Source organism: Nyctibius grandis, chromosome 27 (assembly GCF_013368605.1).
Source record: "Nyctibius grandis isolate bNycGra1 chromosome 27, bNycGra1.pri, whole genome shotgun sequence".
Taxonomy (NCBI): Eukaryota; Metazoa; Chordata; class Aves; order Nyctibiiformes; family Nyctibiidae; genus Nyctibius; species Nyctibius grandis.
In genome coordinates, this window is record NC_090684.1 from 3059632 (window position 1) to 3331590 (window position 271959).

Genomic DNA, 271959 nt, shown 5'->3' on the forward strand with positions numbered 1-271959 from the left:
GGGCCAAATCCTGAACAACACTTGGGCAAAGTCTCCCTGAATACAAGTACCACTGAGACTCCAAGAGGAGTTTTGCTTGAATAGACAGAGCACAGGACCAGGAATTAATTGTGCAAAACAGTTATGTACCAAGAGATCAGAACTAAATGATGCCCCTTACCAAGGTATCAGTGAAGACAGCTCCCAGGGACAGCCACATGCTGATCACCCAGAGAAGGACGAGAGGGAAGAAGTGCTGTGACTTTAAAAGCAATGTTAGGACACCAAAGCATCCCAGCTTCCCACACACAGGGGGAAGAGACCCCCAATACTTCTGATTTTAAGAGAGAGGGCAAAGGGGGTTCTCATACACCAACCTCTATAGCACAAGGCAAGTTGCTTCAGCTCATCTGGAGAAGTGACGTGGCAAGTCATCAGCATTGGATCAGGCAACTTTTACAAGCAAGAGAGGCCAGACTCCACTCTTCACAGTAGCTGCAATATTCATCTTGGGGACCTTCTCTGCACAGCCTGACCCCCAGCGCATCTCTGCCTTGCTCCATTTCACAGGGCACCAATACCTACATGGCCCCTTCAGTCCAGCAGCAGACAGGAGACGGAGGGGTTGGAGAAAGGCCACGCTCCCCCTCACTTTGTGCTGGGAGTGGGGCAGAGCAGAGCTGCAACACTCACAGAGTAAGTGGGTCCAGAAGAGACGTGCAAGAACACAGGAGAGGGATTCCAGGGTCCCCAGAATCACCCAGCCCTGAGGCAAGGTTCCCCCAAATGCTATATCCAAGCCCCAGAGAGATCAGACCAGCTGGGGAGTGAAGGAAAGTGGAGGAAAGACAGCAACTCCTTCATCCCTTCTCCAACAGTACTGCAATACTTGGCGATATAGCAATACTGTTGGGTACTGGGATGGTGAGAAGGTGACACAGACATCTCCCACCAAGCCACACTTCCCAGCCTGGCTCTTCCCCCTCTTCCTCCATTCCAAGCTGCCCAAGTGAGCAAGCCAGACCAAAATTGCCATCCAACACTAATTAGGTAGATATCGGCTTCATAATAAAAGCTCATAAGCTTGCAACAGCTTTAAAAAAGGCACCTAGAACACTGCTTCTGTTCAAAGCAGCACCCAATATTTTAATTTTGGATTTTCTTGGATTTTTTTAAAAAATATAAATAGATCTTAAAAATAGATCCTCAGGTGAGGTATACAGTAGCCTGTGTCTTGGCAGCGTACAGACAAGAGGAGTATTTAGCTGGAGACAGTCATGATGCAGTTCTTGGAAGGACTGGTGCGACCTAACATCATCTGGTTCTTACAAGTAAGCATCCCATAGGAGCTCACAGGTTTCGTTGCAGTCGCTTCATATAAGACACAGATGGAGCCATCCTCACCGATGCGGTAGGAGACCTCGTAGGGGTCCACCCAGAGCGTGAGCTCGCTGGGCAGGAGCTGGTAGAGCTGCGGTATGCTGAGTCCGATCTGGCTAGCTGCCTTGCTGATTAGGGGGTCCATTTTGTGATTGATCCGGATGCAGCGATACCCAGAGCCTTTGAACGGTTTCTCAGGAAACCAGTGATGTTTGTAGTGCTCTGCAAGGGAAGCGAGAAGGGAAGAGCGGTGAGCAGGCATGCAGCAGCTGGGAGGAGGTCTGCGTCCTGCTGTGGTCCTGAGGGGGTCCCACGGCTCGCTGCAGGCAGAGGAAACAGAGTCCTCAGGCTGCCTCCATCAGACAGAGGCTCCAGTGCCGGGCACTCAACTATTCTGCTGCTGCTTGCTCTAAGACACAGGAGCACAGCTCTTCAGGTCCTAAAAAGCCCAGGCAGGATGGTGCCACGGGGGCAGCAGTAACAGGACCCCAACACCTTCTCACCCCAACCGCTGGGGTAGCCAGGGTAGATACCGTATCGCCAACAACAGAACACCACAGTCAGGGAGTAACATCCAAGTCATTCTCTTAAGTTCGGGGCACATCGCTACCCCTTATCGCAGCACAGCGGCGAACAAACCATCCCTTCTCAGGGCTGATAACACACGGCGGTGTTAGGCTGGGAGGAGGCCCTTGAACTACCCAGTTAGTGCTGAGCCCCAGACATACTTGTGGGGAGGGGAGTGCCAAACCCCACTGACGCTGAGCACTTCTTGCTTGGGGACAGGGCACCCAGACTGGCTTTGGATCATCTACATCAAGCCCCAGCAAGGAGGGCTTCAAGCAGATGGGTTGCACAAACCTCCAGAGACTGGGCAGGGGATCTGCTCGCTTTCAGGGCTGAGGCAGCTGTTTGCCCAGGACCCCACAGGGACACAGGTGGGCACCCAGGCAAAGGCACAAGTAGGCATCCAGCACCAAGGATGACACAGCTGGGTGCCCGGGAAGGACACAGATGGGTGCCCAACTCAAGAGGACACAAGTGGGCACTCAGGCACAGGCACCGGGTCCTGGGAGCAACACGGGGCCAGCAGGGAAGGACACCAGTGGGCGCCGGGCCCCGAGGGGGAGACGAAGAGGCCGGACACGAGCGGGCTTCTCTCGCCGCGGCCCTTCCTCCCCGCAAAGCCGCTCTCTCCCCCGGCCCGCGCCTCACCTGCGAGCGCCTCCCGCAGCGCCCCGCTGAAGACCTGCAGCTGCTGCTCGCTGACGCAGCCCCGCGTCCGCAACAGGCTGGAGACGAAGCCCACGGCGGCGGCGATCTCGGGCGCCATGTCGGCCCGGGGGATGCCGCGGCGCTGGCTCTGGCGCTGGCTCATGCTGGGCTGCCGGGCGGCAGCGGCGGGGAGGAGGAGGAGGTGGCGGTGGGTGCTCGCGGCCGTTCCTGCGACTCCGCGACGGCCTCGGCGCTGTGTGCGCCGCCGGCTCCGCGCCATCGTTAAATAGAGCAGCGAGGGGAGGCGTCACAGGCGCGGCGGCTCCCATTGGCTGAGCGGCGCCGTATGCTAATGGCGCCTGACCTCAGCGCGGTGGAAGGAGTGACGTCGCCCGCGGTGACAATAGCGGCGGGGGGGGCAGTTACGGGAGGGCTATTTTTGGGGCTGACCCGGGAGGAGGAGGAGGAGGAGGAAGAAGGGGGCTGGGGCTCGGCCCCCCCCAGCTCTCCGCACCCCCCTGCTCCAGGGCAGAGGCCCCCTGCAGCGCCCGGGGATCGGGGGTCCCGGGGATCGGGGTGACCCACGGGAGGCGGCAGTCGTGGGGGCAGGAGGGCACGGCAAGGGCTCCCCGGGCCGTCCTGGGTGGTAGAAACCCCCTCCAGATCCCGGATCGGCCCAGGTGCCCTTTGCCGCCCCGGGGACGCTGGTGTCGGGGACCCCCGGCTGCTCCCGGGTCCCTGGAGCGGGTGTGCGGGGTGCTGGCGGTGTGCGGGAAGCCGGCCCGGTCCCGCTGCAGTGAACCCCGCAGCACCGGTACCGCCAGGGCCAGGTTTTCAGCCCTCCCCACCAGTGGGTGAGTTCACAGGCCACTTCCATAAACGAACACGGTGCCTGGAGAGGGTGAAGCCTTGGCCCAGCATGGGCACTCAGTGCTGGATCGGTGTCGGGGCATTCTCAGCATCGGTGGAGCAGTGTTTCTGCGGACCTGGAATGACACGCATCAGTCACCCAGGGCAGTCAGCGACAGTGACCCTTCCCTAATGTCTGGCCCTTCCTACCCTCCTGTCTTCAGTACAGGGTGGGGTCTGGCCCCCTACACAGGGGTCTCCTCTCCTCAGCAGTGTACAGGCAGGTTTCTGTCACCAAATTTCCTTCCTGAGACACACTCACAGATCCTTGCTCCCTGAACAAGGCCAAATCCTTTCCAGAGATCCCAGGAGTGTGCAGGGAGAACTCGCCATCACCAGCACTGTCCCAGATAGGTGAGGGAGATGAGGGGGACACAACAATAACCACTTTCATCTCACCGCCTGAGGAGTGTTTGAGGTGAGGAGCAAGGGCAGACACCCCAGGACCCGCTGCCTCCCTCCAGCCAAAAGCCAGGCTGGAGGAAGAGCGGGATCCAGGAGGAGATGGCTGCAGCGCAGAGGACGTGTCCGATCACGGAGCAGGGAGAGCAAGCCAAGGCAAGCATGGAGCAGAACCAAGCGTCCTCAATTGCCTCCGTCCAGCCCAGCAGGAGGGGAGAAGAGAACCGGTGCAAGCAGTGCGCAGCCCTGATGCTTTGTAAGATGCAAGCAGCACCTTAAAGCCACTACAAACCGGGGAGCTGCACCAGCTGGCCCAGCTGCCAGCCACGCTGCCCAGGATAAAGGCACTCGCCCAGCTTCTGCTGAAACTGGCCCGAAGCTAAAGCAACAGTAGGAGGCCAAGCTCTTCTCTTGCCTTAGCTTTGATCAACCATGAGAGAGTGAGTATCAAAACAGGACGGGATTTCTGAATGCATATTCCTCGGCAGAGAACTGGGATTGTTTTGAGCCATTGTCTCGCAGCCCCAGATGCCTCCCTTGGCGTGCACCGGGGGAGGATCTGAAGCCACAGCTCTGATGTGATCCCCAGCGAAAACACGTTCTCCTCCTATGGCTGGGGCCTCATTTGGCATCTCCACAACCAGTGGGTGCAGCTGGAGAAAACCGAGGCAGGGAATTAGATCATCTGGGTTTGCCTCTGCCCGAGGAGCAGCCCCGCGGAGGCTGAGCCACCGCCGGTTCCCACAGAGCCGCTCCCGTCGCTGGCACAGCGCTTTTGCCGCGGCGCTCCCTGATAAGGAGGAGCGTGCGCCCGCCGGCACGCAGCCTGCCAGCGTGGCTCCACCTTATCGCGGCTCTTATCAAACCGCTCGGGGTCCTGTCCCACTTGGGCACTGCTCTTGGCAAGGGGTAGCGAGAGCGCTACCCTGCCTGTCCCCCTCAAATAGGGGGTTTCATGTGGCGGGTCGGGGGGAGGCTTCCCAGCACCTCTGTATACAGCAGGTCTCAAAACTCCAATTATTTCCCGTGACTCAAGGGTGTAATAGGATTTTTTGAGGCCTTTTGCTTCCAGAGTCTGCAGCTCATTTTATTCGCACCTCTGTCATTCCTACGTGCACACGCTATACATGGGACTTCACACCTTCTGAAACACAAGACGATGGCTGTGTAGCAGTGCGTAAGCAACAAGCCGGAGCAAAGAGTAATAAAATAGCTTTTGAAATCATAGAAGAGGTGGATATAACATACTGCCCAAGCAGAGGTCTGTACTGACCCCGTTTTGTGTTCTGCGCAGCTTAAAAGAAAGCGCTTTGGGCAGCAGGCACAGAAGCAGGGTCAAGCTAGCAAGAAGATAGAGCCAAGGGGTCCCTGAGTCCTCCCCGCTCCATCTGCCACTCCATTCATCCCCAGAGCACAAGGAATCAAGCAAATCTCTTGCTATAAACCAGATTTGCCTTTGTAAGCTTTGAAATAAACCCCAGGATTAAAGCCTAAGGACTTTTTTTTTTTTTTAAGTCAGCAGCACACATGAAAGAGCACATGGGTGCGTGTGAAATGCAGAGCACAGCACAACGCACGGCGGGGTTATTTGTACTGCAGGAGCAGGCAGAGGCCCCTGGAAGAGGCTGCACAAACACACGGCGTGAGCCTGTCCACGCACAGCTCCGAATCTTTAAACACTCCTGTACTGTCAGCCAGCAGACACGCTCGAGGCGCGTGGGTACAGTCATAATCAGTAGAAAATTAGGGCACGAGCAAAGGTACCTTCTGGTAGAAGTTACCTTTTATATATATATATATAAGTAAAAGCCAAAGCAAGAATAAACCCTCAACTTTTCTACTGTAGCTAAGCACAGGAGGCCTGAGCAGAGCTTGCAATCTAACCAGACAAACTGAGAGCAGGGAAAAGGGCTTGTTTCTCCCATCCAACAGCAGGATCACATTAAAAAGCCCTTGGCTGGTATCGTTCAGCCCTGAGTCACTGGACAATCATTGTAGCAAGAGGTCTGCTGTCCTCCAGCCTGCCAAGAATAGCACTAATAGCAAGTGCAGGTTTATTTACCATTAGGGCTAACAGTGTTCGTTAAGTGCTGCTCATGAGCCAGCCTTGGCAAGCAGGTTCCCCTGGTCCCCCCTGCTCCGCGAGTGGATGCAGTAAGTGGTGGCACCATTCTCCAAATTCTGATCCTCCATTTATTCTTAATCATCGTGATTCTAAAGGCTCCCTTCGCCCAGCTTAGGGCCTTTGTCTTGTGTGTGTTCATACGGTCTGACACAGGCCCTGGTCTCCAAAATCAGATTGTCTTCGTTAAGCCTTTCCAATAAGAGATTTCCTGTGGAGCTCAAGGACCTCTAAGCGGGTTATGTACCCATAATTTTTGGCCCTGTTACAAGAAGACTGCAGTCTTAAAGACAGGGCATAAGACAATACACGCTTTCAAATGGCTTTGAGGAGTTATAGAGTAAACAATCAATTAGAAAATAAAATTCATTTTAAAAAGAGAAGTTAGAGCTGGTTTTAATGCCGTTCTGGCTAGATTAGTTTCTGCCTTGTGTTTAGCTGGAAATGGCTGAGAGCATTTAGATTTCAATTAAAGAAAAACTAAAACAAAAAACAATAAACCTCTCCATAGCAATCGGCCAGACTAGATTTGTAACTGGTTTGACAGGAATTAGAAGTTCAGATAGGCTTTCAAACACTCTGGCCATGTTTATCCAAACGAGGTTCAAAACCAGTTGAGCTGGAAATTTTGACAATAAAAGGGGAACATTTGGCTTTCAATCAAGGGTTAAAACTCAGCATGGACAGACCAAGCTGCTCACATGGAGTTACGCTTTTCAAGAGTCAGCAACTCACAGTGGTTTATGTACACCTAAAAGGCAGCTGTTCCCACGCTACACTTGGATGTGTTATGTTTTTTTGGGGGTGACGACACCTTTTTTAGTCTGCTGGGATGAAGTTAATAAGGCATAAGACACAAAAAACAATTTCAAGCTGTCCTTGAATACCATTAGAGTCAGCTGCCAGTCAAACAGCCACAGTGTGAATCCGCACCCCCTGTTATCGGCAGTAAAATAGTTACACAGAATTAACATTCAAATCCTCCCCATTAGATGTGTCCCACAGGCTGCTAAATTAGCTGTCACTTCTCCCAGGTGGGTCCCTCCCAATTACCCTAGCATTTGAGGAGGATTTTAAGGTTATCGATGTAGATTGGGAAGCCAAGGGCTGGCTTTCTTTACATTAAGAGAAAAAAAAACAGAAAAAAAGTCTCTGGGAACAGTTCTGAACTGTAAAAATAATAGATGTATTGGCCCGGTTCAAATCTCATTATCTGGCTCTGCCGGACAAGGCACAGACAACTCAGACAACTGTGACGGCAGTGCCAGCAGCCACCTGGTTGCTAACACCAGCTAAGTACAATCACTGGGAATTTAAGGGGAAAAAAGCCCAGGGTAAGCTGGGCTAGTGTGTTTAATCACAGCTGTAATTGGTAACCCAGGTCTGACCCCAGAAACAGGCCTAGCAGGCAGAGTAAACAATAAAGCAAGAGTCTTAAGCCCGGCCTACACTTAGAGCTAATAAGTCCTTTCAAAACACACAGTTGTGAAATAAGACTGTGACTGAACCGTGTGAAATGCAACTGGGGGGAAGAGGGAGGACGTGGACAGAAAACAAAGCCTTTTTAACCTGTTAGCTGCTAGATCAGACCATGTTTTACAGCACGAATCAATTCCCAGAAGTCTGGACCACAGTCAGGACAAGCACGTAACATCTTCTAGGCGGGCCAAGCTCCTAGAAGCTTATCATCCTGCGTGACTCCATGGCGCTGGGCTTTGCTAAGCACCTCACCACCTATTTTGGTGCCTGAATGTCTTTTGTCAGCGTGGTCCTTTGTTCGGTCTGTGTCGCCTGTAAGCTGACCCCACGCCAGCTCCCAGTGCCTTGGGATTTGTGGACAGGACATGTCAGGACGCATTTTGGGCATGTCTGGGCAGTTTCATTTGTAGACTATCAGGAACCTTTAAATATCGCCCTCTGCTTCTGAATGGATTTGTGTGTGGACTGAGCGGTGGATGCTTTTCCCAACAGCATTTGAACACAGTAGCTTTTGTACCCCAAGCCCAGGGCTTCAGCGAGGGACCACGTATTCCCAGGAGCTGTCTTTCGCAGAACAGCCTCCCCCTGATCCACTTTCCTTACTGCCTGCCATGTTTCCTCATGGAAAACAACCTACTGACCCACTGCGAATGTCACATCTGTTCAGAAGTATTTTAGGAAGCAAACATTGCTGTACTCAGGGGAGTCACAAGCAGAAAGAATTGCTTTTTCTTCAGACTCCTTAGGACTTTGGACCTAGTTTTCCAATGGTGCTGAGCACTCGCTGGCTCCAGCTGCCTTCAGTGCACTCTGGGGTTTTCTCCTTGGCCTTACTAGCTTCTTGCTGAACCCATGTTGATCAGTGTCTTGTGTAAGAAGACATTTGTTCAAAGCTCAGTGTTATAGGCTGGAGACAAAGCCTCAGACTACAGTTCCTCATGAAGCTGCCTCGTTGGGGAAGGTGTGTAGATGACCTCACGCTGATTTCAGAGATGGTTTCCTGTTCTTTGCGTTTGGTTATTGTTTTTTTCCACATCCTCTCTGCAGGATGCAACTGCCTTCGCCTACCTCTGTTCCTGTTGAACAAAGCTTGAGAGGGTAGAAAGGGGACAATAGAAAAGGTCCAGTGGAGCGCTCACCAAGGCAGCAGACCCAGAGCAGTGTGGGGATGGAGGTGTTTGCACAGTCAGGTCCAAAGAAAGTTGTCAGCTGTAAAGCCTGGAACAGGCTTGTTAGTTTATGAGATAACACGAGTCCAGAGCCCTGTCTCTATCCCAGAAATGGAGCAAGGAGCAGCAGGACTCCAGGAGTAGGGCATTGCAGTAAGACGTGGCCCTGGACAGCCCCTTGTCCTGCTCCACCCCTTCTCCTGCCCTCGGCAATAACATCCTCCCCAGTCCTCGCCTCCAGCACAAGGTAAACAGCCCGTGTGAGAGAGAGATGTGCACAGAGGCAAATTGCCCCTTGGTAATTCTTCCTTATCGCAGCACCCTGGGGTGTGTCTGCCTACTCAGGCTCTGCTCCTTTCCCCTCTAGAAAGTCCCAGAATAAATACTGGCTCCAGTCAAAACATAATTTCCCTCCCCACAACTGGGAACAAGTAAACCCACCACTAACTCTGGTGGCGAACCCACCAGTAACACAGGACACTGGAGCCAAATCCTTCTCAGCACCGCAAAGACACACATGAACAACCACGTGAGCCGAGGAGTTATGGTCTAACGCGGGAGGGACAGACAACCAGCACATCAGGAAACTGAGCCTAAGAGGTGCTGTGTCTTGTTCCAAGCCACAAAGCAGAGGCAAGATCCAGGGCCCTTCCCAGGAGCTGCGCTGGTGCTGCAGCCCGGCAGGGTAGGGGGCCAGCATTCCCCCTCCCACCCCGAGCTTTTCAAACCTCCCTCCTTGGGTCTATCTCACACCTTTCCTTCTAAGGGAGGCTGGAGGGTTATATATAGGGATTTCACACTTCACTGACATGCAGCCATGCTACAAAAAAGGGATTTTTCTTTTCTTAGAAATGAGAAGTTAAAAAAAAAAAACCCAATCCTCTAGCTGAAACCACAAGACAGGATTTTTTAGGTGGTGAGAATGTGACTGGTCTGCCAAACTCCAGCTCAGCCAGGGAGCAATGCTGTGAGGAGCTGCCAAAGCAGCACATTGCCGAAATCTGCGTTTATTGCTTATAAAGCATTAATGCAGGGTAACGTGTGCTGCAGCGCCATAGCAACCCCAATCGTGGGCAAAAAAATAAGGGCAAGAGCACCAAAGGCACTGTTGCTGGAGCAGCTGGTAAGTGAATTTACTGACCCTGCTCAGAGCTGCCTGACGTCTTGCACAGAGTGGGGATCACTGCTGGGCTTGAATGTGTTTTGTGAAAGCCTGGGAAGAGCAGCTGATTTACCCACACTTTGGAGAAGAGCAAGAGACGGTTACAGATTAAAGCGATGTCTATTGTGGCATCAGAGACCTGAGCTACCACCACAACGTCCTTTGCTTGAGGGTTTTGTAGGACATACAGTGTCGAACAGAAAATGGGATCTTTCTGGGAAGTTCTGTGTTTTCCCACAAGGCTGAAGAGATCAAGCCAGTCCCAAACAGACTTCAAAGACTCAGTGTAGCAGGTGTTGCTTAACAAAAGAGAGGACAAGTAGCTCTAGGACTTCCCGGTTTTGTCCTACTCCAGCACTGTTACACCACAGCCAGTCCAGTTTACGGCAAGCTGACCTGGTTAAGGCTAACTCCAGAATCTCTCTGCCATCATAGGTGATGGATCTGGCGATATGATCCGGCCTCCCCACCAGCCCTCTTCTTGGTCCCCAGCTCAACTCCACAGCACGGATTATGTCAGGCATAACCTCTAGCTGCTATACTGACTCGATCCATCCCTCTCCCTGTGGCCTCTATATGCCCAGACTGCAAATCTACGGGGGGACTTTTGTCTTACAGCCAGCAAGAGCTGCAGCACGTGGATGGTCCAGGCTCCGGCGTGGGAGAGAAGGGACACTGGGAGAAGGTCCTTGGGGTTCTTCTCAGGCTACACCCACAAATATGAAAGAAGCCATTGCTTCCCAGAGCCCAGCAAACCTCCCAACCCCTGCAAACATCAATTAGTGCACAAAGGCGGCCCAGATAAAGCAGGGCAACACCCTACAAGAGCTTAGATCTGGGTGGTGCCCTTTCCCAAGAGGCAGGCTGATCCCTGCTTGAAGAGATCCCTCCTGGGCGGCAGGTGGACTCTGCAGGACTGCTCTAGGCTGTTCCCAAGGATTCCTTGCCCTCCCTGGCAAAGCCAGCTCATTGGTTTTTGGTGGGGTGCCGCACCTGGGCAGGGGGAGGCAGGCACAGGGTGTACCACACGCATCCACCCTCCAGTGCTTTGCAAACCTCCGCACTAGCCACGATTTGACATGCGAGCAGCACGCGCTCCCTACCCAGAACACAGCTCCTTTGTAGCTAACACCAAAGGCCAGTTGAGCATCAGAGCAAAGACAGAGTCAGTATCAGCATTCACACATTTACTTGCTGTCTTGCAGGCTCCAGGGGAGGAAGCAGATGGGGTTTATTCACTCTGCCCGTTGCAGAAGTCCCACAGAAAGTTCTGTTATTCAAGAAAGTCAGGGAGGCTGGAGCCAAACAGATACCTGGCTTCAGAGCTGGAGCTCGCCCTGCACTGCCAGGGTGTGTGCAACCAGGGAGGGAGTTGGTTAGTTACTAAAGTAGGGGTCATTTACTCAAAAATTTGGGTTTAGGCATGGCTTTGGATTGCACACAGAGTTCATCTGGGTTTGGATCCCAAATGTCAGGTTAGAGTCACATCTATTACTCACAGAAGCAGCACATAAGCTCTCTCTTCATATTTCTTCATTTCAGCAACAACCAAGGCTTTAGCAGAGGCTCTGGGGGCATTTTTCCACTCATATTTAGAGGAATTAAGAGAATCATGATTTTATCTGCGAACACATGAGGAGAGGAGGTGGGGGCTGGATTCCTGAGCCATTTTCAGGTCAGACCTTGGTGCCTGTCCAAGGCCTTGATCTGTTGCTCAATTTCTGCTCAGGACTTTGGTCTCACTTTACAAAACCCCAGGAGCTTCATGTAGAAGGTAGGTTTGTAATGAAACAGGCACATTTAAACCTGCTTAAGGTAAACAGAACTTCAATATCTTGGAAATAGTCTCCAGGAGGCTGCCCTGAGGTATGCCAGGGATGTGATGGTCAAAGACCTGGCCCCAAGGACTCTGCTAGAGCATAGATGATCCTGAGAGACCAGCCACCTTGGCCCAGGCTGCTTCAGTCCACCCCTGCTGACCAGCGTTCCCCAGAGCTCCTTGGAGTGATTGTCCTCCACATGCTCATCACCAGCTCACACTATAATTAACGCTTTTGGGAGCCCAGTTATACCCCAGCCCTGCCCCACCCCACCCACCAGTAATGGCAGGGACAGTCCCACTCCCACCCCAGACAGCTATGTCCCTGTCTCCCACAGGAAGGTCAGCGAAACCGTCCGGGATCTTTCAGCACCTCTGGAATTTGAGCAGACACCAAAAAACAAACACGGTGGCTAAGACATGCCAAGAACAACGACTGAAAATCCAGCGCACGGACACTGTTGCCCACGAGGTGACAGAGGAAAAGGCTGTGCAAAGGAAACGCTGAAGATCTGCGACAGCCACAGTGTGTGGGAGGATGGAGAGTGGGGTGAGCTGTGTCACAAGGGGAACAGCTATTCGGTTGTAAAAGAGACAACATGCAGCTCACCTGCTGGCATAACTCCCCTGTTGAGCACAGCAGCCCCAAGGAAGACCTACCCTCAGAGCGGGACTCTCAAGAGAGGCTTTGGGAACGGGGCTTTGCAGCCACATCCCTTAGAAAACAAAAGGAGGTTTGGAAAAACAGTAACAATAATAACACACTTTCCCCTCGGGGCCCTGTCAGGAAACCTTCCTCACAGCTGGGAAAGCGCAGCCCACTCTGCCAGCAGCCGAGACATAGCCCAGGGAAGGGGACAGAGGTGCCAGGCAGGGATCAGAGCCCCTCTGCTAGAGCAGGATGCATCCTACTGCTTCCCTTCAGCCAGCACCATCCTGCCTGGGCACCATGGGTTAATATTCATGGTTGAAGAGCTGCCCAAAACAGTGTCTTAGATCACCAGCTTTTGGGAAATCTGGACCTCAGCATTGGAGATATTACGGCAGTGTAAAACAAGGGTTACAGCTCACGTGCTTCTGTGACCTCCAGTATGGGACTCTGTGGACATCTGTCAAGGTTTTCCACTCTGATGCAGCCTGTTGGAGGCTCAAAAGCTAACTACATCCCTGCTACCCATCTCAAGGTGTGAAGCCAGGTTGAAATCCCTCCTGTCCAGTTCTGCTGTGTGTGCTCAGGGTCGCGTTCCTCCCAGCTGGCCCGAAAAGCAGCTGAACAAGCACAATAGGGTTGATCCTGCTGCTGGCACCTGCCTGCTCTGTATTTGCAAAAGCAACTCACTTTTTCTCAGTATGCGCCTCAGTTTCCTGATGCGCATGGAGGCTCACGTCCCATTGTAAAAGCACCTGGAGCCTTATGAACCTGAAAAGGTGCATCTCTAATGAGTGGAAGGAGCTGGGAACGTAGCTGTGAGGCAACCCCTTGCCAGGAAGAGGATGAATGCTGTGAAGGTCTCCCGACAGAAAACACTGCGGAAGAGGGGAAGGGAGGGGAAAATTGCCCTCTGGCCATACGAAAACACAAGGCCCTGGACTGTTTTCTTACGGTCCCTGCAGAGGGGCTGTTCTCAACGTGGATCACGGACACTCGGTACGGAAATGGCCCAGTGGAGCCGGAAAACATTCCCCTGTGACCCATTAGTCCTGGCTGACAGGGCTCCAGGGATCTCCACTCCCTCCTGTGCCTGCAGCTCTCACCGTGATAACCATTTCAGATTTGCCTCATATACATGCCCTTGAAATCTGCGGAGGCTGGAAGAGTAAACAGACCTTAAAAGGGTCTCAAATTCCTGCCTTCCACTCCCTCATTCTCAAGGGTACTCCTGAGTGAAGCAGCTTTTGCACAGACCAGGCAACTGAAGGCCTTCTTTACCATACAAAACAGCTAATAATAACTCATGCACCCTTCACCCTGCCTGCTCCAGGGCCCAGGAGGGCCCTCGCTTGGCAATTGTACACATTTGTCTGCCATAAATGGCTCTTTTCCCTCTGTCTAGCAAGGCCACATTGTGCTCAAACAGTTCAACCATTAGAAATCGCAGCTCAAAGTTGCCAACGCTTGAGATCTCATCACAAGTCTTCTCATGTTTGAAGCTTTTCTTTCCCTCCTGCAAGGGGTGAGCTTTTAATTAAAAAAAGGTTATTGTGAAGAAAACTGAAAACATGAACCGGCTCTGCAGATCCATGTTAAGGTCTGTAACACAGGAGTCAGCTAAAAGAAGCAGAGAAAAAGATTAAAGAATAAAATCAAATGGGCAATGATGCAATTTTTTCCAACCTACCACTTCCTGCAGCCTCTGGATCTTAACACTGTCCTATCTAGTGCTCAGGTGACTCTCTGCCTCCTCTATCAGGACTGGTGCTGACGTTCAGTTATCATAGCCAGATACTGGCTCATATTTCTCTGGATGAGGACGGAGTGACTCCAGATTTAGCCCTGAGATGCAGATTAGGATATGGCTTGCCTCAGGCATTTTGCTGCATGAGCAGAGGTCAATCTTCAAGCAGGGAAGGGACAAGATGGCTTTCAGGAACTCGGTGAAAGGGTAGAAGAAAGCAGAGAGGTGCCTTTTGTCTCAAACACGATCTAAAGGAGGAACCTCATGGTATTTGCAGGAGAACTGACATATCCTTCCACTGCAAACAAAACACTTCAAGGAAGTTTTTTCACGTCAGCACCATTTTGTTGGGAATTTTCTCAGAACCAGGCTGGAATTTCTCATCAAAAAGCAAGAGAGGAAGACAGCAAGCAAGTGTGCCTCTGCCTAGAGCAACCCACGCTCTCCCTACAGAGTGACAGCTCTTGAAGTCAAGCCCTTCTTCCGGCAGGTCACATCTGAATCTGGGTCACTCACATCCAGAGTCCCAGTTTCAGTCTGCTGCAGAATAGAAACAAGATAAGGAACTCCTTTTTTTTGCAAGAAGGAAGAAAAAAAGAAAAAAAAAAAAAGAGTATTACTTCTCCAGCCAGCTGTTTGTCAGCAGGAACAGAACAATAATGTCCACTTCAAAGACGTCACCTAAGACACACCTAAGATGAGTGCTTTAGAGACATGTGAGCAGGTAAATCATTTGAAGGGCCACTTTGGCCCCTATAAGTGCCCCTGGGTATGCTAAAAATTGGCCACAATTACTCTGTGGGGTGCTTACCTGACATAATTGTCTTAATTATATGCGGCTGCCTAATTACACTTTATGCAGCTTTAACTATGCAAAGAAAGGCATCACACATGGGATAGAAAAGATTCTGACCACGTCTTGACCAACGTGAGAAAAACAGAAGTATTCCTGATGGACCCACTTTGAGCCTTGCTCTCTGACCCTGCTGAACGGGTTTCCACTGCTGCTCCACAAGATTAAGGACCTGGGTGTGAGCCTCACCTATGGCAACACTCCTGGCACCAGGCCGGAGTGCTGGAAGGCCCCGGGGTCAGGCTGGGATGGGGGGGCAACAGGGGCTTTCCAGCTGAGCAGCATGTAACCCATAATGGCAGCACTGTAATTGTCCTTCGTTTGGGGCTGTTTATGCAAGGGTAGAAAGCTGTTCTCAGATTAACTGTCTCCTCCTCACAGCTCTGTAACCTTGGTAGCCTGATTTTTTTTATTTTTTTAGTTTTAAACTACGCCACGTAGGCGCAGAACAGAGCCGTCTTATCTCACAACCACCCACATGAAAGGAGGAACTCTGCAGCACACAGCCATGTCAGAGCTGCAGGGAAGGCAGAGAAAGCAAAGCCTTGCCAGGCAGGTAGGACATGTGTGCTGGGGAAAGGTGCCTTGCTCTGGATTTTGTGTCTAGCTTGGGGTTTTCCCAGAAGCTAAGGAGCAGTCAGGTGGGGATTTGACTTAAGCCTATCTCAAAGGCTTGTTGTAAACTGTCCAAATTCCCAAATACGTGCGCATATATATAACCTACTCTGACAAACACACCACTTTAAGCGTGCTCTGATCCAGGGCTGTTTTGTCCCCCCTTTTCCAGGAACTTGAAAGCCCCCAGACTGAAGCTGGAGGCATGGAGTAGTTCTGCTTTGCTACTCTAGTTCTCTTTCTTTTCTTTCTGAACCCACAAAAGTGCCCCAGTTCAGGTGCTGCCCGGGGACATGAAACTGCTAAGTTTTGTGGAAGGCAAATGATCGTTTCCATTTCAAAAAGCACAGCGCTACAGCTGCATTAGAGAAGTTGGAATGGGGGAGTGCCATCAGAGAAGAAAATCTAAATATAACTCTGGAAAAGCATTCCACTCAAATTAATTATCAGCAGTGAAATAACATTTTTAAAAGAGAAAGGAAAATATTGTGCTGAGCTGAGAAAAAGAGGGAGGTCTGCCAGTCCTGGAGTGTGTTTATCCTGGGTATTGTTTAAGCTCTTAGTGCTAAATATTACTGACAGAGCCCAGCTGTTCCTGAACCTCAGCCCTCCTCTCTGCTGGGGCCAATAGACTTTGCCCTAGTCTGCACCCAAAAAAGGACTGCGTTTCCCTTCCCGGCCGTGCCTGACGTGGCCTGCTCTGCAGACGTCAGCAGGATCAGCTCCTCAGCAGGAAGCTGGCAAGAGCTTCTTAAAAACATGTGACGTAGGAGACAGCCACACAGCACTGCTGAACCCTCCGTGCGGAGGGCAGAGCTGAGGGGATGTGGAGCAGAGCCACGCTTCCAAAGAAGGAAAGCCGGCGTGCTGCTTCCCTTGGTCACAAAAGCACGGTACCAGCCTCCGGAGCCTGCTGTGTCACTGCCAGGAGTGCCAGGGGTTGTGGTATTTGTGGTGGGCACCAGCAGATATTAAAGCTTTTATAGAGATTGGCACGACAACAAAGGGCTCCCAGTGAGAAGCACATTCAGGGTGCCTGGATGCTTGAAAGAGGGACTGCATCCAGCCTGTAAGAGAGGAAGGAAAGGAAGAGAGGCATCGAGAGCATCTCGGCTCTGCGCAGAGAGGCGGCTATGGCCCAGCTACGGATGCGACAGGGGTGTGTTCATTTCCCTGCGGGTAACATAAACAGTCAGTAAATTGAAGGGATGCCCCTTCACACACCCCCTCACCACGTCTGATCAATGAGGAGAAATGACTGCTGTTTCAAGAGACTATTACACAGACGCTTCTACTTCCACTTCCTCCTCCACCCCCCAAACCAACCTGGCAGCTTTTCAAGGCGCTCTCAGCCCTAGGTCAGCCCCGGGAGAGTCCCCATACTATAAGACACGAATACAAGATTAAACTCAGGACAATGCCCTTACTCCAACTTCCCCACTCCCACGCCCCACGGAACAGGCCAGCCAGCATGCAAGCACTGAGCAGAAATATATTCACACGCTAGAAACCTAGTGCTTCCTTCCCTGCAGCATGTCCCTGAGTGAAATAAGTAATTGGTAGTTTCTTTGATGAATTTCACTTTTACTGCTTTCAAGTTAGCCACAGTCCTCAGCCTACCTGGGTTTTCTCTCATGTCTGCAATATTCAGAATTATTTGCTGAATCTGCTCTGAGTGACACCAGCCAGCGCAGACTGGGGCTTGTGAAACTCAGGCTGTCTTTAGGTACGACCAGGCAGACAGCAGGCTGCACTAGGTGTTTCAGTGCCTGGACTGAAGTACAACTCCTACGTTGTAAGCAAAAGTTGAGAGCATACCAAGCTGGAAGCAACATACCCTGATGAGGGTACCCAGTGTCCTGTCCCCAGGACACACAGATTCTCCCATAACCTGCTGACAGCAACAGCACAAACCACACCAGATCTCTGCTTCTCAGCACCACACTCCAACCAGTGTGCAAATTGGAGAGATCTTGACTGGTCTGCACTGGGGACAGGAGCCTCCTGTAGCCATTAGCTAACAGAAGTGGATGCTCTTCCAAGGGTGCTGGTGTAGGCCTGTGTGTTTAGCACACCAGCATCTTGGAACCCATGTGGAGGAGGAGGTGGGGAGCCCATCATCTCTCCCTCCCAAGCTAGCTCCAGACTAACTTTATACAAGCAGCAACTTGTCAGCCAGCACAGAGGTACCCGTGCTGCCGGTTCAGAGCCAGGCTTAAGACCACAATGTGCATGCCCTCGATGTGCACACCTTTGATGTGTGTACACCCTCGATGTGTGTATATCCTCATTGTGTACACCCTCAATGTGTACATCCTTGATGTGCATAACCTTGATGTGTACACCCTCGATGTGTGCACATCCTCAATGTGCACACCCTCGATGTTCATGCCCTGGATGCACCTGCCCTCGATTTTGCACCAGGCCAGCTGGCAGCAAGGATCAGTCTGCAGAGCGTGGATTCGCTCACAGCCCCCCTTCAACTCTTTACACCCTTAAAAGCGATTATCTGCCAGCCCTCACCCCGGATCCTGAGATACGCTTAAAATGTTGTCAATGCCCTGGCTTCATTCCTGAGACTCCTTAGTTTTCATAAACGTTTTTAGGCAAGACTTCACCCTGCTGTTGGCACTAATCGCTGTTGAGGGAATGGGATATATCGGCAAAGGATCTTGTTCTCTGTGCTGCCCCAGAGATGGAAACCTTGAACAGAGGTGCTCTGGGAGATAAAACCCCATCCTAGCAAGATTTTGAAACAAAACTGTTCTTTCAAAACAAGGACAGTAACTGATGAAGTGTGGGGACAAAGATAATGTCTCTGCTCAGAATCAAGGACACGTTTCACCCTGTTCAGGAAAGCTGAATGGGGGCTCAGACTGACTTCTGGGCTATTTTAAGCTCAGTTTGAGGTTAAAGGACATCTAGAGCCACTGCTTAAGTAGTGAATGTTTTATTTAAAGGCTATTTGGTTGCTAGAACTTCTAGGGCCCAAAATGCTATTGAATTATTTTAAGAGCCTTTATCATGCTAATGTAGCAAGAATGTTCATGGACATAAGCGAGAGGAGCATGTACCATTTTGGGGGTACATTTTTAGACCCATATATTTTTCTCATTCAATTGTAGCGTAGCAGTTAGAGGCGCTGGGTCAGCTACTCCCCTGCATGCAGACACCTGCCTGGGTTGTCTCAGCAACAGTTGCTTCAATACTCTCTTGTTATGTCCTGTAAATGTTTAATGGGAAGCTTATCTCACTTACCTATACAGATGGCTCAGGTTATAGAGCTTGTGAACAAGGATTAATTGGAAATGGGCAGATGTTGACTAACCAGAAAAAGAGCTTAGTAAGTAATTAGATGAGCTGGCATGCTGTTGTGGGGGCAGAGCTGCCTCTGAAGGGTTCAGAGGAAAAAGGACAAGCCCAAAAGGCAGTTCCTGTAGCCCTGCTGTAAGTTACTGGTAACAACTAGACCTCACAAACACTGGGTGCAAATGTAAGACTGTGGCCGTACGTCAGTGCCCGGCTTGGTGACGGCTGCAGTGTGCAGTGATGGATTAGCACCCAATACTCTCAGCTAGTCTCAGCTCGCAATCCAGGGCATCTTGTTCTTTCCTCACAGATAATGGGGATTGTCGGGGTGAGATGGATGGGGAAAACAGGTCATGTTACACGGAGCAGCCTGGTTGAACCTGCCACTTTGAATCCTGACTGTAAGAAGTTCAAGATCTGCATGCTCGGTGCTGATATTTTTCTAAATAATAGATTATAATAGTTTAGGCTCTAATATGCATTATCAATCTTAAGTGGATTTTTGAAGATTATATGCTTTAATAAATCCAATTTTTAAAAGCTCAGACTATAAAAAATTTGCATGTGACATAAGGTGCATAAAAATAGAGAAAGGAAAGAAAAATCCAGAGCAGCTGAAACAAAGCATTCTTCATGTGATATTTCCTTAGCTAAAATAACACCCACGGGCGTGTTCATTCACGCATACATAACCTTTTTGCAGTACGTTTTGCCCACCTGCACACACCTGCATTTGGGCACAGATATTTATGTGCAAGCGAGCTATTTGTGAGTCTGTATCCTATGCACACATGCCCCCTCTCGAAGGCCTGTTCTCACTTGCTGACAGACCAGGAAATAATTCTTGGGACTAACACTTGGATACAAGGATAGGTGGAAGGATCTGCAGCCCATTCCTAGGCACAGAGAGCACCCTGTTCACTGGGGTTCACCACCACCACAGAGAGCTGGTGAATGCATTGCCTCAATCCTGATCGCTAGGGAATGTTAGGAGGATGCCTGCAGTGTAGAGTCAAGGTTTATTGGAGGAACAGGATGGCCAGAAATCAAGTTTGAGTATTTCACAACATCAGAGAAGCTTGAGATTTGTTTACAGCGCCTAATTATAGCAGTTTAGTGCCAACAGAGAACAAGGAAAGATGAAAGATGTGCTGTAAGGAAAGAATATGCAATGGGTGATTGCAGTACTGCATCAAATTCCTCATGAAAAGAACTCTTTTAAGTCCTTATAAAATATACCTGGGGACAAAAGGTGAATAAACGATGACACTGTAGAAGTAGCTGGGGAAATGGCTGCAGCATTTCGTAATCAGAGTGAGTCAGAGATGATATTTCTGGGAACATACATGCAGAAGGCAAGAATTTCCCCCGGGAGGCAGGGAATGGTTGGTATCTGGAAATCAGCAGTTCTTTAGTTCCACTCAATAAGCTGCAAAGAGAAGGGAAATCAGATGCCAGAGGAAGATGGCGTGAAGCAGAACAGATCCAGCCTTTGTAATGAGGAGTTAGTACTGGGGAAAGCAGGCTTCAAAATAGAGACCTTTAAACACATGAACTGGTGTCGTAAGAATCAGAGATACGAGTCTCTCCTGGCTGTCCTACATAGGCAAAGTGCCCTGAACGCCTGCCTGCGCAAGGTCCCTGCTCAAGACCTACGTGGTGTAATTATCTTTTGGAGGAGGGAATCTGAGGAGCTTTAAAGCTCCTAATTTCTTGCCATGAATCTGAACAAGAACAGATGCCAGACATTTCTTGTGCATCATATGCTCCTGGAGCATGTTACACTGCAGGTAGCAGTGCCTGGGCTTCCCACAGGATGGTTCTCATGGCAGCAGCAACACGAGTCTTTCAGCTATAGCAAATGATCTGTTTAGAAGAATAGAAAGGGACTCGGAGCAGGACAGCTCCCAAATCACTCTCAAAGCTCTCAGTCAGGCAGCTGAGCAGATGCCAGACCCACAGGCGTTCCAGCTATCTCCTCTTTGCGGAGATACTGTTACACCAGCCACCATCACCTCTGTGTGCTGCACAGTGAAGGACACGTCCAAGGCTTACGTGACTTGGAGTAGGAGAGACCCTTTTTCGGGACTCTATTTACAGGCATCGGATTATAGTGACAGTAACTTAAGCAATTGTATATGCACCCAACTGGATGTGGAGCCAGATTTTCACGTTTGGCCACTGACACTACAGCCGTATTTTCTTAATTCTCTGTCAGACTCCTGAAGAGAGTGGGACCGTTTTCCGAAAGGTCAGCAGCCCCTAAATAGAGTTCGGCTATTAAAAGCTGTTAAGCCAGTGAGAGCTGTATGTATATTCCCAGAAATATCATCCTGACATGTTGCAAGGTTAGGCTAGTTTTTGGACAGATGTCTTTAATAGCTCTTCTTTCACTCTAAGATAGTCATGTCTTACGTAGGTTATCCAGCTTTGGAGAAATGAACTGAACAAACTTTAGCCTTTATCTTGGTTATTTTTCTATAGCAAGAATGAAGCATTCAATTTCTATTTGAAAGCACAAAAAATGTCCTGTTAATCTCAGATCTCTATTTGTAATTATACAAAGAGGAGCAGCAACTAAGCTTTCTAGCCTGCAACCACATTTCTTCTTGAAACATGATCAGAAGACTGGTAGAAAAGCAATCTGTCTACATGGTTGGGAAGAGCAAGCGACATCGACACCTACTGTTGGCTATTTTAATTGCTGATATTTGATGATTGAAGTACCCAGCCACTGACCACAAGATTCTTGTAAAGGAGGAGGAAGATGCTCTCCTTAGTTAAAACTACATGCTAATATTTTTATTTTGCTTTTATTTTGCCTCCTGCAGTGCTTTCAAGGTGCATTTAATTGCAAATCAAGAAGCTGCACGTGCAAGGAAACTTCCTTGACCTCAATTTCTTCCTTCGTTTAATTCATGGAATTAGATGATTCTTTATGAGTGAGAGTTTTTTATGAGGCTAGCTGATAAAAATGAAAGAGCTGAAAACTAATGCTGCAAGTATCAGACAAGGCTGTGCTGTATGCTAAGTGAGAGAGAGCATGCTGATTTCTCAGGAGATTCAACCTGTCTGGCTCATAAGGAAATGAGGTTCCCATACAGACCTCTAGGAGCGTATCAGAAAGCACTATCGAGCTAAGTACAGAGCATAGGTTTGAAAGAAAGAGTTTATCACATTTTACCATAGTGCCAGATCATATTTAACACCCTTAAAGTGCTTCACACTAAAAAGTTAATCATTGTGATTTCCTTCATGCACAGCTGTTTTTTTCCAGCCCATTAAAGAGAATTTAAGCATAGGATGAAATGACTCTCCCAAGAGGCAACGGAAAAATTTATCTAGCTGGCAGAAAGAGCTTACCTCTATGTCTTCCCTCCAAACACTGCCCTTTTCCTCCTCAGAAACTTTCAGCAAGCTAGCTTCAACAGACTTTCCACAATTCTGAACAGCTTCCTGTTGTTCATATCAGGAATTTGTGAAAAGAGATTAGAGAAAAAGGCTCCAGAGCTAGAAACAACCACCATTAAAGAGGAAAAAGTCTAACAACATAGAAGATATCAATGCTCGTACTTGCTCCTATGGTAGCCTATATTACTCCAGCAAATATTGCTTCTCCCTGCTACTCCCAATGTAGCTATACATATATGCAGATATATCTGGAGTAAATTCCCTTAGGAAAATTCCCAAGGGATTTCCAAGAACACCACTCCACACTAAGAAAAAAAACACACTGGCAACAGATTGTCTCCATGGTGGTAGTCAGTTGTCCGCCTGCAGTGAGGAACATCAGATCAGCAGCCCAAAACAGGCAGAGCTCTCCCCAGGATTTTACTGCCAAAATCACACAGCTGCTCACATCCAAATCCAGATGCATTTAAGCCAGCTCAACAGCACCTTTGCATTGCCAATGTGATAGGAAGCAGCCTCGCTTCTCATGGAAATCCAAACCTGGATCTTGCATACCCAGACACCTAATACACGTCTCCGCATCGCTAACACGAACCTTGGCTGTTGTAACGCTCCCATCAGCACGCCTGTACCGGCTGCCAGCTCCAATCTCCCTGTACCAGGAGCCCCATACCCGTACCTCTGCGGCCAGATAAGGGTTAGGATAGGGCTCTCCAAAACACACAGCGCCATTGCATTGACCTTTACTTTTCTCCCCACTTTAGCCTTCCACAGTGACCCACCTAATCACCATGGCCAGGGCAGGGAGAACAAATCAGCCTCTCTAAAGCAATGCCTCGTCCCTCTCATAGAGCTTGACCTCCAAGAAATAGTGCTTCTCCCTGAAGAAAATTATTTTAATAAGTGGGAGAATGACTTGGCAGAAGCTGTCTTGGTTTCCTTTACTGACGGGACACCAGGAAGCCCTCTCCGCTTCCCTGAAGTGACACCACCTCAGATGGTGTGGGCAAGACAGCTCAGACCACAAAGCCCCCTGGGTCCCGACACACAGTTTGCCTACAGCAAGTGAGCCCAGTTCCTGGGTCCCCCAAAAAGCCCATTGCTCTGAGCCTAAGCCCTCCTCAGTCCTGCCTCGCTGACGGCCCCCGCCAAGGAGACAAAACCCTTGTCAACCACCTTTGCTTTGGCAGAGCCTACCACCTCCGGGCAGACACAATGACAGCGCAAGGTGGACACTTCAGCCACCTACCACTGCATAATCGCCAGTGTTGACACAAAGCCTGTTGCTGTAAGCAAAATTTCTAAGGAGAAAAGCCATCTAATCTTGTTCTTCAGCTACTCTCACGTCACCACCACATGGCACAGCCTGATACACTGGTGTCTACAGATGGAGTGTTAAGGCCCATTGTACTGGTATCATTTTCTTATGAAGATGATATTTGCCAAGTTTCGTAATGTTTGTCCATCTTTGTTGACACAAGACTGACATGAAATTAGGGAAGTGTATAAAAGTGGGAAACGGCCTGCGCCAGATCAGTCCTAGTGAAAGATGGCCAAGCTCACCTTGCTTGCCGGTAAGTCCTGCTTCAAAACTTATTTCTCTACCTTTATGATAAGTATTTGTGGGTCTTTCACTGTTATACGGGTCGGTTATACAGGAGATTTTGAGATTAAAAATGCTGCACTCTATTTTCTGTCAAAGTAAAAGATACATCAGTTACTTGCAGGAGCGAGAGGTATATTTTTTAGTACTGCTGGGGAGGATATGCTGTGCTTTAAAAACGAATAGAATTCATGGCTGTTTGAAATTCAAATGTGCCTTTTGAACAAAAATCTAAAAATCAAAATACTGCATTGTCACTTGTTTGGTTTTTTCCCTATGTTTTTACCTTAAATCATTTGACAAATTTTACCCATTTCCATACTAACACTCAGCTGACCCATGCCTGAGAATACACAGATTCTTGTATGGTTTTTATAGAAACAGTGATCACGAGATAAGGTTATATTGGGTTCAGTCTAGTCCTGCACAAGAATTTTGTTTTTCTAAGTATAAACACTAAAACCTTTGTTCTTTAACTTTTCTCTTTGAAGGTCTGGTCCTCCTGCTGAACGCCCAGATAGGTATGTGCTTTCCTCCAAAAAACAACTCTACCAAACCCGATTCAGCATCAGCATATACAGACAGGTCAAACAGGGGCACAGCAAACATGCAAAGAGCCTTCCACCTTCCAGGCACTTCACCAGAGATCCCTTCTGCCTCTCTCCTTCCTTAAGTGGCAGCAAAGGAGAAATATTCAGTCTGAGGAAGAGACCCAGCACTCAAGATGACCATGATTCATGAGTTCAAGGGTGCACGGGGCTTCTAGACTGACTCATCTACTGAAACAAAGTGGGAAGGAAAAAAATCCATTGTTATCCTTGGAGAGCCAGTTCCCAGAGCGATAACCAACCCTACTTCACTTTCTCTGAACTCCTCACCCTGCAGGGAAACACTGCCCACTCATTTCTGATCAGATCTAGTTATGATACTCTGCCTGAAGTTACTCGTATCTCTTCAGTGCAATCCAACTCTACCCCACCTCCTCTGTTTCTCTGCAGGCACTGCCTATGTGCTGTCATGTTACTTCACCAACTGGGCCCAGTACAGGCCTGGCCTGGGCAAATTCATGCCTGACAACATCGACCCATGCCTGTGCAACCATCTGATCTACGCCTTTGCTGGGATGTCCAACAATGAGATCACAACTTATGAATGGAATGACGAGACCCTTTACAAATCCTTCAACGGCCTGAAGAACCAGTACGTACCGAGAGCAAAGGGCATCACTTGTTCTCCCTCTCAGGGCCTGCCCCGTTACTCAGCATCTCTTCTCTGCACAATGGCAGCCCACTCCATGGTCAAGGCATGCCAAAGAGAAGAGACAGAGAGTGACGGGAAGGGAAAGGGAGGGCAGGGCAGGCTGTCAGCACTGATCCTCTGCGGATGGTGACAGTGGCTCAGACTTGCTTCCTTGTACTGAAACATGTTCCTGTTCCTCCCTTTGAAGGAATAGAAATCTGAAAACTCTCCTGGCGATTGGAGGATGGAATTTTGGGACCGCCAAGTAAGTTCATACCATCTCCTTCCCATAACAGCACTCGGGAAAGGGAGGGAGAGAAGGGAAGAGGCACCAACCAAACCCCATCTCTGTCCTGCTCTGCTTCCCTAGGTTCTCCACAATGGTTTCCACACCTCAGAACCGTCAGACCTTCATCAACTCCGTCATCAAATTCCTGCGCCAGCATCAATTTGATGGGCTGGACATTGACTGGGAATACCCTGGGTCCAGGGGCAGCCCGTCCCAGGACAAGGCTCTCTTTACCGTCCTGGTTAAGGTAGGCTGAAACAAAAGGCTGTGGTCAAGCCCCCTGCTCTGCACAGCTCTGGCTGCAAAGCCTGAGCCCAGAGAGTCCACACTGAGAGCTGTTTCTTGGCATCCCTCAGGAAATGCTGGCAGCCTTTGAGCAGGAAGCCAAACAGGTCAACAAGCCCCGTCTCATGATCACCGCTGCTGTTGCTGCAGGACTTTCCAACATTCAGGCTGGGTACCAGATTGCTGAGCTTGGAAAGTGAGTAACAAACCCTCAGGTGTAATTTCTGTGACAAGTGGTTTTCCTTCAAGCAGTTAAGGGAAACTGCACCATTATCTAGCAGAAACCAACCTCTGCATGTGGGGTCCCTACTCTTTTGCATAAGGCAAGAACTCTGTGAGTGGTGGTTGTTTGGTGGGAAAAGGGACATCTCAGAAAGGGAAGTATAACAACAGGCTGCTCAATGTCGTCAGGGAACATCTCTCTGTTCCCAGAATATCAGTGCAATTTCCACTCTGCCTTGGCCTCTGCCTCCCTCCTCTGGGGGAGAGAATTGGTTCCAGCACTTACAAGGCCAGCTCAAAACCAGTCTTGAAGAACCCAGACGTGCAGACAGTGGGGACATGGCCAGGGATGTGGTGGGATAAATTGCCACCACTAAAGGAACAATCAGGTCTGGGTGACTGAGCAGGCCAGGAGATAGATGTGCGCAATTTTCTCCACAGGTACTTGGACTACTTCCATGTGATGACTTACGACTTCTATAGCTCCGGGGATGGACACACAGGGGAGAACAGCCCTCTGTATGGTGGCAGTAACAGCTACCTCAGTGTTGTAAGTATATTTTGGGACCTTCTACCACAGAAATCATCCTCCTGCCTACAAATCCTGGCACAGACTTTAACTGTCGTGGTTTTTTTTTAAAGGATTATGCTATGAACTACTGGAAGAACAATGGTGCTCCAGCTGAGAAGCTCCTTGTTGGATTCCCAACCTATGGACATAACTTCAACCTCCAAAACCCATCTGACACTGCTATTGGGGCACCAACATCAGGACCTGGGCCAGCTGGACCTTACACAAAGCAGGCGGGGCTTTTGGCTTACTACGAGGTATATGTGTTCCCTCACACCTAGGCCACCAAGAACACCACAAACACTCCTCAAACTTCCCAGCAAGGAATTTTTAACCCATGGACCAATAGAAGATGCCAACTGCCCTTTTTCATAGGACACTTGCTAACTTGTCCCTCTCCCCCTTTTTCCTAGATCTGTACATTCCTCAACTCTGGAGCCACTCAGGCTTGGGATGCCCCCCAGGACGTGCCCTATGCCTACAAGAGCAGTGAATGGGTTGGCTATGACAACATCAAGAGCTTCAACATCAAGGTATGGTGGGATGTGGCTATGCTAATACTAAGGCAGGAGGCCTTCTGCAGGAGCAGGTCCCGGGACTAACTGGGATTTCTCCCCTGGCACTGAACAGGTTGACTGGCTGAAGAAGAACAACTTTGGAGGTGCTATGGTTTGGACCATTGATCTGGATGACTTCACTGGCACTTTCTGCAAGCAGGGCAAATACCCCCTGATCACCACCCTGAAGAACGGTCTTGGTCTGCAAAGCAGCGGTAAGCAACTTGAGTAACATGGTGTTTGCACTTATTACATCAGCTATAAAAAGCTTGTGTGCTCGTAACGCCATGGGACCATGAAAGGATGGTAGAGAGGAGAGTCTGTTATAAACATAATCCCTTCTCAAAGGAAAACTACTTCCTGCTTTCATTTCAGGCTGCACGTCCTATTAACAGTCCAGTCCTCAAGTCCCTGTAGCTCCTAAACATGGAAGTGGGAGTGTGATCATAAGCTGGAGTAACTACTGAAGTGACTGTGGTGGGAGTGGTTTCTGTGCTGGCAAAGCCATCCACACTCAATCAACCAGAGTAGATTTTTACCAATGCTTGAACACCCAAACTTTTTTCAGAATTGCCACGACAATCTTGTCTATAATACCAGCTGCTCCTGCTACAAATGGCCATGAAGATACCAATCCTATTACAACAAACAGATCCCTCTGATCTTATTGCCTGGAATAATAATGATTAAATAAAGTGTTCTGCAAAAGCAACAATCCTTGTTTCAACTCATCTCTGTCTTAATATTTTGATGCTCCAAGATTCTCCTCTGATACTTACACCTCTGTTCGGGCAAGAGCCTGAATCCACAAGCTGTATTTTAAACAGCCATAAATGGGCATTTTCCTGGGCTTTCTTGCTGTGCCAGTGGGGCAGTCAGCGAGAGGGAAAGAAAGCAGAAGGAAGGGACAGGGCAGATCAGGCTGTTCCACGAGAGAGCACACAGAGAAGGGTCAGGGTGGCACAACCAGGACACTGGCTCCCACAGAGCAAGGCCTGTGCATTTGACCAGGAAAAAGCATTCTGCTCCTGGAAAAGCTGCCTTCCACAGGGACCAGTCTTCAAAGCTCCCACAGCCCTGGTGCTCTGGCCATCGGTTACTCCCTGCTGCAGGAATGGTTCAGCTGAGCACGTACCGATTCACAGGCAGACTCCTGATGTGTCCTAGAGCCCCAAAAGTCCCCTCCACAGCCTGAGCTGCAAGGGACCCTCATGCCCCATTGCAGCAGCCTAAGGGCTGAATCACAAAACTGTTCTTCCTCCTCTCCCAACACAGGTTCATTTCAAAAGCATCTGCTTAGAGAAATGAGTGGGAGTGATCTCCCCTGCTGCTCAGGCGCTTCTGCCCTTCCCCTGATGCAAATGTTGTCATAAAAAAGTCAGCAAGAGCATTCTCCTTTTAAAGGACAGGGAATCAGCCTCAGATACTCCCTGGAAATCAGAGAGCCAGAAAGGCTTTGTGATAGCAGCAAGAGCAGCCCAGACTTTCTGACCAGACCCACAAGTAAGAAAAGTGAGTTTCAAAGTAGCCGAGCTTTGAGATTGCTTTGCAATAATTTGTAGGCTGTTCTGACCATAGACTATCAGTTTCGATCACTTGCTGGGGGTGCAGTTCACTCATGCACAGCACTCCAGCTCCATGGATCACTTCAGACCTCACTGAGAAGCAGAACTGAAATGATGCAGCAGCCCTGTGGGGACCTACCCAAGGGCGAGCGGCAGATTCCACCGCACTTCAGCACGCTTGACTTTCAGCACAGCTGCTGCCAACATGCAGAAGTGCAGAAAAGCTGCTCAAGAGTCTTCCATCACCTGCACACATCAGCTGCTCCAGCTTTTTGTCCTCACCTTCATTGGTCATGAATCATTTTTTCAGAAACAGACTCTGTTTGAGAAGCAGAGAGCTGGAAAAGGCTTTTAGGTGCTTGTGGCTGCAGTACACAGGCAAACACAGTCCAATCTCATATGAGCTCTGGCAACACAAGCTATACATGTGTACATATGTGCAGATATATCTGGGGTAAATTCCCTTAGGAAAATTCCCAAGGAATTTCCAAGAACACCACTCCACACTAAGAAAAAACATACTGGCAACAGATTGTCTCCATGGTGGTAGTCAGTTGTCTGCCTGCAGTGAGGAACATCAGATCAGCAGCCCAAAACAGGCAGAGCTCTCCCCAGGATTTTACTGGCAAAATCACACAGCTGCTCACATCCAAATCCAGACGCATTTAAGCCAGCTCAACAGCACCTTTGCATTGTCAATGTGATAGGAAAGAGCCTCGCTTCTCATGGAAATCCAAACCCGGATCTTGCATACCCATACACCTAACACACGTCTCCGCATCCCTAACACGAACCTTGGCTCTTGTAACGCTCCCATCAGCACGCCTGTACCGGCTGCCAGCTCCAATCTCCCTGTACCAGGAGCCCCATACCCGTACCTCTGCAGCCAGATAAGGGTTAGGATAGGGCTCTCCAAAACACACAGCGCCATTGCATTGACCTTTACTTTTCTCCCCACTTTAGCCTTCCACAGTGACCCACCTAATCGCCAGGGCAGGGAGAACAAATCAGCCTCTCTAAAGCAATGGCTCATGTACACCAAGGTTAGCAAGGCCGGGATGGCTAAGGTCTTTGGGGAAACCAGCAGGATTTAGAGAGTTTGCTGAGAGTCAGTTGTCAGCCACATCTCACAGGAGATGGGTGCAAGGCTGTGCAAGCACCATGCCTCACTCTGACAAACCTCTGGGCCTGAAAAGTTGAGAAAGCTTAAGGAACCATCCTGGAGGTGCACACCAGCAGGAACACCTGGGCACTGCTCAGATGGAGACAACAGGAAAATCAGGGTCTCCTTTCTATGAGCCATCAGAAAAGAGCCCAGGCAGGTGAAGGGCAGACAGACTTAGTCCTAGCATAGTCACAGAAGCAGCATAATGACAATTTAGTCAGTGCATGGAATGACACTAAAGCAGAAACAATCCAGATTGTGGATCTCTCTGAAACCAAACACTTCAGCTACAGGAATAATGTGCAAGGTCTCTGTCTGCATACTCAACTTTTTTTTTTCACTTGAATCCTTTTAGCTAGGACCAATTCTTCTGCCCTTAAAGCCTACCACCTTTCCCAGAGGAACCAATGGCAAACCACCTTTCTTACAACAGAAAGAAGGCAGAAAAACTCCAGGATTTGACCAACTGACATTTTTTACCACTACATGCAGACAAATTAGTGTCCTTGATCCTTCCCCAAATACTTTCCTTTTCACACTGGAACATACTTCTACAGATAACAGACCTGCAAGGCTCCAGAGGTCACTGAGGGCGGGATTTTCCGCATCTATTCTAATTGAGTTTGTACTGTGTTACTTTATTGACCAAGGAACACTCTGGAAAAATAGTCCTTGGAGATGGTTGTCTCTTTCATTATCTGCCATATCTCATGAAATCTGAAGGATTGGTCTAATGCATTTTAATCAGCAGGTCAGTGACTTCAGTGCCAGCATGTGATATGGGCAACTTTGAGGGCATTTTCCAGGCTCCCATTCAACCAAGTCTGGGTGACCTACTGGAAATTCACCTTCACATCATCTTAACAGGAATTAAGCGACATCGCAGCGCAGAGCAACTGGCCATGTGCACGCTGTGTCTTACTCTAACATTTGCACCAGCCCTGACAGTGCCTAGTGTGCAAAAGGAAAGAAACCACGTATCTCTTTGAACGCAGTAATAGCATTGAGTCTCCACCTGGACTGAGATGAAACAAAGATGAAGAAATAATATTTTGAGATAAAACCACCATTTTCAGCACCTGTAACTGCCTTTTAAAAATTTCCATTCAGATATGCTTAGAAGAAAAACATTGCATCCTTAAAGGACAAACATGAGACATCTAAGCTAAAACAGATTCATTGCTTTTTTAAAAAAAGCCTTTCGCAACAACCCCTGACAAGCTTGTATAGAATAAAAGACATTCAGGTAATTTCACTCGATGGAGCTTCACAGAAAACTAAGGCGAGAAATGAATGCTTGGCAACACAGATGTCTTTCAGTTGGGAAAAAGCTAGGCAAAAAAAGAGGGTATAAGTGTTAGAGGAAATGCAACCGGCATGATGCTCTGTCCCTGGGCTCTCTCTCATAGAGCTTGACCTCCAAGAAATAATGCTTCTGCCTGAAGAAAATTATCTTGGCAAGACACTGTCACATTTGTTCATTAGGCTGCTAAGCATCAACTCTCTGGGCCAGCAGTACGTTAATTGCTTAAGGCACATGTTAAAGCACACTTCTCACCTTCTTCTTCTCGTTTCCTGAAAACAATAGTCAACAAGTGGGCGAACAACTCAGCAGAAGCTGATTCTGATTCACTGTGGTTATGGGACACCAGGAAGCCCTCTCTGCTTCCCTGAAGTGACACCACCTCAGATGGTGTGGGCAAGACAGCTCAGATCACAAAGCCCCCTGGGTCCCGACACACAGTTTGCGTACAGCAAGTGAGCCCAGTTCCTGGGTCCCCCAAAAAGCCCATTGCTCTGAGCCTAAGCCCTCCTCAGTCCTGCCTCACTGACGGCCCCCGCCAAGGAGACAAAACCCTTGTCAACCACCTTTGCTTTGGCAGAGCCTACCACCTCCGGGCGGACACAATGACAGCACAAGGTGGACACTTCAGCCACCTACCACTGCGTAATCGCCAGTGTTGACACAAAGCCTGTCGCTGTAAGCAAAATTTCTAAGGAGAAAAGTCATCTAATCTTGTTCTTCAGCTACTCTCACATCACCACCACATGGCACAGCCTGATACACTGGTGTCTACAGATGGAGTGTTAAGGCCCATTGTACTGGTATCAATTTTGTGATACTGAACTTTACCAAGTTTCGTAATGTTTGTCCATCTTTGTTGTCACAAGACTGGTGTGAAATTGGGGAAGTGTATAAAAGTGGGAAACGGTCTGCACCAGATCAGTTCTGGTCAAAGATGGCCAAGCTCATTTTGCTTACCGGTAAGTCCTGCTTCAAAACTTATTTCTCTACCTTTATGACAAGTATTTGTGGGTCTTTCACTGTTATACTGGGTGGCTATACAGGAGATTTTTGAGGATTAAAACTGCAGCAGACTGTCTTCTGTCAAAGGGAAATATATAGCAGTTACTTTCGGGATAATGATATGTTGCATTACTTTTGGAGTTGATTTCTTTTTCTTTAGATATGCAAATTCCTGATTTAATTGCTTTATTAAATTGAAAAATAATCTTGGACCAAGTAAGAGACACTCTGATGAGGAAAAATGGTCATTCTGATAGAAAGGCTATTACTGTCTCCATAGCAGAGCATATACCAAATGGCTTCTGCTATTTCAGCCATGCTTATAGGCATCAAGTCACCTGTTGCCTAACACTGGCTGAAAGAAGCAGCAGAACATTGAGCCATTAATAACCAGAACCTCCTCTGTGTGCCCCCTTCGATCAGAATTAATTGTGACCTGGGAGACAGGTTATGCTGGGTTCAGACAGATCCTCATGAAGAGGAGCAAAAACAGGCCCATTGACAGAAGCAATTTTATTGTCTGCATTACAGGATATAGAGCAGAGAGTTTCTGCTAGTTAAGGCATTAGCTTATTTCTCAGCTCTAAGACTAATCCCACACTTTTCTCTTTGAAGGTCTGGTCCTCCTGCTGAACGCCCAGATAGGTATGTGCTTTCTACCCAAAAAACAACTCTACCAAACCCGATTCAGCATCAGCATATACAGACAGGTCAAACAGGGGCACAGCAAACACGCAAGGAGCCTTCCACCTTCCAGGCACTTCACCAGAGATCCCTTCTGCCTCTCTCCTTCCTTACGTGGTAGCAAAGGAGAAAGATTCAGTTTGGGGAAGAGACCCAGCACTCGGAACCACTCTGATTCATTAAGGGTGCAAGAGGCTCCTAGACTGACTCATCTACTGTAAGAAAGTAGGAAGGAAAGCAATCCATTGTTATCCTCGGAGAGCCAGTTCCCAGAGCGATAACCAACCCTACTTCACTTTCTCTGAACTCCTCACCTTGCAGGGAAACACTGCCCACTCATTTCTGATTAGCTCTGATTTATGTAGTTGCTAACTCCTAAGTGCAGCCCAGGGCACCGTGCCCATTCCTGGGTGACTTGAAGGATGGTTATAGAAAGTAAGATGGCCTCATGCAGCTGGGTAGCAGGACAGCGTGCTAAGAGTCCATCTGCATTTCAGAGACATGTCCTCTCTGCTCTTTTATCTTCCTACCACATCTCCTCTGTTTCTCTGCAGGCACTGCCTATGTGCTGTCATGTTACTTCACCAACTGGGCCCAGTATAGGCCTGGCCTGGGCAAATACAAGCCCGACAACATCGACCCATGCCTGTGCGACCATCTGATCTACGCCTTTGCTGGGATGGCCAACAACGAGATCACAACTATCGAATGGAACGACGAGACCCTTTACAAATCCTTCAACGGCCTGAAGAACCAGTACGTACCGAGAGCAAAGGGCATCACTTGTTCTCCCTCTCAGGGCCTGCCCCGTTACTCAGCATCTCTTCTCTGCACAATGGCAGCCCACTCCAAGGTCGAGGGATGTCAAGGAGAAGAGGCAGATAGTGACGGGGAGGGAAAGGGAGGACCGGGCAGCGTAGGCTGCCAGCACTGGTCCTGTGAGGATGACACTGGTGACAGTTACTCAGCAGGCTGATGACTTGTTCTCTGGGTTTTACACCAAAAGTTCACAGCCTACAAAGGCAGCTGCACCAGACACTTGCAGTAAAACATGTTCCTGTTCCTGCCTTTGCAGGAATGGAAATCTGAAGACCCTCCTGGCGATTGGAGGATGGAATTTCGGGACTGCCAAGTAAGTTCATACCATCTCCTTCCCACAACAGCACTCGGGAAAGGGAAGAAGAGAAGGGAAGAGGCACCAACCAAACCCCATCTCTGTCCTGCTCTGCTTCCCTAGGTTCTCCGCAATGGTTTCCACACCTCAGAACCGCCAGACCTTCATCAACTCCGTCATCAAATTCCTGCGCCAGTATGAATTTGATGGGCTGGACATTGACTGGGAATACCCTGGGTCCAGGGGCAGCCCGTCCCAGGACAAGGCTCTCTTTACCGTCCTGGTTAAGGTAGGCTGAAACAAAAGGCTTTGGTCAAGCCCCCTGCTCTGCACAGCTCTGGCTGCAAAGCCTGAGCCCAGAGAGTCCACACTGAGAGCTGTTTCTTGGCATCCCTCAGGAAATGCTGGCAGCCTTTGAGCAGGAAGCCAAACAGGTCAACAAGCCCCGTCTCATGGTCACCGCTGCTGTTGCTGCAGGACTTTCCAACATTCAGGCTGGGTACCAGATTGCTGAGCTTGGAAAGTGAGTAGCAGACCCTCAGGTGTAATTTCTGTGACAAGTGGTTTTCTTTCAAGAGGTTAAGGGAAACTGCACCATTATCTGGCAACCAACCATTAAGAGAAACCAACCTCATTGCATGTGGCCTTTGCGAAAGACAAGAAAACTACGAGGGCGGTGGTTGGTGGGGAAGAGGACATGTCAGAAAGGGAAGTATAACAACAGGCTGCTCAATGTCATCAGGGAACATCTCTCGGTTCCCAGAATATCAGTGCAATTCCCACTCTGCCTTGACCTCTTCCTCCCTCCTCTGGAGGAGAGAATTACCTTCAGCACTTACAAGGCCAGCTCAGAAAGGTCTTCAAGAACCCAGACGTTCAGACAGTGGGGACATGGCCAGGGATGTGGTGGGATAAATGGCCACCACTAAAGGAACAATCAGGTCTGGGTGACTGAGCAGGACAGGAGATAGATGTGTGCAATGTTCTCCACAGGTACCTGGACTACTTCCATGTGATGACTTATGACTTCCACGGCTCCTGGGATGGACACACTGGGGAGAACAGCCCTCTGTACAAAGGCCCAGCTGACACTGGTGCCAACATCTACTTCAATGTCGTAAGTATATTTTCCAACACTGTGTCACAGATTATTATCATGACACCAGTGATCAGAAGTTTAAGGAGTCATCCTCCTGCCTATGAATCCTGGCACAGACTTTAACTGTGGTGGTTTTTTTACAGGATTATGCTATGAACTACTGGAAGGACAATGGTGCTCCAGCTGAGAAGCTCCTTGTTGGATTCCCAACCTATGGACATAGCTTCATTCTCCAAAATCCATCTGACACCGCTGTTGGGGCACCAACATCAGGACCTGGGCCAGCTGGACCTTACACAAGGCAGTCTGGATTCTTGGCTTACTACGAGGTATATATGCTGCTAAAAACCTAGGCCACCTGGAACACAAACACCCTTCAAACTACCCAGCAAGGAATTTTTAACCCATGGACCAATAGAAAATGCCAACTGCCCTTTTCTGTAGGACACTTGCTAACTTCTCCCTTTCTCCCCCTTTTTCCTAGATCTGTACATTCCTCGACTCTGGAGCCACTCAGGCTTGGGATGCCCCCCAGGACGTGCCCTATGCCTACAAGAGCAGTGAATGGGTTGGCTATGACAACATCAAGAGCTTCAACATCAAGGTATGGTGGGATGTGGCTATGCTAATAATAAGGCAGGAGGCCTTCTGCAGGAGCAGGTCCCAGGACTAAATGGGATTTCTCCCCTGGCACTGAACAGGTTGACTGGCTGAAGAAGAACAGCTTTGGAGGTGCTATGGTTTGGGCCCTTGATATGGATGACTTCACCGGCACTTTCTGCAAGGAGGGCAAATACCCCCTGATCACCACCCTGAAGAACGGCCTTGGTCTGCAAAATGGCAGTGAGTAGCTCGTGCTTCTTGAAGGTGACTCCCTAGCTCACTGCTGACGCAGGGCTTCAGAGACCCACGAACCTTTATCTCTGGAGCCTTGGTGGATAAAGGCTTTCTGAGGTAGCCACAACTAGAGATTGCCCTGGAAAGATGCCTTCACTCTACATCCCCTGGGATGAAAGAGGAACATTATAACTCGGACCTGGGTCCAGATGTTTCAAAGGCCTGGCATGAGCCAGGCCAGACTTTGGGGGAACACACTTTAATAGCTGACCCCACCACTAAAGGGCCTATGGAGGGAGGGGAGGGCTGAGAGACTGTCAACACAAAAATAATCCCTTTTCTGCTTTTATTTCAGACTGTGTGCCACCAGCTCACCCTAATCCTCCAATCACTCAAGCTCCTAGCCAAGGAAGTGGAAGTGGAAGCGGAAGTGGGAGCGGGAGCTCAGGTGGCAATACTGGTGGCTCTAGTGGAAGTGGTTTCTGTGCTGGCAAGGCCAGCGGCCTCTATGCAGATCCAACCAACAAGAGCTCCTTCTACAACTGCGTTAATGGTGAAACCTTCCAGGAGAGCTGCCAGAGCGGCCTTGTCTTTGATACCAGCTGCTCCTGCTGCAACTGGCCATGAAGATACCAATGCTATTACAGCAAAAAATCCCTCTGATATAATTGCATTGAATGATTAAATAAAGTGTTCTGCAAAAGCAACGATCCTCACTGTTTCAACTCATCTTGCTATTAATACTTTGATGCTCCCTGATTCTCTCATGATACTCACACTTGTGCTCAGGGAAGGGCCTGAATGCACAAGCTGGGCTTCATTTCAGCATGGCATTTTCCAGGGGTTTCTTGCTGCCCTACCTTGACAGCCAGGCCCAGGCAAAATGACAGAGAGCAGAAAATGGGGCAGATCGGGCTGTGCCACAAGGGAGATCTCACAAGGGTCCTGACAGCACACCCTACAGACTGCTTCCCCAGAGACCTCTCCCCTGCTGACTTACAGTGTGAAAACAGCAGCTCCCTGAAATAGGAGCCAGCACAGCACCATCCACAAGGATGTTATCAAACCTCTTTATTTTAAACAGCCATAAATGGGCATTTTCCTGGGCTTTCTTGCTGTGCCAGTGGGGCACTCAGCAAGAGGGAAAAAAAAAGCAAAAGGAAGGGACAGGGCAGATCAGGCTGTGCCACGAGAGAGCACACAGAGAAGGGTCAGGGTGGCACAACCAGGACACTGGCTCCCACAGAGCAAGGCCTGTGCATTTGGCCAGGAAAAAGCATTCTGCTCCTCAAAAAGCTGCCTTCCACAGGGAGCAGTCTTCAAAGCTCCCACAGCCCTGGTGCTCTGGCCATCGGTTACTCCCTGCTGCAGGAATGGTTCAGCTGAGCACGTACCGATTCACAGGCAGACTCCTGATGAGTCCTAGAGCTCCAAAAGTCCTCTCCATGGTCTGAGCAGCAAGGGACCCTCATGCCCCATTGCAGCAGCCTAAGGGCTGAATTGCAAAACTGTTCTTCCTCCTCTCCCAACAAAGGTTCATTTCAAAAGCCTCTGCTTAGAGAAGAGAAATGAGTGGGAGTGATCTCCTCTGCTGCTCAGGCGCTTCTGCCCTTCCCCTGATGCAAATGTTGTCATAAAAAAGTCAGCAAGAGCATTCTGCTTTTAAAGGACAGGGAATCAGCCTCAGATACTCCCTGGAAAAGAAATCACAGAGCAAGAAAGGCTTTGTGATAGCAGCAAGAGCAGCCCAGTGTTTCTGACCAGACCACAAGTAAGAAAAGCAAGTTTCAAAGAACCAGAGCCACTGCTGTGCAAGAATTCGTAGACTGTTGGCAGATTTTGTCCTCACCTTCATTGGTCATAAATCTTTTTTACAGAAACAGACGCTGCGAAGCGGAGAGAGAGCTGGAAAGGGTTTTTACGTGCTTGTGGCTGTACTAGACCGGCACACACAGACCAATCGCAGAGTGTAGGGGAGCCACAGAGCTCCACACACACAGCCTAGCAGCAGGTAAATCCCTGTCCTAAGCCTGGGGCCTGAGGACTCATATGAGCTCTGGCAACACAGGCTATACATGTGTACGTATATGCAGACGTATCTGAGATAAATTCCCTTAGGAAAATTCCCAAGGAATTTCCAAGAACACCACTCCACACTAAGAAAAAACATACTGGCAACAGATTGTCTCCATGGCGGTAGTCAGTTGTCCGCCTGCAGTGAGGAACATCAGATCAGCAGCCCAAAACAGGCAGAGCTCTCCCCAGGATTTTACTGGCAAAATCACACAGCTTCTCACATTAAAAAAAAAAAAAACCAAACAGAACGCATTTAAGCCAGCTCAACAGCATCTTTGCAGCCTGGCTTCACATGGAAATCCAAATTTCATATACATACACCCAGCCAAGGACTCATCTACCTAATACACGTCTCCGCATCGTTAACACGCACCTTGGCTCTTGTAACGCTCCCATCAGCACGCCTGTACCGGCTGCCAGCTCCAATCTCCCTGTACCAGGAGCCCCATACCCGTACCTCTGCAGCCAGATAAGGGTTAGGATAGGGCTCTCCAAAACACACAGCGCCATTGCATTGACCTTTACTTTTCTCCCCACTTTAGCCTTCCACAGTGACCCACCTAATCGCCAGGGCAGGGAGAACAAATCGGCCTCTCTAAAGCAGTGGCTTGTGTACACCAAGGTTAGCAAGGCCGGGATGGCCAAGGTCTTTGGGGAAACCAGCAGGTTTTAGAGAGAGAGTCAGTTGTCAGACAGATCTCGCAGGAGATGGGTGCAAGGCTGTGCAAGCGCCATGCCTGACTCTGACAAACCTCCTTCATCATCCACCACGTTTCATCCACTCCATACACATAATCTAGAAGGCTGATGAACTTTAACAGCAGGTCAACGGCTTCAGTGCCAAGATGTGATATGGGCAACTTTGAGGGCATTTTCCAGGCACTTATTCAACCAAGTCTCAGTGACCTACTGGAAATTCACCTTCACATCATCTTAACAGGAATTGAGCAACATATCAGTGCAGAGCAACTGGTCATGTGCACACTGTGTCCTTTTCTACCACTTGCAAAAGCCCTGGCAGGGCCTAGTGTGCAGACAGAATCTTATGAGTTAAAAATGCCATTTTCAGCATCTCTAACTGCCTTTTATAATATCCCATTGAGATATGCTTAGAAGAAAGACATTGCATCCTGCAAGCACTAAAATGAGGCATTTGAGCTAAAACAGATACATTGTTTTTTAAAAAAAGCCTTTCACAACAATGACTGCTGACAAGGTCATACAGAATAAAAAACCTTCAGGTAATTTCTCCCTATGGAGCTTCACAGAAAGCTAAGGCAAGACGTGAACGCTGGGCAACACAGAGGTCTCTCAGTTCAGGAAACAGCTGACAAAGAAGAGGAGGGAATAAGTGTGGGAAGAAATGCCACCTGCATGATGCTCTGTCCCTGGTGTCCCTCTCGTAGAGCTTGACCTCCAAGAAATAGTGCTTCTCCCTGAAGAAAATTATTTTAATAAGTGGGAGAATGACCTGGCAGAAGCTGTCTTGGTTTCCTTTACTGACGGGACACCAGGAAGCCCTCTCTGCTTCCCTGAAGTGACACCACCTCAGATGGTGTGGGCAAGACAGCTCAGATCACAAAGCCTCCTGGGTCCCGACACACAGTTTGCCTACAGCAAGTGAGCCCAGTTCCTGGGTCCCCCAAAAAGCCCATTGCTCTGAGCCTAAGCCCTCCTCAGTCCTGCCTCGCTGACAGCCCCTGCCAAGGAGACAAAACCCTTGTCAACCACCTTTGCTTTGGCAGAGCCTACCACCTCCGGGCAGACACAATGACAGCGCAAGGTGAACACTTCAGCCACCTACCACTGTGTAATCACCAGTGTTGACACAAAGCCTGTTGCTGTAAGCAAAATTTCTAAGGAGAAAGGCCATCTAATCTGTTCTTCAATTATTCTTGCAGCACTACGAGATGGCACAGCCTGATAATAGCGGTGGCTGCAGCTGAAGTGTTAAGGCCCATTGTACTGGTATCAGTTTTTGTGATACTGAACTTTACCAAGTTTTGTAATGTTTGTGCATCTTTGTTGATATAAGACTGGTATGAAATAAGAGAAGCTTATATAAGCAAGAAGCAGGCTGCATGCAATGCCTCCAATGCAAAGATGGCCAAGCTCATTTTGCTTACCGGTAAGTCCAGCTTTGTAACTTCATCCTCTTCCTTTATGATGAATATTTGTGGATGTGTCGCTATACTGGGTGGTTATACAAGAGGGTTTTTTTGAGTTAAAGACGTTTCACTCTCCTGTCAAAAGAAAAGATATAGTAATTATGTTCAGGGGGCATAGTTATATTTTTCAGTACTACTCGCGGATATTTTATGCTTTAAAAATGAATAAATTCATTGCTAATTGAAATTAAAAAGTGCTTTTTGATCACAAAGTGCACCAAAAAAAATCAAAATACTGCACTGTGAATTCAGTTTCTTTTCTATATTTCTACATGAACTCATTCGACAAATTGTACCCTCTTCCATATGAACACTCGACTGACCTATGCTTGAGAAACCAGATTCTTGTGTGTTTTTTCAAGAAAAAACAATTTCAAGCAAATTCAGATTAGGCTTTTGACGAAACATGATTTATTTGTATCAGTCTCCACTTCCCTCAGAATGAACAGTGACCTGGGGTACAGGTTATATTGGGTTCAGTCTAGTCCTGCATGACAGCTCTGTATTGCTCAGCTCAAAGACTAATCCCACACTTTTCTCTTTGAAGGTCTGGTCCTCCTGCTGAACGCCCAGATAGGTATGTGCTTTCTACCCAAAAAACAACTCTACCAAACCCTTCCCAGTTTTGGCACATGCAGGCAACTGGAACAGACTCACTAGCTAATACTTTTACTAGCCACCGAGGAGGAAGGAGAGGCAGGCACACAGTGATGGTGACTCTGAAGACAAAAGCTTCATGAAGCATGGCATGCTCAACCTAAAATGCAAACATGTTGCTTTCGTTCGTGCAAGCTTCCTCATAGCAGCCCCTTCTTGCTCAGCTTGAACAAAGCATGAGCACAGCCACTAGCTTGGTCTTTGCAGAAGCTTTCAAAGGCAGGTCAAACAGATTGTCTCACTTCTGATCAGATCTAGTTATGATACTCTGCCTGAAGTTACTCGTATCTCTTCAGTGCAATCCAACTCTACCCCACCTCCTCTGTTTCTCTGCAGGCACTGCCTATGTGCTGACATGTTACTTCACCAACTGGGCCCAGTATAGGCCTGGCGTGGGAAAATACATGCCTGACAACATCGACCCATGCCTGTGCACTCACCTGCTATACGCCTTTGCTGGGATGGCCAACAACGAGATCACAACTATCGAATGGAACGACGAGACCCTTTACAAATCCTTCAACGGCCTGAAGAACCAGTACGTACCGAGAGCAAAGGGCATCACTTGTTCTCCCTCTCAGGGCCTGCCCCGTTCCTCAGCATCTCTTCTCTGCACAATGGCAGCCACTCCACAGTCAAGGGATGCCAAGAAGAAGAGGCAGATAGTGACAGGGAGGGAAAGGGAGGGCTGGCTGCCAGCACTGATCCTCCGGGGTCACAGTGACTCAGTGCACTGCTGACTTGCTCTTTGAGTTTTACACCAAAAGTTCACGGCCTACCAAGGCAGCTACACCAGACATTTTCAAGAGAAGCAAGAGCACTGTGCTTTATTTTGGGCTGTTGTATAATGTTAGAAATTGGGAGACTAAACCATGCCTTGAAGTGAAACATGCTCCTGTCCCTCCCTTTGCAGGAATAAAAATCTGAAGACTCTGCTCTCTGTCGGAGGATGGAATTTCGGGACCGACAAGTAAGTTTATACCATCTCCTTCCCATAACAGCACTCTGGAAAGGGAGGGAGAGGGAGAAAGAGGCACCAACCAAACCCCATCTCTGTCCTGCTCTGCTTCCCTAGGTTCTCCACAATGGTTTCCACACCTCAGAACCGCCAGACCTTCATCAACTCAGTCATCAAATTCCTGCGCCGGTATCAATTTGATGGGCTAGACATTGACTGGGAATACCCTGGGTCCAGGGGCAGCCCGTCCCAGGACAAGGCTCTCTTTACCGTCCTGATTAAGGTAGGCTGAAACAAAAGGCTGTGGTCGAGCCCCCTGCTCTGCACAGCTCTGGCTGCGAAGCCTGAGCCCAGAGAGTCCACACTGAGAGCTGTTTCTTGGCATCCCTCAGGAAATGCTGGCAGCCTTTGAGCAGGAAGCCAAACAGGTCAACAAGCCCCGTCTCTTGATCACCGCTGCTGTTTCTGCAGGAGTTTCCACCATTCAGACTGGCTACCAGATTGCTGAGCTTGGAAAGTGAGTAGCAAACACGCGTTCCTGTGTGATATGGTCTAGGTAATCCTGCCCTGGCAGGGGGATTGGACTAGATGATCTTTCGAGGTCCCTTCCAATCCCTAACATTCTGTGATTCTGTGTAATTTCTGTGACAAGTGGTTTTCTTTCAAGCAGTTAAGGGAAACTGCACCATTATCTGGCAGAAACCAGCTTCTGCATGTGGGGTCCCTACTCTTTTGCATAAGGCAAGAACTCTGTGAGTGGTGGTTGTTTGGTGGGGAAGGGGACATCTCAGGAAGGTGAGCATAACAACAGGCTGGCTCCAGCCACTCAATGCCATCAGGGAGCATCTCTCAGTTCCCAGAATACCAGCACAACTCCCACTCTGCCTTGACCTCTGCCTCCCTCTGGAGGAGAGAATTACCTTTAGCACTTACAAGGCCAGCTCCGAAAAGATCTTGAGGAACCCAGACATGCAGACAGTGGGGACATGGCAGGGATGTGGTGGGATAAATGGCCAGCTAAAAGAAACAATCAAGTCTGGGTGACTGAACAGACCAGGAGATAGATGTGTGCAATGTTCTCCACAGGTACATGGACTACTTCCACGTGATGACCTATGACTTCCACGGCTCCTGGGATGGACGCACAGGGGAGAACAGCCCTCTGTACAAAGGCCCATCTGACACTGGTGACAACATCTACTTCAATGTCGTAAGTACATTTTGTGAGACTGTGTCACAAATCTCAGGTCTGTGATCACAGCAGTGAGGAGAAGTTTAGAAGTTCATATCCCGCCTACAAATCCTGTCAAAGACTTGAACAGTGATGTTTTCTTATAGGATTACGCTATGAATTATTGGAAGAGCAATGGTGCCCCAGCTGAGAAACTAGTTGTTGGATTCGCAACCTATGGAAATACTTTCACACTGCAAAACCCATCTACCAATGGTCTTGATGCACCAGCATCAGGGCCTGGTCCGGCTGGACCTTATACACAGGAGGCTGGGTCACTGGCTTACTTTGAGGTATGTGTGTATTCTAATCACATTTATTTTTCAAATCATTCTAGGGAAGGCACCCATGGAGCTTTCTGAATGGCTACCTCAGACACAAAAATGTCCAGAGGATTGCAGAAGAAAAACAAATTAAAATAGTAGAGAAAATCTACGCCTGAAAACAAATGTCTTATTCAAAACCTGAATATCGCTTCACAGTTTAGCAGCAAGAGTTGGTAGAGATGAATAGGCCTTTCTGAAATATAAAGATGATTGCTCCAGGGCAATAAGAGAAATTACTAGTATTATTTCTAGTGTCCATAAGGCAAGGAGTAGGAAGGGGATGTTATACTCGATATTTTCCCAGTAGTATCTAATGTGTCCAAGTAAGCCATAGAACTTTTTAAGCTCATTTCACAAAAGCTAAGAAAGTTACTTATTCTCAGATATGATAAATGACAGAAAACTAGAGAATAAAGGCAAGGTAATGGCAGGGCTTGGACTTCTCCATTTTTGTATGATATACAATGAAATTCCAACACTTGGCCCTTCTCCCTAGATCTGCACTCTCTTGAATTCTGGAGCCACCCAGGTTTGGGATGCCCCCCAGGACGTGCCCTATGCCTACAAGGGCAGTGAATGGGTTGGCTATGACAACATCAAGAGCTTCAACATCAAGGTATGGTGGGATGTGGCCGTCCTAATAACAAGGCAGGAGGCCTTCTGCAGGAGCAGGTCCCAGGACTAACTGGGATTTCTCCCCTGGCACTGAACAGGTTGACTGGCTGAAGAAGAACAACTTTGGAGGTGCTATGGTTTGGACCATTGATATGGATGACTACACTGGCACTTTCTGCAAGGAGGGCAAATACCCCCTGATCACCACCCTGAAGAACGGTCTTGGTCTGAAAAATGACAGTGAGTAGCTCAAGTAGCGTGTGCTTCTTGAAGGTGACTCCCTAGCTCACTGCTGACGCAGGGCTTCAGAGACCCACGAACCTTTATCTCTGGAGCCTTGGTGGATAAAGGCTTTCTGAGGAAGCCACAACTAGAGATTGCCCTGGAAAGATGCCTTCACTCTACATCCCCTGGGATGAAAGAGGAACATTATAACTTGGACCTGGGTCCAGATGTTTCAAAGGCCTGGCATGAGCCAGGCCAGACTTTGGGGGAACACACTTTAATAGCTGACCCCACCACTAAAGGGCCTGTGGAGGGAGGGGAGGGCTGAGAGACTGTCAACACAAAAATAATCCCTTTCCTGCTTTTATTTCAGACTGTGTGCCGTCAGCTCACCCCAGTCTTCCCAGTACTACAGTCACTGAGGCTCCCTGTACTACACATGGAACTGAGAGCTCAAACAGTGGCTCTGGTGTTAGCAACTTCTGTGCTGGCAAAGCCAGCGGCCTCTATGCAGATCCAACCAACAAGAGCTCCTTCTACAACTGCGTTAATGGTGAAACCTTTCAGGAGAGCTGCCAGAGCGGCCTTGTCTTTGATACCAGCTGCTCCTGCTGCAACTGGCCATGAAGATACCAATGCTATTACAGCAAAAAGATCCCTCTGATATAATTGCATCAAATGATTAAATAAAGTGTTCTGCAAAAGCAACGATCCTCACTGTTTCAACTCATCTCACTCAATACTTTGATGCTCCCTGATTCTCTCATGATACTCACACTTGTGCTCAGGGAAGGGCCTGAATGCACAAGCTGGGCTTCATTTCGGTGTGGCATTTTCCAGGGGTTTCTTGCTGCCCTACCTTGACAGCCAGGCCCAGGCAAAATGACAGAGAGCAGAAAACGGGGCAGATCAGGCTGTGCCACAAGGGAGATCTCACAAGGGTCCTGACAGCACACCCTACAGACTGCTTCCCCAGAGACCTCTCCCCTGCTGACTTACAGTGTGAAAACAGCAGCTCCCCGAAAGAGGAGCCAGCCCAGCACAATCCAGAGGGACATTATTAAACCTCCTCTTTTCCCTGCACCCTTCAGGTGCTGACATCACCAGCATTCCCTCCAGCACCCCTTGTGCCCGTGTCTATAGCAACGGGAGTACACACACATCCGGAGGGCTGGCAGGGCAGCATGGCCGCAGAGTGTGAGCAGAGAGGTGAGCAGTGCAAGGTGCATGCACCCAGGGGGGCTGTGGGCATGAGGGCTTTCCTTCTCACGCAGCTCCCTGGTGGCATCAGGCTTCCCCAGCAACCGTCCCCACAACAGGGCTGCTAGGTTACTCTTTGCTCAGGCTGGGGAAAAAGAAGCCTTTGTAGCAGGAGGGAACAGGCATCTGAAGGGCAGACCCCTCAGAAATATCCAGGGCCAGGGGAAATTCCCATCTGGGAGATAATGGGATAGTTGGTCTCAGGCAGAGAGCAGCAGACACTTAAGAAGGAAGAAAAGCAGCAAGCGGTCATCTCCACTGTTGATATTTCTCTCTCCTGATGTCACAGATGTGCAGAAGCAGATCTCATTTGGGTCACGTCAAGAGCGGAATATATTCCCTTTCCACCACGCCCCAGACAGGTTGGGAATCCAGCTAATAGCTATCAGGGGAGACCCTTCGCTTGGGCCAGGCTGTTACCTGAGTCAAGAGGTAAGTTGTTCACTTTTCATGCTTTTCCTTCACAGTACAGGAGCAGTAGGACCATGGCCAGCCAGACACGGAGTCCCCCACACCTGCTCTGCAAACCCATTGTACAAGGTCTCCACATAGAGCTAGAAAAAGAAATTTCCCTCCCCTTCCATACATACCAGTCCTCAAAGCTCCAGCTGCCCTAGCACTCCTCATTAGAGAGAAACTAGAGGAATTAATAGAAATAACGTAATGTCTGCTGCTCACGTACTTCTGCCCTTCCCCCATGCAAATGCTGTCTTAAAAAAATGTCAGTAAGATACTTCTGCTTTTGAATCACAGAGAAGCAGCCTTATCTACTCTCAGGAAAACAAACCACTGAGCACGAAAGGCTATGTGATAGGAGCAAGAACAGCCCGGCGTTTCAGACCAGAGCCACAGGTAAGAAAAGCACACTTCAAAGTGGCAGAGCTGCAGCTTTGCAAGAATTTGTAGCCTATTCCCAACATAGACTATCAATCAGTTTCCATCACATCTGCTGGCGCTGCCTCCAACATAATATATACAGTAGCTACAGATCTTCTTAAACATAGCCTAGTGGGAGGTGTTGAGCCTAGAGACTGATGACTGATCATATGAGCTCTGACAACATCGACACATGCATTTGTATATACCCATTCCTTTGTGTCACACACTCATGTAAATGTACACATTGAGGCAAAATCAGGGAGGGAGCTCAGCTATACTACCTGAACAAACACACTATGTTTTCTGGCCCAGCTTCTCTAGAATAACAATATATTAGGAGAGACATCACAGGACACATTGGGTAAGGAGTAGAGTGCATAGCTGACTCATTCTGATTTTTTTTACACTATCAGAGTAGCCAAAGCATGCACTGAAGAGCAGGTCTGTAATGCCCAGCTGACTGCTGATCAGAGCATGTAGGAATGGTTTGCAGAACAAAATCTTCTGTATAGAAACTTTCTCTTGCAGACTGAGACTCCTGGCCCAGGAACGCACCAGTCATTATGGAAGAATGAGAGAAAATGCCAGCCTGCCTATGCTCCATTTTCCATTAAGACACCACGATTTCCAGATAAGCCTTCAGATAAAGAATTTTTCCCTGGGTAATGTAACTCATTTTCTTACACTTTTAATAACAAGCAGGAGTACTACCAGAGAGAAATACTAAGACACAAACGGGAGATAGCTAAGTTCTCAGTAATGCTTTTTTGTTTTCAAAAAGCTCCCCTGCTTTAGTCTTTAACTTAGCATGACAACTAGAATACCACAACATGCATTTCTCCCATGGATCGAGGCAGAGCTGGTAAATTCTGGTATTAGAAACATCATACACCAGCTCCAGAAATGAGGTATTTTGTGCCTGTTTTCTTTAGACCTGGGACTTACAAAGTAGACAAGCAATTACACAAAAAAGTCACTTGGCCAATGAAGTTTGGGTCTCCAGACTGGTCTGCAGTGCCGATGCCAGCACAGAGATTCCTAAAAATGGAGGTACAGAAGGTAAGGACAGGGATGAGGGGATGTTATTCCTGGCTTAACGCTCCTGACAAAGGAAATCTGATTATTACTTCAACACATTTGCACTACCTTTTGTCATCTTTTCCTCACTGACCTGCTGGGTACATGGCTGTACTAGCCTGGGGCACAAGATACAAAGTGATTATCTATCATTAAATGCTGGTTTGCAAAAACGGTTACAGTCCTTCAACAAAAACTTCTATTAAGCAATTTGCTCTGGAAGTTTCCATCCACAAAGTGAGAGAACCAGAGCAGAGACTTCCCCATGTATCTGCTGAAAATTAAACCTTCCTGACTTAAAACATGGGTTAAGGTTCTCAACACCATGTCACATCTTCCTGTGCTTTTCTGAAGCAGTTGCCACTGCTAATATCTAACAGATGGTAGTTGTCTTTTAGCTGACTATAGATAAAGAATTCAGAAAACACCGGAACCGACTGGCCTACCTGAGTTTATACTACAGCTGAGGAGCCAGGGCTGCCGCCACACATCCTCCCCTTTCAGCAGACCAGCTCAGGCCTCGCCTCTGCTTCCCACCCACTCGTGGAGACATTCATCTACACTACCCAGCTTCCCCAAATAAAACCATTTTTAAGAAAAAGGGATTTCTTGTCACAAGTTGTGCTTACCTCGTATCGCGACTGGCATCTGCTGCCTCTGCGGGTGTTTGGGTGCCGCCGGGGCCCACGCACAGCACCCGTGGGCCTGGCTTCCCTCAGCCCAGGTGGGGCTGGTGGCCATTTTCTCGAACACCTCACCACTCTCCCCAGCATGGCTTCCCTCACCACAGGGGGCTTTTCTCCCCAAAATTCAGCCCTCCCTGGCACCGGAGAGTAGCCAAATTAACACAGCTAGAGGGTGGCTCGGCTGCTCAGCACTGGGAGCTAACTCCACCATCTTCTCCTTAGCGACCACCTGCCTTCCCCAGCCTCCTCACCACCATCCCCTCATCTCCAAGATGCTCCAGGCCGAGCCCAGGGGTTCACCCACAGCCTGAGGAGAGCTGAGAAACGTGGGGGCATACGTGGCACAGCCCTGCACTGCCTTCAGGTATATTCAGAGAGAGTATAATCGCTTTGTGCACAGCCAGCAACTATATTAAAGTAGCACACAGCAAACATCCTAGGGAAAGAGGCTGTGCTGGGACAGGTTAGAGCAGACGGCCTGCAAGATACAGATTTGCATTACTAGCTTTTTCTCTACTAACATGAAGAAGATATTCTCAAGCAAGGAGCAAGCAACATGCTGCTAATTAAGAACCTGGCCACAAGAATAAATTTAGTCTGAAACAGAAAGGTGCTGGTATTCACCATCAGTTGTTTCTGTAATGTACAGCTCAGACCCTAGGGATTTCTATAAATGTTTACAAACCTTCACACACAGACTTAATCTGCCTGATCACAAGCTTGATTCAATCTCAGGGGAGAACTAAGAGCAGGCAACATTTATTCTCAGTATAACTACCAGTCACAATGCAGGCTTTCAAATTTTCTGGGTCTGTTTAGCTGTTTCTGTAGCAAATTTCACATGTAGCCCAATTTCAGCTATAAAACCAAAAGGCATTCTTCCAATTTCCCACTTTCAGTCTTCGAGTAGTCTCACATACATGCAACTACAGCTGCTCATGACCTGTCTTTTCTAGGCACATTGGCCCCTTCCCTCCCAACCACAAGAGACTGCTTTGTAGCTACAGCTGTCAAAAAAGGATGGACTTACTGATTCACAGTTGCCCCTTTTGGTGCAAGCTTTTGAAGGAGGGGGTATGGCTCACTGGAAATTGTACTGTCCTAAGACCTGGGGTTTATGGGTGTTTAAGGCTTCACTTTTGTATTCATTGCTGGTATCACATACTCCATCTTTCTTGGTTTTCTAATCAAGAGAAAAATACACATAGAAGATGTAAAAGAAAGTAAGCAGTATCTATGATTCTGCACTCCTTCTCAACCTCATGTTCCACCTGTGATTGGAGAAGCCTTCTACTAAAGGCTTTTGTAGAACTGATGGTATTTCAAAAGGCACTTTATCCTCACTGAACATACTTCTAACAAACTGTCTTTATTCAGCCTGCACCCAGGGCTGAACAATAAGCAGTTGTTATATCACCCAATGTCCCTTTCCCCAACCAAGAAAGGGAATTGGGAAAAGGAGGAAGACTCATGGGTTAAAATTTAAACAGATTTAATAAAATAAAGAAAACAATGTCAATGCTAATACAAAAGACACAAAATTAATACTTAGCCCCCAGCATGGTGGCAAGTTCTTCCAGGGACCACAGCCAAGGAGAAGAGAAGAGAGCAGAGCAAAGTGCCCCCAGCATCCCCAAGCTTTCCCATTTATAATGAACCTGATGTTAATGCTATAGAATACACCTGTGGGCCAGCCTGGGTCAGCTGCCCTGGCTTTAACTGCTAATGGCTTTGATCAACATCCCACAGCTGGTCACAAACTGAAACAAAATGTAACAGAAAAGTGATTCTATAAATTTTATCGCAAAACCAGGACATGAACCAAAGTTTTTGTTGGAAAATTACCAACCTTCTCAGCTATCAAGTGTTGCTGTGGAGACAGGAAGAAATGCAGAGGGAAGAACTAGACTTCCTACCGCTCTGTAAGAACTTTGTACAGAGAACACATACTCAGGCACATTCTGGTGCTTTTCAACTCCTAAAACTTTAAGGACTCAGCCAGTTTTGCTTGTAGGAGATAAAATTTCTTTTATTATTAACATAAAAATTACTATTTTCATTCTACATTTTTCCCCTACCCAGCGAGGGATTTTCTCATTACGAAAAATGCTTAATCCAAGTAAAAAAAGATATAAATTTATATATATACATACATACACAATGTCTCTGTACATTTTTATTCTGTACAACCAAGGCACCAGCAGAAGAGACAATGGCACATGCAGGACTTTTTTGCTAGAGATCTGATTTCAGATTGTTTGGCAGGAACACCTCCATTCTCACTGAAACAATTACTCCTTTTTATCTTCCTCTTCCCTGGGTGACAGTGTAAGAGAAAGGCCTGGGAGGATGCCTTAACTAAATAGAGGTGAACGTGTACACACATAACTCTGATCTCCCTGGTGACTGCAACAGACTTCTTGCATTCAGCTACTGCTCTAGGAAACCAGGAGCTGCCTGGCAGTCTGTAGCAGGCAGTTTTGCTGCCTCTCCCAGCACCCCATTTTCATCCAGAAGAGATGCTTGAGAGACTGGACCAAACTTTTGTCCAGGAGTCTTTTGTCAAAGAAATTTGACCCATATTTTGCCTAAGTAAAGGTTGAATGAAAATTAAAGCAAAGCCCTCCAGAAGCAGCTAACAATTACAATACTCCCATCACCAGTCATTTTCACTGCTGAAATGAAGTCTTCTGCTCTGGGGAAATAAAGGGGGAAAAAAAAGGAGCAACTGCTGTTAATAAATGTCTGTATTTGAGAATGGACAAAATAAAAAAGTGCTATCAATAGCATGGCCTTGCAGACTACAATCAATACATCTTTATTCCATATTCCAAGTTTTTCAGCACAGCATCTTTCAATACAGCTGGTGAAGGCGTGAACTCTCAAAGGAGTTGTGCTGTGGTGAAACTAACAACAGAACTGAAAAATAGCCCAAAGCAGCTGTTAAATCTTGCCATTCATACTGCTAAAAAATAACCTCAAAGCAGAACAAACACCACACTTGGAGCTTTTAAGTTAGAAGTGCAGCTGCAGTCAGAAAAGTGAGAATAAAATGCCATCTTAGCTCTGTATTTACACTGCACTCTCTTACCAACACATCAGACACCTTTAGTTTATAAAAGAAAAGTCTGTTTGCTTTTACCTGCCAAGAATCCAAAGAAACCTCTCTGGGATTTTTCTGCCTCTGTTAATACATGTTCCTCAGATTATAAGGCCAGGCAAGGTTGATTGCAGAAGTTTCTTTCCTAGCCTGCCAGCCAGCCACAAACGAATTAATGCCTTTGCATTCTGCAGAGCCTGCTGGGAAGCACTGAGCAGCAAGAACCTTTGTGTCCCCCATCTCTTCTGAGAGTAAATCCTGCCAACAGCGAGAACAAACCAAAGCAAACGAGACAATTCCCATCTGTAACCCAGTGGCCTTCAACGCTTTTAAGGTAATTGACCATTGACTGTTTCAAGTCAGCAGGAGAGCAGCGGGGAAAGAGGGAGCATTGCAAACTGGGCTGAGAGTGTACTTCACTAGGCAGAGAGAGATCATTCTTCTGCTTCTGCCACTCAGCCGGATTGCCTCTTCTGTCTTGCTCCATGCCTTTCACCCACAGCAGCGGAGGTGAACCCTCCAGGTTTCTCTTCGTCTGAGCAGCCAGCTGGCTACACCTCACTTCTTTCTGCGGATCTTGGGCTTTTTCACTGGCCGGAGGTAGGGATTGTCTATCATATTTTCCTCCCCGTTCCGACTGCCTGACAGGGAGGTGTTCTGCTGTAACACTGAAGTGTTCTCCTTTTCAGGTCCTGAATCATCCTGTCACATTAAAAAAAACGAAAGCATAAAAACCCAAAGTTAGGCTAAATAAGGCTTAGAAGTTCAAACCACATAACCTATGGGCAAAACAGAATCAGCAGCCAAGATAAACAGCAGCACACAAAAAGCTGCATTAAAGGTGAGGGCTCCTGATTTCTAACACAAGAAGATCCCCTTCAGGAACAGCGTGGGATCCTAGGACAATCCTCTCTTCCCTGAAAGAAATGAAGGTTTTACTGAAAGCTCATGATCCAGCCTCATTTGGCATTGCACCCTGCAGAAAGTTAAAGAACCATGACAACATTTAGTCATTTACACCTGGTAAAACGCAACCCACGCTGTCATTTTCCACCCACTCTGCCCAGCTGCAAGGAAGACAGGCAAAAGAACCAGGTTTCATGTGTTTAAGGAAGTCAGGCCCAAGAGACCTTGATGTCTCAGGCTGGGCGTACCGTGCTCATGTGCAGGGGGAGGTTCTCGGTGTCTGTCTGGTCATCTTGCTCAGATGAATCAGTTTCTTCCATTTGCTGCATTTCCAGCTCAGAGGGGAGAAGAGCTGTCAGGTAGGGGACAGTGAAAGGCCTGGCAGCAATCACTAGGGTTAGGGAAAAGGACACAGTCAGCAAGCTGGGAGAAGACTCCTCCACTCAGAGATTATGAAGCACAAAGCCAACCAGTTACTTGGAGACCAAACACTTTGACTGGTTCTGGATTTAAACACACACACTCTTTTCCTGCTCCTCAGTTAGACAGCTGTCATTTACTGCACAAAGTGTCCTAGATAACTCACATGGGAATGTGCTAACATCATCTTTGAAGAGACTCTGCGTTTCTCCTGTCTTAGCCATGAAACGTGTGAGAGCTCTTTCTACATCGCGCCGTTGAGATGCTGCCTTTTCCCGTAGGACTTGATAATCAGATACTGGCTCCCGGTATGTCTGTGGAGCAAGGAGGAACACCGTTAGTGGAGGCAATGCAGACAGCTGAAGTTCAGAACACTACTAGGATGCAGATGCTACAGGCAAGCATTGATCTTAAACATACACAGATCAAGGGCAACCCGCAAACAACAAGCAATATATCAATGACCTTTTGGATAAACAGTACCAGCACTACAGTAAAATATTTATACACCACTTCTGGTGTCATTGACTTCAGACAGACCCCAAATGGCACAGATGTCTTTTTTCACTCACTGGTGTCTTGATGTAAGTGTGAGGATCTGGAAACTCAGGGAAATGGCCAGGAATGTGGGATGGATGTGGCTTGTTCTGTCCAGCTGTCAGGGCTTTGGGAGTCACAGGCTGGTTTGTCACAGGAGCTACAGTTAAAAAAAAAAATGCACACACACAAATCAGCCAGCTTCATTCTGCCAAGAGATAGGCATAAAGTGCCAGCGTATACTAGAGCTGTGGCCCATGTCTCCATGTCCTATAAAAGGGACAGAGCACATCCCATGAACAGTAGTTTCAGGTTGTGTTTGGCATCCCAAAAGGGAATAAGGATTTATTGACCCCTCTCTCTTCCACAGGAAGAACAAAACCATCTTGAGGATTCTCATGTGCAATGATGCTGCTGAAGCAAAGGCAAGTGGTTCGGCAGAGGGTACCTTCCTTCACCTATTACACAGACATTACAGGAATCCTTAACACAAACTGCACGTCCAGGAGCACTGGACTGCATCATCCGTCAGAAAAGCAGGAGCTCTCTGGATGCCAGCAGAGAGGAATGCCAAATTACTTCCAGTTTCCTGCCTAAGAAGGAAAGGATTTCCCACATACGGGCAGTGATGACCATCCTCTGGGAGCGCTTGGCATACGCAGGAAGCGTTTCAACATTGAACCCTGAAATACAAAAAAAGGAAACAGAAATCACACCAGGAGTTTATCCTGCCAAAAATCCCTTCTCTTAGACTTCTCCAGAATTTTGCCAAGAGCTCCAAATTACATGAGGAAGAAAATCACACACTCTATCTATTCATACCACCTCCACGGCAGCAATATCCAAGCACCAGCATGAGGCCCAGAACAGCGGGCATCACACAAACACCAGAAACATGGGGACAGATTTCCCTACCAACGCAGCACACCCAAATCTTCTGCAATGCAGACAGCTGGAATTAGTGGGACCAGTCATCTACTCACCCATTTCCACTAGAGTAACCACTATATCAGAGAGCGTAGGCTGCGTTCGCGCTGTATGCTCACAGTAGGACTTCGCACTCCTTCCAATTTCAGAAATATCTGGGGGGAAAAAAAAACCACCAGCACATATTCAATTCAGACAGCGACCACGTCATTAACAAGATAATAAAAATGGAAGGAAAAAAAAACAAAAAAAAATGAAAGAGCAAAGGCCATCTTGAAAACTGAGAAACAAGAAACTTCAGGGGACTAGTGTGACTTTGCTGGATGCTCACTAAGCTGGATACTCACAGCTCTGTAACATCTCCGTCAGCGTCTCCACCGCCGCCTTTTCAGCGCTCTCGAAGCCGGCTTCGGTGAGCAAGGAGCTGACCACCACCTGCAGGGTCCTCCTCCGAGCCAGGTAGTAGTTATCCGCCGGCGTGGTGGCATGCTTGCTGCCCGACCTCTGCGGACACAGACCCCCACCCCGAATCGAGACCTCAGAGAAATGAAGCCACCTCCCTGCTGTGTTACAGACCCCAGGGCAGCAGTGAGGCCTGAGCAATGCTTGCCCAGCAGCGGGTACTGGGAAGGGTGAGGATCCTGCCCCCGGCACCCCCGGGCTGCGGGGCACTGCCCTGGGATGGGCTCTGGAACACACTGTAGGGCTGAAGGAAGGGCTGCCTACGTGCTGCTTGTGCTCAAAGGACAGGGGCCGACCCTGCCTGTCCCCCACTGCACGCATGCACACACACATACATGTATACACACACATGCATATGTATACCCATATATATACATAAATATACATATGTATACACACACAGATCTATACATATACAGATAGATATACACACATACAGATAGACACACATACAGACAGATATACACATACATAGAGATATACAGACACACAGATATGTATATACACACACGCATACTACATACATGTAGACACGGCGCCGCAGGCACCACCCAAAGCAGAACGCCCTTTGGGGCGCGGCCCCTTTAAAAAAGCCGCCCCACGGGCAGCCCCGCCTCGCGCCCCCCTTCGCCGGCCAATCCGAGCGGAAGAACTCGAGCCAATCAAGCCCCGCTGCCGAGCCCCGCCTCCCTCCGGCAATTCAACCAATCAGCGCCTCCCTCCCTTCAGCCTCCGCCTTAAAGCTCCCCGGACAGGCCCCAGGCGCTTCAGCGCCGTAGAACAAACAGGTCGCTGCCGTTCCGCCTGTCCCCCCGCGGGAGACACCCTCCCCAACGGCCCCGCGTCCCGACGAGGAGCCGCCGTTACCGTGCCAGAGCTACCGGACGCTGCGTCGGCCATCTTGGAGCCATAGGGAAATGTGCGCATGCGCCAGGTGCGGCGGGGAAGGAAGTAGGGAGGGGGTGCGCGTGAGATGCGCGCGCGGGGCATTGTGGGAGTTGTAGTGTGGGTGGGCGCATGCGCGGGGGCTGCTTGGCCGCACCGCTGCTCCCCCCGCCGCGGTGCGCCCACGGCAGGGTGCGGGTCCCCTGGGCGCTCCCCCGCACACCTGGGTGCCCGCAGCCGCTACCGGGTGGCCCCGCGGGAAGCGGGGGCTGGTCTCGTCCGTGGGCTCCCCGGTGCCGTGAGCTAGCGGGGCGAGGGTCTGAAGTTAGTCCGCCTTGTTCCGAGGTTCATAACAGCGTGACTTTCATCTCCTGAGACGTGTCGAAGTTTGTGGTTTTCCACTTGTCCGGGCGCCCTGGGGGAGAGCCCTCACCCTGCCTCTGCAGGCTCACCGGGAAAGCAAAACCTCCTGTAATGGCCCTGCACTTGCTTTAGAACAGCCCGCGTTCCTGTTAGGAAAATATTTACTAAAAAGGCTTGAAAAGCACCAGCGGTGTGCCGGTAACCATGGCAGCACTGAGGTTTTTCCTGTTGTAAGCAATATGTACTCTTAGCTGAACCTCGGTGTACCAACTTGTGTGCTTAGATCTTTTGATCAAAGCTTTGGTGTCAGTTGAGTGTTTTCAGAAACACAGAACAGGAAACCCCCCCACTACAGCTCCCACCCCTCGCTTCCTGTTTGAGTACATGTGTGGGAGAGCAAGAACATTGTGAGAACCAATTACTGCATGTGAGAGGGGGGGGGAAAAAGTGATGTAAACAACAGCTGCCTCGCTGGAAATTAAAGGTCCTGATCTCATTTGGTTTGGATGGCAACACAGCTTCCACCCGCTGCTGCCTTTTCAACAATGCTAGCAGCAAAATCTGTTAACAGATAGGGAAAGAGAGGAGGCAGAGGAAGCTGGAGGCTGGATTGTTAAAGCAAACATGCCTGCAGAAGCAAATTCCTTGATCATCAAAGGTAGGAGGCAACATTGTTTGAGACTGAAAATGTGACATAGAGGGCAATCATACGCCTTATATGCTCAGGGACAAGCAAAACTATTGGCAGAGGGCTGGTGGAGTGTAACTGTGCCGAAGATACTAAAAGTACCTTGCAATGGCCGTATGTGAGGGCGGTCTGTGCTGACTGGGATCTTCCTGCAGTTTGTGTGAATTCCCAGAGTGTCAGTGTTGTGCCAAACCATGAGGCAGCCACTTTGCCATCCCTCAGCACGGATGGCTGTCTCTGCCAAGGCTTTGTAGTGGAGATGGGGCAGGCTCTCAGCCCCTTAGCATCTTAAGAAAAGAGATTCTGAGCCCTTATGGCTTCCAGATGAACTTCTGGAGGTCTGCACGCTAGTGAGTAAGCTGACTTCGCTGGTGAAGCTACAAGAGGGGAAATGTGAGCACTTAATGTTGGTAGGCTGCAATTTACTGAGTAACTCTTGAGAAGTGTCTGACCCCAATTGTTTGGATGGGAGGGGGAGTGAATGCTGGTGGGTCTGGACCAAAAACATCGGTGTAGTGCTGCTGCTGCTGCAAAGATAGGCTTGAGTTGAGCCAGAAATGTCTGTAGGAGCACTGGGGGAGTTTCAGACTGGTTGGTACTACACATGGTACCAGGGGGAGTGTTGTGCCCCTTGGTCTCAGCTTGCCAGCAAGTTAATTCAACCAATTTACAAGTTGCTCTTGTAGCAAACCCAGGGGATGAGTAAATGGGGAAGCAAGTGTGGACAGGTGCTTCTGCTGATGAATGTTGTCTGCATCAGTACTGAGTAAGGCAGTATTTTCTCCTCATAATATAATATGACAGCCATCACACTCAGCAGGGGAGGCTGGGTGCTGTGGTCAAGTAGGGCAATGTATTATTCTGAGCTCTAGTCCTGGCTCTGCAGCCAGCCTGCTGAGTAACCATAGGCAAGTCTCTGCTCCTTTGAATTTCACTTTCCCATCTCTAAGTACTGGCATTCCTTGTGAGATGCTTTGGGAGCTGATAAAAAGCAGCATCTGACACTAAAATACTCTTGGTGGTGGTGCAGTACCCTTGGAAAGCTCTTCCCAGAGCAGCTGGAGAGCTCTTCCCTGCTCATGTTGGACTCATCATGAGCAGAGTATCCAGAGCCTGGCAGAAATCCAGCAGTCTACAGATTTGCAGACAGTCCTAAAATTATTGGTACAACATCCCTTTTCATGGTATGGGTACATAATTCTCCCCTTACACATAGCTCTGCTCTGACTGGTGGGGTAAAAATAGAAAACTTCCATAAAGGTCCAGTTACTCAGTGATTTAAGAGTTTCTTGCATGTCTCTGAAGTACTGGCTGCTCTGAAGTAGCTGCTAGCAGCCACTAGAGGAGAGCAGCCAACCAGGGGACTAGCAAAAAAGGAGCCATACTAAAAGATGTTGCCAGGGATCCAGTTTGAAAGGGACAGAATTTGGAAGCAGAACCCCGCTGGCATTTTGTGTCCATAGGTGGAGGACGGCATCTTTATTTCAGAGCCCATGTGAAGTGGGAAATGACACTGCCACTGGAAGAATTTGCCAATTAATGTGCCAGTTTCCTCTGGAGCGCTGTGAAATCGGTCATCTGGCAGCGAAACAAAAAAATGCAGGATGGCGATAGTCTGGGTGCCTTCCTGGGCATGTTGTGTTTTCCCAAAGATTGGAACCTTTCCTCTTGTTTCCCATTTTTAGCAACAACAAAAAAACAATTTCACATCAGTGTCAAACTGAAAAAGGAAAAAAGTTCATGTGTTTTTACTCAATCACATGCAGATTGTTTAAAAGAAGAGGTAGGAGTTAGGATTCCCAGGTGCATTGGCACTAAACAGTTGTGTGACAAAGAATATTAACCTTGTTGAGATACAGCTGGATCGTTATTCCAATACATACAATCCCAGAGGGGAAGCTGTAAAGCTTGTTGAAATTCATATTTGAAAAGAATAATGGGAACTGATGACTCTGGACTCTTTGGGTAGGGAAAGCCCAAGGCTTTGTAATTTTTTGAGCCTGAGAGGTGCTCAGCGTAGCAGAAGAGCCTGCAGAAGGCTGGCTGTATGACCTTGATGTTTTCAAATCACAACTTTGAGAGAAGTGGTCAGTCAGATGGAAAATTACTGAGCTCAATGTAGGGGTGAAATTTTGCAGCATGTGTTAGACAAGAAGCCAGGTGAAGTGATCTAATGTCCCTTTGTGCTTTTAAATTTCATTGTGCCTCTGGCTTGCCAGAGAGATGTGCCTTGGACAGCCCCAGAGCAAAGGCTGGAGCTGCTGCAGGTTGGTTTCCTTGCAGCACCCGGCCCTGAAGGAGGGAGCTGCCACCTGCATGGGCTGGCTCTGCCCCAGGCCACCCCAGCACCATTGCCACCAGAGGGCATGCTGTGACCAATGTGCTCTTATTTCTGAGCAACTTAATTCAGAAACCAAAATAGCCAACAGTGAATGAATTTAGATTCTTATACCCCTTAGCTGTGAGGATGCCACCAACATCTTCCCTGCACCCATTTGTTGCTGAAAAGCTCCTATGAGCCCTCCCAAATTCCTTGACTGACCAGATGTGAGGGGTTTTGTTGTGCAGTTTGACAGTGACAAACACTTGATATGCGGAGGAAGCTGCTGCTGGGCAAGGAGGGAATAAACTGCACATCTGAGAATGTTTGGAGTTGTTTTTTTTCCTCTAATGACATTGGCTTATACCTTGCAGGAATGAAAATTCAAATGCAGAGAGCTTATAGCCATGTTGCTGCCACTGTTTATTATTATTTTATTTACTATTTCGAGAAATATTATTTGTTAGTGTTATTATCCTCCTCTCTAAAACACCAGTGGTGTTATTGTTGGCAATACATGTGTGTTAATTAAAGCCTCTTAAGTAAAACCCTTGCAGATTTCTTGCTTGTTTCGTTATTTGGTAGAAGAGGCTGATCCTTGGCAGAAAGGACTGCCCTGCCTGGGCTCGTAGCGAGGTGTGGGGATGCAGATGAGCTCTCTGGATAGTGCTGAGGGGTCACATCTGGAATTTACATTCACCTTTCAAAAAGATCTACCATCCACAGGGAGTGGAGAAGAGTTTCAAGAATGCAAAATGCACCTCAAGGTGCGAGTTGGGCATTCCAGCCGTGGAGTTTCTCAGGGTAAAGCTTGAAGCTGTTTAGTCAAACCTATAAATAACCACAAGGGGAGAAGGTGTCTGGTGGTAGAGGGCTCTTTGATCTAACAGAGTTGTAACAAGATCCAGGTGCTGGAAGTGCAGGTCAGCACAGTTAAAACAGGAAATCAGATGCATCTCTTCACAGGGGAATGTAACTGGGCTCCTCAAGGGTGCAGTGCGCTCCCAGACATGTCAGGGCTCCAAAGCAAGACTCTCTTTCCAGAAGATAATGCTGTAGTTCAACTGCAGGCTGCTGAGCTAGACCCAGGAATGAGGTGTTTATAGCCAGCTCCTAAGCAGGCAGGCAGAGGTAGGTGCTACTACCCCTCCTGAGGTTATGCTATATGGCAGTGTCCATGCTGGAATTGGACCCTGAAGGGTCCCTGGCTCTCCTCCCCTGCCCCTCAGGCAGGATCCCCCCACCCAGTGTCTCCTTTTGTAAGTTGTGCTCTGTAAGAATGAGCCTAGAACAGCAAGGGGGGTCCCAGGAGCTCTGTTTGGCCAAACTGGAATGTCAGAGCATCTTTACTGCTTAAAGCAGGTCTGGGGTGATTGATATTTCCTGGGCCTTTTGTTCCAACACTATTTAGCTGATGTAAAAACTGTTCCTTCCCATTCTACCAGCTCATAGCTGTGTTTCTGAGTCAGTGCCATGTCTAATCCACCAAGCATGTAAACCCACACCTCCAGGCTGTCCAGAGTCTCTGCTGCCGAGAACTATTGCAGATCTCTGGTCAGCTCATCCTGCCTCATCAGTGACTCAGTGGATGTTCTTCTCCATCTGTCCCTCTGGTTGCCTGAAGCTTTAGGGTCCAAAGGTGATGAGGAGATGGGTTAAGTCTGCTTGTGTGTGTCTGGTTAGATGTGAAACTTATTTTCTATGGAACAGCTGATGTTAGAGTTTTCTGAGAGAACAGGCATGGGAGCACTGCCAGGTTTAGGGGATGCTCCCTTGTGCAGATTCTTACAGACAACACAAATGGTCCTCACCTTCCCTCCTGCACTGGAGAGGATAAGTTCTCTATCCGATCTTTTCTGTGTGCTGTCATTCTCACTTCCCATCCTTGCTTCAGGCAAACTGTTTGCAGCTGCTTTGGACATGCCAAATGCTGGAGGTAACAGCCACTGATGCAGTCCCTTGGTATCAGGGATGCTATAAATCAAAATATCCCCAGTGGTGTCAGCGAGAGCCAATGGCATGTTCAGCAGAGAGCCAGTACTTGTCTGGCCCAGCTTCTCTTCTGCCTTGTCAAGGGATGATGATGATCTGGCTGCTGAGGATGATTAAAACCAACTAGAGGGACCGTGGGAGAAGATACATTCCCTCTGCCTTGTCCCTAGCATGGATTGATCACAGTCAGAGCTGTATGTCTGACCCTAAACTTTCTCAAATCTTGAATCCTCCTCTTTTCAACCATCCTTGACCAACAGCAAAAGCAGAATTATCCCTGTTTGCTGACCCCTGTATCCACATTTGGCATATTTCGCCTTGGGCTTTGAGCCCATTCCCCACCTCAAGTATCTGCGTGACTTCTAAATGTCATCTTCAGAGGATCAGACCTTCAGGCTGTCAGAGGAAGTACTGCACAGCAAGGTGGGCACTGTCTCTCTTGTAAAGCAGATGTCAGCATTAAAGCTAGGCCAGGACAATATCTGTCTCCTGCATGTTGTTTGCACACTTCCCTCTGTGGCTAACAGCTTGCCAGATGAAGCCATCTCTGCTCCGAGCCAGAGCTGCACTGCCTGTGCCTTTGATATTTTGCAAAGAGTGAGGTGTTGCTGCTGGCCCCACAGGGTGACAGCCTTACCCTGGAGCACGAGCACTGGCAGCTCTCAGCTCAGAAGAGGCCACTTACCACATTTGGGTTTCTTACTGCCGTCTCTGACAAATATCGCTATCGTTTCAGGAAACCACACGGTGGGTGTTGTCTTTTCAGGGTAGAGCAGGGGGAAGGAATCCTGCTCCTCCATGCACAGGCCCATGCTCCTCCATGCTCAGGCTGGGGTGGTGGGATACCTCCACTCTCCAGCACTGGCTGTGGGTAGCTCCTCTACCAGAGCAGGATGAAGCTGCCCACACTTCTCCTGGCAGGGAGCATCCAGGGCCAGCATGAGTGATTCCTGCATGGGCTCCACTGTGAGTGGGCTGAGCTGACTGCTTCAGAGTAGAACACCACAAAAGTTTGGAAAATTCTTCTGAGCTGTAGTTGTGTGATGTTGCCTTTACTAGCTGGGCTTGAGGTCCTTTTTTGAGCTTTTCCTATTTCCAAAGAGCGGGGAAGCTGCTTGGATGGATCCTGAAGAGCCCACGTGTCTTAGCTGGGTCTCATGCCCAGACATTGCTTGCTAAAATTCTCCCATGTTGGACTGAAGGGTTTTACTAGCTTTTGGAGATGCTTCCCACAGTGATGGGTGACACAGTGGAGACTTTGTCTGCTACTGAGGTGCAATGACTAGAACTTCAGGCTTAGAGGGCCTGGTTCTGGCTCTGCTGTTGGTCTTTATATAGAGCAATAAGCTTCCCTTTGTGTTTGTTTTTTCCCCATCTTTAAAATGGGATGGGGGGAAATAGCTTGAGAACCATCAGTGATTTGACTGGAAGAGTCACAAAGTTAGGCAGCTGCTTGCTGTTACAAGAGTGGGTGACAATAATGGGGTTGAGAGGGACTGCTGTCACCTTTACTTGCCCTTTAAATCTGTCATTTTAAGAACACTGGTGTTTTTTAGCAAAGCACTTTGAGCAAATGCCTGTATCTGAAAATTTGAGCTCAGATTCTGATGAAAGCCACTTTTTTCTTCCCAGTGGGATCCTGGAAATACAGAAGCAGTAGCAATGGATGAAATGTAGGAACTTGTGTGAACTTATTGGACCTTCTCAACGGGTTCAAGCTGAGTTTAGAGCTTGGGTTTGGACTGATTCTTGTTTGATCAAATCCAGCTCCCCGTCCCCATTTTCAGATGAAATGAAAATTGTCACTATCAGGGCAAGAAGCTGATAAAAGATTCTTCCTAAGAACAAAGCCTGAAGTTTATTCATCTGTGCTCAAAAAAGGATCTTCAGGGAAAAGGAAGGCTTCTTGGTAAGAAAACCTGAAATAGGCAGTGGAGAGAGCAAGGAGAGGGAGGTCTGTTAAATCACTTGAATAGCATTACTTTTCTTTCAAGGACTTCCCACCCCTCAAAGAAGCTTATTTTTTTTATAGCCTTTCTTGATTTTGGAAGGAGCTCCATTGCTTAGTGTCTCTAAAAACCATAGACCCTTCAAAAAGTGCTTCCTTTGCTAGCACAGAGACTTATTCAAACTGGAATTAGATGCTTAAGTATCTTTGTGCAAATGGATGGTGAGTCCCAGCCAGCTGTTTCTGTACACACCTTCTACCTGTGGCCATGGAAGAATCCAAGTGCCCAGGTGAGAGGTATGGCCAGGCCATCTTCACACTAGTTGCTCCATGAAAAGCCTTGGGTTTTGAAAAAAACCTCTCTGCCCTCTCCTGCCTGTTCTCACCTCCTTGCCAGGAAAGAGAGGCTCCAGATCATGTCATGGAATAAGCATGAGCTGGGAAAACTTCATTTTTTTTCTCCAAGTGGCTCTTTCCACAGGAGCCTGACCCAAAGGCTGTTGGTCTCTGGAAGTCTTTAATCAGTCAGACCTCATGGGAACCCAAACCTGAATCCCACCAGACATCTGCAGTCCTCCAGATGTGTGGTGTAATGTCACTCCTCAGGCCCTTTGTATTAGCCAGGCAGAGCAGTTTATTTCTCTGGGGGCTTCAGAAGCAGCAGTGAGAGACACAAGGGGTGAGGCAGAGATAGAGGGTGGCAGCAGCTGTTCAGGATGTGTTGCTGATTCTGTGACATCTCCCGCCCTTTTTGGAAATCAAGAGTTTGGAGCAAGACAGAAAGAAGAAACAGCCACTGATAAAGCTTCACACAGATGACAGCCCTGTCCTCAAGGGGCTGTGACCCACAGCCTGTCTCTGGGGATCCGCACCAGCTGGGAGGCAACGATAGGCTTTGCTGCTTATTCTGTCTGTTCACCTCCCTGCTCTGGGCATGGGGACGGATATCATCTCCCTTCCTCATCCCTCCCTTCCTCCCTCATGTCTCTGTCTCTTCCTCTCTAAGTCTGAAGCTCTCTCCATGACCCCTGTTTAACTTGTCCTGGCAGAGTTTCTGGCTTGGCTCTGCTCACTGACCCTCTGTTGTGCAGCTCCCTAGAGACCTGTGGCCTTGGTCCCCTTGAGGGTCCCACCTAGTGATGGCAGGCTGGGAAAACCCAGAGTATTCTCTGTCCTAGGAAATGTAATTTTGAAGAGGCAAAAAAAAGAGTTAAGAGTTTGTGGCTAGAAACTCTTGACCCTGGATGAAGTTTTTCTCAGTGCATGACTGTGTGTCACTTGGGTTTGTCTGTGAGGACCTCCATCAAGCCAAGAGGATGCTGGTGTCACCCCAAGAACTGATCTCCCCAGGGATGGTAGCAATAGGACACCTACTGAAGTGTAATGAAGAGGGTGTTTGCTGGAGCTCAGGGTGACATGCTTGCGTGGCAGAGAAGTCGCTTGGGCTGGGAGCAAGGGAGGCTGCTCCAGGGGCAGATGTGGAACAAGTTTTCTGTGGCTGTGAAACTATCTACTTTGGCTGAAGGGAAAGGGATCTCTGAGACTGAGGGCAGCAAGATTTATATTGGTCCATGGAGATAAGGAAGAGCAGGTCTGTGCTGGAGAAGGCTCCTTGGGCAAGGTGGACTGAGATCTGCACGGACTTCAGAGGGAGGGTTGTATGGGAGGGCACATGGAGTCTGGTAGAGCATGCATTTCCTCAGCTTCACCGACAGCAGGGTCTATTTTGGGGTAAATTTTTAAGCCTTGGTCTCTGATGGTCTGATAAATTGAGTTCCCATGGCCCAAGCAAAGATCCTGTGGCTTTGGGGTATATGGAGGGGTACAGGCCATGTTTCACGTGCAGACAACTGTCACCACATGTAATCTTGTTTCTTTTCTTTCTTTTTCTCTTTTTCTATAACAAATGAAGGGGGTCCCCACATCTGGCTGTGGCGGTTAAACAGGCTTGATTTAATCACAGACTGATATAGGACGCATAGAGAAAGAAGAGGAAAGGGATGAGAAACACAGAGCACCTGCTTACCCCCAGCCAGCGTGCCCCGGTCTGGGTCTGCGCATGCGGGAGGGCCAGGAAATCCACAGCCGGTAGTGAGGGCATGGGGGGAAGTGAGTTGCCCAGATCCTGCCTGGGTGGAAAGTCAGATGATTGGGACCTTCTGCAAAGGTTTTCTGCAACCTACATCTGGGTGGAGTGGAAGCACGAGAGGGACATTGCAAAGGGGCCAGGGCTGGCAGGGAGGGTTTGTGCTGATTCATTGCGTGGCAGGAGGCTTCCAAAGGGGCATTTGCAGGAGTGTGATGTGTGGGTTGAGAGGTGAGACAAATCCGATGCCTCAGCTGCCTCCCAGAAACCAGGAAATCTCTTCCTCTGAGGGCAGGTTGCTCCCTAACTGTGTGTTAAAGATTGCCTGCTTTAAGGAGCAAGAGCGGCTTGTGTGTGGAGAATAGCTGGCTGAGCTGATGGTCCTCATGTTCTGGCTGCTGCAGTCCTCTTTGCTCTACCCCCAGTGAATGTCCTAGCTGGGTGGAAGATACACAAGGCCCAAAAGAGGTGAAACTTGGCTCTTCTGTGAGGAGTCCCTTGGAATCAGGATTTTGGGGCTGGAACCCAGAATTGGGAAAGCCCATGCAATCACTGAGGAGCTGGATCTTCCCACCACGAGCCGTGTTTTGCTGAGAGGGTGATGGGCTTTGCCATCCAGCCTAGCACTGGGTTTCTTTTTCCCCCTTCTGCTCATCTTTTGCAGTAGGTGAGCATGTTAACTGAGACAGCAGGTTTTCCTAACACCCCCCCCCTTTCCTCCCTCCCCTCCACCTCCCAACCTGGTTATCGATGAAAGCAGATTTGACATGTGATAGGTCCCAAGATAAAAGCAACATTACAAGAGAATGTAAGCAACAGCTCGGGGCAGGGGGGAATAAAAGCCCCCAAAGAGTTGAGCAAGGTATGACCAGGGTATCTGGTGTCAGGACCAGCCGTTCCTCGGCCTCAGGTGCAGCTGGGAAGAGGCCTGCCTTCTGGAAAGGGTTAATGCCAGGGCTGCTGCTAGACTTTGGAGCCCTTTTGAGAGTGGTTTTGAAATCTGATTTTCTTTTTGCAACTAAGTGAAGTTTTTATCAACTTCCTATTTGAGAGCAGAAGTCAGAGCTGGTGCAGGAAGGCTGGTGCAGGAGTGCTGCCTTACATCCTCCTGCCCTGTGCCCTTGCATTTAGTTGAGGTAACCAGTATGCTGGTAATGCAAGAACCACAGCCTGGGCAAATGGGAGGTTGTGGGTAGGGAACAGCCCTGGAGCTCAGTGAGATAAAGGGTCCTGGTTTATTCTTTGCATCAGACCACAGGCCAGCCACACTGCATGTGCAACCTGCTCCTCGTTGCTCGCTGCAGCATCGCTGGTCTCATCTTGCCTGGGTGCAGGGTTCAGCTGTCCATGGCTAGTGGCCTGTGTCAAAGTCCTTGTGCAAATAACTTTGTGCCTCTGCCTGTAATGCCCAGGCGCTGAGACCTGCACTGGTGCCTGAACTCCAAAATCAGACGCGGCCCAACTCAGCTCTGTTGGGGGCTTGTAGCCTAACACCACATATATCACCGTCACGAGAGCTGAGGAGCAACATCTCCCCATGCAGATGGCTCCATCCTGCACTTCTATTTGCAGCCACGACAGTGTTGTCTCTGGGAGGCATCTTGCTGGCACAAGGCAGGCAGAGGGGAGCAGGGCCCCCCCTTCATGCAGACGCACGTGAATCTGCTTTCTCTAACCCAGGAGTCGTTTGCACAGTTTGTGTTATTCCTTTCCTCACGTGGCTGGGGCTTTCTCTTGCAAGGGCTTTTCACTTGAAAACAGTCTGTCCTAAATTCAAGTATTCAGGGACTTGCACTCTTCAGGACAGCTCGGGTTTCTACATGCACATGTTTTATGGGGGAGCTGGACCCAGGCAAGCACAGATGGAGTCCAGGCTTATGGAAAGTACCTTTCAAACCAGCCCTGGTTAGATTTCTAGCATGAGCCAGAAAATAAAGATGGGAGGTCTGCCCTTTTTTTTTGGTCTGATGTATTTAATTCCATTGACAGCCAGAGCCTGGGTCAGCCTCTCCATTGGAAATACCCCAGAAAGTCTCAGATTTTGCAAAGATTTCCCCAAATTCTTCATCTGGGGAGATGACACTTCTCATCTTTACCCAGAAACTATCTCAGCATTTTTCTGTTACCTTGCACAGGAGAGAGCCTGGGGTCGCTGTTCAGGCCACCTCTAAGCCCAGCCTGGTAGGGTACAGATACAGAGGTCACTCGCCCTCTGTTGCATGGCTCGATCCGTGCAGGGAAGGATGCAATCCCAGTATCACTTGCAATGCCCCAATCATGAATGCCCTCAGAGCGAGCACACAGAGGAGAGCCTCAGCTCTGCCTGGCATCGCAGGGCTGCCAACACCCAAACAGCTAATGGAGGATGAGAGCAGCAGTGACAGCACCAGAACTGGAAAAATCTTATGTGCTTATAGCTGCGACAGTGTGCGCAGGGAAAGTACTGCTCAGATACGTTGGGTAATGTTCGTGCTACTGACTCTCCTCAAAGGTCTTGTGCCATGTTTGTGTTCTGTGTCAGTTGCAGTTGTTTTTCAACTCTGATGCAACTGTTAAAGCTCTTTGTCAGCTTGCAAAGCTGAAGGGTTAAACACAGGACACAGAGTGGGCCTAAATACAGCAGACCTCTTTCGTGGCTGAGGACCGCCAGCATAATCTCTGCTCTCAAAACGTGCTCTGCTCCGAAGCAGTGGTTTGCAGGTTTAGCTCAAAGCATCATCCACGTGTGCAACCAGACCCATCTTCCTTAGGCACTTAACTGTGCCTGCAAGGGCTTGGCTGAGCCAGATCTGCAGGTGCAAGAAGTGACAAGAGATGGGGAGTGGAAACTGGTTTGTCTTTTGGGCACCATTGTAGTTTTCAGCTGTGCATCCAACCATCAATCTCTGCAGGTGAGCAGAGATCGTTGCTGAGCATCTATTTTCTCCTTCTTAACTTTCACCATGCAGGAAGTAAATAAACACTTATGCATACTTTTAACATATTTGTCAGGTAATGGTGGTAAAAAGAGGTTTGCATATTGTGGGGCTGAATGGGCTGAGATCTGCTTCATGTTGCACACGGGAGCCCATTGAAATCAATGGGGTCTCAAGGGTATAACTGATGGCCAACATCAGCCCTGTCTTTAAGCTGTTTGTATCTTGCTGTCTCAGCTGCTGGCCCAGGGGGATGGTAGCCTGCAGCCCTGCCATCATTAGTCACAGGCTAACCTTCCTGCTCTTGGGTGGGAGGGGGCTGAGTGCTCTCTTGCTAGCATCAGGGAAGGAACCGTCCAGGATTTTGATGGTTATAACTGCAAAAGATAGGAGTTGGTCTTTGTCTTACAGCATCTCCTAAACCCATCTAGGAGGAGAGCCCTATCAGGTTCAGAAGTACAAAGGCACGCTTCCTAGTTTACAGTTTATTAGCTAATCAGGATCAACAGTAATCTCAAGCAGTGTATGCCTGAAAATGAAAGATCTACAGCTTCCATGGACATCAAATTGGTATACAGAGCTGAGTAGATCTACTGACCCAAGTAGGAGTTTCCAGGGCACCTACTTAGTGTTTCTGGTGTCTCTGGTTGATGTGTTCACAGTAATAGCTGACACTTAGATGAATGTGTCTCCCCTCTTTCACATAGATCATAATCTCTGCCCTGAAACAATTCAGGTGCTTGGCATCACTTCATAACAACCCAGTAGCAGGGGACGGTGATACAGAGGGGAGTGTGGCTGTAGAAGGGAGCTGCCCTGGCAGGAGACTGAGGAGACTACAAAAAAAAGGCTTTTCCCTGTACAGACAAAAAAAGCACAAATATTAGTAGTGGGGGTTATTGAAAATCACTTGCTGTAATAGCCCCAGAGCAGCACGGCTCTCCAAAGCACTGTGCATAGGGACAATAAGGCAGAATGGATTTACTGGGGCAGTGTAGGGGACCAAAGCAACAGGTATTGTGTCCATTTTAAAGCCAAAAGATTGGGGCAGAGACTTGGCATGCATGCTTTTGGGCTTGAAAGAGCTCTCAAGTCCTATCCCAACCTTTGGGTTGGCACCAGCCTTTCTCCGGGGAGCAGAAGGGGACTGGATATTTCAGTGTGTCTGTAGGTTGTGGTATAGGAGTGGTATATACAGTGGTGGGGTACTCTGTGCAGGTAGGATGTCTTCCATCAGTGTTTACACATGCTAATATCCTCCTCTGCATTGTGTGTTAGCTTGGATAACCAAGATTTTTAATTTGGTCACCACCCTACTAAGCAAAACCATAGTGCCTGCATTTCCCATTAACCTGGTACCCTTGTTTCTTCAACAAATTCAGCACAGCAGCAGGGACCAGCAGCATGTCCAGCTCACTTCTCTGAGAAAATCGTAGCAAAGGCAGAAAGAGGTGTTGTCTAACAGCTCCCAGCCATACTATACAAGAGATTTTGGATAGGAAGTGAAGAGCAACTTTTCCCATGGGAACTACAGGGGGAGGCAAACTGAACTGAATGGAGGCCTCATAAATCAAAGACATACGCCTTTGACTTTCTGTGCCATAGCCTTGGGCAGCTGGTATTTATATGCCCAGTCAAGAATTTAAAAAAAAAGAAAGCCACAAAATGCATGAATTATAAAAAATGCTGAGTTCTGTGAATGTCTCCTTCCATCAGCCTCAAAGTACTACGGAAGGGGAGACTGAGGCATGGTGCATGGAGTTCTTTTGCTGAGGGTCACACAGCACCTCAGCCCTACAGGGGTAAACACAAACTGATACAGCTGTTCTTAGACATGCATGCTCCTCACCTCCCCTCTTGGTGAGAGGGGAAGGGGTCAGGCAGTACAATGAACAGGGATGTCTGTGCTTTGTTCCAGTTAGGCTAAACATGTATCCCATGTGTTTTCTTCATCCAGTTTGCACTGCCTGCTTGAGAAATCTGTGCTATCAGAGCACTTCACAGGTATTAACTAATTCATTGTTCAACTGCAGTGATGGGATTTTCCAAAGCTGTCATTGTTGGCCTAACCTGGGAGTAAAACTTGCAGCAGCTGTGATGGAAATAGTTAAGCACACTTTAAAATACACGGGCCCAGGGAGATGTGATTCAGTACGTATGATCTTACTTCTCCATCCACCATCATCAAAGTACCTTCTAACTTACAACTTGCCAATACCTTAGGGCAACCTCTCCCTCTTGCCTGGGCATTAGAAGACAGTGCCAGGGGCTTACTGAAGCGCTATCAGTCACTGTACCGTGCAGTTGTTTGTCTTTCTCTTTTTTTGAGGGCAACTAGATTCTAAGAAGCCCAGTCAGGGAGACAGGAGCACAAAAGGACCTTTTGCTTATCTCTGACCTTTCTGCCATGGATGCGTGTTGCAGGGTGGCCTCCAGGGCCCAGATAATGCAAAAGCTGGGATGCATGATTAGGCATTGAGAAGCCATCTGCAAAGATCCAGTAAAGACCTGCGAGGTGGCAGCAAAGAGAGAAAAAATAAGGGAAGTCTCCTCTGCAAAGCATGGTGAAAGGCCAGGGTGGAAGGATGTGTGTGATGTAGTGGGGCAGTGCCCTGGTCTGGGGAGCCTGAGGGGCTTTGCCAAACGGTCAAGGGAGTGTTTGTGGCCTTGGCAAGTCTCTTGCCAATGAAGGGTATAACAAGCTGGATGCTGGAGAAGAGCTGCCCCCATCTGCCCGCTGTACTGCTGAAACTCCCCAGTGCAAACTTTTGGAAGAAAATGCTGATTTTTCCTTACGTGCTTAGAAGTATATTAGGATGAGAGAAAGGGTGACCCCACTGTACTGGCTGTAGCCACCCCTTTGAGCACAGACTGAGAGTTGTGGCTGGGAGGAAGCAAGTCTTGGACTTGAGCTTTGTCCTCCCATGTCCCAGGTCATGCCACTGAGCTTTCCAGACACTATTGCTGTGAGCAGCAAGACCAGGCACAGCTGGTTTCTGACAAAACTAAAGCTCCTGTGGGCGTTATCTGGTGTCTGTGAAGGACTGAATCCGTTTCTTATTGGAAACGTGATGTGGGTCTCTTTCCTCCTGAGCTGCCTGCTTGTATGAGACTTGTGGCAATGTAACACCATCGGTACCTTTACCTGATCAAGTCAGTCAGACTTGGTTGAAACTGGCCAAAGAACTAAGAATTTATGGGAAAAGGAGGACAGGCACACACAGCAGGATTGCATATGGCTTGTTTCTTTCGAAAACAAGACTAGAAGCGCTGAAAGGTCTTGGGTTCATCCTGATGCAGAACAGGAAGATTTTTGTGGGATGGGAAAAATGTTTCCTGCCCAGCTCCAGTCCGTGCCACAGCGTAGGGAGACCCATTGCGGTAAGCCTGGGCTGCAGCGATGGGGCCTGGACAGACAGCGAGGACCACAGGGTGTGTTTATGTCCAGCAGCCTCAGTAAAAATTCCCCTTTATGGTATCACAGCCAAATCCTGCTGCTTCCACTCCATAAAGGACAGACAGTACAGCATGACCTCAGAGGTAAACAAGAAGAGAGAGATTAACTGGGCAGAATATAACGTATGTATATATTTTCAGGTAGAAAAATCAAACACTTTCCCAGCCTCTTTGGAGAAAAACATCCTCTAAAGTTTCTTGTTTTGCTGAGGCTTCTCTCTCTCTCAAGCCGTTTCCAGCCGTGTGGCGGGCGGAGGGATGGCTCCCTGGTACAGATGCTGGCAGCCCCACCCTGCCAGCTGAGGAGTTGCACTTTCAGTAGCCATGTACCAGGGTGACGTGGGGTCAGCTGGGGTGTAGCCTGAGATAGTTATCTTTGTGGGGCCTTGAGAATATTATTATTATTATTTTTTCCCCAGTCTGTTTTCCCCAACTCTTCTATGTTTAGGCTCTAGTGACCCAGTGCTGATTTCCATTTTTAGTTAATTGCAGCAGTCTCGGTTTCTGTGTTTCATGTAGTAATGAGCATTTCCTTTATTATGGCTATCACTTATGCAGCATATCTGCTCCCCAGAATGGCTGCCTGCCCTGGTAACCACTGGGGCTCAGAAGATGTAGGTCTAGTCCGTGCTTCACCAATGTAAATTGTTCCTGGGCTATGGGGAGTTTATTTGCCAGCATAGTCTGAGCAGTAGATGCTCTTATACAAATATGGTCATACTTTACATTAGCAAGGTTGATTTTACATATATACTAATTTAAATATAGTTAAATGGTTTTGCCACCACAATATCCTTTGCGTGGTGAAAAGAGTAAAGCTTTTATCTGGATGGAGCAAATGGAGGAGCCCACCTGATCTTGAGACAAAGCTGACCTAAATCTCTCATGGGCACGGCTTTCCTGTCTGCGCTTGGCCATTCAGTAACGCAGCTCTGTATGGTCTTGTCCCTGCCAGGTCTTGTCCCTGATCTGGCAGAAGTTAGCCGGGTCAGAACAGGGCAGCCAGCACAAAGACCAGCCTCCATGCAAGGAAGGGAGGAGGACTGGCGTCGGGCAGGGGGGAAGCGGGACAGCCCCTTTGGCAGCAGCCTGGACTTCCACGGTTTCACCCAGGAAACCAGACCCCAGGTTGTCCTTGCTCTCCCTGTGCAGTTGGCTTCTCATGTAGCTCCTTTGTCTGCCTTATCGAGCAAGGTTGGCACTTCCTCGGGCTCTCCTTGTGTGCATCAGGGCCCAAAAGGTCCAGGTCTCAGGGTGGGGGGTGCTTTTATACCCCCTGTAAGGCAAATAATAGCTGTTGGTTCCTGATTCCTGGAGCTTGTAGCACTTCAAGCAGACAGGCCACTTCAGAGTACATTCTGGGAGTTGTCACTATAAAAGCTAGCACTCAGCTGTTAAAGCCTCTAAATCCTGACTGAAGCTGATTAATTTACACCAAGTTAATTACCAGGTCCCTTTCCAAGGGTCTGATCCAAGTCATCCCATTGCACCATCTCATTTCAGGGAGAATTAAATCCTTTGCTTACACATTTATAGAGTTGTTTTGAAGACGTAATCTTGTAGTATCTTCCACCTGGGAATTTTCTACCATCTTGAAGGCCTTTAACACCATTAATAAATGAATGTCATTAATGATTAATCACCTAAATAGGAATGGAGTAGGCTTAGTGCCAGGTAAGTGCAGAGTAAATGCATTAGCTGGAGTTCCACTTGCATGCGTGTACTCTGGAGTATCTGGCAGCAGTTACTGAATTCAGTGGAGACTTGTGTACCTCCTTTATCTCATTTAGCTGGGGGGAAACTGAGGCATGTAGCAGTAAAGTGGTCTGCCCAGGCTACTGAGTGAGGCAGAAAAGAGCTAGGAAATTAATCCCCAAGCTCTGACACTTCCTGGCTTTTTCCAATATGTACTTTTTCTTTTCAACATTTATTACATTTTTATTGTACATCATGTTCTCTGGGTGAGAGGAATAATGCTCCTCATTCTCTCTGGGAAACTTAAGATACTAGAAAATAGAAATTGCTGTGCTGATGAAACCTAGGGCTCATTTAGCAGCCTCCTCTCTCTGAGGCCACTATTAGCTGACTCAGAGGAAGGCAGAAGCAGCCTGCACAAGCAGACTAGGGATAATTTGCAAGAACCGTTATTGGTGTTGACTCTGAAGCATGTGGTTTAGCATCTCCTCTCATGCATTTTAGAACACAAGATAGTCTTGATATCCAGAGAAATATCCAAGCTCTTTCTGGCTTGTAATCTTGCTTAGGAATCACAAGAAGTTGGCATTGTAGGCTCAAAAGGAAGTGGCAGGAGCCAGGACTGGTTGTTAGCTGTCAAACCCCCAAAGGTCATGCTTAGGTTGGTGCCCTGAGAACGAGGTGGGAGTGCTGCTGCAAATGGAAAACATTTCCATGCACTGTGCTGTTGTCTCTAGGAAACCTTTCAAGCACTCCCAGGCCCAGCAGTTTGCTAAGAAGACCCAGATCTCATTCCTTTCACTACAGTTGCCAGCAGAAAGGGTTGTTTTTTTCTTTTTTTCAAGTAGAATCTGCTCCTGGCTCCACTGAAGCTGGTCACAGCTTTTGTTCAAAAATTAAGCCCTTCCGTATTCAGCTGTGCTTTATGCAGTAATAGGTTGCCTGATCCTTGCCTGGGTACAAGGGGGTTCCTGCTTAACCCTGCATGCGTGGCAGGGGACTGACTGATTCCCCCGAGTGACCAAACAGCTGCATCTTGAGCCAGGCAGCCAAGTGGTAACTGCAAATGTGCATGCAACTCTTCTGCCCTGGAGCGTGACCACAGGAAAGGGGCTCTGTCCGAAATAGCAAGCGATGCATTGATGCCCTTCAGCAGCTCCAGGCGATTCAACGGATTTCACGGGGCGGGGGACCTCAGGCATCAGTGGGGTGTTGGTGGCAGGGCCTAGGGGAGAGTCCCAGGGTCTCCTTATTGCTTGTGTATGTGCTGGGCACAGCCAGTGTGGAGGAAACATTCTTCCCGAGTGGGTGCTGAAGGAGGGTCTTGTCTTCTCTCACGCCTCAGGGTGCAACCCCAGCATCTCCCAAGAGACTGTTCCCAACATCAGGCAGGGAGGAGAGTCCTCTTTCAACAGCTGTTTCCTCAGAGGGACTCACGGGACCAGGGTAACTTCAGTTTCCTTGGCTAAGGCCCTTGAATTACAGGGCATACAAGAGATTTAAGTAGCAGTGAGGTCTAACTGTCATCTCCCATCACCTCCAGCTTGTTTACATCCCTCTAGGGCCTCCTGTTCTTTCTGTCTCTGTAGCTATTAAGAGTTTGTTCTTTTCTGGCAAGGAAAAGGCAAGATCCCAGCTGACCTGGAGTCTTTTTGGTGACTCTCGGAGGCAGCTGCAAACTGACTGTACTCCCCAGCCTCGATGAGGTCAAGACAGGAGCTGAACTCATCAGTCACTGTTTCCCAGGAATTAGCTGCTGTGCTGTGTGTTTGGCTCTCTCCCGAGTTCTCAGGCCATTATCAAAAGGCTGGCTCAGCCACTCCTCGTGTCTTTACACTCGCATTTTGTACTACAAGGTCTGTCAGCTGCCAAACAGGGCAAGACAGTGGTGCTCATACAGTGCAGCCCATAACTGAGAGGTCAGGTCTTCCAGAAGACCATGGCCAAGTCACTTCAGAGCACACTGGGCCTGGCATGTGTTCCCAGATGGCTGCTTTAAAGGAGGACAGTGAGTCTCTCGCAGCTTCTGTTCAGACACCCAGAACTGTACATTACGTCCATGACCACAGGGTTATACCTTTAAATCAAACAGATCTTGTCTCTGTGAAGTCTTCATCATAGACATGGAAGGGGAGGGGGCAGGTTTCTAAAAAAGCTCAGCTTTTGCTGAGAATAATCCAGACCCTGCTCCTTCCACCACTGCCTTGAGAACAAAAAGATTTGCTGGCTGCTGAGTGCCTTTGAAAATCCAGCCCTTGATCTAGCTTTTATGTGTCCTCCCTTGTCCTCCCTTTTCTTTCTCTTTCTGGCTCTCTAAGCATGCATGCATCTTCCCAGTTTCTGTCTCAGCCTGGACTGAGAAGTCAAAATCTCGTGCCAATTTGACATTTGCCTTTTCTGAATGCAAGAGAAGCCCTTGGAGCTCAGGTGGGAGGAGAAACAAGTGACTGTACTTTCCATCATGTGCACTGCTCAGAGCTCAGCCTGGGAAATGAAAGTTCCTTGGCTGAATCTGACCAGCCGTCTCCTCCTGTCACCTCGCCAGCTGAGCCTCACCCATTTGTCACAGGATGAGCAGAGCAATGCAGTTCATCTTCCTCGCTTTGCCCAGTTCTCTGCATGCTTCCTCCACTTGCTGTTTGCAGCTCTCCACCCGTTCAGTTCTCCCCTGCTTGCCCTGGTGCTCTGGGTGGTAGCGGTGTATCTCTCCTTTTCCTCTCCCTAGGGTCAGATTAGCAAGTTCAGCTTGGCCAGGGGACCAGGCTGGTCCAAAGCACAGGAGGAAAAGCCAAAGGAGAGACTCCAGAGATCTCTGTTCCAAAGTCACGCTTGCAGAACAAAGGCAGGGGCATTCCGGGTCAAGGAACAGCAAAGCTAACACCGCTGCACCCGCCGGGCCATGATGACCTGTGTGTCCTTGTCCCCACGTTCCTTGGGTGTTCGTCTGCCGCAGGCTCCCAATTCCCTCATAGGCTTTCAGCAGGCAAGGACCATGGTTTCCCAGACAGGTCACATCCCCTGGCACTGCTCGATAATCCCTGCAGTGCCCCTGTGACAGCCATTTATCTTGCTGTGTAACACCTTAGGGGTCCAAAACAGCATCTCCAGTTCCAGTATCTCCAGCTGCTTCTAAAGCTGCTGGGCCAGCATCCTTCAGCTGCTTGCGGTGGGCTTTGGCTCGAATACATGAGGAAGGAGGGGATGTTTTTATGGTAATGACAGTTCCTAGTAGGCCTGGCAAGCCCCACACTCCTTACTGCCTGACCCAAGCTGTGCAGATAATCAGTGGCTCTGATGACAGGGCTGTTCAGCAGTTCTGCACTTATCATTGCCCCGAGCCTGGATGGGGACTGGCAAGGTGGCCACGCAGCAGGGAGTCTCCCCCACCAAAGAGGTGAAGAAGAGCCAACAACAGTTGCAAGGTCCCCTTGTTTGCTGGGCTATGGAAAATCACCCAGGGAGGAGTGACTGCTTGACATCTTTACAGCCCTACGTCGCAGAGCAGTGGAAAGTATGTGCAAGTGAATGCCACATGGAGCAGTGCCTGGGGGAGAGCTGTGGCACCACCACCCAGCACCCCAGAGCATGCCTGAGCAGGACGTAGTGCTGATGTCGGGCACGCGACCTCTTCGACTGCGGTGGGGCTTAGGCAGACAGAGCACCATGCTGGGACTTGGGATTTGCAGGCTCCCTGTCTAGGCCTGGCACTCGTCTGCCAGGGAGTGATGAGCAAGTCGTTTCAGTGCCCCGTGCCCCAGTTTCCTCATCGGTAAGCGGGGTTGCTCCTGCATTCCTTTGCAGGTCTGTTAAGCACTGCCATCCCCTCCTCTCTTCTCCTTCCCTAGCTGCTGATGTTGTGCAGTTTCAAAATACTGGTAGCAACAGAGAGTTCTTTAGTGTGGACCAGATAGCATGGATTCATCCCTGTGTCAGCAGCCACCCAGAGGAGAGCACATCCAGCTGGATCTCAGGTCCTACACCCCGAGATCTGCCTGGCTCAGCCCCTAACGCCCGCAGCAGGCTGTTCACTGTCCTGATGTTAACACTTGTTTTGGGGACATGGTCTGCCAGCTCACCTTATAAATAATGCTGAAGAGCTACAAAAATAAACTCCGAAGCACTCATGCCTGATTGCAGGAGCCTCTTTGTTTGTCAGTTCGCAGTGGGAAGGAAGTTCATAATTTGATTGCTACAGACAATATCCTGGTAGGAGGCTGACTCTGGTGTTGCACTGCAGTAGACCCGATTCCCTTCTGCTCAGGCTCTTGTAGGCAAGTGAGAATGACAGTGTTTCTGCTCACATGTACAGGGCCCGAGTGTAAGCTGCTCACTTGCTTTTGGCAGCAGGTCTAGTTGGGGTGGCTGAAGCCTGGCTCTCTAGTAGGAATAGCTGAATAAGATACAATCCCATTATAGGATGCAGCCATTTAAACCACTACAGATTTCAGCTTATGATGTCTCAGGAGACATCTTCACTGCTGTGATGCTAGGAGTGGGCAGGGTGGACAGGCAGGAGCAGCAGCTCTTGTGCTGTAAGGCTCAGAACAAATGCAAAGCAGTAGGTTAGTGCTGGAAGAAATGGTTAACTTCTCAAGCGGCTGCTGGAATCACTCCACCAAAGATCTGCCTAAATACAGTGGGAACACTGCTTGCCCAGTGATGTGTATGCATTCACAGAGTGCATCTCATTAGCATGTTGTGGATGTCAGTAATTATTGACCACATGACTGCAGACGTGTATGTAGATAATATACAACTACCAGAACTGCTGGGAGAAAGGCATCTATGTTTTATTATGGATACTGGCATCTTGGTGAATTTGATCTCTATACATCTGTTGGGATGAACAGAGGTACCTGGCTATGACAATCACGAGAAATACGGTGACATTTGTGCCTTCAGGGAAAGATGTTCTGGGACCGTAGTTGAATACTTAGAGAAGGAGGCTTGTCTTTGAAGCTTCAGGTTATCTGAGTGATGGCTGTGCTGCTATGTGGATTGTATTTTATTTCCATTTATTAAGACAGGGGTGTGACATTCCCCTTTGTCAGTACTTAATCACTGTGATTTGTAGGTCCTTAAAATTTTCCTTCTTTGGCTTTGCAGTTTGAACTGGAGGGATGAGCGTGCTTCTTCGCTGCCTAGGTGGGGGAGGACACACGCTAGGTATGTGTTGGCTTAACATGTTAAAGCCAGGTTGGCAGCAAAGATGGTGGCCTTTGGGCTGGTCCCTGGGGTGTCAGTGGAGGGTCTGCCACGCACAGACACAGCTGCTGTGCTGGACATGAGAGCGGCTCAGCTCGGCACCCGCCGGCTGCGTAAGCCTATGCTGGCTGATGTGGGGTTGGTACAAGATGTTTCCTTTCAGTTACACCAAGGGTGAAACAAGTGCAGCCAGCAAGCTCATGGTAAAGGCTTCTCGCCTGCAAGATCTGCCTCTAGTTCAAAGCCCTTGTAGCGTATACTCAGCCTGTGCTGGAAGGTAACAGCAAGCCAGGTGCACCACAAGTGGGGGAAGTCAGTGGGGTATCAATCGTTTTCTTTCTACCCCCTCAAAACACGTACATGCACACAGCATAGTCCTCCCTCCCTCGAAGGAACCAGATCTATCACTGACTCGACTGACCTGATGAGATTCCTGCCTGCCCATTGCTGGCACCCAGAGCTCGGTCCCACAGTATTTCCACTGCAATGCTGGCAGCGGGGTAGCACACCCGCTCTGAGCCCACCCTCCATCCCGTCCTGACGTGATCCCCTCTGCCCCGTAAAGGCAACAATCCTCCTAGTCCAGACTTGGGCAGAGACCTGCCCACTCTCCATCCCCATTTACCGCCTGGCCAAGCCAAGATTAAAATCCAGCCATCCCGCCTGCCCATCCAGCGCTCGGTCTATCACACCACATTTCCCCAGGAGTGCTGGCTGGCTCCAGCCCTACTGCCATGACCCTGCTGCCTGCTTTGCTTTGTGGGCTCCTGGAAAATACGCCTGGGTGCTACCATGCAGTGAACGGCTGGGACGCAGCCTTGAGGTGCTGCAAACAGCCTCATCCCATAGCAGACCCCACTTCTTGCAGCAGGAGCACCAAGCCCAGCTGCCAAGGATTTTCCCTTTTCTACTCGCTCTTGTTCCAGCTGGGCCAGTCCCCCCTCTCATCGCTTCACTGGGCAGGACTCATCCTTTCCCCAGCAGGGAAAATTCCCTTTCTGCCTGCACTGCTGAGAAGCCTTGAGCTGGCTCTGACTCGCTGGCTGGCAGTTTGTGTTGGCAAACCGGCGCTAGGCACCGGGCTTGCCACATCAAATGAAAAATGTCGTGCAACCAAAAATTCTTAGAAAAACCCAAACGCATCTAATCTACCGACTAGGGTGTGCAAGATGTAGGCAACAAGATCAATTCAGGGCAGGGCAGGAAAAGGCAGGAAGGATGGACAAGGGAAGGGTGTTGTAAAAAAAGATGTATTTTATATGTAAAATTTCAGGGCAGTATTTTTTAACAATTTGCATAATTGGCGACCACAGATAATCCCCTGAAATGAACTAAATATATCACAACTGGGGGCTTTCCAAGCCCAGTTTGCTGTCTGAAATTGATTGGTTTCAGCTTTGCCTTCTTTTTTTTTTTTCTATGGTCTGTCTTTCTATCTTTACCAGCTGAATTTGGCTGGTTTCTAAAACTCCTGATTTGGGAGCAAAACTGAACATTCACCTGGGGATGGCTTACTAGGGTACGAGTTTGAGTCAATGAAAATGTGACTTCGCTTTAGATTTCATTAGGAAAAGGGAACTAAAGCAGAAAACAGCTGCTAAAATGACAGATGAAGACAAACTTGCTCTAATGCTTTTCATAAAAAGTCAGGTGAAACTACATTTAAATCTCTGCTGGCCTCAATTGTTAGCTGAGGCAAACTGAGCTGGCTCCCCTGGAGTCAAATCTGGCCCAGCTGCTCTGAAATGGAGACACTCCAAAGCCATAGCCACTTCTGGAAATTTCCTCCTAAATGATTTGCCAAAAGATGTAGTGAATTGCTTGCTCAGTGCTTGTTTACAAACGTATCCCTTTTCATCCATCCCTAACTCTTTCCAATCACTTCTTTGTTCTGTCCTGGAAGCCACCTAAGCGAAGGGCTTCCCTACGTCCAACTGTTTATCTCCTTTAATAATCTTGGCTAAGGAACTCATATTATTAAATATCCCAGGAACAGGCACATTCAGATACACTATACCCATCGCTTCTGTAAACCCAAACATTATCAACAGTCACACTTTTATTTTTGTTTCAATAGACAATTGGTCCAAACTGTACCAAAAGCTGCTCCAATAAGGGGATTTAAGTCAATGAAAAAACTATATTTTAACCTTTGAAGCAGCAAGCTTTCTTTAGAATTCTTATGTATTTCATTCCTGGATATATCTAAGCATTGCAGAGATTCAGTATTCGGATGATATCACTCCAGACTAATTAGTTGTACTCAAAAGTCTGACCAAGTCAGAGGAAAGGGAATGCAGTGGTTGCCAGTAATGGGAAAGGTATTAGGAAACACGTCCCCTGGGTCAAATGTTAAACTTGTACTCAACCAAACTTCCCCTCAGTTCAGTGAAAGCATTTTTTCTAAGTTAAGAATGAATAAGATATGAGAAAGGAGAGAGAGCCAGCTATGGAGCGAGACAGCAGTGTTGTGTTTAAGCATGGGACCGAGACCAGGAAATCCTCAGCTCTCCTGCCCGCTGGACCAGGGGATGGCTGGATGAGCGGGGAAGATGCCTCAGCTCCCTGTGCCTGCGGGCTCTGGTTCATGTGCACTAGAGCAAACATCTGCAGTGATCTGCCCCGCTGCTGCCGTGTCAGCAGGTGAAGCTGTGCGCTCCTGCACCCCACGGCCTGACCTGCTAGTACCAGTCCATCTTTACCAGCAATTTAAATGCGATGATGGACCGTAAACTTGGCCGTCTCCTAAAGCAGCAGGGACTTGTGGCAAGCACAGACTGTGACACCAAACTGCCACGGCACGCTTTGCTAGCCCTTGTGTGCCAGAGCCCTTGTTCTTTCCTTCTGGGAATAGCTGCAATATCTCTCCACTTTAGAGAAAACTGGATGTGAACTATGACGGATTAGGATGTTTGAAGTGCTTTGAAATCCTCAAACCAGAAAGTGTGAAATACTGTCTTCGCTCTCTCACACCTGCACAAAATGGTACCTGTTTTTCACTTAATTTTGGGGATTTCCTACAGCAAATTGTGTAGTTATTTGCTCATTGGATTTGGTTTTCAAGTCCTTCGTGTATGTCAAGCAGTTTCATTTTGGTGTCACTGATGACACTAGTTGCAGTATGACCGAGGAAGAAGATGGTTTAGCTCTTGGGAGCTCAAAATTGGACAGAAGGTAGATATAAAGTATAAGACATAGAAACAGGTGTAGAAAAGCTGCTGATCATGTTTGTTGACAGCCTTTGGGGTCAGGCCCACTGCTGATGCAAAGTGACAGAGATAACTTTCTGCAGCAAAGAGCTTACAGATGTGCCCCTGTTGAATGGCCATCCTGATAAATGGCATTAGCCTCGATCCAAGCCCATGCGTGACACCAGCTGCCCACCAGAATCAGACCTGCATCTGCATTGCCCCTTTAAAAGCTCCAGCTGCTGGTCATTCTTTTTAATTCATCATCAACATACCAAAAAAATGAGCCCCCTTTATGATTCAGCAAAGAATAACATTGCTGGTTCGAGATCCTGGAAGTCTGGAGGCCATCAGGTTTTTTAATTTTTACTCTGAAGGAATTTCCTTTTTTAATATTGCTGTGCTCTCTCTTGCCCAAGCCAGGAAGCTGACTATCTATGGACAGCAGTGACCAAAAGTTGGTTTTCCTGGAATTTTCTCTTTTCCCTCCGTACACCCACACAATAGGCTTTTTAGGATGCCTGCAGTCTGTAATTTGCCTTTCTAGCCTGATAATGTGGCTTGCAGAGGCATCAGTTTTGCCAAGTCATCATCTGGAAGGAACACTTTCTTATGCAACAGGCTTCATTTTCCCCCTCCGTGTCCTATGGCCCACAGTTGCCACCGAGCCCAGCTCGAGCCGAATGGGCTGCGTCAGAACCACTGTGCAGACACTGGGAAACGGGAGAAAGACCATGAAGTCTGGGAAAGGGCCTGAAACTTTCAATTTCAAAAGGCACAGCCCAGAAACCAGAAGGACCAAGAACCCAGTGCTGTGGTTTCCCTTTGCCTAACTAAAGAAAATAGCTGCTATTTTTACTAAAAATGTGGGACATGGGGCCCTTCTCTTCCCCTGCACAAATGGGGGATGCTGCTCACAATGAAAGAGGGGGGGAGTGGAGCAAGGGGGGGGGTCATCCCGGATTAAAACCAGCTGACTGGTCCACAGAAATCTCTCCCATAGATTCTTCAAATACTTCTTGCCCACACCACTGGAAGATTTATTTGTAAGGTGAGAGGAAGTTAGTTGGGAAAGGGATTTGGGGATCTCATCTCACCTACAAAAATTCCTCTTTTTCATATTAAGGCAGGTATGGGATTGACCTAATTCTCTCCCCCTTTCTTTTCTCCAGTTCTGTGTCACCGTGCTGTATGGTGTTCTCAGGGCATTCAGCACAACAAATCAACACTGATGGCATCATTAAAAATTTGCAATGTATCCTATACCTTGCAGATAATGAAAGCCATCTGTACTCATGTAGAAATGGGATTCCGGCGTGTGAGGTGTGTGTTATGTATGTGACCTTTGTGTTCACTGTCATGGATAGTATTTGGAACCTCTAAACCTCTGATCAAAAAGATGTTTTTCATTTTTAACACAAAAAAAAATCCTGAGCAGGGAGAACAAAGACTTCAGTCTTGTTTTACTTATGTTTATTGACTTCATATGTTTGGTCTTCATTAAAAGACTCTTTTAGATGAATGAAAATACGAAAAAAGTACTAAATGTGTCAAAATGGCACACACAGAAGTGACTTGTGTGGGGGGAGTTGCTGTGGTGGCCAATCACTCCACTGCTAACTCTCTCTTTAGCTGAAAAATGCATCCAAGGGTATATACTGAGGGAAACTCCAGCAGGACTGGTCAGAGGTGTTCTATCTGCGTCCCTGTTGTATGACACCGCATCCCAAAAGTCCTTGATTTCTATAAAGTCCATTGCTCTGTTCCCTTCTGAACAGGAGCAGCTTTCTCCCCAGGACCACAGATATGGATTATTGTTATGAGTTGAATTTGGGCTTGTCTCCATCTGATTCCCTATATCACACTCTTAGTCCAGCAATACTGCGCTGTAAAATGGAATATACTGCCCTGTGCCATGAAGTGTTACAGGAGCGTGTACTGCTGGGGTGCTTCATTGCAGAGGGCAGGGCAGTCAGAATTGGCAGGGAACGATGTAATAGAGCAGAGCAAGAGATGGTGGTGGTCTGGAACGTATTTCCCACCTCTCACATTGGTGGTTATAATAACTTGGTTCCAACTGCTGCTGCAAATGCCACATTGCGGCACCATCCTGCTGGCAAAGAGCCTTATACAGGCAGTTGCCTTCGCAACTGGTATTGGGAACCGTCATAACAAATGGCCCTCCTGAGCTAATTCTCTCAACTCGGTGAGGAACTTTTAATTGGCAAGCTTGAATGCAATCCATTCCCCCTTCCAGCTAGAGGATCTGTTGTACATTTTATACTGTTTTCTGACCCTTCCCATTGGCACTAGTGAAGTCACTGCAGTTTTTGTAGCCAGTGACAAACATCAGAGAGCAACATGGCCAGAATTACAGCCTGTTGTCTTCCAGCTTCCCATACCAGAAAGCAGTTACTGCTGGCTCAACTAGAAGCAGACTCAGGTACCAGCACAGAGCAAATCCTATGCTGTGGAAGTCACAGTGCAAACTCATTCAAAAGACTTTAAAGTTCCTAGAATAGGAAGAGGATTTGTAGCCATTCAGTGTACAATTTGCAAAGGTATTTCCAAACAATTGTTAATTATTCTGAAAAACCAGCCAAGCCTGACAAACCTTTATCTCAGCACACACTAAGGTTGCTATCTCCCATGGAGCTGCACCAGTAGTAACATGAGGTAACTTTTGGAAGACAGCAGGCTCAGTATGGACCGGCTCCAAGTATCTGCACAGCTGATTATTTTCATAGTCTTGAAGGACTTTGGTCACACACACACGCACACAAGGTGTAGGACTAGATACTGGAAATATTACTCTTAGAAATTTGTAAAGATTGGCTTGACAGAAGCTTCCCTGCGCACCCGGGGCTGTCCCTCTGCAGCCTGGCTGTCCTGCAGAGAGCTCGGCACCGGGGAGCGGCCCCTGGAAACGAAGGCGGTACCGTGCGGGCGCCGGTACCGCAGCGGAGGGACGGGGCGAGACCCGCGGGGCGGCCGGTGCCGGCTCCCCCCACCCAACATGGCAGCAGCGCCCCGCGGCCGCCCCACGTGCCGCCAGCCCGCCGGCGCGCCTCTCGCCCCGCCCCCGGGGGCGTGGCCACCGCCCGGTTTCGGCGCGTCGCTGCCGGTCTCTCCGCTGATTGGCGGGAGGTGGCGGTGGCCCCGCCCCCCGGCGCGCCAGCACCGCCCCGCGCTCGGCGGGTCTCCCCGCGGCGGGCGGCGGCCCCGCCCCCTGGGAGCGCGGCCAGTTCCCGGCGTCCCGCGGCGGCTGCAGCGGAGCCGGCGGGGTGGCTGCCCGGTCCCGTCCCGCACCCATGGAGCTGTTGTGCGTGGAAGCCGTGTCCCGAGTGCCCCGCGCCGGGCGCGACCCGCAGCTCCTGGGGGACCGGCGGGTGCTGCAGAACCTGCTGAGCCAGGAGGAGCGCTACACCCCCCACGTCTCCTACTTGCACTGCGCGCAGCGGGAGATCAAGCCCTACATGCGGAAGATGCTGGCCTTCTGGATGCTGGAGGTACGGGACCCCCTGCTGCCTCCTCTCCCGCCGCAGCTCCGGCTCCCGGCCCGGCCACCGGCGCTTTTCCCTGCCCGCCATCCGCGCTTGTAAGCGTGCGCGCTCCGGCCGCGGCGGGAGAGAGCTGGTGGGGGGGGGGAAGCACAGGACAGGAGCACCCGACCCGTGTTCGCTGGGGGGTTCAGTGGGGGTCGCCTCGTGCAGGGGTGCAAGGGACAATCCAGGGGACAAGAAAGCCCCGAAGTCCCGGGGCTTGGTATGCGCTGGAGGTCAGGTCTCTGTTAGAGGGGGGTTACGCCGGTGGGGAGGAAGGGGGCTGCACAGGGAGGGTCCGGAGGCCACTATCAGACCCCCTGTTTGCCCCCTGCTCCCCAAAGCTGCTGGGCAGAGCGCTCAGCTGTGCACCCGGCAGGCTGGAGACTGGCGTTTCCTGAATGGGGTGAAAATGCTCGGTTAAAGGGGGAAAAGAATATCGCTACCATTTACTTCCCTAAATTAGAAATGAACGTGGCTCTCTGCGGGATACAGTTCAGTGGGGGAAACCTCATGGGCCTCGTCATGAGGTGGTCAGAGTGAAAAGTCTCAATAGAGAAAGAAAGAACAGATTCTGCAAAGGACAAATGACGTTGGGATCGAACCCCAGCTGCTGTTGCAGGAAGCTGCCTGCTTCTGTCAAAAGAAATAATGAACATCTTGCTTTTAAAAGGTTTTTTTTCATTGTTCTGTTTCTGCAATTCCCCTTCTGAGAAGGGTAGTTGGATAAATGCTGCTTTGGAGCCTGTTCCTGTGCAGCCCTCGAGGCAGGCAAGAAGGGGATGACACTTGGCGGTTGTCATGACCGTGCGTGTCGGTGTCCCCGGCGCTCTGGCAGCTAGTGCGGGGGGAGAGGCGGGTGCTGCTGGAAGGAGAATGGTGGTGTTTGCTGCTGTATGAGGAGAAACCTCAATATTTTTATGGTTGTGTTGAAAGAAGGAAGTTAAATATGACGAGTGTTTTGATACTGGTTGAGAGAGAAGAGCAGAGGACTGGAATTCAGAGCTCCTGGGTTCTGTTTGTGGCTGAGGGAGGAGGAAGGCTTTTAGACTCAGCCATTGAGCTGGGCTCTGCCATTGATTCTTCTTGTGTCTCTGGACCACTTAAGGTCGCATTGCCAGCAGTGGCTGTGGATCCTGCCCTGTTAGGTCTCCAGCTGGAGATACGCTGGAATTGCTCATTGTCCCCAGAGGTCCCCAGTCCCCACAGAGCAGAAAGCGGCAGCTTTGCTGTACAGCTGGCTGGAGACATGCCCAACAGGGGACACTTAAAAAGGGGCCAAATAAAGCAGTTTTGGTCTTATTTGTGCACTCTTTCTAGCTATATGTAAGCTCAGCTGCTTTCCACAGGAAGGTGAAGTCTTAAGGCATTGGCCAAACCTGTTGCTGGTGTAATCCCACCATAGTCATAGGCTTCACGCCTGTAGCTAACTCACTCCTTAGCACCGAGGTGCCTTCGCAGCCCTGCAGCTAAGTGTGAAACACCATCGTGACCAGAAGCTTTGAAGCTGTGGTGCAGGCAGGATCTGGGGAGTCCTGTGCTGATTAAAACTTCCTTTTATTTTTTTTTATTTTTGTAATTGGGTTTTGTCAGGTGTGTGAGGAGCAGAAGTGTGAAGAAGAGGTCTTCCCCTTGGCCATGAATTACGTGGATCGCTACCTGTCGTCAGTCCCCATGCGGAAAAATCACTTGCAGCTTCTGGGAGCGGTCTGCATGCTCCTGGCTTCCAAGTTGCGAGAAACCATGCCCCTGACCGTGGAGAAACTCTGCATTTACACAGACAACTCCATCACGCCTCAGCAGCTCCTGGTAACCACCCGTATCTCAAAGAGCCCTCCACCCCCTCCCCAGCTCTCTTATCTCCTGCATCCTGCTACTTGGCAGCATACCTGCCTCTGTGTCTCCTCCTGTGCTCTTTCTCCCATTTCTTCACCTTCCTCTACGTTCCCCAACCAACCTTCTCACTTCCTTGCCCCGCTGGGTGTGATATCTGTCAGTGGAGGCCTTTCCATCCTGGGCAGACGCTCGCTCCCTGCTGTGGGAAGCAGAATTGTCACCTCCAGGTTGTAGAGAAAGTTCCTTGTGCCTTAAGTGCTCGTTGCCAGCGTGGAGCTGCCACACTGAGCTCGCTCTCAGGCGCTGCTACACTCTCGAGTGACAGCTCTGGAGAACAAAGGCTCCTGTCTGCGCAGCTGGCGGGGCACGAGGAGAGGGCTGCCGCTGGGGCGTGCGGCTCTGACTTGCCCCAGCTGCAAAGGGAGATGCATTTCCACATCAGCAGGAGAAATGAAGCTCTAAGGGGAGAGTTAGCCAGCAAAACAGCGGGGAGCTTTTCTGACCTGGGACCCAGCTCCTGGGTTGTACCATTGAGGCTGACAGTGCTGCCAAGGTGATGGAAGTGAGTGGGACCTTGCTGCTGCCCAGGTCCTGCTCCGCACCCTTGGGTTAAAGCAGGGCTACTTTGCCTCTCCCGTCGTATGCTGAGGCAGAAGCTGTGTGGGCTTTGAAAGGCAAAGCGTTTGCATGTCTGGTAAAAGTTCAAAGTGAAGATCCAAACCTCTGAGTTCAACTTTGGCAATGGGGGAGGAAATTGGAGAACCCCTTTTCATGGGGGCCTTCCGTGCTGGTAGATCAGAGCCCTCGAGAGGAAACGGCCACCTTGCTTCGAGTAACAAACATCCCTGGAGACGGTTTGCCTATGAGAATTTCTCAGGGTTAGTCACCGCCTTACTAAATCTCTATTTTTTTGGGCTGGGGTGGGTGAGATGATCTGAGTGTGATTTGTCCCCAGGGTGGGGAGTGAACCCACAAAACTTTCAGGTGTGAATCGGAAGGCAGTTCTGGTAACTGGGGAACTCTAGCGTGAACATGGTTTTTCCAAGTGCCAGTGAAGGCTGGGGAAAATCTCCTCACCTCCAAACCTCCTTCCCTGTAGTCATTTGTGGGTGGGTGTTGCCTTAAGTAGCACTCACGGAAAAGGTCTGTGGATCATGACCATGAATGGTGGTGAGGGATGGGAACACACAGAGGAAACACAAGTGCTGGTTGCTTCTCTGGGTGCTGAGCTGTGGTCGTGCTGCAGCATCCTGCTGCGAGGGGGCTGCCACGAAATCTCTGTGTGCGAAGGCTTTCTCCTGCTTTGTCAGTAAAGCTTCATTCTTGAGAGCACCTTCTCATCCAGCGTGGGTATCTTCCCAGGACTGGATCCATCACATGAAGCCTGTAACGGGAGGGTTCCTGTTGGCCCTGTGATAATGTGTTACAGAGGCAACAAGCTGAGCAGAAGGTGCCTAACAGTCATCTTGTAGGCGAGCAGGCTGCATTTCAGAGCGTGGACAATGCTCTGCTCGCAGGAGCAGGAAGCTGATCAGAATGCATGTTGTGGCCAGTGTCGGATTTCTGTCCCTTCAGAGTGGTGGATAAGCTCTGTCCAGCAGGAATGTGCGTTGCAGGAAGGTGAACTTACTGCCGTGCTTCACCTCTGTCCTTACTGCCATGCTTCACCTCTGATCCAGACTTTGCAGGGAGTCCTGTCATCATCCCTGCAGACCGGAGGAGATCGTCACAGCAAATCCTAGTGATTTCTGCAGCGTGGACCTTGGGCTACAAGGAATTGGTCTTGGTGGGCACCTTGTGCATATCTCCCATGGATCCCAGTTGTGTTTCATTCTGATTGATTTGGTGATTTATTCTTGGTGAGGATTTGCTTTCTTCAGCTGAATCTTGAGCTGTTTGTAGCAGGCTCCCTCCAAAGCAGAACAGTTAGGAGATGTGCAGGTGGGTAGTGGGCAGAGCATGTGCAACATCCCTGGAGGCTTTCCTTCACTCTGGCACTCAAATGCTAATGCCTCCTCACTCAGAGTCTTTTTTATTTCTTCCCCCCAGAGGTTTGTCAGCAGGAAGCTGTGGCTAAGCACTGCCACAATGTTCATCGTCCCTTCTCCTTCCTCCTGGCAGCGGTGGGGTGGAGGTGAAGGGAGAAAGCGCTGTCTGCCGCCTGTTGCTCGCTTCGGATTGTGCAGGTCTCGCTACCGGAGTTCTCCTTCCCTGCTCTTTTTTCCCACCAGGATCCTGGGTTGCTCTCAGTGCAGCAGGAGGCACAGCCGGAGGGTTGGCACGGATCTCTCTCATCGTTGTGCTCCAGAATCAATATGCAGTTGAGGTGGACAAGAATGGCTTCATTCTGGGGGTCAAAAGTCCTCTCTTGGCATAGCCAAAGGTGGCTTTTTCAGGCAAATAGGATCACTTTTCTCTTTGCCAAGAGGATGGCTGTGAGCACTCGCAGTGCAGGGGTTTATTCCTGGTAATCGGTGCAAGCCGAAGGGCTGAGCAGAAGGTGTCACAAACCAGCCACAGCCCTTAAGGAGAGGTGCTGAGGCATCTGCAGATGGCTGGGCAGGAGATGCTGTGTAGCCAGTGATCTGGTGGTTGTCTTTCCCTGCCCGTCACAAGGCTTGCTTTCGGTAGACGTTTAACCCTGTTTGGAGCAGATCCTGCTCCAGTCTCCTGTTGCTCTCCACTGTAAAGAGGGAGTGGAGGTAACGTCTGAAGATACGTGAAGGATTTGTCTTCACTTTGGGACCTGACAAGAGTTAATACCCTGATTACAAAACCAGGGCGAGCTGCTGTTTCCCTCCTCTGTGCTAATCATGGTAATGTTACCTCTCTTTCACAATCTTGCAGTGGAAGAGGGTGGGGAGGGGAAGGGGAGCTTCTTCATCAGGGTTTGGACAATGGTGCATCCTGGCCTCTTATGGATTGGTGCCATCTCAGCTTCCAGCGTGTCCTCCCCAGCCTTTCGGAGGAAGCTGGCTCACTTTCCCAGTAGGTTTGCTTCCTTCTCTTGCCGGGATGCTTGGCACCAGCTCAGCGGTTTAGAACACATTTGAAACAAAATCTTGATGAAGTTATTCTTGGGAGAAGGAAATGATGCAACGAGGGACTTGTCCATTTGGAGGAAGTTGGATTTCTGTCAAGGGCGTTATCTAACCTACCTTTCTTTTCTTTTTATTTTTTTTTTAATAAAGGCTTTTCTGGCCTGTGCAAGAGGGTGTTCAGCTGCTTGAAGGTTGGGGAGAGCAGTTGTAGGTCACCTTCATCTGCCTGGTTTGCTCCTAATACATTGGCTTGCCTCTGAAATCTTTGACCTCAGGTCAGTTTTGCGAACTGCCAGGGATTTCCTAGCAAAGACCATAGGCAGGATCATGCTGCCAGGCAGAGAACGAAGGGAGCAGCAGTGACAGCAGGCTGTGAGGAGTGAAAATAAGAGAAAGAGGTAACAGCTGAGTAGAAAGGGATGTTCACTCGTGATAGAGCTTTGACTTTCCAGAAGATGTGCTTGTGTGTTACAGTTTTACCTTCTGCTTGTTGCATGGGTCGGATGGATGTGACTGTTTCTGCCTCTGAAGTTGCCACCTTTACCCTTGACATCCAGCCTTGAACTCTGGTCAGGGGATGGAAACAAACGTTTGCCCCAGATTTCCTATTTGCAAATGGACTTTCGTGGCTGCTCATTTCTGTAGCTGTGTCTCAGCTGCTGGGTAGGGTGGGTGGCCAACAGCAGCAGCTCTTTCCACCCTCCTTTTGAGTCAGCTTGCGAGCACAACGCAGTGCAGCCTGCTCCCGCTTCGTTGGTGTCTCATCGAGTCTGTGATAATGTAAAATGGTCCCTTATCAACTCGAGTGACAAAATCGAGCGCAACTTCCTTTTCTCCTGCAGACAGGGCTGCTGCAGAGAGGAGCTGGGCGCTCTGCTCCCTGCGCAGCCTCACCAGACGGGTTTACACAGACTCCTTGTAGGCGCAGCGGGTGTGTGGGTGTTGCTGAGGGTAGAGCTGGGCGTAGAGTGACTGTCACTGCATGGAAAGGAGAGAAGCTGGTGTGACTGTCGCATCCCAGACTGAGTTTGCAGAGCTGTAAATTGAGTAAAAAAGTCTCTGCTTGTGACTTGGGTCTGTCTTCATGAGAGGGTCCAGAGGCAGCAACCGGGGGCTTGAGGCGGTTTCGCTGCAACAGGACTGTGCTCTGGGATCACCTTGTCAGTGCGGGAGGGGCAGTGGGAAATGGTCGCTGCTTTCCTTCCTTCTTTTTTTTTTTGTGGGGTGCAGGAGGGATCAAGGGAGCAGGCCTGCAGAGGGGCAGCTCAGCTGCTGTGTGATTTCCATCCCTATAAATGCTGGCCAAGCGTGGGGAGCTCTGCCCTGGGGGACCTTGCAGAAGGGGGACGTGGTGCATTCCCAGCGATGGGATGCTCGGTGGGCAGCGCTGGCAGCGTGCAGCCCTTCCAAGAGGAGGGTGGGCTGCGCAAGCCAGAGAAACAAAGGAACATTTTCCACTTTCTTCCTCTCTTTCATTAGCCAGGCAGAGACTGATTCAATTAGGTGCAAAACAAAATGCCAGGAAAAGGATGTTTGCTATACTGAGCGGTGCTGCCCTCGCAAACCTGCTTGCCTATCTCTTGCAGCCTTTTGTTCTGCTTCTTCCACAGATAAAGTGATTCAGAGCTTCTGACATGCTGTTCTGAGAGCGGGAAGTCCCCAGGGTTAGCAGGAGAGAAGCGAGGAGCAGGGTGGTTTGGCAGGAGAGAGGCTTCCCTGAGCTAAATCCTGTGAGCTGGTGACAGTCCTTGGCGCCTGTCGCCTTCAGCTGGCATCTCGAGTGCCGGCTGGGTCTCGGGATCAGGCCTTTTGTAACAACGAGGGTTTTAAGAAGACGATGAACCTGCGTACTGGCTGGAAAAGAGCTGCTTTTGTGCATTGCAAACGGACAGGCTGTCGTCCCGGATCAGTCCTGGAGTAGCAGGAGCCAGCTTGTCCCAGGTGAGGTCTCACAGCTGAGCTGCACCCTGGTCATCTTAGGACAAAATGTGTCCCAGCAGGGACAGGCTCTCTGCTACACCAGGGTGGACATCGTGTGCCTCTGGTGACTCCCCGTAGCTGGCTTGCAGCTCCGGGAAGAAAGGCAAGGAGCAAGAGCCCAGATGACGCTGGGCTGGTGTCCGCTCTGTGCCCAGGAGCTCCCCTCCCAGGTGTAGTGATCCCTTTGGGCTTTGCTCACAAGCAATGATCTCCAGGTCCTCCTTTTGACCTTCTCCCTGGGTCTGCAAAAGGGCCGTGCTCCCAGCTCTGGGTCAGGCTGGAGCTGCCTTGGCCTCTCGCCCTCGGGGAACTGCTGAAGGTGTTGGCAGTGTCCTGTGCCCCTTCCCAAGCAAGTGGGCTCGTGCATGAGCAAGCAGATGGCTTTCACAGCCTGCTGCCCTCGGTGGGTTCCAGATGAGCGACAGGTAGGGACAACACGCAGAGCTCGCCATCCCCAGCGGCTCTTCCCTCATGTCACCTTGCCCTGTTGCTGCAGTTTAACCCATGGCCAGCACTACCTGTGTTGTCTTCTCTTACCCAAGCCTCATCTCTCCCCTCTGTTCCCATCTCCCTGTTGAACCAGGCACCCGTGGTGACCTGTGCTGCGATCCTCAGGCTCTGGAACTTGTTGCTAGTGTTGTTCTTGCTTTTATCCTGTGAATTTGGCTTAAAAAAGATAGAAAGGCTGGCAGGGTGGCCATCCATATGGGAGATGGCGAGCGCTAGCGAAGCACTGCTTTCTGGTTGGAAAAGTGGAGGCTGTGAAATGGCAAATGGCGTGTTTGGCCTCGCGGGGGGTTTGGAGCAGGTTGAGCAACGCTGCTCATTTAAGCAACTCAAAACTGGTATTGTTGTGTAAGGGGAAAGAGTGGGTTTTAAAAAAAAAAAGAGAGAAAATGAAGATCTGCCCTTATGAAAAATCTCACTTCTTCAAATCCGTCTGTTCTGGCAGCCCTTTGGCACATTGTGGGCAGCGTTGACCTTGTAATCCCAGATTGCTTGGAAAAAGAATAGATATTCTGCTGGGTAGGGCTAGGCCCTGAAATGCAGATACCCGACACAAATCCCAGTTCAGCTCTGTCCTTCCAAACCTGGTGCTTCAGCTCCTGCAGGGTGTTCTCCTTTCCAAGCACATCTGCAGGGCCACTGTCACCCTCTGCTATGGGAAGGAGGGACATGGGGGCATCTGCTGTGGCCTTTCTGGCATACCTGGACCCTGGCAGAGTGGGGAACTGAATGCAGGGGTCCCAAATTCTGTGCTAAGGCTCTAATCGTGGGGCTCCCCTTGCTTATCCCTTGCTGGATGGGTGCTTTGGTACCACCGTGGTGGTACCACCTGGTAACACTAGGACTTGCTGGGTGATGACTCTGCCAAGTGCTTGCCCGTGGCTGCTCTGCACTTTGCTTTCCTTGTTGGTGTCAGGACTAATGCCCAGAGTTGGAAGAGCCTGCGAGAGGCTGAGCAGACGAGAGGAGCATCTGCGGGGGGCACACAGCCTTCCCACCATCTGTTCCCCAGCTTGCAGATTGCACAGAAACTGTCTCGTGGAAGATGTTACAGAAATCTCTGATAGATGCTTAGAGAGAGCTCCACAACATGGGATGGAGACATTGGCAGCCACCTGGCATGTAACTGGGAAGCACCAGTGAGCCGTTGCTTGTATGTCAGTGGGAGAGGTGGGCGTTAGCATGGCCGTTCAGTGCCTCTTCCCCCTGAGAAGCTGCTGGGATGCTCTGCTGACACGGCTGGAGGCTCTCTGGGCAGAGAAGAGGCGTGATGAGTAGGGAAGGTTCTGCCAAAATGCTAGTGCCTAGCCTGCGACCTCCTCCGTGGGGCTGCGTGCCCAGTGTTTGTTGGGCTGAAGACCTCAGCCCCTGAGCTCTGTAGGGCCTGAAGATCTCGTAGAGGAGCTTGGTCTGTCTGGATGCAGCCCTGAAAGCCCAGCTGTGTCTCCCCCACCTTCCCTTGCTTCCACGGGCTGTGCAGAGGGGCTGGCTGCAGAGCAGCTCTTGCCTCCTGCAGTTGGCCGGCCAAGGAGCTGCTGTAGGAGGGAGTCAACGCACTGGCCGGCTCCGAGGGGCACAGAGAGGTGAGCTTCACTGTTCCCTGTGCTGTGATGGTGTTAGCCCCAAGCTGAGTTCCTCCCTCTCCTTTTGGGAGTGGAGAAGGAATACGGGAATGGTGTGCCTGCTGCTCCTGGCTCTGGCTTTTCCTCTGTGGGCTGTTGCAGCAGCCTTGCAAAGCAGAGGAGTGTCCAAGGCTAATCCCGCTGCACCTTGGAAAGAAGAAACCAGATTTATTGTTTCCTCTTCTGATCTTTACTCCCAGCTTTGCAACAGCTCAAGGCTGGATTTATGCCATAGTCTCAAAGCAGGGACATTCCCTCTTTTCTTCCCTGTCTCATGGATTGTACCGTTCTACTGTCCCTTCCCTGAGCACTGGCCTTATCTGCCCTTGGGTCTGGTGTTTCTGCCCGGCCTGGCCCTGCTGAATAACGTGCTGTCTGTCTGACTGCAGGAATGGGAGGTTCTAGTCCTGGAGAAGCTAAAGTGGGACCTGGTCTCAGTGATAGCAAATGATTTCTTGGCTCACATCCTCTATCACCTCCCGCTGCCTAAGGACAAGATGGAGCTGGTGAAGAAACACGCACAGACCTTTATCGCCCTGTGTGCCACAGGTGGGTGCCTGCTCCCGCTGGAGCCGCCCGCCGGGATGCTGGGGGGGTGGGCTGCCCACCTCAGACAGGGTGGCCTGGGCTGGAGTCGGGCTCGCTGGGGAACCTGGGGCTGGTCTCCAACGCCCTGCCTTTCTGGGGAGCTGAATACCTGTTTTCCTCCAACTCAGAGCGTTTTGCTGCTCAATGATGTGTTTTCTGTCCCTGACAAAGGGGGATAATGGTCCTGCGGGCTCTTAGTGGGTGCCTGGAAAGAGCAAAGCTGCTGTGCCACCCATTGTGCTGCACAGGCTGCGACTGCGGGAGGGCGTCCAGGGTAAAGGCGGGGGTGAATCGGAGCTTGTATCACCCAGGTCACTAAGAGCAACCTCATCTTCAGGGCTGCTTTTGGTGAGACAGGCACAGAGAAAGAGCTCAATGAAACTTGCTGCTCCGGTGCTCAGCCTGTGTCCTGCTACTGCATCCCCATTTCTCTCTGCTAAGCTGGAGAGACCCCTCTGTCTGGCCCTCTCTAGTTTTCCAGGGAAATTGCAGTCCCAAGGGCTCACCACGCACATCCTTGCTAACAGCTTCTTCTTTTTTGCCCCTCGTGTCCCTGTCCTGGCTCTAGACGACACTTTCGCCATGTACCCCCCCTCCATGATTGCGACAGGCAGTATCGGAGCGGCGATCCATGGCCTGATGATCTCCCTGAACGATTTCACCGGCGAGGCAATCACCGAGCTGCTGGCCAGCATCACTGGCACGGAGGTGGTGAGTGCTCACGGGGGAAGAGCAAAGCGGTTTTGCTGCTGGATCTGGTGGAAACCCTTCCTCTTTCTGCTGCTCGTTCTTAGAGGGAGAGAAAATTAGGCCGTTCGTAACGATGCTGACCTTGGTTTGAGGAATGCCTAGAGATGAGTGAGCATCTCCAAACACAGCACCCTTGGGCAGTCCTGTGGCTGCAGTTGGCTCCTGGCCTCCGAGCGCTGCCTGTGCAGAGCGGGGCGAGCTCGGGAGCCTTTGAAAAGCAGCACAAAGGGGAGCGTCTGTTCCCTGCGCGGGCAGGTGTTGGGGGGATCGGGTTGACGGGGTGGGATGGGGCAGAGGGAGAAGCCGGGCTCGGCATCTGCTAACCTCCGCTGGTGTCTGGTTGCAGGTGCCCAGACTCGGAGGGAATGGGGTCGGGGGCACGGAGCGTTTCGGGATGCCGCTGTGGCTTTGGGGACGGTGGGATGGTGGGGGGCGTCTGCCTGCCCCTCCCCTGCCCTTTGGATGGGGAAGGACCCTCTTGGTCTCCCCGTTTCCAGGTTGCTCCCACTGCAGCGAGGTAACTGGGAGCCTTTCTCCTGCCAGGGGCCCCTTTTGATCTTTTCTTCTGCCCGAGCGCTGATGCCGGCAGCCGGGCACGGGGTTAGTTACAGTCCCCTGACAGCAGCGCCGGGAATTGGAAGAGGTGCCGGTGGCGCGGCGGGTGGGAGGCTGCGCTGAGGCTTTGTCCAGGCAGCGAGGGGACAGGGCGGGAGGCCGTCCTGATCTGTTTGTGCAGCTTGCTTTTTTTTTTTTGTTAGCCGGAGCCTTTTCAAAGCGTGAATCAGTGCAGCCAGCTGCTCTCAAGCTGCTGCAGTGAATGGGGCAGGGGCTGAAACCTGCTCTGGGTTGGGGCTGGTGGAGGGAACAGGTGGGAAGCAGGGAGGGCACCGCCGAGGGAGGGGAGCCGAAACGGAGCCCTGCACACCTCTGCCACCCTCCTCACCCTGAGAGGGCGTCTGTTCCGCCCCACAGCCTGCCCGGGTGCAAGGTGCTGCACAAACAGCCCCTGCCCAGGCAGGACCACGGCAGCTCCTTTCTCAGACAAGCCCTGGGGATGTGTCTGCAGCGTTGCAGGGCTCCAGGGGAAGCGCCCGGCCTTGGCCTCCCGTGTTCGTGGTGTTGATGCTTCTCCCTGAACCTCTCCTCGCAGTGTCCCCAGGCTGTGACTCAGTTTCACCTTTGGCTCTGCACTGGAGGAGCGATCCCCTTCCCGTGGCTGCTGAGGCTCAGCTGGGCAGTGCTGGGGGTGCGGGGAGCCCGTGGGGACAGAGGGGGATAATGGTGCAGGGCTGTGCCATCAGGCTGAGGCTGGCTTGTCGCTGGCTGTGGCAGCACTTTGAGTGAGGCTTGGAGCCACTCTGGACCAGCCCTCCCAGAGCAGGACAGACCCACTGGGCGTCTGAGCCAGAGCCCCACAGCATGGCTCCCCTGCGGGCCACGCTGGGGCAAGCCAAGCTGCATCCTGGGTAGCCCCTGACTCTTCACCAGCCGGTGGAGGAGCCTGGCTGCGTGTGGCCAAGCTGGCTTTGAGCATTTCTGCTAAAATTGCCAACGGAGAGCCCAGGGCCGGGCTGGCCGTGGCACAAGGCCCTGCAGCGAGGTGGCCCCGAGCTGCGGGCGGGCAGGCTGGAGGCTGCGCTGCCGGGAAGCTCGGCGGCGTGGCGCAGGGGAGGTGGGCGTTACTATTTTCGCTCGCCACATCCTCTGTCAGTTTCTAAGAACCGGTGTGGATTCCTGGTAAGAGATTTCGGGGCGTGACAATATCCAGCGAGGGCACGTGGCCCCGCGGCGTCCAGCTCGGCGCTGGCCACAAGGTGTGAAATGCCACCTCTGGCTCCACCGTCCCCGTGTGCCCCTGTGCTGCTGCACACCAGCCATTGCTCGTGGATCTGGGATGTTTGGGTGGTGAAGGTTGGTACCAGCCAGTGCAGAGCTGTTCTGCTCTGCCCCCTGGGTTGTCAGCGGCAGCTGACTGTCGTGATGCTGAAACCACACACAGCATCGAGGCACAAGCCCGGATGCTTTGGGAAGCTCTGATGGCCACAACGTCTGTTCCTCAAGAACGTGGTCAAACAGGGCGGTGGGGAGAAGACAACCAGAGCCTGGGGCTTCTCCTGGGGAGGGGCCTAAAGCACAGATAAGCTGGAGATGCCCCTTGTTGGAGAAAGGCTTCTTTGTCTTGTGTGTTTAGATGCTCCAGGGGCCAGAGACGTAGCCCAGCAGCTGCTCCAAGCTATTTATAGGGCTCCCACCTCTGAGCAGCAGAGAACTGAGGCCTCTTGTCTCGCTCCCTCTCCCGCAGGACTGCCTGAAAGCCTGTCAGGAGCAGATCGAGGCAGCCTTAGCCGAGAGCCTGAAGCAGGCGTCCCAAAGCCAACAGGAATACAGCGCCAAGACTGCTGCTTACCCGGCCAGCCAGCCCACCAGCACGCCCACAGACGTCACGGACGTCAACCTGTGACCGGCCTCCCCTTCCCCAGAGCCGCCCGGCCCCGCCGCAGCAGGACCCCCCGGACACCAAGAGGTCGCTGCACCCCACCGCCCCGGCCGCCAGCCCCCTCCACCGGACGCCTGCGGAGGGTGGTAGCGCGGAGCAGGACCCGTGCTTGGCCGGCGGAGCTCGCTGCTGCAGGTGGCCGGGGTGAAGCGACCGCACGGTGCCAGGGCACAAGAATTGCTGGGGAGGGGAAGCAGGACCCAAAATGAAGTTGTAAAATGTTTCTCATTCCGTGTTCCTCGTAGCCCGGCTGGCCGCTGGGCGCCGTCTCCTCGGGGGTGTTTGCCGCGATGACTTCCAGCCCCGTGTGGGCCACCAATCATGGATAGCGAGCCTCTTACCCCAGCCTGCGTGACCAAAATCCTTATAACCCCCCAAGCTCCCTCCCCGGGCCGGGGTGCTACGGGCCCACGTGGCTCACGGGACAGAACCGAGCGTCCGGGAGCGGGGAGCAGGTGCTTGTTGGCCCCTTGGTCCCAATCGCTTCGTGCCAGGTTGCCGCGGCTCCGGGGGTGGTGGCGTGGCTGCTTCTGCTGGGAGGTGAAACGTGTGGCTTGTTTCTTGTTGCCGTTACGAGTTGGGATTTGTGGGTTTTCAGCTTGGCTGGGGGACGTGGCTCCCCGGCTGCGTGGGTGCTGAAGGGACGTCCTCGCCTTGGGGAGCACCCTCCTGGGCGAGGTTTGGGCTCAGCGTGCGGCTGGGGGGGGGCAATGTCCCTCTAACGCAAACCCCACAAATCCCCTTGGCTTCCCGCTGCCCCACTGAGGCTGCTTAATTTATTGTTAATTGCTGGGAAACGGGGAGGGAGGAGGACTGCAGCTCCTTGGTGTGGGGCCTGGATGCTGCTCTCCTCTCCTCCCCAGTGAGTGCCTTCACCCTTCATCCCCTTCCCTTGCTCCCTGGGCAATGTTTGGTGGTTTTTTTTAGGTAGCTTAGACATCAGATTAGGTTAAAAAAAAAAAAATACATTTGAATGTGCTGCTATAGTCTGAAATGCATCTTGGCCCCTCCCAGGTGGGGGTCTTGGGTGGGAGGGGGCTGCGCCGCGTGTGTCTCCACGCGGGTCCGAGCTGTATCCTCATAGGGTGGAAAATTTGCTGCGCACTTGAGTTGAAAAGCGATTGCATTGTTGTATCGTCGTTGATCCTGTCTGTTAGTTTTTATAAAAAAAGTGTTTAAAAAAAAAAATAATGCTGCTTTTCTAAGAGAAAAACCATTAAATAGTAGAATTATATTAACCAGAAGCCAGAGAGACTCTGCAGGGCTGGGAGGCAGACTCGCTGCTTGGTGACCTCTGCACATGTGGAGCTGTGGCTGTTTGTTGTCCTCCCGTGGGGGATGTGGAAAAAGAGGGAGAAATGTTCCTTTTTTTTTTGGATGCCACTAGGAACAAAACTCTTTATCAGGTGGAAAAAGATGGGGCTGCTGTTCTGCCACCAGCCTGGCTTGTCAGGAAGGGCCGCCTGCCGCCACCTCCTGCTAGCAGGAGGGCTGAGGGGCGCGCAGAGCCTGTCTATACGGAAAGAAAAATGTTTTTTTTATATATAAAAATGAGTTTTAATTTAAGAGTAAACTGGTTTGGTGTTCACACGCGAGAGTCCCGCTGCTGGGAGAATCAGAGGACCAATCAGATGTTGCAATAAAGTATTTTAAAGTATGAATGCCTGAAGGGTTTCCCTTTGTGATCTGCTCCGTGCTGGGCCTTGGGCTGCCCAGGGAAGCCCTTGGCTGCCCAGGGAAGCCCTTGCCCTCCCCTGCCCTCTGTCCCCAGTCGCTCTGGGGTGGGACCCCATCGACTGGGGGACCCTCCCTGCGCCGAGGCTCCAGCCCTACGTTTCCCTGGGCCGCAGGAGCAGGATGATGTGCTGTGCGAGCCCAGGCTCTCATCTCTCACTCTCATCAGCTTCTGGCTGCTTTAAAAGAAAAGAGATAAAATCAGGAAACCAAGGAGCAGGCGCTGCGGTGTGCAACCAGCCCGGGCAGCCGGGCGTCGTGTGCTGCTCTGCTTCACGTGGCTTCTGCTGCTCCCACCGCTGTTGTCACGGGAGAAGGTGCCACCTCCGAAGAGAAGCACAGGCAGGAGGCAGCTGCCCTCAGCACAGCCACAGGGCACTGGGGGGGCTTTTCGCCATGAGCTGCCCCCGCAAGACTTTGTGCTGGTGTCAGGGGCCAGGCCAGGTACTTGCAACGCACAAACCTCGCAGCGTCACCGTCACCGACCCCCAGGGTAAGTGCGGCGCCTCGTGGGACACAGGAGGAAAAGCCCCTGCTGGGTTTCCCAGCACAGGTGGCACGTGGGCAGGGTGCTACAAGCAGGCCAAGCACGTGGCCCTGGTGGCCTCATGGCTTCCCCAGCCTGGCTGAGCAGAGGGACCCCCAGACGGGCTGGGAGGGTTTCAGGAGGATCCCTGGGGAAGGGGGATGGCAGGCCCCGGAGGCAGGGTGGTGGTGGGGACGGTGCCAGGCAGGCAGGCAGGCTCCAGCACCACTGGGCTGCCCTCGGCCACGCACATGCTGTCCCAGCTCAGGCCCAGCTGCAGGCCAGCAGCAGCTGTGACACGGCAGTCCCACAGCCCGCTCCTGCCTGGTGACAGGTGACAGCCTGTCCTGGTGACAACCAAGCCCTCGGGGAAACCCTCGGGCACCAACAGGAGTGGGTTTTTTTTTTTTTCCCCCCCTGACAGTGACTTTGGGCTCTGGGAAGTCTGGGGGCCCAGCCCTGTGCCCCCACCCACTCATGCAAGGAGGGAGAAGGGGGTGGGAGCACCCTCCCCTTTGGGTCCTTTTGCAATTTGGGTACAGCACCTGCAGCACAGACTCGATCCACAGCTCTGCGCGAAGCCCAGGGCTGGTGGCTTTGCTCTGCCACCTGCTGGGGACAGGACAAGGCAGGGAGGGGACAGGGCAGGGACGCGGCGGCAGAGGTGCAGCTGAGGGGCAGAACCAGCCCTGGCTGACGGACACGGCTCGGGTTTTATTCTCCAATACAGGAAACAAGCCAAACCCTCCAGGGCACGGGTGGCACCAGGCTCCTGGGTGGGACAGGGGCTGCCCCGCCCCGTGACAAGCAGCACAAGGAGCACGGTCCAGCTCCATGGGCACAGCGTGTCCCCAGCGCCTGCCCGGAGCAGCAGCATCCCAGGATGGGATGGACGCTCCCGCACAGCTCTGCTCCCGCACTGGGCTCCCAGCTGGATCTGACAGCGTCCCAGGAGCAGGTCAGGTGCAGCTCTCCCTGCTCACTCCATGGCCACGGGCTGCTGCCCCTCCACATCCCGCGTCTTGGAGTTCACCAGCTCCCTCCGGATCTCCGGCGAGATCTGCGGGTGGCTGTGGAACTTGAGCAGCTCGAGCAAAGCCTCCTTCTGCTCCGAGGAGAGGTCCTCCTTGTAGCGCTGGGCGAAGGCCAGGAAGCTCTGGTGCCACAGCACGGGCAGGACCCGCTGGTCCGTGCGGAAGGCCAGGAAGTGGAAGACGAGGGCATCCACCACGCGGAAGGGCAGGGCGTACTTCTTGTCGATGAGGAGCCGGAGGAAGATGCTGTTGGCGCCGCTGTACTGCATCTCAGCGATCTTCAGTATGGCTGCGCTGCGGGGACGGAGGGAGCAGCGAGGTGAGGGCAGGAGCCACGGGGTAGCAGGCACCCAGGGACAAAGATAAACCCAGCGCTGAGCCTTCAGTCTCAGCCCCAGAGGGAGCTGAGCAAACCCCCCCACCTCCAAGATGCCAGCGAGGCCAAGGGCCAGCTCCGAGGCGCTGTGCTGGTGTCCCTAACGGAGACCCTCTGCCCCCCACAGCCGCCCAGCACGTTACCTGGAGTGGAGGACGGGGATGGAGCACTTGGTGAGGATGCTGCCGATGATGATGGCCTCCCGCAGCGTGCAGGTCCCCGACTCGCACAGGGGGATGAGGATCCCTGCGGAGGGGGAAGAGTGAGGCACCGCCTGTCTTAGGCACAGCAAGCAGAGCTGGGGGACGCAGGGCTCAGCCCCTTCTTCTGTCCCAGGACACATCTGACCCACAGCTCCTCCACCCGCTGCTGTTACAGGGGTCGCAGCACCTCCCTGCCACACAACCAGCCCTGCACACCCTCGGGCTGCCAGACAAGACCGAGATCAAACCCGAGACGGTTCATAACCTGCCATCAGCCTCCAAAAGGACTCAAATACCTGCCAGGGCTCACTGGCAGCACCTGCATAAGCCTACAGCATCATCACTCTTCCACCCTGAGCACCGCAAACGGGCCCCAGGCTTTTGGAAGCCGCCTCATCCACCGAGGGGGACTCCCTGCATCTCCTTCACGTCTTCTCCTCCCCACTGAGCCCCCAGGGCCATGCCACGCAGGGGACAGTGTCTTGTCATGCTGGGCAGTGGTGTGCAACACGTGCCCCTGCTGAGCTGAGCTCCCAGGTCGGAAGGGCGCCCTGCAGGGAGTCCCTACCTTTGAACCAGGCTGCCGGCTTGAACAGAGCCTTCTTCAAAGCCATGTAGAGGTGAAAGTTGAGGCGCTTGTACTCAGCAATGTCGTCCCTGACCCGCGGCAGCAGCACCAGGTTGTAGAACCGCTGGGCCATCCTCTCTTTCAGGTTGGATGAAAATATCCTGGGAAAAGCAAAGCACAAAGTGAGGTGTGAAGGAAGGAGGCCGAGCGGGGGACAGGTTGGTATTTTGTAAATCTGCTTCCAGTTATGGAAAGAAAAAAAAAATCCCACATCAGCATCTCCCAGAGATGGTCTTACCTGGTGGCTTGGTACATGGCAGCTGCTGTCCACGTCTCCGGCTCTGTGATGTAGAGAATCTGCTCCCAGTTTGACAAAGCAGGAATGATTTTAAATGCCTTGGGGAGTTTCCCGCTCCTGTATGTGGACAGCACCTTAAAAGACAGGGATACAGGCCAGGCAGTGACACACAGGCACTGAGAGCAGGGCTGGGGGACTTGTCTCATAACCATGAGTGACTGATACTACACAAACTAGAGGTAATACACAGAATGGCCTGCGCAGAGTGACGATGGGGACAGCCTGAGGGAGAGCAGGGGCAGAGGTGGTGACAGTGGGGCTCAGTGTGGGGTTTGCTGGACCCCGGGGCAGAGCAGCTTCGGCCTCACCTCTCTGACGCCCCTGTAGACCTCCAGGACGCGGGGATCGAGCTGGGGCATGGGGCAGCCCGATATCTCCGACAGCGCCGTCTCCACCTCCGTCTGCTTCTCCGTGATCTTCTCCATGATGATGTCGGCCAGCGTGCGCCTGGGGCCGGTGCAGGAGGGTCAGGCCCCGCGCCGGGGAGCACCGGCCGCTGCCCTGCCCCGGCCCCTCCTCACCTCAGCGGCGGGTTCTTGTTCATGAACATCTCGATGGCCGCCTCATCCTCGGGGTCCACCGTCACCTCCCCGCTGTACTCCCCGCTCCGGCCTGCCGCCGCCGCCGCCGCCTCCAGCGAGGGCCACTCCTCATCGTCCTCCGAGTCCGAGCCGGGGCCGCGCACCGCTGGGCCTGCGGGGGAGCGGCGCCGGCTGAGCCCGCGGCCTCGCACCGCCGATCCCCGGGGCTGGGGCGGGCCGGGGGCGAAGCGGGGGCTCACCCAGCGCCGTGCTGCGCTGCCGGGGGGCGGCGGGCGCGCCGGGGCCGTGCTCGGCCTCCAGCTCCTCCTGCTGCCGCCGCGCCTGCTCCAGGATGCGCCGGGACAGCCGCGCGTCCACGTAGCCCTCCCCGCCGCCGCCATCCTCCTCCTCGGCCCGGCCGCGCCGCTTGTCCCGCGTCGTGGGCCGTGGGGCCGCGTCCTGCAGCATCTGCTCGGCCAGCGGCACCATGGGGCCGGGGCCGGGGCCCCGCGGCCGCCGGGCCTTGGGCATAGCGGCGGGGCCTGCAGGGAGCTGCTGCCGCCGCCACGGGCCCCGCGTGCGCTTCGGCTCCGCCCCTTCCGGCGTCGCCCTCGCCCCGCCCCTTCCGCCGGTACGTCGCGTCGGGCCCGCCCGTTCCGGCGGCGGTTTGGTCCCCGCGGGGCGTTGGGCCGTGGCGGCGGGTGCAGGATGGGGGTGACCTGGTGAGGAGCGGGGGGACCGCGGCGGGGAGGGGCCGGGAGGAGGCTCCGGGCGGGCCCGGTGAGCCGCCGGCGGGTCGCTGACTCTCCCCGGCCCGGTTGCAGCGTGGCGCAGGTGCCGGTGGCGGAGGGGAAGAGCGTGCAGCAGACGGTGGAGATCCTGACGCGGAAGCTGGAGGTGCTGGGGGCCGAGAAGCAGGGGACCTTCTGCGTGGACTGCGAGACCTACCACACCGCCGCCTCCACCCTCGGCAGCCAAGGTGAGCGGCGGGGGGGGTGCGCCCGGCTGGCCCGGGGCCGGGCCCGCCCCGCGCCCGGTGCCGCTTCCAGCTCCTTATCCCGGTGCCCGGGGGGCTGTTGGTGAAGCCCGTGGAGCGAGTGTCTGCTGTGGGTGAGGCCACGGCTTGGTCCGGACCCGGGAGGGTCGAGGCTTTCCCTGCGGGTCATCGCTGGTTTATTTATCCCGGGTTTATTTATCCCGGGTTTATTTATCGTTGCGGGGAGCGAACTGTGCCCGTCTCCAAGGGGCAGCCCCCCGAGGGCAGGCGGTAGCAGAGGGGAGCGCCAGCTCCCAGGGCCAGAGGAGCAGCTCTCGGAGGGCTTGAGATGACCCGGCTGTTTCCAGGGGATGTGCTCGGAGGACCCCAAATTCATGGCCTAAAATGGTGGCTCAAAGGTATGCCGTGGCCTGCTCACCTTGAGAGGCTCTTCTGGCCTCTTTGTTCCTCCTCAGCACTTGGATTTTCACATTGTTTAAAAACGCTGATGTGAACGAGAGTGTGGTGGCTCTGCAGCTGCTGAGGTCAGCACTGAGCCCGTGCAGCCTCGCTTTCCCCCAACAGATCCATTTGAAGCTACGAGGGCAGATTTTTGCTGCTTTTTCTGCAGCTGGAACTTGCACAGCCACATCCGTGGAAAGGCTTTTTTCACCTATGTGGATAAATGAGAACTTTTTCCAGCCTTTAAGGCATGGTACAAGCCAGGGGCATCCTCTCTGGACACCCTGTTTTCCAGAGCGTGTCCCAGCACATCCTCCCCATGGCAGGACTGGTGGGTGAGTGGGAAGAGAGGCAAAGCCCAGCCTTCCTTCAGTGACCGTGGGCAGAGGACAGTCAGCAGGTGCCCAGCCCCACATTCGGGGACGGGAGGTGGGTGCTTTTTGCTGACTCCCACCTACGAGTCTGCGGGGGAGCTCACATCCAGCTCACCCTCTGGTGTCTGAGTCGTGCTGGCATATTATCCTTGGGCTGCAGAAGATTTTTTTTCCCCCTTTAACTTCAAATGTTAAGAAGGAATTACAATCTATTCCCCGAACGGCTGGATAACATAAAGCATGTGTGAGCGGTACAAGGACCCTGGCATTAAAGTAACAAGGAGGACAAAGGAAAAAACAGATGCTTCTTTAAAGCACGTACAAGCGCAGCACTGTTGGTTTTACAGCCCAAATACCATTGCTCTTATTTCAGGGCAGACAGGCAAGCTGATGTACGTGATGCACAACTCCGAATATCCCCTCAGCTGCTTCGCTCTCTTTGAAAACGGTCCCTGCCTCATAGCAGACGCCAACTTTGATATCCTCATGGTGAAGCTGAAAGGCTTCTTCCAGAATGCCAAGGCGAACAAGATAGAGAGCCGGGGCACCCGCTACCAGTACTGTGACTTCTTGGTTAAGGTGGGCACGGTTACAATGGGGCCCAGCGCCCGTGGGATATCTGTGGAGGTAAGAGTCTGGGTATGAACTACAGCTACAGACAGGGAGATCCCGTGTTGGAGGCTAGACGAGAAATCCCCTGACCCTTCTCTGTCTCGATTGTATTGCTCGTTGCTGATGGTTTGTACTAGATGTGTTCATGTCTGCAGCAGGCAGGGTATTTACCTCCTTTTCCCAGTAAGGTTTAATTCAGGCAGGTACTTTGGGGCTTGCTTGCGTGTTACCAGCATGTCACAGAATCACAGAATCAACCAGGTTGGAAGAGCCCTCTGGGATCATCGAGTCCAACCGTGGCCCTGACACCACCATGTCAACTAGACCAGGGCACTAAGTGCCATGTCCAGTCTTTTCTTAAACCCCTCCAGAGATGGTGACTCCACCACCTCCCTGGGCAGCCCCTTCCAATGTCTAATAACCCTTTCTGAAAAGAAATTCTTCCTGATGTCCAACCTGAACCTCCCCTGGCGAAGCTTGAGGCTGTGTCCTCTTGTCCTCTTCATTTATATTTGTCTGTCCTTGTTATATGTTAAATATTCTCAGATGTTTTTATGAAAAGCATCCTCTCTCGTGAGGCAGAGAGAGGAAAGCGCGTTGCCTCCGGCGTGGTTGTCGCCCCTGCCGCCAGCTTCAGGGCTGTGGTTTCTCTTGGCAGGTGGAGTACTGCCCCTGCGTGATAGCCAACGACTGCTGGAACCTGCTCATGGAGTTCATGCAGAGCTTCATGGGGAGCCACACTCCCGGTATCCCCTCCGTGTTTGGCACCAAGCACGACAGCACCTACGGCCCAGCCGACACGATGGTTCAGTACATGGAGCTGTTCAACAAGATCCGCAAGCAGCAGCAGGTGCCTGTGGCGGGGATCAGGTGAAAGGACTCCCTGGAGCCTGGTTTAGAGCGACTGCGTCCTCTTTGCCTGCCCATCTGCATCAGGAGTCCCTCCAAAAAGCGGCACTGGAGGCAGCCCAAGGTGTTTTTTTTTTATCTTCTCCATCTCTTTCCCCCATTTCAGAGCAAAGGTTTTGAATGCTGTGCCTATTTCTTGTTGTCCTCCTTCATGGTTTTAAGTATGTCTGGGATCAGGCCCATGGTTCTGATGGTTCTTTGTACAGTGCTTCGTGCAGTGGATTGCTTTTTGTTGGCAGAAGGAGGGACAAGGAGAAATTCCAGCCACGTGCATGCAAGGGCAGAGTTCCCTTGACTGCAAACAGCTGCCTGAGAGAGTTTGGTCATGTTTTTGTTTGGTTTTTTTTTAGATATCCATGTGAAAGTGTCGTGTTACTTTTCATCAAAATAAAAAGCTGTATTTTGTGAGGAGGTGGAGTCTTTCTGCACAGCAAGTGTTGTGCTGCTTTGTATTGTTTATTTACAGCTCTTGAAATTTTCTGTTGCATGGAGACAATTCTTCAGCAGAGTTTTATCTTTGATTTGGTTCAAGAGCTTTATACCCCTGAAGCAAACTAATTTCCCTGTGGTAAAATCGACAGGAATTCTTGCCTTCCTATTATGGGTATGTTCTTAGCTTGCCTTCATCTTTTATATCTGATAGGAGTATTAAAATCTCCTGCCTCTCAGATGATACTGATGAAGCCTCTCGATAAATAAATAAGCCTGGCAGGAGCCCTCTCATGCAGTGAAAGAGAATAGCAACCACTTTATCTCATTGTTTGAAAGGTAGGTAGTAAACGTCCTGTCCCTGCACACCATTTCTCATTTGAGAAATCCTGGTGACTTCAGCAGATTTAATGGAGTAAGGAAGGATTTGGGGAATAAGAGCCAAAAATTTATTATAAGATTTAGTGATACAGTATCACTTGAATATTTTTTTTTGGTGGTGATTTATTTTTACAGCAGGAAAACCAGGGAAATTAGATCCCTTATGAGCTATATCCCCTTGGTTTTACTTGTTCCATATCTATCTAGCTTGCAGCTGTCATTTTTTCTTCTCCTCCCTGCTCCACCCCCTGCTCCATCTCAGAATACACAGAAACACCCTCATTCAGCTGCCAACCTTTGCTCTGAGCTTCCCTCGTGGTTCCCGGGAAGGCTGCGTGTAGTAGCAGGGTTCCAGCTCTGCAGCCCGTGTCCCGGACAGAAAGGGCAGGTGTAGAGAAGGAGTAAGGATGGAATTAGGAAGAGAGATTTGCAAGAACAGTGGATTCCTCGTGAAGGAGCAGAGTGCATCTTGCTCTTAGATTGTTGGTTCCTTGCCAAGACATGGATCTTGAAGAGTCTGAAGAGCAAGTAAAGCAGAAGTAGATTTCTCCTAAATAGCTTTTTCTTTCTGAAGCAGTCGGGGGGGAAGGCAGCTGGTTTGTTACTTGATTTGCTTGCTGGTGGTGAACTAGTTATTTAGATACGACTTCTTTGTGCTTATCATTTATACCTGTAGGCCTAATTAATTGTTAGAGTGCCTAGAGCTTTTAGTGTGGGCATTTAATAAATTTAATCAGCACTGGGTCCAGAAAGATCTGGTTAATGAGCCATAAAAAATGGCATAATGTATCATAAGTGTGTTAGAAATTCCAACATGCTGAATTTTTGCAACTCTTAGCTCAAGTTCATGACATATGCGCTGACTTCAGTGGGACTATTAATTTGCAGTGATGAAAATTCAGTGAGAATCTGACCTGCTGTCGTTGCACATAGTTAAGTGTGGCTGGGAAGACTTATGAAAACAAACTCTAGTCTTTGTAGGAATACCTATTTCTGTCCTGTTTCCCTTTTTAAGTCTTAAGGTTAAAACAAAAATACCTTTTAATGACCAGATTAATCATGCTGAATGTTGCTAATGCTTTATTAATTCCCGAAAGATGCGTCTTTGTAACCAGAGATGTCAAAACTCTGGTCACGTGTCTTAAAAACATAGAATGTGCGGCGGAATCTCTGGGGACTTGTGCTCTTATTAACACATTGTACTGTTTCTAGAGTAATAAAACGGGACCCCTTGAGCTGCATTCTGCCTTCAATTACACCATTACAGCCATTGACGTCAGTAGGTTCCCGCGTGTGTAAGGATGGGTAGGATTTAGCCCTTTATGTCTTAGCAAAAACATCTGTTGCTGTAACTGCGTTCTGTGAACACGGGGATCGGCTGCCCCACGTCAGGGGCTGCTTTTGCTCTGGGGCTTTTTACTTTCTTGATAGACAAAACGACTGTTTTTCAATCTTATTAGCTGCAGTAATCCTCCTCGTTCTGCCCCCTCCAGCATCAGTATGGCAGGTTAACGTGGCGTCGAACATGCTAGTCTGCATCTTAACAAGTCTTCAGGGGGCATTCAATTGTGTTACATTAATGGATTGAGCCAGTGTAATTGAAAACCACCCTAATTTTGCCTGTCAAGGCATGGTCTGGAAGGTTGTTTTCTTGTTGCCCCCCAGTGTTTTCTCAGAGAATGCAAGATCTAGGGGGAGAGGCCGCCAAGCTGTAGTCCTGTACCACTGTGGATCCTTTTTTTCTGCTGCTGCACCTCTCAGATATTACTGGCGGTGTTGTTGCTTTCTGTGAGTTGAAGCCTGACCTAGAGGGGACTGAGGATCTTGGGGACGTGGGTCTCACCCTTGCATCGTTATAGCTTTCCCCCTCCTAGCTCTAAGTAGAGGCTGAGTGATGTTACCAGGGTCACCAATGCTTCAGTGTCAGAGACGGAGTCCAAGTCTCACTGTCACCCTGGGGCTGCTGTGGGCTTTTGTTCTGTTCTGTGGTGTTTTCTATGAGGAAGTACGTACATAGCAGCTGCACCCTGCTAAGCTTTACAAAGAAAGTGAGGATCTAAGGGCCTCGTTAATCTTCAGTTTAAATTCTTAGCAGAGATTACAGGCTGAGGGCTCATTCCAGTGGGGAGCTGTGGAAGAGTTGAGAGGTGTGTGACACTGGATTTTTGTGCAGGTGTGGGTTCAAAAGAGAGCAGGCACTGGTCAGAAAGGGAGGGTGTAGAGAAAGGACGACAAAGCTCCCAGGAAGTGGAATTTGTGGGAAGGCTGGCTGGTGAAGGAACTCACAAAGGAGACCACGAGGCTGTGGAGCATCCTTGTGTCTTGGCAGAAGAAAGCAGGCTCCCACCTGTCGCAGTAAATTGCAGTGCTTTGCCTCAAAACTTACTGGGACAGGATGGGGGGAACACTTTGTCCCTGTGCAAAGGAACAGTGTCTGTGACACCACTGACTTGTGCTTCGTGTCATCAGTGCTGCGTGGTCCATGACTGCTTGCTTGCAGCTTTGCCCCAGCTCAGTGCTGCCCAGAGAGCAGGACTCGCAGGTCCCCAATGGTACCTCCTGCAGAGTGTGTGACCTGGGGGTTTGTGAGGGACCTCTGCCAAGGGCCACTTTGGCTTGGGGGCTTTTTTCTGTGTGCCATCAGTGCTGTCTGGCCCAGTGGGGTGCCCACCTCTGTCACCTCGGGGTCCCCCTCGTCACCTCAGGGGCCCTGTCACCTTAGGGGCCTTGTGGGGTGCCCCCTGCCTTGTCACCTCAGGGTCCCCATTGCCTCCGAGGCCCTGTGCCCCCCCCATCACCTCGGGGGCCCTGTGGGGTATCTCCCACCCCACACAGCCACCTCAGGGGCCCCGCGGGAAGGCGCCACCTCCCGCGCTGCCCCTTTAAGAGTCTCTTTGTCTCCGAAACATCCTTATTTACCCTCCTGTGACTCAACCAAACTTCAGCCTGGGATTCACAAAGCCCGGTACGTCACCGTGCGGGGCCGGGCCCGCGCGGTCCCCGCCCCTCGGCGCTGCCCTCCCGCTACTCCACCGTAAGCCATTGAAGAGCTCTCCCTAGCGGCTACGCAGAGCTCGTAAGCTCCGCCAGAGCTCTCGTTGCCGCGGCGTAGACTGCGCAAACGACGTCCGTCGGTACGCCAGCCGCACCGTTAGCGCCAGGCTCCGCTCTACGGAATTGGCGTAAGCAGCGGCGCTGAAGCCGTAGCGGGGCGAGGGGGCGGGCAAGAGCGCTGTGTGGCGTGCGGTCCAGCCAATGGCGGCGCGGGGCGGGGCGCGGCGGGTGGCCAATGGGCGGGGAGAGGGCGTGGCCGGCGGCCGTTCGGGTGTCTCGCGCTGGGTGACAGCTCGCGCGTGCTGATGATGGCGGTAAATAAAGGGGCCGTTGCGGGGGGGGGGGGGGGGCGGGAGGCCGCGACCCCCCCTGGGGGCGGAGGGGGGCAGAGGGGCGGGAGGCTGAGGGGGGGGCACCCCACTGTGAGGAGGGTGCTGAGGGGTCCTTGGTGCCCCCCCCACGCCCACCAATTGCGGGGGGGGGCCTTTCAGGGGGCGCGGGGGGGGCTGAGGCGGACCCCGACCCCCCGGCGGCCGCCGCCGCCTTTGTCTGCGGGCGGGAGCCCCGCGCCGGCCTCGGCGGCTCCGCAACTTTCCCTTTGTTGAGGCGCGGGGGCCGCGGGAGCGCACCCCCCCCAACCTCCACACACCCCCCCCTCACCCCCCAGCCCCCGGGACCGGCCCCTCTCGGCGGGGCCCTCACCGGCCGCTCTACCGCCCCCTACCGGCTGGGGGCGGGGGGAACGGCACCGGGGTCCCGCGGTGGGTGAGTGGGTGCCGCGGGTCGTGGCCTTGCTGCCGGTGGGGAGGGGGAGAGCGCCTCAAAAAACTCCCCTGTAAACCCCTATGCTGTGTTTGGACGAGGGGGGAGAGGGCACAAAAATGGGGAAAATCGGTGCCGATTCGTATTTAAAAAAAAATAACAAAAAAAAGCTGTGGGTTTGTGTCTTCCCCACCCGCTGCAAAGGGAAAAAGCAGGAGTTAATAACGGGGGGGCTGGGGGCATCTTGGGTTGAGGTCTCTCGATTGCGGGTTCCTGCCTGAGGGAGCAAAGCGTGCTTTAAAATCACGTTTTAAACACGATCCGAAGCAGAGGGGGTCACAGCGATTTGTATCCCCTCCTGCAAGTGCTCAGATAACCAAAGATAACTGCTCACGCCTGCGAGCCCCTACAAACGGGAGCCAATTTTAGAAAAGCTGCTAATTTTAGGAAACGTGCCTGCTAATTGTGTTAACGTGCGCTCGTATGTAGGAAGCAGCGGCATGATCTGTGTGTCAAAACAGCTCCTGATCTCCAGGTACAGTCAGCGGGGGAATATTGGCAGCCGTGGTGAAAGCACCGAGTTATTTTGAAATATATAAAGGGGGGGAAAAAGCGTCGTTACTTTTCGGAGCTACACTTGTAATCAGGGAAAGATACTGCGAGCTCTTGAAGTTGCTGCGCTCGTCTTGTGTGAAATGTTGCAAAATTTGGTGCTTTTATATACTGCTGCTTCAGAGAAGATGCTCGCTGGAACCTGAGGAGCGTGCGGTGAAAGATGTGATAGGCGCTGCTGGTTCCTCAGCCCAGGCAAAACTCTCCTTGACTTCGGTGGGAGCTTCTCCTGAAGTGGTACCAACTGTTCTCGTGCAAAGGCAAAGCAAAAAATAGGGACCAGATTGAAAGGGATGGTAGGGAGGTGGGAGTGGAAGCAAGAATAAGGTGATGAGGAAGGGGGCTGTTGGTGGAGAGATCTGAGCTGCTCCTCGAGAAAAGGAAACACGCGGCTGGGACGTGAGAATGAGGACAGGAGGAAGAGCTGCAGGAGCTGGGAGGGTGAGAGCAGGGAAATCGGTGGAATTGTGAATGTAAAAACTCTCTGTGCGTGTGAACGCTGTGGATTAAACTTGCCCTTGGATTAAACAAGTGTCCGTCTAACAGAAGTGGCTGGAGTTGCACCCTGTCTCCAGCCGGCAGGAACTGCACTGCTGGGCTTCGTGCTGAATTTCTGCTGCTCTGCCTTTAGCTGCTACACAGCTTGCTGTTGTTTTACAATCCTCAAATGAGTTGGTATGGCTTAAAAAAAAAAAAAGAGGAGGGCAGCAAAAGCATTTGGTGTTGTTTTTAATTGCTTTGAAAATATTCTAGGTGCAAATATTTGAAAATTATGTGCCACACATGAGCAGCATTTGATGTCTCTGAGCTAGGCGTGCTTTCAAACACGAGGCTGCAAACGGTAAACGCTTGTTTATTTTTCCCCTAATCATTCTTCCTATTAATATGAGCTGACTTCAAGTGAAAATGGTGTTTTGAAGTTGGCAGCTTTTCAGGTCTGGAATAGTTCTCGGTCTTGTGCAAGTTCGGTTTGTTACAAAGAATTTTGCTTATTCAGGAGCAGGGCTTAACAATAGTCACATATGCAACGGTTTATAGAGTGTTACAGCTAGTTAAGTCAAAATTGGGGATTTATTTAGCTGTTGTGTGTCCAAAGATCGTTAGTAAAGAATCTGTCGCCGCAGTTTCTGTGGAGACTCAGGCTGCATGTGGTACAAAGCCCTGTGCTTGACAAGACACGCTGGAGGCCTGTAAGGATGGAGAAATTGTGAATAAGCCTCATGTGCTGCAGCTTGGAAACTGAACCAGCGCTTGGTCTGATTAGTATTTGGATTGGTAAACTCGAAGGGAACAGCAAAGCGTCTCTCTCTCGTGTGTTGTGCTGTTAATCACAGGAATACTGGTGACGGGGAAAAAAAAAAGGGCACGTTTAGCTTGGTGTGTCGCCTCTCTGCGTCTGGTGTGAAAGCCCTGAGTGCAGTTTCTTGCTGCAGTGGATTTCTTGTCACTAAATGTAATCCTTCGCATGGGGTTTGCTTGTTTGCAGCTCTCTGTCCACATCAGGCGTTGCAGGTTGTGTTCTTCAGCGCTAAAACACGCTTGCTTGTTAATTGGGTTTTTTTAAAAGTAGTTATTGTTCTGTCTCAGCACCTAAGAACGAGCGACAAGAAGCACTTTCTCTAGTGGCAAAGGGGGTATAAATTATGGAATATGTCTTTTAAGATCCTATTTTTATTGGCGCTTTTTTTTTCTTTTGTTAGCTATTTTTATACTGAAATTTCTTAGGACTTCTGCTGGGACTCATGAAGTGAAATTTAGTGTTTTTTCAGCCCTTAGAAGCTGTTAGTGGATAGATTTAGAATAGCTAACAAATGGAAATACTATGAAATTCAGCTTCTCTCTTACAAGGTGTGCGTGAATTCTTTCTCATGCATTTTGCTTTTGGGAAGTGTGAAGGGTTTTCTGAAGTTGACCTCAGCTCTGAGTCAAAACAAAAGTAAGTTTTTTGTTTTAAAATCGTTCGTTAGAAATTAATAGAGAGAACTAAGATGTTTGACAACTTGGCCTGTAACTGCGTGCAGCAATTCCAATCGAATGGGGGAAGACGAAGCTGGGGGGGGCCCAGCCACAGCTCGCTCTGACCTGCGTGGTGGGACCTGCTCCGAAAGATCCCCCCGATTCCTTGTTTTCTGCGCAGGAATCCTCTCCAGCGGGTGGGAGACACTGGCAGTTTTTCACTTTGTTTAACAACCTTTGTGGTTTTCATCTTGAATATTTCATCAAGGGTTGGTTTTGTTGTTGTTTTTTTTTTTTTTTCCTCTGGGGAGTGAAACCTTCGGAGATGTTCTTGTCTCAGCAGCCTATTGTTAATTGCTCAGTGTATAAACACTTCACCTTTCCTAAACACTTAACCACAGTGAACAGGCTGTTGAGTTGATGCGGGTAGGTTGTATAGAAAAATGCACCCCCCTCCCTTCAACACCAGTGAATGGAAGACCATCCTCGTTAGCATGAAACCCTTAACGAATCATTGCTTTGGAGTGTACTAAGCCAATTCAACACATTGTTTAGCAGAAAGCACTACCATTTTAAAATCTGATTTATAGATCAGAATGTCTCGGTTGTTCGTTCATATCTCCGTGTGTACCGACGCTAACGCTCTTCACTTTTGTTTTTATTAGACTTTAGATCAAAGATGGCTCATGCGAGGCTGTTAAGTCGTATGTGGCTTGCGAGCTGTTGAATTACAGCCCCAGCATGCGGGCTTCATCACGTAACTGGCAGCAGAGCTACAGAGCAGCTATAACACAGCACTGAAACAAAAAAAATTAATGGGGGAGTGAAGGGAGAGAAGGTAAAAATGGACATGGAGATTCTGTCCTTTGCCAGTGTCGTAGGGAAATAATTTCTAAGTGGTCTCAAGCTAGTTATCTGTATATTTGCAGTAATTCATCTCAGAGTGTATTGAGGAAAATGCAAATTAAACTGTGCGCTCTTACACTGCATTCTGCTGGTTTCGAAGGGAAAAAAAAAACCTTTGCTGTTTGCTACCATGGTAGGAAGTGAGAGTCTTTAGCGGACATAGGATAGGTAGAAAAAATAAACTTGTCTGCTTTGTGCTGAGTGTTGTTAATTAGCTTTTTGCTTTATCAGATGGTAACGAGTGCACGTTAACTATTACACCTCCAATACGTTACAAAGATCAGTATGAAATCTCTCAGAAAACGGCAAACGTTGGGGCATACCTTGGGATTTTTTTAAAGAAGGCTCACCAGAGAAGTTCCTTTAATTAGGTAATTATAATGTAATTCACTGAGAAGTCTGTCCTCTTAAGAACTTTACTGAGAAAGTAGAAGAAAAATACAGGCAGCTATGTGAAACCCAGCAGCTCTTTCCCTCGTTCCTCCCCGCGGTGCGCACGCTCGCTTTCTTGTCTCGCCGCGGTGTAATTCAGCCGCATTTTCAAATGAAGACAGAAAACTGGAGTACGTGGATCTGACAGCTCAAAGTTGGTATGAGTGCATTTGAAATGGATCTCGTGTAACGTGTCAGTCGTGACGAATGTACTCTTTTAAAAAAACCTTCTGACTAAGGAGATGCTTCTCTGTGTTTTGTAACTTTGCTAACTGAAACGCAAAAGGGTGCTTTAGCCCAAGCGAAAACCTGTAGGAATCCCTACAGAAAGCTGGAATTACTAAATAACATGCTCCATTTGGGTCTTTAAAAGCAAATAATAGCTTGATCTATTATAGTATACCTCAGTGTGTTGTATATATCGTGAAAACTTTTACACTCAACCTCTAACCAAGCGCACTGAAAAAGAAACTTTTTTTCCCCCTCTGGGTGAAGCCAGTGGCAGTTTTAAAAGAACCAATTTAATGGAGAAAAGCTTTAGTGCATTTATGTTCTTTTCAGGCTTTTCAGTCAAACCATGGAAGATCAAGTCAAGAGTTATGGGCCACAGCTGTGTTCCTCCATTGAGACCTTCTATAGGACATCAGCTGAGCTGATTAAGAAATGGTGACCACAGCTCCATTCCCTTATTCACTCTGAAAGGCAAATCCGTCCACTTGATTGAGAAGCATTGCCTTGCAACCATATTTTCCCATTCGCTTTCAGTGGGCGGCTTAGATTTGATTAAGAAATACTGTCCTATAATTACATTCCGTCCCTCTCTCTCATGCTATGAAAAGCCTCTGAGGACAATTCGAGGTTTTGAACTTTAAATGAAAACGGTACGGAAGGAGGGTCTTTGCAGCCTGGCTAGGTGGGTATGCAGATGAAGTGATAAGTAGCTTTTAGCTGGAAATACTAAAAGAGTATCCTAAGAAGGGCAGTCAGTGCTGGCTTGTGTTTCTGTACTGCTACAGCTTTGTTCCCCGCTTTCCCGGGAGGGATCAGCGTCCCCAAACCTGACTCCATTCCAATAAGTTGGTGACAAATGTGCTTTCCTTTTCTTCAAACAGCAGAAGTGTATTTTATATTAAACTCTTCCTTCCTTTTGGTGTGATGGGACCTGGGTTGTCTCCTGCCTGGTGCTGCAGCTAACTTTACCCACTAATTTTAGATAGTTTAGAATTCCACATTATGTTGTATATTAAATGTGTTCCAGCTGAATAACAAGTGCCTTGTGTATGAAGAAAATGAGAGAGATTTGTGGCTGCCTTCTAGCTTGAGCATTATCTGCATAAATATTGAACTGTAGTCTATCAGAACAAATAATTTTTTCATACACTAAACTTTAGCAAACACAGTTCGGCATGAATGCCTCCCCTCCCGCCCCTGCAGATTTGTGTGACTCCGTCACATGAGGAGCTAACGTCTTTATTGACTAATTAGGGTTTGCATTTGTGTTGACTGTGGGGTTTTTATACTTGACAATAGTTCATGGGTTTTCTGGGTGGAGGGAGAGATCTGAGGATTGATTTAAACAGACCGTGTGTCCGTACATTTGTGTGTGTGCGTGTATCTACAGATGTATCCCTAGGACTGGACAACGCGATCTGCTTTTGGATGCTTTAGGGGTTTTCCAATGATTAACAACCAGTGAAAAGTGATATGTTCTAATCTGGAGATTGCAGCTCGCTTAGTATGAGCCAGAGGGGTACTTAACGATGAATTAACTGAAACTTGTGTTTTCTGTTACTTAAAAAGAAAACCCTGTTTTCTGATGGGGATGTAGCTCAGTGGCTGGCTGCTTAGGCTGGGAGCCCCAAGATCTGCTGTCCAGGTGCAACCAAACCATATCATTTTGGCATCACACTCTCGGAGAAGTGATGCCTCCAGCTCTTCCATCCAGTGACCATCGTTAGTAGTTACAGAGGGGGTTTATTTTCACTTCTTAGGGGAAGCTGCTTCTCTCCTCGTTGTCCCATCCATGCCTCCTCTCATGGAAACGTAGAAGGCAAAAGCAATGAATTAAAGCAGCTCGTTGGACCAAGCTGTCTGACCTCTAATTAAATGGAGAGAGTGATGGCTAAATATCTCCATCCTCTGCCGAGATACAAAAGTATGGGGATAGGCTGCTCCTCGCTTTCCGTACGAATGCTGCCGAAGGGAATGTCAGGAGGAGGAGGACGTTGAACGGGTGACTCTTTAGATACCAGCTTAGTGGCTTCTTCCACGTTACTTTGTTGGTGTGTAGTGAAACCGTTTGCAGATGGCATGGAAATTTGTGGTGTCGTATTTGGAATATTTCATATTTCCTGTAAAAACAAGCCATGCTAAAATGTATGCTTGATGTCCTCAGTAGAGAGGAGTTGTTAGCTGGTTGCGGCACAGGAGAGCTTCACTGCCCATCTCTGGAGACTCGGTCGTATCTTCTGCAGCTGGAGAAATGTAACGGGAACAGAAGCGCCCGTGCGAAGGAGCAGGTTGAGCTGGATAGTTATTTCTCTCCAAGGAGAACAATGTTTTTTTTATGTGCTTAAAAACCACACAAACATCAAAAACATGTTTTAATTTTAAGGACAAGTATTCTAGACTTAGAACAGTATTAATTATTCTCAAAAATCCATGTAAAACTCTGCTGTTCTATTTTTTTTTTTAAAGTTAAATCAGCGAACTGTTTATTCACCAAAGTTGTGAGAAAGAGCCCTTAGCTTGGATTTAATGATGTTTAATCATTCTTTCAAAAATACAAAGGAGGTACTAAAAGCTGTTCAGCTAAGCTTTAAAGAACTAACAGCTATAACTCAGATTCAAAAGTGATTTAGTTCCAGAGGTAAGTCTATAATCCTACCAGTCATGAGTTAATCTGTCATCGGACTAAGACTGGAAGCAAATCTATTTAACTAAGAATAGTTAATTCACCTGAATGAGAGCAAGGATGAAGATCCTTCTCAAAAAATTTTAAGAAAATGTAATATTCACGATAGAGAGTGAAAAGAGCGAGTGTTTTTCAAAGGCAGACTGAAAAATTCTGCTTTGAAATTTGCACTGCTCTTTTTTTTTTAACTTTTCAGGATGGTTCGTTAGCATGGCTGCCCAACCTGCTGTTTTGGACACTGTGGAAATGAGTGAGTTAGTGAATAAGGAAGATAAAATCCTGTTTATTATAAAACTGGAAGGTTTTAAGAACAACTTTTTGAGGCACAGAATTGTGACATCAAAACCAAATTCATCTCTCCCTCTTTCCTTGTCCTGTTGTCGTTTCATCTCAAGACAAATTGATGTGATGAACTCTAACCTCTTGGTAGGATAATTTATTAAAATAACAGATGCTATAGAATCGGGCCTCAGCTGATCTTCAGTTCTTAAACAAGATTAACAATCTGATACTTTGCAAATAGGGTTCCCGTTTCCTACCTCGTTGTGTTACACCAACGCGTTGTGGTGAGGACAAAGGCACTACTCTGATATTGCCTGTAATTTATAGAAAAGGATTTCAGCCAGAACAGGATTCGTAATATGCAAATTAGGAATAATTCCATCAGGAATCAGGGGGGGAAAAAGTGCATTTGAGCAAGTGAAATTGTTCCTTATGTACCAGAAAATAGAGGCTCAAACCTTGTGTGTCAGCTGGCAGGCTGAATGGAGGGAAGGCTGAGACTGAAAATACACTTAGTTTTATTAATGCCACTTTAGGTCTCCTTTTGCACGCCGAGGAAGAGGAGGCTTTGCTGTATAGGGTTTTTTTTTTCCAAGCATGAAACAGGGACATCAGTTGAGCAGAGCAAGAGGACGTGTAAATCTCTCTGTCTAATTCTTTGTTGACAAGAAAACGGAGAAGACCTTGGTGGAACCCAGCGGTCCAAGTGAAGGCTGGGTCAGATAATTTGTGGTTTATAGAGCTGAGGATGCGGCAGCACCCTCCCGTACAGGGATGTGGGAATGCTTGTGGGTGCTATACAAATAAATGCTGCATCTTGGGCTGTTTGTGTTCTGTTGGTTAAACAAATAAAAAAACAGAAGTCCTTGCTGCGTTTGGATAAATCGGTCACTCTGATTGACTCTACCGGTTAATAGTATTTATTAAAACCTATAGAAAATTTCCTAGCTGCTGATATTTCGCCCGCTCGGGGTTTTAAAAGACCTAAGAGTAGTTGATTGGCAAGTGAAGGAAAAGAAAATGATGGAGAGGTGTGTCGAAACCCTTCGTTATTTTCATCTTGTTGCAATCTCTGCTCCTCAAACATACCGAAGGCACCTTTCCTGCTTCAAACACAGCAAAATGTGACTGTGGAATATCGTACTTATATTTAATACTATTTGCCTATTCATTATGGCCGTGAAGATAATAAGGCACAGCCCGCTGCGGTTGTCTTGTTCTTTATTGCTTCAGTAGACGGCACTGACATGTTCGTTTGACTGATTGCTTTGTGTGTTGTATCAGCTGTGATGTTGGTTTAGATTAGTTAATAGTCTGTCTTAAGATTTTGCCAAGATGAATATGAATTAAAATGGGGGAGGAAGAACAGCAGAGGACTACCCCTAACTTACCAAGTATTCACTCTCTGCTATAATCCGTCTTTGTGTCTATCACAAAGAGATTCTCGAAGAGGCTCTTAGGCTGCCGCTGAATGCCAGGGCTGGTAGATTGATCTCTGCTGCAGCCGTCAGTTTTGTGTGCGTGAGCAGCAGCGAGAGGATTCTCTGGCGTGCCGGAGCTAGAAAACTTCACCTCGTACCTCTGTGGTGAAGGGCTTTGGGTTCGTTTTGTTAAAATTGCATGTTTTTGCAAATGATGGGGGAACGGAGCAAGGTGCTGTGTGTCAAAACGCAACCGGTTCTGACCTTGCTGATGAAGCTCTTTGCCAGTAGCGGAAAGTTATGTTTAATTTTGTTGATGTTATGATGAAGGTGGGTGGAAATTGCGTAGAATTTTCCCCGTCAAAGGTTGAGTGTGTGTTTTTTAATATTTTTAATGTACAATGTCTGAACTGTTGCTGTGAACCTCAACTCTGAATGTATTGTTTACGTGCCAATTGGTGATAAATGTGATATACACTGAATGTGAAAAATGGTGTTTAAAGAGCGTGGGCCAAGGAAATGATGCTTTCTGCACTCAGAAAAATGTAGCTTTTTTGGCTGCATTGTAGTAGGCCACGATTAAACAGAATAATAAGGTAGGGAAAGTGGAGACACAAGAGAATGGCTGTTTATCTCCTCTATTCCTGCTTTGTTAGGCCACGTTGCAACATAACGTGGCTTGTTTTGTTTAACTTGGACCTTGTTAATTATTCTTAAACTGCCTTGTTCGCTTGTGCAGGTCCTGACCCACAAGCACAGGAGCACGTACTCTGTCCCTTTGAGCAGGCTCACTAAACTCGAATACTTGCCGAACTGGGCAGTTGTAAGTGTGAAAGGAAGCGAAAAGAATCAGTTTTGGTGTGAATCCAGTCTGGGGATGGCGGGGCATTAAAAAAGTGAATTGCCAAATAGTGAAAATCGATGTAGCTCTTGACGTGGAGTCAGCGCCGCTCATTTTGTATCTGTTAAAGCTCTGTCTGCTCTGGCAGAGAGGTTTTTCAGGAGCAATGTTCGGGGCAAACGTGTAGAAAACTTGAAGACGCTACGGCGTGTCACTGTGGTGGTGTCACAATTATGGAAACAGAATTGGTTGGGAATTCATGGATTCTATAAAGCTGGTCGCTTGAGTCATAAAGTGAAATTATTACTTTATATTGGACTGTTAGCATCTACTTCAGGCTGTTCTAATGCAAAACGCTTTTCCATGTTTGATTCTGATAATTCAAATTGTGTGTATTTGCTATAATTGCTTCAGGCTTCTACAGATGTAAGTACCAGTGGAATTACTGCGTTGGCCCTTTCCCTTTCGGACTGGTTCACTAGGACTAGAGGAAATACTGTGGATTGTTTTAATGCAGAGTGCCTCTTTTATACGGTGTATCCGTCTCGTGTTTCCCAGCTTATTAATGCTTCAAAAAGCCAAACCAAAAATAAAACCTCAGAAGCCCATGAAAAGAAAGGGGAGGGGGGGATTTTATGTGTTGCAATAAATGAAGAAACATTAACTTCTAGAAAGCCATGAACTAAGAGGTATATAGCATTTTAATAACGCTTTTTAACATCCAGGGCCATTATACAGTAAATTCCTGCATTTTCAGTGAACTGTAGGACGTGTATCTTTTTTGTTTGTTTGTTTTACAGTGACCCTAAAGAATAAATAGTGTTGTTTCTATTACACATTGAAAAGCTGTTCTTAAAGCTAGGGTCAAAAGGTGAAAATTGAAAATACAGGTAGCTGGGGGCTTTACCTGAGGTTTTCGTCACTTATTTTTATTCATCTCTTGCTCTTAGGTGAGAAACAGTGTGAGTTTGGCTTAATAAGAACATTCATACTTCATCTTTAAAATATTTTAAATTTTAAAAGCTTCCAAGTTTAAACTTGCATGGCTGGAGAATTTGAATGGCAGTGTAAATAATAGAATAGCTAGTTTCTAAGGAGGGCTGTATTAAAACGCTTTGTGAACTGAAGAAATTCACCTTCTCTTTGCCTCTCCATGATTATTTTCAAACCATGAACTGCCAGATCCATTCCTAGCGAGTGCTGAACTGTCTCTAGTTTAAGAGGATCTTCCTTGGGAAGGAATGTGGATAGAAGACACATGCACATTTGCAACTATTTGTTGGCCTGTATAAACCATGAATTACTGCTCTTTGAGGACGCAGGCAGTGTGAAGTCGTTGGTTTTAGTCATAAATTTATTCTAACCAAACAAAAGGAGTTTGGTGGGTTTTTTCTGACTTCTTAGAGTTTGCCAGCAAGCCTCTGTGGTAAGGAGAGTGTCTATCTGCAGAAAGGCTGTTTTGGGTAGCACAGCTAAACCAGTTCACCAAGCACAATAAGTAGTAACAGCAAAAAAAGGCAGGATAAGGTTATTTTATCTGCTCCAGGCATTGACTAGCTCTAGCAATAGGGACTGGGGAACATTTCATGTTCTTTTCAGTCTTGATTAGTATAGATGGGTTAACAGCACAGTTCAGTTTACGTGAGGTCTTAGATTTAAGTACACTGGTCATATTTAAAACAATCTCGGAGACATTAAAACTTTTTTCTAAAGTACTCAAAATTCCAGCGTTTTAGGAAAAAGAGAATGTTTTTTCATCCTTGCTCCCTCCTTGGGATGAGCACTGAATTCAGCTTTAGCAATTTGTCTGATCAACTTGGTGGTGGATTGTTAACAAATAATACCTGTAAATATTTTTTATATCTATCTATCTATCTATCTTGTCTCCCTCTCTCTCTCTCTCTCTCTCTCTCCCTCCTACTTGTAGCTGCCTGGTGTTTGACTGGTTTTGTGTCGGGTGCATTGTGGTAGTGGGATCTTAGCATCTCTGATTTGGTAGGGTTGGGCCATTTACATCTGTCAGCTGATGCAAAACACGAAGCAAATGCTTCTCTTCTCACAGTTATCCCCCTAAATCTGTGTGAACTGAACTGCGTAGGGAGGATGACCGGTTTGTGTGGGTGGGTTGGTGTTCGGGACAAGTTGGGGCTGCCTGGAGCCTTGTTCTTTTTGCTGTGGAGTATGAAATGTTTGAAGCTAATTATACTCAGTACATCATAGTGTCTGTGCTGTTCTTTGTACTCGGACCGATATCTACCAACTTTAGCTTCCCAAGAAGATTCAGAGAACAAAGTCCTGCAGAAGTCGCGTTTACTCCCGCTGAGGATGCCAGTGCAGGGAACAGGATTTTCTTAATCCTCGTGCTTTGGGGTTTTGGGTTTGGTTTTTGGGTTTGTTTTCTTTTTTGCAATGACTGAATATTTCTTTGAAAACTCATCCCCGAGATTCCATGTTTGAGCCTAGAGCAAATTTTTACAGCACAGTGTGAGCCCGCAGAAACAGTTAAACATTGACATAGTTATAATTAACTTCAAGGAGTTAATAAAACAGAACTCGCTGTGGAAATTGGCAGGAAAGTCACATTTTCATCAAGCTCCCTTGTGATTATAGCTTCAGAGTTGAACGGCGCGGTGGGGCATGGGGGTCCTCCAGCACTTGTACTGAAGGACTGCACCAGCTGAAGTCCTTGGAGCTTGTCGTGACTCCGGTAGGACACCAGCCACCTTCCAGGCACGTGTGGGTGGGATGTTTCAGAATTTGGCAAGCTTTGGGTTCAGGTGGAGGATTTCTGTGTTTCAGGGCTCCGGCTGGGTGAGGAGGTTGATGCTGGAGGAGTGGGCTGGCCGGGAGGGAGGTGGGATCGGTGACCACTTCTGTCACAGCTCAAGTCTCCTGTCTGTCTTTTAAGTTGTGGCTTATTCATGTACTCACAGGAGCTCTTGAATTCATTGCTTTGCTTGCCTTTTCAAAGAAACACTGAATCCTGGATCAGCTCTAACTCTCCCTCCTGTGTTTTCCCCCTTTTTTTTCCCCTTTGTCAGCTGTGTTAATTTGCCTGTAACTAACTTGATAGTATGTCACCCTGGATAGAGGGAATCCAGCAGTTGTAGGATATAAAGCAGACAGTTTTCAAGAAAATATGCTTTCAGAATAATTGAAAAAATCTCCAGGGCTATTGTCACTCTTTGGAGACGCAATTTGAAAGTCTGAAACCAGCAGGGTTTGAACTAGAGGAGTCAAGGGAGAAACCCATTCCTGCCCGGGGAAGCTGATGGCTCTTTGGAGAAAGAGAAGCAAAAAGGAGCTTCTTGCCTGTTTTCCTGGGTGTTTGCCTTGCTCTGGTTACTCAGTGAGTAGTTCTGGACCGTGGAGTGACTTTGTAAGGACAGAGGATGCGTGCTCAGGTGATGTGGTGGTGACACTCGTTTGTTCGTGCAGCGATTCCTTTTCTCTGATGGAATATCAATTACACGAGTTTTTCTGTTGGAAAAAGTGTCATTGCTAGTGGCTTTGAGAAGCAAATACAGGGTTTTGCTGTGAGTACGTACGTGGACAGCTCTTGCTAGCAGAGGGACACGAATGTCTTGAGCAGGAAATTTTTTTCACCATCTTCCGTGCAGCTCAGATTACATGTTTTCATTAGACATCTGGTTGGATAATTGGTTCCTCACAAATGGGTAAGTTAAAATAATTGGCGGAATAAAGTTTTTGAGTAGTTGTATGCATTTTTTAGATATATATTCTCCCTGATATCTCCTTATTTGCATTTTTGAGTATTTGCAGCAGGCTAGAAATTCTACTCTAGAGTCGCACGTAAAAAAAATGTTTATTGGGGGGAGAGTGGAAGGTGCTTGGTTATTTCCATCTAAGATTTTTAAACCTGTTTGATCAAATGCAGTATATTTGTGTAGGATATGTAGTTTTGATGGAAAGAATATCTAAGGATATTTTTTGCCTACACTGTTTTAAAACAAAATGAGGGAAAAAAAAAAAAGGCAAACACGCTTTATTAAATGCGGTACCAATTCCCGACGGAGCGGTGAAATGCTGCTGTGTTTCACTTTTGCCATTCCCAGGAGAGGGATGAATGAATGAAAGAATCATTCAGTCTGAGCTTCCCACCTGTCCTTAAAGATGATTTCCAGACTGCAGCTAAAGAAGTTTGTGTCAGTACTGGAGACTTATTGTTCTGGAATCAACTCTTGGACAAATGAAAGATGCATCTAGTTTCCAAGGCTAAACATCTCGCACCTTTCCTGATCCCTAAACTTTTCTTTTATTTAGAAAAAGAAAGTAGCTAGTGTCAACAGATCTGTACAGATGTCTTTAATCAGTTTCCAAATGTGTAACAATGGTACAAAGAAACATAATAAAGTCATGTGTTTTATTTTAACACTCTTTTAGGGTCAAGAGCCAAATTGTTTCTGCTGCGTTTGGTTCTTGAAGCTGTTATAGGATCTTGCCGTAAGTTTTTCCAGGATTATGAGCCGTGCAAGAAAAGAAAGTAGGGTTTGACCCAGTGTTTAAATACTATGAGTGATTTGCAAGGTGAGAATTTTTCAAATTGTCTCTAAAACATGACTGGCTAAACTAGTGTCCTTATTTTCCTTTTATTTCCTATTATTTTATTTCAGTTTTAACTCCTCTTCAGTTGTATTGCAGTGCAGCTCCACACTTGTTTTGGTACCTCTTCTCCACACAGAGCAATTAAGTTGTTCCTCCTTCCCTCTTTTCCTTCCCCCATCTCTTATCTGGAAAAGAAAGGATCTAAGTAGGTGAGAAAGGACGAGTTCATAGATATTTCTTAAAAAGAGATGTGCCTTGGTGGAAAAAAATTGTAAAACCAGGAAATAAACCTGATATACTGTGATTGCAAAGAGAAGAGTTCTGTTTGTTCATTTCCAAGACCTTAAAACATAAGGTGTTAATTCTCCATCATTAAACTCTCTTGTTGTTCATGGCTTGTCCTAGGCTGTCACGTCAGCCACATCAAGTCGTGTTCAGTCCTTGCAATATCTTAAATAGCTCCAGCCCTGTAATCTTTGCAAGGTTTGTTCTTCCCCTTGTGCAACTGTTTACAGGTTCTGACTCATCTTTGTGTTTTCCTTTAATCATTGCTTTGTAATTTTTCCTGTCAGTGTGTTCTTTTTGTTCTTGCAAGTAGGTTGTTGCGAGCTGTTTGTTTACCTAGGTAAAAGAGAGGAACAAATTTTGTTCTTAGTCTTGTGCATGTCTTTCAGTGACTCATTTAGTAGTCTGTGTGTGGGATGGCAGGGCTGAACCTGCAGACACTCCAGCTGCCTTTAGTACGTGTTGCTTGATGCAAGAGAGCCAATTTTAAATATTTTTTTTTTTTTATGGAAGGGGTCAAAAATATGAGTCAGTAACAGACATCTTGAAGAAGAAATCCTTAAGCGTGGTGCATGGCATCACCAGGTGCACAGCAAGCGAGCCGACTCTGCCTTCTCAGCTCTGACACGACAACCACGCCAATGAACAGCAGGTCTTACGTGCAGAAGTTGAAAAGACGTAGCATTTAAGTGGTTTGGGTTAAATAAACACTGTTTCTTTCTAACTTGCAGAGCAGCTGAATCACAGAATCACAGAATCAACCAGGTTGGAAGAGCCCTCTGGGCTCATTGAGTCCAACCATTGCCCTGACTCCACCATGGCAACTAGACCATGGCACTAAGTGCCATGTCCAGTCTTTTCTTAAACCCCTCCAGAGATGGTGACTCCACCCCCTCCCTGGGCAGCCCCTTCCAATGGCTAATGACCCTTGCTGAGAAGAAATGCTTCCTAATGTCCAACCTGAACCTCCCCATGCGAAGCTTGAGGCTGTGTCCTCTTGTCCTATCGCTGGTTGCCTGGGAGAAGAAGCCAACTCCCACTGCGCTACAACCTCCCTTCAGGTAGTTGTAGACTGCACTAAGGTCACCTCTGAGCTTCCTCTTCTCCAGGCTAAACACCCCCAGCTCCTTCAGCTGTTCCTCATAGGTCAGAGAATGTATATTCAATTTGCAAGGGAAGGATCCATAGATACCTGAAGAGAAACAGGTGGGGAATATCCCATGCAGCATCAAAGATGTTTTTGTGCTGAGAATCACTGAATTAAGGTGTAACAAAGCTGCTTTGTTAACTGACCAACACTGTTAAAATCTCTTTTTCAAACAGGAAATCTTGCTGGCCCACACAGGAAAGGCAAAAGCAGTTGACAAAAGGCCTGTAATTTATATACTGACAGCCTACTTCATTGTTAAACATGATTCTTTAATGCACTGTATCTGGTGTGTGATTGATTTCCTTGTAGCCTGTTACCCAGCTGAAACTAGCCACATATCAGCATTGTTTCTTTTTCCTTGGAAATTGAGGATAAATTCAGTGCTGCTTGAAAATACTCTGTCCTGAGCCCTTGCAGAGCTGGTGAGCGACTGCGCTTGGCGGCTCTTTAATCGCTCCCTAGAATATTATATTTATAAGGCCCGTTTTTTGTTACACGGTACAAATCTAGGATATGCTGGGGAAACTCAAGGGTTAAATTCCCAACACTGTCGCATATGGCAGTGAGCAGAATCACAGATGTTGATGATACAACATAATTAGTATTCTTTTATGTAAATGAAGGCTGTCAATGTTACCATAGTGTCTATACTCTTTCAAGCTGGAATCTATGCCACTTGGTCTCACCAAGGCTAGACGGGATTATTCCACAATTTTCCATCAAGACCAGAGCAGAAAAATAAAGAAGAAAGAGGGAGGGGGAAAAAAAGGTCAGGGAGGAAGGTGAGAGGCAGGTGGGAAGGGATGGTTCCAACTTGGAAGGAGGAGACCAAATCAAGCCTTTGTTTAGTGTACGATTTCCTAAAGTGCCTTCCCAGGTGCTGGGATTTGTGAGGGAATGAAGGCAGCCCAAGGAGAGGTGCAGCAGGATTTTGAATTGTTTTAAATAAATGACTCGAATGGTTGTTTAGGCACCGCAGAATCATTCTGTGGAGATGAATTCTGAAGTGGCCACTTGTGCTTTAATCTGAAGTCGAGAAGAGTTAAAGAATAGAAGAGCTTTGATTTTTCTTTAACAAATTCCACCTTTAGCAGCAGTGTCACTGGAAAAAGATAGTAATTAAAGTAAATTTGCATAATTTGGGGACAGCCAAAAGTATGTTTTCTTAGCCTGGTTAAATAGGTTTCTGCATACCAATCGAGGCAGCTGCTCAATACCTATCCTAAAGCTTTGGGAAAGCATGCCGTGGCCTTCGTTATGGTAAACTTTGCCCCTCATAAAATGATTTTTTTAACTAAATATTCTGTATTCCAGACCTGACACTCTCTGTGACATCTGTAACCACTTTGTGCCTATTATTGCTGTCCCTCCTATCACTACTTTGTAGTGTATTCAAGGACTGTAGTCGTGGGTGTGTAAGCAAGTTAATTTAATCTTTCTTGGATTATTACAACAGATATGTCTTTACAGTCTTTTCTGCCTCTGGTGAAATGCAGGTTTTTCCTATTTTTCTTTCCTATTTTTCTTTCCTATTTTGTTGCAGTTCACACTTGACAACTATTCATTACTTCATTTTTATTGTTTGAAAAATCATCTAGAAATTAAATTTAATTCAGGACAGATTTTTTTTTCTTTTTCCCTGTCTCCTCTCCCCTTCTTTCACCAAGTTACCAAAGCAGCCAAAATTAAAGTGATCACAGGAGGTGCACGTTTTTGCTCAGTTTTTTTAACTCAGATTTTTTTCTCTGCCATATGTTGGGTCATCCACTACAAAAGACTTGTGATGAAGAGGCTACATGTGATCAGCAGATTTATAGATTATCAGAAAATAAAAGCAGAAGAATGAAATTCCAGAGCGCCTCTTCCATGTGACATTTCTTAACATCTAAGTATTTGGGTTCCTAGGTGCGTTCATGCTTTGACTTCCAGACAATTCTGTTTCCTGTAATAAATGTGTTCTCTGGAGTAGCGCTTGCACTGAGGGGATTAATCGCCTTCAAAAGCAACCCTGCCAGCGTTGTTAGTTTGTGTGCATCACGAGAATATTCTATCTCTAGGGCTGTGAAGCTGTGCTGCCTTACAATGAAGACTTAAGTAGTAATTAAATTCTCGAAGAACCACCAAGACTCCTTCGGCTGAAATGGGGATGTTCCGCGCCCTGGATGCTGCGTCGCGGAGGAAAGGATGTTTAGACATGACTCCGTGAGTAGGGCGTGCGAGCGGGTCCGGGCGCTGTTTGGGTGCTCTGAGCTCTTTCCGTTGGATCAGAGTGTTGGAGGGACTGGACAAGAGAAACGGCAGCGCTGGCACGCGGTGTTTTGGTTGCTTTTGTGAAAGCTTTTTGTGCCTTCTAGTATCCCTGCTTTGATTTCTCTTCAGTGACAATATAGTTATTTAGTAAATCAGTTGCTTTTTCTGTTTACGTGTGCTCGTGCAAGCGTGTACACGTGCAGATGGTCCTTTAGGTTTACTCTAACATGGTGTTACACTTCTCATTTTTTCCCCCTGCTAATTTTTTTTAAACATTAAAACGTTTGGGAGGCTGTGGGAAATCAGAGAATTCGAGGGCGGAATGTAAATCTTACGGACTTGCAAATGCTCTGGTTATGACAATTATCTGGTATTTTTGTGGCTTCTGCGAGAAGCTGGTAACCTCAGTCTAGTTCCTGATGACATGCATTCCAATTCCAAATTCATTTTGTATGTATCAATTTCAAGAGGGCAGCTAAAGATCAAATGTGTGTGTGGACTGAATTAATCTTTTTCTCCATGGAAGCGAGCCACTCAGCTTGGGTAAGGCGTGCTGGCAGCTGTCTGGGCCACCCGTAGTAGATAGACAGTTTTATTCTGTAGACCTTGTCAATCCAATATCTTTTGCTGCTACTAAAAACTGATTGTGAAAAAAAACATGTAAAAATAATGTAGTTGGTCAAGGGAAAACTGCGGTTGGGATTGACCAGACGCGACATCTGTATTTTTACAGGTTTTTACAGCTGGTACAAAAGAGATCATTTTAAATATGTATCGTGGCTCTAAGATCCTTTTCTTTCTGTTTTTTCCCTTCCAAGGTCAAAGCAGCGAAGACTCCTGTAAGACATGGATAGATGCAAACATGTTGGGCGGCTACGACTCGCCCAGGACCACTCCATCCTGAACCCCCAGAAGTGGCACTGCGTGGACTGCCAGACAACTGAATCTATCTGGGCTTGTCTGAAGTGCTCCCACGTCGCCTGTGGGAGGTACATGGAGGAGCATGCACTTAAACACTTTGAAGAAACCAGGCATCCATTGGCAATGGAAGTTAACGATCTGTATGTTTTCTGTTACCTTTGTGAAGATTATGTCTTGAATGATAACCCGGAGGGTGACTTGAAATTGCTGAGAAGTTCTCTGTCGGCAATTAAAAGTCAAAAACATGATCCGTCAACAAGAAGTGGCAGGACGTTGCGATCGATGGCTTTGGGAGAGGCCATGTGCAGCCATCAAAGGAGCCCTCAGGGACAATCTCAGATGCTTACAGCTCTCTGGCACAGGCGCCAGTCCTTGCTTGCAAAGGCGCTGCGGACCTGGTTTGATAAGAGCTCTAGAGGCCAGCTAAAATTAAAAGAAAAGAAGCAAATGGAGGAGTTGGAGAAAAAGAAGGAGGCAGCCAGGCAGCGGCGACAGGAGATGAAGAGACAACTCCTGGAGGAGCTGGCAAACACTCCTCCGAGGAAGAGTGCAAGGCTGCTGTCTCATGTGCACAGAGAGAACTTGATTCCAAGGAAATTCAGGGAGGTGGCGACCGCTTCCCCTACCTCAAGGCAGATGCAGAGCAGCAGATTCAAACAGTTTTATTCCATCCGGCGTAAGCCTCTGATGACTCCCGGGGTAACGGGTCTAAGGAACCTGGGAAACACATGTTATATGAATTCTATTCTGCAAGTGCTAAGTCACCTCCAGAAATTTAGAGAATGTTTTCTGACACTTGATCTCTGTGAAACAGAAGAACTCTTAGCCAAAACTGTGAATGGGAAGTCTAGGATGCCTGGCAAATTGGCAAATGGGTCTGCTGCTAATGAGTCAGGGAAGACTGACAAAGTGGGATCGTACGGCACGCAGAGCTTGCCAGCTGGCTTAAACGGTGGCTCCTCGATAAGCAGGAGTTTAGAACTTATACAACCCAAGGAACCGAGTTCAAAGCACATCTCCCTCTGTCACGAATTGCACACCCTCTTCAGAGTGATGTGGTCTGGCAAGTGGGCGCTCGTGTCCCCCTTTGCCATGCTGCATTCTGTGTGGAGCCTCATCCCGGCGTTTCGAGGTTACGATCAGCAGGACGCTCAGGAATTTCTCTGCGAGTTGTTGGATAAAGTACAGCAGGAGCTGGAGTCGGAAGGCACGAAGCGCAGGATCCTCATCCCTTTCTCACAGAGGAAGCTCACCAAGCAGGTCCTCAAGGTGGTGAACACCATTTTTCATGGGCAGTTGCTTAGTCAGGTACGCAGCTGCTTTTGCACAGAAATCAATTGCAGCCATTCACACCAAGGAGCAAAGGCTCTGTCACCTGAGGAACCACTGGATAACTAAGAGAAATTGGTTAGGAGTGCCTCCCAAGAAAGAAATCTGTTGAGTTGCTGTGCAGGTTGTCAGCGTTTTCAATACTTGTCACATGTATTGTAAATTCAGTTGACCTTTGCCACTTCAGAACGAAATCTGCACAAAGGTGGAAGTTCTGAGCCCTCGGTTTTAAGTTTTTAGCATGTTTTTAAAGTGTCTTTGGAATTTGTTTTCTCTCTTCCTGGTTTTGTTTACGTGGCTGGAAAGAGTATGATGAAGGACAGAGTGGGCAGGCATCTTGTGCCATAAAGAATAAGCTGTCTGTGACAGGTTTTTTTTTTGCAGGCATTTGAAAGTCATCTTCAGATACTGAGCATGCTTAACACATGTTTCTGTAGGAGCTGAAAGTGCCTGTCTTGGTGCTTAGTCTCTTATTCTTGTGCTGTTCCCTTGTCTGAAATGTATTATTCCCCACAAGGCAGACCCTGAGAGCCCAGTGCATTTTGAAAACCCTCATTTCAGGAGAAATTAAATGTGTGCATAACTTGACACTCGAGGGTTTGCAAGATCAGACCATGAGGAGTATTATATGTGTGTGTTCTCATTGCTATTTATATCGTCCTTCTCAGTGCCACTCTTCCTAAGATGACCACTCATAAGAACTTATGTACACGTTAAAGATTAAAAGGTGTATTTTTCAAGTTAAAGCTTTTGGCTTCTCAGGGAAAGGATGCTTGAAGTCATGGTTCATTTGATTCATCTTTGTAGTGCATGAACTTCTTGTGGACTTCTTAACTAAACGTTCTTCCTTCAGTTGCATCTCTTGGCTCTGGATGATGGTGTGTTGTGGCTCGGTCAGGGTTCTAGATTCGGTGGTAGGTCTCTGTTAACAGCCTGAAGGTGTTCACAGATCAGTGTAATTTATCTGCTACTATGACTCACTATAAATAACTTGCAGAGCTATTTATTCTACTTCTGTAACCCTTGTGTACATGTACTGTATTTAATTTCAAACCCCTCTACACACAGAAGTCTTCCTTCCCTATCTGCTAGCTACGAATCCAGCTTGAAGTTTCTGGTGCCTTCAGTGGATGAAGCTGCCAGGCTGCAAGGTTGGAAGCTGGTTTCTGGTGGGTGGTTCTCACAATAACACAGATTCTGACCAGATCTGCTTTCTGCTTTTGTTACCTCCTCGTGCTCTCGCTTTCTGCCTCTGAGTTTAATTGAAAACTTTTCTGCTGTTCTTATTTATAATACTGTGGGATGACATAAGAAAATAAGTGCATCTGAAATTCGTCCTTTCGTGCTCCATTCATGAATAATTTTTATTTAGCTAGCAGGTGAAACGTTAAAGGAATTATACACTTTGAAATATGCAAGGAAAGTAGAGAAAATATGGAAGGAAGACTGCATGATAAATGCTAACGTGTACTTTTTGTAGTAGAAAACAGATCCAAGGTGCTTGTTACCCAACTGTGAATTGGTATTATACCTGTAATGGTGTTTATCTGAGGAAGTGAATCCCATAAAGGTGAATATTGTCTCCATTTTTTTGAGACTGGAGAAAGTAGTTTAAATGATCTGTTCAGGACAGCTTTCAGACTGGAAATGAGCAGTGTTTCTCTTGACTCACAGATCGTCTTTATGTCCGTGAAACTGCACTGCTTTTTGGGCATAAACTGGCTATTTAGATGCAAATGTAAACGCCAGTCTGCAGGTGTACGTGTTCATGGCTTCATTTACATATACACGTTTCGTTCCCAGGTCACCTGCATAACATGCAACTACAAATCCAACACTGTGGAGCCCTTCTGGGATCTTTCCCTGGAATTCCCCGAGCGCTATCACTCTATGGAGAAAGGGATCGTCCCTGTCACGCAGACAGAGTGCATGCTGACAGAGATGTTGGCCAAGTTCACCGAGACCGAAGCTCTGGAAGGGAGGATATATGCGTGCGACCAGTGCAACAGTAAGTCGGATGCTGCTGCTGTCTTTGCCATCAGAAGCGCCGTCTGGTTTCCGAGTGTAAGCTTTCTGATGCATATTTTGTGTGTCTGAAAACATGTGTTGTGGCCTACATGTATAGGGAGACTGTTCTTCCTTGCTGCTTGTGCTGTTTTGTTCCCTCCCGCGGGTAGCTTCTCCTCTGGGTACCAGTTTGGGACTGATATATCATTCTTTTCTCATCTCTGCCATTCAGCAGCGCAATTTACTAAGGGTTTAATATGACCCTGCTCAGAACTGCTCTGGCTGCTTGTGTTGGAGGGGAAGGGGAAGGCAACTACAGGATTTTTTTTGGGGGCAGGGGAGGAAAAGGGTTGGATTTGGAGACAAAAGAAGGAACCTTATCCCCTGTGGTTTGCTCATCTCTGCATGGCAGGGAAGCTTTTATAACAAGTCATCTATATGCTGCCTGTTCTCGATTGAATCCTTTGACCAGAAATCACAAATGCAGAGTTCTCAAGGTCTGCTGCCAGGTTAGAGTTTCCATCTCTCTGTAGGCATTTTGTCAAGAAGCAATGAACTGACATTATTCTGGGAGTCTCAGGTTAATGTATTAGCCGTTATGTGAATGCACGTGTTTTGCTGCGCTCAGCTAGAAGATGACTTCAGCTTTCCTGTAGTAGGTCTGAGTGTAAGGTCATTATATGCCTGAAAATAATTTTAGCCTTGTGTATAATCATGCAGCTCAGCTACTCTGATAAGCTGGATTTGAAATTTTTTTCATGCAGGTATTTATGGCAGATGTTCATCCCTTTGGGAGGAAAATGCCAATAATTTGACTTGCATTGCAACTAAGCAGCTGAAGTAGCAAATATTTGTAGAGATCTGTTCTCTATTAACTTGCAAATCTGTTATTAAACATCTTCACAAGGCGTTAGGAAATAATTGTTGCCTAGATGTTCTTGAGACAAAGCCCAATATAATGGGAACAGATTCTGATTCACAAATAGTGTTCACAAAGCGTCGATATGGATGAGTACAGCTTCATCTTAACCCTGTTTTCTTTGATTCTTTGGGAAAACACGAATTTTAACAGTTACTTCAGAGTTAAATGGCTAAGGAAACATTAACCAGCTGAAAAAAAAGTCAGGGAAAGGCAACCAGACTTCGTCGAGGTGCCAAAAACTATTGGGGGCACTGCTTGTCAGCCGTGATGGAGGAGGAGCAACCCATCTGTTCTGAACTGGTGCAGTGAGGTGCAGAAATCTAATTAACAGGTACATTTCTTATTGGAAGCTCTGAAAGCCACCTGTCTTCCTCCTGGTGTAGTCGTATGTTCAGTATCCTGGGAAGAGTAATCACTGGGAAGAGGAACCTTTTTTCCCCTCTTCTCCAGTTTCGGTTCAGAGGTTGTTTCACGTTCTTGAGCAGGCAGAAACCCTGCGAGAGGTGGAACCTTGCGGGAAGCATTTTCTGCTGACTTCTTGAGCTAGTGAAGCTTGCTACTACAAGCTTTCTTGTAGTGCTATAATAAGTAGTATTTTAACAGAATACAATGTCAAATAGTAGTATTTGTATGCTAGTAGTTCACCTGTTGAAACTGCTACAGCCCTACATGTCTTTGGCCCTAGCTCTGTCTTAATATTTCTGGTGTATTTCTCAGAACAAAATGTCAGCATGAGCAGCGTGAAGGTGATAACTGATTGTGTGATTATGGACATCAGAAAAGTGAAGAAGTTTAAGTATTTTTAAACATGTGAGTTTTGATCCTAGTGTTCAAGGGGATCAACCAGACGTGGGTACCTCTAGGTTTGCTTTATTGACAACTCAGAGTTGTGCCACCACCTCAGTGAATGGCAACTAACAGCAAAAACTCCATACCTTCTATACTTTTCATCATGCATTACCTAAGATACAAAGTCTTCAGTACTTTTCCACGAATTCTTGGTTCCTGAATCTTCTCGTTTGCCAAAAGTCCATCAAAATCCCCTGTCCCAGCTGATTCTTGCCATTCTGTTCTAATCCCTCTTTCTGGCCTTGAAGTCTTCAGGGTCATCTTGGTCCCTTATCTCCTCGTCCATCTTCTTCTGTACACACAGGTTTTTTTACCTTACAATTCTAAGAAAACTTAATTGATTATCTTTTGTTATTTCTAGGTCTAAGGCTTCTAAGAAACTACTGATTAACTCGAGTGGGTTTTAAGCCAGCCCTGGATGGGGCTGTACAAGGGACCAGCGAGCAGCATTATGGTTGCGACGTGGTTCTCAGAATCTCTGAGCACCTGTGGCTATAGTTTCCATAACTCTATTCACTATTCTTATAATCCATCTATTTTATTTTTATTAGTTTTCCTATCTAGGTCTAAACTCTTTGATCTGAACACAAAGCAAAGCAATTTATCTATCTCCTTCTACACCTAGAAAAGTTCCTGCTCTGTGAAGGAATTCATAAGAAATGTTTCCCTGCGCGTCCATCCTAAGTGCATGTGAGCTGAACTACTGCTACTGGAAAAAAAAGAGTTTGGAACGTGCTCTTTTCCCCTTCTGAAAATTAATTACACCCTAACAATCTTTGCCTTGATTTTTTTTTTTTCTCTTTTTTTGGTAGGCAAACGGCGAAAGTCTTCTCCTAAACCTCTTGTTCTGAGTGAAGCTAAAAAGCAGTTAATGATCTACAGACTACCTCAGGTCCTCCGACTGCACCTTAAACGATTCAGGTGAGTGGGGCACGCTGCAGCGCCTTGCCTCTGGCTTTTTGGAAAGAAGTGGTTAGTGTGGGCCCACAACTTCTCTCGCTTTCTGGGGAATGCATGTGTATAAACATTTTTACCCAAACCAGATGTGTGATACCTTCTCAGAGTACTGCTTACAATCAGTAGCTTGTTTGTAGCATGTTTTCTACTATGCACACAATGTAATGTTTTGTAAATATTCACACTGATTTCCTTGAATTGTACTCAACGGTATGTGTCTGAGTTTGCAGACAACTTGAAACAGTGGCTGTGAGATGGATGAACAGAGAAGTTGAGTGAAGGATTTGTTGAAGCTGGAAGCCTGTGATAGTCAAATGCCAATATTATGTATTTACCTGTTGAATAAAACGTAGCAGACAAAGTTCAAAATGTTATGAAAAGTCTCTAAAATGGTTAGCACAGGCAGCTGAGGTGTGTGGGGTTTATATTTATGTAACTGAGTATTTTAAATGCTGTTTGTCTGTCAGAGTAGATGTTTGGCTTGCTTTGTGTTGGACTGTTGCAAATCTCAACAATATCCTAACAAATAACAAATGGGTGTCAATGACCATATCAGCTGTATGCAGAAGATGACTGTAGTAGATGTTAGAGTGAAAACAGAAGGAAAAAATTATATGATGCCTACTTGACCCTAGCACAGAAAGCTCTGAGAGTTGTTTAGCAGAGGCGACTTCTGTGTGCATCCTCCCGCAGCCCTGCACCGCTGTCGCCAAGCAGGATCCTGAGTCTTTGATTCGTGCCCTTGTGCTTGCAGGTGGTCTGAACGTAATCACCGTGAGAAGATTGGGGTCCATGTCCTCTTTGACCAGGTATTAAACATGGAACCTTACTGCTGCAGGGACTCTCTCTCCTCTCTTGACAAAGAGACCTTTGTCTATGACCTCTCCGCTGTGGTGATGCATCACGGGAAGGGGTTTGGCTCAGGACACTACACAGCATATTGCTACAACACAGAGGGAGGTGCGTGTGCCTTATTATGGGGCAAACAAATTCCACAAACTTGTGTTTTATTCCATAGACGTAGTGTGTTATAAAGCTTTATGATCAAAGTTGGTTGGAATCAAGTCTCCTGACATTCGGTAGTTTGTTTCCCAGAATGTTTTGCTAATAGCATGTTTTCTTTTTTTTTTTTGCATAAAGCCACAGATTGCTGCTCTTTGCTTTGCGGCCCTTTGGGATGCCTTTTATTGCTTGCTGTTAACAGCATGAATGCTTCATTTTCTCATGCGATGTAACTCCGTGGAGCTGCTCCAGCTGGGTGTCTTTTCTCAGTATCCTTGGGATGATGAGATAAACAGAAAGTGTTTTGAAACTGGACAGGGACTATTCATGAATAACATCCGCAGGGTTCGTGTGAATTTCCAGCAGTCTCTTTCTGCAGCTGAATTAGCATTGGCTATGCCTTCTGACTTGGGGAGAAAGAGGTACAAATTGGCTGTCTCCAGGGAATTTTTTATTTAAAAATAAAAATATTTTTAGTTATTTTATTTTGAGTCTTTGGGCTATAATATACAATTGGTTAAATTATAATTTGGTATTTCTAAACTCTGTTAACAGCACAGAAACGATCAAAATGTTTTCCAGATTAGAAACTCTTTTTCAAAGCATCTGTAGGGGAACAGATAGAGATGCCTTTTCTCCTTCGCAGCCCTTTTTCTCTGTGGATGTTTCCTATGAACAGTTCCGAAATGCAGTTACAAGGGATGATGCCTCCCTTACTAATGTCCTCTTTCTCACTTTGCTTCCTAGGTTTTTGGGTCCACTGCAATGACTCCAAACTGAATGTATGTAGCGTGGAGGAGGTGTGCAAAACCCAGGCCTACATTCTTTTTTACACTCAAAGAACAGTGCAGGACAAAGCAAGAATCTCAGAAAAACAACTCCAAGCTCAGGTGCCATCCAAAAATAGCGATAAGGACAGAAGACTGACGTTCCCATGATGGGGAGTTCTGTAACTCAATCACCAGTCTCAGTTGTTTTTTTTTTCTAAACCATTGGCGTTCACATCGTTCCTCTTTGGAGGGAAAAAGGCTCGCTGCAGGAAGGGGGTCAGATCGTGACGTTTGCCGCCCAGGGTCTGGAGAAGCGTATCGAGCTGTGCAATTCTGACACGTAAGGTCGTAGTCAGAATCTTGTTTTTAAAGCATCTTGTTGTTAAATTACGCTCACAGAACGAAATGAGAAAGTTTGATGCTGTAGATCATTCATCTCGTATCAAAAAGGAATTGTGTAAGGTGTGTAACAAATGAGCACAACCAGGAGATAGAAGCATTCATCTGGCTTCAAAAACCGTCAGTCCCTGGTAATGCTGATAAAACTCCAGCAGGAACAGGTATAGTACCGTCCCCTTTCATTGCCATTCAGATTCCCAGGGTTTGAATCACAGAGTCACCCAGGTATTTATTTGAACGGTTGTTGGATAGAGTTGACTGCCCTGAGAGCCATTCTTGCTGGAGAAATGTTTAACATTCTTCTACCAAGGAAGATATTCCCCGAGGCCTCAGCTATCTCTGTGATACCAATTTCTTTGCCATCAGTGGAGGGCAAACCCATGGCTGGCAGGCTTTGTCAACAGCTCTTTTTCTCAGTGTTACTGAGGCTGTGCGCACACTTGAAGGTTTATTCTCTGGGCTGAACTGAAGTGGCAGCTAAATTCACTAGGACTGTGATTTTAAAAGAGTTTTGCTCTGGAGAAAGTGTGTTTAAAAACAAAAAAGCAAAACCTTGTAGTAAAACAGGAATGTACCTGTGTGTCATATCTGTTTACAGTGGCAGCAAAAACAAAGCCTATGCTACAGGCTTCTGCTGGCTTTACTTTGTTGATCAGGCTTATAAAGCAGTCTGAGCCCTGGCTTGTACAGCTGTGACAGCAGGAGCAGGTAGCGTGGAGGTATTGTACACTGGCAAACTAGCACTTTTTTTACAAGTGTGGCTTGTTTTCCTCAGGGGAATAATACCACAACGGTGGGAGGCAGAGCTAGCTTCTGTAATGGAAATATTCATTAATTGCGGTTGTCACACAAGGCCCAGACTAACCGAGGGCAGAGAGGTTGCACACGTGTAGTGTGCACAATTCAAGCCTGTGAAGTCTTTGTTTCTGCTGGGACGTAAAGGGAAGGAATGTAGTTAAATCTCAAATTCCATGTTGAGTTTGAAAGGCTACAAAAATGTCTGTATCTGTAATCGTCTTGATTTTAGAATTCTATGAGAAACATAGGGCCTTAGTCGACTGTTTATAGTCACTTCTCAGCCTACGGTTGCACCTCAGGTGTTTTTATAATTCGGGGTTTGGCTGTTCACATTTCATGTTTTCATCAAATCTGAATATGTAACTGCAGAGAGACATGATGTCTTTCAATCTCGATGGTTTGTTGGGTTTTTAAAGTGGTTAAAGGTGAAGTAATCTAAAATATGAAGTTCTTAAAAAAAAAATTGGTTCTATTTTCAGGCAGAAAAAGTTCTCAAAGTGTGTTTCTCTCCCTCCCTCTTCTGCTTTTACTCTTGTCAGCATTTGCCCATCAGACACTGTTTTGCCAATGCATAAAGGACACAGACACCAGGTTAAAGAAGTGAGCTTACCTTTACTTACGTTTAAAGCAATAAAATAATAAGGGAAATAATACAGCAAGAACAAAACAAAACAAGGTAACGCACCTAATCATTACTATGTAAGGTTAATATAGTGATTAAGAAAGATTCATCACCAGTTGCCCTAATACTTTACCATCATCCAGACCCGCAGTCGCTGGGGAGCCCCGGTTGCAGCGAGGATTTGGAGAGCCTTTCCCGGCAGCTGGGAGGTCCTACTCAGTGCGGCCACTCGTAGGGGAGGTCTGCAAAGTCGCTGCAAGAGGGTCCAGCTTTTATATTGTTGAATAAACAAGCTTAAATGTGGAAACATCTGGTTTCACTCTCCTTTTAGATTCCACCCAAAGCCTGCCCAGGGCTCAAGGAGGAACTAAGGGAGCTTCTTTATCTATTTGGCTTTGACCACGTATTTTCAAACAAGGCCAGACATCTGGTTTCATGGCCGTGACACCTGCCTCTAAACAAGGAAAGATAAATACATCCTCATGATATTTTATCTTCACTAATGATTATATTTTATCTAAGCCACATCTTTCGCTAATGATCGTACGTATTTTGCTAATGATCAGATACTAATATATAACGTTTGGTTGGAAGGTTCATCTAGAGGTCAGCTTTGGTTCAGGGCCTCTTGCTCAGGCCTCAGTACTTCAGATACACACTGACAACCCTACATTGTTGTTGATTCACAAAAATAGATGAGGCAGGGAATAGGCTCCAATTGAGATTTGTTCTCTTCAAAATCCTCTTGGTGCTCCGACAAAGATTAATAAACTACAGGTCCAGAATGCCAGGCGGAATTAACACCACAACACACAGCCGAATTAGGAATTGCTCAGCTTTAGAATGATGACCCAAAATGCGCAATCACTCACCTAGCAAGGCGAGGGCTCTCGACCTCGAGGGGTTACTTTGGGCAGCGTCCCAACCCAAGGGGAGCATCCCTGACCCGCTGCTCCAAGGAGGACCGACTCAGCCGGCCCTGCAGCAGGACTCTGTTTACACCCTAGTCACATAAATACGATCCTATTTGTTCTCACTGGCTGCCGGCCTGAACTTCCTCGGTTTTCACCCAAAGCGTGTACGTCACTAGTCAGCTGCGTGAGTCTGTGGTTCAACGGCCGAGAAGTTTCCCCCTCAAAAGGGTGTAACTGTGGTGGGGAGTGAAGAGGTAAGTTTCCCAAATGCCATTCCTCTCTTTCCACTGCTGCTACTGCGACTTTTAACCTCCTGTCCTCTGGGCAAATTGGTCTCTCTTACTTTGGCTGCTGTTAATGGCTTCAGCCACGCGGAGATGAGCACAGCGAACAAACTTTCGTTTTGTCGGAGCACAGTGTGGCACTAGGTCTCCTCTGTCCTTAAAGTTTCCCATTTCTTGTACGTCTGAGCAACATGCTGCTTTTCAAGCCTACAAAAACTCTCTTTTTAACAATTAAGTATAATTTTGAGATCATATTCTCTTATTTTTTTGGAGATGAGACAGTTTGAAACAGTCCAATGGGAAAGTGATTAAAAAGTTTTAGTTTTGGTTCTCTAAATGTGGCAGGGTCTGGAAGGATTTCTTATGAATGTCTGTGTGTTTACTAGGTAGGGGATTTTCTGTGCTACCAGTAAATAAAATTAATAAAAAATGCAATAGGCCAAATTGAGAGGCAATAAAAGTAAATGTGACTGCTGATTGTGGGGGCAGCTGGGGTTCAGCACAGGTAGAAGCTGACATTCCTGAAAGAATCAAAATGAAGTGCTTGTGATTATCAGATATATGATGGGTTCTTTTCTAGGGCAAAACATATCCTCTGTGAAGAGTATGTGTCTCAAAAAGAAAATTAAAGGAAAAAATAGTCCTTAACGTTGCCTTTTCAATCGAAGAGGTGGAAGGGAAAACTGGTATTTTTCCCAATCATCTGTCCTTCCAGGCCCAGCCACCCTTTAAGAGGATTATATTCTTCTAAACGACAGGCGTGGTTTACTGTGACTACCAAATGGTGTGTTCCCTTAGCCACGCTGGTCCTGTTTATATAAAAAACTGATAGAAAGGCAAACTTTAATGCAGCATTAGTTGTTACTGCGGTGAGCAGAGACTCTTCCCTATGAATGCTCATCTTTTGACTGAGTGTTTTGCATTAATATTTGAATTCAGGTAGGAATACAGTCGTCACGTGAATGGAGTGGGGAGCTGGGAGCATACCTGTAGCCGTTGCTGCATCTGATTGCCCGAGCAGATTTTGTAGCGTTTTCTGGTGACATCTTTTGGCATTAGTGGCCTCTCCACGGGACGTTAGCCTAGTTGTGCTGAGATGGGGACATACTGCAGTCAGAAAAAATGATTGCCCTGATAGGGAAGGAATGAATTATACTTCAAAGTAAATAAACTTGCTTTTTCCAACACTGTGAGGTTTCTGTAAGATTTAGCTTTTATTTGGAAGCGATAGCGTATAGCATTTTTTATGCTGTTTGGTTTATATTTGTCTACTGCTGGCTTCTTTATACAAGCATAGCCCAATGCTCCCTCCATGGTGGGCACTGTTTTATAGTGTCCTATTTGCCAGAAATTCTGATTGGAAGTTACCTCTCTCCATCAGTAAGATGAAAATGCTACTTGCAGTTGCAGTGAAACCCACTTAAGTGACAAAGGGTTGCCTGTAAAGCAAACTTTGTCCCTCCTTTAATGGTATGGCTTCAAATCCTGCTAATACACTGATGCATATTTAGAATAATTCCAGGTTTAGGCTCTGCTTTTGCAAATACACAGGCAGATGATGTGACTTAACTCATGCACGGAGTTCAGTGGTCGCAGTTGCGGGTTGCAAGCTAAGTGTCTGCAACATAAAAACCTTGATTTTGGTACTACTGGGAGCAGAATTGGTTTCTCTGTGTGCTGGGGCTCCTGTACTGGGGTTCCAGTCTTGTAGCAAGGAGTCAGTTGCCTTGAGAGATGCTCAGAGCAAGCGTGAGGTTCTTGGCACCTTGCAGGTTTATGCTGACAGACTTTTGGGACAGAACTTTTCCCAGCATCTCCTTATTCCATTCAACGTGGAAGCAAATTGGCATTCCTTAATTTTATGTTTATAAGAATGAAGAATCTTAATGTATTCATGGCCAGGTGTGATACAGCATCTGCTGTAGTTGTTGGAGACCACTTCGTTTCAGCTAACTTCATTCCACTAGCGAGTTACTTACATAAATTTGCCTTTTTGTTGTCCCTTTACTGCCTGTGTCCTCAAGTTAAACTATGCATAATGCAAAAACAGTTTCTCTGCAAAGCACTGAAAAAATAGATTTTTTTTTTTTCCCCCCTTAGTTCTGACCAGAACAATTCTCTGGTCTGGCTTTGAAGTTATTAATGTGAGGCAGCAAACCGAATACTGCATATTAAATGCTTGACGTCAGACTTTTCTGGGGGGCAGCACCACCCCCACTTAGGGACTTCTAGACAGTTTTTTGAGTGTAGGAATAAAATTGAAAACAGTAAAAGCATTAAGTGTGTCCTATGGACTCGCTATCAGGAGGGGTTTTTGCTTTTAGAAGGCAAGGCTTCTAGAGTAAATATTGTCTTGGTGGTAATTTAGAAACTTTTATTGATTGTAACGTCCCCAGGCCTGAATATGCTTAATTGCATCCCAATGAGAGAGACTAATGAAACTTATGGCTGTTTACCCTGGGATGAGCTCCAGTGAAAGTCAGTGGTGTTGAAGAATGAGACCTATGCAGGCAAGAGAGAAGACTGGGAGATAGTTTTACTCGCCAGTACAGTTTTGTGAACTAATTTTGTATGATTCCTTAGATCTGGTGCCTTGTATCCAATAATATTTTGCATGGGACAGAAATGTTGGGAGCTAAGTCATGAATTTCCCCCCACCTGACTGAAGCAGCAGAGAGATTTGTGTGTTTTTACAAGTCCTCAGTATCACTGACATTTTTACATCTGTTTGTGAATGACGTTTACTAGCAAGCTCAGAAGCTAGTATTGTAGTGTTACGTGCTTGAAATCCTCTGTATTTCTAATAATTCAAATAACAGCTTGTTCAAAGGCGGATTAGATTTGGATTTTTAGATTTTCTTATGTCATCCAGGCCCCTCCAGTCAGGCCAGTAAGTTGATGTCTGTCAGAGCACGTAGCATAGGGCAAGGAATAAAAACTCCAGTGAGGTTTTTGCTAGAGTAGCTGTAGCTTTGGGAAGCACCTTCTGTTACAAACCTGATGCTAATTGCTGGTTTAGAAAAGAAAAAAAATAACAGTCTGCATTGTCATGGCAGTGTTTGCACAGGTTTCCTCTTAGCAACCTAGCAAATGCTTCCACACGTGAGCAAAAGCCTGCTGCGTAATGCCTGCGTAAATTTAATATGCAATAGTTAGACTTGCATAAGGTGGCCAAGTGTCCCTTCCTCAAAGTAAACAGTAAAACCCAAGCACCAGCTCTGAACACTGCCTTTTTGTGTGCGTCTAATCCCTTCAGCGGGTTTGGGATCAGATAGGGCAGGCTTAGGTTGAGAATTTATTGCCTGTGGGAATATAAAACCTCAATGCAGTGGGTTTTTGGTGTCCGTTACGTTAATATCGATACCTGTTCGTTGCAGATGGGAATGTGAAGCGTTCTAGCAAGCTTCTAACTTTGTAAAACCACGTTTAAATGATCAAAAGCTACACACATTAGTTCTGTACCAAGGAGTGATTATTTGGCTTGCTTGATTTTAGGGGTATGCCTTTTTATTTTGTGCGTATGGGTTCCACTAGTTTAAAGGAGGGTGGGCCAAAATTCCTTCAAAAGAGTTCTTGAGTCTTAAAAATGAGCTTTGCAATGTACATTTCCACGAGGGGGTGGAAACAAAAGACCAGCCCCAAGGGCCCACAATTGACTTTAACCACTGTTAAGTATTTATTGTTCTGAAGCTCCTGCAGGAGTCAGAATGCAGAGCCATTAACAAAATGCAAACGCAGTCTCGTTAGCAGCAACCACCTTTTTTTATGGCAAAAACTTTCTCTGATCAGTAGTCTCATACTAGCAAAATGAATGCTGCTTTTCCATTAGATACTACAGTTCCTAAGGAACAGGACCCCAAATTCTCAAGTTTTATAAAGGAGCTGCCTACTTAAAGCCCACAACATCACTGTAAATGCTTTGCAAAACTGGAAGTGAGAAAGGAGATGATACAGTTGATGGCTTTACCCAATTTAATTTCCAATTTTTAGTCTTGATAAAATACTTTCAATAGTGGTGGTAAATTTGATTTTTTTCCATGCTAAAGTGCTGCGCCCTGACTTGTCAAACTAGGACTTGGTGAAACCTGGAGCGGAAGAGGCCCCCTCTTGTTTCTGTTCCTGCTTTACAGCCACTTTCTGGGTGAGCATGGGAGTGTTGCTCCTGCTAAAGAGGAACAACCACATCCCTTCCATGTGGGCAGGGTTAAGTGTGAAGTATGCCTTTCCATAAAAGAAAGAAACTTGAACACAGCTTAGAAACTTAAAGCAGCTTCTCCGAGTGCTGCCTGGGTGAGCTCCCTTAGGGTGTGATGGGCTTGGGCAGGATGCTGCCGGGGAGACCCCGCTTCGGCTAATGCCCTGGAAGCTTCGCTCTTGAGTAAGGGCAGAATTAAAGCTAATCGTTATCACTTTAAAGAAGTTAATCCCGCTCTAAGTTAAGGTTGCTGGAAGGGTGCTGTTGGCAGAGGCTGGATGGCAGATGAGCAGTTTTCCCTCAGTATGAAATCCCCTGCCAGCCCTTGTGAGAACAGGAGTGAAATGCTGTGCTGCTCTCTGGGGTGAGGAGCCTCGCTGGAGCTGGGGTGGGTTCCCTTTTTTTCAGTGGCTTCTGTGGGGGCTTTAAGTCAGAGCAGCCTCTAGTTTCTGCTTCAAATTTCTGTTACTTAGGTCAGTAATGACTTAAGCTGATGTATGCCATGCTGTGCTCATGAGTAAGACTGCCTTTGCTTCAAGGACACTCCCAGGCTGCAGCAAGTGACACGAGAATCCAATTAATTACTGAATGTTTCTGGCAAGCTGTCCAGCTGTCTCGCAGCTCGGTGCAAGCGCACTGCTCCTAATCGCAGGTTCAGCAGCTTTTGTTTTAGTCAAGGTTTGTTAAGACAACATCCAGTAAGTCGCCTATGGCAGCCTTATGTACTTAACTGCATGAACTGCCCCCTGCGTGAACCCGGGCCTCCGGAGGAGATTAGTGTGTTCTAGATCAAAACTAAGATTAACTATAAAATGACTTAATGCTCTAATTAATCCCCTTTTCCTGCAGAAACTGTTTCTGCATAACTTGGATTATCTATACTTCAAAAGAACTTCATTTCTTTACAGGATGTTAAAATATCTGCTTTGAAAACAGCATTTTTAAGAATGTCTCAGTAGTGGAATGAGTTTCTCTCTGGGGCAGGCAGGGGGGGCAGTTCTCTGTCACAAAACGTGGAGGCAGAGCTACTTCAGAAGAATGTCTTAAACTAAAAACCTGTCCAAAGAATCTGAAGCCATGTTGCAGTCCTGCTGCCATAACGCTCAGGGCTGGGAAGTTATTCTGTTCTACAGAAAGCATCTTGGAGGAGCTGGTGTGTAACGTACGAGTAAATCGCAGCCACAGCTCCCACATCAGCTTCCTGTGGTGCTTTCATTGTCCCCTGAACAGCTTCACCACCCACAGTTGGACTTTAAAGTTGGTAACAGCAAGCTGTAGTCTCAGTCCAGGGCACGAAAATGCTATGCAACACCAAATGGCTTCTTCTTCCCACACACAGTCATCGTTCCTTTACAGTGTCCCAGCTTTATCCCATCCAGATGTTGGGATGGGAAACCTCCCGGTGGTTAGAGCTTACCTAGGGCTTGTCACAGTTTTGTTTTTCCTTTGAATAAGTAGCTCATGGGTCCTGCTTACAACCCAGGACTGGACTTGTTCCTTTGTCTTTCGGGTGTGAAATATAAATCATGTTTTTATGATTTTTTTGTAAATCTCTACTCTTTTTACACCTTGTTTTTGTAAGCTGAAGTTTCTTATTAAAAAAATGAAATTCCAGTGGGTTATGTCATTATTCTACATACTTTAATAAACATCTAGACAGGGGTACAGAAGAAACTTCCACGCACAATGGATTCACATTCTTGAGAAAACTATTCTCATATTATTATTGAAAATAAATTCTCCCTCTCACACCTGAAAGCTTTTCCCCCCCTTGTCACTGCTTCAAGCGTGACAGCTTTGAAGTGTGAGTAGCAGCTCAGCAGAGAAGGGATCGGATCGTGTAACGGCTAAACACATCTTCTGGTCCTCGTGGGCAGGGGGGTGAGCTCTTCTCCCTTGCAGCTCTATTCCTTTCCTAGGTCAGCAATTAGGCAGAGTTAGACAAGGTTGTTTCTAATTTAGTCTACCGGCATACAGGAATTTAACGCAGCTTTGCAACTCTCTGTACAAATGAGCTCGCGTTAGGCTTTGGTCCTCCTGGGGCTAGAGCGTGCTCGGGGTTTTGTGTCTCTTGTACCTCGTTATCTTTTATTTGGTCACTTTACAACGCACGGTGACATCCCCGTCCCGGGGAGGGCCCTGATCTGCTTTGGGGGGTTCTGCCAGCCAGGGTATACACCAGAGTTGGGTCACCGAGAGCTGGACACACGTTACACGGACCAGCGCGGCAGCTCCCGGGTGGCCGGAGGCCCCTTGTCCCTGCGACCTCCGGGGCCGCTGCCCCCAGGACTCACCGTCGCTACGCGACGGGCTGCGGGGCCATCAGGTCGATATCCGTCAGGTTCCGGGCGACCCAGACTCCAGCGGCGAAAAGCCCCAGGTTCACCAGCAAGTTCCTGAAACACAGACCGGCAGCGCTGGCTCCCGCCCGGGCCCGAACCCATCCCGCTCCCCGCCCGCGGTACCGACCTGCGGAAGTCGTTCCGGTCGGTGGCGAAGCGGTAGGCGCTCCGCAGCCACCCGCCCAGCCCCTGCGGCCCGCCCGCCGCCGCCGCCATGCTGCCTCCTTGCCTCCCCCCGCTCCGCCGCCGCCGCCTGATGCCGTCACTTCCGGCGCGCGCTCAGCGCTCTCGTCCCAGCGGCGGGCCCGGGCCCCGCGCAACGCGCAGGCGCAGCCCGGCCTTGCACGAGGCGCGCGGCTGCCCGTGCAACGGGAGGGTGCGGGTGGCGCTGTCCGGTGCGGCCCCGCCCGCGCCTTGCCGGGTCCCCCCGTGCACACCCCGGCCTCACGCCGGCCATTGGCAGCGGGTGCTGCCGGCACGGTAGGATCCGGGGCAGCGGCGGCCGCCGCCGTGCAGCCAGGTGAAACCCCCCCACCCCCGGCTGAGCCCCGCATGGGGGCATGGGGGGCCCGGGGCGCCGGGTGTGCGCAGCGGCGGGGGGGCAGCCGGTGCCGGGGCAGCCGCTCTCGGGGGTTGCTGCTCCGTGGCGGGGCGGTAGACAGGGGAAAAACCCGTGGGAAGTGACGGCATGGCTGAAGCGCTGCGTGGGCCCTGGCCCGGGCCCTGGTCGGGTGGCGGGGCGGGGGTGATACCTCTGCTCCCGTGTGACTGTGGGTTTTCCCGGTGCAGATGCTGGAGCCCGGAGCCCGGACGGTTGTAACCCCCGCCGCTGCGCCCCAAAGGACAGCGCTCAGCAGTAAGCACCGGCAGTACCCGTGGGCAGGGCGGCGTTGTGGCATTGCGAAAACATCCCTCCTGTCTCCTCTGTCCCTCCCTGCGTGTGCCTGAACCTTCATGCTGTATCTTCTTCCCCAGTTCTCCCTTTTCCCTTCCACTCCTTCCTGCTCTTTCGCTCCCATTTGCAGATCTCTGTCCGCTCTCCCCGCCGTGAGCCCGCTGCCCTCAGTCCCCCGCAGGGCCTGGCCTTTCCCTGACCCGCTGCCCCGCTCCCAGCAACCCCACTCTCAGCCTTTGCAGCTTTTGGGGGGAAAAAAAAAAGCTCTCTGCCACCCCAGGCATCAACACCTTCCCCGGGAGGTGCCTGTTTCTATCAGGAGGGGACATCCCGACAGCAGAACTGGCTTCATTAGCGTCATTAAGCCTTGCACGTGTACCTGCTGCCGGGGCACCCTGCCCTGGCGCTTACCTGGGCATCCATCACCTTTTCTCAGTGCCCTGGTACTAATTTCACTGTAATTGCAGCTGTCCCTGCCTTGATTTCCACACTCTTTGACAGCAGATTATATATTACCGTGCCCGCGTTGTTCCACATCAAACAATCCAGGATGGAGCAGCCGGGGTCACCGTGATGGCTGGTTACCAGCGGGACAGGGCGTTCCCTGGGCGAGCTGGGAGGAGATCGGTGCACCGAGACCGGGGCCTGGACCCCGCACGTTCTGTGCCTGAGCTCTTGTGCCTGGAAAAAGCAGCTTGTGGGACTGAGACCTGCTAAAGTAACCCGGGCCGAGCCGAGGCGTGCCCTGCAGAGCCCCAAACCTGACGCGGTTTGCACCTTTTGGGGTGTGCTGTGTGTCACCCGATGCTACGGGGACGGGCGGGTTCTTTTAAGGATCCTTTGTGGAATGAGAACTGGCCACAGGGTTCTGGTTATAATTAGAGCTTTATATAAAGATTTTAGCAACCAGAGTAGCTTGTCCTTACACAGAATTTCTAGCAATTAGCATAGCTTTCCTATTACTCCTCTTTCCCCTCTCCCTGAGAGCTAGTTATCCTCCTCTGAGGGGACACCAGGTCACCACACCAGGCTCACCAGCCAAGGGGCCGTGGGGTTACGGAGCCACTCGGCTCTCAAGGGGGTTGTATTGTGACAGTGGCCATCGGGGTGCAGCTGCATTTGTGCCTGCTGCTGTATTCCTTTCCCAAATCCCAAAGAGCTCATTGATCCACCCAGTTAGTTAATTGATTTATCACTATTAGAGACTGTAATTAACCGACCAGCTGGAAGGCTGTGCGTTATCTGCCCGGTGGGAGAAGCGTTGAGAAGCAGCCAGCTCCGATGGGCCACGGGCTGCCCCATCCCTGGGAACAGCACCGCTTGTTTGCTGCTTTTGAAGGATTTTACTCCCCTTCAGACTTCGGGCTTTCCCTTTTATCTCCTCCTTCGCTAACATTTGGCATCAACAAGCTCACCCTGTGCCTCCCTGTTCCCCCTTATCTCCTCCCGCGTTCCTGCAAGGTCGTAAACTCCTCTTCGCACTCCACGTTGATGCGGGTTTTTGCATTGCTGGGCAGACCAGTTCAGACCAGCTTGTTATCAAAGCATTCCCAGCCGCCAGCCAAACCTCCCGCTGCTGTCAGCCCCTGATACGATGCAGATGTTCGTGAAGTATCAGGAAGGCGAGGAGTCTCATCGCGGGGCCGGGCGAGATGTCTGTACCTTGTACTAGCACATCTCACTGGTGCTAACGAACTGGGAGTGTCATTCCCTGTGGGAACGCAGGGAAATAGGGAGGAGGAGAGGCTGGAGGTGCCTGGTGGAGGTGATGCCTTGGACTTGGGAGACCCTCTGTGCCCTGGGGGTGCAGGGTCCCCCCTTGCATGGGTGCTCTGTGCCCTGGGGGTGCAGGGTCCCCCCCTGCACGGTGGCTCTGTGCCCTGGGGGTGCAGGGTCCCCTCTTGCACGGGTGCTCTGTGCCCCAGCGGTGCAGGGTCCCCCCTTGCACGGTTGAGCAGCAGGGGTGGGACGGAGCAGGATCAGGGGCTGCACCCAGAGGCTGATGGGGAGCAAAAAGTTTGCAGGTCTTGCATCAAACTCTGCTTTAAACCAGGTTTACTGAGGGATCTTGGATAACGGGAGGAATTTGGCTGTCCCTGGTTATCAGAGGCCGGTTTGAGATGCTGCCTGGGGTCTGTGCCCCCCTCGGGAGATGAGGGGGGTCTGTTGGCCTCTCTGTGCTTCCCCTGTTAGCCAGTGTTTATTCTCAGCAGCTGAAACCAGTGTAAGGAGACTCTCTGCAAACTGGAGTAAAAGCTCCTGGAGGGCACTGCTGCTTGGCTTTCAGGGAAGGGAAATCAGGGCTCCAAGGGAACTCCCTGGGGGCTAATTAGCACCTGGCAGCCATCAGCGATCACTTGCTATTGGTTTGTGTTCAGCAAATGGGTGAGATCCGGCAGCCCCAGGGGTGAGGGGCTGCTGGGAGCTGGGCTGGGCTGCGGGGTCTCCATGCAATGCTTCTCGGGCAGGCAAGCTGCTACCAGGGCTGCTTGGGACTGATCGGCCAGGTAAAGCCTCAATTTGGGGACAAAAGTGTTCTTTTCTTGCTTTTACTTTCCCTACTGCCCTAGCATGGTCCTTGCTGACCCGTGAGACAAAGAGTGGTGCCTGGGCTGCTGTTAACTCCTGCCAGCCTGGGTCGAGCCTGCTAGCATTAACTGGGGGAGCCCAGTGCCCCGGCCGGGCTGGGGTCGGCTGGTTTGGGGTCAGAGCGTCCCCTGCTCTCTGCGGTGGTGGCCCTGGCGATAAGCCCTGATCTCTGACCCCCACAGCCTCTGCGGCCGGGCGGTGGGGAAGCCGCAAAGGCTTGTCCTGGGGAGCCTGGGAGATTTGCATCTGTGGGGTTTGAGCCCCCTCGCCCCTACAGAGAGCCCAGACCGTGCCCGTGCCAGGCTGTCCTGTGGGAGCAGCGCAGGGGCAGGGGGACAGCCTGGAGCAGGGCTCGCACCCCACTGTGGTGCTGGGCTGGCCGGGGGCACCCAGTGGGCAGCTTGTCCAAGTCCCATGTCCCAGTCTTGGCTGGGATCCCGTGGGACAATAGCGGGGTGGTGCCGCTGGGTGCTGTGACCCGTGGGGTTTGCCCAGGGCGATTGAAACGTGGCTGCGGGCAAGGGGAGTGCGGGAGTGCCCAGGGAGCAGCCTCGGCATTGCCAGGACATGTGTCCCCTCCTGGGACGGGGAGCAGGTCCGTGTGGCCCCCAGCTCGCCCATCTCCTGTGGGTACTCGCTGGTGGTGATGCCGTGTGGCTCTGGAGGTGACCCAACGCTTGGGGCTCAGCAGAGCCAGGAGGAGGTGGCATCTGGCCAGCAGCCATCCCCAAGCCAGCAGTGACGTCCTGGGGGATGTGCTCACCCTCACCTTTCCCTTCGCAGGTGGATGCTGACCCCACGGGGGCCTTCTCCTTGCTGGGACCCGGGCCAGGACGAGGTTTTGGCAAGATGTGGTCGCCGAGGCACTGCAGGAGGGGGTTCCCCAGGGAGGTAGGTGGTTTTGCCGCCCTCCTGCTGCCACACAGCTGGGCATGAGGGTGTGCTTGGGAGCGGGGGAGCTTTGTGGGGCAAGGATGGGCGCCTGCTGCTCCATCGCTTGGGATGTCAGGGAGCCAGGAGAGCGTCGTTGCGGTGTGGGGAGGAACTGGGAGTTGTCTGGGACCTCGGCCGGGAGAGGAGGGTGGACGGGCTCCTGGCTCCCCGTCCCTGCTCAGCATCCAGCTGATGCAAGGGCGAAGGTGAGGGTCTCATCCTGCTTTCGTCTCCCTGTGCCCTCTCCACAGCACGGTCCGTGGCAGGCTGGACCACTGCCGCCCCACGCTCACAGCCCCCAGGACATCTGGGAAGAGCCACCCTGGGAGCACCAGCACGGGAGAGGCAGGGGCAGATGGTGCCCGGTAAGGTGCCAGGGGCTGGGGCAAGCAGCCGTGCAGCGAGAGGAGACGGCGCTGTCAGGGTTCACCAACACATCTGGGGTGATCAAAGCCAGAGGCTCCCCCGGGAGCAGGAGGAGCAGAAAGAGCTGAGGGCCATGGCGGGGAGGGGGAATCACGGCAAAACTGAAACACCGCAGCGAGCTGCCGTCCTCACCGGCAGCGATTTGCTGTTGCAGCCCCATCCCTGGGACCCCAGACCCTTCCCTGGCCCTGATGACTTCCATGGGAACGAGGAGGACAGGGGATGGGCAGCCCACGACTGTCCCCCACCACCCCGCTGGGACAATGAAGAAGACAGCCGAGGTCGTGAGGGCTGGCACCCGGTGAGGGGGTCGTGGGTTGGCGGAGGGGTGGCAGCTGTGTGGCTACCCCCAGTGTGCCACCATCCTCACCAACAGTGATTTGCCATCGCAGCCTGATCCCTGGGGCCCCAGTCCCTTCCCTTGCCCTGATGACTTCCCTTGGGACGAGGAGGACAGGAGACGGGCACCCCATGACTGTCCCCCGCCGCCCCCGTGGGATGACAGAGAAGACAATCTAGGACCCGAGGGCTGCTTCAGAGAGGACTGGCACCCGGTGAGGGGCTGGGGGGGTGGCAGCGGCCACGGGACCAAGGACAGGGAGCAGGTGAAATGGGGCAGGGGCTATTCATGGCCCCGGTGACAAGGACAGTGCACGGGGACAGGTTTCCCTGTAGGGTGGTGGGAGCAGCAGCAGCTCCTCAGCTTCTCCGCTCTGCAGCCACAGCATCCTCTCCGTGTCTAAACCCACCCCCTTCCCCGCAGGAGCCGCCACTGCCCAGCCCTGACTGCTTTGCCTGGCCCGAATTCCCCGACAAGGAGCAGCACCCACCCTGGCCCCCCGCCAGCCTGCCAAGGTGGGTGCCTGTGCCAGGTGTGGGGTGGCGAGCAGGGGCGCGGGGGCCAGGCTCTGCTCCAGTGCACAGCCAAGGGGTGATGGAGGTTTGAATCTGGCCCTACTCAGGGTGGAGGGGTTTGCACCAGAGACCACTTCCAGCCTAAATCCCACCCCCTCCCCGGGGCTGCCTTTGCTGCTACAGGGAGCAAGGTGGCTTCCAGGGTGACCACCGGTCCTGGGGCTATTATGCCCCGGGTGGGAAACGCTACCGACGCCTTCGCCATGGCCCCCGACAGCTGACCGTGGTCCAACGCCTCCCGTGCCTCTTGCCCTCCAGAGGTTTGTGCCAACCCTGTAACGGCTGCGAGGGGCCCCGCGCCGTGCTGGGCAGCATCTCCTCGGGCAGAGCAAGGAGTCGCTCCCATCGTGTTTCTCGCTCCGCAGGGCATCAGCCATCCTCCAGGTCCTGTCCTCCCGCCTTGAGGGTGAGCCGGCCGGGGGTCAAAGAAGCGCCGCAGCACCCTGATCCTCCCCAGCCACGGATTTCCTGCAAAGGCGGCGCACAGAGGAGGGGACAGACGGCTCAGGTTGTGGGTTTTTACCCCCCCGTCCCATCCCAGCACCCAGCAGTGACACAGTTTGCAGGGTCTGACCCCCGCGTGGTGCTGCCGTGCCCCTAACCGGCGTGGTTCCCCCCAGGGCCCGCCGGCGGCGAGCAGGAAGGTGCCAAATCCCCCCAGACCCACCAGCACCCCTCCGAAGAGCCCGGCTGCTGATCCCCTGGCTGCAACGAAGGCTGCGGAGCCGGCGCAGGCAGCAGGAGCGGTGCCGGTAGGGCAGCACCCCTCTCCCGGGCGCAGGCAGGGATGCTCACACCCCTGGAGGTGCCTGGCTCAGGGGTCCCTTCGGCCAGTGCAACGTCTTCCTTCTCCCTCTCATCCAGCCCTTTCGCTCTCCACCTCGCTGTCTCTTTGCCAGGCATGGATGTTTTCCTGACTCTTCTCTGGGGCTGCAAAGCCCCGTGGTTTCCTTTGGGTTTTAGCACCCCGTCCCCCAGCTCTTCTCCCCGGGCCAGACGTGTCCCAGCCTCATGCCATTGCGTGTCCCCAGGTTGAGCCGGGAGCCGAGCAGAAACCTGCGGGCAGCCACGGCCAGGGCCCCTCTGCATCGGAAACGGAGCCAGCGCCGCCGGAGGAGAGCTCTGCGGGGACGGGGGAGCACCCTGAGGTATGAGCTGACCCGTCTCTTCCCACCTGAAAGCATTCCCCGGGGGAGGTGGGAGCTCGCAGTCCCCTTTGCAAACCTCTTTTTCTCCCCTTGCCGCGGGTGCTGCCATGTGTCTGTGCTGCTTTGCGCAGGTAGAGCCGTGCAGCCAAAGCGTCCCTGAGGCTGGCACAGGGGACGAGCCCCCTCCCCACGGTCCGACAGCCCCTCCGGAGCCTGCCGAGGGGGACCCTGCGGCGGCCGGCTCCGCTGACGGGGTGGCTGCTGAGCGCTGCCCGCGCTGCCGGGGACAGCAGGATCTGCCGAGCGGCGCTGGAGAAGCCGAGGCAGAAGCCGCCGGCGATGGGGTGAGTCTCAGCGCGTGGTGGGCAGCTCCGTGGCGTGTCCCCCTCCCAGGACAGCCCACCAAGGTGGCTGCTGTGGGCAGGGGTGTGCTGGCAGCACTGGCTCCCCCGGCTCCTGCGCGGCTGCTGCCTTCCTCCCCCAGCCCCTTTCTCTCCCACAGCTTCTCGGGGACCTTCAGCCATCTGAAAACCCGCCGGGAGCTACCGCAGAGCCCGACACACAGCCCAGCCAGGCTGGCTCCGACGTCTGCACCACGCCAGAAACCTCACCGGGGACCCCGCACCCTCCTGGGGCCAGTGAGACGAAGCCGGTACGGGGTCAGGGTGCCTCGGCTCCCCCACGCAGGGCAGGTGCCCTCAGCTCAGGGATGCTGCCATAGCCCAGGAGCAGTGGGGGGGGGGTTCCCTCCGGCCCCCCTGTTTGCGGGATCACGAGCTGGGGTTAAAGCGCTGCCTTATCTGGAGGCAGAGCCTGTGTCAGCCCCAGTGCTGGCTGTGCCGGAGGTGCCGATAAACTGGAGACAGCTGGGAGAAAGGCCAAAAAAACAGGCTTGAGAGCATGCTGGAGCGTGAACGACCTCGGGATTTGAGCTTTAACGAAGCAAATGGGAGCACTGCAGGGTGGCTTAATTACTGCCTAATGGGGAAGGGAAATCCTAGCAGGGCTGGGGAGGGAGCCGGGGGCAGCTCCTGCACCCGAGGGAAGGGTGCCAAACCAGCACCCCAGGTCCCAGCGGGTGCCCCTGCAGGGTGACCAGTCCCTGGCTGGCAGTCAGTACTAGCAGCTCCAGTTTGGCTCCAACCTTGCCCAGTCCCTCTCCCCTTTGAAGCATCTGACCCTTCCTCACCTTTCCCACTGCCCAGGCTGCAGGCGACCAGCGCTGGTTCTGCTCGGCGCTCCCAACACCCATCCCAGCCGGTGTGGACCTCCGCTCTGCTGCCGTCCTCGCCAGGAAGGAGGAGATCGAGCTGGTGAGTCCTGGGAGGCCCTGGCTGAGGTGTGCAGGGGTCTGGGACCAGCTGTGGGGTTGGAGGGCTCTCCCAAGGACCCTTTGAACCATGATAAAAGGGTGATGGGGGACGTGAATGGCGATTCTGCGTGATGGGCGACACGAAAGTGATGGGGTCATTGGGGAGAAAACCCCTCCTGGTGCTGATGCTTGCAGGGGAACATGCTTGTGGGTGAGAAGGGTTTTGCAGGGGCTCGGGCGCTGTCAGGGGGTTCATGGACTTGCCCTGGGGGAAAAAAATACCCCACGGGGACTGCACACTGCTGGCAAGGAGGTTTTGGGGCACCCCGTGCTGACCCCGTGCCGCTCCCCTGCAGTCGTACCAGCAGTTCAGCCTGACCATTGCGGTGGTGGCCACGATGCTGCTGCAGAAGGAGCCCTCCATGGAGGCGGCGCTGGGGCTGGCGCTGAGGGCCAACCTCCGTCAGGGCCGCATCCATCACCTCCAGGAGCTGGAGGACTTCATCGACAGCTACGACTCAGCCATGCTCAGCTGAGGGGGGGCCGGCGTGAGCGGCTGGAGACCCCCTTTTGCCAGCCGGGGTTGGGGGGGTGATGGGGGGCTGTGCCGGTGCATCAGGGTGCTGGTGAAGGTGCTGAGCCCTCAGATCAAGGTGGTATGGACATGTTGGCACAATCCCACCCTCCCTCTTGGAGATGGAGGCTATGGGGTGCTTAGTTTTAGCCCTGCCCAGACCTGTATGTGCAGCAAAAGGGGAGCTGGTTTTACTGGAGGGTGGCGGGAGAGCGGCTGCAGGGAGCTCCCCACTGCCCTGGCTCCTCACCCCCGTTCCTGGCTCACTGGGATGGGCACCGAAACCTCAGGGGTTGTTCTTGGCTTTAAATCTGAAAATAAACCATTTGTAATGTTTGCAGCCCCGGCTCTGCCATCGCTCTGGTCCCGCTCTCCTGGGGCTGGTGTGCACAGGGAGGGGTCCCACAGTAGACCCCCATCCCGGACCCACTATGGGGGACCCCCGGCTCTGGTGGAGCACAGCGGCTGCCCCCAGGGGTCTCACCCCTTCGGTGCCATGGTCCATGCCGCAGCGACCCCGAGGTGGGGAGCAATGGGGCAGACGTGGCTCTCCTGTGTTCGGGTTTCAGCTGAGCTTTATTGGAGCATCGTCTGCGGCAGCAGCACAGCTGCCCCCCTGGTCCCCTCCCACCCTTTCCCCACAGTGGCAGGGGGACTCGGTGCTGCCGGGGCTGGAGAGCATCTGGCAACGATGCTCATCCTTCAAGGAGGTGTCCTAGGGATGGATCTGACCCTGGAGGCCAGCACCCATCCTGTCCCCATGGGTCCCCAGCAGCAGCCCCGCAGCGGGGCGATGCAGGCAGCTGCCCTTGTCCCAAGCACCCTCGGGGCCCGCCGCCTCGGCGGGGAGCGTGCAGCGGTGCGGGCTGCCGGCTCTCGGCTCCCTACCTGCTTTACCTGTTCCTAATTGCGGGAGAGGCCGGCAGGAATTGCAGGCTGCGCTTTGCCAGCAGCTGCCGGGGGGAAGGAGCCCCGCGCCTTCTCCCCACCAGCCTTGGGCCGCGTCCAAAACACGCTTGGAACATGTTGAGACCGTGGCAGGGGCTGGCAGGGTGGCAGTGCCGGTCGAGGACCCTGCCGTCCCTGCTGCTAGGACACACTGCAGTGCTTGCTGCTGCCCCACAGCTTCGCCGTCCTACCCCCGGCCCTCCCCAGGGGCTCCCTGCCCGGGGGCCTCATCCCCGGCTTGGGGATGGGCTTCCCAAAGAAGAAACCCTCTTCCTCCGAGTCCGAAGATGAAGAGCAGGTGGGACACCAGGAGTCATCCTCCTCCGTGATGTCCTGCAGGTCGATGTCCTCCGGCCGTGGGCTGTGTCGGGCAGGGGCCGTGCCTGCTCGGAAGCGTGGGTTTGCGTTGCCTGCGGGTGTTCGGGGGTCAGGGCCCCCCGAAACCGTGTGGCCCAAGGCTCCGGGCTGGTTGGGACCCTCTGCGCTGGGCTGGGGGGCACAGGGGTGGCCGGCTGGTGGTCCCAGCACCCCTGTGTGCACAGCATCCCTGCTCTGCTCCTTTGCAGCTGCTCCGCGGTCCTCCGGGCTCCTGAATGCAGGATGCACAGGGGCCTCATCCAGAAACGCCTCTGGAAAAAGGAAAGCAAGGATGGGTGAGGAAGAGGAAGGCTGAGCCTGCCCTGCCACAGCCCCTCGTGCAGCGAGGGCTGCCTCGGGATGCGACAGAGGGTTGTACCACCCAAGTCCCAGCTGCCAGCGCTTGCCTGCCCGCGGGAGCTGGGCTGGGGGCTCCTCGTCGCTGCTCCAGCCCTGGGTTGGGCTGCACCCATGCAATGTACCCCAGAAAGTACCCAGGGGCTGAGCAGGGCCTGGATTTGCTCCCGCTCCCCTCTCGCCATGCAGCAAGCGGAGCAGGACGATCCCTACCTGCCCCTTCCACCCGCTGCAGACAGCCCCCGGGCGCCGAGGTGCTGCCCATCCCCGGCGTGGTCCTGCTGCCGGGGCCGGCTCGGGAGAGCGGCGTCGAGTTGGGGGACGGGGCGGAGGCGAAAGCGGAGTCGGAGGAGTCGGAAGCGGTGGAGGACACGTCCCAGCCCAGGCTGCAGGTCTCGGAGCAGAAGAGCCGGCCGTGGCGGGAGGTGAGGGGCTGCCCACGCAGCGGCTTTCGGCAGAGGCTGCAGCAGAAGCAGGCGGCTCGGGCGTGCCAGTGGAGCCCTTGGTGGGTGGCCTCCTCGCTGTCAGCACCTGAGGGGCAACCAGGGGTGAGGGGGAGGCTCTTCCCGCAGCCGCGTGCCAAAACCCGTCCTCCGCACCCAGCCGCGGGGCTCTGGCTCCGCAGCCCTCCCAGCCCACATCCCGCCTGCCCGGGCAGGGGAGCCCCGCTGTGCCCTACCCAGGGTTGTGGGGCGGGACGGGGGCCATACCGATGGGGTCCCCGCAGGCCTGGCACGGCTCGGCGAAGAGGCTCTCGAAGCAGCCGCGGCAGCAGGGCCGCCCGCTGCACATCACGTAGCGCTGCCCGCGCAGGGGCTCGTCGCACTCCAGGCAGCAGAAGTGCTCCGGGTGCCAGCGCCGGCCCTCCGCCTCGATGCACTCCTCCATGAAGATCAGCTGGAGGGGGGGGAAAAACAACCCATCCTCCAAGCACCCGGCTAGAAAACCCGTAGCCAGGAGGATGCTTTGCTGTGCCGAGGAGAGAGGAGAAGCCCCCGTGCCTCGGCATGGGCATGGAGCTCCCTGCAAGGCTCAGAAGGAACCTTTCCTCCTGCCCATCAGCGGCTCTTGCTGCCCTGCAGCCCCCAGCCAAGCACAGGAGCTTTTAACAGCAGAAGGAAGGTAAAAAAGCCTCTCCCCTGCCCGGCACCCACCTGGTCGCAGGAGGCACAGCGGGGTCGGAAGAGCTCGGCGTGGTGCCGGCCGCAGTAGATCCTCCCATCCTGCTGGAAGTAGATGAGGTCCACCAAGGGCTGGTGGCAGAAGTGGCAGGAGAAGCAGGACGGGTGCCAGAACTGGTCCCCGAGCTGAGATGCTGAAATCCCTGGGTCCCCTTTGTTCAGCCTCCTGCCGCACTGCAAGGCAGAGGGACACGGGGTTTGGGGCCAGGCTGGCTTCTGGGGATGGGTCCCCGCTGGGGAACGGGTGCTGGGAGGGGGGGATGCCTCACCTTCTTGCAGGGACAGCCATGGCAAGGACCTGGCACGGGACATGCCAGCCCCTGCCCCAGAGCCTCCCGTCTCCGTCGGGCGCTGAACGCTCGTAGCTGCCTCCTCTCCTCCTCGGCGAGGTCGGGGCAGTACCGCTCCTGCGCGGGGAGGTGGAGGTGAGGGGATGCGCGGGGGGCCAAGCCCAGGGTGGGCAGCACCCCATAAATACGTGTCTTACATCGCAGTCCTGCGGAGGCAGCTGCTGCAGGAGGGCTCGGGCGCCGAGCCGGGTCCTGTCGGCGGCAGAGACGGGCTGGGGCGAGCGGGTGCCGAGGCACAGCGGGACCTTGGGGTGTCGCGCAGGAGAGAGAAACACGAGTGGATTTTTAGGAGGATTAAGCTGCGTTGCTAAAATATGTGTTTTATCGCAGGGCTGGGGGTGCTCGGCTGCGGGTACCACCCATGGATGGCACCCGCAGGGCTGGGGGAGAGGTGGGTGCTGCCCACCTCGGGGGGAGCGGGGTCCGCGGGGGGCTCCGGGTACTCTTCCAGGGCACAGCCGGAGTCGCTGTCGGACGAGGCTGGCGGGAGGCCGGTGGCGGTGCTGGCGGGGGGAGGCTCGTCTCGCTGGGGCCATGCGGAGCTCGGCAGGGACATGAGCTGGGGAGAGAGGATCAGAGCTGGTGAGACCCTCGGCGAGGCAGGGAGCGGGGGTCCGTCCCCAGGACGTGCATCGTCCCACCTGCCCAGCGCAGACCTGGCTCCACGTGGCAGCAGGACAAGCAGCCCCTGGTCCTGGGGAGGGACCTCAGGGCAGGTCCAGGCGGGACGATGCTCAGCACCACCACGACCTCGAGACCCTTGGCTGAAGCACTGCGGGAGTCCACGCGCTTTGGGGGCTGCTCCTTTCTCTGCAGGGGTTATAAGCAAACCCACGCTGCGGGCACGGATGCTCAGCAGGGCTGGGGCTTTGTCTGCTGCACAGGAGGTGCTGACGGGATGGCGGGGGGTTGAAGCCGGGCAGGGAAGACCCCAGATGCCCATGCTCAAGCTGGAGCAGGTTTTGGGAACTGGCACTGGCTGTTCACTCACCCACAGAGGGAGAATTGCCCCAGCTGCCACCAGTCCTTTGCTGGCACGGCTAATCCCTGGTCTAGTGGGACAGCGGGAGGAGATCGAGGTCTAGCCCAGTTCAGTGGAAAATAATTTATTCCCCACGGGCTACTATTGTTCTGCCTGGAGCGGCTGTTCCTGCCCGGGCAGCCAGCTCGCCCAGCCGCCACCACCTCGCCTGGCTCGTGGTTACGCAGTGGAAACCCGTCGGGTCCTGTCCCCTCCTCCCCACGTGGTGCTTTTTACCGCTCGCTTCCTTCCTGGCTTGGCTCTCCCAAACAAAGGCGAGGTGGCAATGCGGTGGCTCCTGGGGCTCTCTGGACGCCAGCCCGGAGCCCGATGGCCTCTGCCTGTGCTTCCTGCCTCGGCGTGGGGAGCGAGCGTGGGATGGAGCTGAGCCGCTGCTCTGGGGGCAAATCTCAGTGCTGGAACCAAACGGCCCCAGGACCCCCCTGGATGCATCCCAGTGCCCACCATCAACTGCACTGGAAAGTGTTTTATACAGCAAGTGGCTTGGCATGGGCTCGGGCTGAGGGGTGGTAACCCCCAGGCCATGCACCTCAGTCCTCCTGCATCACTGCCACCACGAGCACCACTTCCCTCCTCCGCACTGGGATGGTATTTCTGCATGTCTGGTTTATCCCCCCCTGCCTGTGCTGTCAGGGCCACCCTGGTCAGCACCAGCAGCCACATCCCCACTGCTCCCACTAAACAGCTTCGACACCCCCAGCTCAGCCCCTGCCTCTGCTCCCAGTGCGCTCCCTCCACCACAGCTCAGCCCCTTCCTACGCAGCATCTTGGGGTGCCGGGATGTTGCACCCAAACGTGTCCAGCTCTGGGGCTGGGAGCGGGTGGGATCAGCCCGAGCAGCTCAGGTTTCCCTTCCACGCACCTGGGTCAATGATTAACGCTGCAAATTGGCTAATCAGGGGGATAAAACCAAAGGGCTGCTTGCCCCTTCCTGGGGCTTGGGGTTAGTCCAGAAAGGCCACAGGGCTGGTTGGATAGTGCTTGTAAAGCTGTGCTCAGCTCTGGGACCTGTGTAGGGATGAAATCATCTGACCCAATCCTGTGTATCTGCAGCCCAGACCAGAGTCCTGGCCTTGCTGACCTGGGGAAGGACCACCACAGCACTGCTGGTGTCGGCCAGGAACCAGCCTTGGCTCTACAGCTGCGCAGGAGGATCGTGTGTGTCCCTGGGGATGCTGAGTGGGAACCTCCGTGGGCTCGGGGACTGGTCCCAGCTCCGCTGCTGCCTTGTCTGGGTAACGTGTCTCTGCTTTTCCCTCCCCACAGGAGGTGGATGGCAGTCCTGGGCTGTGCTTAGCTTAGGAAGCCTCCAAACTGCATTTGTCTAATCCGTTGGGGCTTTGCTGTAATTAGACCCCCGCGATGCTCTGCGGGCTCAGCAGAGCTGGGGGTGCCTGCGTGGCCCCAGCTCTGTGGCAGGGTGCCCAGGGCACCTGGTGCCAGGGCTGTCAGCAGGGACCCCAGTGGGGTGATGCTGGGGGAGAGCAGAGAGGGCAGGGCTTCTGGGTGCTGTGAATCGCTGGGGCTGTGCTGGAGAGCCCAGCCCAGCTGGGTTTGATGTGATTATGCTGGCTGGCAGCCGTCTGGGCTGTAGACAAGTCCCTGTAATTAGCCCCAGACAGTGACAGCGGTACACGCCTCCCATGCTAAGGAGCCAGGCAGCCCCAACAGGTCCATCTCCTCTGCTCCCCATCTCTGTCCCCTCTTCCTTCCTGCCCTCCCCTCGCTGCCTCCAGGCAGTCCTGCTCTTGCCCTTCCCTGCTGGCCTGCAAAGGGATGCAGGGATGCTCCAAGCCTGCCCCTGCCCTCAAAAATAGGGACAGGAAAGCCTGGACCAGGCATCAGGGAGAGGTGGCAGGAGGGGGCTGTTGCTCCCTGCCAGCACAGAGCTGAGCACTGCAGATGTGTCCCCTGAGAAGGGACGCGTGAGGGACCAGTTGGGCAGGCTGAGTGCCACTGGCTGTCATTTGCCTTTGCTTTAAAAACCTCTCGTCCTGCCCGTGGGAGCTCCTCCAGACCGCGATTGCTCCACTCCCTTGTGCTCTCTGAGGATGGGCGATGTCCCTGCTGTGCTCCCCTGTCCGCTCGCAGCCTTTCAGCCTTTGCCAGGCTCCAAACGGCCACCCAGGCTCTAGTCCTGGCGCTGGCACTGCCTGGCTCGGTGGCCCCGCACGATTCCCCTTCCTGCTCTGAGCATGATTCTCACAGTAGCTACAGCCCTTTGCGAAGCTCCCTGGGTAAAACACACGGGAATATTAATCTTATTTGGCTACCCAGGAACAGCCCCCTTCTCCAGCTGGCTGTGGGAGTGTGTGGGCTCCCAGACCTCTCCTGCCAAGGTCACAGCCACCCTGGCCCATTCACATTCAGCACGGCCAGGGGCTGATCTGCATCTCTGCCACAGCCTTTGGTTTCCTAAAGTCACTTCTCCATCTTAGAAGACTTTCAGACCCCTCCAACCTATTTTTCAGAAGCACCAACACTCTCCAGCTCCACGACACTGAGGAAAAACAACAGGTCACTGTCACCAAAAAGTCCAGATCCCCTTTCAAGTACCCAAAAGCACCGGCAGCTTTCAGAGGCTTCTGGATTCACCACCTCACCCACAGGATAACCTGGTTTCGCTTGAGCTCCTCTCAACACAGCTGCAGTGAAGGTACGCGGAAATCAAGATGCAGAACAATAAAGATGCATCTCTTCCAGCGTGAGATAAGCTGAGGTCTGGCAAAGCAAGCTAGTCCTGCAATGCAGCCCAAGCCAGGCTGCCCGAGCCGGAGCCTGTCTCACGAAGGAGCCCGCGGTGGCTTTTGGACCTGTGATGGCGTGAGGTGGAACAACACTTGGGTGCTGCTGGCTGGGTACAGCCACCCTGTGGGCCAGCAGTGTGGAGGGACAGGGTCAGCAGAGCTCCCGCAGATGACTGAGGGGGTCTCAGCATCCTGCTCTGCCGTATGGCACCATGTCCTCCACCTCACCGGAGGGGACCCTGGCCAACACCGTGGCCTGTTTGCTCAGGGGGGCATGTGCCAGTGCTGCAAAGAGCTTTTCTTAGTGTGTTTTCCCCCATCCTGAGAGCACATGCGTGGCCAACTGCCCCAGCTTGGCAGGGAGCAGTAACCCATTAACCCGCCGTAACTCAGCCATTCGTACACCCGTGGGTACGAACCGGGACCCGCCACCCCACCTCTCCCCCGCAGCCACCCGATCTCATCCCGGCACGTCGCTGTGTGACGGGGCCCAGCCGCTTCCAGTGGAAAACTCCATCACCAACCCCAAAACACCCCATTCCTGCCGAACCCTGGGTGGAGGAGGGAGGGTGGAGCTGACACCCCTTCCTGGAGACCCTCGTTGGCCGAGGGAGCCGGGCAGCCCTGGCAGCCCCGTGCCCGTGCCCGTGCACCTGCCCGCTCCGGGGACGGCAGAGCCTGGCACGATGGAGCAGCTGCCGTCTCCCGCTCTCACGGGACATTTTCCCCCAAAACAAAGGCTGCGGGGGCAGCGATACCATTCTCCTCCCCCCATTTATTTCTCCTGGAGAAGAACAGCCAAAAAAACCCTCCCTCTCCCCTCGTTCACCTCCCCTTCCCCTCGCAACAACTCCCGGTCGGGGAATTATCCCGCTGCCCCCCACCTCCCAAGCGCCTTCTCCCCCAGCTCCAGCTCAACACGGAGCTCAGAGAACCGCTCCCGGGACACCTTTCCAGCCTCGCTTACCTGCCCTTTCCCCGCTCCCCGGTACCGGGGCTCCGCTCCGGGCTCCGCCGCCCGCTCCAGCCCCGCTGCGGCCGCCGCCGTCCCGCCCCGCTCCGGAGGAGGAGAGGGAATGGAGGCTGAGCAGGGAAAACTTTGCAAAGCGAAAGGAAAACATCCAAGCTCAGCTAGGGAAACAATTTTTTTTTTTTTCCCCTCTCTCTTTCTTTTTTCTTTTTTTTTTTTAATCTGCCTGCCCAGGAAACTGGATCTGTGTCAGCCGGGGTCCTAATTACAGGCTTTTTAGCCTAAACCTACAGAGACAGCCAATGGCAGGGGATCCCAGCGGCAGGCAGGGAGGGGAAGAGCAAAGAGGGGGTGTATATTAACCCTACAGGGGAAGGAGCTCGGGATGACATCTGTTTTTCTCACTGCCTCTCATTTTCCGCGCCCTTCCCTCCCTCTGCGGCTCCATTCACCCCAGGTTGCCGTTTTGATGGCTTTTATGCTCCGCGCGGTGATTTATTTTCCTACCTAGATCAGAAAGAGTTGAAGCTTCATGAAAGAGGGGAAGTGTCATTACAGCCCAATTTAGAGGTGGAGAAACTTTGGCTGGGCTCTCACAAAGGAGTTAGCCAGAGGCAAGTCAGGATGTCCTAGTTTTTGCAAGCCCTGAACACCTGATGAGTCTCCCAAAAGCCATTTAGACCGGCTTTGGCTGCAGCAATTGCACTCGGGCAAGAGTCAGGGTAAAATTTATGAGTCTCTTGACGCAAGGCAGAGCGTCTTTGTTGTGTTTCTGTGTATATCTCACGTGCCAGAAGATTTTCCTGCCTGCTGATGTGGCTTTGGGGATGGGCACAGACACGGCATCCCCCCGAAAACCCCACGTCTGCAGCGACTGGACCTTTGCCACCCGCGTGGCCTGAGCACCGTGCTGCCCAGGAGCTGTGTCTTGTTTTGGGGCTCCGTTGGGAGCCCCGAGGGGTGCAGGTGGCTCGTGCATTATGTAGGTCTCTGGGACCAGGGTGGGGACTGGGTCCATATCTGTAGTGATGGGAATTTGTCAGAGGAGGTGGCCAGGCTCCAGGGCAAGTGGTGGCACTGCTGGGAGAGGCCGTGCAGGGCAGTGTTGGTGCACAGGTTGTTGCAGTGCTCACTGGTGGTTCCTATCTCTGCAAAATCACCTGGGCAGGGCAAGAAGCAGGAGGAGAAGGAGAAGGGGCAGGTGAGCATCTCCGCAGGCTGCTGCTCTGCGCTTCCCCATGCAGGGGTCCCTTCGGGGCTGTCGAACCAGTGCTGCAGCTCCCCAGGGACCCTTTAAGGGCTCAGATCTGCGCCAGGGAAGTTAATTCGCTGTTTGGCTTTGGTGGGAGGTTGGTCTCTGCAGGTTTGTCTTGGCCCATTTGCTGCCATGGACTTTGTACCACCGGGTGGTGATGGGGTCCCCCTCCTCCCTGCTGCCAGCTCCCAGCCTGAGCTGTGACGCGGCTGCTGCCTGCGCTCCCCGTGCAGCAGAAAGGTTAATGGGCAAAGTGCTCGTCAGGAGACCAGCCTGGCACAGGGACTCAGACTCGACAGATGGGTCACTCGGGGCTTTCTGAGATGGGGCCAGCTGCCACTCCACTGAAGCCACCTCCCTGGAAACACCATGAGGTCCCTCACAGGCATGTGGCCAGCAGCGTCCCCATGGAAAGGGCAGGGCTGGGTGACTCGGCACTGGAGCAGACTGGGAGCACTCATGGGTCATGGCCAAGGAGCTGGCAGCCCCCACCACCCCTCCGAAGCTGTGGCTGATGCCCGACAGCTCCGCAGTGTAACAGCGCAGGTGGGACTGTGATTGCAGAGCAATTGCAATTGTGAAAATTGCAAATGTAAAAACGACAATTGTAAAATCTGCAGCCCAGCCTCAGTCTCCTCGTGGCCTCCCCCTTGTCCCGCATGCAGGGCAGCCCCCTCGCATGTGCCCTGAACTGTCCCGGACACCCAGCATGCTCCCGGCCGGGAAGCTGTGCCTTGTCCGAGGCCAAACGCCCGCTGCGGGCATTACAGTTCAGCACATCCCATCAGGAGCGCCGGGGCTGAGTCGGGACCCCGTGCAGCCCAACCACGAGCAATCGGGCACCTGTCCAGGTGGTCCGGGGGGTGCAGCACCTTGGGACCCCAGCACCGAGCTGCCATTGACAGTGCTGGTTTAGTGCTCTGATACTGGTGGAACTGGAGTGGGTGGTGCACAGGGATGCTGTGAATGGGGGCAGAGTGCACCCCCCAGCAACCCCCCAATCCCCTTTCACTGCCCTAGAGCATCCCCCTGCCCCAAACCCCCCCACATCCCCCTCCACTGACCCCTCAGCACCCTCGCCTGCCCCAGACCCCTCTCAATCCCCCTCTACTGATGCCCCAGACCCCTCCCAATCCCCCTCCACTGATGCCCCTGACCCCCCCAATCCCCCTCCACTGACCCCCCAGCACCCTCCCCTGCCCCAGACCCCTCCCCAATTGCCCTCCTCTCACTCCCCCCAGCACCCCCGCCTGCCTCAGACCCTCCCCAATAAACCCTCCCGCCCCTCGGTCCCCCTCAGCCCTCTGTTGCCCCGGGACCCCCTCGCTGCCCCCCCTCCTGCCCCCCCGGTCCCTGCCCGGGCCCCGCCCCTCGCCGTGACCACGCCCCCTCCTGGCCCCGCCCCCGCGGCAGTGGCTCCGCGGACCCAGCGCGCCCCCTGGCGGCGGCGCTCCTGCCTGGACGGGTCCTCCCAGCCCGAGACGCTCTAGGCGGCGGCCAGCGGACTCGCTGCTCCCGGCGGGCCCGGCCCGGGCTTGAGGGGGACGGGGCGCTGGCGGGGCCCGACCCGCACCCGGTCCCCGAGCCCGAGCCCGGACCCGGCGGGCCGGGCAGGGGACGGGCCGGGCCGGGGGCCGGCCGGCAGCGGGGGCCCGGCTCTCAGCTCCCGGACGGCGGAACCGGGCAGCGCCTCAGGTACCGACCCGCGCCGGGGCCTTCCCTCAGCACCGGCATCGCGCCTCGGCTCGGGCTCCTGCTGGGCCCCTGCCTCCCTTCCGCCCCCTTGCCTACCTGTCCCGCCTCCCCGTCGTGCCCCCCGATGTCCCCTCGCATCCCCTCCGCACCCCCTTGCACCCCCTTCCCCGTTACCCACCCGAGACTCCCCCCTTCCTCTTGCCCCCCCCGTCCCCACGGGCTGTGCAGGCCCCTTCCTCCAGCCCCTTCCTCCTCCCACCGGCCCCTTTCTCCTTTCTCCAGCCCCTTCCCGTTGCCAGCGGCCCCTCTTGCCCCTGGACGTGCCCCCCAGCAGCCCCTCTCCCCCCCGTGCTGGTGTGGGGCAGCGGGTCACGGGTGGGTTGGTGTGGGGCCATGTGCGTTTCCACGCGAGGTGTCATCCCTGTGCGGGGTTGTCGCGGTGGGTGCTCTGGTCCTTTGGGATGAGGTTGGACCCTCTTGTGCAGTGCCGGGTTTAGGAGAGTCGGACAGAGGAGCGTGGAGGCTTGAGGGGTCTTCTGCAGGCTGGGGGGCACGGACGGAGCGTCTGTGGGAGCAGAGGGTTTGGGAGGGGAGTGAAGGACCCGGCTGCAGGATCAGGAGAGGTGAGCTCTGGAGACTGGGCCAAGGAGGGCTGCGAAGGCGTTGAGGAGGATTTAGGTTTGGGTCCTGGGAGGTGGGGAGACTGGAGGGGAGGATGGGGCTGCTCATCTTCAGAGGCACCTGCTCTTACTCGCAGGGAAGTGTGTCGTGCTGTTAGTGTCTGGTTCAGCTAGGTAAGGCTGTGAACTGGGGAACAGCTGTCGGAAAGGTGCGTGTTGGAAGTGCTAAACAAGAGACTGGAGTCTTGAGAGTGTCAGTGCCTGCGTGAAAGGGATGCCACTAAAATACTCAACAGCGAGGAGCAGCGGGAAGCGCCGAGGGAGTGTTCAGGGATCTCACAGGCGTTTTTTACTCATTTGTTCAGTTCTGACCATAGCAGCTGTTCAGGATAGGCAAGAGCACTTCAACCTAACCCCCTCACAGGTTAGACAGACGCAGGTGGAGGGAGCACCAGAGGGAAAGAGGAATAGAGAAGAAAGAGGGGGCAAAGATAACATATTTTGTACAAGATTTTTTTTTTTACTGAGGGAATTGATGAGATGGGAGTGGGAGGGCAGAGAGAGTGGAGGACAAGGCCCCTGGTGACCAGATTAGATGAAGCGGAGAGGGATCTGTTGCTAAATTATTGATCAAAGCCTGTAAGGTCAGTGGGGAGTAAATCCATGCTGAGTCTAGAAAAACAAATAAGGTGGTTTGAGCAGGATGCGGTGTTGAACAGGGAGCATGTGGTGTTGTTACTGTTAGGGGTGATGGGTATGTGTGAGAGCGCAGGAGACAGCCAGCTTGATTTGTGCCCGAGCTCCTCCACCTTGCTGAAATGGAAGCATTCCTCTTCTGGGGGACTTTGCAGGGTTAGGACATGGTAGGGAATTCTTCAGGGGCCACAGCTAAGGCATGGGGTTGCAGCTGAAGGTAATTTAGGTTCTGTTTTGATGTAAAAAATGAAATGGGACCCCTTGGCCAGCTCACTGCTGGCTCTTCCCCCTCCCTCCGCACCGCTCTGCGCCACGAGGGAGCCTGAGGGCAGCCGTGCAACGTGGTTTTGCACAGAGATGCAACTCCGTGATTCATTGTTTAATTTGGAGCGACTGGTGAGGCAGATCCTGGCATGGCAGAGCGCGAGGTTTCCAATAGCCTTTTCATTTTATTTAGTGCTCGAGTGCCAGGCTGGTTATCCATATGGCTTTATTCTCTCACGCCTCAGATGGAGAGTTCGTTAGCTGTTCTTGCCAAATAAAACATGGCATCCTCTCGTGTTGTCTGCTGCTGAATCCCCTGCCCTAGAGTGGAAGTTTGCATCAAAGACAGCACTACTTCTCACTTACTAGTGTGTGCAACTCCTGCCTGCTTGATGCTTGCGCTTGCTGACCGTTGTCAGATACCTGAGTCTTTATGTTTTGTGGCATTTGCTACTTCTCGTAGTCCCAAGTAGAACGGCTGTTGTGTTCACTTGCTTTTAAGGCTGCTGGTTCTCTGACCCTTCAGGACCTTCCATCGAGTGAAGGTATCTTCACATTCCTAAGCAGCAGATGCACGTGATTCCTTGTACCCTCACCGCTCTCAGCCCTTCGTTACTGCTGTTGTGCTTTATTTGCATTACAGTAGCTCTGATAAACCCCACTCCTATGTAGGATCCCAAAGCCAAGAGGTAAAATACCTCTTATTTTTAGGTTGTTTTAGCTGTAGGCTGTGTAGTTTTTCAGAAATTATTTTCTATATTCATATAAATGCAGGTAGTTAATTAAAAAAAAGTGCACCTGCCTTCCTTGTGATATTTGAAGGGAACTTCAGTCACACCCCCCCCATCTCCACCCCCTGCTTTTTAATCTCTGTGGTTTTTTTTAATTTGTTTAATTGTATTCTCCTTGTCAGGTGGAAGATGGGACCGTTTCCCTTGTGTTTTAGGTGACACTGACACCTTGTTACCATGAAGTCCCAAAGGAGATAGAGGGACAGTAGTGGCAAGTTCTTCTTACTCCTCAAAAAAAAATCCAACAATTGCCTAATGGTAAGAAAGCTGTTATTTTTAATTAGCCTTATATTGTACGGTGTCCATTAATTGAGGAACACGTTGCAGAGTTTGAGATCCAAACTCACTGTGCCACATGCAGGGGGATTGAGGAGGATACAGGCTGTAAATGCTGCGTGTTTGGAGAGGGTGGAGGAGTTGGTTTGAAAATATGATTGTCCTCTGTTTTGTGCCCCGTCCCCAGGGATTGCCTCTTACGCTGACGTCATGGGGAGCTGCTGCAGTTGTCTGTGCAGCGACAGCATTCCAGACAACCATCCCACCAAATTTAAGGTAGGTATGGCACCTTCATCCCCATCAGAGAGTCTGTGACAGCACCGACTACTAGCAAAGCCCACCATGGGTTGGAGTCCAGGCATGAAAGGAAATAAAACCTCTGCTCTTGCAGAGGAGTCTTTCACTTGATAAAGTTTGCAAATATGGTACTCTCTTGGTTTGTTGGGTTTTTTTTCCTTTCCTTAAGCAACCTTTGCTGCAAATATATTTGTATTTGCAGTAGAAATTGCCTCTGCGCTGAGATTCAGCCTGAACGAGGACATGGGGAACTGGAGAGGAACCTTTTATTGCTCAGGGCTGTGTTCCAGTGTCTGTGCTGAGACACATCAGCTGAACTGCCAAGCACAGAGTCTCCAGGGCTGCCGGCTTGGCGCCTTCTGCCAGCAATGAATTCATGCTCTCAGCTGAGAAAAAGGCATCTCAGTAAATGAAAAGGGAATCCACGGGCATTGCAGTATCTTTGTGGGTGGGTTTTTTTTCGATACCAATGCACTGAGTTTCCTGACGTGAGCTCTGTGGCCTGTGCAGGTAACGAACGTGGACGATGAAGGTAACGAGCTGGGATCTGGGATTATGGAGCTGACACAGACGGAGCTCATCTTGCACACTCACAAGCGAGACGCTGTCAGGTGGCCCTACCTCTGCTTGCGCCGCTACGGCTACGACTCCAACCTGTTCTCCTTCGAGAGCGGTCGTCGCTGCCAGACAGGGCAGGGTGAGTGTGGAAGTTCCTGGAGGAAGGAACTGCTGAGGTTTCCATTCCCAGGCAGCTGGAGGGAGCTGATGCTTGTGTCATCCCAAATTCCTGCATCTAATGAATCAACAGGTTCTTTTGCAGCCTCTCTTCCCTCGGAATACGGAGTGTGCGTGCATATACAGTTAATACTCCTGATTAAAACACTAATGAGAACAGCATTGTGGCTCAGCACCTGGGCATAAATCTAGTGGTCTCATTTTGCAAGTGCATCGGTGCTCGTGAGGGAGCAGGCCTGAGCGTTGGACAGGGTGTGTTTCATGTCAGAGAGGATGTTAGTTACAGTCAGCTCTGTGCTTCAGTGCCAAACGATGCACAGCTGTGGTAGGAGGGTCACTGGACTTCTTTCCTTAGGAGCTAGAAAGGGTTTTTTGCAGGACTGAAGCTTTGTTAAGCATCTCTTAACTCCAGGGATAAAGCAAAAGGGCCTCACCTGCACCTTTTTGCGGGTCTCTCTTAGGGTTCTGCCACAGAGCTGCCAAATGTGCCTCAGTAGCAATAGTTGTTTGAGCACGTTTTGTTTTTCTCAGTGCATTCTCTCTGCCTTGGTTAGTGCTGGTTTCTACTTAATGCTTTGCATTTTGTGTCTGGCAGCACTTTGTAACGTAGAGGGGAAGGAGTTTTACGTTTTACTAATTTCTATGCATGGGGAAGCTGTGCATAGAGAAGGGAAGTGAGTCACCCAGGAGTACATGCCAAGTCATCAGCAGCGCTGGGAACAGACTCCAATGTTACAATGGTGCCTGTTAGTTCCTTTACCAGTCTGTCTCTCTTGCTTTTAAAGAGCTGAACGTTTTCTTGGCATCTGCATCCCCCGGGGGAAAAAATAAGTTTGTTTCCTCATGCTATTAATGTGTTTGTAAACTCCTTATCCAAAAGGACTCTGCATGACTGCTCGGTGTCTGTGTAAAGCACTGCGTAAATCTGTAGTGCCTTATGCTCCTTTTTAATGTGTATGTACGTGGGGTTTTTCTCTCCTGGAGTCATGTGCTTATCACTTGCCAGCGATGGGAATTCCTTGTCTTCAGTTTCTGTTTTGCCTTTTGCAGGATGCAGATCAGTGATTAAAATTCTGCCCTGTGTGTGGTTTGGTTTTGTTGAGGTCCAGGCAGTGGTGGTAAAGCAGAGGCATTTGCTCTTCATATATTAGAAAATTTTTAGCAGACGCAGACTTACTCATCAGTCTTAAAGCAGACAGAAATTAGAGGGATGGTGTTGTGTTTTGATGAGTTTTCTCCCTTCCTTATAGGATTTTATTCTGCTTAGTTAATTTTATTCAGAGGACTCTTTCCTGATGCTGCTCCCCACCTTATATAAGGCAGATACAGCTATTTTTTTGGCCAGAATTTTGAAAACCTTATTCTTTGGGGTAGCAGCTGTTGTTGCCATGCCGTTCTCGTTGCTATGGCTTGTGTACGTGTGTGTACGTGCCAGCTTAGGATTGGTTAGCTCTGCCCACACCAGCTCTGCTTTGGGCTGCTCGTTTGGGGAGATGCTGTTCAATTCCATACACACTTTTGAAATATGGCGTTCTTGTCCCTCCCTCCCATGCGCACTCCACAGAGCCCAGTTCAGCTTCCAGTGGTCACTGGATAGACTTTACCCTGGTAATGAGAACTGGACTGGGTGCCAAGTGAATTCAAATAGAAGATTAGAGATGAAACGAGACTGGTTAGCCTGTCCCTTTCACACCTCTGCTCGTGTGGGGTTGATGGTCTTAAGATAACAGGGGTGCTCACTGGTTTTCTTGTAATAATTCACCATTTGGTCAGATGGCAGTCGTTGCATTGTATTTCTGTTGATGCAATAATTCACTGAGCTGTTGGTTATTTTCCTCTGGCTGTGGGTTGCAGGGGTTGATTGTGTTAAACACAGCAAAAGAAATCAGAATTGCCTCTTCATTAGAGCCAGGAATTACATATACTCCTGTTAAAGCAGGATTGCTTTCTTGCTTTTCTGACCTTTCTCTTCATTTCTGTGCAGGGATTTTTGCCTTCAAGTGTTCCAGAGCAGAGGAGATCTTTAATCTGCTTCAGGACCTGATGCAGTGTAACAGTATCAATGTAGTGGAAGAGCCTGTTGTCATCACCAGGAACAGTCACCCCACGGAGCGGGAGCTCTCCCGGACCCCCCAGGCACCCAACAGTAAGGCTCCTTCAGTTCCCCAGGGAAAAGAGGAGGGAACACGGAGACGTGGGTGGTGTCTGCAATTGCTCATGTGAAACTGCTCTCTGCAGCCCCAGTCTCTCCCTGCCTTGCTGCTGACCCATATCTTTATGTCCACGTGTGCCCCATGCAGCTTGTTTATTTTAAGGCCCCACTTATCTGTGATGTGGTATTTTGTTTCCAAGGAAACAGCAACAAAAAGCCCTTCAAAGAGTCAACTGAGTTGTCACCCTTCAGCTGGTTTTCACCTGGACCGCTGCCAAGTGGCCTTTTTAAGTAGCGCCTACAAGGATCGAATGGTTCCCAGAGGAAACCACATCTGGAAGAATTCGGATTTGCTCAATTCCTGTCTCCATTAGGAGTGACTTAAATAGATTTAAACAGGAGGGCCTAGCCCTTGTATTTATACCCTAGTATATTTATACTCCACTTCATGGTAGGGATCTTCCCCAGACAGGCTGATGCTGACTTACAGGGTGCAGTTAAGAGCCCAGCTTACTGTGAAAGTGAAGTCAACTCTTATTTTGTACCAAACCAATGCTCTAATAGTTTTCTGTCTTGATTCTCTCCCAGGTCTGGCGTACACTGTCCCAGGATTTCCCAATGGATTTCACAGCTTCCCTGGAGAAACCCTATCATACTCCGCAGCCCGCCACCCCTCCGTGAGCAGCCTGAGGCATTCCTCTGTGGGTGAAGACTCTACTCATGCCCTTATTGGGCCTGATGAGCAGGTAAACCTGCATGTCCTAAATTCTGCTCTTTGCAAGCAATGCACAAGCAGCTTGTTTTGCTAGCAGTCCTGTGCAATTCAGATTTCTCTGACTCTAGCAAAGCTCAGGGGATCCTCATACCTTGTCATCCTTTTTTTCCTCTTTTGCTTCGTTTTGCTCTTGGAGCCTTCTGCTCTCTGACACGTCACTAGAACAGATGCTCTATCAAGGCCAACTGACTTGGCTTCCTTGATCCGTTGGTATTTGCCTGGCAGTTATTTAACAGCAGCACTTAGCTTGTGAGCCCAAGTCATGCTGCCCTACCTGTCACCTGTTGCTGCAACCCCTAAACTGATGTGCATGTGCATACTGAAGTTCAGACTCTTTTTATTTCTATTTTTGATGTTCAGTTGATTCTCGAATTTAAGATTTTTCCCTGCAAAACCCAGCTTGTCTCAACCATTATCAGAGAAGCTGAGGTAGGTGTGAGCGCTGCAATATCACCAGTGTAAGCTGCTCAAGGAAATAGCTTGCGAGTGGATTTGCTTTTTGTTCTGTGCCATATACATTGAGCGTGAAATAGATGGTGTGTGTCTTCTGCAGCTGGACTCCCTTTGGTCTCTCCTTCAGCCCACAAAACCAGAAATGGCTTTTGTGTTTTCCTTCCCAAAATCTTTTCAACTCCTGAAGTTCTTTCACCTCCTCCTGCTTCATCAGCCACCAAAGAATTTTCCCTTCCTGTTGGTTTCTCAGCTGCTGACAGCTGCTTTGCTCTTGTCTCTTCTCCTTTCACTGTCCCTCTGCTTCTCTCCTTGCAGTCCCACACCTACGTCAACACGGCCAATGGTGATCAGGAGCTGAGGGGCCGACACTGTATGCACTCCTTGCCTGAAGTCCACCCTCCTTTCCCCCATAGGAACCACAGCTGCTCCCTCGAAGACCGCAATCCCCAGGTCTTTCTGCAGCCAGGGGAGGTTAAGTTCGTGTTAGGTCCCACGTCCAACTACAGACGTGTCTGTCAGCACCACCGGGAGTGCAGGACGCACTTCTGCTCCCCCAACAACAACAACAACGAGTGCGAGGAAGAGTGCCCTTCACCCCAGTGCATCTACGAGAACGTCAACGGCTTGCTGCCCCCCAGCACCTCCTCCCTCTGCCGAGGCGGGCGCTTGAAACTCACCCGGGAGGACACGGGCTTACCCGGCTGTTCCCATCGCAGAACGGCGTTGTTGCACTATGAGAACTTGCCGTCGCTGCCCCCGGTGTGGGAGTGCCAGCCGCTCCGGCGGGGCGAGGAGGACGTGGGCACCGGGGACGTGCTGACGCCTTCCCCCAGTGGCTACTCCGAGGCTGGTGAAGAAGATCCCCTGCAGAACTACATGAACTCGGAGAACACGGCGCTGCACGGGGGCAGCGGCCAGCGGCGCAGCGCCTTCCTGCCAAAGCCTCGCCGCGGCTGCGTGCCCAGTGTCTTCAACTTCGACTTCCCCAGGCCCTGCCCAGAGCAGCCGCGGCAACTCAACTACATCCAGGTGGAGCTGGACGCTGAGCCGCGCAAGGGCCATCAGAACCTGCCGGTGCCCTGTGTCCCACCTCCTGCCACCCACGAAGCCCGCCGGACGGACTCCTACGCGGTCATTGACCTAAAAAAGACAGCGGCCATGTCCAGTTTGCAAAGGGCCCTGCCGAGGGATGATGGGACTTCGCGAAAAACCCGACATAACAGCACTGACCTGCCTCTGTAAGGGGCGACGCCAAGCGCAAGCGCCGTGTCGTGGCTTCGGTACCCTTCAGTGTGTCGCCCGGTGTGGCTTACACTCGCCATTGCCTTCTGCTTCCCTGTTTACCCCATTACCTGGTGTCATGGGATGGCTCCTACAGCTGATGTTAAGGCTAGTCTGTCCGTCCGTCTTCCCCTCTCTGTCTCTCCCATGTAGATCATTTTTAAAGCCTTGTGAGATATTTGACGACGCTGGTCGAAGGTTAAATTTCTGGCAAAAGGGGCAGAAGGTGCCAGCAAGAGCCCTGGCACTGTGTGGATACGGCCTGGGGTTAGCTCTCCTGAGGGCCTGGCAGCGCTGTGAGCGGTGCCAACCTGGCTGCAGCAGCAGGGCAGTAGCACGGTGGAGGAGTGTTTCCAAAAGCGAGTTGCTTTAGGAGCTCCCCTGCAAATCAAGCCCGTTTCCCAGGGATTTCATGCCTTGCGACTCCAGGCGAGCTCTGCAGCTGGGCCGCTCCACAGTCAGGTTTTGCCTTGTGGTTTCGCTGGTCCCTGGTGATGTGGGAGCTCGTGCTGTGGTCTTTCCCCCCTCAACTCGCTCCTTGCTCCCCTCTGTGCTGTTACCTATTTTCTTGAAGCTTGTAGAAGCGTTTTATACTTCTGTCACTTTCGCAGATTTTATTTAAATTGGGCAACTCCAGCCATGGGCACAGACACTGTGATCACATAAACCTGTTTTCCTGAAGAGACCCTGCTTTAAAAGAGGAGGGGAAGACCACAATTAAGAGAGAGATTTGAAGTTTGGGATAGAAAACTTCAGTTGTACTGTATTCTGTTTTGATTTTTAAGGGTTCTTTTTGGTGGCTGTTCAGAAGTGTTGTTGATTTATTTATTTGTTTACTTATTTATTTATTAAATGTTCTTTTGTGTCTCAGTGGTAATTGCCAAAACCGGTGCCAATGTGAAGCACGTACTCGCTGTGGCTCACTCCTGTCTGGGGAGCAGATCTCAGAAGAGTTTGGGTGACTTTGCTGAGCTGCAGTTGGGGAAAAAGAGCAGTTGTGAATCAAAAATATTTTAACTGGGACTGAACTGTCACAGGGTAGGTGGGAAATGGTACGGGAGACGTGGGAGAGCGAGCAGAGCTGCCAGGCAGCTGAGCTTGGAGTTGTATCAAAGTCGTTGCCTACACCCACGTGCCTGGCTGGATCCATGAGAAATATTTGATCAGTGTTTTGAGTGAATGTGCACTTTGTTTCCTACGACTACGGACTTGGGAGGGCTAAGTTTCAGCTCTCAGGTAAACTTGTGGCCTTTGATGTGGATTTTTTTCTTGATACCAGGGCTGAGTCTAAGCTGAGCTGTCAAGCCTCTGTGTGAGGCCCTGTGTAGGGTCTCTGCTCCTCTCCCGTTGCAGGATGCTCCACCACCCCTCTCCGCACGGCGACACGCTGCAGCTTAACCCCTCCCTGGGTAACTCTTTGCCATTATAAGCTGTTTCAATGAGACAGAAGTGCTCTGGGGTGCTCTGGAGTCTCACCTTTCTGCTGTTTGCTTCATCTTCCTCCCTGGATTAGGAGTTGAGAGATCCAGTGCTCGGAGCTGTCCTGCTGCCAGCAGAAACGTTGCCAAACCTTCCTGTGGTCTTGTCCCCAACGTTTTCTGATGTTGAAGTCAGTGAGCCTGCGGTGTGAAGGAGGAGAGGACCCGCTCACCCAGCTGCAGCTTGCTTCTGAGGTCCCAAAACTTGATTTCCAGATTTTTTTTTTTAAGTTCAGCCTTTTTCGTTATGGTGCTGTAATGTCATATTGAAATGTGACCCTTTTGGGAACAAGGACATGTGCCATGCAGTCCAGAAACCATGATAAAAGTATGAGTAATGCCATGCCTGTGTTGGCAGAACATGGATTTCTTGGCTTGCTCTTGCACTATAAATTCAGTGTGCTTAAATTCACTGGTTTTTGTTTTTCTGGGGGGAAGTCCTTGTGCTTGTCTTCCATTCTTTTCTCCACCCCAGCCCTTGTGTGATCTATAACTGAAAGGAAACGCAAGTAATATATTTTTATATGTACACCAAATGACTTTATTTGAAGGAAAAAAAAAAAAAGAGGCAAGTAATGTATCCCCCTAAATCTAGCTTTCATGTAGGGAAGTGAGAGAAGAAATTGTTTTTATATATATATATATATATATATATATATATATATATATATATATATAAAAAAGAAAGTTAACTGCATTAAGCTTTAAATAAACTATTTAAATAAAGAGTTTCTAAGGTGTAAGTGTCACCCTCTGGGACAGCACTAGCAACTCCCATGTGGCAGCACAGGGCAGTGCTCTGGGAGCCTCTGTATGAACCTTCCTTTCCACTGCCTAAGCTGAGAGATGCAGAATCGATAGTGGAGGATGCTGCACCTACTCGAAGAAAGAGAAGAAAAATTTCCTTGACCTTAAAGATGAGAAAACGTAGAGCTGATGCTGGCTGTTTAATGTTTAAGCAATTAAATGGGAAACACCGTGCAGGCAGCCAGGAAACCAGTTGTCATTTATGGTGTGTATCAGGTTCACATCCCAGTGATTTTCTCACTTTTTTGCTTTTCTGGAAACCCTCACAAGAGCAATGTCTGTGTTGAGTAGCCAGGACCCTTTGAGAACTTCTTAATATTCAATTTTGCAGGTGGTGTGAAAGTGCAAGGGAAGAGCAGAGTGGTGTTTGAACACTGAGGCGGTAGTTCCTGGGGCACCGGGAGCAGAAATGCCATGATTTGGGATTTCTGCCCGTGTTCCAGTGCTCACCAGGGTCGCAGCTTCCTCTAGTGGCCACGCTTGGAAAGGAGGGGAAACCAGTGTGGGGTGGAAGGGCAGGGAGGACATCTGGGTTGGCCTTTCCTCTCTCCTGCAGTTCTTGGATTCAGGTGGTGGGGAGGAGGGATCCATTCTGGTGACCCTCTGGGATCTTTCCTTCGCAGTAAGAGAGTTTTCTTTTGATTGAAAATGACGTTTATGCAACATGTTGGATGTTTATGGCACCTCGTAAAGATGGATCTTCCAGGTCTTGCTTTGAGCCTTACGTGCAAGTTTGCTGGACTTTCCCAATGGATGCATACTAATATCCATGTGCATGCTTACTGGGATGGGAAACTAAGCTAGGGATACCCAGTGACTCCTTCTATCCCTTCGACCATGGAATATCCCCCACAGTGAAGATCACCTCCATGGAGCAGAATACCTCACCCTTTGTGGCTGCAGCCATAAATCTGGTTTTGAGTTAAGAAGGATTCACCCAGGGCTCTGCACATCCAACTGATGCCACACAGGTGACCAGGAGGAAACGGATGAGCACGTGTACATCTGAAGCCTGCTCTGGACTTAGTCCCTGAAGCTGAGTTGAAGCTCTGAGATCTCTTACTCTCCCAAGCTCGGTCCTGCAAAGCAGATGGTTTGCCTCCATGTTTTGTCTGTGAATGGGTAACTCGGAAAAAGGAGCTGTGTTCAGTCAACTGTTGGGTTTGCTGAGACTTTGGTTCTGAAAAAAAGGTTTAGGCAGGACAATGAAGCAAGCCTGAGCCATGGCGAAGACCTGGCAGCATGAGCTTAGCTGTTGGTTTATGTACTTGGCTGGGGAGCAGGTTTGTGTGGCCCTTGCTGGGGACTGTGTTGCATCTTCGCTGGTCTCCTTCCTCTGCTTGTGAGATTGGAGTTCAAGGGATGACTTGGTAAGCAGCCATGTGCTATGCAGAGAGAATTTAATTGTCTTAACCTTTTTAAGTGGTTCTTGTTTGAGTTTTGAGTTAATCAATGAGACTTCTTCCCCTGATATTTCTTCCCTGGTGAATGCATAAATAGATCTTTTACCCTTCTCTTTCCTAAGAACCTGTTGGTAGGAACATAGCTTCTCCCAGTGCTCAGTTGTCTTTTATCGTGGGAGGGTGTTTTGGTTTGTTTTTTCTTTTGACCCATTTTATGTGCCTTCTTTTCCCCTAGGGAAGGGAGTTTGAGTATCTGTGAGTTGTACCTGCCTTACAGGGAGAGGATGGCAAAGGAGAGGCTGGATTGTGAGAATTAAAGGATCAATATTTCTGCAGAGAGACTCAAATGTGTTAGTTATTCCTGAAGTATTGATATTTTTATTACCTAAGCCATGCTGTTCACTGGGAGAAAAACCCAACCAGGGCTTGGTGTTACAGCTGTCTGCTTTCTCAGCCATTTTCTCCCAGGGTCTTTCCTCTGTCCCTCCGTGTGATGCTGCTCAGCCTGCTCAGGTAGTATCTCAACTGTGAAGTATCATTAATGAGTGATCGTTAATGAACGCATTGCCTAAAGGAGCTGAAGCTCCTGGGAGGGCTGCTGTCAGTCTTTCTGGGAAGTTTGTCTTTCCCTCAAACTTGGCTTGTCTTGAAATGCCGCGCGCAGGCAGCAGAACAGGTTTAGATTCCTGTTAGCGAACAGGACCAAAGGTGAATACATTAGTGGAAATCCTGAGAGCTTTGAAGTTGGCAATTACGAGCCAGGATATGAAAAAGGCTGGTTGTGAAGAAGGGATCTAATTTGTTTTTCTTCCATAGTGAATGTGATTTCACAGTTGAAAGGCCCGGATGCATCCGTGTTACCTCAAGCTCTCCTCCCATGCGATTCCCCTTGGTGTTACTCGTGCTGGTGTCTTCGATCCTGAACATTTCTGGTGGGGCAGAAAAACAAAGGTGCTTCGGGGCTCTGGCCGCCGGGGAGTCCGTTGCTCTGAGCAGAGGGGTTGATCTTGCTGTGTAATTGCTTCTTCAGGTTATTTCTATGGATATCCGTTCAGTCCCTCTTTATATCTCATGTGGGTGTAACCTTACAGGTGAAGAGCAGCAGCAGCGCTATGTGACCTGAGGACTCCTCATGTCTTACGTTACTCTGCACTATGAATGTATACAGAATAAATGGAATATGATGATTATCCGGTGGTCCTGTCTTCTGTGTGTGGTGCAAAGAGACAACTGTCCCATTTCAAGGTGAACTTTTTATTTAAAATTGAAAGCCAAGCCAGCAATCACCAGTTGTCCACATGCAATTCAAGCTGGACTTCCTGCAACCTTTGTTTTCCAGGTCTTCCTAGACGTAGGCTGAACATAGCAAGAATACTCATGGTCTCTGGAGTACCTACCCTTTAAGACATGCTTTTTCAAACATGAGTAATTTAAGATAATGGTTTGGAGTGGTGGAATTTGAGGGCTAGTGGGAACAAGGTGCTTTTGCCAATGTTGAACAAGATGTGGCTTCACTCGTCCTGGCCGTGCTGGTCTGCTCTAGGCACGGGCTTTCTCATGGGTTCTTTGCCATCGCTCTGTGCAAATAGTCCATTTGCTTGTTTTTCCTAACTCTACGGCAAATGAGAGCTAATTGTGCAGTAACATGCACAGTTTAAGTCCTTGGCTTGTAAAATTCCCCCTGAAAACTCTTTCCCAGCAGGAACTGACTGAAGAACAGCTAAGAGTGCCATCTGTGTCTCCCTCAGTGAGTGTGTCTTCATGTGCAGTGTCTTTCTAATCCAGACCTGTGTGTTTCTTTCCTTCAGGGTCATTCCATGACTTGCTAAAACGCTGGAGGTAAGAACTGGAATGGAAACAGAGGAGATAACACAACTGATGATAAACTCATGTTATTCTTTCCATCCTATACCAGGAAAACATAACGAAATATTTTTAATTTCCCTTTCTAGGAAGACTTTGACAGCCCTGTCAAAAAGAAGTTGAAAATAGCTTGAAAATAGCATGGCATTTGCCATTGGCATTTGACATGGAGTTTGCAGGGTAGCCCTTAGCATTGTGGGAATATCTCTTGGGATGGCATTTCTAAACTTCAGGTGCCTGAGTGGACACTGATGCAGGGAGGTGGGGAGCGTTTTGGGGTGTGTAAGGAGGTGATGTCGAGCTCAAGCATCAGCTGGGGGTCTGGGGCTGAGCAGGGTGACGGGAGGTCTCTTCAGAAGATCATCATAAAGTGGCTGCTCCTCACCCTGGTTTGGGAATTTCAGCGTTAGCCCTAGAGCCTAGCAGTTTATTTCAGGAGCCATTCTCGTGGACTGTTTAATTTCACGTGGATGGAAGCTGCTCATCTGTGTACTATAATCTCTGTTTTGGAAATAAAACACTAAAACCAGCTCGTGCAGCACTGAGTAAAGGATACGTGTGCTTGTGTGCAGTTCATAAACACAGCTGCTTCAGACATACCCGTGCTGTCCCACCGACAGCTCTTCTTGGTTGGAGGACCCAAGCAGAGAGCAATTGTGCTCCAGGCACAGGCTATAGAGCTATTTTAAATTAAACACCCAGAGCAAGACTGTTTAAATGATCAAGGGGAAGAGCATTAACTCAGCTGGGATTTGGCACCTTCAGGAGGGGGTTTAAGCTGACATGGTGCTTGCAAGAGCAACAGGCTTCAGTGACCAAGGGAAGCTTCTGGCAGTCCTGTATTTGTGTTTATTAAGTTCTGTGCTACCGTTTGCTGAAGTGAACAGCAATAGTTTGTGTCTGGGGCAGAGGCGCAGGAACTGGGGTGGGGAATTGTCCTGGAGTTGGGACCAATTGTTTCTCTGTGTTTTTGTTGTGGGTAGAGCAAAGCCCAGGGCAGACGAGGATATTCAGGGTGACGGCAATGTCTTTGAAAAGGTTTCTGTCCTCTGATGGCTCTGGGAGTGGTGTCTGCAGACCGGAGAGACCTTTGACTCCTGGCAGAGGCTGGATCTCACTTTAGAGCCTGTTTCTAATCCTGTGAAATGCTCTGTCGAGAGCTACCAGCTTTTGGGAGATGGTGCCCACCTCTGCAGTGGCCGGTGGTTTAATAGGATTTGTTGGCTCGTGTTGAAAGTGAAAAGAAAAGAAACTGAAAGTGAAGGAGGGGCAATGCCCCGAGGAGAAGTCCTGCCTCGGAGCGGCGTGGGGACGTGCTGTTGGCCGAGTCCTGCTCTGCACAGGGACATGGGATCTCGGCAAAAAAGTGCTGTCTAATTTTGGGTCAAGAAGTGCCAGAGGTAGAATGTGTTTGTGTGCTGTAGAGGGCACCTTATTCCTTTGTCTTTTGGCAAGGCTGAGGCCCCGTGGGGACCTGCAGATAACACTCGCTGTATTGACGTTTTGATAACTGCTCTTTGCTTTCAGCCTGAATTTGCTTTTTATCCAATCTTAATAAGTTGATCTTTCTATCAGTCCTGCTAGCAAACAAGATAATTGCTTTATTATAGTCTCAATATCCAGCAAAGGACACGCACTCCCCGATGCTCCCAAGGGAATAAAATCTGTGCAGAGCGTTGACACGGGATGAGGGCAGCGATAGCGATGCCGGGCTATCGGCAGGTGATGGAGAAGGTGATTTCCTCACCAGGCTGCTCAGAGCAGGGATGGAGAAAGTCTAGAAAATATTTAGGTTATAACTGAAAACGTTTTGGTCCATTTGCTAGAAAGTGTTTAGGTTATAACCAAAAATGTTTTGGTTTGTTTGCTAGAAAAATATTTAGGTTAAGAACAAAAATATTTTGGTCCATTTGCTAGAAAAATATTTGGGTTATAACTGAAAATGTTTTGGTCTGTTTGGGTGTTTGTTGGCAGTTTGGGAGGTCTGTGTTTGTGGTTCTCTTTTTTTTTTTCATGCAAAAAAAAAAGCAAACAAGGAATTTCCTGACTTTCTGGGCTGGTGTGAGGAGCTGGTGGGTGAAGCTGTGGCTGGGCTGGTCCCGAGGGCTTCCTCCATGGGTGGGTTAAACCTCCCCGCGCAGGGAGGCACAGCACCTGCCTTTTAATGCAGGATGGAAAGGGAATCATGTTCCACAAAACTATATTAAAAAAAAAAAAAGGAAAAATATGTGATTTCTGTCCACAACAGTATGAAAGCAGAAGCAGGATTGAGGCGTACAACATAGGGAAACCAGCTGTACGTGGAGGAGAGGATGGTGAAGGACTGGGAGGCTGATGAAGAGGTGGAGGACAGACCAGATGAAGAAGCAGAGAACGACGGACCAGAAGGCAGAACAGGGCTGGAAACCACCTGAGAAAGCAGGAGAAGAAACCTCGTGGGCTCAGCGAGCCCCTGGGACAGGCGGAGCGGAGCAGGCAGCTCCAGCTCTTTGCACCGTGACCTGGAAAAACCTCGACACCTGCAGCCATCGCTCCTCCACGCCAGAAGGTCCCCGCGGGCAGGCGGCTGGGCGGAAGAACGGCAGACAAAAGCCTGACGTGTTTCCATCCCGCGCCAAGAGCCGCGAGCGCCTTTGTTTTGGGAAAAGGTTTGAACGGGTTTCGACGAACACAGATAACACCCCACCGCGGTGACGCTGGTGTCACTCCTCTCTCTGCTGCGATAAGAGCTGGCCTCTTATCGTATGGCAACACTTTGATCTCGCTATCGAAGGTGTTGTGTTGCTCTTTTCTCACCTGAGCACCTCGCTAAGGACACAAGCTCCTCAAAATCCTCGTGGCCCAAAATACAAAGAAACCGTTGAAGCCACAGGCATGCGTGGTGGTAATGGAAAATCGAGGTCAGCAGATAAGGGAGGGTCACTGCTTCCCAGTATAAAACTGGGGAGTCTGAGCAGCTCAGCCTACCTGCTGAGGTCTCCAAGAGGGTGCGTGTGGACTAGTGGACAACTCCTGCACCATGAAGTGGTTCATCCTGGCCCTGGTGTGTCTCCAGCTCTCGGAGGGGCTGGTGAGGTGGGTGTCCTGCAGCAGCCGCTGTGGCAGAATGAGCCGGGAGAGGGTAGATGACAGAGCCTGGCTGCAGTTGTAACCTGCACGGGCTGCACTGCGTCCCCGAGGATGCCGACCAAGCCTAACCAGGTGTGCCCCCAGCCTCCTGCACCTCCACAGACCATTGGGGTCCCAGTCCAGGCTGCATCCCTCACTGGGAGGGCAGCCCCTGAGGACATACAAGGCAGCCGAGCGGAGGGCTCCAGTTGTGGCAGGGTTCAAAGGAGCCAGGAGAACTGACCCTTTGAAAATGCCCAAATCTTCTCCTGATTTCCTGCTGTGTTTTGCTTTTTTTTCCCTCTGTACAGAATCAAACTGAAGAAAACCAAGACTATACGGGAGAAAATGAGGGAGGCAGGAGTGCTGGAGGAGTTCTTGAAGAAAATTAAATATGACCCAGCCAAGAAATACCACTTTGGTGAGGACTATGTTGTGGAGGAGCCGATAACCAACCACCTGGATGTGAGTACCCCAGGTCCCCTCTCGCTGCCTGTCCCTACACCACACTCCCCTTTCCTCCTCCTTCCCAGTTGCCGGAAGGATCTGTTCACACCTGAGCCTCCAGGAATGAGAGGTTGCTTTTTATCCCCCCACTCTTTTTTTAAGCTTCTAATTTAGCCTTTAGAACAGTTTTTCCCCAGCAATGAAAAGCGATGCTTTTCTATATGTGACAAAAGGCATAACAAAATAAATATTTAATATTACATCTTTTGGGCAAGCAAGGTGAGAGTTCAGCCCGTTCCTGCCCCTGTTGTTATTTGCCAAAGTGAGCCTGGCATTTCCCAGGGCCGGGAGGCAAAAGCCTGTTCTGTCCCTGACGCTGTAGCCAACAGAGATACGTCGTCTCTCATCCGCAGTCCTCCTACTTCGGGGAGATCAGCCTCGGGACCCCCCCGCAAAACTTCTTGGTGCTCTTCGACACCGGCTCCTCCAACCTGTGGGTGCCCTCCACATATTGCCAGACGCAGGCATGCCGTGAGTACCGCAGCCGCGTTGCTCGGAGCTTCTCGAGAGGCTCAGCGTAGCCTGATTGCATGGGGGAAATCATGATGCCAGACCAAAAATGATCCTGGCACGCTGCTCTGGGATAGCTGCTCCCCAGTGCCAGCTCGTGCCTTGGTTGGGAAATACAGAGCCCTCTGCCCTTATGTGCCTGGCTAAGGAAGATGCCCAAATCACTGCGGCCATTGTGGGTGTCCCCAGAGCACAGAAATCACACTGGTTGTGCCTGATCTTTCATGGGGGGAAGAGCAAAGCTGCGAATCGTGGAGCTGGTGTCCCACTCCCCAGCAGAGCCCAGCCGATGTGACTCGCTGCTGGCAGCAGAGCGATGGGGATTTAGCTGCTGGCGGCTTTGCTCACGCTGATGTGGTTGCGATCACAGTGGCTGGTCCCTCGAGAGGGACGCAGGCGAAACTGGGATGCAAAACCCCACCTTAGAGAGAACCGCGAGGCAGAGGGACAGCCCGTTCCGCTCCTCACGACTTGCTCCCTGCTGGGCAAGCCGCTCGCCCAGGCGTTATCCCGGCAGAGCGACCAGCGGTGCCATCCCACCGCAGCCAGGCGAGCACGTGCCCAGGAGCTTTGCCCTCTTCTCTCTCACGCAGTCAATCACGCCAAGTTCGCACCCAACCAGTCTTCCACCTTCGTCTACAACGGCCAGTCCTACACCCTCTCCTATGGCAGCGGCGCGCTCACGGTGGTGCTGGGCTACGACACGCTGACGGTGAGTGCACCCCGCGCCGTCCTTGTCTTCCTGGGCGCTGGGTCCCCAGCACCAGCTGGGTGCCCTGATGGAAGGAGCCTGGGGGACAGTTTAAGGGCAGCAGATCTCGTGTGTCGTGTAGACAAGACTTGGGCAAACCAGGACCTGGGATGGGCAGAACTGATATCAAGTGGTTATTGCCACTGTCAGTTGCCCAGCTGGGTTTTTACTTTGCTTTAACCCAATTCCTGCTAATTTTCCCAGCTGCCTGGAGATGTTTTCACCCGCTGTGACCTTGCAGTGTCCTCATTGGGCTTTCAGGGCATCAGTCATCCCATCCGACGGCTGCTCGGGTTTGCCTAAGCATGCAGGCTGACCTGGCGTTCCCTTCCCCTCCAGATCCAGAGCATCTCGGTCACAAACCAGGAGTTCGGGCTCAGCGAGAACGAACCAACCCAGCCTTTCTACTACGCCAATTTTGATGGGATCCTGGGAATGGCCTACCCCTCGCTGGCGGCCGGAGGGACGCCCACCGCGCTGCAGGGCATGCTGCAGCAGAACCAGCTCACTGAGCCCGTCTTCAGCTTCTACTTCTCTCGGTAAAAATCTCCCGGGGCCCTCTGCATGTCCCCCATGCACCGGTGTCCCTCTGCCTGTTCCCGTGCAGGTTCCTTGTGAATTTGTCCCTTGATTTACCAACCTCTGCTGCTGTAACTCTGTGTTTTTGCAGCCAACCCACCTACGACTACGGGGGAGAGCTCATTCTCGGAGGAGTTGACAGTCGGTTCTTCAGTGGGAACATTATGTGGGCACCGGTGTCCCAGGAGCTTTACTGGCAGGTCACAGTTGACGAGTGAGTTGTGTTTGTACCTCATGGCCACGATCCACCCCAGCAGCTCGTGTACTGCTGTCCTCCTGTTGAAGCTGCAGCTATCGCAGCAGGTGTGGGCTTGGGGCAGGGGTTGGAACTGGGTTTCAAAGCACCCCAGACTTATCGATCCCGCTGAGACAGGTTTAGTTGCCCAGTGGGTGCTTAGTGACGTCCTTCTCCCCATTCTCCTCCCAGGTTTGCTATCGGACAGTCAGCGACCGGCTGGTGCAGCCAGGGCTGCCAGGCCATCGTGGACACAGGGACGTACCTGCTGACGGTGCCCCAGCAGTACCTGAACACCTTCGTTCAGGCCCTGGGTGCCCAGATGACCAGCTACGGTGTAAGTGTGGGGGATGATTTGGAGGGGCGCATGGGAGGCTTGCGAGGGAGCCAGAAGCCGTGGGCTTGACCAGGTCCCACAAAACTCATGTGGCATCTACAGAACACGGTACTGCAGGCGTGTCAGGGAAGGACAAGGCAACGTGGCACTGCCAGGGGATGAAGTGTATGTTACCCCTGCCTATAGGGGTATTTCTCCTCTCTTCCAGCCATAACCTCCTCTTCACCCTCTCTCCGCAGTATGCAGTTGACTGCAATAGCGTCCAGAACATGCCCACCATCACCTTCGTCATCAACGGAGCTCAGCTCCCGCTCAGTCCCTCTGCCTATGTCTTGAACGTATGTATTAGCTGAGCAGCTTCGTCCTGCTGAGTCCCTGAGGGCCAGGAAAGGACCTGGTGCTTCTTGACAATAGCGATGCTTTCCCTATGTGTGCGGGCAGATCCCACCTCTCTGCAGCCCCGCTGGCAGGGTCCTGGTGCTTGTTTGAGGCTCTGACTCCCCGTTATTCCCCCCTTACAGAGCAATGGCTACTGCACTCTTGGGATTGAGGTCACCTACCTGCCCTCCCAGAATGGGCAGCCGCTCTGGATCTTGGGTGACGTCTTCCTCAAGGAGTACTACACCGTCTTTGACATGGGCAACAACCGCATCGGCTTCGCCCCGTCGGTGTAGAGGGGTGGAGCAGCGAAATCCAGCCCCTCTCCTGGCCAAACACCCCTTAGGCAGCATCGCTCGAGCGCTGTGGGGTTCCTACGGGCCTTTACGTTCCTTTACGTGCCTGCACGGCTCCCTGTCCCCCTGGGGTTTCTGTGCCTGTTCTCACAGTCTCCTATTACAAATAAACCTGAACATTTCAAATAATCTCTGACCTTGTGAGTTCGTTGAGTGACGCCTGCGCGCAGGCTGATAGGCTGCTTGTCTCGGCTGCTCTTTCTCCAGCACGGTGAGCACCGTGATAAACTCCTGGGCAGGTTTCCGCAGAGTCAGCACAGGGAAAGCGGTGGGGAAGCTGTCCCTGGGCTGGTTCGGATCTAAAGTCGCTGTATTTGTGTTTCTTGCAAAGGGGTTTGACGTGCTGTTGGCTCCTAATGGCTGTGGGACCGAGTCTTAGCCTTTATTTATAGTGAATTGTTGAGCTCGTGCGTGGGGGTGGCTCTGACGAAGGCAGCAGCTCAGCTCCCAGCCTGATGGGCGCAGGGATGGGAGCAACCAGTCCTTCCCCACGCTGGTGCCCAGCGTAGCTCCTGCAGGTGTCTCAGCCTGGCTCTCCTGAGCCCTTGGGTGTGAAGATGTCCCACAGCCCAGCCCCGTCCCCTCCACAAGGCTTGTGCGACACAGCTTGGGGCTGCAGACTTTGTGTGTCCCCCAAATCCCAACCTTTGGGCCTGGCTGCACCCCACTTCTGTCCCCCTTGTCCTCAGTGAGGGACAAGCCCAGAACAAGGGTCCTGAGCCTAATTCCTGCAAGGGCAGGCTGTGGGGCAGGGGATCAGGACACCAAAAGGTCACTGGGGTTGGCCTTAAACACCAACCACAGCCCCAGGGGACAGGAGTTCCCCGAGGAATTCCCCAAAAAGCCAGTTCTGCTCCGTGCCATCAGGCACTGGTGCGGGTCCCTAACGGGGTGGCACGGCTGCCTCCTCCTCTGGCCGCCGCTTGCTGCCGGGCTGTGCTGGGTCACTTCAGGGGGATGCTCACCAGCACCTGCTTGGGCAAACACCGGGTTCGCTGGTGGCGGTGGACAGTGCTTTGCTTGCAGTTTGGGGATGACCTTGGTGTGACCGCAGGGACACACTGTCTCTTGCTGCTGCTGGTACTTGCAGGGCTGAACCGATCGCTCCGACCAGCCAAGGATAAAGCCGCGGGGCCAGTTGGTTCCCACCTCTGTCCCTCTTGCTGGGCATCGGGAAACCTCGTCAGAGGTGCCTGTGGGAAGGCACTAATCTTCCTTGCAGCTGGATAAGGTTTAACAAAGTCCTGTGATTAAGCCAGAGCGGGAATACGAGGTCAGATTAGGTTAGCCGTGACATCCAAATGACCCCTAAATCCTGAGTGGGGCTACGCAGTCAGGTGAAACAACAACTGGAGAATCGTGGCCTGTGGCTGAAGGGGATGGGGAACACCTTGGCCGGGGGAGGCTCGGGTAACACCCCTCTTTCCTGGGATCCAAACTTGTTTCTTAGAAGTTCTTTATCATTGGAGCTCATTATCAGATATATTAATAGCTCTGTCAGCTCACCAGAGAAAGGACACAAACTCCTCTGTGCTTTGTGTCAAAATATTGACACAGGCTGAGCGCAGCAAGACGGAGATTAGGGAGGTGTGGGGAGCAGGGAAGGGCATTTCTCCTCCCCTATAAAACAGGGAGGTTTCTGAGAGCCGAAGCTGCTGTGGCAGCAGTGGTGGCAGGAAGGGACGGGCGAAGGCTGACCGTGTCCCCGCTGGTCTTTGCTCTGCCCTTCGCTCCCTGCGGGCTCTGTCCCAGCAAAGGCAGATCCATCAGGATGCGATGGAGGAGGAAGGGGCGCTGGGGGGGTTTCCTCAGCCACCGCAGGCTCGAAGCACCGCTCCTACCCGACAGCTCGGATGGGAGCAGCAAGGCTCTGCTGGGGTCTGTCCCCCCCGTTAGTGGGGACTGAGGGGTCTGCAAGTGCCCTACAGCAAAGGACAGCGGGGCTGCTCCTGTCCGACCCCGGGGAGAGCGGTGCTGGCCCCCCTTGTGCCTGCTCCCTGGAGTGCGTATGTTGGTGACCCCCGTGGGGTCAATTCAGATGGGGACAAAGGGTTTGGTCCCAGTGAAGTGGCAGCAGAACCGCAGCACGTGTCAAAGCACGTGGTTCAGGTGGGGCTGGCCCAGCGCCACGTCCCCTGGGCAGAGGGGTCTGAGCAGCCTCGGGCTGTCGCTCCAGCTGGGGCTCCTTTGCTGAGAGCTTTGCACAGAAAAACAACCCCAGGTTGGTCTCCTCAGGTTTTCCATGGCAGATGAGGCTGCCAGGCTGATGGGGACATGGGGACAGTCACCGTCCCTCAGCGGTGCATGGCAGAGGTTCTGCAGGTGGTGAGTGCCCAGGCTTTGGGCTATGAGGCTGAGCAGCATCCTCGGGGTACCAGATGCCAGGATGGGGCCTCAGTGACCCGTCAGGGCTGGCTGGTAGCACCTCCCAGGGGAAGGAAAGGGTCTCCCGGGACTAAAAATCCCCTGGAAATGAATGCCTAAATACACACTCCCCTGCATTTCTCCTGCCTGGGTATGACCAGCATCACCCAAAGTGTATCGGGGACGCACCAGACGTGTGGCCTGAGCATCCTCGGTGTAACTCTGACGTGGATAATAAACTGCAGCAAATCACAGTGTCTTTTGGAGATGGCTGAGTGGTTTCAGCTGGGCAGGTAAAGGCCTGATACACCTTTCAGGGCTGCAGCCCCCATCTCAGCTTCCTCGGGGGGTACTGGCAGAGCTGGAGGGCAGTGAAGGGCAGAATGGCAAAGGGAAAATCCCTGGAAAGAGACAATTTTGGGAGTATGTGCTGGTTCCTGGGAGGCTTGGAACTGGGCTGAGAAGCCACCCCTGCTGTTCCTGCCAGCTGTGTTGGGGGAAATGGATGTTAACAGAGTCTGTAGACTTGGATGGAAGAAATAGTGCCAGCCTGTGGCACTTCCTCGGCTGCCTGGGTGGGTGAAAAGAGGAACACCAGCACATTAATTTCCATTTGCTATAAAGGGTGTGTTTTGCCTTTGTTTTCTGGAAAGACCAAGCTGGTGCTGAAGGCAAGAGAAAATACTTTAACTTGTTGATAACAACCGAATTTTGCTTTTTATCAGATGTCACATATTTGGTCTTGGTATCAGAGGTACTGGCCAATCTGTTAGCGCCCGAACAGCCAGGTAAGGAGGCAAAATCAAGGTGATAAACACACCGCAAGCGTTGGTGGTGGGTGGGTGCAGCGATAGAGGAAAGAGGTGTCTGGAGCGAGGGGCTGGGCACGGCTCCTGGCTATATACACCCTGCCCTGGCCAAGGTAGAGCAGGAGCTGCCATGGAGCCATCAGCACCTGGGACCATGTGGTGGCTGGTGCTGGCCCTGCTCTGCCTCCCACTCGGGGAGGGGATGGTGAGGTGAGCCCCGGGGCCGGGATGGGTGCGAGGGTGCAGGGTCTGGCTGCAGAGCACATGGGGGTGCGCACGTGGATGGGACCACCCGGCCGCTCAGCATCTTGCTACCGTCTCCATCCCATGCAGGATCCCCCTGAGGAAAGGCAGGTCCCTGCGGGAGGTGATGAGAGAGAAAGGGGTGCCGGAGGGTTTCCTGAAGCAACTCAAAGGGGACCCCGGTAGGAAATACCAGCTCAGCAATGATGTGGCTTATGAACCGCTAATGAACTACCTGGATGTAAGTATTAAAGCTTTTCCTTCCTCCCCTGAGCCACTTGGCTCCGGCTTTTGAGTCGAGGGGCTGTGGTGGGCATGGGCAGGAGTTTTGCTGTCTGGCTCCAAGGGCTGGGTGACATCGGGAGAGGAAGGCAGGAGGCAGCACGTCTTATCCCGAATTGAATTCCCTTCTCAGAAAAAGCAGAGTTCGATGGTTACAGGGCACATCTCCTACTCCTGGCTTTGCTGCTGACTTTGCTATGTTGTAGGCAAATCATTGCCCCTTTCCATGCTTTAGCTGCCCTGGATGCACCCAAGGACTACGAGCCCTTCCTACAACCCCGTAGCGGTTTGGGTTTCTCAGCTAGCAGAGGGCAGAGAGCTGAAAACTCATTCAAAAAAACCCAGCAGAAACAGAAATCTGCCCACGCTCTTCTTCACAGTCCTACTACTTCGGGGAGATCAGCATCGGGACCCCCCCGCAAAATTTCCTGGTGCTCTTCGACACCGGCTCTGGCAACCTGTGGGTGCCCTCCACCTCCTGCCAGACCGCAGCCTGCGGTGAGCATCCCTCGGGGGACACAGCGGGGCCGGGGCTCGCCACCCATTGGCATTCTTGGTCATCCCTCGCACGCTGCAAGCTGGCACTGCGAGAGGGCACTCAGTGAGAGCCGGTGGGGTTTGGGGTTTGCTCTCTGCTCGGTGACACCAGCGGGTTTTGGATGGCCCCTTCCCTGGGACGCCCCTTGCTGGGGATTTCTGCCCATGTGGGGACAGAGATGCTGAACCAAGGGCAGGATGTGACCCGGGGGGGCTGTGACTTTCTCTCTGCGCAGAAAATCACTCCAGGTTCAACCCCAGCCAGTCGTCCACCTTCTCGGGCATCGACGCGACCTACACCCTGAGCTACGGGTTCGGTGACGTGTCGGTGGAGTTGGGGTACGACACCGTGACAGTAAGTGACTTTTGGTGTCTCGGTACGTTGCTGCAATCAGGGTAAGAAGTGACCGCAGTTGTGGTCAGTCCAATTCGGTTGAAAATGTAGGGAGCAGCCGAAATTACCTTTTTATTTTGGATATTCCTGCCTGGATCTCCCATGTAGAGTTTATGGCGTGTCAGCATAAATTGACTCGGAGACTGGGACCTGCAAACAAACTCGGTCCGAGTCCTCTGGGCTGCTCATCCCTATGGGCTAAGGGATATCTTTGACCTTAAATGTTTGCTTTTTACACTGATGGCTGAGCTTTGCTGTTACAGGACAAGGAATGTTCTGTTGTGAGACTTGCATACAGGGAAAGTGTGATTTTAAACTAACTTAATTGAGGCAAATAATTTTTGTGGGTATTTTTATGAAATAATAAGGGTGATGGGACAAAGACCATGATCCAGGCTGCTCCTGACTCCATCTCCCATCTGCGATGGGGAAGAGCTCAGCACCTCTCAGTGCAGATTTCCCTTCGTGACCCTCCTGCCTCTCCCCAAAAACTCCCCCAGGGATGTTGCTGTCAAGCGGGATGTCCAAAACGCCGACATCTCCCAGCGTCTTTCCTCTCCCTCTAGATCCAGAACATCGTCGTCAGCAGCCAGGAGTTTGGCCTGAGCCTGAATGAGCCAACCAGCCCCTTTTACTACCTGGACTTCGATGGGATTTTGGGCATGTCTTACCCGGGCGTTGGCATCAGCGGTTACAACACGCTCATGCAGAACATGCTCCAGCAGAACCAGCTCTCCGAACCCATCTTCAGCTTCTATTATTCGCGGTGAGACCTCTCAAGTCTCTCTCTTGTGTAGACACAGCCTGGATCCGTCCTTTTCTTCACCCACTCTCCATCCCCATGTTCTCCCCACCCCACCCCCCTTTCCCCTGAGCAGCCTGCCTGATTTGGGGGTTTAATTTTGTCTTCCCAGCAACCCAACCTATAATTACGGCGGGGAAGTCATCCTCGGAGGGATTGACACCCAGCTGTACTCCGGGGAGATTTTATGGACTCCTGTGGTCCAGGAGTTGTACTGGAAGATCGGTATCGAGGAGTAAGTGCTGCACCATGGCTCAGAGCAGGTCTTGGAGAGGGGGAGCCTTTTCTGATGCCTTTTCTGCTGCTCTCTCCAGGTTCTCCATCGGGCAGTCAGCCACCGGCTGGTGCAGCCAAGGTTGTTATGGCATCGTGGACACCGGGACGTTCCTGCTGACTGTCCCAGGACAATTCATGTCAACCTTCCTGGGGGCACTGGGCGCGGAGGAGACTGACAACGGGGTAGGTGGGAGGGATGCCCTGCACGCACGGGGGGCTGATGCCGTGGGATGAGGACGCAGCTGGGTGGTAACGCTGAGCCATGGAGGGCTCCTGGCATCTCTGGAGCGAAACATCTCACCTGAAACAACACTGCAGTGGTGTGTCTCCCCTTGCAGGGGTGTAAAACAAAAATAACACTTCCAAACATGATAAACCTGGGTCAGCACAGCTCTGCCACAGCCAGAGCTGTGCTGACCCTTAGGGAGCACGGCCGGAGGAAGGACCTGGCCCCCGAGGTCCTGACCCCTCTGCCCCTCTGTTTCTTTTGCAGTTCCTCGTCGACTGCAGCAGCGTCCAGAGCATGCCCACCCTCTACTTCACCATCAGTGGAGCCCAGTTACCGCTGCCGCCCTCTGTCTATGTCTTAAACGTAGGTGTGGTTTTATCATTCCCAGCACACGTTTGCTCGTAGGGCAGTTTTGCCCAGGAGAAAGTCAGTTTCTTTTCAAACCCAGAGGCTTCCAGCAGCCTGGGTGCCATATTTCCCAGCACCCGATTTCACGGTGCTTTTGCACGCCTGTACGTGACTGTAAGGAGGGTCTAATTCTGCTCCCAGCCAAAGCAGCCATGATGGCACGGGCAGCACAAATCCCCCGCGCTCCCCACTGGCACTGAAATTTGCTCCTTTTCCCCCGACAGAACAACGGCGTCTGCACCGTTGCGGTTGAGAGCACGTACGTGTCCTCCGGCAGCGGCCAGCCCCTCTGGATCCTCGGCAACATCTTCCTCCGGCAGTATTACTCCATCTTCGACATGGCCAACAACAGAGTTGGCCTTGCCCTGTCAGCCTAGGGATGCTGAGCAGCGCCCGCGGGATAATTTGTCCCTTATCCTCCCTTGGACCCGTGTATGGTGATGAGTAGTCTCTAAATCTCCCGTAGTGAATAAAGGGCTGCAAATCTAACTGCCTCGTGTCTCACCTGCCTGTGGCTGTGCAGGCTCTGGCGCAGCTCTTCTTAATGGTACTACAAAGTCTGAGTTCATGCTCAAGGTTTCCAGGCGCTGCCTGGGCTTTCAGATGTGCACGGAGCCTTTGGCTCTGCAGCAATGACAAATTTGGGGTCGCCTTTTTGATTGGGACCTGGATCCCTGCTGGGGCTGGTTGGGAAACCAGGATGACCAGGGATTTTTATGAAATAATAAGAGTGATGGGAAAAAGACCATGAGCCAGGCTGCTCCCAACTCCATCTCCCATCTGCGATGGAGAAGAGCTCAGCACCTCTCAGTGCAGATTTACCTTCACGACCTTCCTGCTCAGCCACGGCTTGGGGACCCCAGGGCTGAGCTGGTGCAGTCGCTGGAGGCGTCAGAAACCAGCTCGGAGCAGGACGGGCAGAGACAAGGAGCTGCGTGTGAACAGCTCTCGGTTCGTTAGGTTTGGGGGAGTTGTATTTGCAAATAAATCAGGGATTAAAAAGTGTCATGCAAGGACTTTCAGGCTGAGGAAAACGCCCTGGTTTTGTTCTCGAGGGGTAAATCTCTTCATTGCTGCAGCCTCAAAGGGTGGGCGATGAGAAGGAAGGGGGTGGCATGCCCAGGACGCAGATGTGACCAACGCTTGGGGTGTCTGGATTCCCCCTGAGAGGAGCTGCTGGGAGCAGTGTCAGACACTGGGCCAGCACTGGGTGCCCGGACCAGACCCAAGAAGCTAGTCCTCAAGGTCCAGCACGGGGCAATGCACGGGAGATGCAGCGCTGAAGGGCCCATCGCCCATTGTCTGACACCCATCTCCAGTCAGATGACAGTCACCCCGCTGGGGCATGTGACAGCCCGTTAAATCTGCTGTTTCCAGCCAAATTGGCTACGGCGGGTCCTGCGGAGCGGGGAGCTCCCAGCCACGGAGAGGGAAACGCCGTCCTGCAGCCACGGGCAGGGTCCCACGCTGCCCTGGGGACTGGGGCGCAGTGGGGCTGGCTCCCTCCGGCTGGGCAGGGTCCCCACCGCTCCCTCCCGCTGCCACCCCCCATCCCCAGAGAGTTCATCTCGCACTAAAAGCTCGGCACTGCCCACACCGCTCCCCCCGAGGGTCCCGTCTGGAGGGGGCCAAACCCCTCGCTGCCCCACGCAGGCACACGCTGCTGCTGCTCCCCACCACCCTGCACGGCTCCGGGTCACTGCTGACCCTCCGTGGGCACAACCGGTGCAAGGAACTGCGTGATCCTGGTGCAAGGACCCGCAAAACCCTGGTGCAAGGAGCTGCACGATCCTGGTGCACGGAGTTGCACAACGCCCGTGCAAGGGGCTGCACGCCCCGGGCACAGCCCTGCCATCACCCCCCGCCCTGGCACCCCCCGTCCCGGCCCGGCACCGACCCCTCCCGGCCCGCTCCGGGGGTGGAAAACCCCCTTTTTTAGGGAGAAAATCACCGCACTCAAACTTCTGCCGTGGCCGAAGCGGGGAACTACAAGTCCCGGCAGGCGCGGGCAGCCCTGCCCCGCTCCGGACTACAGCTCCCGGCGTGCTGCGGAGCGGAGCGGGCCGTGCCGTGCCGTGCCGCGCCGAGCCGGGCCGGGCGGACGGGCAGTGCTGCCCTCCCTCGGCGTGGGAGCAGCGGGGCCGAGCCGGGCCGGGCCGAGCGGAGCCGAACCGAGTCGAGTGGAGGCGAGCCGGGCCGGGCCGGGCCGAGCCGAGCCAGGCCGAGTGGAGCCGAACCGAGCTGAGCGGAGCCGAACGACTTTGTTTCCTTCTACCCCGGAGCCACCGGGTGAGTGCAGCGGGGCGGGGAGCTGCCGGGGGGGTACCGGGGAGCGGGGGGCAGCCGTGCAGCGGGGCCTCTCGGCTCGGAGCCGGGCGGGGGGGTGGTGGCGGTGGGTGCCCCCCGCTCCTGCCCCATCCCGGGGCGCTTGGAAGTCGCAGCCGCGGGGTTGTTGGTTTTTTTTTCTCCTCCTTTGGTGTAAATAATAACGACCCCCCCGCGCAGCCGGGAGCGGCCCCCGCTTACCGGAGGCTGCAGCCGGGCCGGGGCTGCGGCTTGAACCGCCGGCTGCGGGGGGGGGGTCGGGGGTCTCCGGCAGCTTGGCCGGGTGCCCCCTCCGAAAGGCCGAGGGTCCCAGGGGCTGCGAGCCCTCCGGTAGCCACAGGTGACTTGCCCGGGTCGCCTTTACCAGCGTAACCCCCCCCCGCACCATTTACCCCACGCGTGGGGAAACTGAGGCACGGATGCTGCAGCCCTCGGTGCTGACACCCGGAGCGCTGGGTTTGCTCGGGGGTTCCCCTGCACCCCCCCCACCCCGGGACAGGGTGCAAATCCCTCCCGGCCTGGGGGGCAGGAGAGTGGGTCCCCCCCAGCGATCTGGCTGCCCCCCAGCCCTGCTGCTTTCGGGGTCTGCAAAAGACAGGGGAAGCGTTGGGGTACCCCGTGTCTCACAGCTTTTAGGGGATCACCAAGAGGACCCCCCCCCCAGCCTGCACCTGGTTCCTCTGGGGCAGCAGGAGTTTAGCGGGGGGCGTAGGAGGGGGCTGCGCTTAACCTACAGCCGCCGATTAATTATATTCATGAATTAATTGCGAAGCAGGAAGGATTACGCCAGCCCTCATGCCCATGTCCTCTAAAGCTTCAGTGAGTCAGATGATGGGGAAATTTCCTTTAAAAAAAAAAAAAAAAAAGAAAAAAGAGAGAAAATATGGTGGTTATTGTTGTGCTCTTCTAAGATAAATAAATAAGCCCGTGCGAGCCGGGGACAAGCAGGGCCTGTTTCCAGGAATTGCAGCGCTTCTGCGCGTTCCCGGCCCTTGGGGCATCGGGGGAGTTTGGGATTTTTTTTTATATAACAGCAGAGAGCTGAGCAGGCAGCGAAGGTGTGGAGTTTGGGGGATTTTTTTTATTCCCCCCCCTCTTCCCCTTGAGTTTCCCCTGCCATGTTTGCTTGGCTTCATGCACGGCTGCTCCCCCGGCCGGAGGAGGAGCGGGGCTGGTTTCTCCCTGCCGTGGGTGCTGGTGGTGGCTGAGCCTGCCCTTACCTGCTGCCGGGGGATCCGGCAGGGAAAACCATGCTGGGGCCAGCGGGTGTTTGGGAACTGGGCTGCTGGAGTGAGAACCCCCCAGATTTGGGGTGTCGGGGTGGTGCTGATGGTGTTTTCCGAGGGATGCTGGGGTTGCCTCCCGAGGGATGCTGGTTTTGCCTCCCGCCCTTATCAGTAGGAAACCGCTCCGGGGTGGAGCTGGTTGTAACAGGGCCACTCCAGCATCCGGGTGTTTGGGATGGAGGTTGCGATTCCAACCAGATCTTTTATTTCTTTTTTTTTTTTTTTTTCCACGGCGCCGAGTTTACAACACGTGTTGTTCCTGGTCCCCCCCCCATCCCAGCCCTGCCACCGCCTTTGCCGTGACGAGGTTTCCCCGCTCGCCGGTTTTCGGCGGTGCCGTGGGGAGAGGGAAGAGCCTCGTGTGCGCAGCGACAAAGTGATGAATCATCGGAGCAGGGGGGACATGTCCAGGGCCGAGGGTGGGGATGGCTGTGGAGGCCGAGCGGCACAGCCCTGCGGGGAGAGAAACAGGGAAATGGGGCTGGGGAGGCCACGCCGGGGGTGACCCCCCAAAAAAAAGCACGTGTGTTGGGGCTGGAAATGCCCTCCTGGCTCCCTGTTGTGGGGTGCTTTGGGGGGGTCTTGATGTTGCAATGGCACGGGGGGATCTCAACCCTGGATCGCTGTTTCTCCCTCCTTTCCCGGGGGGTGTGGGTGGATGGTGGGGAGGGATGGAGCTCTCCCGGCGCTGGGCATGGCACATCCCCGTCACCTCTGGGCTCTGTCCCCGGCGGGCACCTGGAGTTTGTGGTTTGGGTTTTTTTTTGCGGGGACCTCGAGCTGCACCCACCAAAAGGGAGCCATTTCATAACTGCCCTGCACAGGGTTATCCCATGCCCTGGTCAAAGAGGAACCGGGCTGGGGGGAAGCGACTTGCCAGGGTCGACTCAGCACAGCGGCGTCCCCGGCGTGGGTGCTGCAGCCTGGCAGTCCCCACAGTGGCATCGTGGCATCCCGTGGCCGCAGCCTGCACCGATGCTTACCCGTGGCAGCCGTTTCGTGACGGCTTCCCTGACCCTCTCTGTGCTGGAGGAGATTTACAGGGCCCTTCGCAGCCGCAGGAGCCAGCGCTGGGCGTTTTACAGCCCCGTAAATGAGCAGAGGCTGCTCGGAGGTGCGATGTGTGCTTGCCACTGCGCCGTGCCATGCTGGCCATCCCATGGTGGCCTTTCTGTGGTGGCATCACCTCCGCGAGCCCTGGGGAGGCAGCAGCTCGGACTTTGCTGAGTGATGGTGCGGTCCCAGTGCAGAGGTGGCCGGGGTACCTCCCCGCTGCAGTCGGTGATTCCCCCCTTGCAGCTGAAGCAGGGGAAGGCGCTGGCGGTGAAACGCTTGGAGGGACGAGAAGGATGATCTCTTCTTGAACACGCAGACAGGAAATAACATCACTCATCTTTTTTTTTCCTCCCACTGGTATATCCAGAAAGAGCCCCCATGGGTCCCCCTGATTCATTGCAAGGTCGTGCCCTGCCGTGGGGTCGGTGCCTGGCACTTGGGTTTCGCTCAGAGCGGGTTTTCCTTGCGGATTTACCTGCACGGAGGGTCCCACGCCATGGTCAGCCCAGGGATGCAGGAGGCTGAGCCCCGCGCTCCAGGATGAGCTCCGGTTCCTGCTCCTCGCCTTCCAGGGAGACCCACCCAGAGGTGATGCATTGCTGGGAAAACTGGGAACGATGGGCGCGATCCTGGCACCGATCCTGGCTGATGCTGACAGCCGTCCCTTCTCCCCCGCGCTTTCTGCTGAACAAACAGGCAGCAGAGCAAAGCTATAAATATTAAATTGCAAAAAAAAAGAGAAAAGAGAAAAGAAACCACACGATTTCCCTGCGGGCAGAGGAAAAGTGCGTGAGGGCCGAGCCCCGAGCGACAGAGGCGAGCAGGGCTGCATGGTGCCTGCCTGGAAGGACCTCGGTGGGCCACGGCAGCGGGGGGGACCCAGCCCGGGAGGGTGGCGGGGGGCCGGGTGCTGGCTGCCGGGAGCGTGCGTTGTGCCGTGGGTGCGTAGGACGGGGGCAGAGCTCCACAACCCCTCCGGGAATGGGGGATGCTCCGTCTCTGGAGGCACGGCGGGCGGTTCGGGAGGCGTTTTGGGGAGGTAGGTGCTGCGGGGCTGGGAGCGGGAGCACCGCGGTGGGACCTGGGGGGTGTGCCTGGACGGGGTCGCTTGGGGAGGGTTCAGGGTCTTGCAGTGACACAGCCAGCCCCACGGTCCGTACAGCCTTTGCAAGGCGGCTGTGCCATCTTATTCTTAAAGACTCTTCTAAGAATCGCTCCCGGGGTTTTGTCACCCTTCCTATGAGCGCATTCAACTCCGAACAAACTCCCCACACCCCATCTGCTTAAATCCCCTCCTGTAGTAAAATCGGTGCAAGTTTCTTTCCGGATAAACCTGAAACCCAGGCACCCTCCTTCCCTGCCAGGTACATCCCTCTTTTTCCTTCCCATACACACACACTATTAATTAAAGGGATTTACTTCTCGTATAAGCAGTTGCGAAGCCGCAGGTTTCCCATCGCCGCGGCTCAGCCCCTCTGCTCCGCTCGGCTCAGCGATACTCGGGGGCTCCGCTTTGGTTGTAAATTCTCGTTACAGCGCGTGGCCGAACCTCCAGCGCGGTTTGTGCAGCTGCTGCCGTAGCACCCAGGTGCCAAAATTAGCAGGGCCGAGGGGGCACCCGACCTGGGCACCTTCGGACCCCCCTCGCGTGGCATCGGGAGCAAGCGGAGGGGCTGCGGGTGCTCCCCGGCGCAGGGTCCGAGCTGGGACACCTTGGTGGCAATGAGCTTGGGGAGGTTTTGGAGCCTCAGGGACCAGCGAGGGCAGCAGCTCTGGCTTTTGCCCAGGCTGTTTCCTTGAGATTTTGGGGGGATCGCATGGGGTAGGGAGTTTTTAGGAGGAAATGAGGAGGGGGCTGCAGCCGCCCAACGTGGAGGGAGCATTTCCTCGCTCCTGGCTCGCAAACCCCGTGGGAGGAGGGAAGGTTGGGTGCCAGCGGGCTCGGTGCTGGCTGCGGCTCCCGCCTTATCTGCTGCAGGGTGGGTGCCACTCGTGGCCCCACCGCCGCTCCTCGGGGACCGCTCCAGGCTCAGGGCAGGCGAAGATCCCGCCTGGAGAAAGCCCAGCGTGGTGGGAACAACCTCCGGGCTCGTTCGTGGTCAAACCGGCGTAACTCGTGCCGGGGAGGTGGCAGCACCCGTAGTGAGGATCTGACCCGGTTGCACCGGCACCGTGCCAGGGCAGGGGCTGGACTGGCAGCGGGGGCTCCTGAGAGTTGAATTTGACCTTCACGGAGCAGGAAAGCATCGGGCTGAGCCTGCGGGAAAGGAGGGGAGAGGAGAAACCTCTCCTGTGCGGGTAAGCGGCGATGGCCGGGCGCTCCCCTGGGCGTGAGGGGTGCTGCCGGGGCCGGGATGGTGGCGGGGAGAACCCCAGGGCTGTTTGGGAGGACAAGTCACAGGTTGTCCCCAACTTGTTTATTCTTGGGGCCAGGGAACAGCTGCGGCTCCCCTGGCCGGGGCGGCCGTGGCACCGGGGCTGCCGGCCGTGCTACGGTTACACGGAATCCGCCTTCTGAGAAGGCCCCTGGCCGGGCGCGGGGGGCTGGACGTGGCGTATTTATAAATATTACCTCCTTCCAGCAGCATGGGGCCGCAGAGGGAGGAGGGATGGGGGCGGCGCTGGGGGCACCGCTGGCACCGGAGGGGGGGCATGGGGTGGCCGCTGTCACCTCGCACCTTCTGCTCATGGCAAGTGGCACCATGAACTTGGCGCTGATGGACCTCAAGGGCTGGTTGTGCTGAGCGTCCCCACTTTCCGGGGTGGTTTCTAGGGTTTTGGGGCATGCGGTGCCTCTACATCCCAGTGCTGCAACCAAGCTGGGGGCCAGGGATGGTGCCGTCGTGCCCGTTCCCCTCATTGCTCATTTATGCAGTTATTTAAAAAAAAAAAACAACCCAACACCCACGTTGCCTGGAGTCAGCCGGCGTCGGAGCAGGACGGGGTTTGCTCTTTGGCCGCGCGTCGCACGTGGGGCCTTCTCCCGGCTCTCTCCCGCGCGACCTTTGCCGAGGCGAGCGGGGCGCGGGGCGGCCGCCCGTCCTGCGGGGCCCCTCCAAGGTCACCCCGCTCCTCTCCTCGCCTCCCCGCTGGAAGGCGGGCACGATATGAGGCTGATTAATCACTGGCCGTTGGCTCGTCCTCGCCCGAGGAACGTCCTTCTGCCTGTTAACACTTTTATTTTTAATTACCGCTGCGGGGCGGGGGGCCGGAGGGGAGGGCAGGAACTTGTCGGCTCGGGCTGTTTGCGGTGCCGTGCTGTGAATTCCCGGGGTGGGCAGTTGGACAGTGATGTTTCAATCAGGGCTCCTGCACTGTGCCAGCCGCCCCGCGCCAAGGGGTTTTGCTCCGGGCTGAGGAGGCAGGATCTGGCCCCACTTTGAGGGGGGTCCCAGGGGTCCCCCTGCATCCCCCCAGCCCTGCTCTGGGTGCCAGTCCCCACATGGTGAGCCCAGCCGGGGTGATGGCGTGCGTGCCGTCCCCCCTGCTGTGCCACGCTGGGCAGAGGGGCTTTTTGGGGTGAAGGAAAGGCTTCTTGGGGTGAAAGAGAAGCTTTTTGGGGTGAAGGAGAAGTGTTGGAGCAAGGCTCTGTATTATTAACCCCGTAACCACTGCCACGCACAGGTGGGCTCTCAGGGATATCTCTTGGCACCACCAGAACCAAAGGGCTTTGTTATGGACCCCATTTGTTCTGTGACGCCGTGACAAGGGACACTCAGCCCTAGCTCTTGGTACTGATGCTTTCCCCTCTACCAGGTCCCTGGCAGCCTCCACGGTGGGTCAAGCCTACCTGTGCAGTTTGGGGACCCCTTTAGCTGGGGTCCTGCTGCCTTACAAGCCTTGTGTTAATGTTTTTACTGGGCTGGATACCTGGGCCGCTTCCAGGAGCGGTATTTAACGCATGGCAGGGAAAACATTTGGCCTCTGACCCAAGCGCCTGTTAACAATGCCACGGTCCACGTTTCTGAGATGCCGGGGCTAAAAACAGTGCCGGTGACTCAGTCTCTCACTGGTGTTGTCAACTGACCCCGGTTTTTATTTGCCAAGTCCCTCCTCCTTCTCCTTCTCCCTTTCAGGGCTGCGTGCTGGTGGCACGGGGAAGGTGCCTCCAGACGGGGCTGGGGTGGCTCTGGCCATCCACCTGCCCGACCCATCTCCTGCCTGCGGGGTGGGTGATGGGGAGGGCACTGGTGCTCTCCAGGGTTGGAAACGGGGCCATCCTCCCCCTTTCCCACCACCCCATCCTCATCCCAGAGGGGTGTAGGCTGGATGTGACCTCCGAAGCCTCTGGTCTGGCCCCAAGCATGGCCAATGTTGGCGTTAGATCGGGGTGTCCAAGGATGGAGGTTGCGCTGCTACCAGGGTTTGGTCACCCTCGTGGTGAGGAATCTCATCCTAATTCCCTGGGTCGGACCCTGTCCCACTGCCCCTCCCGTGGTGCCAGTCCCAGCTGTGCCGGAGCAGATGGGTGCCAGCCCGGGGGGAGCTTGGTCTGCTCAGGGTATGTGGGGAGGTGCCTCGGTGTCCCCATGGGATGGTGGCACACCCAGCATGGGTACCAAGGGGACACGGTGCAAAGCGGCTTTGCACAGCAGGGGTGTGGGGGGGTCCCCGGCACTGTGCCAGCTGCGTGGGGCATCACACAGGCGTCCTTGTGGTCCCCTGGCTTTGCCGTTGCCATCCTGGCTGATGCCAGCCAGTCCCGGTGGGGACCAGCTGTAGGTGCCAGAGGGACCCCGTGTGCTGCCCAGCAGCGTGTGGGGCCGGATCCGGCTGCGTGATGCTGGTGCTTAACTCTGCATCTGCTCCGGGCACACGGAGGGTGAGGGATCCCTGTGTGCCACATCCCCTGGGGTGACAAGGGACGGCTTGTACCCCTCTGTGTTTGCAGGCAGGGATGTCACTGCTGCCGCTCTGCCTGCAGCTCCCGAGGGGTTGCGATGGGGCAGCCCCAGCCTGGGCTCCGGTACCCTGGCAAGCCCCATGGCATCTATTTTTGCCACTCTTTTTCTCGGCTCGATCGCTAACTCCTGTGTTGCAGTGAGAAAAACGAGCAGGTTTGGAGGTTTTTTTGCAACTTCCCCCCCCCGCTGCACCCTGCGTGGCCGCTGCTGCGCTAAAGCAGGGTCCTGAAAATGAGGAAACACGGGGCAGGAGCTGGGCTGGCCCCGGCAGGGAGCACAGAGGAGCTGTGACCCGCTGGCCCTGGCACCCGGAGACCCCTTCGACCCCCCCAGGTAACCCCTGCCCTGTCGTCCCCCTTCCCCACACAGCGGGGTACAGCGGAGCCCGTCCCTGGGCCGCGGGCACCCGTGGGGTGGCTTTGTGGGTGCCCGGCGGGGTGGCATCTCGGTGCCGTCGGAGCAGATCTCGGTCCAGAGCAAACCCCACCGGGCTCCTGGCTCCCTGCACCCAGCCGGCCGCATCCTGCCCCAAAACACGCTGCCCCAAAAGCCCTGCTGGGTCCCTGGGCTGGGGTGCACCGGGGTCCCTCGCTTGCCGCCCCCTCATCTCTTCCGCCTCATCGACGGCGTTTGAAAATGAAAACGAGGAAGGGAGGCTCGGCGGAGCTGGTTTCACTTCTTCTCCCTTCCCTTTTCGCTGCCCTCGGTTATCAGTGAAGCGGCTCAGAGTGGTGGGTGGGTGCCGTGGCCCCCGACCCGGCTCCCCCCTCCTTCCCCGCTCCCCGCGCTGGGGCCGGCTTGAGCCGCTGATTGATTTTTCCGCTCATAAACGGCCACAATCAACCAGGAAATAAACAACAGGCAGGGAGCGGGGCTGGGCAGGCGGCTCCTCGGCGTGATGAGTTTGGGGGTTCTCAGCTCTGTCTGCGGGGCTGAGCGGGGCATCGCTCCCCTCTTCTCCCTCCAGCTTTGGCAGGGGATGTGTTGCACTTGCTCTGCGTGTGTAGGCAGGACACGGGTGCCGCGTCCCCATGGGCCGCCCGGGGAGGGTAACGCGATCCCCTGCCCTGTATTTCGCAGGGGCTAAATCTGGAAAGTGCCTCACAGCAGCTTTTATTTCTAACCCACACCTGGGCGCGGCGATGCGCTCGGGCAGGAGGCAGTGGGGGCTGCGTGGGCGCGGGGACGGCGGTGCGGCTGCGGGTGCTTTGGGGTGGCACTGGGTGCCACATGCTGGCTCTCCGAAGCGGGTCCCCACGCCGTTGGCTGTCGCTTTATAAACTCCATCGGCAGCCCGGGATGCAGCGACGCGGGGACAGGGGACAGCTCGGGGTCATGCAGAGCCCTGCGGGGGACGAGCGAGGGTCAGGGCAGCTCTGGGTGCCACCAGGGATCCTCCGGTTGGAGCCACCCCCGAGTGCCGCCCCGGCGTGGGGGGAGCGCGTTGGTGTCTCGATGAAATAACACCCCCAGAGGAAAAGCAAGAAAGGTCCAGAAATAACCGTGTCACTAAATAGCAGCGGAGATATTTTGAAGGGAGATTAATTCCCTGGCTCCGGCGCTGCGCCTTGTCCCAGCGGTGGCTCTGGCGTGCGGTGCTGGGGTACAGCTGGTGCCTGGGCAGCCCCTGGGCACTGATGGAGCCCACCAGCACCCAGAGAGGTTTTCACTCGAAGAGCTGCTCTGGCTTTAGGGTACGATCCTGCAACGAACAATCCCCTTCCCGTTGCTCCCTGCCCACCCTGGGCCTCCTGCCACCCTCCCTTCTGCTCTTCCTCCTCCGTGACCGATGGGGACGTTGCCCTAGCAGGTGCCCTGGCAGCGCCCGCCGGGTAACCCAATCCTGGGCATGTCCTGGCCGGCCGCGCTGCCCGCTCGGAGCCAGGCGAGCCGCTGCCCCTGCACTGGCACGGACCCTCGCCGGGGTCTGCTCCAGCTTGGGGACCAGGCTGAGGCTGCCCCTGGGGTGGGGACAGCTCTGGCGCAGCGGGATTGCTGCTGGGTGCGCTTGTTCTGGGATGCTTCCCAGGAATAACAGGCATCCCGGATGGAGCTGCCGTGCCGTGTGCTTTATTTCTGGACCAAGGGATGGTGGGATGTGTCCCCAGGGTGGGACGTGTCCCCCGGGGTGGGGTGCCTGCACCGTGATGCCGGCCGGGTCCCCATCCTTTCCCACTGCCGCCCGCCACCCTCCCACCGGGGCTGACTCAGAGCGAAAGCAGAAGCTGCTCGGCGTTTCGGGGGGTGGGGGGGAAGCCAAGCAGAACCAAGCGGGTTATTTTAAACCTGACCTAATTTCCCCCCTCTCTTTATCGGGCCCAGCTCTGGCCACCCTTCATCCTCGCCCTCGGCAGCTCCCCTTCTCCGGAGTTTCCCGGGGCAGTGGGCAGCGCCTTCGACTCCCCCTGCCCCTCTTTCCTATAAGGGGGCAGCTGGGGGGTCCTGCAGCGAGGCAGGGCGGTGGGACTGGGGTGAGTGGGTGCTGTGGGTGGCTACACCTCGGCACGCTTTGCGTGACACCCTCCTGCCCCACGTACCGGCTGCCCTTCCTGAGGAAAGCCTGGACCCCCCCAGCTCTGCAGCGGGGCAGCTCCGTCCTCACCCTTCACACCGGGTTTCCCCAGTGCCGGAGGTACCGGTCACTCCAGCTCCCTCCCCGTCCTGTCCCGTCCCCCCACCCCGCGCCCATCGAGCCGGGGTCCCCGTGCAGCCGCCCACGCTCAGCCCTGCTGCTGCTCACGGTGCTTTGCAGGGCCAGGGGTAGCTGCTTGCTTGCAAACACGGGGGGCTGATGGCAGAGTTTCCCATGCACGGCTTGAAATCCCTTTCCCACTCTCCCCCGGTGCTGGAAGCCCCCCCAAAATGGGTCTTGCGTGTCCCTGTGCCTCTCCCCTCCCTGCCCTGGCCATGCCCCGGCTGCGTGGAGATGGCTCATGGAGGTGGCTCGTCCCATCTCCTCGTGGCTCTCGGAGGCTTTTCCTCTCACCCTGCCCTTAATATTTGGGGTTATTACATCCCCCGTGTGCATCAGCTGTGGTTTATCCCCCTTCAGCCTTGTTCTATCCGCTGCGGGCTGTCCCCAGTGTCGCTGGGTCCTTTCCCAGGGCTCTGCTGTGCTCCTCTCAGCCGTCCCCTGTGCCCTCCTCCGAGGCCGTTTGCGACAGCCCTCCTAACGAAGCTCCAATTGATAACTCTCCCAGGCTCCTCTTCTCCCATCCCCCTGCGGACGGGCCACCGTGTCTAATTAATTACCTTCCTCTTGCCGTTCAATAGCTGGCTCTTGATCCATGTAATCGTATTTCTGTCCATGCTGGCTTGATTTAATTTCCCCCTTAGGATATCGCGTGGTGCTCTGTATCAGATGCCCCACCGAAACCCCGGTGCGTTATATCCGCCGTGGCCCCTTTGTCTGCAATTACACATTGTATTTAAATAGCAAAACCCTCCAGGTTTGCCTGGTTACGCTGCCGCAGAGCAAACCCCAGGGTTTTGGCTCCTGCCTGTTCCCCGGCACCATTTGCTTTGGGTCCTGTGCTCCGCTTTCCCTCCCACCCTGCGGGCGCTGCGCTCCGGACCCCCATCCCGTACGGCATCTCCCGCATCCCCATCCCAGCCCCACGTGGGGATCCAGCCCCACGGAGAGCCCGGGCAGGGCAGCTCCCCTCGTCCCCGCATCCTCTCCCCACCTCCACGGGCCGTCGTCCCCTTTGTACGGGGGAACAAGGGCCGGTCTGTGCAGCGCGGGGGCCTCGCACGCCTCCCCCCGCCTCCGCGCTCGCGTGCCGGCCCCGCACAGAAGCCGTGTTGTTCGCCCCGCGCCGGAGCTGAGCTTTCGGGGCGGCCGGGCTGAGGGTTAAACCCTGCCTCTGGCTCCTGGCACGCACCAGCCTTTTCTTCCTGCTCGTCCCTCGCTTTCTCTTTCCCTTTCGCTCTGCTGGTTGTTCCCGTCCCGTCTCGCTTTGCTCCGGTGTTTCGGAAGTTGGCGGCTCCAAGCACGCTCCGGCTGAGCCCGGCGGTACGTGAGTCTGTTCTCGCTGGGTGTGGGGTCCCGGCTGCCCTCCCCATCCCCACCGGCGTGTCCCAGCTGTCCCCAGGGAGAGCGGTGGCATGGTGGGGAGCTGTGGCAGCAGGGCAGACCCATCCATCTGGCATGGGGTATGGATGCTCCAGGGTGTCTGCTCGTGCCTCAGTTTCCCTGCTGCAAAGCCTGCTGTTCCTGACGTGCCGTGTTGTACTCTCAGGGTCACCTCTGTGCCAGGCAGGCGCCCGCGTCCCACCCCCCCGGTGCACCATGGCGTCCCGCATCGGCCTGCGGATGGAGCTGATGAAGCAGCAGGCGCAGCAGGAGGCCGAGAGGGAGCGCATGCAGCAGCAGATGATGATGAACTACATGCAGCAGCAGCGGATGCCGGTGGCCTCCACCCCAGCCATCAACACCCCTGTCCACTACCAGTCCCCACCGCCCGTGCCTGGAGAGGTCCTCAAGGTACAGCGCTGGGGGTGGCCCCCCCTTACCGCGGGGCCAAGGGGGTGCAGGAGACCCCCCTCATAGTTTGTCTCCTCGCAGGTCCAGTCCTACCTGGAAAACCCCACCACGTACCACCTGCAGAAGTCGCGGGACAAGAAGGTTCAGGCTTATCTCTCCGAAACCTACGGGAACAAGTTTGCTGCCCACGTCAGCCCCGCCAGCCACTCTCCCAAGCCGCCCCCCGCCGCGTCCCCAGGGGTCCGACCCGGCCACGTCATGTCCTCCTCGGCGGGGAACAGCGCACCCAACAGCCCCATGGCCATGCTCAACATCGGCTCCAACCCCGAGCGTGAGGTGAGGAGGTGCCGCCCAGCTGCTGGCCGAGGCAGAGGTGCTGGAAAGGGCAGAGCAGCCCGTTGGCACCTTACACCTTTCCCTTTCAGTTCGATGAGGTCATCGATGACATCATGCGCCTGGATGACGTTTTGGGCTACATGAACCCCGAAGTCCACATGCCCAACACAGTGAGTCTCTGATGCGCGTTAGGAGGGGATCAGAGCCCGGGCTGCAGGAGGGAGGGTGGCCTGGGGGTCCCGCACCCCCATGCTTGCTGGGATGGAGGTGGCACAGAGTCCTCCTGCCACATCCCTGCCGCGGTGCCCGGGTGCCAGCCCAGCCCAGCCTCGTCCCTGAGGACCTGAGAGGCAGCGAGATCTCCCTTTTGCAACTGCAAGAGCCGGTTCTTCAGCTGCTTCTCCTCTTTAGCAGCAGTTGGGAGCCCTTATAAAAAGCTGGAGAGACGGGAGAGGGGCACGGGGAGGGATCGAGTGTCCCCTGCAATGCGGGGGGACGTCAGTGCCAGGAGAGGGTTCCCAGCCAGAAGCTCGCTCGGAGCAGCACCGTCTCCCGGGTCAGATCCATACGGCAGCTTGTGCCTCCCAGTGGGATTCATCCTGCGGAGCCCTGCTCGGATGTGATTCATCTGCCCTATTTTAGCTGCTGGCCGTGGGAGGGGATCAGCTGCGCCCTTTGAAGTCCTGTTTTCTTTGCTGCTCTGATTATAACTGGTTTAAGGGCCCAGGAAGACAATTAACACCTGCCTGGGCTACGCGCTCGCGTCCCAGAGGCCAAGCAGCTGGGCTTGAGCCCCGCTCCCGCGGCCCCGGATGGAGCTAACCCGCCTGTCCCTCTGCTTTCCAGCTGCCGATGTCCAGCAGTCACATGAATGTCTATAGCGGGGACCCCCAGGTGACGGCCTCTCTCGTAGGTGTCACCAGCAGCTCCTGCCCCGCCGACCTCACCCAGAAGAGAGAGCTCACAGGTACGTCCCCGGCCCCAGAGCCGGCGGGGAGCCGGCCGTGACGGCGAGTGCCAGAGCTGTGGGTGGGGAGGGTGGCTCTGGGGGTGCTCCCACGCCAGCCCAGGATGCTCGTGGGGCGAGATGCAGCCTCGTCCCCTCCGGGTGACGTTGTGGGTCTCCATTGCAGATGCCGAGAGCCGAGCCCTGGCGAAAGAGCGCCAGAAGAAAGACAATCACAACCTGAGTGAGTTCGGCGCTGGCTGCCCTTGGGTGCCTTGGCTTTCCCTCTCCCCATCGCTCTCCATCCTCATTCCCCCTCCCTCCGAGCTGGGTCCCCCTTCCCATCCCACCTCACCCTCAGCAAACACCCCCACAGCCCCCTGCCATGGCTCGCAGCAGAGACCCCGTTGTCCTTCCCGTTAGCACTGGAGGAAGGTCAGACCTGCCGGGGCGATGGACAGGAGCAACGTGCCAAGGGGTTGGCCCCAGGGGTTCCTCATCCTGAGCCCCCCGACTCCGCAGGGTCTGGCCAGGGCATGATGGTGGCTCCCAGCCCTGTGAGCCAGGAGCAGCAGCGTGGCCAGGGGGGTGTGCGGGACATGGAGCCTCTCCCGCTCCCGCTGCCTCCTCACCGCCCTCCCTCTCTTGTCGCCCCACAGTTGAGAGACGGCGACGGTTTAACATCAACGACCGCATCAAGGAGCTGGGGATGCTGATCCCCAAGGCCAACGACCTGTACGTATCCGTGGTTTCTGCTGGGCTGGGATAACTGTGGGTCTCGTGGGCTTGCTCAATGCTCGGCCCCGAGGCAGGCGATGCTTACGGAGGGGCTTTTAGGGGGCGCAGGGGTGAGGTGACGCATCGCTGGCATGCAGGTGACAATCTCTTTTTCCATCCTGCACGTCAGCGACGTGCGCTGGAACAAAGGGACAATCCTGAAGGCGTCTGTGGACTACATCAAGAGGATGCAGAAGGACTTGCAGAGGTCACGAGACCTGGAGAATCACTCGCGGCGTCTGGAGATGACGAATAAGCAGCTGCTGCTCCGCATCCAGGTGAGCTTCCCTGTGCTCTTCCCTCCCGCCGCTCTGCTCCAGCCCCACCAGCAGCTCACTCCTGCCCCGTCGAGGGGACAGACTGGGGTTCTCCTCCATCTTATGGCTGTCAAGTCACTAGGAACAAAGTCTTAAACCAGACGTCTGAGGTTCAGGTCACCTCAAGTGTTGTTGAGCTTTGCGTGGGTCACCATTTTCCATCCTTCACCTCTTCCATGGGCTCCTTCCTGTGAACTTCTCAGTCCCTCTGTCCCTGCCACCTCCGTGGATGCCCATGTGCCATGTCCCCGTGTGCGACGTCCCCACCAACGACCTCCTGTGCTCTGTTGGCAGGAGCTGGAGATGCAGGCACGCGTCCATGGGCTGCCCACCTCCTCGCCCTCGGGCGTCAACGTGGCCGAGCTGGCTCAGCAGATGGTCAAGCAAGAAGCCAGCGGGGACGAGGGGATGCTGGAGCCACTGCTGCCACCCCCGGACCCCGAATCGCAGCCGCAGCCGGCGCTCCCTCCACCACCCCAGTCTCCCTACCACCAGCTGGACTTTACCCACAGCCTGAGCTTCGACGACGGCTCCCGGGGCTTCCCGGACAGCCTGGAGCCCGGGCACAGCGCTTCCTTCCCATCCCTATCCAAGAAGGAGCTGGACTTGATGCTGATGCAGGACACCATGCTGCCCCTGGCCTCCGACCCCTTGTTCTCAGCCATGTCCCCGGAGGCCTCCAAGGCCAGCAGTCGCCGGAGCAGCTTCAGCATGGAGGATGCAGACATGCTGTGACGAGGAGCTGCTCCGACGCCGGGGGCGAGGACTGGACCTTCAAGTTTGGTTAGTGAAGTTACAGGGCACTCTTCTCGCAGGAGGAGCCCGTCCTGCCGCGCACTTGAACCCACGTAGGAGTACCCTTTCTCTATGCAATGGAGGTCTCGGATCAGGGCTCGCCGGGTACCGCCGTGTCTTTCACAAGCTTTTTTTTTGCCAGGAGCTGGAGAGGACCTTCTTGGCTTGCCGTGGCGTTGGCCTGACCGCAGATTCTCCAGCCTGGGAGCGTTATCTCGGCTGCTTTGCCTTTCAGTGAAGCCCTCCTGGACCGAACCCCTTCCCCAGGGGGCTGGCTCGGAGCCAGAGCCAGCAGGAGCCTTCGAGTCCCTGGGAGGAGAGGGATGATGCTCAGAGCTTTTTGTCTGGCTTGCTGCCTCGTTGCCACTGCTCTGGGAGCCCATGTCCCCAGTGTGTCTTCCCCAGTGGTGGCCTCCAAGCCCTGTGGGTGCTTCACAGTGTCAAGTCCTTCACGATTCCTCCTTCCTCTGGGTCACGGGGCAGGAGGGAGAAGAGGTGTGAATCGGAGCAAGTTAATGCCTGGGACGTGGGTCTGGGGCTACGAATTCGGGTGGATGTTGAGGGCTTCCAAAACAGCCAGGACGGGGTGTTTGATGCTCAGTCAACCCCCTGCTGTGACCCCCACCTTGCAGGGGGTCCTCCCTTCGGGGTTGGGCAGCACCCACCACCCCAAAACCTCTCTGGCCTCTGGAAAAGGTCTTCATGGTGCCAGGCAACCCTCAGCCTCCCTCGAGCCATCCTCACAGAGGTGCCCCTGCCCCGTAATGCCAAACCCTGGCTGTTTGGGTGGGAGGATAAAGTGTTTTTACACTTTTTTGAGGGGGATACTTGCTGAAAGTGGATGTCCTGCCCCACATCTAGGCGTGAATGTCCAGGCTCTGGCTGGGGACCAGGAGATGGTTTGTACCAATTGCCAAACCTGAGCTGCCGCTCTCTGCCTTTGGCTCGTGTGGGGTTTCTCTTCCCAGCGTCACCAGCTCGTTCCCCAGCCCGGACGGCTCGGGGACGGGGGGCTGCTTTGGGCTCTGTGTCTTCCTCTGCCTCCCCAGCCTGGGGAGGGAGCTGGGCAGGGAAGGGGGACGCTGTTCCCAGGGAAAATACCGCCCGGGTTTGTTGTAGAGCCTGAAGGGGAGCGCAGGGAAGGCTGCGGAGAGGGGGGACCCCTTTGCGATCCCGCACTATAGCACAGCATCACCCCCCCGGGCCGTGGGAGCTGGGGCTGGATGGACGGGAGCCCACGCGGGGATGGGGGTCACTGGGTGCACCCCGTCCTGGACCAAGGATGGGGGATGCCGTGGGGTTGGGGCCGCTGCCGAGGAGGGATGAGCTTGTGTTGTGGTTGGGTTGGGATTGCAAGGTGGGGGCCAGCCCTGGTGCCCCCCCAGAGAGGTGCCTGTTGGATGTGAGGGTGCGGGGAAGTGCAAGAAGGTGGGGAGGAGAGAGGGAAAGGAGGAGGGAGGAGGTGTCGGAGGGATCCTGGGGCAGGGCAGGGTCTGGCTGCTGCCCGGCAGGGGTGAGGGGGTGGCGGGGCAGCGGGCGAGGGGCACAGGGCTGTGTGCCGGCGGGTTTGGGGCTGTCCCCACCCTGTGTGGGCACGGGAGGCCTTGGCATCCTTGATGCACTGCTGATAGTGCCTGTAAAGAGAATAATCCCCCGTGGCAGGGCAGCGGCACCCCGTGCTGTGCTGGGTACCTACAGGCGTGGGAGGTCTGGGGGTCTGCAGACACCGCAGGGTCTGCGCAGGCGCTTCGGGGCGGGCACACAAAATCCCTGGTCGCTTGGGATGATGGTGGCTGTGAGGTGGTTGTGCTGGTGGTACCCGGCACGTGCGGGGCTGGCTGGGGCGTGTGCCCGCTCCGCACCCCGCTCCTGGCACCGGCGGGCAGAGACGGGGCATCTCCCCCGGCCGTGAGTAAACCGTTGTGGATTATTATTATATATTTTTTTTAATCTTTTGGGGTTTTTGTTTGTTTTATTTTTCTTTTTTTTTTTTTTAATGCACTGTGCTCTGATTAAAAAATTTTACTACTGTTTTATAAATAAATGTATAAAAGAATGAACTGGAATGGAAGAAGAATCATTAAAATATATTTATTTACAACATCCCAGAGCGTTGCAGTGTGGGCTGTTTCTTCTCATCCCGGAGGAGGGAGGGTCGTGATGCTCAAAGCAGCCGAAGCCGCTTTCCCCCAGCGATGCCACAGCTCAGGCTGCAGCAGCATCCCCATCTCGCAGGGGAGCTGCCCTGGATTTGGGGGGCTGCTTGGGGGCTGGGGTGATTTTTGCAGGAAAGCCTGGCTCGGTTAGAGGGGGGAGCACTGATGTTCCTCTCATTCAGCCGGACCCAGGGTGGTTTGGGGCTTTCAGGGTCCCCCCTGCCCGTCCCTCCGGGTGCCAGCCCCGCAGCTGGGTACCTTGGGGAGGTCCACAGCTCCCGGTGCTGAGCACAGCTGGGACTGGTGCTGACCCATCTGCTGATTACTTAATTGGAACCAGGCTTGGCCCCCTTAATTAATAATAGTCACAAGGCCCCAGAGAGCAGAGCTGGAAGGAGCTGTGTGTCTCTGGGGCTGAGTGTGGTGCCAGGAGCAGGGCAGGTTTGTGGTGGCCATCCCAATCTGCGATGGTGGAGCTGTCCCAGGAGCTCAGGTGGGTTTCCTGCGTGTTGGGGGGTCCCTGGAGCAGGTGTGGGGCTGTGTGGGGGCTTTGCTGCCCCCTCCTCGCAGCTGGGGCTGGCTTAGCATCACCCCTGGGTGCTGCAGAACCCCTCTGGGTGCCTGGACCCCTGGTACAAGCAGGCTTTGGGGCAGGGTGTTCCCCACCTGCTGTTTGCAAGCCTGCTGCCCAGTGCAAGCAAGTGGGGGAAATGTGCTTGTAAAGCTGCTTGGGCAGGGGGCTGAGACCCTGCATGGCAAAACTCATCACACCCCACGTTCACAGACCCTGCCTGTGCTCCTCTGCGTGCGGAGCCACGTGCCAGGTTCCTGCTGCCCCTCGCTCCCCTCTGTGATGGTGTTAAACACACAAGGAAAAAAAAAAAGAAAATCTACCTTAAAATAGACTTCCCAGGATGGAAAATCACAGGGGCTAATCTTGGAAACTTTATTAAAAGAAGAAGGAGGGGAAAAAAGAGAGCGAGGAGGCTGGGGGGAAGAGAAAGAGTAAGTAGTTTCAGACACTTTAAAAAAAAAAAAAAATCCCTGATTTGATTTATCTGGGGAGTGTGAACACTAAATAGAGAACAACGCCTGAAGTGTGAATTATTTCCTATATTAACACAGAGAAAAACTGATAGCCTTTTCATGTCAAGAGAATAGCGTGGAGGGGAGGGAGGGGGAGAATGACATTGTTCAGTCTCTGGGTTTGCTCACTCTTTATCAGGCTGAGATCAAAATTTATTCCCAGGATGAGGCCTGCGGCCGGGCTGAGGCCCTAGAGATTTTTAAGGGCCTAATTAAGAAAACAGGATGAAAATGGCGAAATAAGAGGGCAATTTACTTCTTCCAGAATAGGGAGATCAAATCAACTTATGAGCAATTAATGTGCACAAGGAGAGAATAAAGGGATGCCGGGATATGGCAGAGGGCCTCATTTTAATGACATGCTCGGGTGTTGGCATAGAGGATTACTCTGAAGGTCAGATGTAGATTGAAACGACCTTGCAGATTCTTAACCCTCCTTCCAATTAACAGAACCAACTCAGAAATGCAAAAGACCCTGGCTTGGAGCACTGTCATCCCTTTATGTTCAGAAGGGAGGGGAGAAAAAAAAAATAAAATTATAAAGGAGAGAGAGCGAGGACAAAAGGGGGTTTCCTTGGCTTAAACAGCAGCTGCTGGAGACAGGAGCTGGGGCAGGCAGGAGAGAAGGGCTCTTAATTACAGTCTGTGAGCCACCCACGGAAAAAAAATCGGTGTCGAGGCTCCAAGTGGGCTGTGAAAGGGCTGGGGATGTGGTGGGTGTGATGAGCTGTGGCCGGGCTCAGCCTGCGGGGCTGGACGGGCAGAGCAGCGGGATGGGGGCCGGGCAGCAGGTCCCCACGGTCCTTTTGCCATCGTAAATTTGGGGGGCTGCACCCTGGGGGTCCTCGCCTCTGTGTCCCCCCCACCCGTGACACGCTCTCGGTGGCACCACCGGTCTCCCGCAGCCTGGGGCAGCTGCCCCGTGCGACGTTGTGGGTTTTCTTTTGGGGAGGGGGGCAGGGGACCGGGCAGAGGCGTCACCCGTGTCCTGCGTGGGGAGACCCCCGGGCCGGGCCGGTGTCTCCGCGGGCTCCGGAGGGTTTGGGCTGGGTCCCGGCGGGGGCTGCGAGGCTGCAGCGGGGCTGAGCAGCCACAAGAGAGAGCCAGACGGTTACCGGAGAGCCGGGGGAGCCGGCCCGGCCTGCCCGGCCCGGGCTGCGCATCCCCGGGTGCCCTCGGGGCTCGCTGGCACCGAGCGGAGCAAGCCCGGGCACGTACAATAGAATCACAGAATCGTTTTGGTTGGAGAGGATCTTCAAGATCATCGAGTCCAACCGTTAAACCAGCTCTGCCAAGGCCACCACTAACCCATGTCCCTCAGCACCGCATCTACACGGCTTTTAAATCCCCCCAGAGGATGGGGACTCCACCACTGCCCTGGGCAGCCTGTGCCAACACTTTATAAACCTTCCCATGAAGAAATTGTCCCTGATCTCCAATCTAAACAATGCACGATGCTCGCAGCACTGCTGCTGCTTTGAGATCCAGCTTCAGGGTGCGGGAACCACCCTGTACCAAACGCAGCTCTCCCCAGTAGCTCATGCTGGGGTTTGCCCGTCCCCGAGAGCTCATAGAGTCATTTAGGTTGGAAAAGACCTTTAAGGTCATCGAGCCCAACCTTAACTCAGCGCGTTGTACCGGGGCTGATGCCCTCTGCAAGCAAGAGCATCTCCCGCTTGTGCTTTCAGCCTCCCGCCAGCATCCCGTGCCAGGGCCACTGCCCTGTCTCCCTCTTTGAGTGGGCTTTGGTAAACCCCAGAGGGTTGAAAACAAACCGGCTGGCAGGCAGAGGTGCTGAGCGGCCGCTGCTCTCTGCGGGTCCTGTGCTCAGCACCTCCAACAAACCACCCTGCTGAGTTTTTAACCTCTCTGTGCATAAAGTGCCAGGAAAAGCTGGGGAAAGGGAGAGCCCCTGGAAGATTCTGGGGGTGAACCGGGCTGGAGCCAGGCAGAGGGGCTGCGGGCAGGGGCTGTGTGAGGGGGGTGATGAGCATGGGGCAAGCACCCACACCCAGCTAGGACAGGATCGAGACCCTCTGACACACGGTGCCAGGAGCCTGAGCCGTGGGTACTGTGCTCTCCAGGAAGACGCAGCTGCATCCCCTTGGGCTGCTCCGGGCGAAAGGTGTTAGGGCTGGGTTGGTTCTGTTGTTTTTTTGTCAGACTGGACTTGTTTGAGAACAGAGATCTGCGTAAAGAGAGCTGTGACTTCTCTAGCACCACCCTTCAGGTACTGCTGTATAGACATGTCCTGATCCCCCCCACAAATGCTGTTGGCAAGTTGGTTCTCAAGTCCCAGAGAATTTTCTACAACAAGTTTTCTTGGGGAGTGGGAAAAAAACTTTAATAAACCATAAGATGGGCTCTTGATCCTGAAGCAAGAAGGGATGAGCACAAGCCAACGCAGCCCTCAGCACCTCTGGAGTGAGATGCTCACCGGAGCAAGGCGGCCCTTCCCCGAGACCAGAGCAAAGAGCAGTGCAGAGGCAGCAGGAGGAGTGGGAGATGGCTCAGTGGGCTTCCCCTGTTCCACCCCAAGCTTCGGGCTCTCTGGGCCCCAGGCATCCCCCGCACGGCTCCGTGGCATCCCCGGTGTGGGACTGACCAGACCTGCAATCTGGAAGCCATCCCCTGTCTCGGTGCTGGGCTGTTGCTGAATTTTCCTTCTCCCCCCGTCTCCCTTCATTTCCTTTCTGGCTCACGCCGAGCTCCTCCTGTGCTTTGAGCACTTCTGCTGCTCCTTCCCCACCTGAAGCCCTAGTCCTCTGCTGGTAACGTCGGCCGGGGGTTGTTGTGGCAACGGTTGGGATGAGGTCAGGAGGAAGGGATGGCTTTTTCAGGTGGGGGAATAGGCAGCACGGCCGCCTTGGCTTCAAGAAACCAAAGCAGCTCTTTGCAAGCAAACCTTTGCGTGTAATAAAGAGGGAGAGACCGGAAAACCTCTGATGCCTGTCCAGAAATTGCTTCCAAAGAGAAGGGGCTAGGCTGGTCCCTGGGTGAGTCCCTGGCTCGGAAGGGTTACTCCCTGGATGCTTTAGGCCTGCTGTTTTTCCGTCAGCAGCTTTTTAAAGCTGTGGGGTTGGGGAGCCCTTTGGACTGTACGTGGAGCCCTCGCAGACGGTTTAATGGCTGTTAGGATTTCTGGTGCCTCGGCAGGAGCGTCTGTGTGCTGTAAACCAGAGGGCCAAGAGAGCTGGGGCTGAAGGATGGTGGCTTCCTGGTTGTGAAGAGGGGTAGAGATGTGCTAGAAAAAAAGCCCTGGGAAGAGGAAAATGAGGTGCAGGTAGAAAGCACTTCCCTCATGGAGAAGGATGTGGAGAAGGTCCCTGCCTCAGTTTCCCCACCACCCAGGTGATGATGCAAAGGCTGGCACAGGGCAGGTGACCTGGCCCTTGCTGCTGAGCCCTGTGGTGCAGGGAGGCAGCTCAGTGGAGCAGCCCCTTCCCCATGGGATGCAGAACCCCAGCTCCCGGCTGGCCGTGCACAGCCCCGCGTGCCCCATTCGGCTGAGACGAGCTGGGAGAGGCTGAGCTCTGCCTCCCGAGCCGTGGGCACAGCAGCAGGACTTTGCACCCCCAAGTCTCCGCTGGAGCCATTGGCCCTGCTCCGCTGGCCCTGGCAGGGCTGGGGCTTCTGCCAGGGAGAGCTTTGGCCCGGGATACCCGATAGACTTGACAGCAGCCGCCCAGCTGGATTTTCCATGCCTGACGCTGAATTTACAGCGCCGGATGATGGAGCAACTGCTGGCTGGCTTGTTTAAGCAGGGTCTTGCTGAGATTGGAGCAGCAGAGCCCTGTCCCTGCAACCAGCAAAGGGGACAACGGGCACCTGGAATTGAAAGAGCAGAGGCTGCAGCAACAGAAACCCAGGGAGCTGCAGTCCCGGGGCCCCAGGAGGTGCTGGGACCCCAGAGAGGGCCGGGCTGAGACCAGCAGCGCCCCATTTGTCTTAGAAACCCCTCTGGAAATCCAGTCCTCTTGCACTCATTGTGCCACATGGACACCCTGAAGCGGTCGCTGTGGACACGCTGGGACCCCTTCTCCCACCAAGCTGCACCCCAAAGTGCTCAGCAATTTGCTTTCCCAAGGATGCTCCGCCTGGGAGCTGCCCCGCATCCCAGTCCTGGGCTTTTCCTCCCAGCTGGGAGCCAGGGACCACAGGGACCTTGGGAATGTGGGATTCCTCGTCACGAGCCCATTTGGGGTCCCGCTGTGGGTCTGTCCATCTCCCACGCCACCGTGGAGTCCTTTTACCTCTTCCCCCACGCTCCAGAGCTGGTTTAATCAGCTCATAGTTTTCATTTCATGCCTTTCTCTCTCTCCTTTTTTGAGGGGGCAGTGAAATTTATACAATATTTAAGCAGCATAGTGGAGTCCTGGAAGATATTATTAATGTAAAAGGGACAGGCTGGAAATGCACTTGAACCTGGTTACAATTAGAGGGTGATTTTTCTAAAGGTCAATGAATTCAGATAATATCCACAGGGGGGAAAAGAAATTTAATACCTTTTTAGTGAATTAATTAATTATAATATTATATCGGCTTGGGGTTCTTTTCCAGAGTGATTAAGGGAACGATCTGTCTTCGGAGAGGCTGGGGGAAGTCAGCGAGCAAACGAAAGACTGACAGAGGGAAAGGAGAGAGGGGGAGAGCTGGGGAGAGTTTAATGGGAGAATAATGGAGCCTTTTCTTTCCTTTAAAAACTTACTGTATTTCCAGGCCACATGATCCTCGCCTGCCGGGTCCGGACCCTTTCCTTGCAGTCTCTCCAAAGGCCGTTGGAGGGATTATTTTGTATTTTTATCTTTTCAAAGCAGCTTTGGATGCTTTTAGCATCCCTAATGCCGGACATGGTGAAGGGGTGGCTGGGACCCTCTGTGGCAACCCCATCCCTGGTGCCACCAGCACCGTGTCCCAGGGCTGGAAGAGGGGCTTTTGCTGGGTGCATGTGTGGGGACACGATGTCCCCAGGAGCCACCGAGAGCCGTGGCCTTGGCACAGTGCTGCTCTGGCCCCAGGGAGCCCCCGGCCCCAACCCTCAGCGGTGTTGGTTTATCAGCAGCTCGAGCTGAGGCTGGAATTTACACTCTCTGCTAATCCAGCCTCAGCTCCAGAAATTAATTATGGTCTTGTACATTAAAAATTAACATAACCTTTCTGGATATATGTTCTTATAGCACAGGAGTGGGCCAGAGTCCCTCAGCTGCCTGTAATTGGAGATGCTTTGCTTCTAATTCTTTCTCCCCTCCCTGTTTTTTAAAGATGTGGACATTTGAACTCATTAATCACGGAGCCTGGTAGCTGGTAAAGTTTAAGAGGTTTGTAATTGCATTTGGTCCTGGCAGAGTTTGCAGGGAAGGTGGGAGAGGAGGCATCTCTCCTTCGTTGTGCAGGTTTAAGTGGGCACCCATGGGCTGGGGTGGGGGGAAAGGGGTGACCGTGGTCACCCTGGCATGGGTAGGTTACCAAAAACCCGTCAGGAAGAGCACAGGGGGGTTATCAGGGCTTAACCCTGGGGGAGATGGGCTGGAAGGGCTTTAGTAAAAGTTTCTCTACGATCTCCTGTGTGTCCCGTGCAGCTGCAGTTCCAGCACCTACTTTCACTCTAGAATAAAAGCAACCTTTTCTTGGGGGTTATAGCACATTTCCACTGTTCTGCTGAGCCACAGGCTGCAAATAACCTGGATAGTAGGTCCAGTGCCGAGCCCTGGGTGATGCTGCTGTGCCAGGGCAGTCTCCTGGGGAAAGGGATTTGGAAGGACCAAGCTGTGATGCTGGGCTGTGCGGGTGGCTCAAAGCTCGGGGTCTGCTGCGTGCTGTGCCCTGGCAGGAGCCAGCACTGCCCCTGCTCTCCCACTCATCCCGGGGCAGCGTTCGTCCCTCAGCAGGCTCCCTCCTCCTCCTCCATTGCCTCCAACGGGGCACAGCACTTGCCTGACCTTTGGGGCACATCTTTTCCCTCCTTCCCCATCTCTCCTTGAAACCCCACCATCTTTTATCAAACCAGCCCTTTCATTTCTCTTTCCTCCCCCCTCCAGCACCACCACCTCCCTCCCACCACCTCCCTCAGCCAGCCAGCGACTGCAGGAGAGAGCCAGCTCGCTCCCATTGTGCTATCTTTGGGTCCTAAATTAAAATTTATGACATCTTGAAATGAGCAGTGAGGGTAATTTTGCTTCTGAGCGAAGATGCTAATGAGTCCCCTTAATGGCGTGAATAAGGAGTTGACGGGTCGTGTGTCACTTTGCGCAGACCGTGCTGGTGGTGTAATGGCCGCAGTAAGTGTCTGTAATTATACCCTGTCTCGCTGTATTTTGGCAGCCGTTGTGGGAGAGCAGGCGGCTCAGCCACGTACAAGGCAGGGGGGAGGGAGAAGGGAAAGGGTGAGGGGGGAAAAAAATCCCAGCACCTCCTGTGCTTCCTCCACGCTCCCCAGACTCCCCATCCCTCTGTCCGTGCGGCTCTGGAGTGGTGGCTTCGCTGAGCTCAGCTCCAGCTGGGAGGTGGGTTGGTTGTGGCTGCTTTGAGGATGAGCTGCTCCAGCTCCCGTCTTCTTTTCCCCTCTTCCATGTTGGAGCCGGGGCTGCGGCAGCGTGCCCGGGGTGGGACGGCAAAGACCTGTTGGACCCGAGCGTGGGGGACAGCCCTGCTCAAAGCCACGGGGCGATGCAAGGTCCATCCCCACCAGCCCCCAAAATACAGGGTCCCAGCTCTGTCTGGGGAGCAGATGGGGGGTCCCCTCCTGTGGCTGGCACCAAGAGCCCCTGGCTATTTGACTCTGATGCTGTCTTGGTCTCTGTTTCTTTCCTGGCTGGTTTCTTCCTGGGGTTACTCTGGGGGACTCTCCCGACCCTATTTTAGTCTCTCAGGGTTTTTTCAGCTATTCAAGGTATCGCTGAAAGCTACCAGCAGAGAGACAATTAGCAAAGAGGCAAGAAATCCTCCCATGTTGCTCCCTGGGGTGTAAAACCCACTGCTGTCACCTGGGCAGGAGCTGAACCCTCTGGTGCTGTGGGGAAATGGTCCATCTCCCAGTGACGCTCCACTGGGCTCCAGCCTGAGATGCTGCCTCCAAGAAGCTGTGCCTGGGGATTAGGCCAAGCAGGACAAGGTTTTCCCAGCCTGGCACTGGGAGCTGCTGTTTCGAGCTGTCATTTTGCAGTCAAGCTCTGTGCACGTACGTTTGGGACTCTGTGCCACGTCCTGAGTGAGGTTTTGCTCGACTGTGGCACTTGGAGGACTGGGCCTTGCTTCAAAAAGCACAAACCAGCTTTCTGAAGGTTTTTTATCTGCCCAAGGAGATTATTCTGTGGACAACCTTGCTCCCAAGCCTTCTTGAGACTATAAAACCCTCCAGTCCATGCTTGAGTTGTTCATTTCTTGGCAATACTCGCTCAGCAAGGGGTGGGATGGTCGGTGAAAACGCCAAAGCCCCAGATGTCCGTGTGGCTGATGGGGCCGTGGGGTGTGCTGGGGGATGCCCTCTGGGACCGGTTAGTGCTTGGTGCAACAACCTGGTGCCCAACCAAGCCAAGTATGTGTTGTCACAGTGCATAAAATGAATAGGTAAGACCCAAAACATGCGGCAACCAGTGAGCCAGGCTTTAATCTGCTGGCGTGGGCTTTGGAGGTTGCAAGCCCCACGGCGCACATGTGCTTGGGGGTGGATTTACACATGGGGAAGTGCCCAGGGTGAGGGTAGGGGTTTGCTGGAGGAGAACAGGACAAACAGCGGCTCCTGTGCCAGCATGAAGGGCTCCCAGGGGTGCATGAAGGGCTCCCAGGGGTGCATGAAGCCAGCTGGGAGTTTGGGAAGTTGTTTCCCCTCCCAGCTGCTGTCATGGCACGTCCGAGCTCGCGCCCTGCAAGCAGCCCCGCGCCTTCAAGCTGAAAAATAGCGAGCGGCTGGCTCGTTTCCTTGCGTCTCTGGGCCCGGGAGCCTTTGAGCCGCTTGCAGAGGATGATTTACAAACTGTAGAGTGTTTCCTTGGTTTGTTTGTGTAGGTGGGTTTTTGTTTATGTCTCTTGAAGCCTTGAGAGCCCTCGACATATTTCTTCCTTTCCTCCTTCTGCCTCAGCCCACGCCTGTCCTGACATGAGGAATTCCTGGGCGATCCTGAGCCAGGAGCACCGCGGGCAGCTGTGGGACCCCTCGCCAGGGCTGAGCTCGGACCCAGGGAGGTTTTCCTCTGCACTGGAGAAATGCTGCTGATACAGGTGTTGGGGTGGAAATTACTCACCCTGGCTCTCCCCATCCTTCCTTCACATCTCCTTCTTGCTCTGCCTTCAGCACCTTGAGGCTTTTTGGGACCCTTTGCTGTCCCATCTTTGTGGCAGGAGGCTCTGGAGCGCAGTGAAGCAGCATCTTTGGGCACAGCCCCGCTGAGCAGCACGGCCAGCGCTGGTCCGAGGTGTCCCTTTGGGGATGTGCGGTGTGGTCCAGCTCCTCTACTATTTTCCAGGCTGGAAGGACGTAGGGTCAGCTCTGGGCACTGCCCATGGCAGGTCGTTGTCATCTTTGGAGATAGCAGGGATGATGATTAGAATAAAAGCATTTGGGGGCCCAAAATATTACCGCTGTGGGTGTTGCATGCTGGCTTTTCAAAGAGCCTGGGAGCTCCTCAGAGGTGAGGCAGCTGCCAGTGCATGGGCTGGGGCAACGCAGGGCTGTGCAGAGCTGCTCAGTGGTGGCTGATGGTGAAGAAAGCCCCGATGGCCCTGTACTCCCAGCACCTGCTGGTGTTGCTGGTTCTGTGATGGGCGGCTCGGGCCAAGGGAGGCTTCAAGCCCACGCGGTGCAGGCCTGGGGATGCCGGTGGGAGCATCGTCGCGGTGGGAAGCAAAACTCTGCCACGTCACCAGCGCCGGCTGCCTGCAGCGTCAGTACAAGTGGCTGTCACAGAGATACACGCGACAGCGTTTTAAAGGACAATATCAATAAACTCAGGAGAGCTGTTAGCAGGCTCCGGCGAGGGCTGGCAAGCAGGCGCTCCCCGCGTCGGGGAGATCATGACCATTGAAATATTGAAGTACTTGCATATAAACTGTGCTTTCAAGTATTTTTGACAAGGGTACTAATTAAATCTTAATTGACACTGCACTAATTAGCTTCTTAATTACATGGAACCACATAATTAGCAGCACACTCTGTGCTAATTGTTAATTAGGAAAACCAGGCTTCCCCCTATCCCCCCCATCCCTCCCCTCCTGTTGTCGCTTTTAACTAAAGAGCCTCTGGTGGGAGGAGGAGGAGGAAGAAGAGGGAGGGAGGCTTCAGTCCCAGCGCACAGCACTGGGGTGGCGTGTGGTTCCAGCTGGGGTTTGGGCAGGGGGACAGGGACAGGGGTGCCTTGCTCCATCTTTCCTGCCAGGCAGCAGGTGATAGGAGCAGCTCATTGCTGGGGCAGCAAAGTTTTCCCTTAAACGGGTCCTCCTCAGCCCCAAGCCCCTCGGGGTGTCACCTGGCCGCTTGCTTTGCAGGGGTGAGGGCCCATCCTCTCTGAAATGGGCACCCCGAGGTGGCTGCGTGCACGTCCCTGCCTGGGTGCTCACGGGAACCACTGTGGCTTCGCTCCCGGGGTGGATTTTCAAACCTTGGCTGTCTGTGTGTGCCATGGGCATTGTGGGGCTCGCGGGTCGCTGTGGGTCTGTGCCAGCGTTGGCTTGGCACCGTGTTTAAGCTCAACACCTGGTTTTGGTAGAGGAATTGCTCTGGATCTGGCCGTGCTGCTGCCGTGTGGGAGCAGGGCTGCTCCATGCCAGCCCCTGCACCCCGCTGTGCCCCAGCCCAGCTACAGCGCCTGCTCCCCAAACCCCTCCAACCCCCCTGGGGAGCATGGCCACGGGGGCGATGCCCCTTACCACGGCACGCTGTGCCCAGCATCCACCACCTTCTCCACATCTCCCAGCCCTGAAAGCTGCTCAGCAGCAGCCTCGCTGCCCTGGCCAGCCCACCAGTGCCCATCCTTGCAGCGGGAGCAAAGCCAAAACCCCAAGGCTGCAGTTTTGCAGGTGTCTCCCTCTCTCTTTTGTATTTTTTATATTTAAAAAATTTTTTAATAGTGCAGTTTTCCAGGAAATATAAAAAAATGACTTAACAGCTGCTACGGAGTTCATCTTTCCCAAGAGCCCGAAGGAGTGGGATGCGGAGCGTGGTGCAGCTGGAAGATTGGAGCCCCCATTTATGGGGAAAGAGGCGGAGGGGAAGAGAAAATATCTGTATTTTCAGCAGGGGGAGAAGAGGAGGAAAAGAAAAGAAAAAAAAAGAAGAGGTGAGAAAATTGTTCACATTTGACAAATCTTTCTAATTAGGGGCCAATTATGTCCTCAGATTCCTAATTGGGATTCCGGCAGGTTTTCAGGCTTGTAGGGTAATTACAGGCTCGTAATTCTATTAAGATGGAAATTTGGGAGAAATACCTTATCATAACATTTAGATTTTGCCATCTGTGTTGACGAGCTGCAGCTCAGGCGGGAAGGGGCTGCTCTCGCTCCTGTGTTGGAGCCCCATCCTCAGCTGGTACCCGGCTGGTACCCGGCTCTGGGGGACAAAATGAGGGCAGAGGGGTCTGAGCATCATCTTGGTCCCCAGGGGCTTGTTGGGGTCTGCGGGGTGCTGGGGGCGTGGGTTTAAGTGGACATCCCTGGGGTTGTTTTGGGACAGGAGGGTGGGATGCCCTGACGTCCATCACTGTCCCATCCATCGCCACCACTGTCACCTCCGAGCACCGTCCCAGAAATAGCCACGGCAATCGCTGTCCCTCTTCCTCCCGACCCGGAGGAGGCAAGAGCTCCCTTAGCTTCCAGGCAGCCCTGGTTTTCATTTGCACCAACCTTCATCTGGGTGCAAATGAAGAGGGAGGAAAAAAAATGGGTGTAAAGTCCCTTTTGCAGCACCCAGGAAGCGTAAAGGGGCTCAGAGCATCCGTGAGTTGTGAGGGACGCGCTGGGGACGGGGCTGGCAGGGATGTGCCACGGGGCAGAGATGACCATGTGCTGGCACGGCTGGTTTTGGTTTGGCAGCCAAAATGGGGAGGGAGAAAACAAAACCTGGGCTTTGGGGAGAGTGCTGGGGGTCCACCAGACCGCTTTGTTTAACCCCAGTCGAAGCATTTTGTGCTGGTGAGCTTTACAGCCCCTTCCTTTTCCATCCAGGGAGGAAAAGCACATTATTTAACAACAACAAAAGCACTGATGTATTTTATTTCAATAATTGCCATATTTTTCCCTCTTTTCCCTGTTACATTTTTTGCAGAAGCTGGTTGATGTGTCTCAGGTTGACAAATGGCTAGAGCTGCAGCGAGGGGCACAGGGGGTCCAGCTGTGCGGGCACGGGGTGCCGGAGCTCCGAGCAAACCACCGATGCCCCCACAGCGATCGACGCCTGTGATGGGGACACATTTCTGGAGCCGTCAGGGACCTCATGAACAGCCCCAAATCCCAAAGAAATCCAGCAAATCCTCACTTTCTCAGTGGGAAATTCTCTTCTTCCACAATCCAGGTATGTGGTGGCTGTGCTTGCCCTTGTCCCATGCCTGGGATGGCTGTGGGGATGATGGGGCTGGAGGGGAACGGAGACAGGGAAGTCCCCATGAGGGATGCTGTAATTTGGGGTTCCCTGGATTGCTAATGCTGATATTTTTTTCCTCTCGGCTAATGAAACCGGCTGTGGGTAATTATTTTAATCTGCATTACTGGGTGGGAATGCAGCTTCTTCTGGATCTGTAAATTTATAACAACACTAAAAAAAGAAAAAGAAAAAAAAAAGAAGAAAACCCTCCTCTCCGTAAGAGTCTTGCTGCCTTTGATCTTTTGTGTGAGGCCTCTTATCGGGACGAGAGTAGGTTTACACGCTGGAAGATGGGGGAATAATACTCCGCGGAGATAAGCTGCAGCCCCAGCTCTCCTTTGTGTGGCAAATTTGATAGTACTGGGAAAATGTTTACTGGGAGATTCTGGGAGAGAATTAGTCCGCAGCGCAGCTGAGAAAAAACTAATTGCTTTGCATGATAATTAAAGGGTGGTGGGCTCAGTGCTGGCCCCGGGACGGGGCTTTCCTGGCACAGCCCGTGGTGGGGTGGCAGATGTGACTTGTTATTGCCACAGCCACCACCCCTCGTGGGGACACGGCAAAACCCCCTATGAACGGCACGGGGTATCGGATATTAGAGCATTGAATTATTTTGGTGGGATGAGTGAGGAAATGGAAACATCAGGGATTAGGTGAACGTCCCTGGGGTGCTTCGGGGGTGTTGGTGTTGTCACTAACTTCAGCTTGTGGGTTGCAGCAGGAGCCAGAGCATCGCGGTGTGGCTGCAGCGGCTCAGGAGGGGAGGGAGGAGACCTGGATGGGGACAAGCCACGCATGAAAAACCTGCTAGATTTCTGCCATCTCCTCCAAAAGGAGCTTCCCAACTCTTACAGGTGCCAGAAGGAATTTCCCAACGGCCCTTTCAGCACCTCCAGAGGTCCCTTGGCTACTGGGCAAGGACACTGTTCCCTCCCAGGGATGGGGAGGCTCGAGGGGAGCATCGGGGACCACGCGCCTCTGGGACCAGGGGTCACCCAGGAATGGCCCCCCGCCACCATGTAATCAGTTTCCTATTAATCTAGCTTTTATTATTATTATTATTGTTATTATTATTAAACATCTCTCTTCTCCCAAATCATCTCAGAGCTGTGGCGAGGTCCCTGGTAATAGCTCCATAAATTTCAGCCATAAAAAGTAATGGAGGGAGACAAATGAGATAATTAGGAATAAATCTTGGCGAGGTCTCTATTCATCAACATCCCCCAGAACCGACCAATATTCCAAATCATTAGCAAAGCCCGTAATTAACAAAGAGCCAAGGCTTCCAACGTTAATAAAGCTCGCTCAACTCTATATTATCAGGTAGCGGCTGACGAATCAGCCCTGTTAATATTATGGCCTTTGTTAAGGATCTTCTTTCTTTCTCTCTCTCTTTTTTTAAAGCTAAAAACCCTGTGTCATTTTTTTTTTTCCCCTTTTGCTAAATTTTAATTAGATTTTGCATGTGCATCTGTAGAGGGCAAGTGAGGGGACAAAGGAACAGGGTTTTTTTCTTTTATACTTGGGGATACTGGCAAAAGAAGAACCTGATAGATTTTTTTTTTTCCCCATCTTACTACTTTTATTCATTACTCACACCTCCAGGCTCGTCTGCAGGGAGAAGTCCTTGAAGCTGGTACCAACTAACAGCCAACTTTTAGTTATTCCTCCCCTTTCCCCCGGGATTGCTGGAATACGTGTGCAGGCAGAAGGTGCCAGCTCAGCCTGCAAACCTGCCGCCCCACGTTAGCCAGAGCATCTCATTTGGGCTAAAAGCAGAAGGAATTTGCCAAAGTGCAGAGCAAATGCCGTGAGTGCCTATTTCCCTGTCATGGCTTAGAAATTATATTGTTTCTGGGGCTGCTGAAGAGTTTGTCCGTTCCCTGCCCACCTTGACGTGGTGGGACACTCACCCATGTGCCACCACAAGGCCAGCCATCCATGTCCCCCAGCAAGGCTGGCACTACATGTCCAGATAACTTAGAAAACCATATCCAGATGGGACAGCTACAGAATAGGTGCATTGCAGGAGAAGTCCCTCTGTAACCCCCGGTGCACAGAGTTTTATGCCCCATCAGCACATTTATTTTGTTCTTGTGTTTGTGCAGAAGGGGCTACCCCTGGATCTGGTAGGGAAAAGGGAGAGGTTTGGGAAGGATGAATAACTTTGTGCTCTAGGCACACGCAGGTGTTCAGGGTTGGGCTGGCAGCTCTGTGGGCAGGGGAGCAGCAGAGCCCAGCTGCCTTTGCTGTGGTATCTCCCTCTGAAGGATTTAAGCACAGCTGAGGATCCAGGAGCTGCTGGCAGCACCCACCTTCCTTCCAGATGCTCTTGTTGCCACTGCTGAGCCTTCATCCTCTGTGACACCTGGTGCCACCAAGCTGGCCAAACCCCCTGTGCACCACAGTGACTGGTTTCTGCTTCTGTTCCAGTTTCAGGGGCTGATCCTCTGCTCTTGCCAAGCTGCTGGGGGGATCCAGTCTGCTCCACCCAGAGCCCAGCAGCTCTGGGCAGGAGAGAGCAGCAAGCAGCAAGCCCAGGTGCTGAACACAGCCCCGGGGAGTCTGCCCTTACCTCCAGCACATGGCCACAGCCAAGCTGTTGTCTTTTCCCATGGGTTTGTGGTGGCCATCAGAGGAGGCTGCCTCAGCCTCTCTAAAAGCCATGCAGGGGGAAAGTTAAAAACCTGGTCTGTGTCTCAGCAAAATTGACTATATGGGGCAAAAAGCAGGACCCTCCCCACCCAGTCTGGCTTCTCTGTCACCTGTGTCCAGTTGGGAGGAGAGCCCTGAGGAGGCTGTGCCAGCTGCCACAGGATACCCAGCTCCTAGGAGAAAAAGGGGTGAAATATTCCATGCTCTGTCAGTTTCCCCCATCTGCACAAGGGGTTTTATTAAGTGAGAATTTAGCATAGGGTTTGGTTTTTTACTTTGTGCAACACTATTGTGAAAGGGCATTTCATTATATTTCTGCCACGTGCAATTTTTATGATGCTATATTGAACCATCATCAATAACAACCTTTATTGAACATGAAATAGTTCAGACAATAAAAAAACCCCACCTTTATTGAAAATAACTCAATGTAAATATAAAACCAAGGGGACATAAACTGCAAACTTTATGGGACATTGCTGTGCGGGTGTGTTACGCACACTCAGCAAACACCACAGGGGCACCAGGCAGGGATGGTCACAGCAAGTCTCTACTGAGCCCACAGCTATTTCTGTAGGGCAGCAACTGGGATCAGAGCAGTTGTATTAAGTGTCAGTGCCCTCATGGGGATGGAGGGGTGGTTGTAGTCCTCTCTGTTAGGGAAGGGGATCATCTGCATCCCAGGAGGATGAGTCCAGAGGGATTTATGGCCGGTACAGAGGTGCATTGACCCCAGATGTGTCGCTGGGGGACTGAGCCAGGATGTGCCCTGCCAGGCAGCTGCAAGGCTGCTTGAAACTTTTAAAGCAGAAAAATAATCCAGGGGCTATTCAAGCCCTGTGGCCAAAACAGCTCCCATTTACAACCAAGAAATACTGAGATTTAACTGCTCACCTCCCTCATTTGCTTCCTCTCTCCCATGGGCGTTTGCTCTCAAGGAGGAGGCTGCAGGATGGGGATGCAGAGAGGGGTCTCCTCCCAGCCCCGGTGCCATCCCTGCAGAGCCAGGAGCTTGGGCATTGGGCTATCAGAGCAGTGCTGTGCCTGGCACTCTGCAGGGCAGGGATTTGCAATCCAAACAGGCTGGAGAGAAAGGGGAGGAGGATTTTCATTCCTCCTTGACACCTGAGCAATGTGAGACAGGAGCTAACCCTCCTGTCTGAAGTGCTGTACCCACAAAGCCAGCCTCGCTCTGCACCCAGTAAGTGGGAACAGAGGTGGCCGTGGTGTGCACTGGGACATACTTAGTGGAGGATTTTAAAATGCCGTGTAAATAGGAATCCTCTGAAATGCAGCCACCACTATGGGCAGCAGTATGGTCACTGTGGGACTGCTCAGAGACAAAGGGATGGAGAATGCTGAGCTGGGGATTTGGGGGGACCTGGTGTGGTCCTTCAGATCAGGGCAGTGAGTGGAGCATCAAATATCTCTTGCCTTGGAAGCAACCCTGGGATGAAGCTAGTTGGGCAAACAGCCCCTGGGCAGGGCTGTGAGAGGCACTCGGGGACCCTCAGGCCTTTCCAGAGGTACAAGTTTTCAGGGAAGAGCAGAGACAACGGCCACCATAGGAACCTGGCTGTCACCAAGCCCCAGCACAACCTCCAGAAAGCAGTTTATTTTATCTCAACTGCTACAGGGGAGCCCTAGGACTCAGAGAAGAGCAAAACCTAGTTGGGAAGTGCAAAAAGAAAGCAGTACGGCTTTAGGGCAGAGAGCTCTATGCAGAACAGAAGGATTCAACCCCCAAAATCACAGAAGCCAACTACCTCTTCAGCACAGCCCATGCAAGGAGGAAATCAGCTTCCCCACCTTCCCACGGCCAGCCCGGGGTTACCCTGATTTTTACTGGGGGAAGCAGAGCACACACTTACCTTGGCTGCTCCCCACAGAGCTTGTCCCACAGATCCCGGTAAAGGGAGCCCCATCTTCCCGAGAGCCCTTTATACCCCAGCCCCTGGGCAGGTGGTTCCCTGTCACCGCCCCTTACCAGGTGATTCGTGGCTGGGACATTTCCTCTTCCATCTCCATCACCCACTGCTAACACCGAGCACCTGGCTGGTCCCTGGCACCAAAACCCACCCCATAGCAAAGCAGCCCCAAGGACCCCCCTGTTCAATGGGGTGTCACTGCCGCAGCTGAGACAGGGCACAGCTCCATGGGGTGGGCAGGACCGACCAGCACTTTTGCTGCCAGCGCAGCCTCTGACATCTCTTTTAATCTCTCTTACAATGATTTCTTTTTTGATTTGGTGCTTTTAGACTAGAAACTGCTTCAGAGCAAGTTGTGTAAAATCTTTGCTGATGCAATGGGTGTCTTTGGATGTCACTGAGAGCTGCAGGTGCTGGGCACTTCTGCACTAAAAGCGCGATGCTCATGTCTTGATTTTCCACTCGAGGAACAAACCAGAGGCTCAAGGAGTGGCCACTGTCCGTCGGGCAACTGGGCCCAGTGCGAGCGTGGCGGGGAGACTGGGCTGGCTGGGCATCCCTTCACTAGAGGGCAGCAGCATGCCAATAAAATACCCTCAAATCTCCGATTTTAGATGAGCCAGGTGGGAGCAGCCAAAGAACTTCACACCTTGGGCAATCGGGCGTCGAAAGGCGCCGGTGTGCAGGGGCAAGGGCTGCTCTCCGGCAGCTGCCCCGAAAGCCAAACTGGATTTGAGGGGCAGCCTCTGCTTTGGGGCTCGGGAGGGACCCGGGGAAACGTGCCCAGGGCTCGTGCGCCCCAGCTGCTCCGGGCTGCGGGAGGGAGCCAGTTGTTTGCAACATCTGGAAGCCATTTCTGAGCGGCTTCGCTGCCCGGCTGACGTGCGGCGAGGGGAGAGCAGCTCCCGGCTGGGGCGGGAGGCCCGGGAGGAGCTGAGCACACCCAGAGAGGCAGCGCTGCGATAGCCCCCGGGGTATTGCAGGGGGACCAAAGGTGGCTGGAAGGCAGAGTGGGGTTAGCCGGGCAATGGCTAGCACGGCTGAGCCTCCGGGTCCCGGCTGGGCCGAGGGGCTGCACGCTCAGCTCAGCGTGTGTTACAGGAGTTCCCTCCGTGCTGCCAAAATCCTGAGCAAAATAACCGAGCCAGACACGTTAGCTGCGTATCTCCCCTTAGCAGCAGGCAGAGGCGCAGACACCCAGCCACGCTGAGGACTCAGTATGCTTTAAACGAGCCTTAAATAAAAAAAAAAAAAATATATATATATATAAAAAAAAATAATCCTTCATTGCCCATCGCCATGGAACAGGCTCAGGCACTAACGAGCCTGAAAATCAATGGGCCTTGGGTGGAAATGGAGCTTGGACCTGCTGGGAGCCACCAGCATCCCCCCCACGGCATCAGCAGTGCCAGCAAATAATTAACACCAAATGGCAGCGCAGGGGATGGCTCCGGGATCGCTGAGCCCTGGCAATCGGGCGGGAGGTTCAGCTTTCCACGGGAAACCCAGCCCTGGAGCAGGGCAGCCCAGCGCCGAGGGGAAACCCACCCACGGGCAAATGAAACCCAGCGCCCGCTCTGGGGGCAGAGCCTGTGACAACATGATAATGCAGGTGATAGTACCACTGGGGTGGGTGTAGAAAAATATATATACACAAATAAATGATGCACAAAAAAATATGTGTGTGTGTATATATATATACACACACACACACATATTTATGTGTCTCTCTCTATATATATGTGCATGTGTCTATATATACATATGCATGAATATATGTGTATATATACACACACATACAGTCAGACAGACTATATATCACACAGTAGGGTCTGACACACACACATATATGAAAAAAAAAAAAATATATATATATATATATACAGAGGAAACAGGAGTCTCTGGTCACCTCCACACCCCACCACTGTGTCCATGCCCATGGAGAAGCAGGGTGGGGGTGAGCAGGAGACCATTTGAGGCCCAGCATGTAAATAAGAGTGAATTAACGCGTGGGAGGCGAGTGGCTGGTTGCCCTGTCACACACGTGTGCGCAACGTGTGCCAACTTTCCCTGCTTAGCAGGGACGAGCACTTTGGTCTCAAAAGAAAAAAATGGTGCCACTTTTTTCACTCTATAACTCACCGGGGCTGTTCAGCGCGTTTCTGTGTGGGGTTAAAGGTTGGGCCGAATTTTTTCCTCCCAAAATATTCCTGTTAATGGCTTTCAAATGTTGGCATCCCAGGCGGGTGCGTGTGTGTGTATATGTGTGTGTGTTGGCTGCTGGCGCTGTCTCACACACGGCAAACTCCCCAGCTCCCAGATATTTAAGCTAACTCCATCTCCTCTCCGGTTTCAGCTGCATTTTTTTTAAAGAAAACAACTCCCACCGACTGCAGCAGGAAATCACTATTTGGGTTTATGAGGCACCTCTTCCTGACGAGCCCCACGGAAAAGTCTCTGCTTGCTCTGCAAGGCAGGTATCGCTGCGCTGGCCGGGCAGCTCGGGGCCTCGGCATCGTGCCCCAGCCCTTGTCATCGTGCCCCAGCCCTCGGCATCGTGCCCCAGCCCTCGGCGTCGCATGGCCAAGAGGGACGAGGTGACACTCCAAAGCCACTCATGCAACGGCTGCAGCTTTTGCTAGCAAGAAAAAAATGGAGGTGCTTGAGCTGATGGGGTTCGTATCAGCTCCATAGATGAAATAAGGTGTACGTTAAGGTGTTGCAGGCATAAGAAATATTATTAAAACAAAAATAAAGTCACTCAATTTTATTAGCGACCTTTCCTGGTTCAGGCCCCTGCTCTGCACGCACAGAGGACCCCACGCCCAGCGTGGGGCTCGTAAGTAGGAGCCCACTGGATGTAATTAGCCCTGGCAATGGTGATGCACGAAGGCACAGTGCTGCTGGCCCAGGATCCACCCACCCCATGCCCCAGCCCCGGTGTGCCCGTGCCCAGGGCTGCCCTGCCTTCCCCGGGCAGCCGCGGTGGGAGGACCAGCCCACACACCGAGCCCACCATCAACCCCTCTCATGTGGTTGTTTCTCTCTCTCGTTTTCCTGACCTCTGATGCTGGAAAACTCATCTGCTTCCCACACAACCCGATGGATCTTCTCTTTCCAGCCGCTGGCTCTGCCCTGAGCCCTGGCACCACCCGGGAGGCAGAATCCCCTTCAGCTGGAGCCCGCGGTGATGCTGAGCTCCAGGATGCGCTTGGGCGAGGGAAAATACCCACCGGGACGAGATGGGGGCTGTGTGTCTGTCCAGCTCTCCTACAGCTGGGCTTCCACCTTGTTTCTCTGCCTTCGGGCAGGAGGCTGAAGGGGTTGCATTAAATTGAGCAGTGGTCCCTGTATATATGTGCCTACGAGTATATACCTGTATATGACCCCATGGGCCACCAGTCCAGCTGTCCTGAGCATCCTGGCTTTGTCCCTTATTGTGTCCCTCAGGGTCTCAGCGTTTCTCTGGGGGCAAAGCCCTCTCCTGCCCTCTTTGCCCAGGTCTCTGGCAGTGCATAAGGGTGAGGGGCTCACGGGGCTGCTCTCCGCTCCTCCCCAGGCATCCAGGAGAGGGTTAACACGAGCGTTTCTGCATTTTTCTTTCTCCAACTTGGTAGCAAGGCAGAACGTGGGGATATATGGTCTTCGCTTGGGTCCCAGCCTCCAAGGTTGGCTGGAGGAGCCGGCGCTTGCAGGCAGATTGCCGTTTGGCAGCAAACCCTCCGGCGTTTGCCAATTCTGCACTGCTTCAGCTATCGCCGAGCTCAGACAGCTTCTGCACCCCCCTTCCCTCGAGGCACGATAACTTTCTGTGCAATCTCTGCTGGCAACAGCAGCCCAGAGCTGTCCCACCCGACCCAGCTCCTGCCAAGCCAAGGGGCCAGGCTGCCGGGCTGGCAGCACCCCCGCGCCGGGCTGTGGGTCCCCACGAGCAGGGGACAGGCAGCTCTGAGGGTCCCGCTGGCATGGGTGCATGCACAGCATGAGGACACCCAAGGGTGACAGCAAGCAGGCTGCAAGGTGCGACATGGCTTAAAGTCACCTTGCAGTGCCATGGTGACACCCCACCTTGGTCCTAACCCTCTAGGACACAAGGGACCCAAACCAGGTGCTCGTGCTGGCGCAGGCACTGGGATTTTTTCCCATCATCAGATGCTCACGCTTCTGGCAGGTACAGGATCAAAGGAGAAATCAGCTCGGACCAGATACTGTCGGATGCCAAGGAGTGGGGGAAAAAGTGATGCTGCTGGGCCTGTGGCCTCAAGCTCGTTTTTGGGGAAGGGTGAAAGCGAGGAGAGGAGCTGGTGGACCCGAGACGTTAATTCCTTCCAGCTGTTGTCAGTCTGGCAGGTTCTCAAAGGAAGTTTAATAGACTGCAGTCGGCTCCCCTCGGCCCGTCCCCCCCATCACCGCGCTGCGCGGAGGCAGCCCAGCAGAACCTGGGATTACATGAGCCGCCGTGTCTTCCAAAGACCTAGTTTTATATTTTTTGCTTTGGCTCTAAAAGTGTTTTCGTGTGTGTGTGTGCGCGCACATACATGTGCGATGCTGTTCTCACCCCCCCCCCCCCCCAGCAAAACCTGCCCCTTGGATTGCAGTGAATTAGAAGGGACCATCGGGGTTGCGTGGGGCTGGGGCAAGAGTGGGAGCAGGAGTGGGAGCAGGAGCAGGGGACTGCACTGGCGGTGAGGAGGAGGAGGAGACAGCTTCGTGGGCCTCCTTGCTGGAGCGCTCCCCAGTCCGCCGTGTGAACTGGGAGGAAACAGGATGAAGAAAGTATTTGGAGTGGAAAAATAAAAAGAAAAAAATCCTCTCACTTACTTTATTGATTGTGATTGCGGACAGAAATAGCTCAGGCTGTCGAAAGCAGGAGCAGAGGCGCGTCCAAGCCGCTCTTCCCATCCAGCGTCCTCCTGCCGCCCGCAGCATGGGGCAAGGGGGTGCCCAGGAACCTCCGGGCGATGGGACGAGCCAGCCCTGCAGCACAAGGGCTTCCCACCTGCCTGCCATGGATCCTGCACCATCCCCAAGCCTCTCCTTGTACATCTCGCCGTACACTGGCTGCGTCCCTAGACAGGAGCCCCGCAGCAGAGGTGCAGCCAGTTTAGGTGACGTGACCTTTTAATGAATTTTAGCCCATTTCACTGAATTGTTTCTCTTAAGACAGCAAACAGGGCCCAGGCAGGCTGGGGAAGGAGGGCAGGCAAGCCCAGAGTGCCCAGTAAAGCCCAGCCTGCGGGGCCAGCATCCATGTGGGCACTGTGCTACGGCTCCTGGCTCTGAGAGAACCGTAAAACCAAGTGCTGGCAGGAGAGTAATTAGTTAAAACAGAGCACATCTGTTGTTAATTAATTCTCAGGCAGGAGGGTTTAACTCTCGCCTTCCCCGGTGGTTTGCAAGGTGGATGGTCAGCATCAGCCTGCATCCAGAGGAAGGCTTGAACTTTGCTTTTCAAGCCCTTTCCGGGGACTTGGGTTGCTCTAATCCATCATTCCCTGCTCTGGTCCATCATTCCCCGCTCTGGTCCATCATTCCCCGCTCTGGTCCATCATTCCCACACCTCAGAACCGTCCCTGTGATTTTCAGGAGCACCCAGGACATGAGCAGAGCAGCCAGCACTGCTCAGGGCAGCAAGTGTGCCCCAGGCTTGGGGTAGGAGCTGGAAAAAAAAATGGCTTTGCCCCTGCCAGTGTCCAGCCCCACGGAGCCAGTGGCGGAGGTGGGACCTCTCCAAGGGTACGTTTGCAGAGCACCACTCTGCAGGGCTGAGCTGCTCTTTTCGGTAGCCCTGCACTGGCAACTGCTATTTTATTTGGGTTTTTTCGAAGGCAGCCACCACTACGGTACATTCGTAGGCGTGAATATCACATCATACACTCAGCAGTACATCACGCTCCATGAAGAGCCCAGCTCTGCTCCCCACCTCCCCACTCAGCCTTGGCCATGAGTTTCAAGCCACGGCGGGGGGACAGAGCTGCTGCGCGGGGACCTGGTCCCTTGGGAGCAGCGATAAAAGGGCATTTGATGCTAGAGCAAAGGGGGGGAGCTGGGGGTGCTTAGGGTGTATGGGGTGCGTGCCACCCCCTTCCCACACCAGGACCCAAGCCCACACGGCACGGCCAGCCCGCAGGGCCCTCCCGCGCTGGGGGAATCTGTTCCCCATTAAGCGACTCATGGGGAGCGCAGCCCTGCCAGCTCCAACCTCCTTAATTAGCACCACGAGTGAGGCCAGGCTGGGGAAGGCCAGCGCCTCTGTCCCTCCTTGCCAAGGATGCAAACGGTTTGGAGCAGAGCCTCAGCCAGAGCCCGTGGAAAAGCTCCCACCAACCCTGCACGTGCCGGATGGGGCCCCGGTCCCGTCCGTGCTGGGGTGGGCAGCAATGTGCATCCCCCCCCCAGCTCCCCACTCCGGGGCTCAGCCCGAGAGGCCGTGCCAGGGCGAGGGGTAAAAGCCCCGATCCACCCCGCCCCGAGTCCTCCCTGCCGTGCGTGGGGGGAAGGAAGGCTGCCCACACCATCCTCTTCCCCTCCACGCACTTGCACGACGCCGGGCTCCGACCGCCTTTAGCTCATCACTAAAAATAGGTTTCATGGCGAGCGGCAGCGCCGGAGGGCAGCCAGCCCAGATCCCAAACCAGCCTGTGTCGCCGTGACCAACTGACCCATTTGGCCTCATTTTTTTAAGTGTTTTTCCCTCCTCATTCAACTTCAGCCCAGGCAGCAGCCTCGCCGGCACGGCCAAACCCCCCAAGGGGCAGCGAGACTCCAACGGGGCAGGGGGTCGTGGTCCCTTACCTACATGGCACGGCACGGCATGGCACGGTTGGCGGTCCCACGGCAGGGCTGGGAGGCGGCGGGTGGCAGCAGGAGTACCCAGGCCACCCGAATTCGGAGGGCTGCCAACTCCCACAGCCTCATGCCAGCCCTGGGCAGCCTGTGCCCACCCCAGCACTGCAGCCGGGAACTTACGTCATTTATTTTCTCCTGTGTGGACATCGTGTCCCTGGGGCAGATGAAGCAACGTGGTGGCAGATGGGGTCCTGCTGCAGGACAGAGCAGGGGACAGTGGTTCAATGGGGCCAGGGTCTGTCCTGTGGTTGGGGACCCACACCTGGCTGCGGGACACCGGGACCTCGACCTGTTCCCTGGCTCGGAGGACACGGAGTCCTCTCGCATCTCCCCTCCCAGCACAAGAACCAGGAGCACCCCAGGGCTGTCACTGAGCCGTCCCATGTCCCCACGGCCACAGGAGCCCCGCAGCCTCTGTGCTGGGAGCAGGACGGGGGGTGCAGGCGCAGGGATGGGGGCCGTGGTGCGGCCGCGGGCAGCCGTCCCCCGGGAGCGCCCGGCGGAGCACGTGATGCGGCAGCCGTCGCTCAGAAATGGAGAGAGACCTTTATTTACAGTAACAAACGAAAAAATAAAATACTGTGACACTTCCTTCCCCTTGTCCCCAGCCCTTCAGCGGGGCATTTTCCACCCCCACCCAGCCCCGAGCCCCCTCCCCAGGGCGATGGGCCAGGGGCCAACAACTGCTGGGGGTCATTTGGCACCGACGAACCCACCCAGCCCCAGCGGGACGCACGCGGGGTCGGTCACAGCTTGGCACGGCTCCGGGATCTCTCCGGCTGCCCCGGCCCCCAGCTGCAACCCCGCAGAGAAAGGAAAACTTCTTCCCCGCCAGCGAAACAGGGAGGGGAGCAGGCTGCGTGTATTGCACTTGGCTCCGACCTCAGCACCGAGGAGGGGCGGGGGCTGGCAGGATGCGTCCCTCAGCACGGGACCCCCCAGCCTGGCTAAAGGCTTCGGCATCTCCCGGTGCCGGGCGGGGAGCAAGGCTCCGCGCTGCCCAGCCTTGGGGGTGTCCCTGGGCGGAGGATGCTCCGTGCCACCCCCGTGTAAACCAGGGCAACGCACCCAGAGCACTGTCCCGGGGCAGCTGCGGGCGGTGGCAGTGGGACAGGCTGTCCCCAACGCCGGACCCCAGGGGGGCACCCGCGGGCTCCTGCTCTCGGCTCAGGTGGCAGGAGGCTCCCGCGATCCCCAGCAAACCGGCCCGGTGCGGGGACGAGGTAGAGCGTGACAGGATGCTGGCTGTCCCTGGAGCCCCCGCGGCCCTACGGATTCACCCTTCCCCAGGCAGGACCCGAGCCTGGCTCACCGGCTCCGAGGATGAGGTTTGCAACGGGGGGACATCGCTCTCCTCCTTCGCCGGGCTCCGTCTGCTGGCGTTTCACACCTGGGTGTCCCCATCACCAGATCGGTGGAGGGACTGGGGGGGACCCTCTCGCGGTCCCCCCCGCCGAGTGCAGCCCCTCAGGAGGAGAAGCAGAGCCCGCAGCACTCCATGCAGATCTCGAGGCAGTCGGCCGACTCGCAGCAGGCGTCGATGATGCCGCAGTCCATGTCGCAGGGCAGGTCGCAGTCCGCGCACTCGCCCGAGTTGCAGCAGCAGCAGCAGATGCAGGAGTCCTCGGAGGTGCAGGAGCCGCAGGTGGCACAGTCCAGCACGATGTTGCAGAGGGTCAGGAACTCGCAGAAGAGGCAGGAGAGGATGCAGTGGACGCAGCAGTCTGCGGAGGAACGGCCAGAGAGTGGGCAGGGTGGAAATCCTCCCTCGGGAATTAATGGGAGGGATGGGAAGAGGGGCTGGGAGCCAGGCACTGCTCCATGGGTCTCCCTCAATGCCCAGGGACATTTCCAGACCCTAAAAGAGACCAATTTGGGAGGACAGGAGATGACCCCCCTCAGCACCCGCCCTGCAGAAGGCTGCCAGGAGGGGAGCTCAGCTGGCGCCCAGGTCCGGGGGTCCCGTGGGCTGGAAGGACATGAGAGACCGCCAAGGGATGCGGAAAGGGACCCCCCTGGGGAGAGCCGGTACCTTCCTGTGCCTCAATTGGGATGTGGGAAGAGGCCGACTTGGAGCTGCCCTTGCTCTTCTTGCTGCTCTGGCTGTTGATGGAGTGGTGCGACTGCAGCTTTCGGTGGGGCTTCTGGGTGCCGGGGAGGGGGCGGAAGACCCCGTTCCCCGCGTCCCCGTTGGCACCGCCCGGATCCGGCCCCCGCCCGGCGCCGTTCTGCAGCAGGTGGGTGCAGGGGCTGGGGGGCTGCGGGGCTTCTCGCATCTGGGGCTGGCCTGGAGGGGGAGAACAGCACGTCACCCGCCGGCCCCGAGCCCCCCGGCAGCGCCCTGCCAGGGGAGAAACCCATCCCCGGTCCCCTGCCACCACACAGGGACCTGGTCCCCAGCTGGACATGGGGTGGCCTTGTGGGTGGGATGAAGGGATACTAAGAGATGGATGGTCCAAGGGGGTGGAGATGGAAACGGAGATGCAGAAGAAGAGACGGCTGGAGGGAAGGAGACAGGCTCCAGAGAAAGGGAGGGATGGAAAAAGAGCAAGAAATAAAGACTTGTCATGAAGGACGTGCCACAACTGCCAAAACTCAGCTGAGGACCTGGAGGAGGAGGAGGTTCCAGTACAGGCAGGAGGGATGAAGCCATCGAGGGTGACCAGAGTGGGTGCACACACAGCCAGGCACGCTCGCCTCACCCCGAGTGGGAAGAGAAGAGCCTGTGGCTGCTCCCATCTGAGAGCCACCGTCCCATGAGCTACCGTCTCATGAGCCAAGGGCACGGCGCTGCCGGCCGGAGCTCTGGACCATCCCCATCACCCCCGTAAAGCCAGAGAAGATGAAGTGCCACCGGAGAGCCGGGCTGCTCGTCTCCCCAGCACCGCGTGAATTGGCCGCTTAATTAAAGGGCTCCCCAGCCTCTGGCTGAACTTTTCTGCAGGAGGAGGAAAATAAATCTCATCTGCTCTGTCCGTGCCTCCCTCCAGCCCTCGCACGCTGCAGCCGTGAGAGAGGCCGGCAGCCCCGCGCCCCGCCGGGATGCTGCCGGAGCCAGCGGCTCAGCCTCCCGCTCCTGCCCAGCCCCGCGTCCCCACGCTGCGTCCTCCTGCGGTGGGGGAGAGGGCTGGGAACCCCACAAAGGGAGGGGGGTTCGAGCATCCATCCCCCTTCCCTGCTGCGACACCAATCGAAGCCACAAATAAAGTCCCGCCTGACGGTGCTTTGGCCAAGCTTTGCTTCTCCTCTCCCGCGGCAGTAAACACGGGATGATTCAGGCGAGAGGCTCGAGGGCAAAGGCACCTCTGGCTGCTGGGGAACAGGAGCTGCTTTCTGCGTGGCACGGCCGTGGGGCACAGGGAGACAGGGTGGAGGGGGCACAGACGGGCTCTGTCCGGCACCCGCCTGCGCCGGCAACAAATAAAATAGATGGAGGTTAAAAAAACACAAGTGCATGGACGCAGGGCCCGGCTCTGCCAGACCGAGCTGGGCTCAGACCGCGGAGGAAGTTTAACCGGGCGCTCGGGTGAAAGGCTGAGTCTTTGCCTCGCGCTGGGGAGGGAACTGAAAATAACCGGAGCTGAGCGGGGAGAGCGGGCTGGAACGGGACGGGTGGGATAAGGGCAGAAAGGAGACACGGAAAACAGGTCTTGGACAAAACGGGACGTGTGCCCCCCAAAGAAACCTCCTGGGGGGAGTTGGCTTCCCACACACGCCTCTCCAGCACCCTTGGCTGCCCATGCCTGAGTGCGTGCACCGAGCTGGAGGGTGATGGTGGGGGACTGAGCCCACAGGGACCCCCGCAGCAAACGCTCGGCAGCTTCGGGCACTGCGTTTCTCTGGGCGTTAGCAGCAGCAGGCAACGCGCTCGCTTCGGCGTTCTCCATTTCGCTGCATTCCTCAGATTAAACTGTTTGTAAATCAAAATCACGCTCCAGCCAGTGGCAGCGAAAGGCAGTCGATAATCCCCCCCGCTCAGTTAGGAAAAATAGCTTCCATTTTTTAGGAGAGCCTTCAACTCACGGGAGCTCAAAGCTCTTCTAAAAGAGACATCTTCAACGCGAGGCTTAGGTGGAGCAGGGTAAAACAGCCCCTAATAACACGGGTGTCAGGGCAGGAGTGGGGAGGGGACCAGCCCACTCGACGGCCCCCACCGCATCCACCCACCTGCACCAGGGTGGGAAACCAGAGCTTTGGGGGAAAGCACCTGCCTTTGGCTCTCCAACCACCAAAAACCTCCTGGACGTTCACTTTGTGTTTCACAGCCGAGATGATGCTCCCTGGCATGGCCGCGGTGCTGGCACAGCCCTGTGGCAGCATCACCGGGGCTCGGGCGACAGACACCAACTCAACTCCCGGAGCCCCAAACCCACAATCCCCACTCTGGTTGCTCCTGCACTGCCAGAAGACTGAGTTATTTAAGACCCGTGGCAGGATTCAAGCAGCAGCGCTGAGCCTCGGCAGAGCTGAGCCTGGCACCGCTGGCGAAGGGCACGACCCGACACCCCACAGCCCCTGGGGTGGTCCCTCCTGACCTTGCATGTGCTGCACTGGTATGAAAACGCCACCATCACCCCCTTCACCTTCCCACGGGGGAGCCTGTGCTCCCCAGGTACTGCCAAAGGGGGGATTTGCCCCCCACAAGTGATGGTGACCCCCCCCCCATAACAGCAGCAGCGGGCTGCAAAGCAAGGGATGCCGGAGGCGATGCTCCGCAGGGAGCTGAGCCTTGTTTCCCAAGGTGGCGAAGGGAAGGAGGGGGGATCCCCAGCACCCAGGCAAGCACGGACGCGGGTGGCCACAGTCCTCCCAGCCGTGGGTCCCGTGGGGGGGGTGGGCTGGGGAGGGGGCTGCGCGGGGCCGCGCCACGCAGGGTGCAGCAGGCTGCGGCGTGACTCAGAGGTGCAGAATGTCTGTGGGCAGCCGGCCCAGCTCCCAGATGGTTCGCAAGGGCTCGAGCTCTGCTTGAGGAAACGTGCACTCTCCTCGCTCCACGTACGCTCTCAGGAGCGCCTGGATTTCGCCGCTCCCCCCCCCTTCCCACCCCGCTCTTCGAAGTTTGCAACCCCGTTCCCACCCTCCCTCTCCCCGTTGGGAAGCATCCACCGACTTTACGCCCCTTGGCAGGGAAAGCTGCGCGCTCGCATCCAGCAGAAGGGGAAGGGCTGCGTGCGTAAGGGGCAGCCTGGGAGCAAAACCCTCGCATCCAGGCTGGGGGCCAGGGAAAGGACGGCCGGCGGGGCTCCAGCAGAGCCTGGCCCCCCATCTCCTGTGGCTGCCAGCTCTGCTCTCCCACCCCCACAACGGAGTGAGGGCATCCCGGCCCCCACCCCTGCTCCCACCCCACCCCGGGGTTCCTCACAGCGGGGGCACCGGCAGGTCTGCAGAGGAAGCGCTGCCTGGCTTCACCGCTGCCTCCAGCAAACCTTGGTGCAGACAGCCCAGCCTGGCCCCTGCTCGCTCAGGCTTTGCACCAGCCTCACCCTTGCCCTGGACATGCCCCAACGGGAGGCATCTCCCTTTGCTCCAGCGAACGGCTGTTGCACCCCCCTCCCGCGGCCGCAGCCACAGAGCCCTGGCACAGCCCATTCTCTCCCTCTCCCCTCTCCCACTGTGGCTTTGGGGGATGCTCCACGCCAGCAGCCAGCTCCTTGCCCCACGAGCCAGTCCCTCTTCCCACCACGGCATCCCAGCAGGACCCCAAGACGACCGAGAGCTCCTCCAGCCACCCGCCCTCCTCCTCCTCTGCCTCCAGCCGGTCCCAAGGACGGGCAGCGAGAGGCTGCTGGATGCACCCCGGCTCCCAGTGACTCACGCTCAGTTAAAGCCTTTTGCTTTGAGGTGGGGAAGAGCAGAGCGAGGAGGGGACGGCTTCCCACCAGGGAGCTGATCAGACAGCAGCAGCCCGAAGCACAGGCACCCGGGGGTGTCCGGCGCTGCACGTGCTGCTGTGGAGGGCAACACTCACATGTCACAGCTTCAGGAGCGCCTGCGGGCTCGGGACGGGGGCCCTTTGTCAGGACTTTTTGGGACTCGTCATCTTCCAGGGGTTTCTCCTTCTTGGGCACGGCGGGGCCGGCAGCGGGGCGGGCGGGCGGCCGGGGCTCTGCCGCTGGTGCCACTGGTGTCTGCCTCGGCGAGGGGTGCGAGGTTTCATCCACCTCTGCAAGAGAAAAAGGGTTGGAGCTGAGCACCCCGGGGTGCACCGAGCTGTGGGCAGAGCCCCCCGCTCACCCAAACCCACAGCAACCCGCGGGCGCGTCCCCAGCCGCTGCGAACGGCACCGGTGGGTGCTTTGGGACTCTGATTTTGGGCATGAGCCACATCCAGCCGCCCCCGTTGCTTTCGCAGCCCAGAGTGCACAGCGAGGGGCAGAGCTGGAGCACTGCGAGGGATCTGGGGCACTGGGGATGGGCATCAGGGTTGCATCACTCTGCAGCCGCTCAGCCCGCTGCGACGCCAGCGGCTCGGCAGCACCCTCCCAAAACCCCTCCTGAGGTCCCACATTCCTTCGCTAAAAAGCCCGGCGATCCGGTTACACTCAGCGGTTCAAGCTGGATTTTTTCATCCCCCCCTTCCCATGAAAGGGCTACTGTGTTCCCTGTGGCAGCCGCCTGCCCCTCGCATTCCTGCTTGCTCCAGGACAGGAGCAGCCCCTGCGGGACCCCCTCGATGGGGCAAGCAAAACCCAAAACCAGAGATGTCTTATTCCCCATGGGGAAAAACCCCAATGCCGCAGAAACCCAGCAAGGAGAAGGCACAACCACGTCCCGCAGAGCCAGCACTGTGGGCTGGGGGCCGGCTGCCCCCACAGCAGGGTGTCCATGGAGGCTACGGGGTGCTCAGGGTGATGCTACACTCCCCCACCCACCATGAGCCCCCTCCTTGCCGCTCCATCCCCCTCCCCATCCCTCTCTCCAGAACCCAGAATAGCAACCGCTTGCACAACAGGGGCTGGACCACACTTTATATAAAACTAAATTATAGCTTGGGCGAAGGGAGGGAGACCAAAACCACCCATAATTTCGCTGGCTATAACAAGAGGCCCTACACGCAGGCAGGCAAGGGCGGGTGGGGGGGAAAGAGAGACCTCGGATGCTTCATTATCCTCAATATAACAAGAGGTCCTACAAGCGGGAGCTGGGGAGGAGGGCAGGCAGACCTCACACGTGTAATTAGAGGGACTGTAACAAGAGGCCCTACAAGGGAGGCGGAGGGTCCCATCCGCACCCCGGGGTCGGCAGGAGCCTGGACACACTGCAGAGGGGCTGCAACCAGCCTGGAGCGATGCTCGCTCAGCTCCCAGCTCTGCTACACCCCACATGCTCATCCACCTGCCTCAGTTTCCCCACACGACCATCCTCTCCCATCTCCCCAGGATGCTGATCCAGCCTGGGGCACCGGAGCTCCTGCGACAGGGGGTTTGCTGGGACGGAAAGCTCACCCCGATGCAGAGCCCTGCTTAGGCTCTCCGCTCTCCTGCGGGATGCTCCTGCAGACAAGGCAATTTTGGGGCTCAACCAAGGGAAATTCAGCAGCTTCAGCTGAATTTTGCACAGCAACATTGGCTCCAAATCCCAAGCGGATGGGGGTACATGAGCCCCAGAAAGGAGAAAACTCATTCCCATGCCCCTGGAAAGCCCAGGGCAGAACAGAGAGGAGAGCAGGCTGTCATCTACCTGTAGGTGTTTGCACACAGGCGTGGTGTATCGGTGAATAATAACCACGTCGGTGCATCCACGTCCTCTGTCATGTCCCAGCCTGGACCAGCCTGAGTCAGACCTGGGGCGTTTAGTCAGCGCCTGATCTAAAGCCTGTTAAAGCCAGACGTGAAAACCCCGATGGCTGGGGAGCTCTGGATGAAGCCCTGAGTCAGAGGTGCCCGGCGCAGAGCACGGAGGGTGCAGCTCCCACGTGGTCCCCGGGCAGGGATCTGAGCCTCTGGGCATCAGCATAGCCAGGGAGATGCTCCAGTTTCTGCTACGAGATTCCCAAGTGTGCTCAGGGCTTAAAAATCAACAGCCAAGACTTTGGGGTTGCCCAGAGCAGCCCCATCATCGCCAGATCCCCTGCCACGCTCTCGCCCCCGAGGTCAGCGAGTGATTTACACCGGGAAAAAGAGATGAAAAATCAGGTGCTGCAGCAGGAGAAGGGCTGGGGCTGCTCTGCGCACGGGGAGGGCTCCAGCTCACCCCTGCCTCTGCCACGGCCGCCCTGCCCTGCCTCCATCACATCCCTTGCCCGCCCCGTGCCCGTTCCCAAGAGGCTGAGGACAAGGAGGGTCTGTTTAGACCCTGAGCTCCGCGAGGAAGCAGTGGCCCTGGCCTGTACGGATGGCGAGCGTGCTGGTCCGCTGGCTACCGAGCCAAGGCTCGTTTTTGCCATGTCCACTTCACACCTATAATTACCCTGCACAACAAGAGGTCTCACACACAACCACAGCGATGCAGGGAGGAAGATGGCAATTAAATTAACTCCCACTGGAACAAGCTGGCTAGAAGAGAGACAAAAATAGGAAAGAAATTTGGGTAAGCTGGTCCTTCCCTGCTGCTGTTGTCCCCTGGCAAGGTGAGGCCCCCCCGGGGTCCCCTCTCCCCGCTGCCACCGGGGCAGGGACTGGATTCTTCCCTCCCCTGCTATCACCCCGCTGCTGCCAGAACACGACCAGGCTTGACCTAAATCTTTTGGGTTTAAAAACCAACCACAAGCCCAGGCAAAACGCAGAGGAAGCCCTAAGGAGAGCCAGCCCTCGGCACAGGACATCCATGCCCTTCCCCACCTGCACCCCCATAGCAGCCGCACCCCCAGCCGCTTCCCGGACGGGGCAAACACTCAGCACGTGGAGGAGAAACAGCCTGGGATGAGAGTCTGGGTCTCCGCTCCCCCATTCTGCACCACCTTTTGTAAAACCCAAGGGAGAAATGAAGGTACCATAGCACAGGGAGAGCGACTCACATGATCTGCTCATGAGAACAGAGATAAGGAGGCATTTAAGCATCACAAGCCGGGCTTCAATAAATCACAGCGCTGCCGTAAGGTACAAAAGATTAGGAAAGGCGATAAGATGTGGAACTACGTTCTTTGCCTCCTGGTTGCCAAGCCTGGGAGATGCACACGGGTCAGGTTTTCTGACTATTCTCCCCATTTACAAAGTCCAAATCCACCCGTTGGAAAAGCCCCAAGGCACCAGTGAGCTCTGAAGTCCACCAAGTACTGCAGGAGCTGAGAAAAAAGGTGGGAGGAGAGGAAAGATGTAAAGAAGCTGAAAGGTTTCATTGGCTTTAACCTTGTAATACTCCTGCGAAGTCAAACACACAACATGTCCCTCCTGGAGCCCCGGCTGTGGGAAGGAGCCACCTTGCATGACCAGAGTCTGCGGGAGCTTCTGGGGCAGCCACCAGTTGCTCTGATTAGGGAAAAAAGTATTTGTGCTTTGGGTGGGAGACGTGCTTAATTCCCGATGAGCTTGCAGGGCTGAGCTCGCCCATCCCCGAGGCGCTGGACAAACAAAAGGGAACAGCAGCGTGTCAGCAGCTGGTGAGAGCTGGGATGGGGCAGAGCTTCTCTGGCAGCACGAACAAGAGCCATTGCACAGGCAGCACAGCCACGGCATCCTACCACTCACAGGGACCTGGGGGCTTCCTTCTCCACAGCTGGTTGTGGTACCCAGACCCCCAGCTGGGAAGGCACAGAGGATGCGGGAAGCTGCAAAGCTGGAGCCACACTTTTGGGTCAAACCCACCCAAGTTGTGCCATGGCTCCTGCTTGGCTTTCCTGAGCTGTAGCGTAACGCAACAGATGATCTGCCTGGCTGCTTGGGATCTCTGGTTTATCTGCCCCGCTTCTACCCAAGTGCCTTTGGCTCAAGAGGAAGAAATCTGGTGGCAGGAGATGGATGGACACCTCACCAGCGTGGCAGGTACCCGTCACTGCTGCCCCACACGTGGCTGCATGCCAGCGACGGGCAGCATGGGAGAGAAAATGCCTCCAACACACACAGCAGCTAAAGCCAGGCTTGGGCTGGTGACCTCAAAAGCACATCCCATCTCTTTAGCAGGCAGCATGTGGATCAGGTGGTGTCAACCCGTTGCAAAAGGGAGGGAGAAGGGTCTCGACGCATCTGGATCCATATCTGAGCACTTCTGGACCTGAAGAGCATCCAAATCTAATACCACGGGTCGCCTCTCCTGACAACGTGGAGATGCTCAGGAGAGTCTCCCGTCCCTCCTTCTCTCTCCCTTTAATCCCTCAGGAATGGCTGGTCAGGGAGAAGATAATGTTGGATGGAGACACAAACAGAGACAGTCTAGCGAGGCATTTGCCATTAACAACACGCTACCTTGCGGCAATATTTAGCTTGGGAGCTTTCTAATCTGTTTTATGCAGATAAAATGAGCGTGTAATCTCTCTTGGTTTTCCCGTACGCGCTGCCTGGCCCAATCAGGTGCCTGTCTGACCTAGTCGAGGGATATTCTAGAGCTTGATTAAGTGGTTTCAAGTGCAGAAGAGATGGAACTGAAGCAAATCCTTCCAATCCCATGAGCCAGGCTGGAGGAGAGGAAAGCAAAATTCTGGTTTGAAAGTTTGCTCAACTGGGAAAAATCCAAATGGCTTATTTACATTCAGTCTGAAATTAATGCACTGAAGCATTTTCAGATTCTATGATATTCAGGGAGAGGAAAAGGAGGGTGGGAGGGGAAGGAGGAGAAATGCCCAGTGCTCCTGAGCACGCCCGGGACAGATCCAACACAGCTTTGCTTCCTTCCCAGAAAGCATTTGCCCCCGTGTCTCTCTGCTCACCTGGGCGATGCTTTGGATAAACAGTTCAGTTCTGGGACAATGAGGAATCCGGTCAAAAAAAAAAAATATTGGTTTCTATGAAAAGTTACTTCCTAAATGCAAAAAAGCAAAACAAAGCAAAAAAACCCACAAAACCCCAAATAGCTTGCCAGCCTGGGAGTTGTTATTATTTGTTATTTATAGCTGTTGGGTGGGTAGGAAGAGAAGAATTTCGGGCCAGACAGGCCAGGACCAGCATCTATCCAGTCCCTCCGTGTCCGGTGTTCGACCTCAGCTGAAAGCTTCCCCGGTGACAAACCCCAACTCCAGGTTTGGGGCACAGACCCCGTATCAAGGTGTCCCAATAAACCCCATCACCCAAAGGTCCTCATTGACCCAAGCGGCTCCTGCAAAAGAGGCACAAGGTGCCCCAAAACCCTCGTGGAAGAATTGCTCCTACCTGAGAGCAAGGACACGGGGGTGGTGGGGATAAGCCTCGAGAAGGAGTTTCAGGGAAGCTGAGAAATAAAATCCCTGCAAGAAGCATGCACCTCTGTCAGTGCATGCCATGGCGAGGAGCTATTCCTTATGCAGTAAGAATATATTTAACGTATAAATGTTAAGGCAGCATTTGGGACTGGAAGTAAGCTCTAAGCCCAAAAGCCTAAACTGGAGACACGGGACAACACGACTTCCCCCAGGACACAAACCAGAGCCGGCAGGACCAGGTTTCTGCCCCCAGCTGCCAGGCCAGCCCATCTCCCAGCATCAGGCCTGAGCTCTGCCTAAACCAGAGCAACACAGAACATCCCAAACACATCGCGGGGCCAAGGAGCGGAGAAAAACGATGGGGAAAAACAAAGGGTCAAAGACGCAGCCTGGGGTTGGGTCAACTTCCATTGACTTTGAGGAGCACCGTGCCAGCTTGGTGCTCTCCGATGCGGGTTAACCCCCCCTGTGCTGGCCAGAAGGACGTTAAGAAGGATGCAGGAGGAGATCCTGCGACATCCAGGGTGTCCTTAAGGACAAGCAATCATCCTCGAAGCCTGGAAAGCGGCTAACGCGATGGCTATCAGATCCAAGGAGATTCTGGGAATTACAGAGCAAGGAGCCACAGCACCGTGCTGGGGAAAATTATGGAGAGTCTAATTAAGGACCATGCCAGTACAGTAATTGCGTAACCTTATGGGGTCAAACCAGCACAGGTTCTGCCAGGGAAAATTTGTGTCGTTCTAACCTGAGAAGAGTCCTTAAAAAAAAGTTAATTGAAGAGCAGATGAATGTGAGCTGGTGGACATCATTATTAACGAGAATAATAATTTGCACTTATGCAGCACCTTTCATCCTGAGATCTACCCAGTGCACAGTTTTAAGCCTGTGCCCATCACACATCACCCCGTCTCCATGTATTTCACAGCTCTAAGCCGCTGTGAAACAGAACCTTATCACTGTTCGGCCCCATGGGGAAACTGAGGCACGTAAAAGGGATTTGCCCAGAGCAACATCCTATGGCGATGGAGCCCAAAACCTTGCAGTCCTGGTGCTCAGCTTCCCACTGGCGCGCGCGCTTGTTAGGTTGGGGTTTCCTCTAAGAGCAGACCCCAAAGCAGCTTCGGAGGAGGTGAGAACAAGCTCCTCTGTAAGGTCAGGGCACGGCTTGCGGGGCAGCAGCGTGCCTGCTCGCTGGAGGAAGGTGGCGAGGCCGGCCAAGGATGAAACCATTCGGGTGGAGCGAGTAATTGCTCCTGGAGCCAGCGAGTCAACCCGCTCCCTCGCGATGAGAAGGCGCCCGGGGAACGCGTCGGCAGCCCAGCCCTGGCACCGAAAGCAGCCGAACCGGGTGAGCACCATTGTGCCCTGGGCATGGCCGCCCACACCAGGGGAAGGAGATGGTGCTGGGAGCCTCCTGCGCACCCGCGGGGAGAACCCCAAGAGAGGATGGGAGTGGGGGGAAAGCGCTTCCCGAAGCTACAGCCCACTCCCTGATCCGTCCCGTTGCAGAGCTGGGGATGCGCCGGTGGAAAGACAGCGGGATGGCACTGGAGCAAGGTGGGGACCTTCCCCCGAGTCCAACACCAAGCCCAACGAGGCTGCCAAAGCCCAGCTAAAGATCAAACAGAGATGGGCAAAGCATGCCCGCAGGTGGTTGCAGCGGGCAAAGCCTGAAGATCGGGATTTGGGGCAAAAAAGTCCCCATTACCCCATCCCTGCTGCGATGCAACAGCTCATTTCCAGCAGCACAACCTGAGCGTGGCGCGGGAAGGGGCTGCCAGCACCGGGAGGGACCAACGTGGCTCCATCCCGCGCCAAACCCCGCAGCCCCGGGAGGCTGCCGGTGCCCGTCCCGCGGAGGAGACCACGCAGGGTACGGCCCGAGCAAGGCAGAGCCCTGGGAAAAATCAGAAAAACTACAGAAAACGCCCAGAGGACGGCTCGGGTTTCTGCAAGTAATAGACTCGAGCAGGCGCTTTCCAAGGAAATTCAATAAGGAGCTGGAGCGGGAGCGGGACACCGGGGCGGCAAGCGGCACAGCCCCGGAGGGCCGGCTTTGTTTTTGCTCAAAAGCAGAAACATTTGCAAAAAGCCAGAAATCTGCCTTTTTTTTTACTCTGTTTTTTTGAGTTTTGTTGTTGTTGTTGTTCAAAGAAAAATAAAAACTGAAGCATTTTCATGAGCAGATGAGAAACTTTGAAAGAAAAACAGAAATGAATCTTGTGGTGCAAAAAGTCTTTATCTGGGGTAAAAAAAAAACAAATTTTGTTTCTTTTAGGGCTTTTTTTTTTTTGCTCCTTTGCACATACAGGATGTCTGTGTGCAAATCCGCAAGCAGTTTCATGAAAATCAGTGCTAAGACAAGCAAAGACCCTTTTATTTTGACTTTGCAGGGGGTTGCCTTTGTTTCTGCCCCCACCACAGGGTAGGACAGAGTCCCAGTAATGGGTACCCGAGTGATGGTGGCACCAACTCCTGGCCAGGGCATCCATGGGTGCTCAGGACCCCGAGCTGGGTGGCAGCACCCTCGTGCAGGCAGCCAGACCCTGGTATTTGGGGCAAGTGGGGCAGAGCCGCTCGCAGCTCTGAAGGCTGCGTTGTTGGGGCTGCAGCACACACACACCAGCTTTCCGCCTCCTGTTACACCTCGGGGCAAACTGCTTGGGAACAGGCAGAAAGAATTAAAGGGAACAAAAAAATGCGTGTGTGCGAGCGTCCCGTCCCAGCCCAGCTCCAAGCAAAGAGCTGCAGAGCTGCCAGCGCCTGTGGCCGAGCTGGGACACAGACACAGAGAGGGGACATGGAGCAGGGACACGGTGGTGGCCCCACGCAGCACATGTCCTGCTGGGGAGGGAAAGAACAGAGGAGGGAGTGAGCAGAGTCAAAGCCGAGGGAAAGCGTTTGCTTCTGGAGATGGATTTGCCTCCAGCATCTTTACACCCTTTGCTTCCCCTTGCCCCTCTCCCGCTGCCCCGTTCCCCCTCCTCTTCCTCCCCATGAAAGGAAAGAACAAAAATAATCTCACCAGCCAAAGGGCTTTCTGTTCTCTCCCATTTTCTGTTAATTCCTCCAAAAAATAATTATACCCCCCATGCTCCACACAGGCAGACAATTGCCTCTTCTCTCTGAGGCTCCTCTGCGAACTACCTGCAGCTATTCCAGGGGTTTGGTTTGCAACGCGCCCGTCCCCCCTGGGGCAGGAGGAGGCTGCGATGGCACCAGGCCCATCCCCAGAGATGCCAAGGAACAATCTCTGGGAGATGGTCTTCGTCTCGGGCTGGGAAATAGGACCAAGCACAGCAACGCCAACCCGACCCTGCCCACAACACACTAACTTGGGCCAAACCACTCTGGTGCCTCAGTTTCCCCATTTCGGCGTTAGCAAATTAGCTGGTCTAATTTGCAAAGCATCAGAAAGGGAGCAGAGTAAAAATTCCCAGGCTCCGTGGTGCGTGAGAGAGCCCCTGGCCGCTGCCCAAGCGATAATGGCTCTGCACCGAAACGTCACGAGGCCGAACGAGCACGGAAGACAAACCGGACCCTGTCCATTCATTGCTCACCAAGAAAACAAAAAGAAAGAAAGAAAGAAGCGATGGGAGCAAGAATTCAAAGCTCAAGACACGCAACTGGCAAGCTGCTCTGTGAGCCTGGGCAGATGGAGACCGAGGGTGTCCTGGGGACCCCCTTGGGCCGCCCAGCCTTGCACGCTGCGAAAGGGGGGTCTACAGGAGGCAAATTGCTTGGCTTTGCCCACCCCAGGGTCACGCTCCCCTGGGTTAGGGGCTGCTTTGGGATGGAGGTGACACCCCTCCACCATGGGCACACCACGTCGGGCACTCAGACATTGCACACCTTGGCTGGGTCCCACTGCTCCTGCTCAGGACACCAGTACACCCAGGACACTGAACCGTGCTCTGCCCACACACTGCTCCTGGGCAGCCAGCGGCCAGGAACGGGGAAAAGCTGCAAGCCCATTTTTTCTGACACATTTAACAGAGTTTCTAAACTACTTTTTCAACAACCCACACCCCATTTTACAGCAGCTAGTGCACAGCGCTCGTCCTAACCCAGGCTGGGGGCAAGTTCCCGTGCAAAAGCTTTTCTGCACGAGGTCCGTGCATTACCAGTTCACCCTTTCCCAAGCAAATGGAAGGAAATCCAGAGAAACCAGCTCCGTGCAGCCCCTGCAGCTGCAGCACAGAGCAGCGTAAGAGTGGAGCCGGGAAGCGGAGCCCGCAGCATCCAGCTGGAAAAGCAGGGGGAAGAGAACAAGAGGATGTATTCTCCGAAACCTGGGCCCAGCCACGCTCCGGGCCAAAGCCAACAAGGGGAGAGATCCAGCTGTGCTCAGCTCGGTTTCTGTGCATCCCCGTGCCCGGTGCTCCCGTGGCACAGCTCCTGCCCGCTCACCCGCTGCCCGGCAGCCACTTTTGGAGCGCACAGGGGTGGATTTGGCCCCTTTTGTGTCTGGTCTGACAGCACACACAACGCCGTGGTTCACCTCTCGCCATCAGTTTCCTGCTCCGGCATTTTTTTCTCTCACATCAGGACTTTTAATGCAGTTTCCGCACGTGAAACTTGGCGGGGACCCACCACCATGGGACACCGGCGCAGGTCCTCACGACCCAGGCAGAGCCACCACAGCACCCAGAGACCCGAGGGGCTCAGCTCTGCCCCATGGAAAAACTGAGCATCCCCAAAACTTTTCCAGGCACTTCTCCATGGCGGGATCCTGCCCCCCTGCATCCCGTGAGACCCCCAGGGAGCCGCTGAGGGGTGGGGAAGGGGCCCCAGGCTGCACAACAGCCCCCAGCCCCTCACACCCATCCCTCGGGGGGTGTTTTTAACCCCTCCAGCTTGCGCTGGCCCCCAGCCCCGGCTGCCCGGGGCGCTTGGCCGAGTTACAGAAACTGCTGCAAACTTTGTGCTGCGAACTCCCCGCGGGGCTCCTCGAACCAGCCGCGCTCCCCACGCCAGGCACACGCACACGCTGTCCGGGGTACACGCACACACCCACGTACACCCCCCCAGCCCTGCACACACACAGCCACGCACACACCACCCCCCCAGCACCCACAGCCCCCCGCTGTCCACCCACAGCCCCCCAGCCACGCACACACACTCCCCCCCAACACACTCCAGGCACCCCCCGAGCCGTGCACCCACATCCCCCCACCTATTCACCCCCAGCCCAGCCACGCACCCACCCCCCCCATATATATACACACCCCCCAGAGCCACACAACCCCCCACTGTCCACCCACAGCCCCCCAACCACTCACACCCCCCCCCCCCCCCTCCATGCACACACACTGTCTCCAGCAAAGCACCCTCCGCGGGGCACCCCCTGAGCCGTGCCCCCACCCCCCCCAGCCATGCACATACACACATATATATATATACACACACACCCACACCCAGCCACGCACCCCCAGAGCCTTGCACACACACGTTCCCCCCCCCAGCCCCGCACACACACACGTTTCCCCCCCCAGCCCCGCACACACACACGTTCCCCCCCCAGCCCCGCACACACACACACACACTCCCCCCCCCAGCCCCCCCCCCCCCACACACACTCCCCCCCCCAGCCCCCCACACACATGTCCCCCCTCCCCAGCCCCGCACATTCCCCCCCAGCCCCGCACACACACGCACGCCCCCCCCCAGCCCCGGAGCCCCCCCGGGCAGGGCAGCAGCAGCCCCTCGTACCTGGCGGCGGGACCGGCTCGGCTCGGCGCGGCTCCCGGCGGCTCGGCCGGTTGTTGCTGACCTGGGACATCGGAGAAGGGTGCGGGGGGGCGCGGCGGCTGCGGCGGGGAGAGAGGGGCTCAGTGCGGGCCGGCCCCCCCGCCCCGGGCGCCGCGCTCACCTGGGCCCCCCGCGCCCGCCCCCGCCGCGCATCCCCCGGCCCCGCCGCTCCGGCGGCTTATAACGAGGCGGTCGGGGGCGCGGAGCTGGGGTTGGGTTGTTTTTTTTTTTCTTTTTTTTTCCTTTTTTTTTCTTTTTTTTTTTTTCCCCAATTCCTTAAAAAAAAAAAAAAAAGCTGCGAGAACAAACAAACAACCACCCGCGGCCGCCGCTGCGCCGAGCAGGAGGGGCAGGAAAAGTTTCTTTTAGGGGATGGAGCAGAGCCGGGGAGGGGAGAGGCGCGGGGCAGGCAGATGTTGCTCAGCTCCCAGGGCCAGCCTCGAAATTGGGATTTCTCAGCTTTGCGGCGCTTTCGGCTCAGTGTTGGGTTCCCCCCCCCCTACGCTGAAAACCTGGGGAGGGGAGGGGGGAGTAGTGGGATTAGTGGGGTCTGGGAAACTCCCACCAGCCAGCCGTGCTCAGGACCCTCGGGTGGGTGCTCCAGCCTGTCTGCTCTGCACCCGGGTGGGGAAGCAAAGAAGGTGCTTTTGTTCCTGACTCTGCTGGCACAACCTCGGGAAAGCCTCTGCCTCGCCCACCCCTCCCTGCCTCAGTTTCCCCAAACTGGTAAATGAGGTTTGGCTTCTTGGGGTGATGCCTGGAGGTGCTGGGATTGGAGGTGGCAGCGTCACTGCTGTCATCAGCCCCAAGAGCAGCAGGATGAAACCCAGGTTTCCAGCGGTATCAGCACTTCCCAAGTGGGCCAGCCCAGGGTTCGCCGCGTTTGCTCCGGCGCTGTGTCCCTGGAGGGTCCCCACGGGGATTCGTCCTCGTGCAGAGCTTCATGCAGGACCCGGTGGGACATTTTCAAAGCTGTTTTTTTATAACACCGCTGTGTTTTCCTGCGTTTAGAAAGCCCAGCATTGTGAAGCCGTACAAAAACAGGCGGCGATCGCTCCGGAGCTGGGCTGGAGCCACGCTGCCGCCAGCATGAGCCGGGAGCTGAACGGGAGGCTGCCCTCCCTGCCCTCCCTGCAGTGTGGGGCCGGGGGGGGTCACCGCGAGCCAGCACTTCCCTTGGTCCCTGCATCCTGGACACGCTGGGGGTCTGGGCGACAGCTGGATTTTGCAATCCAGAGCTAACGGCTCTGGTTCCCAGAGCAGGGCTGAACCCACAGCACGGCCCCACGTGCCTCCCCACGTCCCGCTTCTTCCCTGCCTGGCGATGCCATAACCCTGCTGCCACCGGGGCTGGCTCCCACGCTGCGTGTGCAGCTTTTAGTGTGGCGAGGGGTAGGGGGAAGGTGCTGAGACATCACCCGCCATGGCCACATGTAAAGGAAATGGGTTGGGAGGGGGAAACGAGACAGCCTGGGGCACAGAGTGGGACTGGAGGGACCACACGTATTTGGGATCCTTTGAAAGCTCCGGCCTGAAGCGAGGGAGACAGAGATGGTTGTGTAAGACCTCAAGAACTGGTCTGTTTCAAAGCCAAATTGTCATTACGGTTTGTGCCTTTTAAGCAGTCCTTCCAGGAGGAGCATTCCTGCCCGCACCCTACAGCGGCCCTAAAATCCTGCTGCCGGAGCTGTGTCCTCCTGAGAGCCGCCAGCACCATCCTGCCCACCCTGCGCTGCACAACATGGAAATCAGGGACCCTGACACGGACAGAGCCCCGAGTGCTCCCTGCCTGGGCAGCGGTGGGTGCGTGGGGCGCAGCATGGGGTGCATCTCCCAGCCGCAGAGCTCGTGCTGCAGGGAGCCTTTCTCTGTGCATCGTTGTTACCGAGGGTGAAGCATCGATTGACACCGCGACGCCCCGTCCCCGGGAGCCAGGAGCCAGTGGCTGGATCATTTCCTTCACCTGCCACCGCTCCGCTGGCCGCAGCCCCAGCAGGACCCGGCCAGCTTTCCACAAGGGTTCATTACAGCAGCGTCCAAGCGCGGAGCCGGCCGTGCCGGGGATGGCGAGCGGGGCTGCGGGGTGTGCCGGCATCGCCGGCCTCTGAGGCAGCGTCTGTGAGTCACGCCGGGACCACGCCAGCCCCACGCGCTGCCGCCGCACATTCCTCCCTGTTTACCTGCTCCGACACCCGTGAGCCCACAGACGCACCCTCGCTCCTCCCGGGCAGCCCTGAGGGACGTGGCCCCACCGGACAAGAAGGACCCAGCAGCCCTGGGATTGATGTGAACCTGGGGCAGGTGGAGGGTGGCTGCCCGGGCGGGCGATGCTCTGACTCGGGGAGGATGGAGCTGGGAACTCGGGTGCCACATGCTCTGCACAGACAGGGGATTAGCAGCACTTCTCCTCTGTGCCGACAGTTTGGCCTGATAACCCACAAAAAAAAAATTAAAGAGTACTTGGGAAGCTGAGTCACGACTTTTGTGGCCCAGGATGTTCCCCCTGCACAGCCCTGGCTTTGGAGGGCGAAAGGGGCTCCCTGCCAGGCTGGCAGACCCCGGGCACAGCAGGAGCTGGGCTGGCAGATCCCGGGCACAGCAGGAGCTGTGCCATGCAGGGAAGAGCTTTGTGGGGTTTTGGGGCAGGAGGGCAGCAGGGCTTTACCCACAGCAACACCGGGGCCATGGTGTCACCTGCTGAGCATCCCGCGCCCCGAGCGGGGACACCCCCAGCCCCAGAGGCGCAGCACCGCTCCCCCTCCAAATGAAAGGGATCGCACCAAAGCCAAAGGCAGGATCCAACCTTGCAAAACTCCTTTCTTTCCCCACCCATGTCCCTTTGCTGTAAGGTAAAGTGCTGTCCCCGTACCTGCTCCCAGTGCCCTGGGGCTCTGCCCCCTCCCAGCGAGCCTGGGCAGGATACATCCCATCTGGGCGCAGGACGATGGTGGCTGATGACGAGCCTGCTTTCTGCTGCAGTAACCCTGAATTTAGCCCTCATCTGCCGTCCCCCTGCTGCCTCCTCCCACTGGGGTTTCTCTCCTGCTGCACCCCATGTTCATTCAGAAGCAGGAGGCGAAATTTGGCAAGCGCAAACCGAGGGCAGCCGGTGCCCAGCCTTCCCCAACCTCTCCTTAGCACAGTGCATTGCAAAAGTTCCTTTTCCCCAAAGCATTGTCCCCGCTGAGGAAAACTCCCCTTCAGCAGTTTTAGCAGGGTGCTGGGGCGGGCTGGGGGCACCCTGCAGTGTCCAAGTTAATCCTGCAGTGATTACACCCCGATTAATCCCGCGCTACACCCGGGACTGCTGCACCCCGAGGAGCGCTGTGGGAGCCGGCTGTATTTTGGAAAACAAGGGCATTTCTGTAGGTGTGTGACTGCTCTGACCCACATTCACAAACCCTGGCACCAGCCACCGCTCCCGGCTCCTCCGCCGCCAAAGTAAATCCACCCGAGTCCTCCCAGCTCCCGGCTGCGTCGCGGGCTCCTCGCGGGGGTCTGCACCCCATCGCCCTCGGGTCTGCTGCTCCCCCCTGCACCCCATAGCTCCCCATCGCCCAGGCTGGGGGCGGCGTGGAAGGGGGGGGGATTTAAAGAGAGAGATTTAAACCAGCTAAAAAAACCTCCCTGACCTTCCCGACTGCGGGAAGGATTTAGCACTAAGCCTTGACTTTGCAGTTCAAAGGGAGTTTTGCAACATTCCCGGCATCTCTCCCTCCGCGAACCCTTTGCAGTTTCGAAAGAAAAATAAATAAATAAGAGAAAATGCAATCCAAAAAAAAAAAAACCCCAAAAAACCCACCCCAAGGCGCAGCATGCGGTGAACCTGCCATGAATGGGACCGTAGATTTGGGCTGTGCCTCAGCACAGAGCCCGGCTGTGCAGACGGAGCCGTGTTTGCTTAGGGTCCAAGCCATAACCCCCTGATCTGTCTGGTGTAATTACCAGTCGCTGGGCGCACACAAAATCTCTAAACCAAATAACCTTCTCAAACCCTTCTGTGCGGAGCGGGGAGAGGCGCTGGGTTCGCAGTGAATGACCCCACTGTTTTAGATTTTTCTGCTAAAAGATTTTGATGAGTCACGAGCTATTTCTGTAAATAATAAAAAAAAAAAAGAAGGAAATGGACATTTTTTTTAAAAAAAAATAGGGGGCCCCGATGAACATTCATCTTTTGAAGATGGAAAAATGAAAGACTTCCCCCCACCCCTCTGTCCCCGGGGGGGGTGTGTGCAAGCTGGGGGAGGTACAGAGGCACGTGAGCAGCAGCGAGAGCATCGTGCACGTCAGAGCAGCCCCACCGCTGTCACCCACTGTGGCTGGTCCCGCTGGGGACCTCGGCTTGGGTCCCCCCAGAGCTGCGGGGGGAGAGGGCCATGTCTAGGGGACTGAGCATCACCCCGGGCTTTTGTGGGGAGGGAAACTGAGGCACGGAGATGTGCATTGCTGAGGAGGATACGGGTGCACCCAGGGATGGGGAGGTTGGATCCTGCTGCGGGCAGTGTTGCAGCGCGCTCACGCTCGCCAACAAGGTCCCCTTTGTCCTCCCTCCCCGTCCTGCAGCGGGGGGACCCGCGGGGCTGGGGTTGGTTCCTGGTTTCTGTACAGAGGCTTTCGGAGAGGCTGGGGTGGCAAAAGTGGGTGCTCACACCCAGCCAGCACCCACGCCCCCCCATTCCTGGTCTTTTCCCTCCTGGCTACTAAAGCCACAACTATTTTTCCCCACCGCTTTTTGAGCCCCTCGGTGCAGGGGCCTCGCAGCACATCCCAGCTTGTGCCTTGCTCCAGACACGAGTGGCAAGAGAACAACAAATCAGCTGCACGTGGGCAAAGTATATTCAAGGGCTGTTCTTACAGGAACTCGTCTCTACCCATCCAGCAGCCCCTGGGCAGAGGGTGGGCCGGGACCTCCAGGCGCTGCCCCTCCTGCAGCAGCCTCCAGCCCCACAAAGTGGGTAGGGAGGGTGAAGCAGGGAGCAAACCCACCGCGGGGCAGTGGGCAGGTGGGTGGCCCCCGCCTGCACCCACCACTCCGGGGCCCTTCTCAGCCCTGGTCTTGGGCGGGGGGTACGGCCATATGGACCAGTGACCCCTGAGACATCAGCAGCTCTGGGAGGGGAACAGATCTGGGAGCAAGAACACTTTGGCCACATCCCTTCCTGGCCCTGGTTGTTGCAATTCCTTAATGCTCTTTTAAAAAAAAAACCAACCAAACAACCAAAGCACTCCCTCCTTTTTTTTGTCCTTTTTTTGTCCTTTTTTTGTCCTTTTTTTGTCCTTTTTTTTGTCCTTTTTAACCATTGCGAAGCCTGTGTGTATCCGAGGCAGCGACTGGCCCCCTCCCAGCACCAGACCCCACGTTGTGCTTCAAGAGTGTGCGAAAATCCCACGGATTTGGGGCAAAGCATCGAGCTAAGTGAGGAGGAGGGTGGTATCCTCCTGGGTGTGGGCTCCAGAGCACCCAGGAGGGACGAGGAGGAGAGGGGTGGGTGCCTCCTGCCACCGTTTTCTGGGTGCGTGGAGTTGCTCCGTACCCAGGAGCTGAGGGGAGGGGGTGGCTGGTCCCAGTCTCTCCCCCCATCCACGTACTGGTTGAGCGATCAAGCCAAGAAAGCTTTCACGTCCATAGGAAAAAAAAGAGTTTCTAGTTTAAAAGTTAAAAGCTCTTTCTCCAAGTGTTAAATCAATCAAAGCCACATGCTCCCCCGAGTGATCGACAGCCTGCGCCCAGCCGTGACCCCCCGCGCCCTCCCCGTGGGAGCTGGGGACGGCGGAGGACGGGGACAGCACCGGGTCCTTGCATGGCTCGTGCACCCATGGGTGCTGCTCAGGGGCGGGTGGGCAGCGAGGGGCTGGCGGGGGCCCGGGAAGCCACCAGCGAGCTGGCCACAGTTCAGAGAGCCCTGGAAAAGGGCCACTGGAAAAAAGATTAAGCAAGTTTGGCGGAGATGGAGCAGTAGAGGGAAAGGGGATCTAACAGTCTATTAATATTGGCAGGGTCTAGACGCAGCTGGGAGCCAGCCATGGCGCTGGGCTGCGAACCGGGGGGCTGCGGGGCGGCCGGGGGCTGCTCCCTGCCCTGCCCCGTCACCAGCCCTGTCCCCTGCGCTGCTGCAGCTCTGGCCGGGACTCGCAGCGAGGATATTGAGGAAAAAAATATAACGCAATGGCCAAAAGTTCCTGATGGTGAAGCCCCGATGCCCTGGGAAGTCGATTCCCCGAGGGCAGTGCCAAAACCTCACTTTTTTTTGTTTTTTAAGGGGCAGTTATCGGGGCTGCAAACCTGGTGCTGCTTTTGGAGCCTCCACGAGCACCGAGCGCTTCTGAATAAACCTCCCGTCCTCCGGCTGCGGGTGCTGAGCCGCTGGGAAGCCGCCTCCTCGCTCGCCATCGTCCCAGGGAGACCAGAGCTGCTGCTGTGGGCTCGGTGGGGCCAGGTGCCATCTGGCTGCCCCGTGGGATGGGGGAGCGCAGGCGGCTGCGTCCAGGCTGGTGGGTGCTGCTGGTGCTGCTGGATTAAGGAGCCTTTGAAGAACAAGGACTTGGATGTGTTAAACATGTGGTGGAGGGGGCTTTACTGCAGAGCTGGGCTTAAAAAATAAAAAAAAAGAAAAAGAGAGAGGAGAAAAATTCCCTAAGGGCAGTGGCAAAAGCTCTTACTTGCTCTTAACTTCTTAATTATTGTTGTTTTTCTACCATACAGGCAGATCTCCCACTGTGAGGTAACTCCAGCAAACAGCCAGCAACTCACCTTCGCCCCAGCCTTTGGGGCTGTTTGGTGTGTGAGGTGAGGAAGAGGAAGGACACTCCTGTCTGAGCTGCCGTTGTGCCTTTCCACGGGCCACTGCCACCCCACCTCACCCCACCCCATCCCATCCCATCCTACCCCATGCCATGCCGTGCCATCCCATCCCACCCCATCCCACCCCACCCACCAGCCCAAGCCAGGTGCTGTGGAGGGCTGGCAGGGCTCTGTCCTGCTGGGGCTTGGAGGGGATTGAAATGGCAGAAAAAACGAGCATCTCCCAGCTCCCCATCAGCCAACGCAGCTCTACGGTGTTGGCTGGTGCTGGCAACAAAAGCCCCTGGGTTTGGCAGCTTCCACAGAACCAAACCAGGCATTTCAGCCAGTCCCCCGGCTGATGCTGGGAAGAGCGAGCTGGGGAGGGGTAGAAGGACAGACCTAAATTACCAGGGTGCTGTAGCCCCCAGCCACCCCAACACCAACAGCCCAGAGCAAGCCACCTCTCTCCCCTCTGACGCCCGGGCTGACCATCACTCCCTCGCTGCTACGAGGATTAAAAATGCAGATTTTTTTTTCCTTAAATCAATAATGATAACAAAGCAGCCAGCACAGCGGCATGATAGGTAATTTATTTTATTGCATTTTATAATGCCATTGTCCATACAGATTACATGCAGCTAGACCTACTGTACAAGGGTTTACCGTCTGCCAACGCAGACACACGGAAGTTCAGAGTACAAATACACAGCGATGCTATTTCCTTTATACAGCACGAGGGACGCGGCAGCGAAGGCAGCGGCGGGAGAGGAAGGGTCACTTTATACACATCCTCCCTCCCCTCCACCCTCCGGCCCCCTTGGACCTTGTCCCACCGCCCCAGCATCACCTTCCCACCCAGCGCCAAAGAGGATGGGAAAAAAAGGGGGAAAAAAGGAAAAAGTTGTGGCAGGGGACAGGGATGTCCCCAGCCCGGGCACCCACCGGGCTCCCCTGGGGCCATCGCGGGCAGCTCTGGGGAGCAGAGGGTCCCCGAGCCCCCGGCTCTGGCCTGTCCCCAATGCTTCCAGGACAAAAGCCTAGACCCAGGGCGATGCTCTCGGAGGTGAGGGCTGGCCGGGCGTGTAAACAAAGCAAAGAAACCCTTTGGTTTTAACGCAGGTTCGGCTGCTGCTTTCCCTTCGTCTCCGCTGGCCTCCCCAGCAGCCCCCCAGTGCTACCAGCACCCCTTCCCTTCGAGCACTGGTTTCTGACCCTTACCCCTGACTCTATCCATTCTAGCTATTGAGGGGGAAAAAAAAATTTTTAAAAAAAAAGGAAAAAACATGGAAAACCGAGTAATTCCTTCAGTGGGAGATACCAGAAAAATGCCTTTACTTACAGAGAGGTGCTCGTACCTTCCCCTCGCAGAACTGCCCAGAGGGGGAAAGAAACAGGACATAAAACAAAAGAAAAATGCAGAAAAAAACCCAAAAAGAACAATTCGTGTTGGTAGGTTTAAACCCAGTATATATATATCTCAATATATACAGACATACAATTCTGCCACATATTGCATTTGGTCCTTTATCCTTCCTTCTCCCCCCTCCCAGTGTTTGAGGTAAGACGCGCAGAATTTTGTAAAATTCAAACCAGCAAAAAAATAAACCAGAGGGGTGAGGGGGGTGGGTGAGGCTGGGAGGGGACACGGTACCTTGGTTCAGATGGGACCCTGCAGAGGCGGCTGGGCTGGGTGGGGGGTAAGAGAATGAATTAAATTTACCCCTGAATATCAAACCGGGCACGTTTCCTGTGAAATCACCCACCGGGATTCCTGTTTCAGCAACGACCGGGAAAGAGGCATCACCTGGAACCAAACCTGTGCACGTGTTTAAAGAAAAAAACTCCTTTATATTTATATATTTATTTTTATATATATAATATATATATATAGTGCTCTTTGGAGCCAGGATGGCGGCTAACGACCTATAGGAATATATGGAGGGGAAGGCGCCAGGTTGTCCTCGCGGGGTCTGGGGGGTGACAGGGTGCTGGTGTACGGGGATTTTGGCTGGAGCTGTGGGGATGTGGAGGCACGGGGCTCGCCCTGGCTCCGGGTGGCATTTCGGGGATGTCTGTACCTCTGGAAAAGCTTTAAAGCAAAATAAATCACACCCCGAGCAGGAGCCGCAGCGGGTCCTGGAGGGAACCAAAAACCCCACAAGCCTGGATGGAGGCAGGTGATCCCCCACCGAGGGGGAACCGTGGCCGAGCAGCTGGGGATGGGGGGCTGGTGGCTGCACCCCAACATCTACCCCGTCCATCACTCCCCGCTCCTTTGTACAAGTAAAGCAGCAATGCATGAGGCCGGCCTCCCTCCAGCAACACCCACCCGCGGCAGCTGTAAACTTGTTTAAAACAATAACTTAAAAATGAAAAGACTGGGAAAAAAAAAAAGAAAAAGGGAAAAAACCGAAAAAAATAAAAAATAAAAAAGAGGAAGAAAGAAAAAATAAAAAGAAAAAATAAAAATAAAAAAAAAAAAAAACAAAAAAGAAAAAAGAAAGAAACGGGAAAAAAAGGGGGGAAAAAAAAAATCAAAGCAAGCAGGTGGGGAAATGCGCGGTGCCTCCAACCTCGCGGCTGCTCTGGAGGTCCGGGGGGACAAGAGATGGGTTCGGTCCGTGCCCCCCAGCCCGGGCAGGGTCCGCGGTGTCCGGCAGAGCCCGGGGGGAGCCGGTGCCCCGCAAACCCCCCCTTCCCCGCCCCGGTACCTCGGAGCGAGCGCGGCTGCGGCGCCGGGAGAAACACGGGTCCGGTGGAGACCCCTAGCGAGGGTGGCCCGGAACGGCCCGGCACGGCTCGGCATGGCCCGGCCCCGGCTGCCCACGCGTGGCGCTGGGGACGGCAGGTTTTGCAGGATTTTCTGGGTTTTTAGGGAGGGGAAAGGGCTCCTCTGCAGCATGAGCCGGGGGGATGCTGGTGACCCCCGTTAATGGGTGGCTGCTGCTCCCCGAGGGTCTCGGCAGCCCCCAGACGGTGCCAGGGTGGCACAGGGGAATGAGGTGGGGAGGGGGCTTCGCTCAGCCTCACCGGTGGCTGCAGGGGGGAGCCAGGGACCCCTCTGTCTCTGCAGGCACCTGGGTACCAAGGATGCACCGGGCAAAGGGATGCGCTGAGGTATGGCCTCGACACAGGGACATGGGGACACCACAGAGGTGATGAATGGGGACAAACAAACACCCCCCCACCGACCCACCGCTGTGTGTTGCATTTTCAACCCAAAATGCAGCTCCAGCTCCCCAGAAACGCTGGGGGCCACGTGCTGGGGCAGCCCCCACTGCCAGCATCTCATCCTGGGGTACCGGGGACAGGGAGGGACAGAGCAGCACCCAGGGGCGCTTTGGGAGAGCCCTGGAGCTGGGCTCAAAAATGACAACAGCTCCATGTCCATCACAGCAAGTCCCCCAAGCCCCCGCTGCATGCCAGGACAGCCAGTGCCAGCCTAGCCATGCCAGGGAAGGTGCTGGTCCCCAAGGCTGGCACAGGGCACCGGGGAGGCTGCGGCTGCCTGCCAGGAAGAGCCCAGTGCTGGGCACCCACATCACCCCCACAGAAAGAAAGAGCAGGGAGAAGAGGGGTGTTTGGTTGTGTTGCTCTCGTTATTATTAATATTTCTTTTTTTTTTTGGCATCAATACCATCTGTTCACCTGAACTACGGCCCTTCTGTGTCTAAAAAATCTTTTGGTATCTTCCCATCTGGACGCACATGCACACAAAAGGATAATGAAAAGAAAAGACGAAAGCAGGAGTCCCCGTGGCAGCCGAACCTGGCCGTGGCCGGCGAGCCGAGCCTGCTGCTACGGGGTTTCACTGGGGTTGGCTTTGCTACCAGTGGCTCAGCGCCGGGCTCTGCCCGTGCCCCGCAGGAGGGGGCTCAGCCGTGGTGGATGCTGCCTCCCCGCGCCATTGCCCATCCTCGGAGACCCTGCCCCGGCTTTGGAGGAGGAACGGGGCACGCAGGGGACCAGGAGCCGTTCCCTGAAGTCGAAGTCAGGCCACCGGCCACCCCTGCATGGGCTGGGAGAGGCGTCACCCGCTGCAGCCGACGTCGAGAAGGAAGCGGGGAGCCGTGTCCTCGCTGCCCGGTGCTGGCGGTGGGCTGGGGACGGTCACCATTGCTGGGTGTCACCAGCCCCCCCCACCAGCAGGGACTGGGGGGCTCAGGGAGGGCGGACAACCAGGGGCGGCTGCTCTGCTCACCGGGCAGTTTAGCAACCTGCCGGAGGTGACACGGTGAAGGGGACACAGTCCCACCGCTGCGCTGGTCCTCGTCCTTCCCCAGCCGCGAGACAACGGTGGAAGCCCGACGACATCCACGGCTGAGGACTCGCCCCTGCTTCTGCCGTTTCTTCCCCCCAAAGCTGGGTGGAGGCAGCACGTGGGTAGGGTCCACGGTCCCTCCTAGTGCAAAACCCACTGGGGGACGGAGAGACGACAGCGGGTTCCTGCCATCGCCTTCCCTCGCCGGGGCGGTCGCTGGCAGAGGCTCGAGCACCGCGGGGGAAGAGGGTATGGAGGTGCCTTCCCTGTGCCCACCGTGCACGGGGAAGGAAGGAAGGACCATCTCGGACAGAAACAACCTACCATCCTCGTTCACCAGTCACTTAACCAAGGGAAGAGGGGAGAAAAAGTCCAGCTCTTGGGTTTTTGCTTCTCGTGTCACGGGACGTCCCCCGTGGCAGGGGTCGGTCAGTCACCGGGGCCGTGGCGCGGGGCAGTGGGGAGCGTGAGGGACGCGCCGTCAGCTACAGGTTGTTGCACCAAGGAAACCCCTTTTGCTTTGTGGAAGTGCCTTTAAAAAACAGGTTAACGCCGAAGGTCACCTTGGGGAGGTGGGAGCCATCACTCGGTCTCCGTCCGGGAGGGTGGGAAGGGTTTGCCCCTCGGTGGGGAGGAGGAAGGGGTCCTTAGGACAAGTCTTCCACTGGCAGCTCCTCCTCCAGGTCCCTGTCGTCGGGAATCGTCACATTCTGGTTGGTGGTGGCCATCAGCGAGATGGGCCTGCTGTCGTCCTCCGCCTCGGCTGGTTCCTCCTTCACGTGCACGGGATGGCTGCGGGGAGGGAAGCCTTCAGCCTCGGGCAGCCAGTCCCACTGGCCACAACCCCCCGAAGATCTCGCTCCAAACCCCCTCCATCCCCATGCTGCCCTTCAGGAGGCAACGAACAGCTCCCGGTGCCCCGTGTGCCACCGTCCCTCAGCTCCAGACCCTCCTGCAGCCCATAACACCCACCAGCACCGTCCCTCATCCCCGGCCCAGCTGACCTGTACTGCTGCGGGGACAGGCGCGGGCTGTTGCTGCCGTTGCTGTTGACCTGCTCCACGGTGCTGCTCACGTCGTCGTGGCCCACGTGCAGCATGCCGCTGGCCGAGCTCGTGTTGATCATGGTGGGGCTGTTCAGCAGCGGGAAGCTGCTCTCCGCCAGCGCAGCCTGCGACAGAGAGCAGCAGCGGCTCGAGGCACGGAGGAGGCGAGACCCCAACGGGGAACAGGAGCGCGGGGCGGCAGAGGTTTAGCGCCAGGGATGGGACTGTGTCCTTACCTGGTAACTGGCGTTAAGTGCTCCATAACCGAGTCCTGAAATCATGTTTTTGACTAAAGTTGGACTCCTGCAGAAAGAGAGAAAGCAAATGATGCCCGGCTGAGCGCTCCCGGCCCAGGGACGGGGGGTTCGGCAGTGGAGGTGGGCACGGGAGCGGCTCCTGGGAGAGGGGGACCCACCCTGTCATCTTTGGTGGCCTTCGCTTTTGGTACTCGTGCTCGTCCACGGTCCAGACGGCTCCCTTGACGTTCTCCACGCGCACGAAGCACTTGTGCAGGCTCAGGTTGTGGCGGACAGCGTTCTGCGGGCAGAGCGAGCGGGAGAGCTCAGCACCACGGCCCTCGCCCCACCACCCGGACCCCTCCTCTTCCTCCCCACCCTCCTCCTCCTCGCCCAGTCCCTGCGGGTCCCCACGGCTCCGGGCTGTCCCAGCCCAACGCTCTGCGAAGCCACCTGGGGATGCTGCAAACACTCGCTCACCCCATCAGCACCAAGAGGGTTGAGGAGCCGAGCCCCCGAGCTGCACGTGGGACACGACCCCGTTTCACGGGCCTTGGCCAGACGCCGAGGACGATGGGGACAGCGTGGGACAAGGGACGAGCCACACCAGCAAGGACGCAGGAGCAGAGCCGCCCCCTCCGCTCAGCAAAGCCGGCTCATCTTTTTCTTCCTTTTTCTTTCCCCCTCCTCCCTTTTTTGGTCCTTTCCCTCCCTTTCTTCTTTGCATCGACCATCTTTACATTTTTAAACGTACAATAAAGAGACGCACACGTAGGCAGACAGCGCAGCCCCGAGAGATACCAGCTCCCTTTTCCCCTTCCAACTCCCTGCCATTTGCTACTGCCCCTATTTCATTACCAATTTTAATTTGCCTCTAATTAAATCCTGTGTATTTTTCCGACTCACTTGCTAATCCATGAGGGAGGCAGGAGGCTGGAGTGGAATCTCTCCGAGCTATAATTACAAAGGGCCTAATCACGCCGGGGCTCTGCCTTTGAATAAATTTCCTTGCATTAAGGTTCTCAGATTCTCTGCCTTGCAAATGAGAATGACCCCAATTTCAGGAAGTTGGCCTCGGAGGGTTTTTTTTTTTTTTATACTTTTTTTTTTTTTATTTCGAGTCCTGATTCGTGATGAGAGACTAATTCGTTACGCTAAAACATTAACAGCAATTTAAAAGGTCGAACGGGGGCTGTATAAACAAAGGAGCCGGCCAACACAACAAGGCGAAAGGAGACACAAGGACTGAACCCCCCCAGCGCTGGGAAGTGCAAAGAGTTCCCAGAAACTCATCAAATCCCACCCTCTTCGCTTTTGGTTTTTAATTTAAGGACAAAACCCAAGCTGGGCTCCTTCCCTTGTCCTCCACCCACCCACCCACCCATCCACCCATCCTCCGGCCGCTGCTGCTGCCCTGTGCCCGCCAGCTGCCCCCATGTCCCTGGCTGTGCCGTCGTGCCCGATTTGGGCATAGTCACGGCTGTTCGATGTGATTTTTTGGGGAGAATCAGGAGCCCCTGGGTGGCACCAGGAACCCGCTGGTCGGCAGCCAGCCCGGCTCCTCGGGCGATGCTCAGCCAGGTCGCCGGGTGCCAGCCCGGTGCCATCGCTGCTCTCACCCAACGGGACACGCTCTATTTGGGACACAGAATGTCCTGAGTTGGAAGGGATCCATAAGGATCATCGAGTCCAACTCCTGCCCCCGGGGCCGAGGCATCCCTCAGACCCCGTGCTGGCATCACCCAGCAAGAAGCACCCAGCCGCCCTTGGCACCATGTCCTGAGGAGCTGGAAATCCAGGGGGGACCCAGCCAGCGCTGTGCTCCCCGGTCAGCGAGGGAGCAGGATGAGCCCCCAGCCCCTGCCCTGTCAATACCCCGTGCCCAGGGGTCTGCAGCCTGGCCAGGGCTGGGTCCTGCCGCTGCCCTTGAACCCCGCTGAGCAAACACAGGACTTCCTCCCCTCGCCGGGGCCGGATCCTGCCCCGCGCTCCCCTTCCTGTGCACGCCGGGGACTCCTCGTCCAAACAAAGCCCTGATTAAAGGCAAGAAGCGTGGCAAAGCCGAAACCCTTCCTGCACGCGGAGACGCAGCCGTGACCCAGCAGTGCCCACGTCTCCCCCCCACAAGACCCCGCTGCACCCAGGCACCGGCGGGTTCATGTTTGCAAAGGCAAAAGAAGAGATAAAATAAATCCTGGCACGGGGCAGGACGCGATTCAGCATCACTAGAGCCTGGGATGCCCCGTCCCCGGTGTCACGCAGGGTGCTGGCCCCAGGAGGGGGTGCCAGGCGAGACCCCCGACACGGGAACCCTCCCCGCCTGGCACGGGGTGTCCCTGCCCCATCCTACTGTGGCTTTTGTATTTTGATGGAGTATTTGGTCAGTGCCAGACCTGGCTGCTCTGTTTGCTTCTCATCTTTGCCTTTTCTAATGATGTTTGCTTTATGCCTGCCCCACTGTAGGGATGGGGTACCCACCTCAGCCCCCAGCACCCCTGCCCCATCCCAGGGGGGGCAGCTAAGGCAGGAGAAGACGGAGAAGCCGCAGCAGAAACGGTGGTTTTCTGAACAGCGGAAATTATTATTTTTTCCTGCGTATCCCCCTCCTTCAAAAGAAGCGTGGCCTTGGACACTGAGGTTGTGCAGGGAATCATCCCCCCGCCGGCTCTTTTTAATCCCCTGCCATCCCTTTTGGTGGTGGAACAGGAAAAAATAAAGAGCAGCGAAAAGGGAACCAGAAAGGCTGGGGGATGCCCCTTGGGGACATCAACCCTGCCCTTGGGTAACACGGGGTGTGGGGGACCCGCAAAGAAAAAAACCCCAAAACATTTATTCCTTTCAGCTGGTAAAAGGGAAGGAAAAAGGCATTTTTACCTGCGATTATCTCATTCCACAGATGGGGAAACTGAGGCACGGAGCAGGTAAAGGGCTGCCCTAGACAGACGGGGAGCCACTGCCCTGGGAGCAGCCCTGTGCCCCACCGCTCCCCATCACCTCCCAGGCTCTCCCCAAAGCCGGGGTGTCCCCAGGGGCCTGGCCGGGGTGGCAGTGATGGCAGCGGTGACAGCGATGGCTTGCAGTGCTGCCCGCATGCCGTGAGGGGCACCCCAGGCTGCTGCGGGGCCACGGCTGGCACCAACAACCGCCCGGGCACCTCTGACCGGGCCGTGCCAAAGCCAAGGGCCACCCATCGCGCTTCGGAGCCAAAAACGCCCGTTATTCGCCCAAAGTTTGCCGCGGAGAAGCCGATCCCTGCTGCAGGCAGCTCTGATCTGACACACGGGGGCCCTGGGCTCCGGAGTAACCGAGTCCTCCTTAACCCTTTCAAAACGCAAGCCTGCACCTCGCTTATTCTAATTTTAATTTTTAAAGTGTTACTTTCCCTCTGCCGCTTCACTCCTCGCGGCCCTGAGCAGGAGGAAGCTGCATCTCAGTAAATACACCCAGGAGGAAACAATAAATAAATTTTCCCCGGTCAGGGCAGTAACTGCCCCTTCTCACAACCTCCCCTCTCCTCTGAGATGTGTTTTCTCAGTTCTCCATTTCGAACTAACCGAGGCGGGAGCAGCCCTGGCACCCCACGCTGCCCCAAAATTCACGCCCAGGCTGGTGACAAACGGCTCCTCGGTGCCCAAGACCCCGTACAGCACCGTGTGCTGGGTGGGGGGGACCAACGGGCACAGGCACCCACTCCTGCTCGCCGACGGTCCCCCCAGCCACCACCGCTCCCCCTCCATCCCCACGGACCAGCACCCGCATCCCCGCCACCGCTGAGACCCGGCCGCCTTGTCTCACAGCCCGGCTGTGGCACCGTGCCGCCTGCCCCCGGGTTATCATTAACCTTATTTGCTATCTCGACTGTCTCACTCTTTCCTCTGCCCTTCTCCTGGCTCCCCTCCAGCCCCAGCTCTGCAGAAAGCCCCAGGTTTCTACAGCGCGGCCCTTTGCTGTATCCTACTGCACGGACGACGTGTCCCCAGAGACCAGGGATGCATTTTGGCGGGGGAAAAATATGGGATTTATCCACAAAATCATTTCCTGCACCATCTCAGAGCTGTGCAATGAACTGGTCCTTTACCACAGGTGCCCACGTAAGCTGGAGCATCTCCTGCAGCAGGCAGCCCCGGGTGGGATGGGGTGAGCCCTGGATGGGATGGGTGAGCCCTGGGTGGGATGGGGTGAGCACTGGGTGGGATGGGGTGAGCACTGGGTGGGATGAGCCCTGGATGGGATGGGGTGAGCCCCGGGTGGGATGGGGTGAGCCCCGGGTGGGATGGGGTGAGCCTGGGTGGGATGGGGTGAGCCCCACGGCGCCGAGCGGGGCTGCTCTCACCTTCCAGGTGGCCGTGTTCCTCCGGAAGTAGGCAAACATCCGCGTGAACCAGTTGTAGATTTCGTTCAACGTTAGCTGCCTGTCGGGGGTCTCCAGGATGGCCTGGGAAACCAGAGAGGGGACAAGAGTATCACTCGTGATGCCCTGGCAGGGTTCGATGCCCAGCCCGTGGCGAGGCATGAGGGGTAGAAATGGGGGTTCAGCAGGTCCAGGGGCTCCCCTGGGACTGGGAAAGTGAAGCCTTTGCCCAAGGTGCCCCACGGGCAGGTCTCAGGGTGCAGAGCCACTCACCTGCCGGATGAGCGAGGCGTACGTGAAGGGCGGCCGGACATCCGCGTTCTTGTAAAACTCGTGATTCTGTGCAAGTTCTGGAAGGGGGACAAGAAATTGGGGGGGCAGTGGGTGAAGGGACCCACTTTGGGACCTGGGGACTGCATGATGGAGGGTGCTGAGTCCCATCCCGGAGCTCACCTGAAGATATCGGGGTGCAGAACTTCTCCGAGTTCCTCCTGCGGATGGGCCCCACGTTGTGTAAAGTGGAAGAGCTGATGACGGAGGGGCCCTGCCGCAGCGGGGTGATGGGCGCCGTGGCGGAGGTGGGGGGATGAGGTAAGCCGTCGGGGAACGTGTCCGAAGTGCTCTTGGAGAGGGTGGCACTGGAGACCAGGTTCAGCTGCAGGGACAGGCGGGAGGGGAGGGCGGGCGGTTGGGTACCAGCACGGGGAAGGCAGCGGCTGGGAGAGCCCCTGGCACACGGGCAGCAAAGGGCTTGCAGGGGGGGAGACTTGCTGGGGTTGGCAGGGGTGGGATGCAACCAGGGGATGGGATGCAACAAGGGGATGGGATGCAACTGTAGGACGGGATGCAACCACGGGGACGGGATGCAACCACTATGTATCTGAGCTGCTGGCGCAGCACAACGTGCTGGCACAGGCTGTGTTTCACTCCTGATTCCTTACACCAGCACAATGGACCAGGCTGCGTGTGCTACAGCATGGTCAGGGCATGCCCATCCCAGGGAGCTGGGCCATGCAGGGCCGTGGTGACCATGTGCAGGGCAGGGAGGGGACGGCAGCCAGCGGCGAGGACAAAGGGGAGGAGAGGGGGTAGCCGTGGGGACACACAAGGGCAGGAGGGGGACACGCACTTACAGGTTGGCTGAAAGGCTTTGGCTCTGAAGGTCTCATGTGAAGATGGGCCATCATTGCTTGGAGACGCTCGCTCTCCTTTGCCAGCTGCGGGAGGCAAGAAGCAGGATAGAGTGGGTCAGGCAGCGCCGGGGGTGCCCACGGAGGTGCCCACGGCCCGGAGGAGCTGCCCACCGAGCCCTGCCCATGCAGGCAGCATCCTCCAGCGTCCCTGCAGCAGCCACCTCCTGCCTGGTGCTGAGCCCTCCCGAGAGCCCCAGTGGGGCCGTGGCTCTGCGGGGGGCTGCGGCACCCATCGCGGGGGGCACGGGGGCTGCCGCTGCTCCAGCTCCACGCGTGCAGCCAGGTGAGAAATCTATGGTGAAAATGGAGTCATTTCTCACGCCTTCAT

The 271959-nt window shown here is 53.2% G+C and overlaps 19 protein-coding genes and 1 long non-coding RNA gene across 33 annotated transcripts in view; 12 read left to right on the top strand and 8 right to left on the bottom strand.

Annotated features, from left to right (window-relative positions):
• The window catches only part of BTG2 (BTG anti-proliferation factor 2), a 4296-nt gene extending 1477 nt beyond the window's left edge, over positions 1-2819 (bottom strand). The window contains exons 1-2 of the mRNA XM_068419416.1: positions 2575-2819; positions 1-1581 (exon numbers count right to left, since the gene is read on the bottom strand). The exon at positions 1-1581 is cut by the window's left edge and continues 1477 nt beyond it. Coding sequence (XP_068275517.1) covers positions 1241-1581; positions 2575-2737 — 504 coding nt within the window. The 5' untranslated portion in view covers positions 2738-2819 and the 3' untranslated portion in view covers positions 1-1240. The remainder of the gene's footprint in view (positions 1582-2574) is intronic.
• Positions 2820-24703: 21884 nt separating this feature from the next.
• Positions 24704-27444, top strand: LOC137674111 (acidic mammalian chitinase-like). Its single transcript, XM_068419281.1, has 9 exons — positions 24704-25023; positions 25271-25327; positions 25433-25598; positions 25708-25832; positions 26300-26408; positions 26501-26686; positions 26843-26962; positions 27060-27201; positions 27362-27444. Exons 1-9 carry the CDS (start codon positions 24746-24748, stop codon positions 27376-27378), a joined length of 1200 nt encoding a protein of 399 aa, XP_068275382.1. The 5' UTR covers positions 24704-24745; the 3' UTR covers positions 27379-27444.
• Positions 27445-31956: 4512 nt separating this feature from the next.
• On the top strand, positions 31957-36385 carry LOC137674108 (acidic mammalian chitinase-like). The gene is made up of 11 exons (XM_068419277.1): positions 31957-31981; positions 32640-32669; positions 33263-33464; positions 33784-33840; positions 33946-34111; positions 34221-34345; positions 34816-34939; positions 35065-35250; positions 35406-35525; positions 35623-35764; positions 36114-36385. Exons 1-11 carry the CDS (start codon positions 31957-31959, stop codon positions 36383-36385), a joined length of 1449 nt encoding a protein of 482 aa, XP_068275378.1.
• A 3552-nt stretch (positions 36386-39937) lies between these two features.
• On the top strand, positions 39938-44641 carry LOC137674106 (acidic mammalian chitinase-like). Its single transcript, XM_068419271.1, has 11 exons — positions 39938-39962; positions 40550-40579; positions 40996-41197; positions 41573-41629; positions 41735-41900; positions 42010-42134; positions 42704-42827; positions 42956-43141; positions 43671-43790; positions 43888-44029; positions 44388-44641. The coding sequence occupies exons 1-11, from the start codon at positions 39938-39940 to the stop codon at positions 44639-44641; spliced, it is 1431 nt and encodes a 476-aa protein (XP_068275372.1).
• Positions 44642-45198: 557 nt separating this feature from the next.
• On the top strand, positions 45199-47697 carry CIMAP3 (ciliary microtubule associated protein 3). The gene is made up of 6 exons (XM_068419522.1): positions 45199-45223; positions 45483-45706; positions 46028-46126; positions 46682-46815; positions 47086-47212; positions 47629-47697. Exons 1-6 carry the CDS (start codon positions 45199-45201, stop codon positions 47695-47697), a joined length of 678 nt encoding a protein of 225 aa, XP_068275623.1.
• Positions 47698-49026: 1329 nt separating this feature from the next.
• Positions 49027-55195, bottom strand: TAF8 (TATA-box binding protein associated factor 8). 3 transcript variants are annotated; one of them, XR_011049800.1, is made up of 9 exons: positions 55136-55195; positions 54154-54310; positions 53863-53961; positions 53500-53562; positions 52915-53039; positions 52509-52656; positions 52171-52313; positions 51059-51718; positions 49027-49099 (listed from the first exon to the last, which is right to left on the bottom strand). XR_011049800.1 is itself a non-coding variant. In XM_068419345.1 (8 exons), exons 1-8 carry the CDS (start codon positions 55193-55195, stop codon positions 51575-51577), a joined length of 939 nt encoding a protein of 312 aa, XP_068275446.1. In that variant the 3' UTR covers positions 49501-51574. The 3 variants fall into 3 exon arrangements, 1 of the variants encoding a protein (XP_068275446.1); XR_011049799.1 differs by lacking the exon at positions 49027-49099 and adding an exon at positions 49501-50611; XM_068419345.1 differs by lacking the exon at positions 49027-49099 and having other exon boundaries at positions 49501-51718.
• Positions 55157-98987, top strand: CCND3 (cyclin D3). Of its 3 annotated transcripts, none has more exons than XM_068419347.1 (5): positions 55157-55202; positions 86145-86360; positions 93927-94086; positions 94694-94836; positions 97178-98987. In XM_068419347.1, exons 1-5 carry the CDS (start codon positions 55194-55196, stop codon positions 97334-97336), a joined length of 687 nt encoding a protein of 228 aa, XP_068275448.1. In that variant the 5' UTR covers positions 55157-55193; the 3' UTR covers positions 97337-98987. The 3 variants fall into 3 exon arrangements, with proteins under 3 accessions (XP_068275448.1, XP_068275449.1, XP_068275447.1); XM_068419348.1 differs by lacking the exon at positions 55157-55202 and adding an exon at positions 56030-56174; XM_068419346.1 differs by lacking the exon at positions 55157-55202 and adding an exon at positions 84321-84518.
• A 1339-nt stretch (positions 98988-100326) lies between these two features.
• Positions 100327-103265, bottom strand: BYSL (bystin like). Its single transcript, XM_068419331.1, has 7 exons — positions 102953-103265; positions 102693-102864; positions 102480-102618; positions 102112-102245; positions 101814-101974; positions 101186-101288; positions 100327-100960 (listed from the first exon to the last, which is right to left on the bottom strand). The coding sequence occupies exons 1-7, from the start codon at positions 103221-103223 to the stop codon at positions 100612-100614; spliced, it is 1329 nt and encodes a 442-aa protein (XP_068275432.1). The 5' UTR covers positions 103224-103265; the 3' UTR covers positions 100327-100611.
• Positions 103266-103328: 63 nt separating this feature from the next.
• On the top strand, positions 103329-106433 carry MED20 (mediator complex subunit 20). Its single transcript, XM_068419316.1, has 4 exons — positions 103329-103414; positions 103517-103671; positions 104878-105131; positions 105775-106433. The coding sequence occupies exons 1-4, from the start codon at positions 103401-103403 to the stop codon at positions 105988-105990; spliced, it is 639 nt and encodes a 212-aa protein (XP_068275417.1). The 5' UTR covers positions 103329-103400; the 3' UTR covers positions 105991-106433.
• A 3697-nt stretch (positions 106434-110130) lies between these two features.
• USP49 (ubiquitin specific peptidase 49) lies at positions 110131-140008 on the top strand. Its single transcript, XM_068419138.1, has 7 exons — positions 110131-110203; positions 128074-128218; positions 129085-130495; positions 132320-132524; positions 135107-135215; positions 136006-136211; positions 137001-140008. Exons 3-7 carry the CDS (start codon positions 129113-129115, stop codon positions 137189-137191), a joined length of 2094 nt encoding a protein of 697 aa, XP_068275239.1. The 5' UTR covers positions 110131-110203; positions 128074-128218; positions 129085-129112; the 3' UTR covers positions 137192-140008.
• Positions 140009-145854: 5846 nt separating this feature from the next.
• Positions 145855-146819, bottom strand: TOMM6 (translocase of outer mitochondrial membrane 6). The gene is made up of 3 exons (XM_068419439.1): positions 146705-146819; positions 146530-146631; positions 145855-146150 (listed from the first exon to the last, which is right to left on the bottom strand). Exons 1-2 carry the CDS (start codon positions 146791-146793, stop codon positions 146535-146537), a joined length of 186 nt encoding a protein of 61 aa, XP_068275540.1. The 5' UTR covers positions 146794-146819; the 3' UTR covers positions 145855-146150; positions 146530-146534.
• Positions 146820-146911: 92 nt separating this feature from the next.
• Positions 146912-155709, top strand: LOC137674034 (basic salivary proline-rich protein 2-like). Its single transcript, XM_068419139.1, has 15 exons — positions 146912-147057; positions 147367-147433; positions 150845-150952; positions 151246-151359; positions 151575-151701; positions 151813-151974; positions 152184-152275; positions 152459-152595; positions 152701-152846; positions 152956-153087; positions 153367-153483; positions 153615-153827; positions 153986-154135; positions 154689-154796; positions 155152-155709. Exons 3-15 carry the CDS (start codon positions 150849-150851, stop codon positions 155329-155331), a joined length of 1782 nt encoding a protein of 593 aa, XP_068275240.1. The 5' UTR covers positions 146912-147057; positions 147367-147433; positions 150845-150848; the 3' UTR covers positions 155332-155709.
• A 217-nt stretch (positions 155710-155926) lies between these two features.
• PRICKLE4 (prickle planar cell polarity protein 4) lies at positions 155927-163496 on the bottom strand. The gene is made up of 8 exons (XM_068419418.1): positions 163319-163496; positions 158969-159121; positions 158700-158807; positions 158482-158619; positions 158186-158386; positions 157742-157928; positions 157245-157562; positions 155927-156946 (listed from the first exon to the last, which is right to left on the bottom strand). The coding sequence occupies exons 2-8, from the start codon at positions 159116-159118 to the stop codon at positions 156459-156461; spliced, it is 1590 nt and encodes a 529-aa protein (XP_068275519.1). The 5' UTR covers positions 159119-159121; positions 163319-163496; the 3' UTR covers positions 155927-156458.
• Positions 163497-166187: 2691 nt separating this feature from the next.
• On the top strand, positions 166188-179472 carry FRS3 (fibroblast growth factor receptor substrate 3). Its single transcript, XM_068419171.1, has 7 exons — positions 166188-166271; positions 168765-168900; positions 169106-169194; positions 169726-169912; positions 171935-172096; positions 172691-172848; positions 173646-179472. The coding sequence occupies exons 3-7, from the start codon at positions 169129-169131 to the stop codon at positions 174570-174572; spliced, it is 1500 nt and encodes a 499-aa protein (XP_068275272.1). The 5' UTR covers positions 166188-166271; positions 168765-168900; positions 169106-169128; the 3' UTR covers positions 174573-179472.
• A 3474-nt stretch (positions 179473-182946) lies between these two features.
• Positions 182947-187030, top strand: LOC137674055 (pepsin B-like). The gene is made up of 9 exons (XM_068419172.1): positions 182947-183237; positions 183582-183735; positions 184131-184248; positions 184881-184999; positions 185378-185577; positions 185709-185831; positions 186045-186189; positions 186429-186527; positions 186711-187030. The coding sequence occupies exons 1-9, from the start codon at positions 183182-183184 to the stop codon at positions 186861-186863; spliced, it is 1167 nt and encodes a 388-aa protein (XP_068275273.1). The 5' UTR covers positions 182947-183181; the 3' UTR covers positions 186864-187030.
• A 3220-nt stretch (positions 187031-190250) lies between these two features.
• Positions 190251-193644, top strand: LOC137674161 (pepsin B-like). Its single transcript, XM_068419349.1, has 9 exons — positions 190251-190306; positions 190430-190580; positions 191002-191119; positions 191395-191513; positions 192119-192315; positions 192467-192589; positions 192669-192813; positions 193124-193222; positions 193492-193644. Exons 1-9 carry the CDS (start codon positions 190251-190253, stop codon positions 193642-193644), a joined length of 1161 nt encoding a protein of 386 aa, XP_068275450.1.
• A 1710-nt stretch (positions 193645-195354) lies between these two features.
• TFEB (transcription factor EB) lies at positions 195355-211934 on the top strand. Of its 2 annotated transcripts, none has more exons than XM_068419475.1 (9): positions 195355-195556; positions 207080-207324; positions 207406-207660; positions 207750-207830; positions 208507-208627; positions 208794-208850; positions 209266-209341; positions 209514-209661; positions 209995-211934. In XM_068419475.1, the coding sequence occupies exons 2-9, from the start codon at positions 207130-207132 to the stop codon at positions 210433-210435; spliced, it is 1374 nt and encodes a 457-aa protein (XP_068275576.1). In that variant the 5' UTR covers positions 195355-195556; positions 207080-207129; the 3' UTR covers positions 210436-211934. The 2 variants fall into 2 exon arrangements, with proteins under 2 accessions (XP_068275576.1, XP_068275575.1); XM_068419474.1 differs by lacking the exon at positions 195355-195556 and adding an exon at positions 199092-200232.
• On the bottom strand, positions 203994-207047 carry LOC137674246 (uncharacterized). The gene is made up of 3 exons (XR_011049807.1): positions 206723-207047; positions 206091-206247; positions 203994-204183 (listed from the first exon to the last, which is right to left on the bottom strand). It is a non-coding gene; the product is annotated as an uncharacterized lncRNA (long non-coding RNA).
• A 25717-nt stretch (positions 211935-237651) lies between the features above and the next one.
• Positions 237652-253913, bottom strand: MDFI (MyoD family inhibitor). Its single transcript, XM_068419523.1, has 5 exons — positions 253882-253913; positions 253722-253819; positions 242707-242901; positions 238771-239025; positions 237652-238462 (listed from the first exon to the last, which is right to left on the bottom strand). Exons 1-5 carry the CDS (start codon positions 253911-253913, stop codon positions 238206-238208), a joined length of 837 nt encoding a protein of 278 aa, XP_068275624.1. The 3' UTR covers positions 237652-238205.
• Positions 253914-265134: 11221 nt separating this feature from the next.
• FOXP4 (forkhead box P4) overlaps positions 265135-271959 on the bottom strand; it is a 36909-nt gene continuing 30084 nt past the window's right edge. For 4 of the 9 annotated variants that reach the window (XM_068419084.1, XM_068419086.1, XM_068419083.1 and 1 more), the window contains 8 exons: positions 271572-271655; positions 270892-271093; positions 270712-270788; positions 270421-270522; positions 266267-266388; positions 266088-266154; positions 265810-265976; positions 265135-265597 (listed from right to left, as the gene is read on the bottom strand). In XM_068419084.1, the coding sequence (XP_068275185.1) occupies positions 265453-265597; positions 265810-265976; positions 266088-266154; positions 266267-266388; positions 270421-270522; positions 270712-270788; positions 270892-271093; positions 271572-271655 (966 nt within the window). In that variant the 3' untranslated portion in view covers positions 265135-265452. Of the gene's footprint in view, positions 265598-265809; positions 265977-266087; positions 266155-266266; positions 266389-270420; positions 270523-270711; positions 270789-270891; positions 271094-271542; positions 271656-271959 lie in introns of all 9 variants that reach the window. The other 5 variants (XM_068419089.1, XM_068419087.1, XM_068419085.1 and 2 more) reach the window with 2 other exon arrangements.

Excerpts from the sequence above, each read along its gene's own strand:
- CIMAP3 (XM_068419522.1), top strand. The coding sequence starts at position 45,199 with ATGGCCGCAGAGTGTGAGCAGAGAG. Across the intron at positions 45,224-45,482 it reads CGCAGAGTGTGAGCAGAGAG|AGAGCAGCAGACACTTAAGA; the intron begins GTGAGCAGTGCA and ends GGTCTCAGGCAG. Across the intron at positions 47,213-47,628 it reads TAAAAATGGAGGTACAGAAG|CTGACTATAGATAAAGAATT; the intron begins GTAAGGACAGGG and ends GTTGTCTTTTAG.
- FRS3 (XM_068419171.1), top strand. The coding sequence starts at position 169,129 with ATGGGGAGCTGCTGCAGTTGTCTGTGCAGCGACAGCATTCCAGACAAC. Across the intron at positions 169,195-169,725 it reads ACCATCCCACCAAATTTAAG|GTAACGAACGTGGACGATGA; the intron begins GTAGGTATGGCA and ends TGGCCTGTGCAG. Across the intron at positions 169,913-171,934 it reads TCGCTGCCAGACAGGGCAGG|GGATTTTTGCCTTCAAGTGT; the intron begins GTGAGTGTGGAA and ends ATTTCTGTGCAG.
- USP49 (XM_068419138.1), top strand. The coding sequence starts at position 129,113 with ATGGATAGATGCAAACATGTTGGGCGGCTACGACTCGCCCAGGACCAC. Across the intron at positions 130,496-132,319 it reads ATGGGCAGTTGCTTAGTCAG|GTCACCTGCATAACATGCAA; the intron begins GTACGCAGCTGC and ends TTTCGTTCCCAG. Across the intron at positions 132,525-135,106 it reads TGCGTGCGACCAGTGCAACA|GCAAACGGCGAAAGTCTTCT; the intron begins GTAAGTCGGATG and ends TTTTTTTGGTAG.
- TAF8 (XM_068419345.1), bottom strand. The coding sequence starts at position 55,195 with ATGCGCACATTTCCCTATGGCTCCAAGATGGCCGACGCAGCGTCCGGT. Across the intron at positions 53,962-54,153 it reads GACGGAGATGTTACAGAGCT|ATATTTCTGAAATTGGAAGG; the intron begins GTGAGTATCCAG and ends TTTTCCCCCCAG. Across the intron at positions 52,657-52,914 it reads ACACTTACATCAAGACACCA|ACATACCGGGAGCCAGTATC; the intron begins GTGAGTGAAAAA and ends CTTGCTCCACAG.
- LOC137674111 (XM_068419281.1), top strand. The coding sequence starts at position 24,746 with ATGATACTCTGCCTGAAGTTACTCGTATCTCTTCAGTGCAATCCAACT. Across the intron at positions 25,024-25,270 it reads TTCAACGGCCTGAAGAACCA|GAATAGAAATCTGAAAACTC; the intron begins GTACGTACCGAG and ends CTCCCTTTGAAG. Across the intron at positions 26,963-27,059 it reads TCAAGAGCTTCAACATCAAG|GTTGACTGGCTGAAGAAGAA; the intron begins GTATGGTGGGAT and ends GGCACTGAACAG.
- CCND3 (XM_068419346.1), top strand. The coding sequence starts at position 84,321 with ATGGAGCTGTTGTGCGTGGAAGCCGTGTCCCGAGTGCCCCGCGCCGGG. Across the intron at positions 86,361-93,926 it reads TCACGCCTCAGCAGCTCCTG|GAATGGGAGGTTCTAGTCCT; the intron begins GTAACCACCCGT and ends GTCTGACTGCAG. Across the intron at positions 94,087-94,693 it reads TATCGCCCTGTGTGCCACAG|ACGACACTTTCGCCATGTAC; the intron begins GTGGGTGCCTGC and ends TCCTGGCTCTAG.
- LOC137674161 (XM_068419349.1), top strand. The coding sequence starts at position 190,251 with ATGTGGTGGCTGGTGCTGGCCCTGCTCTGCCTCCCACTCGGGGAGGGG. Across the intron at positions 191,514-192,118 it reads TGGGGTACGACACCGTGACA|ATCCAGAACATCGTCGTCAG; the intron begins GTAAGTGACTTT and ends CTCTCCCTCTAG. Across the intron at positions 192,316-192,466 it reads ATCTTCAGCTTCTATTATTC|CAACCCAACCTATAATTACG; the intron begins GCGGTGAGACCT and ends TTGTCTTCCCAG.
- LOC137674106 (XM_068419271.1), top strand. The coding sequence starts at position 39,938 with ATGGCCAAGCTCATTTTGCTTACCG. Across the intron at positions 39,963-40,549 it reads CAAGCTCATTTTGCTTACCG|GTCTGGTCCTCCTGCTGAAC; the intron begins GTAAGTCCAGCT and ends TTCTCTTTGAAG. Across the intron at positions 42,135-42,703 it reads CAGATTGCTGAGCTTGGAAA|GTACATGGACTACTTCCACG; the intron begins GTGAGTAGCAAA and ends TGTTCTCCACAG.
- MED20 (XM_068419316.1), top strand. Across the intron at positions 103,672-104,877 it reads CTCCACCCTCGGCAGCCAAG|GGCAGACAGGCAAGCTGATG; the intron begins GTGAGCGGCGGG and ends CTCTTATTTCAG. Across the intron at positions 105,132-105,774 it reads CCCGTGGGATATCTGTGGAG|GTGGAGTACTGCCCCTGCGT; the intron begins GTAAGAGTCTGG and ends TTCTCTTGGCAG.
- TFEB (XM_068419475.1), top strand. The coding sequence starts at position 207,130 with ATGGCGTCCCGCATCGGCCTGCGGATGGAGCTGATGAAGCAGCAGGCG. Across the intron at positions 208,628-208,793 it reads CCAGAAGAGAGAGCTCACAG|ATGCCGAGAGCCGAGCCCTG; the intron begins GTACGTCCCCGG and ends TCTCCATTGCAG. Across the intron at positions 209,662-209,994 it reads AGCTGCTGCTCCGCATCCAG|GAGCTGGAGATGCAGGCACG; the intron begins GTGAGCTTCCCT and ends CTCTGTTGGCAG.
- LOC137674055 (XM_068419172.1), top strand. The coding sequence starts at position 183,182 with ATGAAGTGGTTCATCCTGGCCCTGGTGTGTCTCCAGCTCTCGGAGGGG. Across the intron at positions 183,238-183,581 it reads CTCTCGGAGGGGCTGGTGAG|AATCAAACTGAAGAAAACCA; the intron begins GTGGGTGTCCTG and ends CCCTCTGTACAG. Across the intron at positions 186,190-186,428 it reads CCCAGATGACCAGCTACGGT|TATGCAGTTGACTGCAATAG; the intron begins GTAAGTGTGGGG and ends CTCTCTCCGCAG.
- LOC137674034 (XM_068419139.1), top strand. The coding sequence starts at position 150,849 with ATGCTGACCCCACGGGGGCCTTCTCCTTGCTGGGACCCGGGCCAGGAC. Across the intron at positions 153,088-153,366 it reads AGGCAGCAGGAGCGGTGCCG|GTTGAGCCGGGAGCCGAGCA; the intron begins GTAGGGCAGCAC and ends GCGTGTCCCCAG. Across the intron at positions 154,136-154,688 it reads GGGCCAGTGAGACGAAGCCG|GCTGCAGGCGACCAGCGCTG; the intron begins GTACGGGGTCAG and ends CCCACTGCCCAG.
- PRICKLE4 (XM_068419418.1), bottom strand. The coding sequence starts at position 159,118 with ATGTCCCTGCCGAGCTCCGCATGGCCCCAGCGAGACGAGCCTCCCCCC. Across the intron at positions 158,808-158,968 it reads CGGACCCCGCTCCCCCCGAG|GTCCCGCTGTGCCTCGGCAC; the intron begins GTGGGCAGCACC and ends CGACACCCCAAG. Across the intron at positions 158,620-158,699 it reads TGCCTCCGCAGGACTGCGAT|GAGCGGTACTGCCCCGACCT; the intron begins GTAAGACACGTA and ends CTCCCCGCGCAG.
- LOC137674108 (XM_068419277.1), top strand. The coding sequence starts at position 31,957 with ATGGCCAAGCTCATTTTGCTTACCG. Across the intron at positions 34,346-34,815 it reads CAGATTGCTGAGCTTGGAAA|GTACCTGGACTACTTCCATG; the intron begins GTGAGTAGCAGA and ends TGTTCTCCACAG. Across the intron at positions 35,251-35,405 it reads GATTCTTGGCTTACTACGAG|ATCTGTACATTCCTCGACTC; the intron begins GTATATATGCTG and ends CCTTTTTCCTAG.
- MDFI (XM_068419523.1), bottom strand. The coding sequence starts at position 253,913 with ATGCGCGGCGGGGGCGGGCGCGGGGGGCCCAG. Across the intron at positions 253,820-253,881 it reads GGCGGGCGCGGGGGGCCCAG|CCGCCGCGCCCCCCCGCACC; the intron begins GTGAGCGCGGCG and ends TCCCCGCCGCAG. Across the intron at positions 242,902-253,721 it reads CGAGCCGGTCCCGCCGCCAG|AGGTGGATGAAACCTCGCAC; the intron begins GTACGAGGGGCT and ends TTTCTCTTGCAG.
- TOMM6 (XM_068419439.1), bottom strand. The coding sequence starts at position 146,793 with ATGGCGGCGGCGGCGGGCGGGCCGCAGGGGCTGGGCGGGTGGCTGCGG. Across the intron at positions 146,632-146,704 it reads GACCGGAACGACTTCCGCAG|GAACTTGCTGGTGAACCTGG; the intron begins GTCGGTACCGCG and ends TCTGTGTTTCAG.
- BYSL (XM_068419331.1), bottom strand. The coding sequence starts at position 103,223 with ATGCCCAAGGCCCGGCGGCCGCGGGGCCCCGGCCCCGGCCCCATGGTG. Across the intron at positions 102,619-102,692 it reads AACAAGAACCCGCCGCTGAG|GCGCACGCTGGCCGACATCA; the intron begins GTGAGGAGGGGC and ends CACCGGCCCCAG. Across the intron at positions 101,975-102,111 it reads GCCATGTACCAAGCCACCAG|GATATTTTCATCCAACCTGA; the intron begins GTAAGACCATCT and ends TGCTTTTCCCAG.